Source organism: Pygocentrus nattereri, chromosome 17 (assembly GCF_015220715.1).
Source record: "Pygocentrus nattereri isolate fPygNat1 chromosome 17, fPygNat1.pri, whole genome shotgun sequence".
NCBI classification, from domain to species: domain Eukaryota; kingdom Metazoa; phylum Chordata; class Actinopteri; order Characiformes; family Serrasalmidae; genus Pygocentrus; species Pygocentrus nattereri.
Window position 1 is genome coordinate 1,995,506 of NC_051227.1, and position 288,358 is coordinate 2,283,863.

The 288,358-nt window shown below is 39.6% G+C and overlaps 1 protein-coding gene across 1 annotated transcript; it reads left to right on the plus strand.

Moving 5' to 3' along the window:
• Positions 1-44,125: 44,125 nt before the first annotated feature.
• Positions 44,126-202,398, plus strand: zgc:172282 (leucine-rich repeat and fibronectin type III domain-containing protein 1-like protein). The gene is made up of 6 exons (XM_017708869.2): positions 44,126-45,075; positions 114,528-114,730; positions 145,552-146,949; positions 195,455-196,086; positions 200,574-200,687; positions 202,325-202,398. The coding sequence occupies exons 3-5, from the start codon at positions 145,571-145,573 to the stop codon at positions 200,639-200,641; spliced, it is 2,079 nt and encodes a 692-aa protein (XP_017564358.1). The 5' UTR covers positions 44,126-45,075; positions 114,528-114,730; positions 145,552-145,570; the 3' UTR covers positions 200,642-200,687; positions 202,325-202,398.
• The last annotated feature ends 85,960 nt before the right edge of the window (positions 202,399-288,358 follow it).

Consider the following 288,358-nt stretch of genomic DNA (forward strand, 5'->3'; position numbering starts at 1 on the left):
GTTCCATAAAATAAAGTGTTACATCATGCACTGGGCTAGTATGGGCATTAGTCTCTGATGAATAGGTCAAATTTACCTGAGAGTTGTCTGAACATGTGGAAGATATAAAACTAAAAAAAAAGACCTTAAAAAGGCCTTAACATAATTAATTTCACAAATTTGCTTCAATTTGAACAGTGACCTAGAAACAGGGCGGAATTGTAAATATCTCGTCTTCATTTTACTTGTCCAACTTTTCTTTGTTTTTACATGAGGTTTCAGACTTTTGGACTCTAGTTGCATTTACTATAATTCCATGCGCAACCATCCTTGGCATTGAGCTGCAGCCCCTAAAGCCCATTGGGTTAATACAGCCCTGCCTGGGCTGTCTTCAGGTCAGTCTGCCATGGCAGAGGGCACTATTACACAACAGAAGCTTTTAGTGCACTAGAATGAGGCAGAGTGACTTTCATATGATTCACAGTAATGACCAGAATTTAAACAGAGTTATGAGACAATTTGTGCCTTTATTAAACACATCTATCCAGGTAAATGCTGAGGAAGGCTGCGTTAGGTGCCTCCAGTTTGTAATTATATGTGACTTGTGAGCTTTTCATTACTTTGATGTGCTCTTTTGACATAAATTTATCTCACTTTCCTTAAACAGGTGGGCATAAAGGAGTGACATGTTTGTCCCGGGATTAGTGTTTATCGCATTTAGTATTACAGGATGTCATACCTTTGTTCCTAGCAAAAGAAACCACCATCTATGGGGGCGAATGCATGCACTGGATTAATTTAGCAATAATTAATCCTTGACAAGCTCTACCACAATGCAGAGCATGTCTTATTCTAAGCTGGTTCAGAGACGCTAGTACAAAAGCAATCACATCACTTCCAGTTTGAACCAGCAAGCATGACTGCTTTGTGTTCCAGAACTGCCAGAGTAGGACAAGGAGTTAGATGTTCAGAATGCTGGTCTTTTTGTCTTATGATAGACAGTTCAGGACATCTAATGTACCAGTTTTTATATCCAGTTTTTTTTTATATTTACATGCACATGATATTGTGAATCCAACCAACAAGAGTCATATAAAAAATATTAGCCTATTTATACTCCTGCCTCAGGCGTGTCAATTTGCGTAAATTGAGCACTGCTTAATAAAAATGAAATCAATTGAAATTAAAAAGAGAATTTCAGAATTGTAACTCATTCATACTACATTCTACATTCATTCTACATTTGACAGACCTAAATAATACGTGTTTTTAAAACAGCCTGTGTATTATTACAAAAAATAGCTGTATTTTTTAAGCACATCATGCTTAAATAGAGAAGATGGGTAAATGTATATATGTTCAGGCTGAGGTAGGAAAAAATTTGCCAGGCTAAAGCTGCGTTCATGATAAAGTGGGAACTGAGAAGTGCTTCATTTCCAAGTTTAATCCCTATTTAAATAGTCACCCAACTCCTAGCTTGATGTTTAGGTCTCAAGTGTGACAGCAACGTTTCGATAACTCACTTACATCCTCAGAAGATGCGTCCTTCGGCGAGGTTTGACTGTTTTCTCTTTGAATACTCTTTCAACACTTTCACAATCATCAGTTGCATCTGCTTGTGAAACGGTTCGAAGCACAACCAGCATTACAAGATATTGCTCCACTTGTTGTGTGCAATTAAAGTGCTTGTAAGGAAATCCTGTCAGTTGGCAGCCATCTGGGTTAGGCTGCCAGGCCGTTATTTCCCGTCATGAAAGACCAAACTCCTATCTCTTTGGGTGAGGAGTGACCACGATGCTTGACCCTGAAGGCCTAATTACCATTTCAAAAACATATTTGAAATCACTGGTAAAATGTGAAATATTTTGTAGCTTTGGGGCTCAAATAATGCACATAAAAGTTTTTTCAGGTTGTTCTGGCTACTGCACTATTTCAACAACTAGGGGGGCTTTACCCACATGCATCTTAACCAGTATGCTGAATGGCAATGTTTGTTGAAGTGCATGACTATTTTCATAAACTGACACCATGTTGAACATTACAAGCATTACAAGCTGTCCCACTCATATTTCAACCAATGACCTGTTTCCTCTTTCATAACATCTCAGGTGCACATTGAATTCCCAAAACCTACATAGTGCAGTTTTAAGCTTTTAGACAGACGGTTTATGTTGGTCTGTTGGTCTATGATATCGCTAAATACCTCGCTAACTGTAAGCTTAGGTTGATCTGTCCAAATGATTTAATCAAACTATGTACTTTCATGTCATTATCAATGCTATATTAATGGTGAATTGACCTCGCCTACATTCACTTTTAAAATAAGAGAAGCGCCAGGCAAATAACTATTTAACTCCGCTGTGAAAGCCTTTAACAGCTTTTTATATGCCCGTAGCAGCAGGGCTATAACTAGGTGGTCTCACTGTTTCTACATTAAATCCGATAAAAAGATTTCTGAAACTATTGAGGTCCAAACCTACGTCCAGATGCTAGTCACGGCCATGAGCAGCCAAATTTGAATGACTGCTGGATTGCTGGATAAGGGTCTATCTTTCCTATTTTTTTTTCTATATTTCCTATTTTTCCTGACATCAGTTGACAGTTCTTATGAATGCGACAAAATCTAAGTCGGATCGTAAAGTTGGTCTAATATAAGACCATTAATAATAACAGGAGCGGTCGTGGGCTGGAGGTTAGGGAACCAGCCTTGCGAGCGGATAGCCGCCGGTTCGATCCCCTGAGCCGACAGTACGTGACTGAGGTGACCTTGAGCAAGGCACCTAACCCCCAACTGCTCCCCCCGTGCTGCGGATCGGGCTCAATGTGTGCTCAATGGCCCCTAGTATATATCTTCACTAGTGTGTTTGTGGAGTTTCACTGCACTGTTGGGTTAGGTGAAATTCCCCCATTGTGGGACTAATAAGGGTCTCTCAATGTAAACATAGATTTTGGCCTTGTTTTTAGAGGAAAATAAGACCATATTGTATACAGTAGAAGTTATTCTTTGTGGTCATATTTGTGTTCTGAATTTGACACGGCTCAGTGGTGTGTCGTTCACTCCCTACAAAAATAAAAATAAATATTTATCTGAGAAGCACTGGGAGATTTAGACATAGTAAACTTCTTGCTTCCTGCATGGAGATATCCGCCCATTGATCAAAGATTACAGATAATCCTGTTGGCAGCTCAGAGCAAAGTAAGGAGTTCTGACAGGAAGCATTTTTATCTAGGTTCTAAACCATAGTCTCTCTCTCTCTCTCTCTCTCTCTCTCTCTCTCTCTCTCTCTCTCTCTCTCTCTCACAAACACAAATATCCCCCCCCACATGCACACATCCAAATACACACAGAGGCACAGATACAGAGCAAACTAAACACTCCACTAATCTCCCAGACCCTCTGTAATCATACTTTGACAGATGGAGAAGAAAGCATGTCCTTTTTAATAGAGAAGCTGCTATTTTTACTCCCTTCACTGCATCCTCTTTTAACCCTTAATGGTGCTATGCTTGAGGGGACTCTGCAGAACTAGATGTAAGCAAGTGACAAGCAATGACTGCATGTATGCACAAGTAAACAACTTCAGTGAAAATCTCATTCATTTCAAACATACTGAAGTTTGTTCTCTTCAGAAGCTGCAGTATGTTGACAACAAATGACAATGTACTGCAATTTCACATATAAAAAAAAAGACCACAAGATGACTCTGGGAAAGTGCTTACAGATATTCCTCTTCTTATAAAAGTTCATTCTGGATAACTCTGCAGAAGAACAATTAAGCACTACTATGAAACAGTATTATCAGCATTTTCTCCATTTCCCTGAATAGAGATGCAGGAATGTGCACAGCGATTTTGGAGGGTAGTGGCTTGAGGGGAAAAAGGCCAGTATGAAAGTGAATTACATTAATCCACAGCATACTGCAGATACCCTTATCAAGAGGGACTATGTAATCAAGTTGTATAGGGAACCAAATCATCAATGTTAGAATAAAACTTTTTATCTTCAAACAAGTAAGTTTCAGCATAAATTACCGTGACAAGATTTTGTCATTCTGTTTCTATTGTCGCCAATCGTCATGAAGGGGAGAGAACTTTATGTTGGCTTGGCAAAGCTTTTATTATGGTATTCCAGACGATTGCTTATTTGTTTCTAGGTAATTGTATCCCAGATGGTTTCTAAGGTGCTGCAAGGCTGTTGCTATGTTATCCTAAGTGGTTGCTAAGGTGTTGCTTGGCCGTGACTATTATATTTTTGGTGGTTGCTAAGGGTTTACTAGAACATTGCCATTTGATCTAAGGTTGTTGCCAAGATGCTGCTAAATCATCCAAGTAGTTCCTAAGGTGCAGGTAGGCTGTTGCTATGTTTTCCAAAGTGATTGCTAAGGTATTGCTAGGTCATTGCTATTGCATTTCAGGTGGATGCTAAGGTGTTGCTAGACTGTTGCTGTGGTGTCCTAGGTGGTTGCCAAGGTATTACTAGGGCATTGCAGTGTCTTTCCAGGTGGTTGCTAAGGTGTTGCTAGGTCATTGCTATGGTTTCTCAGGTGGTTACTAAGATGTTATGAGGGGGCAGTGTGACAGATGTCCTTTGTGACATCATTAATGGCAGTTCTGTCATTCATTTCCTGTGGGTAAAAAAAGTCCATTTTGAAGGAACAATCGATGTGCAATTGGAGCGAAAGCACAACTGCACTACGCCCATGTATACTCTACAATTGTGGATAGTTTCATAGCTCTAGATCAAAACTATGACCCATAAAATGTTTAGAAATAAGCAAAGAATAATAAGGAGAGGAGGATAATGAAGACGTTGGTTTTGGCAAGCTAATAAATAATGGAAATAAAGAAAGAAATGAAATGAAATGAAAAGTTGAGAGTTTTTTTTATTTACAAAATAGTCAGGAATACTAACATTGCTGCTTCACCCGGGACCTAAACCCCAGGCTTTCATGTATAACCCGACAATGTTCCCCACTGTGCTATTTAATTAGTGTAATTCCATGAGTAATAACTCAGTTTGAGAACCTGGCAGGAATCTATGTTTTTCACTGTAGACAAACATAGATTAGCAAGTCATCAGTGCCTCTTACTGCCAGCCCTTTGTTTTGATGTTGATAAAATAGCCACATTACGCACTGTGACTGAGTCTGAGGGCAAAAGGGCAGTGGCTCAAGTTCCCTCCATGGTCTATCTGTGGTTATGATGCCTACATGGATGTCTGTGGATGCTATGGTTGTGTGACAAAATAATAAATTACATTTTTTTGTAACTGTGCAATACAGTACTATTCATTTTACTAGTCTGCAAATAGCACTAGTAGTGTTAGGCTCTGTAAACAGAACTCATTTGGCAACACAATTACCGTTTATGATAAAATAATGATGAAATGATCAGTTTTATCGTTCATCATGAAACTGCTTTTAAAAAGCTAAATTACTAGTGCTCACTAATGATAATACAGGTGTCCATTTGCATGCCACCAGAAAGTATGACCATATTATATCATATCCATTTAAGACACACAAACTTCCCAGCAGTATTGTGAAACAGTAATGCATGTTATGATTCATTAGTTTTGTGATGAATGAAAAATATACTGATTTCTCAGCATCTAACCAACTTTCATTGAACAGGTATTAACGATAAGATGAACTGTCTCAACAAGCATCATTCAGAGGCCACAAGATAATTCCCCATAATGAAATGACTTCTGCCTATGATTGTTTAGGATGAATGTGAGTGTAAGGGTCAAACTGTCTTTGTAATTGTCAGCTTGCAAAAGTGCAATGCTGCTTTTCATGGCTTTATTAGCATAACGTTAGTCCAGGTGTTTCCAATCCTTGTCCTGGAGCTCTACCATCCTACAGAGTTTAGCTCCAAATCCAGACAACCGAGGCCTCCAGGGACGCCTAAATATGACAGCCAAGTGTGTTGGATCTCCAAGACCATGATTGACCACCCCTGCTTTATCTCTTCCTTATGATTACTAAGTTATAACTATTTATAACTGAGGTTTATTAATGTTTAGTAAGTGTTTTAACTATATCAAGGTACCTTCTATTTAAACTGCAGAATATGCAGATTTGTATTGTGATAGCAGCCTGAAATAGGAAGTTATCCACTATCTTATGTGCCTCCCATGTTGACAAAGGAACCGTGTCAATTTGTAAAGTCAAATTTTACATATATCACTTTATAAGCATAAAAATATGAGCAAAAACCTCTAGTTGCCATCCCCTGTGCTAATAATGCATAATTATAGCTTCTAACCTAACAAACGTTACATTGGTGAGTGCTATACAAATCAGAACACTACTCCAGCTTACATACGGATGCGGTACACTGTAATAACCTGAAAAAGAGAAAAACAGGTCAGTGTTACTGAATCTGTTATTACCTGTATATTTTTCCCAGCTTTAATAATTTATATTTATTTTATAAGGTGTGCATTGACCTACTGTTTGTCCTGTGCTCTTCTGATGCTGTTTCAGCATCAACATGACATTTTTAACCCACCATGCTTATTCAAGGTCAGACAGGGTGTGCTTCAGATCTAAGAGTTAAATGACAGCTGTAATTATTTTCAAAGAGGAGCAGCTCTATAATTACCCCATTTAAAAATAAATAATAAATAAATCAGCCAACAGAACTGTCCCTTGTATTGTTTTGTTTTGCAGTTTAACTGCTTTACTGTATTAGTGTGCTGGAAATGCAGGTGGCCTAGTCGATCAGCCGTGTGCTGCAGGCACCAAAGTAATGTTTATATAAAATGCAAATTCTTTGAAAATATTGGTTCATTTCAGGCATAGCTCAAGTTACCTAAGCAATTACAGGTACTATAGCATTCCACTTAGCACATCATGTCCGCTCAGTGCTCACTTTTTTTAAGGTGCATTTACTTCGTAGCTCTACCTAATAGGCTTGGACAGAATCACAGCCAATTAGACAACTGGCTTCTCATTTGTTTCTTGGCCAGTGGTGGTTCATCTCAGATAATGCAATGCACTAAGGAGCCCTTATAACCATTTATGCTCTGTGAGGATCAAAGAATCAGACTCCTATGACATCCGCTTCTCTGTGGCAGGTTCTTGAACTATAGCTGTTACAGCTATCCCCCTAGCTCCAAAGTCCTATGAAGGACATGCTATCATAAAATAAAAAAGGTTCACAGCAGTGCATTCTTGTTTCTTTAAGTTGGATATAGACACCAGCTTTTGTTACTAGAAATATTAGATAGATAGATAGATAGATAGATAGATAGATAGATAGATAGATAGATAGATAGATAGATAGATAGATAGATAGATAGATAGATAGATAGATAGATTAGAAAGATCAACAAAATCATCATTACTGATGTTCTTCTCCATTGCTTTGATCATGATCAAAGGATCAATAAAAAAAAAAAATCTGGGCTGGCCTCCAAAGTGACCACACCTGTAAAAGTGGTAATAACACACAAACAAACAAACAACAACAACAACAACAACAATAATAATAATACACTTTACCTAATATTAATCCATTTAATAATTAATTCATATTTACAAATAAAACTGCTTGGGTCATTGTAGCAGTAGGGAAAGCTGAGACGACCCGGGCCCTTGCAACTTCCTCCATCTCATTGGAGGACCCCATGGGGGACCTCAAGCCATTCCCAGGCCAACTCTGAGATATAATACCTCCAGCGGCTCCTAGGACAGCCTTGGGGTCTCATCCCAGTCGGCCATGCCTGGTTAATCTCCAAAAAGAGACAACCAGGGGACATCCTACTCAGATCACCAAACCAGCTCAACTGATTCCTCTCAACCTGTAGGAGTAACAGCTCTACTTTGGATTAACAAGCTATTCACCCTATCAAGTAGAGTGTAGCTCCCCACTCTGTGAAGAAAGCTCATTTCCGCCGCTTGTATCTGCAATCTCATTCTTTCAGTCATTTCCCAAAGCTCATGATCATAGGTGAGGCTTGGGATATAAACAGAGAGCTTTTGTCCAGTACAGCGACTGCATGACTGCCACTGCCTGACCCAGCTTGCAGGCAATTCCACGATCCCTTTATTTGACATCTACTTCCAGGACTGGTTTACAAGTTTTAATGTATTCATTATAATCAGGTCACCGATGCTTGGCCAAAAATATGTCTTGCAATCCATGTGATCCAAAATCAAACACTTATCTTCACTGTTATTTTACTGTTTATTTTGCCAATATAAACAGCAGCTCATGCTGCAAGAACAGTATGCGTAAACATATTGTAATGAGTAAAATGTTAATACAGGTCGATTATGCAGACAGGACGGTACTGAAGCTCTGTTAGAAGAACAAATCATGTTGAGTTCACTCCTCTGATTTTTATCATCATAAAAATGCATTCCAATCAGAGGCAAACAGAAGCAGGGTCACTTAGAAGCAGACTGAGACCCACGATAGACCTGGATATGTGGTTCCCACATCAAAACAGACCAAACTAACAAGAAGGTCCACTCTAATCAAGATAAGTGTGAACAAGGCTTCAGTGTTGAAACATAAAGTGACATTAGTCAGTATATATATATGTATATATATATATATATATATATATATATATATATATAGAGAGAGAGAGAGAGAGATAACCTAAACCTATATTATTGATAACCTAAATCAGAAAAGTATTGAAAAAAGAATCTATATATTGCAATAGCATAACTATCAGCGATAGTCATTATATTAAGCCGAATCTGTACATTAAGTTATTAGGTTTAGTAAGTCGGACAGTGGCGGCCCAGCCCTGTGTAACGGACGCCCACCTGACTACACATATCAACTTAAGTCATTATTAATGCGTCAATGTGCCAAGGTATGGTTATGTTGCCTGCATAGACCACAGTATCAATGCTTATCTATACTACACTGTATTCAAATGTCCCAAAACTGTACTAAACATAGTCAACCCCACACAGAAATAGCTTTGTTTAAACTGAGGTCAGAACATTTTCAATGAGTCCTTGAACTGCCTCTGCCAATGGGCTGTCAACAAGTGTCTGGGCTGGGCATGGCAGATAGCTGACAGATGTTATGAGCATATGAATGAATATTCTTCATTAATATTTACAATTATCCTTTAAATTTAATTATCATTATAATTATTATTTTTAGAATTATTATAATAATAATAATAATAAAAGAAAAAGAAGAAGAGGAAGAATCTGAGTTTCATAGTATGCCAAAGGGAATCAGCATGTCTTCCTACGTATTGACTTCATTGCTCTGTGCTTTGGAGCACTATTACCAAGAAATATTACCAAAAAAACCCCCCAAAAAACAAAAAAAACAAAACAAAGGATATACACTCACAAATTTGAAGCAAATTTAGGTAATGTTGCAGAAATACAACGGAGGTCCAATTTTTCACCGCTGTTGTTATTCACCCACTGGATCCATTTGCTCCATTATAGACAGCAATGCACACAATAGTCAAGCGGACCCCCTGCCTGGACATTTACGCCACAACACACCTCATTCAACTCACTGAGATGTTATAATGCTATAAAGCCATTGATGAGCTGGATCAGATGTTCTGAAGCAGGGAATGCTGAGTCTCTCAGAGGTAAAGTTTGGGAGGGGTTCCCCACTCTGTGAAAGACTGCATGGACTAATAGAGCAAGAACTTAATAATAACATTTCTCAGTGCCAACAAGCAAAGAACTTTATCATCTATGGTACAATTTATCATTCAAAGATTCAGAGAATCCAGAGAAATGTCTGTATGCAAGGGACAAGGCCATAAACCATTTTTGGGTGTCCATGATATTCAGACTCTCAGGCAGCACTGCACTAAAAACAGATACAACTCTGCAGTGAAAATCACAGCATGGGCTCAAAACACTTCCAATCCACTGCATGTGGTGGGCAAATCCATTTTTTTTTCAGGGAAGGCCTTGCTTAATTTAGCAAGACAATGCCAAACCAAGACAATTGCACATATTACACCAGCATGTCTCTGTAGTAAAAGAGTCGGGGTGCTAAAATTTTCCCACCTGCAATCCAGACCTGTTGAAAACATCAAAATACGAAAAATATGACAAAGGAGACCATGAAGTCTTGAGCAGCTGAAATCTTGTATCAAACAAGAACAGGAAAACATTTCACTTTCAAAACTGCAGCAATTCATCTACTCAGATCCATGAGTGTAGTTAAAAGAAGACGTGATGCGAGAAGAGATGATAAACATGGCCCATCCCATGTCCCAACTTTTTTGGAACATGTGGCTGGCATCAAATTCAAAATAGCGTAGATTTACATATTACATATTAGATTTGCATATCATTGCGTTCTGTTGTTGTTTACATATTGCAGAGCATCCGGACTTTTTTTTTTTTTTTTGGAAATAGGGGTTTGTGTCAGCAAAAAGACACAAATGTCTCCAACATAGTATGATGCCAAATCGATTTTGATTTTGATTCGATTTGTCCATTAATTTTGTACATGATACGGCCACTTTAACTCCTCCAAAGGAGATCTTTCTTATGATATTATATACAAGATAATCAACTTATTCAAGAAAGGGGAAAGTAAAATGAAAACAAGTGGTTAAAATGGACACTAAAATGAAAATAATAATAATTCATTATTATAAATTGATAATTGATTGATTATATTATAATCTCCATCCATCCATCCATCCATCCATCCATCAATTTTCTAAGCCTAATCTTAATAATTAATAATAATTAAATTATATTATAGAAAGGGGGAAGTAAAATTAAAATAATTGGTTAAAATTGACACTAAAATGAAAAAAAAAAAAAAAATATATATATATATATATATATATATACAATGTTATGGGACCAAAAGATAACTTCCTAGACATGGAACTATTAAGTTGCACGTGAGGCCGAAAGACTTGAGAAAGTACAATGAATACCAGGGAATCTCAGTTAGACCTTTCAAAAGACAATAATGATCACAAACACAGCTCACAGTTGACACAGAAAGTGTAAACAAAGAAAATGATCATTTCATCTTTATAATCTCAGCTGTCCCTCTTAAACTCTCTTGTCTAACACTTCGGCTGGCTGTAGGGAAGAACGCTTGATTTCCATTACATACAATCTAAATCTCTATTTGTCTGTGTCATTCCCGAGCCTGATGTAACGCACATACTCAGCACACAGCTAACATTTTTGTTTGTATTTTATTTAAACACAGGTGCTTCTGGTTATGTACATCTGAGGTGCCCATCAATTTCCAGCCTCAAGCTAGTTAGCTGACTGTCATGTTTTTAAGAATAAACGCAGGCAGTGCAGCAATGAAAAGAGTCAATATACAGCTCCCAAATATTTTAGAACATCAAACAATATCAGATTGACTTTTATAAATTGAAATAGATACAGCCAACCTGCCATGACAGCTTAGATTAGATGGGAGTGCCTGTAGGGTTTCATCATTTTCATGTTAAAGCAGAAATTGCCTGACTCAATGGAACAAGATAGATGCGCTATGGATGTTCATGCTCTTATCCTTGATTGTTTTGATCACATTTATGAAGGAAATATACGGTGTATCAAGTCTGATAGCATGTGGGATCATCTGTCCATGACATAAAGCACATGGAGATATTCTGCTTCATGGTGAGAACATTTAGGATTCTTTACATTGAATTCTTTGCATTGAATTTACTTGATTCAGGTTTGCACATTGTTTCCACATGACAGACTGTGACAACAGCACAAATTTGTCTTTCAATTTATTTATGATCGGCAAAAAAAATATGCCGATATCATGGATTTTATTCATGTGGATGAGATACAAACACTTAAACCAAATTATGCATTATGCAAATTATGCAAATTATGCAATTATGCATTGCTTTTATCAGCGTAGTCTTTTTACTTAAGCTACCATTTATATCGAAGCTTTCCACCACAGTCAACCACCACAGTTGTTTCCTTAGTGGTTCTAACCTCACTCGTGCATTTTTTTAAGAACGTATCTAAGACTTGATTTTGCTGGCTGTCTGATGGGGTGCTTTGTTTTTTTTCAGCGTGTTTTTTTTCATGGTGGCTTACCTCAGAGTCAGTGACCGCTCTTTGGATTTCATATTGAGAGTTTTCCAAATGCGACTGTCACGCTTAAAATCACCCGTAGACATTTTGTCTGTTAACTCAAAATGAAAATAATAAAAGAATAACACACCTGGCCAGAGAGCAGCTGAGCAGCCAATTGTCCAATTACTTTTGAGCCAGTCAAAATGGAGAGCTGTGTATGGAAATGTTAGTTCCATCTACACCATTCACTCAATTTGGATTTAAAGACCCGTTTGATTTACTATCAACTCCAATGTGCTGTGGTTGACCACTAACAGACCTGTACTTGTTTATATCCACACATTTACTGATCTGACTGATTGATGTTAATCTATACTGGTCTGACTGATTTATTGTTCTTGGGTTAGTATATATTTGATATTTTAACCTGTGCATGTTTTACCTTTGAAAATCAATTGTACTCAATGCCTCACTCGTTCCTGTCCTTGAGGAGCACGTTTTGTCCTCCGTTTCTGCAATTATTTTGATTCTTTTGTTCTCAAAAGAAATGTTCACTCTGGGTAAAATTAGGTGGAAAATGAATAACTAAGTTATGTAGATCACAATAACAGCTGGCTGACAAAGAAAAGTAAACCTTGGCAAATGCAGCCATTTAAACAGGTATTCACAAAAAAGCAGTGGTGGACAGCAACTAAGTTAATGTAATTCGATACTGTACTTAAGTAGTTTTTTAGTGTATCTGTACTTTACTGAAGTTTTTCCATTTCGTTTTTTTTTTTTTTGGTTTTACTTTCACTCCACTACATTTCAAAATCAGATATCTTACTTTTACACAAAAATCTGTCTGTCCTTATGGTTTCTGTGTGTATAAAAGCATAACATGTCAAAATGAAAGAAGCACAAACCAAGAACACCAATCAGGGCCCAGCGGTCACTTTGTTTAGAGCTGGTTTTGACCTGTTGGTCATACCGACCCAGTGCAGCACGCGGTTCAACGTCAGCGCAGCAGCGTAAAACTTTGGGAGATTCTATTCAACATAAATGATGAACTAACCTAACTTTGTGTAAATAGAGCTCAATATAGAAATATGTCCACATTCAGTCGTGTGGTCATCAATGAGGAAAACTCATTTGTGATCCTGAGTTTAAAGCAAGTTTTCATTAAACTTAAACTTGTAACTAAGTTGCAAATAAACCTTAAACCAAAACTTTGCTTGTTTGCTAAAAAGTTATTTCACTTGGTTCTCCCTGATGGAAACTGTTTACCTTCAGTGTTTTGTGCTTCTGATCATTTTAATAGACGTCAGCGTCACTAATTAATGACGTTCTATTAAAAGACTGGTTTACCAAGAGAGACGCTGGAGGACTTTCACCTGAAATGAGTTCATGAAGCCAGTCTGGTTATAAAAATGATAACAGGACATCAGAGCCAGAATTACTCTTTTAGTACTTTTACTTTATACTTAAGTACATTTGAAGGGAAATACTTTAGTACTTTTACTCAAGTGGAGGTCTAAAGGGAGGAACTTCTACTTTTACTGGAGGAATATTTTACCTTGGGGGTCTCGACTTTAACTCAAGTTCATGATTTGTATACTTTGTCCACAACTGCAGAAAAGTTAGCTTTGAGAAACACACATTTGTTGTCACGACTCAGGAAACTGACAAAATAATGCACTACCTGCGTAGCATGAAGTCAATCTGGAGGATCTTCTTTTCAGTAGTATAACCAACATAAGCCATCTTCTGTTTTATTTTTCTTTCAATAACTTGGCCAATCAGTCATTTGTTGCAGGTGAGTTTCAAGTGTGTTGCAGGGCTCTGTTACACAGTTTAAGTGAAATTTAGTTTCATCGTATGAAAGTTTCATAGTATAAGACCTTAGAGTTAATTTGATGGAAGATCATTTTCTAAGAAAGGTGCTAACCTCTAAACAAAATCTGCCTCACAATAAAGAAATGTGAGGAATTATTGCTCAGAGCATATGTTTCCATGTTGGGCAAACCAGTAGAGAACTTGCTGTTCTCTTTCAGATATATCAGTGCTCCCTCTCACTCTCACACTCTCTCCATCTTCCCTTGCTTGTTACCGCACAGTTTAAAGTGCACTGACCTTTTAAGTTCCAGAAATCCTTTATAAAATCTGAAAACTCTGTCAATCAGAAAAAGAAAAGAAAAAAAAAACTGGTTCCAGTTGTGAAATCCTAATCAGAATATGAAACACATCCCTTCTTCGGAAAGTTCTGCCCCTTTAATGTGTTTTCATTTGATTAAGAAGCACATCCTGCACACCCTATTCAGTAGTTTTATGACCTTTCATTCTTTTCACCTGACATCACAGCATGGTATTATCCTCAAGGGGACTAATGCAGTTCTTAACAAGAAGCACACTTATTACTGGCTCTCATTTATGCCTAACTCGTCTGATGGTGCGGGAATAACAATGTGGAAGCTCTTAGGTGAAAAGCTTTTTTTTTTTTTTTTTTGACTGCAAAGTCTTTTTTTTTTTTTTTTCTCAGAGTACGGCAAGACAGACTCTTACCTCAAAGTGATCAAAATATTCACACACCACTTAACATTTTGAAGAAAGTCTCTTAGTTTTAAGGCATGTCTCTGTTTAAAGGAAGGCTGGAAAACCAGAGGCCTCAATGCACATGGAGAGTTTTGGGTACTCTGAGGCCTTAGCATGAATTTTAATGACAATAAACTAGCCATCTTTCTTTGGAAGTTATACACCATAAGTCCAAAAGTTTGTAGACAGCTGCTCACTCAAAGTTTTTTTTTTCTGAAATCAAGGGGTGACAGCCTCTACTCTTCTGGGCTTTATACTACAAGTGGGAACATTGCTGTAAGGATATGAATTCATTCTTCATCGCACTGATGTTTGATAAATAGTTCTAGACCACAAATGCTGCTCCATTTCTTCCCAAAGATATACGATGGAGCTTCATCTCTCCAGAGAATGCAATTCCAGAGCTTTTTGTAGCAGACACTGGCACTGGGTGTGACACTCATGTTCCAGAGCATCCCAATCTATTGTGCACACTTGAACACCTGTCTCGGCTGTAGGTGTACCTTAAAGTAGCTGAATTGACTAATTCGAAGCTGTGTCTGGATACTTTTGGACATATAATTTATGCCCAGAGAAGCAGAAGACACGAGAGTATAGGGCAAATCAGCACAATGTCACAACAGCAGAGAACAGGAGTTCATACTAATCCTTAGAGTTTTTAACCACAACACTGGAAAACCAAAAGAGACAAAACTCATCTTACTAGGTCACGAACTTCAACAGGTTGTGTGTTTAATGTCATAAAATCATTTACATGAACCAGCTGCATGTTTTGTTGCAGGATGTATAAAGAAGCCTTCATAAGGTTTTGTCCACTGTATATTCAAAAACAAGAACTGACCCAAAAATGAACTAAACTTACACTTCTGGTTCTCATTCTAGTCCACAGCTGGATCCATTATAGCTGGATCCATTATAATAATCATGATTACCTATTTAATGATCTTTATGGTCATTTTATGTCCCTCTAAAGCATCTAATTTGGCTAATTAGCTACCTTGCTTGCTACCTTACCCTATTAGATGATATAAAATGATGCACTACACTGTTCTGTGCCCACACACTCAGAATGTGTCTAAATGCTAATAGCGTTGGCCCTTAAAATCCCAGGCTTATTACATACTAAAGCTTGTGATTCAGTAACTACAGATACTTCAATGCAAAGTGATTGAGCTATTCTTAGGTTATAGAAGTGTGTAATGAAACTTTGTAGGGGTTAACTAGCTTGTGTCTCCTTAGGTTGAACTCTCCTAGTTATAATTCTAAAAAAATGTATAAAATAAAAGTAAAAAAAAAATAAAAAAAATTAAAAATCTAAATCTGGTATGATGAATAAAAGTCAGGTTTGGTTTCAGATTGACTTCAACTGCTGACTGAGTGCCCTCTAAAATAGAGTCAAAAGCTAGGAAGATGCTATACGCTTTATCGCATCTTTCAGATGTGATTTCATAATCGTACCGGTATCCACAGTGCTGACTTTGTCAGATCTGTAGCCCTTTATTGTGAGGGCGTGAATGAAGCTTTGAGGTTCTTCTGAGATTGTGCCTTGCCTGAGGAATGATGATTATTTTCTCATGTCAGAAATGTGTGCTGGAGGTCTTCAAGGGTAAGGTCTGACCACAGGAGAGACTGACTATGATGCAGGGGAAGGAACCTTGAAGTAGACTGTCAACCTCCTACGCCAATTTCAATAGGATGACTTTACAATACGTAACTCCTTATGTGATGGCTATATGGCCTTCCAATAAGGCCATATAGACAGCATAGACTTCCTTATACATGCATAAGCATTGAATAACATTTACAAGCAATACTCAAGTGCATGTGAACAGCTTATCTAACTAAACAGATTTTTTATGGAGTAAATGGCATTGACATGGAGTAAATGACAAATAAACATTGCTCCATTTCTGACAGTCATGGAACAGATACAGCAGAGGCCTGCTTGAGAATGCCCTCAACCTAAAGTGATCATTTTTATATTGTTTTTCACATATCACTGCTTTAGTCTGAGGCCATCTTGCACAGCACTGTTCTTAACTCATATGCACTACCATTTAAATGCATTGAAATGCATTATTCAATACTTATATGTGTGCTATGGGGTCACTATGTAGTTATACATAGGATAATATCAAATATTCTGTAGTTCATAAAAACCCTTTTTTTTACTCTTGAAATTTATGCAGTGAGACAACAGGGTCAACAGGGAAAACATCTCATAGATCTCATAATGTTATAGCTTTTTGCAAAACAAGCTATAGCTGGTTGGTGCTAGTCAGTTTCATTGAAATTGTAGATAATTCAAATTCTTTGAACAAGGTGGCTGTCCCTACTGAACGCTACAGATATAAAAACGTTGTCTTTGCTTCTCTTGTTGTCATATCTATGCATTCGTTTAGAAGCAGCCTACCTGATTTGAGACTAAAAGTCAAAGCAGGTAGCCTAAACTCTTTAAAGCACTCGGAATAATTCCCCTCCTGGTTCTCTCCTCATGCCTAATAGAAGAGACAGTGGACCTTGGGATGCATAATTACGTGTTCTGATAAACACACCTGTTTATTAGGGTTTTCTAAGGATTTTTGGTCAGGCTTATACATCAAACATAACTAGTTGTTAAAATATGATTTGTAATGCCAGTGATGGCACACTTGGTAATGTATTACATGCCGCAAGTTTATGGTTCCTTCTCTAGTTGACCATCGTATCAGATACACTTACTACATAGAGGCACTTTGTAGGTAAACAATTACTGACTGTAGTTCATGAGGGGACTGTCAAACCCCCCTCTATCCATCCATCAGTCGAAAGCTACCGTAGGACCACCACTGACCAAATATTATTTTGGCAGAAGACTGATGTCGGCTCAGAAGTGATACTAACAATGTAGTGGCAGTGCTGATATGAGTAGGCCAGGTGCAGCATCTGCTCCAAAAATAGATGGCACCTTCAAATGTAGTTAGTGAGGGAACATAATTGTACCACATAAAATTCGACTTATGTCTTATAAGTTATACTCACTCCAGACACCCTGTGCTGACACTAGGCCTTTGATTTTAATGTTCTGTTTTAAGACATTAGGTGTTGCAAAGGTACAAATATGTAAGTTTTCAGTAAGAAACATTATTTAAGGTACACAGTTGTACTCTGGTGGGTATATTTACAGTATTTGTAATGCTGTAATGTAATGTAATGTGCCTTTTTTTGGGTTTTGCGGGGGTTTTTAAGCACTGTGTACCCGTATAAAGGTGGTATTGTGCAAAATTCAAAGCTTCACTTAATTTCCAATCAAAACAGCCCTTAATTACAAGTTATCACTTTTTCAGCAGATATTTAATTGGAGATTAGATACAGTATAAAACAATCCTCTTTTATAATGATGGGGAAAGTTAACGGAAAAGCAGGATTTCAGAACATTCTTAAAAGATACTGATGAAACGGGAGTCATAACAACTGCATAATACCGGGTGGAGCTTCGAAACGGTCACCATCAGATGAACAGTATTAAAAGCTTTCATCTCTGAGAGAGAGGAGAAAATCAAGCTCCTCTCTTGCGTTCGATCTCAAAAATCCACAGGCATTTCTGTCCATCTTTCTACTGTGAGAAGACAATTTTGAGGATTGTGTCACTGCCAAGAAGCTGTTACTGAGACAGTAGAATAATAAAATAAATAAATGGTAGAAAATCAAACAAAGAACAATGGCTTGGTCACCAGTCCAGACCTTAACAACATTTAATATATTTCAGTTTACCTGACGTAGGAGGCATCACAACCAACTTCTAAGACTGAGCTTTGGGGGTGTGGGGGAAAAAAAGATTACATTTGAAAATGAAAGTTTTTCATAGCTCTTGCATACAAGATGGCAGGATTTGAGGATTTAACACATCTGAGGAAAGATTTGGGATAAACAAGCCAGGGTTCCCACTCTTTGGAAAAGATTTTTTTCCCTCCACGATTAATTTGCAGTGTTACTTAGCATATTCTGTTTCACGTGTGTTAAAGGCAATATTTTGTCAAATATTTATTCAAAAACATATTTAATATTTTAGCAAATACTTAAAGATAAAGTTATTTTGACCCTTAGATTTATGCATCACATGTAGTCATCAAAAAGAATACATTTAGCAGTTAACATGTCTTAATCAGAACTGAGTCCACTTTTAAAAGCTGCACCTCATTATAAAAAATTCATCATTGATAAAAATTGCAGCATAATGTGTCTGTTCTAACCCCTCCCCCCGTCCTCCCCCACACTAGTTACACCACAGTATAAAGTGCACAAAAAGGTTCTTTGGAGCAGTGCCAAGAAAGAACCACTTTGATTCCCTTACCTATCACTGGATGAGTTTGAAAGTTCCATATTTATTAAGGCTTTTTCTTAGGATTACACAGCCAAGCCAAGAATCATATAGGAACCTTTTTTTTTAAAGGGGAATATCATTCATATCTTTTTAAATCATCATTTAGATGTAAATAATATCAGTAAAAGCTGTCTGATATGAAATGTGCCATTGTAGAGAAACTTAATGTGCCAGAACTGTTCACAGTAGTGGTGACAGGAGCCACACATCTGATGTGTCATGCCTCTGCAAGTCAACTTAAAGAAGGTCATTCCATATTACTGCTGTCCAAAAAACCAATGAACCAATGAAAATCATCCAAAATTGCCTGGAACTAAATCTCTTTATATTAACTAACTTTAAAAGTTAAGAAGGTTATTTTGGAGGTACTTATTTTTCCGATATATAATGATTATATATACCTCACCTAATACTAAAACATTCTTTCCCGATTGTTCTAAAATAAGTTTTTGGTCTTTAAAGTATTTTTTTTATGTATTCACTTATGCAGGAACATATAGAGTGTTATAAAGCAAAACAGTCTCCAAAGAATATCTATTTTTTTCAGATTTACCACTGTTGTCCCTTTAACATCATTCCATATAAAAACTCAGACCAGTGAACAGTCAGTTAAATGCCTGTATTCTTGCTTTAGATGTTCCTAGCAGCACCACTGTAAAGACGCCTGACTCAATGAATTTCTCCACAATGAACCTTTTCACATTAAACCACTCTGTATGACTTTTTAATCTCAACAATTCAGTCATGTGGAAAAAAATCAGATCAGTGGAATTCCCCTGTAAGAGTGCAGAGGCCCTTCAGATAAGGCTTCATAAGGTGGATGTAGGGTGCTATCTCTCTATTTCTGAACGAGTGCCTAAGATTTGACTCCAAGGTGCTTTAAGTCACCTCAAGCCAGAGTGGATATGTGCTCCTAAGCATCTCTTTGTTTTTATTTCTCTCCAGCCAGTGCCTCTCTCGTATCATGGGTCTGCGGCCTGTTCGGAGATCAGGTGTTAGCTTCGCGAGCGATGGGCCGTGAAATTAAGGGTTACAGTAAAGTTGCTGAAAGGTGAGTGCTCGTGACACATCTCCACAGATGTGCTCTGGATAATTCGAGTCTTTGGCAGCATGCCTCTCTGGTCCTAATGGGCATTTGAATTATGTTTACTCTCTTGCGCTCTATGAAGGGACTTTGGTGTGCATATTCAAAGTGGTTTGGACACAGCGCTAGAGTACATGGGAGCATTGTGAACAAAAAAAATAAGAAATCATCAGTAGCAAAATTAACACCATATACACAACATACAGATGGAAAATGTGCCCTTTTTAGTATTCAACTAATACAGCAAAGATGTAAAGATGTACTATAGGGTGAATCATACTGTATGCACTATACCATTGCATTATTTAAAAGACTCAATGGACATCCCAGACAAAACTTACTCAGACGTGTCAAATAGAAATCAGATCTTATTCAAGCTTCAGATATCTGCTCTGGGTTGCCTAGAATTAAAGAGTTCTCTGACATCTTCAGAAGAAAGTTGAAGATGCTTAGGAGTCTGGGAGGGGGTTTAAGAAGTTTCCAAAATATTGAAATTCAATCATTCCACTGTCAACAAGTGGGGGACATTTAAAACCACTGCCAACTTGTCCAGGCCAGGCTGCGCCAGCACATTTATCCCAAGAGCAGATTGTAAGATGATAAAAAATGTCTCTAAGAACTCCGAAATTTCATCACAGTGTCTGCAGGGAGCTCTGTCGATGCCAATGTCAAAGTGCGTGCCATACCATTAAAACGAGAAGGACAAATTTGACCTACATAGGAAGTGCACCAGGGGAAGTCTTTGGTGTCTAAAAAGAGCATCAGAGCTAAAAGCAGACTAAAGTTTGCTAATGGATATCTAGATAAGGACAATGTGAAAAGGACAGTCAAGTCCAAGACGTAGTGGTTTGGCCACATTACCAGAAGCCATGTTTTGTGAAAACCAAAGACACCATTTGATCAGATGGTCTTAGATTCTTCTCAAGTTCTCTCTGGTGATTGCAAGTTGGCCAGGCCTTGAGGCAGAAAAGCAGCCCCAAACCACACCAACTGTAAAGCATAGTAGTAGAAATGGTTTGGTTGCTTTGCTGCCTCAGGGCCTGGCCAACTTGCAATCATAGAATCGACTATGAATTCTCTTTCATACCAAAGAGTGCTTGAGCAGAACTGTAAAAAAGATCTGTAAAAAAGTTAAAGCTGAAGAAGTGGACATTCCAACAGGATAATGATCCCAAAGACACAAGTAAATCCCCTAAGGAGTGGCTCAAAAGGAAGAATTGGAGGATGTAGAACGGCCTAGCCAAAGCCCAGATCTGAATCCCATTGAAACAATAGGGGTTGAAAATAGTCTGTACTTGCAAGAAACCCCTCAAACATTGCATAGCATGACAGAATGGGCAACAATTTCTCCCAGTAGGTGTTAGAAACTGATAGGTGAAAGAAACACTTACATAAAAGTTATTTGTGCCAAAGGAAGTCATACCAGTTACTAAAATGGGGTGTGTACTTACTTATTCAGCAGACAAAAATGAGATCTCAGTTCATTTTTTAATCTATAATTGCAAAGTCAATTTTCTATTCTTTTTTTGGTTGATTACATAACAATCGCGATGAAGAGATATGACACTGATATAGAGGTTAATAAATACAGATGAGATATTCTGCTTTTCAGCATTTAGTCAGCTAATGGAAAAACACAGACCTTCAAACAGTCTGTCCCTACGGCACTTGTACTTTTTCCCACCCTCGAGAGACATCAGAAGGGTGTTTTCCAAGGCTTCAAACCAAAAAAATGTCACTCTTGAGACCCACTATAAAAGATGAATAGTATTTGTTTATAGCAAATGACAGCATGGGTGCATTTTTCATTTCATTTAAAAATAAAGTTGACACATTCAAATGTTTTTTTGATGCAGTTTCATAGACCAGCCACATCGCCATAGAAAAATGTAATGGAAGGATTATTTTTGCTAAAGACATGTATGAGTGTGAAGAACTTATATATATATATTTTTTTTTTTTTCATATATTTTAGTCAACTTCCAAAAATGTTTTAGAGGAAACTAAACAATGTTCATTTGCAATTAATAATAATTAGCGGTTTCCCATTGCTGACAACAAGTGCATAAAATCAAACATTCAGCTGTGCAAATCAAACGTACAGCCACCTCAATAGACAAACACTGGCAGCAGGATGAGTCATACTGAAGAGCTCAGTCACTTTTAACATGGCACTCTCATAGGAAGTCAATTAATCCAATTTCTGCCCTGAAAGAGCTGCCCTGGTCAACTGTAATTACAGTGCTGTAACTGTTCCAGAAGGTAGCTTTTTTCATGTGTCTCCTCTCCATTCATGAGATTTAATTTGGTAACAGCAGCGTTATGTTATGTGACAGCCTACTCAGGGGTCCAGCCACGCATATCATCTACCTGATATGATGAGTATTTATTAAGCTGAATTTTTTAAGATAATGAAATTTGACTTTTTGTCTCAGAGTGCTGCCAGTCTATTATGGTCAGTCATAATCTGCCTGCTTTCTTCCAAGCTGCCTAGCAACGTTTGCCATCCGCCATTGCCTCAGGCCTTCAGTTCGATACCAGTACCTGCCATGTTCATCACTAGCATAAAGACACAGAGGTCCTCAGTAGTGCTCAAGGGTTTTATGAGTTTCAATGGGGAAACTGCAATGAGACACAATCAGCAATAAATAGTTCTTAAGTGACAGATTTAAATGACTGCTATGTTTATCTGCTACAATAGAGACTTCTTGACGTGTTTAGATATACAATATGCATACAATGTGCTAACATACAACACAGCTATGATACAGATGTGAGAGTTTATGGGTGTTATTAACATATTGTGACAAATCTTTGCATGGATCACTCATAACATTCCTGGTGATTGATATATTAGTCATTAGACATTGTTTATGTCACTTGAACACAGCAGTTTACATTAGCAAGAAAAACGTCCAGATCACCTGGCTTTTTATATATAAGTGTCAACACATATTTTCAGCTGAAAATAAACAGGTAAACAGCATAACTGGGTTCAAATCAGTTTATGGAAGAGTAGCAGCAGTTTATGGAAGAATGGATAGACGGCAAAGGAAGCAAATGAAAGGAAAAAGTACAGAGGTACAGAGTTAAAATGATTTACAGTTGCTGTAAAACTTATATTCGTCAGTTAGTTTATTCACCATGTGATGTGGGTCACTTTATGCAGAACTGACCTCTCTAAAATTCTAATCCTAGTTACAGCCCTGGGAAGCATCCACAAGCAACAACAGCTCAGCTTTGAAGTGATAAGCCATGCAAGTTCACAGAACAGGACTGTAGAGTGCTGAAGCATGTAGACACTGCAAGTGAAGTCATCTGTCCTTGGCTGCAATGCTCACAAGTGAGCTGCCTCTGGAAGCAACGTATGCACAAGAACAGGAGCTTCCTCAGGTGCTTCATGGATTGAATTACCACAGTGGAGCAACAACATAACATTTTCATTCTATATTAAAACCCATAGCTTTGGAAATGAGACAAGTATGTATGGATGCAATGCCCAGGTGTCTACAGACGTTTGACTGTTTGGTGTATTTTCTAAACCATAGTTGAAACAAATGTACCCTATCAACTGTTTTCCCTCCACCATTAGAGTCATAACTCTAACCCAACTTCTTGATTTTATCTTTTTATATTTAGCAAAAGAGCACTTGGATGAAATTTAAGCCCTTATAATTTGACTTCATTCATTCAAATGTCACTGATTGAAGCAGAGCGTTGTGAGAGGACCAGTGGATTTCACAGTTCATGAAGATGCAATATGAGGTACACTGTCATTAGCCTATTCATGTTGCATATGACATCATAGATAATGCCAAATAAGAGTCTTCAGAGAATATTTTGTGCACCTCTACGTGGAAACCGAAGTATGCTGTAACAGAAGTATGCGAAAAAGTACATGCAATGACTTTTGAAATGCATAAATGGTTTTGGATTCTTTTAGCTGTATATAGTTCTTCAAACAAGCTTTTAGAAAGATTCCTTATAGCACTAAAAAGAGTCCCATTGTGGAGTCAAAGAGCTCTTTTTAGTACTATATAGAACACTTTTTGCTAAGAATGGAGGTTAAGCTTTTGCTTAAGTTGAAAAAATAGTGTGATGGAAGTTTCAAGAACCTTTCCCTACTATAAAGGTTCTATACCAAATTACAGGGTTTTCCAAGAATCATATATTGAGACTGAATATACTTCAAATATATTGCAGATTGATTTTTAGCCCTATGTTGTAAAACATTATAAGCAATGTTTTTTAAAAAAGTTCCACTTCATAAGATTCATTTTTATTTTTTAAATAGTATAGATTATTGAAATCAAAAACACAATAAAAATAGTGCATGCAGTCCTTTGGGGGTATGATTATCTTTCATGTTCTAAACAAAACAGATAAAAATAATGCCTGGCTGCCTGATGACATAACTGACTGGAATGGGCTTTTAGTGACTAATGTCATGTACACATTAATACTAAGTAAGTTAGATTATGTAAATAAGCAAAAACACAAAAGTAGTTCTAGACTGTAAAACATGAGCGATCAGTTTAACTTAAAATGATTTAGTAAATGATTACATGGCTTTTCTTGAGTTGAGCCAACTTGAGGACACCAGAGCTCACACAACTCAAAGGTCATAGTTAGGTCAAAAATTCTCCAAGCTACTGTTTCCAGATCTGCATCTCGGTTAGATCAACTAAAAAGACTGTGTTTTTTTACTCAGTTTCCCCACTAGATGGCGCTCCTTCTATCACACAGTCCCACCTGGCATATTCTCCTCTTGGGTTTCCGTATAATGGACCGCTGTGGCATTGCTGGGATTCGAACTCACAACCTCCTGATGTTGGGATGAATTATTACACAGCCGCACCACATGAGATGATGCCACACTTCAAAGTCAAAACAACAATTTTCTCCAGTGTATTAAACATTGGTAGATACAAAATCCGAGTTGCTTCATGTGTTCCTGAGTGGTGCAGTGGACTGAGCCATCAACCCAACAGGAGGTTGTGAGTTTGATCCCCAGCGATGCCATAGCCATCCATAAGTGTGTACTCAATGTCTTGCAGGATGGTGCGATGGAGAGAGTCTTGGCTGGTGAGGAAGTTGAGTATAAAAAAACAAGTTCATTTTATTTATATAACTGATCTGCAGTACTAAAAGCATTAAGAGAACTTTTGACTCAACTAAGAAATTTGAGCTTTGTGTCCTCAAGTTGAGTCATTTCAAGCAAAGCTATGTAATCGGTTACTATGTCATTTTGAGTTGAGCTGACCTCAAATTTTTTACAGTGTATTTTAATCATTCTAAATTCTAAACTCCAGTGCTACATCGCTATGTCATCTGTCTTTAAAACGACTTGACTTACACACCTGCTTTGCTGCTTTGCTTTGCTGTTTCAACATCCTCGTCCTTTTTCCCCACGCTACCAGTTTGGTCCATGCCCAGTTGTCCAGGGTTGCTGTCCCAGTACAGAAGGATCAAGCAAGGGTGCAGATGCTCCAAGACCCAGGCCAACGATGGGGTCCACGCCAAATCATTTTAATTCCTAATAATTATCCTACCGCGACCCTGATGGAGAAGCGGCTTAGAAAATGGATGGATGGATGGATAATTATCCTAATAATCATTCAAATTGTAAAAATATTAGTTTTGTCTTACTTCATGCTGACCTCTGAAGTCTTTATGGTATAACTAAAGTTTTCTCCCAAGAGGCTGTTTAAGTGACATTTCATTTGCTACTGGCTAAACCAATTCCACAACGTTGCTTCTAAGCAACAAATATATTTCAGTAATATCTCCTAACTTAAAAATTCTTTAAATAATACACAAATGATACTAAATGTTAAAACATTAATCTCACACCTTCACATATGGATAAAATCTTCCATTTCTGAGAGAAATTCTCCTGTGCAGAATGTACAGATGATGTATATCATCCATAAATTGAACCGTACCAAAAAGAGGTTTAAAAAGCCTAAAAAGAGGTCAAGTACAAACTTTTCATTGAGTTGTTCTAATTCCTCTAATTCCTTCCTATAATTATTAACTCTTTATTTAACTATGCAGTTATCATTAAATGTGTATCATGTCATTGCAAAGTGTAAAAAAATTGTTAACCTGAGGCAACATTGATCATGATCACCCTTGTTCACACGTTTTTAGTGCTGGTTTTTACACCATCATTTCTCCTTAAATGCTCACAATATCACAATATCGAAAACTACAAATTTGATCAAATTGAAAAGCCAATCAAATTCTGATTTGAGCATTTCACCCTTGTTGTTTAATGCAGTGTATAAAATTACTTTTATTCTCAAGATACTGTAACATCGTGTTATCTTTGATTGAGACAATTGGCTGTTAGGTCATGAAGTCTTTAATGGCCAATCAACTTGATGATGACTTATAAAGCAACATTTACGAGGGTGAACTGAGCTGCGGAAGTCATTTCATTCCTACGGTGTTCTGCTGCTCTGCTGGATCTCAGCCAAGGCGTGCAGCTTTTCACATGCAGAATGAAGCCAACATCTGCAGACTTACTCAGACAGCTTAAGCCTTTGTGTTCCTCTCAAGTCACGGAGTGCATTAGCCCAGTGGCCAAGAGGTCAGCGCTTAAGGGACAGACGTTGGCTTGTCAAATAAAAACATTTCTGTCATTTTTCAATTAACCCCGCTGACAAATACAATCACATTCAATTTCTCTGTCATTAATGTCAAGGAACTAAAGAGACAAATGGGCTACTGCTGCAGCCTGGACTTGCTTCAAGGCCTATTTTCTTCAGTTTTGAGCATGGACAGGGATTCAGTACAGCCTTGTGTTAATCTTGTTTTTAGCTTCCGAGAGGGATGTAATTACACTCAAGTCCTGCCATCTCAATTAGAGTGAAGAGAAAAACAGGTTTCAGTACCTCGGACAGTGGTGTGTATTCATTAATTAATCCACAGGGCTACAGGTCTCTGAATGCACATTTGTAATGATAAATCTGGTTTCCCTCATGGATTAGAGCAAATCTTTATTTAGAGAGGTTATCCAAATCTCTGTAAATGATTTGCCCTGTGTGTGTGTGTGTGTGTGTGTGTGTGTGTGTGTGTGAGAACCTCTACTTCAATAGAAACACCTATATGCCTGCTCATGCAATTGCCCAATCACGTGGCAGCAGCGTGTTGCATACAATCATGCAGACAGAGGTCAAAAGCTTCAGTTAAAATTCACATTAGAAATCAGAAGGGGGAAAATATGTCATTTTTAATGACATTTGACCATGGTATGAGTTCTGGTGCCAGTCTATCTAGAGTTTACACAGAATGGCACGACAAACAAAACATCCAGTGAGCACCAGTTCTGTGGGTAAATAGGAGATGTCAGAGGAGAATGGCCAGACTTGTTCAAGACAGGAAAGATACAGTAACACCACTCAAATAACTGGTCATTTGTAAAGTATGTCTTAATGCAAAACCTGAGAAACCTTTAGGTGGTTGGGATACAACAGCAAAAGATTCATGTTCCACTCCTGTCAATGAAAAATTGCTCTGGTCTGATAAATCTTAAGAAAAAAAAATGAATTCAAGGACTCAACTTTGTTTGTGTCAGCCGTTCTTGTAATGGCGTGGAGAAAGTTTTCTTGGTGTACTTTGGGCCCTTCAAGCATCATTTGAATTATAGCCTTTCTAAATATTATTGCTAACCATATGCATCCCTTGTGGTCATTTACTCAAATGCTGGCTACTTCCAGCATCATAAAGGTTGTCTTAAAGCACCAGTAGTCTAGACTGGCCAGCACGACAATGAGCTCTACTGCATTTAGATCCAAACCTATTAGAGCACCTTTGATATGTTGTGTAAGTCCACATGGGCCAGAATCGCAAAGGAACACTATGAAGAACACACAAGCTATGGCCTCCTTTTGTTATGTTATGCAATGGAAAACATGCAGGTACACACTTAAAAATGTTCTTAAAGGAGAAAAGCAATGGTTCTCTTTAGAACCATGAGTTCTATATAGAACCACTTCATGCTTGAATGGCTCTTTTTTCATACTGAGATGGTTCGTCAGATTGATGGACAATGTGTTTAGCACAAAAAAAGATTCTTCTATTCTCACCAGCTTGACATCTTTTTGTGCTCTATGGAACTATTTTCAAAAAGGTTCTAAATAGAACCATATACAACATACTCCACATCAACCTGGAGAGCATTTTCACCATTCATTAAACTAACTAACCATGAAATGGAACTCATGGTTCCACTGCCAAAGAACCCTTGAAGAACCACCTTTTTTAAGTGTGAACAAGATCAATTCAGATTTGTTGCCGCTGTCATCAAAGCTTCTTGCTTTTTTTTTTTTTTTATTATTATTTATTGTATTTTTTAACATCATTTGAAAATTTCATGATGAATGAACCAACGTCTTGGAGTTGGAAAGTCATTAAATTACCTTACAGGAAAACTTCAGAGGAAGGTTCTCCTAAAATGTTCCGTTATGAAAGCAAAACATCCTAAAGACAATTACCTTAAGCAGCTTAAATCATGAGTAAACAACGCACTTTCTCAGATATGTTGTTTCCTACATCATTACTATACTGGTAGGATACATCAAAGTATCATTTCTTCTGAAAGGATTTGACAAAAGAGCAAAAAACAAACTCCTACAGTGAATTTGAACTGCACCCTTAATGTGTCTGTATGGAACATGTGCTTGAAGTTGATAATTAAAGCTACGATTATTATGCATAACTATTTGTAGATTTATACTGTGACCCATTTGTGTTCATTGAAATGCCGTTGCGGAGGGAGAGACGTTCGTGCTACTACATAAACATGAAACCTTACAGCGTACCTTGAGTCCACCCAGAAAAAGCTCATGTTACTTAACATTTTGTGCTGCATGATTACAAACATCAGCCCTTGCAGTTAGCCTGTGGTGGCTGCTTAGCTTGGGCCATGAAAGATCTGAGGCTTATTCATGGAATGCTTTAGCATCTAGACTATGCAGAGAACTTTAAAAGAGCAGGAAATAATCACATCCCTGACCTTGTTTACCTTATTTTGTTGTTTTGTTTATTAGTTTACATTTAAAAACATTTAACTATTTAATTTATTTCACTAAAGTCCCTTTCAGTGGATGGTCCTTTTAAATAAAGCAATAAACTACTAAAGGCTGTGCATTATTGTGATTTTATAGGTGAAGGGTGTTTTTGAGAATGACGTATGGCTTACTGCTTATATCAAATAGTACCAACATAACATATGATGAAACACTTTTTTCAATTAATAATTTAAGATAATAGTTTAAATAATCAATTCTTCCACCAGGAACTGTGGTTTTTAGCTATGAAGTGCTGAAGGCCCTGTTAAAAACACAAACATTCCTTGCTGGTCTAAGCTGGTTTGTGCTGGTCTGGCGCTGATTTAGCTGGTGAGCCGCCTGTTAACATTCATTGCTTCTGACCAGCACACCAGCATCCAAAATACAATATAAGCTGGTTTTGCTGGTGACCATCTATGCTGGTTTTTCTAGCAGGGGGAGGAGCTTCAGTTCCCGTATGCTGCATTCATTTCAACATTTTTGTCATATAATAATGACAATATCAAAATTCCTCTGTTTAGATAGCATCAAGGTAACGGTGCCACAAAACTTCAAGCAGATCTACTAAAACACTTGGATATCATGTTATAACATGTGAAACATTCAAGTGACATAATCTTTACTTGTAGTTTTCAGCGAATGATTCAGTAAATTCTTCAAATTCAAAGCCTGACTGAACGTTATCAGAGCCTATTTACTACCTTGTTGTTTAGCCTGTTTGTCTTTTAGCATATTAAATATTTCTTAAGAAAATAAGTTGTCTGTCCATCAATTTAAACAAAACAAGGTCCTCCTGTTCATCTATGAGTACACTTGGTGAGTAGCATAACAATCGATTCACAGCACAATGGTTCAGTGCCTTTGTACATCAAAACAGAATTCAACTGGTGGGAAATGGTCATAGACTTTGAAGGCCGCTCAGCCAATCAGAATTTAGAAGAAGAAATACTGGAAGCCACTAAACTGAAAGACCTCGTTTTACGCAGCGTCTCAGGCATCCTCTACATCGTCCATCAATGAAAGAGGAAAAGAGCACAACTGACAAGCTATTATTTGGGTGGTGAACCATTCACATTCTCATCATTAGACACTACCATGTTGTTCATACACTTCATACAGGTGTAAATGTCCTTTGGGATCAATAAAGAAAGTATCTATCTAGCTATCTATCTAGGTGTACAGTTAGAGACTATACTTCAGTTCTCTTTCCACACAGTTTGTTTTCATCCTTCATCAGTGGACTGTTTGTGAGCACTGTATATTTTTTGGTGCGTACATTAATCTCCACCCAGTAGCAACACTGAGGAGTTTAAAATGCCAGCAATGCTGCTGTGCCTGATACTCTCAAAGCAGTGCAACCCATACTACCATGCTGGTGTCACTGCTGTGCTGAAATTGGTCCACCACCCAAATACTATCTGGCCAGCAGGAGTCTTATAATGATATATCTATTGGTGGGGGAGGGGGGGGGGGGTAATTTAAGCAGCAAAAATGGATACACTCAGTAACTGTAAAGCTGCAAGGTGCACCTACATGGTAAGTGTTCCTGAGAAAGATGATCACTGAAGGTCACTGTACTGTAAATGAATGTTTGCTTTGTTATGCTTTCTTTCATGTAGTTGACTGTTGATATGCTTCACCATATCAAGCATGAAAGACTTGACTTGGATGTTCTATCAGAGTCAGAATCTCCAATTTGCTACTTTCAATGTCTGGTGTTACTTTGCTTCTAGATACTAGCAGTACAGCATTAGCATGATGCACGAGTGCACCTCTTTTAAATGCTCTCCACTGCTGTGGCAAGGATGGAGAGATAACTGTTCACTCTAAACCACAAAATTCAAGCATGCTGATAGATGTTTTAATTTGTGAACTACTTGACTGTGTGAAAATGTGGGTGATAATTACTTTGGCTTTCTACACCGCATTCAAATCTAGGCCAGGGGCTTTTCAGCTAAGGCAGCTGAAAAGGGGGGGAAAAACAGGAAACAGGAACAAGCACTGTTTCTTTATTTCAGACTAAGCATGGCCAAAAAACTAAACTCCCTGGTTGCTGGAATGATTTTTTCACACAGAAAGCCCAGTCAAAAGTGATTGCTTGATGATGGGGCGGTTTGCTCTTCCTCTCCTCTCAAAATAATGATCATTGTTTACTGCCTTTCTCTCCTCAGAAAGTCGTTTCTCTTTCTTGGCTTCACTAAAGGATTACGTTTTGAGGCTGAGCCCTTCATTTGATGAAATGGCAGGGTAGCTTCACTGGCATCCGGTTATGCTGCTGGATGGAGAGTTGTAATGCTAGATTAAGCTGCAGACTTTGACTCCCAAAGTCTTTCTTAAAATACGGATTGAGCTTATTATAGATAAGTCCACTTGTAGAGCAAATTATGCTAATACTAAGCCAAGAATTCAATAAAATAATAGAACCTACCAGAAATGTTTATACATGTTGAATTCTCAGCATAAATGGAAAAGTGGAATTTGTGGATGTGAGTTGATGGATTTTATGGATAGGTGCCTTCCTTTTGGGAAAGCAGTGTCTGGGAATGCAGTGTAGGTCATGTAAGGTACACACTTGCACTTTGTTGAACCATTAAAGTTTATAATATAAATAATAAACATTTATATTGTTTGCACTTGTATGTAGTCGTAAAACTGTCCCATTCAATTCCCTTTGTTTCCTTCAGTGTATATAAAAATAGCCCTCTGAGTAATGTCATCATTCTGTGGTAGGCCAATATTAGGAACTGTGGGTCTAAGCTGTTTCTCTGTAAGAAAAATAAATGTCAATTTTATAAAAACGTATCTTTTAATAGGACAAGTATATATTTGTAGCTTTTCATAACCTAATATTTTAAAACAGAACATTAAAATAAAAAGCCTGGAGAAAAGACGCCAATGTACCATAGATACATTGTGTGACTATTTCATGACACATGGGCTAATAAAGATGGTCCTAAATGATTTATGAATAACATCTTGTTGCATTAATGTAAGATTTGGTGAATTATTTATATGATTAGCACTCTTGCCCCACATCAAGAAGAGACTGGGTGACCAAGGTCCTTTCTATGGGGATTGTTCTCATTGTGTCTGTGTCGTTTTCCTAACACAGTCTAAAGATATAGATAGATAATGTCGGCATTAAAAACCGACATCATTCTGTAACGGATATTCCCACATGGGCTCAGGAACACTTCAGAAAACCACTGTCAGTGAACTCAGTTCGTCGCTCCGTCTACAAGTGCAAGTTAAAACTCTGCCATGCAAAGCGAAGCCACATATCTACACCACCCAGAAACGCCGCCGGCTTCTCTGGGCCGAGCTCATCTGAGATGGACTGACGCAGAGTGGAAAAGTGTCCTGTGGTCTGACGAGTCCACAATTGCTTTTGGAAATCATGGATGTCATGTCTTCCGGGCCAAAGAAGTTGTACATCAAGCAAGAACGGGAAAGAATTCCACCTACAAAGCTTCAACAATCAGTGTCCTCAGTTCCCAAACGCTTATTGAGTGTTAAAAGGAAAGGTGATGTAACACAGTGGTGAACACGCCCCTTTCCCAACTTCTTTGGCATCAAATTCAAAATGAGTGACCATCTGCAAAAAACAATAAAGTTTATCTGTTTGAACATTAAATATCTTGTCTTTGTAGTGTATTCAACTGAATACAAGTTGAAAAGGATTTGCAAATCATCATATTCTGTTTTTATTTATGTTTTACACAACATCCCAAACTTCATTGGAATTGGAATCTATATATAGATATAGATATATGTGTGTGTGTTCATGATATTCAATGCATGTGCGTGTGTGTGTGCGTGTGTGTGTGCGTGCGTGTGTGTGTGTGTGTGTGTGTGTGTGTGTGTGTGTGTGTGTGTGTGTGTGTTCATGATATTCATGAACACAATCCTGAGCAAGCCGTGCTCTGCTCAAGTAGTCTATCCACTACAAAAATGTCCACAACACATTCATTTAAAGCATGTCGTTATGCTTTAGTGCTTTAAATAGATATCTCTTCCTTCATATCACAGAACAGAGTCCATTGAAGCTCTGGCCTTAGGGTCTTATAACTAACTATAACTGCCTTAATAGCTAAGAAGTGCCACTTGAAAAACAGAGCAAATTGGCAAAGCTTGTAGATAAGATCAACAATGCAACATGCTCCATATCTTTCTTTAAAAAAATACTGCTGGAGGAAAAACAGTTTGATAGTAAAGTACTGTGTCACAGAAGTTTCTGACTGCTGAGGCATGGCTGGAAGTTCCAATTAAAATGTCCAAAAAGAGCTAAAGCGGATGCCGAAAAGTTCTGACTGGCGATTTTGCCATTACTTTTGCATGAAAGCAATTCGCATAACAAAAGTGTTTTCAATGCTTTTGTAAACAAGGACGAGGAAATACTTTTTACTCACATAGCTCAGTCTAGGAATGTTTCTCTTTGTTCCAACACTTAGTCAGTTACCTGCCATGCATGCTTGCACGGCAGGAGTGGGCTCTCACAGAATGTTCAAGGTCAAGCAAAATTTGCAATCTTCTTTTCTCACATTTTCAACAAAACCAGCTTCAATGCATGCATTTCTTCTGAGGCAAGGGCATGCCACTGAGACCAGGAAGCCATGCAGGAAGACATGCAGAGATGGTGGACATTTAACTTAAACACAAGGTACAAACTGGAAGTAAATGCCTCACTGTGACTCAGTGAAACGGAAAACGTTTAGAGGCCCAATAGCCTGTTTTTAAAGGTCTCTGGTGTGGTAATGGAGGAATATGCATTCCTTGAAAACAGGGGGTGGTAGTAGTTCTGCCCTCAGGCGGTCATTAAATGATTCTACTAACAAGAGTTTGAGTGAGTACAGTATGTGAACTCTCATAAAAGTTGCGAAAGGGTTCTTTGAGCAATGCTATAGACAAAACAGTTTGCTTCCCTATAAAACCATGTTTGATAAAGAGATTTGAGCAAGTGAGGAACCTGTTTAAGGTCCAAAGAATCTTCGGTAACACTTTATTTGAAGGCTACCTACATAAGGACTTCATGACGCATTCATAAGTGCTGAATAATGTGTTTATGAAGCACTGCTTGAACATTTATTAAGTGCTTTTGTCGGTTCTCGCAACCTGACATAAGATGTTTTATGAAATAAATGACATTGTACTGACATAATAAGAATAAACGTTGAACATATTAACTATTTCATAGTTATATATCATATATCATAACTATTTATGTCAGCATTCTTAAGACGACATTGTACAGATATCAGGTTAAATATGCCTGGAAACCACCCCCTCTTCCCTCCATGGCATGGATAAGGTGATTGATGCAATTATGTATAGGGTTTAAATATGTTTAGTGCTGTAAATATGTTCAACGTTTATTCATATTATGTCAGTACAATGTCATTTATTTCATAAAACATCTTATGTCAGGTTGCGAGAACCGACATAAGCACTTAATAAATGTTCAAGTAGTGCTTCATAAACACATTATTCAGCGCTTATGAATGCGTCATAAAGCCCTTATGTAGGTAGCCTTCAAATAAAGTGTTACCGAAGCTTCGCATAATGTAAAGGATCTTTACCAATTTTTTAGTTCGTTACCTTTAAAATAGTGCATCATGTAAAGATCTGGTCCCTGATCTGAAAGATCGTTTAAGGTTCTCTAGTGAAATGGAAGAAAATTTTGCCATAGCCACAAAAATACATGGATGAATGAGGAAATGTGCCAACTTGGAGCACTTATGGGGGAAAATTAAGCAGCAGGTATATTATGATATTCTCACATTCAGCTCTCCACCTACAACAGTGCTATGGGAATATTTAGGCAGTGTTACCAATCTTGAGTAATTAATAAACACAAAGATACCAGACTCCAATTTTTCTGCTGGTGTGAATGAATCTCAGTGATTCATCTTCTAAAATTTGTAAAGAGTGTGCAAATCATTAAATTAAAATAGCATTGATGAGACAGAGTAGCTCAGCTGACTGAAAAATGCTCATATGACCTTCCTGATAAGCCGCCTACATCAATATCAGGAGTTTACTACTGTTCTACACAAATTAGGTTCACCCACATGATCTTGAGCCTGTTCCTACTTCTCTTCTTAAGATGGTTTTAGATTGAAAAACGTCTAAACTACTGTTAACTGTTCTCATCAGCCTTTCCAGATGCTTCCAGATGCCCAGATAGCCTGGTGAGACCTCTACTAAAAGAAAGCAGCATGGATGTTTCTGTACTAAAAAATTAGACCAATTTTTTTTTGTATTGGTTCTTATTATGGATGACCTCAGGCTTCACAATGATGCACAATAAAATCCTTTTATTTTGGTCTTATTGGATCCCTGTGCAGATTTTGATATCATTGATTTAAATCCACCAGCTTGAATACGGGGTAAGCCTCTCAGACACAGTATTAAAATGGTTTAAATCATATTTAATGAATAGTCCGTTCTTGGTTTCTTTGGGAATCCATTCATTAAATGAATAAAAAAGTCCCTTCTGTATTGTAATCCAGACTGGCAGGCTTACTAGGTGTGCGTCAGTTGATGTCACAACATTTTCTACAACTAAATCATGAAGAAGAAAAAATAAAACTTAAATACTGATCCTTGGTACTAAAAAATGCTTTATCACAAACTTGGTTCTTTAGTTTCATATACTAAACCTGAAGTAGGGAACCTGGGTGTCATCTTACAACCTTGTTTTGAAAAAATTCAAGATGTTGTGGAAATGGTACATAAAAGAGAATCCATCCATCCATCCATCCATCCATCCATCCATCCATCCATCCATCCATCCATCCATCCATCCAATCATCCATTTTCTAAGCCACTTCTCCGTCAGGGTCGCAGGGTAAAAGAGAATACAATGATGTGCAAATTAAACCCTATATTTAATTGAAAATAGTGTAAAGACAACATATCAAAAATATTTGAAAAATATATGCCCAATTTGAAATAGAAATTTGAATAGAATTAAATATAGATTTTACATTTACACATCACTGCATCCAGTCTTTATTTCCATTTTGCTCAGCATCTCAACTAGTTTGGAAATGTGGTTGTAGACACTGAATTCTGTTTTAACCTGCAAAGTAGCTTTTTATCATTTGAGAAATATTACCCTAGTTCTTTTCTATGTTTCTATATTCTATGTTAGAGCGACGCAAAGAAACTTGTTCATGCATTTGTTACAAGCAGAGTTGATTACTGTAATAAAACAATACAAGTTGTATAATATCTCAAATCAAATCAAATCAAATGTATTTGTATAGCACCTTTTACAACTGAGGTTGTCACAAAGCAGCTTCACCGAATTCTAATAAAGACAAAAGTTTTGACAAGAATGTAAAAACCCCCAGGTGAGCAAACCAGGGGCGACAGTGGCAAGGAAAAACTCCTCAGAGCTGAGGAAGAAACCTTGGGAGGAACCAAGGCTCACCAGGAGGGACCCGTCCTCCTCTGGTCTATAAAACTCCTTATTATACTGCTAATATTAATAATAGTAGTATTAGTAGTAGTAATAGCCAGGAGTCCATGAAAACGTCGATGTAGGGTGGGCAGCATGGATCTTAACTAAAACAAAAACGAGTGCTAATATCACTCCTGTCTTCTAGGAACTGCACTGGCTACCTGTGTCTTTTAGGATAGAGTTTAAAGACTCTAAATGACCTTAATGCACCTACTTACCTCACAGAATGTCTGTCTATGTTACTACATGTGATCTCAGATACTGACCTTCTGCAAACACCTTATCAAGTGACATTTCACCAACTTCACAGGTGGACCAAAGAAAATGAGCATAGTTTGGCTTTGTGTACCGATTTCAATCTTTTATTATACGATTTTATACCCACATGGATGACAGTATCCCTAGTTTTAAATGAATAAAATGTGCCTTTTTTGGCAGCATTTCTTCATTCCATTTCGAATCTACAACATGGGTGTTTATAGCATTACATTAATAAGTTTAAAAGAAAAAAACAATTCAATATGATAAAATATCACATAAAAATCCGCATGTCAAAGTAGTTCACTGAATGTTATTCATTTGGCTAAAATAGTAATAACAGCTACTTAACCATTTGGCCAGATGAGCAATTGTAAAGGTGTTACAGATGTCTTTATAAAATAAAAAAATATATATGATAGCAAGTATCATTAATTGAATGATTAGTGGCATTTAATAACTAATAATATAAGATCAATACCTGATTAATAACATCTAGCCATTATTACCAACTGAAAGTAGCTGAAGGTCGCCGGTTCGATCCCCAGTGCCGACAGTCCGTGACTGAGGTGTCCTTGAGCAAGACACCTAACTCCCAATTGCTCCCTGGGCGCCTTGGATAGGGCTGCCCACCGCTCCGGGCAAGTGTGCTCACTGCCTCCTTGTGTGTGTGTGTGTATTCACTAGTGTGTATGTGGTGTTTCACTTCACGGATGGGTTAAATTAATTAATTTAAGTATGCTACAGAATATAGGGAACATGCAATATTGAGAATACAATGACACAGCCAAAACAGGATGGATTTGGAAAAGAGGGAGCAGCCTCTCTTACTAGCTGGTAGAAGTCCTGGTAGAAGTCCTGGTAGAAGTCTACACAAGAGTGAAAGATACTGTAAGACTTTCTTTTTCACAGCTGTGATCCCAGGTGGACATCTGTTTTTTTGCTGTGCAACTTCAAGTATTCTAAACGCTTGGTCAGTGAGTTCATATCTCAGCTGAATACCTTTTGTTTCTTCTTTCTATAGCCATCTGTAGCCATTTGATTTTCTGCCATCAAACTGTTTCTCCCTCTGTGTCTTCGGTTTTGTTTCGGATTGTGTGCTGTGAAAAGGATTTGAACTCCAGAAAGTCACTGTGACTAAGCTCAATCCCTTTGTATGGCAAGCTGCACTTACACTATTTTGGCCCCAGCTGGTACAGTGCGTTCATCATTAAGTCCTGTTTTTATTTATTTATTTATTTTTTTTTTACTCTAAATTGTCATTTTTTTGCAATAGAACTCAGCAAAAGCTTTTATTTGATGTATATCTCCATTTCTAAATGTCACCTATGCCCCTTTGGAAACGTGGAGAGGCCTCTTTTGCTTATTATGATGTGGAACTCAAAGGATCTTTTTACTGTGATTTATGGACAGTGAGTTTTATAAGCCACACATACCTTGTTGCTACATCTAGGTGTACAGGAAGAACATGAGTGTAGTGGTGTGTATCCACTGGTAAATTGCATATTCCCACTTCTGAAGAGATTGATTTATCACATGTGCACATGAACATGGCCAGAGATGTTTGTGTCTATGAATTTATCATTTGTGCCTGCCTTTGATTTGTCTTTAACCATGAAGAGCAAAGGCTTCACGTCATATTAACAGAATATGCCTTCGTTGTTAAAATGTTTTCTCTTGTCTTTCTGCTGTCACATGATGCTAGCTTGCTCCTAGGTAACTAATATTTGACCAGGGGGGACTGAAATATTTGCGCACAACTGAATGCACTTATTTAAAATAACTAAATGTTACTTTTGAAGCATCATATGGCTGTTAGCATGCCATATTATGTTTGTATTCATATCTATTCACTGCTTTAAACCCATATTTAGGTCCTACAGTTATTGAGTACATGGGGAAATAATATGTGTTCAGAGTTTTGGGACGGATGCACACATATTGGTGTGGGGGTCCCTAAGAAGGTACAGAATACCCACCTATCCAGACACCACTACTCCACTGAGTTAGGGACCGTAGCTATCCATACACAATTTGTGTTAGTTATCCTCTAGCCATTCATCAGTGATTGATTTTCTTACTGCAGGATCACAGCTGGCTGGATATTTTTGGTCGGCAGACTGTTCTGAACCCAGCAGTGATATTGAGGCGTTTGAAAGCCCCAGCAACACCACTGAGCCTGATACCTTTGTACAAACACAATGCACATTATTAAGCCAGTACCCTACCATGTTGGTTTTACCACTGTGCCGGAAAAAGTCCAACCAAATAATATCTGGTTATTGTTGATCCTGTGGTGGTCCCTTTTTGATGATGTACAGTGTGTAGAGTGTGGCTGGTAAATTGTGCAGCATCAGATGAGCTACAGTCAGTAACTATACCACCCTTCATGTATTTAAAAAGCACTCAGAACTGTCATTAGGTGCACGTTGTTCATTTTTCAACATCATTAAAAAGGCTGAAAATGTATTTAACAGTAAATCATCAACAAATAGATATAATACATGGGAGGCAGTCCATTGTTCTGAGAACACCAGCAGCTTCATTGTTTGATGTTCTTCATTTTTGTGCATTTCCTTATCTCTGTAAGAGCTTCTTAACAGCGACGCATCTTTTCAGATCCGTAACGTTGACTTGTCTTCTCACAGTGGAAAGATGGACAGAAACTCCTGTCGATTTTTTCCAGATCTGAAGTAATATTGGAGGTCTATTTCCTCCTCTGTCAAAGATGGAAGTTTTAATTACTGTTTATCTGATGGTGAGGGTACTGGTGGTCTAGTGGGTCTTGCACAGTTGATTGCAGTCCCATTCTGTCTTGATCTTTTAATAATTTTTTGAACTTGAGTTTCGGATCTTTCATTTACTTCCCTTTCTCATACAGACTGAGTATCTTATGTCTACTCTCCTCAGGAAAACCTACTGAAAAAGGATTAACTTTGACTGGTCAGTCAGTGTATGTACAAGCTGGGTGAACTAAATAATGACAAAAGGACCTTGTAATGTCACAATGACAAATACACTGCCCACAGAGATGTTACAGTGCAGCCATATCGCCCTGTGCGCTGGAGAGATAACTCCTTTTACACATCTGTCAGTGACCCCAGTTCGAAAGGTGAGTTTGTAAATGTCTGACTGTCTGATCCTTCAAGGGCTTCAATGAGGCTGGAGGAAAATCTGAAGAGCTGTGCGGATCATGTGTCTAGATCAAAAGAGACACTGACAAGGCTTGGGCCCTAAGGGACGAGTGCTAAGATATATTAATAACAAATCAACAGGCGTCTCCAACACACCTGCCTTTCTTCTGTGATTCAGGGAATATGATTTGGCTCTTCAGGGCCCTAGGCACTGTTTTGTTTGGACGCTTGAACTCTGAGCAATTCTCTCTCACTGTTCAAGACTGGACTGCGTGAGCTCGTAGACACACGTTGACACGTGAGAAGCTCTGTACCTGCCAGAGCACAATCAAAGGCATGTCCAGTCCTGTGGGTTCAAATGTGAAGAACAGGGGTAGTGTGTGTTGATCTGAATTTAACAGTAGATTGTTGGCAAATCATTTCTGGTCAGTGGTTGTCCTATGATGGTCCCTTTCCATCGATCGATGGGGTGGAGAGTGGCTGACACATTGTTCATCAACTTCTGAAATACAGGCTATAATTATATGTCTACAAATTGCACCAATCTGGTAGGTGTACCAGATAAAGTGGCCAATGAAAGTAGATTCAAGGCAAACCGATATGCATTATCTGACACAGTCTATTCCCAAACACATTATTCTCTGCTGGAATAAAACAGCACTCATGGTCGTCCAGCTCACTGTATGTAGCTTCACCATATGGCATTTATTACCAGTTAGCACAAACCAGGAATTAAACCACAGAATGGTTATTTTTGGGATTTTGCTGGGCTTTGGCAGCTGTGGACTGAAGGCTCCCATGCCTCTGTAAGCTATAAGAATTTGTGTGTTGTTCATGTCATCGGTTGCTTTGCAGCTCTACTTTTATTAATATACATTCATTTGCATAAATTAGTCCTGTGCCACAAGATATAATCCACGGGAGTGCAGACCAAAAAGTTTCCAAAACTAGTGTTTTAAAGAATAATAAAACATAGAAAAAATGAGATGCCTAATAACCACGCAAGGCCTGCTAGTCCACCAAAACTGCTGTCATCAGATAAACAGCACTTATCCTTGACAAAGAAGAGAAGATCAAGCCCCACTCTTGCCTCAGATCTCAAATAATCCACAGGCATTTCTATCCGCTGTGCCCACCGAAGACAACTCAATGCTTTGGGTCCGAAAGGATGTGTAGCTGTCAAGAAGCTGTCACCGATAAGAGGAACTCAAACAAAGAAACTGCTTGCATTCTCAGAACAATGGACTGACCACCCTTGAGACCAGACATCAACGTCACTGAGTGTTTTAGGGATTCTCTGCATCCTGTGAAGTAGCTTTGGAAGCTTTGGAAAATATTCCTGTTGATTTCTGTGAAAGAATGGAAGCTGTAATAAAGGCAAAGAGCGGACACACCAAATACTTGATATTAAATTTAGTTGATGAGCCTTCTGTGCAATTTTCTGCTGAGCATGTTTTCTTCTTGTTTTTTCTCCTGTTGCTGAAAAATGAATAACTTGCAATTAATGGCTGTTTTAACTGAAAATTAAATACATGACATGAAGGTCACCATGTTTACAAAGACAGATTCTGCAATTAACACTTTGAAACCACAATCAATTTGATCCTCTGCCCCTAGGATGGCATGCAACACACATCCACATGACCTGATCATCGGTTTAAGGGTTTTAGTGGCCATGACCTTGAGGACACAAAATGCAAATTGGAATCAATGCACTCATGTTTCTTTTTTTAATACTAAGACAGTTCATCTATAGGAAATATGTTTATTCGGCCATGCGTGTGTTTGTATGGCTTCCCATTGCAACATGAAGAGGGCATACATTTAGAAGAGCCCTGTTGCTGTGGCTACATGTTGTATTGCATCTTAGCGTGTGCAAGCGACCCAATTATAGCATGACATCGTTGAAGCATGGCTACTGGCTTGACTTGACTAGTGGCTCATAGTGGCTCATATTTTGCTTGGCTGGGCTAATTTACAGACTGAGCTCGCTTCCGTGAGAGAAGAACGAAAAAGCTAATAGGTTCTTTATTGGCGGCTCTCTCAATAAAGTGTTTACCTCCAATTAATTAAGATGAAGCTATGAAAAATGACCTGCTCTGCAAATCGTGTATCGTTGCAGGCTTTATGAGATGAAAACACTCCTCCCACTGGCTCCTTGAGCCCAAAGACAAAGTCAATCTGCAACCAATGGCTACTTATCCATGCATAATTTGGATGCAATTTTCTGCTTTGAATATTACAACAGTAAACTCCCCGTCGATGCAGAATTGCAGTGGAGCATGTAGGTGTAATGAATTAGCTGAACTAATTGAAGGTAAATGATTTGATACAAAGCACAGAACATTTCTCGAAGAAACTGCACAGAATCCAATAACGGGTATCTTTTCTGAACGTGTTGTGAATTTCTTCAGATCTGTCAGAGGAGCGCACCCCTTAATGCCTGAAGCTGGGTATTTCCTGGCTTTATCTTACAAATCTTTTCGTTTCAGTCTACGTTATTATCGGTCTCTCTTCCCTGTAAGGCACAGCATGGTGTTTGTATCTGTTTCTCTTCTCTATCCTTTCAGATAGCCTTGCAATCCAGTGGTCAGTCCCACTCGCTCCCTGTTACGTTTCCGGGGTGTCTGTGTTTGCTCACAAAACCCTCCGGCTCCTGTTCTCACTCTCTCTCCTATCGACTTTCCTGCTTCTCTTTATTGTCAGTCAATCACTTGTAATGCCCCAGAGAAAGACTTCAGCAGGTGTGTTGTGGCTCTCGTTGTTCCATGCCTCGATTTTGTTAGTCTTGATCTCATTCATCTCTTCCTTTCCCTCAGTTCTCATGAGGTCGAGAGCCCCTTTTTCAAAGGTGGTACAAGGTCACTGAAGAAAAAAAAACGACAAGGGTCGAGAAGAACATTAACTTTCTCGTTTCATATGAGGTTGAATTTCATACTTAGCCTACAATTAAGCTGAATTTAGGCAGTTATCTACATAAAGTCGGTACCACTTTTTTGAGGTAGATCATTACAAATGGGCTGTAGATGTTCAGAGTTCTATCATATTATCCATAAGAACGTATTAGACCGACTGACAATATGCCCATAACAATAAATAGCCCTATATGGTTGTTAGACTGGACGTGCAGTTCTGGGAAAAAAAAAGTTTAATTGTTACAGAACTTTTACGTTCCATGAAAGCTCTTTAAATATTTTCTTCACACTCAAACTGTTAATCCACTGAACAGTTCTTTATGGAATTATTACGGGTTCTTCTGTGACATTACTCCACATCTGGAACAAATCTGATTGGCTGAGCCATGTTCAAAGCTGTTGTAAAATACAGCCAATTGCGTTCTGGGTTACTGTGCCAATTCACTAAACCTGCTGTTCTGGGAATGAGCTGCGATGCTGTTCTCCTCAGTGGAACCGAGTTTTGTTTAAACTGAGGCGCAGACAACTTATGTTCTTATCATAATTCACTGTAAAACTGCAAAATAAAAAAGTGTCTCTCATTTATCAGTATGTCCTTGTTTTTTTAGATCTGCCATAAGCAGCATTAAACCCAGCATGGTGGGACCATTAGCTTGATGCTGGCCTGAGAAGCTGTACTGAGATGCTAGTGGAAAATACAGGTATTAAAGACCTTGAGGGGGACCACCCAATTGACAGTTTAGTATCTTTCTCCTAAGAGAGTGCTACAGTCTAAAGGAGCATTTCTTGGTGGACGAATGGTTTAGTGTCCTGCTTAGATTAGGATTAGGTTTTAGATCTGAACTACGTTGGTGGAATGCCAAGCGAACATTAAAGTCTGTGAGAGTCGCAGGGCTGTGGGCAAAACCTACACAGTGAAAGTACATGGAGCTCGCATGTTATTATGCTTAACAGATCCACTCTCCGGATCTAATGGATTTACATGGTCCAGAATGGGGTGATCTCCAAGTTTAGCCCAGCCTTCAATTACGCTACGGCAATATCTCGCTATGGTAAGACGCTGAGCAGCCAAGAGCAGTCATCCTGAAAATGAGATCAAGATGGAGACGAGCAAACTGCTTAGAGCGGTGAAAAGGGATAGTGGGAGACATGCCTTTGGCTGCTTGAGCCGCTGTGTTAGAGGCTTAGAGGTTTTTTTTTTTTTTACCAATAGAAACCGCCGTGAGCTGCTGAGAGTGGGGCTCAGTCGCTGTCCGTGGTGCTGAAATTCAGTCTGCCTGTTCACCACTTTGTTTGTCAGATTACAGAGTACTTTTCTCGCACCGTCCCTGTCGGAAAGGGACACACGTGACTTTGGCTGTGCAATGAATGAAGCAGAAGCAGCAGCGGCTTATTTATAGCCACGCGTCCCTAAAGGCTTTAAAGGAGTTTTAACGTTTTCTTTTTTTTCTGGATCTAAGAATCAGTTTTCCAGCAGTTTCACTTTAATTGTCTGCGTGCTGACATTGGTCCTGCCTACGTATCCTGCCTGTAGACGACACAGTGGTGCTGAAGGAGGCATCGTTGTTGGCAGTGAGCGGAGAAATGCAAGCCAGCGCAAGCCTATCCCTATAAAACGCCCACTGCTCGGCGTTGCTCTACAGCGGCCAGACATGCCGTGCCTACTTTCGCTGCGACGCGCCGTGCCGCGGGGATCGTTTTCACGCACGCTCCTGTTCGAGGATGTACAGCTCGGAGGGATTTGATTTCTCCGCGAAAGATGGATGTGCGCTGCTCTCCAGTACTTGCTGAAAGTGAGAAGCGTTCGGCTCGCCGCCGCACCTGGGAAGGGCAGGGCACCGGGATGGATGGGAAGTAAGGTTTGAAAGCAGATTAGGAGTGCCACTGAATATCTGTTGATTTGTTTATTTAAATATTCATAAATAACACCTTTAAGAAAAGGAGACGAGACTACAGCTCGTTGGAAGTACCGCGCTGAGGCTAAGGGACTAAGGGAGGCACTGATTTACGCACTAAGACGCCAAGTCCGAGCCGGCTGATGAGACAGAGAGCCGTCGCTGCACTCCAGCCGGTGGAGTTTGGACCGATGGCACTTTGGAGGCGCTCTCTCCTTCTGGCTTTAATATCGATTTAAACGGGTCCTCGTGTCCTCCGAGATCAGGATCACAGCACCGCCGCAACTTCTTGGACAAAGCAGGTAAATCTGTCCGCTTGTCTGCTTCACAGCGAGCTTCGCGCAGCTCTTTAGTTTGGAGGGAAAGAACTCCACGCTTTGCGTTTCGCCTCGCTGACTTTGACTTAAAATGGCACAACACGTGGATCCCTTGACTTTCAAGGAGGGATGGTGTCGCTAGCTGGTTAATAGCGCTGGAAGAGCGAAGTTTCTCGGGCTTGCGTGGAAACAGCTGCGCCCTGGGGTGTGTTAAAACGCCCCGGAATGCTGAGTAACGGTCAGCGATGCTGCAGCGAGAGCGAACAACCCCCCCCCCCCCCCCCCCCCCCCCCAAAAAAAAGCCGGCATGAACCTGATAGCTGATAGCTAAGTTCTGCTCGGCGCTCCGGGGTCTGCTCCTACAGCGGCACGGAACGAGGGGTCCACCAGAAAGGTTACGAGGTGTTCGTCCCTTTTGTCGATGGGAGCTTCCTCTGGGAAATGTGTTGGTCAGTGCTCGGGTGGATCTGCGGCTGTAGTGTGGAGCAGGTGAAGAGGAGAAGGATGGGGCAGGTTTAGGTTAGAGAATGGAGAGCATTCTCGCTGCTCATTAGTTCCACGGGTGTCAAACTCAGCCTCGCCCTCAGACGTGTAGACTCGTGCAGAAGGTCAAGGAGCAGTCAGTTAGCGTACGTGACCAAGGCAGGACACCGCGGCCAGGCGCTGAACTGTCTCTGCAGGTCGCGAGCTCTCAGCATAGAAACTCACTGCTGCTGTTTTGCCTTTAATTAGCCCGTGTTAGGCGTTGTGACGTCACAAGGCAACCGAATTCGGTTTAGTGTAATTCCCGGTATTCTTGTGTAAACACTGGGACGCTCCCACTGGGGCATTTTCCCTTTCCAGATACTCACCTGCCTGTCTCCTCTTTGTTTCCAAGAGGAGGGGGGGGGGGGGTTGAATGTCAGGCTGCAGTGCTAAAAATGTCTTATTTTTCACCACAGGTAGGGGGCCTTGGTGCGCCTGCAGTCGCCGTGTCTGCTCTTACTCGTTCCAGGAGCCTCGAAACGAAAAGCTTCTGAAGGGTGCAGGTGGTTATTTGATAGCTGATCATTCCCCCCTTGTTACTGCTAGCAAAGCAGATGTTTCTCCTCTTTAGTCCCTCGTCGAGGCTGACGTGGTTTGTGCTGAGATTAACAACAGGTCGTGTTAGATCAGACAGACTAGGCTGTGCTAAATGATCCATGTATTTTATTCCCCCCCCCCCAGATGATAAACATCAGCTCAGCATGATTGGAGTAGTAAGCCCATGAATTTACTCTTAGCAAAAAGGATTCTGTATAGTATCCAAAAACGGTCAAATGCCTTTTTGGTGCTGTATAGAACAGGTTTTCCATCATAAAGAAGAAACAGCCATCTATCACTGGTATGGTTCTTTGAGTCATCAGGTTCTATATATAACCATTGTCTTAACGATGGACCGCTTATTGAGCGTACACTCTTAATAATAAATCTGCCATAGATTCCAAAAAAGAACCACTTTTGGTAGATTGTTCCAAAGATCATTGTTGTGAATGGCATGAGCTACTGTGACGTATTGTTTTAAAGGTTTTCTGTAGATGTCCAAGCTAGGAACTGTGTAGGAACCTTTGCATTTAAGAGCCTATAACATAAAACAGGTGAAGTTCCTGATTTTTGCGATGGCACAAAAAAACACATTTACAAATATCCAGCTATTCAGCCTACAGTAGTTTAGCTCTGCACAGTCACACTGAAGTTATACGCAGTGTTTCAGCCTGGACTGCCTTTCAGTGAATACAGGGCAGCCAATCAGCCCAGAGATTAGTTACATATACCAGCCTTAAAGGCACAGTAACAAAAAACAGCCTGCTTATTTCTGAGGGACAAACAGAGCTTGGAGAGTGGTCGTGCAAAATGTATTACGACTGCTTGTGATGCATACAACCTCATGAATACTATCAAAGGATCTCACTGGGAGGAAATAAAATGCAAGAAAAATGTAGAATATGAGCCCTTAAAGATGAGAGATCTACATAACCTGACATAAGAATCTAACAGCATTGAGCATCAGACATTAAAATTACAGTCCCATTTATTTCATTCATATTGTGGTGCATTTGCTTGGCATCCTATAAAAACCCACTGAAGAATCTTCTGGAACAATCCACCATAAAGCAGTAATGGAGGCATGTACAGACCATCTGCTCAAAGATGGTGTCATTTAACCATGACTACTGGTTTGGGTGGGCTGTCTGGTCTTTTAGCAGCAGAGAAAGGAACATTTTCTCCATCTTATCATGCTGCACCCGAGCGCTGTCTGGAGTGGAAAGTGATTTTGGATTAGATTGACTTGAAAGACTACACACTGTTTTTAGTCAGTGTTTCTAGAGCTTTTGGGGTGTCAAATGAACAGCAGAAACACTCACAGGGCTGCAAATGGCACACTCAAGAAGTTATTAAGTAAATATTGAACTCAATGAAAGAGTTTACTAGAATTCAGAGTTGTGGATTGCGCCCGTCCGGCATGACTCACAGTTTAAGAGGTTTGTCGACTTTCTCAGACGTATTTTATGCCAACTTATGCCATTATCAGTCAGCCATCTGGCAGCAAAATGTGTGAAATGATAGTTGCAGTGCAGTTTATTAGTTGGTGCACGGATCAGATTTCTAAAGGCCTCCTGTGTCTGACAAACGCTCTTAAAAATAAAGATCCCATGAAGGATCCCATCTTTGGAGTGGTGCTGTGGAATGGTGGCTACTTTTGCTTCCCTAAAGATCCTTACAATGGAGTTTGTTAAAGGAGAATTCCATCAGAATAACCCAAAGTATTCATTACAAGTTCAGATCATGGCTTTGATATTATAAGGACAGGCTCTGTGACTGTATGAGGGGGAACTTGGGGGCTGGAGTTCTGGGCGGTGTCTGCATGAGCTAGAAGGCTGAACCAATCCCTTCCACCACCCACTCTCTTGATCAACAGAGATGGGACTAAGGCCCAATTCCCAAATCCATTTCTTATTTTTACCCCTACTCCTTGTGTAACCCTCCCCCTTGAAACTTGAAAATCTTCCCCCTATGAAATGGGACGACCCTTCAAGAACTGGAAACGTCATCAGTTGTCGTCAGCGACTTTTACGTAAACAGACGAGACAAGGTTTTCCTGCTTTGTCTCCAAACTATAGGAATAACGGTATATCACACTGACATTTGCCGTTTATCGGAAGGAGATTGAAAAGCATGGGTGCTCGCGATTCGTTCACAACTTTAGTTTTACACATCAATCAATCAAACGAGTCACTGAATAAAAAAAAGCACAAACAAAAAACCACATCACTTCATTAACAGCTACTAGCGCTGCTGTGCAGGCGACCCTGCCAGCTTGCAGTGACAGCAGAGGAGGGTAAAGTTCAGCTCCTCACTGTTTAAATACATTTAGGGCATCATACGTCTTCAAAGAGGGAGATTACAATGATTCATTATTGCCACCAAGAATTCTTCTGTGATATGAAGCTGAACTTAGTAGTGCACCTCTGAAAAATGTCCGTTTGAAGGGCCATGTAGCCCTAACACTTCACCCTACCCCTCCATCTCAACAACAATCAGGACAACCTTACCCCTAGATGTGCCAAACAGAGGGGTAAGGCTAAGTGATGGAAATGGAACCGTGGAGGGTTGAAAAACGTCAATGTAGACAAATTTTAGACTAGAGGGGGGATGAACTTCAGATATGGTCCTCCTCACAAACCTCAGTCATTTCCTCAGTTAGTAACTCCATTTTCTGTGACATTATACGTAGATAAGTTTCTGATCACAACTAACTAGTGAATTCAGCTACTGCACCCATTGCTGACAAAGGTTTTCAGTTTTCTGCAATTTCTTTAGAAAAGCACTGCCAAACGGATAGAACACTCAGGAGAAGTGGTGGACAAAGGATACAAATCATGTACTTGAGTTAAATTAGAAATACCCAAGGTAAAAAAAAATGCTCCCTTAAAAGTAGACGTTCCTCCCTTTAGACCTCCACTTGAATAAAAGTACAAAAGTATTTGCCTTCAAATGTATCAAAAGTGAAAGTACTCCAACGTTAATTATGGCTCTAATGTCTTATTATCATTTTGTAACAAGTTTACATTTAAAAAACAAAACTTGTTTTGAACACAGGCTCACAAATGTGTTTTCCTTTATTATATTGCAAATGTAGGCCTCTGTTCATAAATATATACTCGACAAATTGAATTTACTATAAAATGAAATAGTGTTTGTATCAGTTCAGAAAAAGGAAACATGCCAGCCACAACTGCATATGTGTACGTATGTTTATACTGTGGTCTATTTACACAAAGTTTGGTTAGAGTCTGGAGTTTCTTACATCATTTACGTAGGAAACTTTTACACTGTTGCACTGTCATTGGTCGGTATGTACAACAGGTCAAAACAAGCTCAAAACGAAGTGCTCTCTGTGCTCTGATCGGTGTTCTTTCATCATGCTTCTTTCCTTTTGACATGCTATGTTTTTATACATCCATAAACCAAAAGGAACAACAGATTTTGCAGAATGTAGTGGAGTAAAAAGTAAGATATTTTACTTTGAAATGGCGCGAAAGTGAAAAGTCACTGAAAATGGAAATACTTCAATAAAGTACGAATACACTAAAAAAGTACTTAAGTACAATAACGAATTACATTTACTTAGTAACTGTCCACCACTGCTCAGGTGCTCAGGAGCAGCCACACATGAAACTAACCTTTTAAACTCTATGCTATGTAGGTCCACGTCAATTCTATACTCGTATAACTACATAACTTACATATTAGTTTCATAGCAGGTACTGAATAATTCATAGTGGCGAGTCTTGAGATTAAAAACTGAATGATACACCTGCAGTTTAAGGGGATAAAAAGTCAAACAGGGAATAAAAGCATATCAGTGCATGAAAATCACAGACTCGGTGGAGGATGTCATGGGTTAACGAGCGTTCATGCATGAGTGACAGAGCAAAGCTCCTATAAATGCAGAGGCATTTATAGAAGCTTTGCTCTTCCACTTGCACATGAACTTGAGTTCATAATGCGTAAATTATATTGTAACATAACAGCTTTGGCTTTCAAATAATTCAGAGCCAAGAAAAAGCATCTTTGATACAGTTTAGGTTATTTTTAAGTTTGGTTGTGAATGTGGCAGGTTGCAAGTCCCTCAACATATTCAGTCGTATAGAATAGTTTGGTTGTCCCAGGTCAAATAACGTTTTTTTAAATATATATATATATATATAAGTGAAAATAAGTCAACAAATCCTCTAAAAAGAACACATTAAATAGATTAAATACAAATTAAATTACTGTTTACTTGCTGAATTTAGCATACATTTTATATTTGTCCAATATGTTAAACCCAGCCAAATTAAAAGTGCATAAAATGCCTTATTTAAGATTGTTCCACATGGACGATGTATTCACTTATTTTCACTTAGAAAATCAACAGAATATATGATTTGACCAGGGATGTTCAAACGTTTTGCATGAGAGTGTACCAAATTATCATAGACGTCTCTGACTACACAGTGGTTCCATTTGATTTCGATTTTTCGGGAAATGATTCAGTGCGCCCCTGCTGGTGTAATGTGCTGGTATAATGCGTCTACTGAATACACGATACTAACTGAATTTAGAAATTTTATGTTCAAGGAATTTTCATTTGGAAAAGTGCATATTGTATATCATCAGAATCAGAATCAGAGTACTTTATTGATCCCAGAGGGAAATTGCAGAATCAAGCAATTAAAGATTATAAAATCCCATTCACCTCTGAAGTCATACCTCACAATACGTCAGTCCATTACTGACAGACAGAAGTCCCAAAAGCAGGTTAGTCCAGCAGTGCTTGTTGGAAGATTACAGGATTTCAGGTTTGCTTTTTTCCTGTTCCCTTACTCTGCCATCCATCATGAGCAGCTCAACCCGCCAGTACATCCACGCGAGGAATCTGACAGCGTGCACCTTTCTCAGGATGTAACAGTTCCGCTGACCTTTTCAAACAGGCTGTCATATTTTGTGGCATGTGGTACGATCACACACTCCAGTCTGAGTCGAGGGCGAATCGGTAAGACTGCAATGGTGCAAAGTGGTACTTAGAGATGATTGGGGCGGGAGGGGAGATTGTGTGTGTGTGTGTGTGTGTGTGTGTGTGAGAGAGAGAGAGAGAGAGAGAGAGAGAGAGAGAGAGAGGATGTCCCTCCTCTTGGGGTCCACAGTAGTATATTAATGAGAAGCAGTGATGAGTGGGGGCTGTAATTACTCTTAGACCTCCGTTCCGGCTGAAGCTTGTGGCTAATTGGACCACTGTATTAGCCTCTGTGTATTATGTGCAGTTAGGGGTGGGGAGTATCCCGCTATAAAAGCGAATGAAATTGTCCCAATAAACTCACTTTGTCATTATTATTACTTTCACATTTTAATAGGCCTCATTTTATTTCTAAGTCTAACTAGTTTTATCATTATTGCTATTATGTATTTGTTTTATCATGTATGTTTTTTTTGTACCACTTTTAGATGTTGCAGGTTTTGAGTGAGAAGCATGATACTTTGCAGGATTATAGATCCTATATGGGAATAATTTGCGTTTGGGACAGTTTTAGTATAGCATTTGTTCAAACGTTTTTTTTCTATAGGAAAATGGTTGAGAAAGTTCAAATCTAAGTGCCACAAATGACATTTTAGCAACCACCTGGGAGTTCATAGCAATGGCTTTGTCATTCTAGTTATTATTATTATTATTATAGGACAGCCATATATATATATATATATATATATATATATATATATATATATATATTCATTTCATCATTTGGTGATAAGCACAGGCTCAGTAACTGCATTAATGCTATTTTAAATATTGCTGCGTACTTTGATTCAAGAACATATTAGTATATTATCATGTAGAAATTTCACCCAGCATTACCCTGTGCACAGCTAGTCCTATCACTCTCCCTTCTCTCCCCCCTCCCCCAAGGGCTCCACTCCACCAGCCACCCCTTCACAAGCACACTTGGCACTTTTCATCGTGACACTCCGCTGTTGACTTTCAGCAATGGAGCTCCCAATCAGCAGGCATGTAATTTACCAATTGATCCCTAACTATTAGAAAGTGGGAGTGCACTCTGAAGTGTGATGTGAGCCAACACCCCCTTCCCCCACCTGCACGCACACACACACACACACACACACACAGTATGATGAATAAGCCCAGTGAATAGGAGGTAGAAGAGGGTAGAAATGCATGTCGATAGGCTGTTTAAGGATTTCACACCTTAGCAAAATCAATGGCACTTGTATAGGTGTGTGGACATCACTTAAGCCCGCTGGCCTTTCAGGCTAATGTGTTTAGCCCAGGGTTTTGTCACAGCAGTTGCTACGCCTTCATCTATTTCACATTTGGAGCATCCTGGGATTTATTGAGTCGCCCCCACCCCTCCTTGCCCCTCCCAACAAGGTATTAGTATAAATAAAAAGGACTGCAGCACACCACCTCTCATTAAAATGACAAGAGTCTCTTTAAAATGGCAGTTTCACAGCCATCATCTCGACACCTCTTCTTTCTATAGACTTTATATAGGCTGTGTACTGTGGAGTAAGAGATGCACATGCAAAGCTACTGTGTTTGACAAACAGTCATTGATCACTACTATCATTAGGGAAAAACAATGGATCCGCATGAGTATTGAACTATTCAAACACAGCATCCAAGAATCTTGCGAGTGGTGCAACTAAGCATTGGCCTTTTTATCAGCAGATTAAAAATAGCCAAGGCCATCTGTGGCTAGGAGTTCAACACTGCATAACTGGCCTTGTTCTTGCTAGGTGAGTGGAATAGCCCTTCCTCTCTGCCATCACTTAGCATGATGCGAGCCAATTAGCGTTAGTGTTGAGCTATTCAATGAAGTTTGATTAGTTGTTTGAAAAGCTGCATAGATAGCTTCATATTTTGGTGGAAGCTCATGCTGGACCCTCCCAACTTGGTCGCATTGCGAGATAGGAGGTGGCCTACCTAGTGGGTGGAACGGATACTGACTAAAGTGGGGGAAAACATCCAAAATTGTATTCCAGTTCTACGTACAGTACTGTGCAAAAGCTTTAGGCAATTAGACACACTATTTAAAACCATGTATCTTAAATACCAGTATCACTGAATTGATCAACATCATCATGGAAAAAATCATGAAATTTGAGATCTCTCAGAGAAACGTATTTTACAGTAATCTGAGCACTCCCTAAGGTTTTAACGCTGCAATCAGCAGAATCAAAGGAGTTTTTGTTGTACTTTGTGCCCTAAAAAGTGCATAAGAGGGCTTTCTCAGCTCAGATATGACCACTTCACTTTAATATGTTTCTATAAAAAAATAAAAAACACTTTTTTTTCCTTCTTTCCTTTTTTTTTACATTTTGCATATTCCTTCTCTGCTTAGAGACTCTCTATTGATCTGGGGCTTCAGGCTGTCAAATTGCAGGCGAAGCCTTTTCTAATCCATTCTGGAGTTTCCTGCTGGGGAACAGATCCAGCTCTGTGGGACACCATCACTGCCTATCTGCCCTTTGAAGGATGACTGAACCCCACTGTCTCTCTGTGTCTGTACCTGGATGGGTGAATGTCACTGGAACTGAGACCTTTCAGAGTCTGCCACGTTACAGTCCCAACTACTGCTGCCTGAGTGATGCTGGGGCTGCCTTTAAACTGTTGCACTGCTTAATTAATCTGTGATACAGCATTATCTGTAGAAGAGTTAAACAATCTCTAATGTACAACAAGCAAAACTTCATTGCATTTCAATAATTTGTATTTATTTTGCGTTAGAGAATGCGGGGCAGATGTCTGAAAGGTTCACAAGACACTACTAGGGCTTGAGGCCGATTTGAGTCCTGAGTCACTGGGCTTTGAGTCAGATTCGAGTCCAAAGTCACTGCGGTTCAAGTTAAAACTGACTCTCAAGTCACTGGGGTTTGAGTCAGAGCTCAGTCTCGAGTCACTGGGGTTCGAGTCCAAGTCGTGTCTTGAGTCACTGAGGTTTGAGTCCAAGTCAAACCTTGAATCACTGCGATTCCGAGGGTTTGAGTCGGAATTGTGTCTTGAGCCTTTGGAGTTTATAGTAGAGTCATGTCTTAAGTCCCACTAGCATGTTTGCTGTACAAGCTACGTGCTAATCATCCTTTTAAAATGATCTCTGTACTTTATACACTGCATTTACTGCGCAAGTCAGTTAAGGAGGGGTCTGAGTCAGGTTGCCTCTCAGTCATGCAACCTAAGTGAACCAGCAAACAAAGAGTGAAATGCAAACTGAAGTCTGAGTCGCTGACTTGAGTTCCCATCGTTGGCAGACGTTTTTGAGTATTTTTAAGGTTTGAATTGAATATTTTTTGTTCATTTAAACCAAAAATCAGGTTTTACTTTTATGCCTAAGTACCTCGAACACAATCGATTCAAAATTACCGAATTAGGTGTACCCCCCCCCACTTCATAAGACAATAGCTGCCATTAGATGAAGAGATGGAGGTAATGATTGCAGTTTATAGTCAGTAGCGTAAAATAAAAGATGCTTATATACAGTGTGCATTTACTTCAGTTGTATCCCCCATGCATTTAGGTAAAAGAAGGCAAAAGCCACATCAAATCACTGGTAGTATAGAAAGAGTCTCTTTCTTTTAGCCTACTAAAAATCTTACTGAAGGAATTGAAGGAAGCCACTCTCAGACTACAGTCGATTTGATTGATTTTGGGTTAAGCCATAACACCGTCACAATATTAGATTCAGCCCAGCATTTTCAATACTTCAGTGCAAGCCAGATTAACCTGAATGTCATCATATGTAAACAATTTCACAGCCCTTATTTGCTGAATTGTTTATTTCAAGCTTATACCTGTTTGTTTAGCTCTGTCATCACAGCTGCCAACTGAAAAGCTTGCTTATAGGGCAACGACATGTTTGGAATTTGATGCAGTTCTGCTGTCACACTCTTCAGAATCCGACCAAACGATTCTGCGGGTCAAATATCGTCATAGAAAAATGATCTAATACATTTATTTTCTGCTTTTGTATGTGGTAAAGTAGAAATGTACTAATAGTTAGCTGCAAACCAGGTAGTAAACAGTGCTTAGAGTAAAAAGAAATGCTGTTATCTGAAATGACAATGTTGCTGGAATGCTTCTCAGCCAGTCAGAACTAACTGTTGTGGAATATGTGTGAAGCATACTTAATATGACCAGCAATATGAACTAACAAAGTTAAAAAACAGGTCAATTTTGACCTTGGGTTGGCTTTAATGGACCAAGAATAACTGGACAGGTAGCTGTTTTCAGTTTTTGCTGTGTCCTTACATCATTAGTTCATGTAAAAGAACAGCAATGAAAGGCCTAGAATTAATATTAACGGTGGCATTTGCATCTTTTGCTGTTGTCAAGAATGGTCAGTGCCAGTAAAGCTGGCCATCATAACAAATCAAATAGAGACAGATAAAACAAAAAGTAAGCTAAACCTCAAGAACAGAAAGGCAAGGTTACAGTTTGGAAAAAGTACATGAAATGTCAAACAGCTGTTTACAGCAAGACTCAATATAAACCAACTATGAAGTTTTCCAGGGTAAAAAACTGGAATGTCCTTGCCTGGCCAACTCTTAGGTCACCCCACCTAAATCCATTCACAGAGCATGAATTTAACTTACTGCAGAGAAGGCTTAAGGCAAAGGAAAAAACAGCTGTGTGACAGGCCTGGCAGAACATGAGCAAGGAAGACATCCAGCATCTGGTGGTGTCTGTGGTTCGCAGGCCTAAGGCAATCATCCATTCCAGAGGATTTGCAACCATGTACTAAATGTGATTATTTTATTTAAGATTATGCTAATCTGGCAAATTACTCATGGTCTTCTGAAATGGTAGGACTATGCATTAAAAGGGTTATGATTTCTTTATAGTTCACTCAATATAGGTATAAATAACCTCAAATTGCAGAGGATTAAAGCTGATATTTTGCACTGTAATCCCACAATTATTGTTTTGTTTCAAATCATATGTGCTGGAGGTCATGTGTCCAATTACATATGGACTGAACTGTAAAATGTCAGTGGGACTCAAGATTTGTGTTGCACTATAAAGGGCCTCAGTGTTGTTTTTGGACACTTGTGTTTTAAAAGAACTAACTGTATTAATGTATGAATTGCATTATTTTAATGCAAAGCACACAAAGTCGTATGTTTCAGTAACAGTGGAATACATAGGTGATATAATGTTAGACTCATGCATTCGGTTGTCTGCCTAGACAAATAATCTTATCATGAATAAGGAGCTTAGGCATGTGAAGCGGAGTGCCTAAAATCCCCTTTCCCATAGTAAAATCACTATAATGCAAGGTTTAGGTGGCTTTTTGCTTTCCTGAAATGGTGACAATACAAACTATGCTAACACATGCGTTTTCAATGAATATTTAATTGATAATAATTGCAACAAAGAATTCTTCCACCAATAAATGTGGTACAACTGGAGTATACTATTGTTGCCAATATGGTTGTTCTACAAACATAGCAGACTTGCATTCTTGATGGAACTGTTTATACTATTTAGGCCTTTTTACTGAAACCGAAGACATTTGCAGCATGGAAGTGAGTGTAAAGTAAATTTTACATCGCAGTTGTCAGTTGTGTTATAGTAAATCTATTAAATGCTTCAATTTAAAGCCTAATATTGAAAATGAAAGGAGGTTTTAATGGAGCAGTTTAGCATTTTCTTTGAGCCGGTTTGGCCTGCTGCACTTTAGCCCAAATGTTTCGACAAAGCTAGATTTTCACTTCATCTATCAATATACTAAGTGCTCCATGAGATTAGCGTAACATAGTCCATTCATAGCACAATGGTTTTAAGTGACTTGGCGCATTGATATGAATTAGATCATTTCACAATCCGATTTTAGGACTGGAACGACGCATTTTGTAAATATTGATTATCATAGAATGTATTGCAGTTTTTGTCCAGATCAGAATGAATGAAACCTCAATTCTTTGTCATTCTTGCATTCAAAATGATACGACTGGTGGAGCAAACATGGTGTCACTTTTGTTCAGCGGGGCTGTTCGATTCCCAGAATGAAAAATTCCAAGAGTTTTAGTCACACAATAATTGGAATCTACTGCTGTGTGTGTTAGAAGGCACATTTTTCTGATGAGCTGTCTAGTCTAGAATTCTTGGACCTGGAAAATGTACTCTTTTTGGGGTCACCTCCAAGCCCCAATGTTCAGAAACATCCATGGTATAAGTGGAGCTAGCCTTAGTGACATTTAGAAATGTACACATATTATACCTGCACTGTATATACTGTTCAATCTGGCATGATGGCAGACAATATCACTAGTGTAGCTAAAGAAGCACTCGTAGTTGCCGACTGGTAGTGCTCAAAATCTGCAGCATTTTCGTTGTACAGTGTGTGCGCGCGTGTGTGTGTGTGTGTGTGTGTGTGTGCGTGCGTGTGTGTGTGTGCGTGTGTGTGTGTGCTGCTACGTAGCTGCTGTGCCAAGAGAAGTGTGTTTATCAAGCTTCCTCTCCTGACACTGGAGGATCAGGCTGCACTCTCAGTGGTGATGGACTCAATCAACCATGACCCTCCACTACACAGGACAGCCTCACACACGCTAGCCTTCCAACCCCCCCAACCTCTCACTCCCCCACCCCTTTCTCTTTCTGTCTTTCTCTCTCTCTCTCACTGTGCTTGTATATCTCTCTGGCTGAGCTTTGCTCCATTCTGCTCCAAACTGTATAAATAGAAATCTTCTCGGTGGCCATCTGCTTGCTGCAGAAGCGCGAGATTATGGAATCTATACACACATCCAGCAGCACCGCTTCACAACTGGGTCAGATCTACTTGTGCACATATATGAATGTCCAGATGTTTGTTTTAGGGGTGAAGAAGAGGGTGCAATCCCAAGCTCTGGCTTTATGGACAGGTCAGAGACTGATGATGGAGTGTGTATGTGCGTGTGTGTTGCTACCTTTGTGTGGACCGAAAGACCTCACAATCATGGGACACACTGGGAGCCATTCAGGAAATAGTTCTTCTATACTTCTGGAGAAACTACATGGATTAATGGTAAATACTTTGGTTTATAGCTATGTTGTTTTGGTAGAACATGTAATGACTTACTTCCACAAAAGACCCAGTGCATGGCTGATTTACTGAAGCAGAAACAAAACAAAACAACAAGTTCAAAGAGCAATTTAATATCAATGTACAGATGAAAGGAGCACTGCAGCGAAGGAAATCTGGATAAAGAAGGAGAAGGCTCTTAAATCATATCCTGTCGGGCCTGATGACTTAATACTGATCACACAATTTAATGCAAGATTAAGCACATGCACAACTGCTGAAATATCTCTTTTTAAAGTTTCCTATAACACTTTAAAATGTCTCTCTGCTTTTGGTGCCCCTAAAACCCTGCTCTTTCTGGCCTGACCAGGATTACCAGCAAACAGCTCTGGCCAAAACTCAAGCACTCCAGAGGTGCTTAAACCCTGAAACGATTCGGCTGTGATACTGTGACAGTACATCTTTAGTGGATCCCAAGGGTGGAGCTTTCCTTTTCAGTATAAGTGAAGCTCTAAATGTAAACAATGTGATATTGCCGTGCAAATTCAAACTATTATACAAGAAACTTATTTTTAGTTTTCGACTAAAAATGTAACCAATTTAACCAAATTTGACATTTGATGCTTGTAGAACACATCCATTGTTTTATTTGTAGCTTGTAACATATTAAAATGTATTTTATCTTGTATACAGCAGTTTTAAAGTGACCCATTTAGTCAACAGTTCTGGCACAGAGCTGCTACTGTTTTCCATTTCTAAAATCTGACTAAAACTCACTGGTTATACTTGCAGTCAATGATGTCTATAGATCTTCCAGGTGGCAAAGAGTAATTTTTTTGGGGTGAAATTGGTCCCATCCATTGGAAACGCTGTGATTGGTTAATTCCACTGTTCCTAATTATTGGTTAATCTCACATTTTACATTTCTAGTTATGCTTCTGAAGTCTGTAGGTCAGCTAGCTCTTCTGTGACCACATATCATAGAAAAAATGAGACTAGACAATTTACCGTGAACCTATTTGAGAACAAATATTCAACATTAGTCATTTGTAGTAATAAGTTGTGGGCTGAAGGTCAGGGATCCAGCCTCATGACCGGAAGGTCGCCGGTTCGATCCCCAGAGCCGACAGCACATGACTGAGGTGTCCTTGAGCAAGACACCTAACCCCCAACTGCTCCCCGGGCGCTGCGGATTGGGCTGCCCACCGCTCCGGGCAAGTGTGCTCACTGCCCCCTAGTGTGTGTGTGCTCACTAGTGTGTATGTGGTGTTTCACTTCATGGATGAGTTAAATGCGGAGGTGAAATGTCCCCGTTGTGGGACTAATAAGGGTCACTTAGTCTTAGTCTTAGTCTTAGTCTTACAGATAATATTTCTAGATTCTAGACATGGGTGCGTAGGTGGTCATTGGTGTGCAGCAAATAACCACCGCTATAGAATGAAAGCCATGTCTGCATGCATGCATTGGCTGAGAGTAAAATATCCATGTTGCACTCCCAGGCATGCGTGCTTCTCTCAGCACTGCAACACACTGCCTGATGCACCTGGTCAGGCTCAGAGTCTCTGGAGAACTTTCTAGGTCATGGCTCAGAGATCAGGGAGTAGCATTTGCGCACCTGGAATTACTCTGTGCAGAAAATTCCTAATGAAATGTCAACTAATGATTTTAATTCTGACCTAGAATTTGTGCAGAAAGGAAAATACATATGATAATCATCAAAGTCAGAGTCATTATTTGAGTCCTACCTTTTCTTTTCTAATGTTTGTTGTATATCTTTGACCCCAGCCAGTTCTGTTGTATGCGATCGTAATGTACATAGATCAGCTTCACTGCGTTAGTTTCATAGCCACATCATTCAGTGTTATAGTGCATCTTGAGGTTGCTAGTCAGCCATGGCATTTACATTACAGGCAGAGTTACAGCAGTATCAGTCTGATGGAGACGAGCACAGGGATTCTGCATCGCTAGCCGAGGTAATTCAGCCCGAGCTGAAGCTTTTACAGGATGAAATAGGCTGATTCGCAAGTGCCTCTCCCTGCTACTTTGAAAAGCCAATCCATAAATATTAATTTCACAATTTGGGAAAGTGCGTACTGCTCCATGTGTTTACCAGTGTGAATATGGGGTTTCATTCGGGAGTTAATGAACAACTAAGATACGTTGTAATTTCATTCATTTTGAAGTGGCTGTTAAGGAAGAAACCTCTGTGCGCAGAAATTATTCCATTTTTTTTTTTAGCTCAAATTAGCTGGAATAAAGACGATGATGCATTTAAAAGAATACACTCATTCAGAATGACCTTTTAATTCAAAGCCAATAAGCACTACACTATGAACTGCTTGTAGCCAGTTTGCACACTCACAGAGATCAAAGGGACATGCAAAAAATGTGTTAATGGACACAGAACACATCAAGACATAATGAAGGCTTGCATATGAAATGGTGCTTTTTCAGTTATGTAGAAAATGTAGTGATTGAATTTATAGTGATCACAGCAATGGGAATGTAGCGATTTCCCAGCACATGTATATTCTTTATTGCCGTATCTAAAGGTTAAAAGATAAGGAGATCTTACGCTTACAATTATGCTAAATAATAGGTCATCTGCATAATATAGTACTTTGCAAAAGCACTTTATTTATTGAATTTCCAGTCAGAACTGCTGTTGAGTTACTCATCAGTCGAAAAGCAGAAACATGTATTTAACAGAACATTACATAGATGCCTTTACATCGACTACCTCTGGGGAAATATTAGTGTGGTAGTATGAAGAGGGTGGCCCACACTTTTGTACAGAATATTGCACAGTGACTATATTTTTGACAAAGCCTTGTAGGAAATGTTTCACGCAAATTAGTCTGACTAATCTTCTTTTTCACCTTCTAAGAGAACACATCTAGCTAACCCTCTGAACACCAATTTCAATATTAATTTTACTACAACAATGAGGGGAAATTCAACAGATTACAGCACTGAACACAGAACACCTTCTGTATAGGGTTAGAACTACATCAGTGCACAACCAGCTGACTATCTACCAAATACACTGGTGCCTCTTGCTAGTAAAGCATATTGTTGGACTTCCATAAGTTCTTCCATACTGTACAATTCTAATGGAAATAATATGACCATTTTATTTACTATTGAGAACCACCAGTAAACCTACACATTCTGAGTGTTAATGTGTAATAATAATAATAACGGTAAAATACTGTAAACATGAAAAAAAGACTATTTAGCCTCACAATTCCCTGCTTATCCCTCTGTACTATGAATGGATGGATGTTTAAAAGTGTTGTTTTTTTTTCTCCAGTCCAATTTTTTTTCTCAAAACTATTATGAAACAACGTCTCAGGCCTCAGGCAGTGGATTTTTTGAGGCTATTAGAGGCGTCAAATGTTTCTTCCAATGAACAATTGTGACTCGGTCCATTTCTCTAGGATCTCTTCACACCAATTGCCTCTTAATGACTTTGTTTACATCTTAGTCATTCAACTTTTAAAAATTAAAAAAATGGTGGAATTGCCCTTTAATCTAAAAACCAGTTGGCCATTCAGTCTTTAAAGCCAGTGACTCCACTGGCTCTGTTAGAAACAGGGAACAGCTTGTTTTTGTTAACTTCTAGCTTTTTTTCAGTTAATGGTTCGCCATCATAATGCAATTTAGTCGGAGAACAAACAGTTTGGATTGTCTGTCCTCGTCTGCTCTCAAATGGACGTACCTGGCAACATTTCAGATGTGCTGCAGAGCGCAGTAGCCACGTCACATAATTGTTCTGGGCAGTTTCTGGCTGAATGGAGCCACATTTCACAAAGTGTCACATCTGTGTGGCCTACCCCTGAGTGTGAAGGATGGCTAGGATACTGAGAAATCTGGATCTACAATCTGTCATCACACTGTGTCCCATCAGTGCATTGATATCGAACACATTCATGTTGAAAAGATAAAGAGAAATATGATTATGAAGGGAATTCTGATGTTGGTTTTGGAATTGTGTCAGCAAATAAAGAGGAGAAGGCACTCTGCAGTTTTTCCATGATTGGGGAGATACTGTTTGATCTCAGTCTCTGGTGAAGCGACCTAGAAATGCATTATTCTCATTAAATATATTATTCAGCAAGGCAATCTCCAAGGTTTTAAGCAAAATAAAGGTTCTTCTTTGGTGTTTATTTGTATGTATTATTTATAAATTATTGTTTTACTGTTTTGTGAACTGTATTTTTTTTTTTATCCATACCAAGAGGTTTTTTTTTGGGGGGGGGGGGGGGCATTTGGGACAAGAGACTTGTTATACAATTGTGAACATTAATATAACTTCTTATGTTAAATTCGGAATATATTTCCTTATGTCAGCCTCTCCAGGAATTAGTGACAACATATTAGAATTATTATGAATTCAACCAACCCTCAAAACCCACCTGAGTTAACCAGCTACGAAATCAATCATGACATCATCAAAATTAGTTCAGAGCAAAAAAAAGGCATTAAAAAGGTATTTTTAATTTTGTAACAAAGGATGGCAGGAGACTGTAAAAGGAAAAAGAGCCATTTCGTGTCCACCATGCCAGCTGAAGCAATTTCCTGGTCATTGATGCGTTGCCTGCACGTGAGCTGTGCCTCCTAATAAGATTTAGTGGAAATATCTAACCGGTCTTATACAATTCAATTAAATCAGTTTTGGGTTTAACCAAATTAGCTTGCTTCTAATGAATATAAATAAGTGTATTTTTATGTTTGTAAATCACTTCTATGTAAAATATCTGCTTAATCTGCTTAATGTACATGAAGAAAATTTGAGTGATTCACTTTACCATGAAGAAAATGGTTTGGTTTTCCATAATAGAGTGCAGAGGGGTGCAGTGTAGAGACAGACATGTCGAAAACATTTTGCGTCTTACAGTGTCTGGTGAACAGTGTTGGCATATTAGGGTTTGGCATATAAAGACTGGAAATGAAACTCCCATTACTCAAGCTCAGGCTCTTTCCTGCATTACACGCTCCCTAAAACGTCCCTTGAGCCAATCATGATGAAAAACACGTAGTCTTCAGAGTCAAAGCGTCAACTCCAAGCATTTTGACTCATGTTGGAGTTGAAGAATCGTCACTTTTGGAATTGACCCCCTGCCTCACTACCCCTTGGGGGAATCCCTGAGGCCACCTTAAGGCTGTTCCATTACCTTATTAGCTGAAGTGAAGGGGGTTAGAAGAGCCTGTGGAGGGGGATCAAATGAAAACAAGTTTTGACTTCGGCAGCAGAAAAGTGCTTTGAAGTTGTTAAAATTTCAAAACCATAGCATTGGATTTGCTGGGCTTTAGGTTATACACTAACGCATCTCTTAGACATAATTGTTAATGCAACTATACCACTTTCCCCTGCTAGCTGGCTAGTTTGCATACTAAAGATGCACGGCAACAACAGCAACAAAAAAGGCGGTACACCACACGCACCCATCTACACCAAGTTTACAGCCAGACAAAGCGAATACTCACAAATGTTTGTATGTTATGCTCAAATAAATAAATAAATAAATAAATAAAAACAGAAGTACACTGACTAGCAGATTAGCTCACCGAGGCATCATATGATCAGGACATGCTTTATTCATGCAAGTAGTGAAGAGTGAGTGTGGATTTAATGATTTCTTTTTTTATATATTTAGTGGCAAATTCAAAGTGGATGGAGTTGCAAGTTCACTGGTTAATTTACAAGTGAACGAAAACGAGACTGTGGTTCGGCACACGTGGTTATAATGTTAGCATTAGCTTTCTAGTGCCTCTGTAACCACATCTGTACAAACCGATGAAACTAAAACTGCTGTTCTAGCTTACATGCTGGCGTACAGAGACAGAGGACAGGTTGGCTGAACTGGAATTGGAACAGTCTCCCTCTAAAGGTGCCACACAGGTATTATCACAAGCGTTATAAGCTACAAGTTTTATTGTTATCGTAAGATGTATCACACGTCTTAACGATCCTACGTTTTTTACTCATTTATTTGATTTTTAGTTATGTTTTAGCCACATATTTCACATCCTGTGAATCTTGCAGAAATTCTGACCAGCAAAGCCAGCAAAAACTACCACTCGGCCATCAGTTTAATTACCTTTGCTGTTTAAAAGGGACTGAAAAGCTATTTAAAGGGACTGTTTCAGTCACAAATTGTTAAAACACAGTTTTATATGTCGTACGCTCGTTTGTATGGTTACAAAAACATTATTACATTCGATTCCTTTAAATAATATACAAAGATATGATTAAAATGATTGGCCAGACCACTTAATATTTATATGAAAATGACTGCTACTCTACATGACTATACATGGTCACAAAAGACTGTCCCTGGTCAAAAGGCTATGCTATTGCTTTCATTGTTCTGGATGTATTTTGTGCACCATTTTCTTCACTGCTGTAAGTTTGGCAGTAAATCATGGAGCAGGTGGTGATATTGCCCATCATCACGCCGTCGGTGTGCTGCACCCTACTGTCGCCAGTGGAATAGTGAATTATAAGATGAACACCATCTCTAATGCCCGCTTTGAAGCATCCAGCTCCAGCCTACTGCTCTCAAAGAATGGCATCTAACTCTCAACACCTCACTCAATGCCAAAAGTGTATATCTTTTCTTTCCTCCTTCTTTAGGCCTTATCCACTGAGATTCGTGCGAGGGTGAGAAGAGCTTTAAAGTAGACTTCTCTTTTTGTTCCCCATGTCTCATTCCCTTCATGTAGCAAAGTGTCATGAGTGCTTTTCTTCCTCCACTCAAACTTTACGGTGGAGCTACGTGTCGCCCTGTCACGTCGCTCGCTTGCCATTGTTGTCGCTGTTGGATTTCAAAGGCTCTCTCGTGCAGCCGAGCTTTTGGGGAGGAGGGTGGGCTGCTTCCATTGGCTGATCAAAGGGGAAGCGATGCGGTGGCGATGGTGTTTGAGCAGAGATGAGCCGCGCTCGGATCTGACTCGTATCGTCATCCCTCGACACCCATCTAGTCCGGAGCGCCATCGAGGGCCGTCATGGCGCCTAGGTGTTGTGTGACTTTCTGTGAAAAGCCACAGATAGACAGAGGCTGTCTGGAGTAATCTCCTTCTTCCTGCCCTCTGTTTCTGCTTCCAGCATCACCATTGCTCTGCAGATCTGTGCAAAATGCAGATATGCCCCAAAACACCTTGAGATGCTTTCTGTAGTTTCCACAACTCTGATTTACATAACTATTTTGTGGCCTTTTACAGAAGTTTTAAGACGGCCTTATTCTTTTGTGTAGTTTGTGTGAGTGAAAGTGAAAAAATGTCAAGTACATTTGTCCAGTTTGAAAAGAAGAGACACCATTTCATGTATCTACATTTATCGCAAAAATACATATTAATATACACCAATCAGGCATAACATTATGACTCCTCGTTTCTACGCTCATTGTCCACTTTATCAGCTCCACTGACCGTATAGCTGCACTCTGTAGTTCTACAGTTACAGACTGTAGTCCATCTGTTTCTCTGATACTCTGTTACCCTGTTCTTCAGTGGTCAGGACCCCCATGGACCCTCACAGACCAGGTACTATTTGGGTGGTGGATCATTCTCAGCACTGCAGTAACACTGAAGTGGTGGTGGTGTGTTAGTTTGTGTTGCCCCTGTCTGAGTGGATCAGACACAGCAGTGCTGCTGGACTTTTTAAACACCTCAGCATCACTGCTGGACTGAGAATAGTCCACCAACCAAAAATACCCAGCCAACAGCGTCCTGTGACCACTGATGAAGGACTAGAGGATGACCAACACAAACTGTGCAGCAGCAGATGAGCGGTCATCTCTGGCTTTACATCTACAAGGAGGACTGACAGGGTATGAGTGTCTAATAGAGTGGACAGTAAGTGGACACAGTGACACCAAGGGTCTTGACCACTGAAGAACAGGGTAAAAGGGGGCTAACAAAGTATCAGAGAAACAGACGGACCACAGTCTGTAACTGTAGAACTACAATGTGTGGCTATACAGTAAGTGAAGCTGATAAAATGGACAATGAGCGTAGAAACAAGGAGGTGGTCAGAATGTTATGCCTGATTGGTGTATAATAGTCAACAATTACCATTACATGGTAACACCATTGCATATTGTGCCATCGGCACAAAAGAAGACGTGGAAAACATAGAGCTTTGAATGAGTGCTCTTTCATTACCAAAGCAGCAGGACAGGCTGTGGCTATGTTAATAAAACTGCATAGTAGTTGATTGGATGTCAGGCCATTTTTAATTAGACCAACCATCTTATTTTATTAGTTTATTTTTTTTTCCAATTGTTAGATTTGTTTTCTTGTTCTCGAATAGGTCATTTTTGCAATTATATGTTGATGTTCAGTAGATATATTTGGAAGTTCAGTGCTAAGCCATCCCATATAATAACATATATTGTACATATATTTTGGATTTAAGGAGATACACATACATTTTCCTTTCATATGGGTTTAAAAATACACAAGAACTGTTTTATTGTTTTATATAAAAACCTCTTTTTTTAATATGAAGAAGAATTAATCAGGACTATATTGAAGAGTTCAATAAACGGCAAGAGCTGCAGTTTAAATGATTTCCCACACTGAATGCTGAAAGTGGGGACATTTGGCATAACAATGCATATCTTGTGAACTTGCAGTCTGGCATACTACATTCAGCACTGTGTTGCTAAATTACACATTTCTGAATATATCATGGGTATCACCAGTACTTTTAGAACACTTACCAACTGCATGTATCATAAGATTTACTCCAATCATAGAGAGCCCATAAACTGCAACAAGTGCATGGTAACAGCAAAACCCACATAGTTGTTGATTGGATGTCAGATCAGCCACCTTATTTTATTATTTCATTTTTTATATTCTTTTTGCAAACTTTTAATAAAAAAAATGGTTCATATCATGGAAAACCACAATTCTCATTTGTATGCAAAAAAGAGTTTGGCAAAGTATGAAAACATTGTTAAAAAGTTCCATTGACGTAACCACCCATACAGACCACATAAGAAAACTAAGCTGCAAATATACCATTTTTTGAATGTGTTTGCGTTTACATATATCCACCAACGCAGCCTAAAGCAGGCTGTAAAGAAGCCTATATGCCACCTGTTCATGTTGAAATTATAATAAGCATTTCAGCTTTTTGAATTTAGATTCATATCATAGTGTATATATAGAGATAGAGATTTATATCAGTCTTAAAGGCATAATAACAACAACAGCCAGGTTAATTCTGAGGGATAAAGGGAGGTTGGAAAATAGTCATGTGCAAATGAATTATGACTGTTTTTGGGACATGAAACAACATGTTTCACAACATAAGAGTTATGGAAAAGTATAATGCACAAGAGAAATGTAGGACATCCAATCCTGTATCACTGCCCGACCATCTTATCCATTTTCTAAGCCGCTTCTCCGTCAGGGTCGTGGGGGGATGCTGGAGCCTATCCCAGCGGTCTTTGGGTGGAAGGCAGGATACACCCTGGACAGGTCGCCAGTCCATCGCAGGGCAAACAGACAGACACACACACACACACATTCACACCCAGGGGTAATGTAGCATGCCCAATCGGCCTGACTGCATGTCTTTGGACTGTGGGAGGAAACCGGAGAACCCGGAGGAAACCCACGCAGACACGAGGAGAACATGCAAACTCCACACAGAGAGGACCCCGGTCACCCGGTCGGGGAATCGAACCCAGGCCCTGCTCGCTTCAACCAAATGGTTCCTGTTGGTAACTGTTGATCAGTCCTGCAGCTTGACTTGGAGGAATCTATTTCTCCTCACAGAACTGCTTTAACTGTGTTTTGTTGGTGGGCTTTCTTGCATGAATGCCACACCTTAGGTTCTGCCTCAACATTCCTATTGGATTAAGGTCTCAGCTTTGAGTAAGACATTCTGAAATGCAACATTTCATCTGCTTCTGCCGTTCTTTGTATGTTCTTTGTTGTTGGCCTTCTACAGGACTCACTTTCTGTTGGTTCAGTTGGCTCAGTTCAGGGATGGATGCCCTGATATACTCCTGTGGGATTTCTTGATCCAATACAGAATTCAGAGCTCATCAAATGATAGCAAGCTGTCCAGGTCCTACAGCAAAAAAAAGAATGCCCAAACCGTGAAACTGCCACCACAGCATTTGAAAATTGAGGATGAGGTTCTTATACTGGAATGCAGTGTTCAGTTTTGCTGAATATAACATCTCTCATTTAAGTCATAGAGATCAAATTTTGCTGTATTTGTTCACATGACATTATTTCAGGAGTCTTCTGGCTCATCCAGATGGTCCTTAGGAAACTTGAAACTGTCAGAAATGTTCCAGAGAGTAGTTTCTTCATGCTATCATTTCACGCAAACTCTTATTGTTCACTAAAGGTTCACATACTTTTTGCCAACAAAGATATTTAATGTTGGATCACGTTTTTCAATAAGTGGATGGAAAACTATTGTTATGACCTAATTAAAAATCTGAGCGTATATTAGGTCATGTTTATGTAGAAATTCACATAATGATATAGGGTTCACAAACTTTCCACAAAAAAAAAAGATTGAATCCAATTTAGTCTTACAGCAAATTTATCCTGAGAATATTGCGTGGTGTGATTGTTAGCTACAATATGTATTTCTTCAAAACATTAGGCAAACCTCAGAAAAACAGAAATATTGTACTTAGATGTAAAAAAAAACAGAGCCAGAATTTTCAGAGCAGCTGAAGCATTAACGTTATACACCATGCACTCACTCAGTGGAACAGAACCTTACATGGGGACTTTGAAATGATAGAAATTATAGCTGAAGAGAAAATACAGTTGCCTCCTGAGAATAATGACAAATCATGGTGGTCTCCCTGTGATATTCATGTGACGTGTGTCCCAATAATGGCCCATTCTTTCCAGTGGCCCACCCTGATTACAGACTATAACACACTCCCTGTAGTGGAAGTCTGCCAGTGGAGAGTGATGATAAAAGAAATTTCCCAGACAGATGTTGGTTTGCTCTGTTTAGTTTAGCTGGAAGACTCTCCAGAGATGTGAAATGATGAATGATGGACTCTGTGGATCGGAAGATGGAGCCGTGCTCACTGCACTGCATGGACCTAATTTTGGACATTACACCACTCGCCCACAGGAGAATGAGACAGAGAGGAAGAGAGTGAGAGAGTGTGAGAGCAAGCGAGTGAGCACATGCATGTATGCATGATTCAGACATGAGCACACTGATATCCCAATGATGAGAGCCTTCTCACCAGAGGGATTGCTAAGACTATGATGCATGGTTGCTCCTTTTCTTCACTAAGTCTGCAAAGCTGATGCTGCCAGGCTGAGTGTTTGCATGACTCACGTGCAGCAGCTACATGATTCTTTGAAGGCATTGGGTTGGACATTAAATATGGCTGCACAGTATATGGTTTACTGATTATTGCCTCTATATTGACCTATTATTGCAGTACTCATGATACAAAAGGCTTCAATATGCAGTTGAGCTCACTAACTGATCGCAGTGTTTGCTTCAATGCTTGGTGTGAATATTTTGACCAATTATACTTCCAGATAACTGTTTCTGTGAATGTTTTGATTTACCAACATATTATTTGCAATGCACATCACAATCACAATATATACTATATGGGCAAAAGTATGTGAACATTTGACCATCGTACCTACATGAGCATGTCAGGCATCCCATTCCAAAACCATGGACATTAATATGGAGTTGCCAAACCCTTTTGGTCCTATAACAGCCTCCACTTTTCTGGGAAGGCTTTCCATAAGATGGAATGTGCCTGGGAATTTGTGCTCAGTCAAAAGAGCATTTGTGAGGTCAGATGCTGATGTCGGGTGAGAAGACTAGGCTCACAATCTTCATTCAGTTTCATTCCAAAGATTCTCATTGGGGTTGAGGTTAGGGTTCTGTGGAGGCCACTGGAGTTCCTTCACACCAATCTCACCAAACCATGTCTTTATGGAAATCACTTTATGCATAAGGGCACAGAAAAAGTTATTCCCCAATCTGTTGCCACAATGTTGAAAGCATACCATTGTCTAATATGTCTTTGTATGCTAGAATGCTAGAATGCTTTGTATGCTAGCCTGTAGAATTAACATTACCCTTATATGGAATTAAGGGGCCTAGCCCAAATGCTGAAAAGGCCCCTTACCATTATCCCTCCTCTGTCAAACTTTACTGTTGGAGCTATGCTGTCCAGTAGGTATTTCAGGAGACTGCCAGACAGTAAAGCATGACTCATCAGTTCAGAGAGCGCGTTTCTAATGCTCCAGAGTCCAGTGGCAACCTGCTCTACATATCTTCAGCTAATGCTTGGCATTGTATATAGTGATCTTAGGGTGTGGCTGAAAAGCCTGAACTCAGTAACAAGGAGGGGTTGATTGCATGCCAGACCTTCTCATCCAACATCAGTACCTGACCTCACATAGGCTCTGTTTTCTGAATCGGCACCAGTTCACACAGATGCACTCCACAATCTTTTGGAAAGCCTTCCCAAAAGAGTGAAGGCTAATATAGTGGCATTGGAGGGCCAACTCCAAATGAATGCCCATGATTCTGGAAAGGGATATCAAACAAGCTCAAATGGGAGAGATTATCTGGTGTCCATACACTTTTGGCCACAATGTAGTGTGTTGGCCAATGTGTGCTGGACTATGTCTGAAAGAAAGGCAATAAAGGAAAACAGATGTTGTCCTACCTAGCTCCGAAGTGAAAGAATAAATACAGTAATTTGTGATTCCACCTGTTTCCTGTTTGTTTATAAACAGTTCTTGAGGGGTTGTGAAGTAGTAATTAGAGAGCTTTGTCGAAAAGCATCACGTGTCCATTCTCAGCTCAATCAGTTTGCTTTGTTTTGTGTTTCCATGCTGAAAATGGGAACCTTGTGACTCTTTCAAGGACAGAGCAATGCCAAAATCCCCACTTAGAATGTTGCCTGGGGAACTGGCTTACAAATGGTTGAGCTCAATGCAGTTTCCATGGTTTCTCTCTTTAAAATTTCAAATCTTTAGAGGCGCATCTTCCACCACCCAACAGTAATATGATCACGACTGGGAGCGGTTCTGTCTTCTGCTCTCGGTTGAGTTTTACGTTGAATTTCCTCTATGAATGTCTCTTGACTGTAATACCAATCATAACCACCTACTGCACTAGTACAATAGTACTTGAAATTTTCAAATTGATTTTGTGTTGCCTGAGGCCATATAGAAAAAAAATCTGAATACATGGCAGTGTTGCTTGGATACCTTTACTACAGTATCGCATACCAGAGACCAAAGCCTCTCGTAGGTGTGGTAGCTCAAAAACATTTGACTGACATTTAAACTGATTATCCACAATGCTTTTTTGCATGACAGACGATTGCCAGAAAAATGCCTCTGCAAAAATAAAATAAAATAAAAAAAGTCAATTTGACCACTCAATGTGATGTTTTGTAAAGAGGGCATGATACCACTTTTATACCATTTTTGATAGCTTTGGAATGAGCTGTGCTTAAGTGAAGCACTTCACTTCAAATGAACATCAAATGTACTCAAACAATCTACTGCCCTGCAGGAAGATATGCACAGCTAATAACTTGACTTCACATAATGTGAGTGCGTGTTGTTTCAGCCTAGAATTCAGGTTTGGATCATTCTGGATTGGTAACTGATACCAATACTCAATACTGACACGCCACCCCTAATTTCAACACAGTACTAGTACAAGTTTTGAAACTAATCCTGGAGAGTTTGAAGATTTCTTTGCTCAGCTACACCAAATTCAACTCATTGCTAATTTCCTGATATAGAAAGTGTGTTTGAGCATGAAAATCATTAAACTGTGATGGACATCAGCCATTCAGGGCTGGAGTTAAACACTTCAGTCCTAAACAATTGCTGTACTTAAAAAAAACTACTTTAAGAAAAAATGTCCTTCGTTTAGAGACAAACATTCATTTATTCATTTCCAGATAAAACAGCCATTAAGTACAAGTTATTTGTTTTTTAGAGGTGTTTCTGGGGAAATTAAATATAAGACCAAAACGGTCACCAAATAAACAGTACAGTATAATTTCAACATTTAAAGCATTCAAAGAAAGGAGAAACTAAAAAGCTCAACTCTTGGTCACAGGTGTTTCTGTCCATCCTTCTACTATAAGAAGGTAGTTCAGCATTGTGCATCTGAAAGGATGTGAGGAAACGGTTATTTAGAGAAAGAAATAGACAACAAACAAGCATATTCTGCCTAAAATACCAAAATATTGTACAGCAAGACATGGTTTCCATGGGCTCTGCTCATTCTGCCATGGAACGTGTTTTTGTCCAACACGAACCCTCAGCTTGTGTCCTCTTACATGAGGTAACCATAAATAATGTGAATGAATAAACTGCAAGCTAGTCGGAAAAAGTGGAAGCGGCGATAAAAGCGAAGGGTGGACACACTGGCGATATAAACATAATTTAATAACAAACATAATACGGGCTATAAAACATAATTTAACACCACATTTAGCTGTTGAAGCTTCTATTTTATCCTGATTATGTGTTTCCTGCTTTTTTCCTGACGCTGAAGAATAAATGACTTAATGGCACTTTTGACTGGAACATAAAGAAATGAAGCATCATCATCTCAGCTTAAGAACCACAAGATTCGAGCCTCTTTTAGCTCTACATGCTGTGTTGGATGAGTGGAAATGCATTGCGATTGCAAATATGGTAGCATGTTAGCCTTAAAGTAACACACTAGCAAACATGCTAGGCACATTCAATGGGATTGAACTGAATTCTGAACCATCTGCCAACTGTGTTTGCACACTGGAGAATTAGGCATCCGCATTTAACCCATTTCATGCAGTGAAACACCCACATACATGCACACTAGTGAACACACACTCTAGGGGACAGTGGGCAGCCCTATCCATGCCACCTAGGGAGCAATTGGGGGTTAGGTGCCTTGCTCAAGGGCTGGACTATCAGTCGAGGGGATCGAACCAGCGACCTTCCGGTAACAGGGCTGGTTCCCTAACCTCCAGCCTGCGACTGCCCCAGGTATGTTATGATACATTATACAACAGTTTCGGCCATGCAAGCTGATTGGTTGACAAGCATCATCATGCTGCTGAGACGCCATTGCTAAGCAGCGACTTTGATAGGAGACGCTCAAGATATTTAAACTTTTTTACTTCTTACTTTGCGCGCAAAACAGAAAATGGATATTTTTAAGCTGACATTTGACCTACAGTCGATTTGGTCAGACTCTGAAAATGAGACTACACTAAATTCAGTTTACTGTCTAAGGAGCTGGAGAACTTACTCTGATGTAGCAACAAGCTGTTTTTTAAGCAAATGCATTTTGTTGGGCGATTTCTTACTTTATTTATTTAACTGTTGTATAAAAGCAGTAGAACACATCATAACACACTCTCTCTCATGTTCTATTGTTTAAACACGATATGTTGTACTGCTTCACTCATGCTAATTTGCCATATAACCAAGATAAAGAAGCCCAGGAGTGCTTTTGTTATTAAACTGGTGCTGTGAATAAACGCTGTTTATCTTTTGAGAATTTAAGTAATCTATGAGACTTTTCATTAGAGTTTTCAACCACAGCATTACTCAAAGTAACTAGTTTTCACAGACAGTAGCACTTTTATTGATTTTACATTGTATATATTCCTAATAGTCGAAACGTCATGTCTAACATATGTTGGCGGCAGCACGATAATCTCAGACTCATTCCTTTGTCGTTATGGGTAAACAAACTGTATAAAATATATCATAGCATTGAAATGCAGGCCCACTGCTTGTTCTTTGTTGTCTTACAAGGCCATAAAGGGTCAGGTGATGCTAACCCCTGGAGCGCCTCAGATCGTACCGTGATTTAAAACATAGAACGCTCCACACACTCAAGGGTGAGGAAGTGTCCTCCACTTTTTGACCTCTGAATATCGATTTATAGACTAACACGGCTGACACCGTTTTCTCTGTGGCGCCTCTTGGCTCATCTGAGCATTATCACAGAGGTTCTATTGCTTTGGATAAATCATTTACAGTCTATATGGCTTCCATAAAGTATTTATAACAGTGATATCATCTCCTGGGTGCACTGCTGTGGCTCATAACATAAGACACCATTGCATTATGATGCTTTTTTGCGTGCTGCACGTGACTTATAGAGGATACTTTGAGGCAGTTAGGCAAGGCAGGTGTGGCAACATCCTCTGAGGGTCTCAAAATGGATGGATATTCGGTCTGAAGGTGAAGTCACAAGCAGGAACAGAAAAGAAAGCCGAAGTACTTGTGCGTTGTGACACGTGAAAGGGGTTTGTCGCCTACTGGCGTTCGTTGGACCCATCTGTCAGTGTGGGTTTTGACTAAGCCTCCCCAACTCCCCCTTATTCAATACCACTGTCAGATCCACGAGCCAGTTAACCTTTTCACAACACAGTGAGAATCAGCAGGCTGCCTTGTTCGCTCTCGTGTCTGCTGTACGGCGTGGACACTGGCAGCTTATTTTAATTTGAAAACACGAAAACAACTTATTCAGGCCTTGAAGGGAGCATGCGAGTTGTGTTTTTTTAAGAAAGCGTGAATCCAAGGTCCTTCAGAAAAGCATGACTAAATAATCCAGTAAAAAGTTTCCCTAAAGTGCATCAACAGCTCACTTGTGAATATTTGTTGAATGTAAAATATTTAATCATGTATTTGTTAATATTTAATCAGAACACTGAGGGCCAGATGTGTTTGTGCCAGTTTCAGCCACAAATAGAATGCATTCTGTTTGCAAGTTATGTCTGAAAATGAGTCTAAACATGCAGTTTACGGGCTGTGTGCATCTTAAAACGCAAAACATGCTTATCTGTCATGGAGAATGTTTGAGGATCGTGCAAAACGTGGGTTGAGATAATACGTGTGCAGCTTATTACATGTTCCACTCAATTTACTCAAATTTGCATCACTTTTTTGCGTTTTAAAACTAGGAGTACGTTTTCATTAAGGTCTCAAAAGAGTTGTTTCTTAAAAGGGCAGTTCCACTGATGTTTGCAATGGTCTACATAATTAAGTGGTTAAGATGTAAACAAAGTCATTCAGGCTGGTCTGGTATGAAGAGTTGCATTCTAAAGAACTTTAGCAGAGTCTGAGTCATTCACAATGGTGGTCTGAAGCATTTACTGTCTGTAAAAGCCCCCTCACAGAAAGTTATTACATGAAACATTTATGCTGTCTGGCTTGTTTTATGACTGTTTTGAAAGTTTTTGGCCTAAAATGCTTTTTAAGTCTGTTTAGAAAACTTATTTCAGCATCACATGTAAAAAAGAAAATTCGGTAACACTTTATTTGAAGGCTACCTACATAAGGGCTCCATGACGCATTCATAAGCACTAAATAATGCGTTTATGAAGCACTACTTGAACATTTATTAAGTGCTTATGTCGGTTCTCGCAACCTGACATAAGATGTTTTATGAAATAAATGACATTGTACTGACATAATATGAATAAACATTGAACATATTTACATCTTTATACATATTTAAAACACTATACATAACTGTCAGCATTCTTAAAACGACATTGTATTGTATTGATATCATATGTGGTTTAAGAGAGGAGAATGACATGAAGCAAAAACAATACTTAACACATAAACTGTAAAAACAACCTTTATGTTTTTATCCCTTTTGGTTCTCTGTCATAATCTGCCTTCTGATGTGATATAAAATTGCATCCATCATCTTATCCATGCCATGGAGGGAAGAGGGGGTGGTTTCCAGGCATATTTCACCTGATATCAATACAATGTCATCTTAAGAATGCTGACATAATTATGCATAGTGTTTTAAATATGTTTAGTGATGTAAATAAGTTCAATGTTTATTCTTATTATGTCAGTACAATGTCATTTATTTTATAAATCAGGTTGCGAGAACTGACATAAGTGCTTATAAATGTTCAAGTAGTGCTTCATAAACACATTATTCTGTGCTTATGAATGTGGTATGAAGCCCGTATGTAGGTAGGCTTTAAATAAAGTGTTACCAAAAATGACTATATATTTGTGTTGCAATTTTGGCCCATTCATCACCACTGTAAAGTACCACAATTTAGCTTTTCACACCCAACCATTCTGAATGATTTTGTTTACCTCTCAATGATTAGAATGATGCAGGAATTTTGAAACGTTAGGCTGGAATTTCCCTCAATGGCAGCAGACACAATAGTTCGGTGGAGGCACGAGCCTCAAACACAACTGTCAGGACGAGATGAGTGCATGCAAAAATCTCAGCATGCTATACTGTTAATCCTTTTCATTTGGAAAGAAAATAGAGAAAGTCAAAAAACACACATAGCAGCACTGGAAGGTATGACTTGAGGGGCAAATTGGGGTTGATCTTATATTAATAGTGATTTGCATGATGATTTCTTCTTTATTGCTGTATTTAATGCAGATGAAATCTCAAAGTAAAGGTCATGATGAGGAATAAAAAGTCGAAGGTGATATGATACAATAGGCCTTAATGTTAGGATGGGCAGTATGACAAAAAATGGAATATTACAGTACATAGAGTTCCACATCGCAAAGGAGTGCAAATCACACGTGGGTGTTCATTGATTGGTTTGCCTCTATTAGTGCCTGAAATGACCTAAAATTTTATTTTACCTTTCACTTAAGATGCAGATCTATTCCTCAAACATGGCCGTAAAAAGCTACGAGGACACCAACGTCTGGACCTCGCTTGTTTCAGAAGGGGTTTTCACTTTTCTCCATTCATGAGATTAAATGTAGAATCAGCGCCTTATGATAACACAGTCTACACAGGGGCACAGTCACAGTATCACAGGCTCACCCAATCAAACGGGAACACAATATTTATTATGCCGCATTTGGGGTGATGACATTTGATTTGTTTTCTGTGGTTTGTTTTACTGTATTATGGCCAATCAAAATCTGACAAGCTCCGCCTTATTTTCTAAACACTCAAGTCAAGTCAAGTCAGCTTTATTGTCAATACTACAATATGTACAGGACATCCAATGTACTGAAATGTTACTCTCAGACCCCATTGTGTAACACTAACATTAAATAGACAGTGTGAATTTACACTAAATAAACACTAAAAACACTAACTGCTAATTGTAAAAATAAACATTAATTGTAGAAAAAAAAAAAGTAGGGAGAGAGTTGAGCATCCTGATAGCCTGGTGGATGAAGCTGTCCCCCAGTCTGCTGGTCCTGGCCTGGATAATCTGCAGTCTTCTCCCTGATGGCAGCAGGCTGAAGAAGCTGTGTAGTGGGTGAGTGTGATCACCTGCCATGCAGAGGGCTTTCCCAATCACTGCCTAGCAATTATGAAGGGTTTTATTAGATACAGTGTGGGAAAAGCAGTAAAACTACACAGTGAGCGGTGAACCTTGGAACAGCTGCGGTTCGTCCCTAGACTTAAGTGCCCACTCTGTTCATCTATGTGCGAGACGCTGCACAGCCCAGAGTCTCAGAATAACCTTCTTGAGATGTTCAGGTATGCAGCACACATGCTATAGGCTAATATATCGGCTATGATATCACTATGGTAAAAATTTATGAGCACGATTTACATATTATGGTTGTAAAATACGAGCTCCGTTACTGTTTTTTATTTGGAGCACTCACAACTCTGCTAGCTAAATCAGCATGCTTTAGTCAAGTTCCAGTGGCTGCTCCGTTTAGGCTACAGGCCCCATAGTAGGTTATATAAGTGATGAGATGAGAAATTAAAGCTGTATTTTGCTATATACACATAACATACTACAGCCAACATTAACATTGCCAATAACATTGACTACATTTTGTCTCATTAACTGTATGAGTAGCTGAAAATAAACATAAATAAAGGGATAAATTAATTCATTATATTAAATGAACTTAAACAGGGTTGAATTCAAATCCGATTATGAAACCATAATAGCAGTTCATGGAAGAATGGACGAATGGGGAAGAAACAAATGAAAGGAAAAGGTGCATTGCAATTATACATGGGTAAAAAGGAGCAATGATTTTGATGGGAAACAAAGTTGGTGCTACGCTCATATTTAGCAGTTGCCTTCTTCACTATGAGATGTAGGGACTCATTATAATTCTGATCCTATGGACTACGGCTATGGCCCTGCCCTCAAATATATTAATGTATAAGCCTACATGTTATCTTACATGAAAACAGAGACACTTGAACGCAAGTTCACTTGAACGCAAACCGAGACCTGTTATATTTGGCAGACCTTGGTCAATTCGTTTAGTGCTCTCCTGAGCATGGGTGGAGTGACCACGACTGCCAGACAGGTCTGTTTAAATTAGACTGGAATGCACTAAATGTGGTAGGTGTGAAAACGCCCTATTTTGAGTTTTAGAAGGTTCGCATCACCACCACTGTGAACAATTTTGATTCAGCAAATTTCCCTAGAGCATTTCACACCAAACCACTCTGAATGACTTTGTTTACATCTCAACCATTTAATTATGTGGAATTTTGGAAAATGGTGAAGTTCCCATTTAAGAACATATGTCGTTTTTTATGTGCATATACTTGGCAACTTGGCAAATGCACACTGGAGATACTTTTTGTCTATGCAAAATTTTGGATATAACGATCCAAAGATTTAACTGACTAAATGAAAAAAAATTACCCAGAAAAAAAACATTTGGCTGATTTGTTTGGCCTGTTGCACCCATATAGAAACTAGTTTCACAGCTACAACTTTGTGCAATAGAAATGTCGCATTGGCCTTGCAGCTCCGGCTGTGTATCAGTGTCGTGTGAGTTCCATCTTTTTCCACTGAGTTGCATGTGCCTTGTGGTGGGATAGAGGTGTTTGGTGAACTCACAGAAATCGCATTAAGTTGCGTTAAGTGTGAACAAAACAATGTAGTTGTTCTTTAATAGCAAAAAATAAAACTATGATACATTCACTTAAGCACATTTAAAACTACCTTTTGTACTTTGGTATAAATATAAATGGAGATCTACAGTCACAGCTTAGTGACATAATCATTATTGTGAAGACTGAAGAGAAGGCGTGAGAGTGGTCCTACAGAAAACAAAGGATAAACTAAAATCAAGTATTCACACACATTTTCTAAGCCACTTCTTCCTCAGGGTCACGGGAGCCTATTCCAGCTGCCATCAGGCGGAAGGCACCAGATCACCAGTCCATTGCAGAGCAGACAGACATACACAATCACTCCTAGGGGCAATGTAGCATGTCCAACTGGTCTACCTGCATGTCTTTGGGCTGTGGGAAGAAACTGGAGAACCCAGAGACCCACGCAGACACGGGGAGAACATGCAAACTCAACACAGAGAGGACCCTGGTTCCTCGGCTGGGGAATCGAACCCAGACCCTCTTTGCTGTTAGGCAATAACGCTACCCACTGCGCCACCGTATCAAATGAGCATGATCTATTTAAATTCAAGGCATCAACTGAGGTAATAATAAACTAAATATATATAGAATCGTTATTTATAGGGTACTTTCTGTTGCAAGGTGTCAGTCTTAAAACTAATCCCTACATTTCAATTTGTAAAAAGAATACTTTTTTGTGTTGTTTTTTTTTTTAATTATTTTATAAAAATAGATTTATCATGAGATAAATCAACTGAAACACACAGCAAACATAAAATGCTGTTCAGGGAAGCCTAGACATCTTTAGACTGAAGCACCTTATGGAACTTACCTGTCTGCCAAAATAGTGTATATATTACATATATACATATATACACATATACACTGATCAGGCATCACATTATGACCACCTCCTTGTTTCTACACTCATTGTCCCTTTTATCAGCTCCACTTACTCTATAGGTGCACTTTGTAGTTCTACAATTAGAGACTGTAGTCCATCTGTTTCTCTGCATACTTTGTGAGCACCCTTTTACCCTGGTCTTCAGAGGTCAGGACCCTCATGGACCCTCAAAGAGCAGGTACTATTTGGGTACAGTGCAGTGCTGCAGTGCTGAGAATGATCCACCACCCAAATGGGACCTGCTCTGTGAGGGTAATATGATACGTTACCCAGATCAGCCACACCTACAGTAGGACCAAATTGAAATGAATAAATAAATAATAAGTCTGTTACTGTTTTCTTTAAGTCTGCGTTTGGCAATTGTTCTAGGAATATAAATATGTGTTGTTCTGAGGAGAACTCCTACTGTGGAATGAAATTGGCTGATTTACACCACACATGTAGTCTAGATGTGCTGTGCAGCTTGCATGTGTGAAGTTACATTAGTCGTCATCGCTCTTTGAAGTGTGTGTGAAGATCAGAAAGTCATGATTGACTGCATGGAAGCGCTTCTACTAAAGAAATCCAAGATCCAGAAAGATTCCATTTGTAGTGCACATTATCAAAGGCTGTATTTATAAGGAAAGTCTGTGCTTCTAATTGGATAAACAAATTGACAAATACAGTAATTGCAGTGCATTAGTCAGAAATGAGTGATTTGTGGAATGTTGACAGCAGAGAGGTATGAGGCAGTGATGATTGTAGCACCTAATCATCCCTGCCCTCATCTTCCCCCGTAGTCTGAGACACAATATTCTCTCAATCCATGTCAACAGCGTTGATTCACCTCACCTCTAAAGCGACAAATGTCAAACCAACCATGTAATGTGATCAAGGAGAAAATGATTGTGTGTGCCAGTTGGCTAAAAATATTCTATTTAGTTTTGTTCTTGTCCAGCAGAACTGCATCAAGTTAACAAAAAAGTACTTTATCCTTTTATTACATTGTCAATCTAGTGCCTGACTAATGTGATTTTGCAGATGGTAGAAGCAAAACATTTTGATCACATAATGTAGGCTGATTTAGCTTTATACAGTCAAAAATGAAACGCGTTTCAATGGTTTGAGTTAAACATTGAATTACTGACTGATGTGATTGTCAGTTTTCTTAAATATTCATTTAAATATTGGCTTTTATTGTATAAAAATAGTTCATGTAATTTTGTCACGTCAAGGAATCAGTTTTCTTCCTCTGTTGTTCATTACATACATTTTTTTTGCCTACTAATAATATTAATACTAGTTAGTACATAATTAGTACAACCCCATTAAACTGAATGTGTGATGGGTGACTGTGTGACAGAAAAAGATTCATGCAAAATAGGCCGCCATGCTCCGTGTTATCAAGGTTAAAACTTTAAATGTGAGCTTTCCAACAGTGAATTAGTTGACATTTCAGTGACTATTGTAAAAAAAAAAAAATCATAAAAATATTTTATTTTGTCCAATTTGTGTGATGGTGTGGACATATTCTGTGTGACAATCCTTGTCAAGCATGAGGAAAAAAAAACTTATATGATTAGGCCACAAACCTGCACTGTATCCACACCTGTGGCTTTGGTGCAAGCAGAGCACAAATTGTGCGCAGTGTGGAAAAACTATCAGCAGAAACCCCCGTATATGGCAGGGCATGCAGCCTGGAGTACATACAAAGGAAGTAAAGCAGGACTAGTGCAATAGGATATAACCATATTCATCATCCAGGCATGAAAAGAGCATGTGCACACAGGCACACATGAATAAATGCTTAAAGCTGTGGTTTTGAACCTGTGGGCCACAGCCCCCCCGGTGGTCTGCAATGGTACCAGTGGCATTTATTTATTTATTTGCACAAATAGAATATTTCAGTAGAAATAATAGAATATGTCATATTTAGATTGAACACATTTATTAGTCTGGCAAAATGTTACCAATGTTTACACTGTCAGTGCAGTTTCTTCCACCATATCTCAGACTGAGAAAACCAAGAAAACCACGTACAAACTGAAACAATGACATTATGGGAGTGGGTACTAAGCCGTAATGTGCCACAGCAAAAACAAACCAATGGGCAGAATGTCCTCAGGTGACAAACATCTTCTTTGCTCCTCGCAAAACAGGCACATTTCCATTCAGTTTGTAACTCAATTCAAGCTCCATTTGAGCTGCTTCTGGAGACGGTCGCATCATCTATAATAAAGCAGCGTGAATAAAATAGTGCCGCATTTGTACATTTAGAAAAATCATGTTTTGTAACATCTGCGCAATATTATCAGTTATGCAGGCGATCAAATTCATTTACTGTCGTCCAAAAGTACTGCATGATTAAATGTGTAGAGGCCTTTAGGCTTTACATGTCCAAGAAGAAGCGTCAGAGGTCTTTTTAAAAAATAAAGCTTTGAAGCCAAACAAATTACGCCATCAGTTGGAGGCTAAACAAATATGTCTCTAAAACTGTTGAACTCAGCTGGGCCTATTTTGCACCTTTTAAGCATTCAGCCAGTCTTACAGTTAAATCATCAGGTGAATTAGAAAATGTTTGGTTAGTGTTTATTGTGTTGCATTATATTATAAAATCAAATGAACCTGACAGGCTATATTGAATTTTGTATTATATTTGGTTGCATGTTAAATAAACGGTTGTCTTGTGTGTTGTGGAAGCTTATGTAGTTGTACATGTGATCCATGAGTTCATGAGTCCAAGGCAGGTGGCGGTAGCTGGGGCGTAGGCAGCTGGTCTGAAGTGGGTAGCAGGAGAGCTCGACACTCAGTCGTCCTTCAGTGTCCGGCTGGACATGTGGGCAGTCATTTACTCAGAAAAAGGCAGAGAGATGAAATTAGTTTTGTTCAGATTGTTTGTACGTTAAACAGAGAATGTAAACATTTCCAGAGTGTGGCTAACGACTCCAGCAGATCTGACTATAACAGCTTATCTAAAAGGAGAGAACCAGAAGGACACACAGACACGAGAGCACTCTGAAATAGTTCGACATCCCTCCGCTCAGCCGTCCACAAACCTGAGTGACCGGGTTCGAGCAGCGGGACGACAGCACCAGCGCCTCAGTTTACTATAATTCCCTGTGTCCATGGACCCCTGGATCTGCTGCCTTTATCTAAGGGGGAACATTAGCTACCAAAAGCTAAACTGAACAGGAGAGTTTTCAGCCTAGATTTGAAGATTGCGACTGATTCTGAGTCCTGGACATTTTCTGGAAGATCGTTCCAGAGTTTGGGGACTTTATAAGAAAAGGCTCTTCCCCAGCTGAAGCCTTCCAAATTCTGGGAACTATTAAAAAGCCAGCACTCACTGTGATCTGAGTAGTCGTGGTGGCTCATAGTAGGAAATAAGGTCTTGCAGGTACTCAGGGGCAAGACCATGTAGGGCTTTATATGTCAATATGGAATTTAACAGGCAGCCAATGAAGTGATGATAGAACGGAAACCAAAACCTCAGGTCGCCACAGTCCAATGACTGCTGCATGATATTTTCTGTCCAGTTGATTATTATACATCATTTCAATTGGCTTGAAGTCCCGCTAAAGCAGTAAAACGATTATAAAGCTCAGAATTATGAAGTGGAAAGCCTTCAGAGCACATTTCTGGCTACACCACTGGTTGACAACTATTTAGCTTGAAAGAAAAATGGGGTTGCCAGGATAACATAATTGCCCTTCAATTTTCCGTCTTTGTCTCAGAGCAGAAACAGAACAGGACCGTGTGCCCATTAACGAGCCATTCAAAGATCAGGGCAAACTGCTTTGTTCATTTATTTTTTTTTATCTATGGCTGGTGCCTATATAGCACTTTTCATGGCTGTCAGGCATTTCAAGAGGCCCTGGAAATGGTGCGTTTTATGTTATAGTTTAGCTAGTGCTTTAAAAGATAACTGGAAGGAAATTTGGCCCTGAAATGTTCTTCTTTTTCTCACCTTAATTGTGCTGCTGTATAGCCAGGCATTTCTGCATGAGCATCCTTTGCAAAGATTCTGATATATAAAAGAATCTAAGCCCATTACCATGCAGTGCAATTTGTTTCTTGTCTTGACAGAGGCCTTGGGCTGAGATGTTGACTTCATATTAAATCATCCTGCACAGAGTGATGCATTCAGATGCATTCCTGTTTATTTCCACCGACGACCCTGGACTGACACCTCTTAATGCGATTGCATTCTTAAGCTTCATTGCTTTTCAGGACTGCCGAATGAATTTGGTCTCAAGCTGCAGTTCAGTATATCTTGCTAAGGCTAGTTGATTTCGACAAATGGAGCCTTGGATTAACTTGCCAGCAGCGAAGTCCAGTGAGTTACTCTACTTCATTTCGCTCCTCCTTGAGATGAAACCCGCATTTCTTCTCGCTTTCTACGGGGATATTGATATATTTTCCATTTTTTCTCCTTTGTTTCTCTCAGAAACATATTTTCTAGCCCCCAAAAGCAGAGAACAACATAGTACATGAAGCGCAGTTGCAAACTCAGTCTTCAGAAAAGCTTTGTTAACAAGGTAGTGAGTCCATATTGCGGTCGCTGCTGGAAGCGAGGCACCTTTTGCTGGTTTCAGAGGCTCACAGTGAATTTGAAATGATAGGCAGCTGTCGAAGTTGCAGAGGTTGGAGGCAGAACACTGCATGCCCAGCAACTTTAAAAAAAAGAAAAAAAAAGCCCAGCATAATCATTTATATTCATCAAAGCATATCTCAGTAATTAGGTGATTAGAGCAACTCCATAAACATATTGGTGATGACAGTGAGATCTTTTTATTGGGACAAAGAGGAGTGCGCCAAAGCCGGCAGCATACTTCAAATGGAAAAGATGTTTCAAAGCAAAGCAAAGTCTCTTTGTCCAAAACGACACACTGACAAACAGAACTCCTAATCATTGTGTTGTTATTGGTCCACATTTCACATGGTTGCGTTTGCACAGTCCTAGGAAGACATACAAAGAGATCTATTTCAAGTATAATTACAATATCATGTTTGGTGGCAGTTGAATTTTTTTGAAATGATGTGTTCAGGGCTGGGAATTTGATAAACATTTCTATGACGTGTTTCAGGATGTTTGGTTTTCAGGAGCTTTGTGAACAGCTTGGAATGGAGAAAATGCACTAAAAGAGTTTTGCTACATGTTTATATGCAATGAGCTTGTTTACTAGGTCTTATCTGAATGATTTGAATACTCAACTGTTATGTTTGTATTTGCTTCAGTAAGGCGTGGGACTTACATGGCTTTACTAAGTCGTGGCCACAACTTGGTCATCTCATTCCCACGCCTTACTAAGTCGTGGCCACACATTATTTTTATTTTTATTTATACAGGGTGTCACCAGCGGTTTTCTTTATGAAGATATGAGTTGACAAGCTTGGCTTGGGCACTTTCATCAGCGCTTGCCTTGCATATCCTTCATCTTTTGTTCCCTTGCTTTCGTCTTACCTGCTGGTCAGCTTTCACTACATGCACTACGTCCACTAATATAATTGTACATGCATTCCATTTATGCTTATATGTGGCCAAGATCTCTCTTTATTTATTTATCTCAGTGACATTTCTGCGTTTCATGAGCAACTGTATTAAAAGAGCTATGGTTTACATTAAGCAGTGACTGGCTAACGTTTTGAAATTCCTTACAACTTCTAGTAACTTCAAAGAAAATTCCTTAGAATGTGTTGTGAAGTAAACTTCAAGAAGTGAGAGCAGGCTGAGTGCAACCCGTCTGATTGTTTGTTCGTGCTTCTTGTAGTGCCTTTTCATTTCGCTGCCACTTCAAACTCAGGTAAGGCAGTTAGCCTCTAAGGTTGTTTGGAGGTAGGCGGCTTAGGCCAGCTAGTGCACGCTCACTTACACTTCTGAGTCACGCACCGAGTCACTGCAGGGGGTGATTGTCAGCCCACTGTGTGGGAATGATTCTGAAGTCACAGGTGCATTCATCACTGTGAGAGCAACTCAGGTGATTTCAGCCCACAGCTTTCACAGAGGACAAGCACAGAGACGTGTGGCTGAGTGTGCAGGCAAGGGCAGCATTTCTGATATGTGTATATGTGTGTGTAAACACTCACTGGACACTTTATTAGGTACTGTTCAATTGCTTGTTAACACAAATAGCTAATCAGCCAATCACACGGCCACAACTCAATGCATTTAGGCGTGTAGAGGTGGTCAAGACAACTTGCTGAAGTGCAGACCGAGCATCAGAACGGGGAAGAAAGGGGATTTAAGGGACTTTGAACGTGGCGTGGCTGGTTGTTGGTGCCAGACGGGCTGGTCTGAGTATTTCAGAAACTGCTGATCTGCTGGGATTTTCACACACAACCATCTCTAGGGTTTACAGAGAACGGTCCGAAAAAGAGGAAACATCCAGTGAGCGGTCAGTTGTGTGGACGAAAATGCCTTGTTGATGTGAGAGGTCAGAGGAGAATAGGCAGACTGGTTCCAGATGATAGAAAAGCAACAGGAACTCAAATAACCACTTGCCACAGAATTCCATCTCTGAACACACAACACATCGAATCTTGAAGAAGATGGTCTACAGCAGCAGAAGACAACCCCGGGTGTGAACTCCTGTCAGCTAAGAACAGGAAACTGAGACTGCAATTCGCACTGGCTCACAATTGGACAATAGAAGATTGGAAAAATATTGCCTGGTCTGACAAGTCTCGATTACAGCGGCAACATTCAGAGGGTCGGGTCAGAATTTGGTACAAACAACATGAAAGCATAGATCCATCCTGCGCTGTATCAGCGGTTCAGGCCGGTGGTGGTGGTGTAATGGTGTGAGGGATATTTTCTTGGCACACTTTGGGACCCTTAGCACCAATTAAGCATCGTTTAAATGCCGCAGCCTACCTGAGTATTGTTGCTGACCATATCCTTCCCTTTATGACCACAGTGTACCCATCTTCTGATGGCTATTTCCAGCAGGATAATGCACCATGTCACAAAGCTCATATAATCTCAAACTGGTTTCTTGAACATGACAAAGACAACTGAACTCCAATGGCCTCCACAATCACCAGATCTCAGTCCAATAGAACACCTTTGGGATGTGGTAGAAGAGGAGATTCACATCGTAGATGTGCCGACAAATCTGCAGAAACCATCATGCTATCATGTCAATATGGACCAAAATCTCTGAGGAATGTTTCCAACACCTTGTTGAAAGTGTGCCATGAAGAATTAAGGCAGTTCTGAAGGCAAAAGGGGGTCCAACCTTTTACTAGCAAGGTGTACCTAATAAAGTGGCCAGTGAGTGTATAGGTGTGTGTGTGTGTGTGTGTGTGTGTGTGTGTGTGTGTGTGTGTGTGTGTGTGTGTGAGCGCATAAAGTCTTTTAGATGCTTAAGTTAACCTACCTATATTTTTAGATTGACAGTGGCTTATTTTCTTTACTTTTTTAATAAGAACTATTTTAAACACCCAAACCTGAATGTCTTTAAATGTTATCTTCAAGAATCCATGTATACAGATGTGTCAAATTAAAGGAAAAATCCTTTATATATATATAAATAAATGTCAAATTAAAGGAAAAACCTGAATAAATGACTGGAGACCCATAATGTGTGCAGATGCCTCCAGAGAGGTCCACTGCGTGAAATTAGTGATGCACAAATACCATTTTTTAGGCAGATTATGAGTATATATATTTTAGCACCTCTGCCGATATAAGGTCTGATCTTAAAGATGGTCATTCTAGTGATTTTGGGGCTGATATCAATGGCAGATTGCCTTTCAGGATAATTGGCTTATATCTGACACCAATTGAGGGCAGTGCTGGACAGTTAAGGCCTATTCACACCAGTCGGATTTTTTCAGATGGGAAAAACATGATATTTTAACATAGTGGGACCTCCTCTCTTATCACTCTTATCAGCCATGTTGTCTTTAACCTCTCCATTCTTTTTTTTTTTGTCAGCATTTGCTTGTTGTATAAGCTTTTGTGCTCTGCTAAAAGAGTTCTGCTGGCATCCTGAAGCACATTTGTTTGGGTTACAACCAAGACAATGGCGCCTGATTTTAACAAATCTGTACAGGGCAGAAAATAGAGCAGGCTCTGATCTCTTGGTATGAGTGGATATCTGAATGTTGCTATTACGAGTGCAAGTAAATGAGTACAGTATTGGCCCAGTTTTGGTATCGATATACATCCCTACCTGGTATAATCAAACAATACAATTAACATCTTAACAACCTCTGTGGCATGCCTATAAAAGCTTAGCAGGTCCAGGTGACTTCGAATTTTCCAATAAGGATGGCAAGAGAAAAACACCTAAGTGACTTCAAAAGAGGGTTCATTATTGAGACACAGCTACAAAGACTGCTCAACTGGCGAGTATTTAAATAGAGCCAAATACTGAAGTGACATTTACAGTTAGATCTATAGGAAGGCATCAGTAAATAGGGTTGGGAATTATGATTAAAAGCACACATTCAATGACCTTGTGATGCTTGTGTGTTTGAGAAAAAAAGGGCAACTGCTCAGGTAAATGAGAATGTCCAGTGACAACTACATAAGAAAGTGATATTGTAGTTTCAAACCCTTTATTACAAAAACAAAGGCATATCTGAGAGTTTGGTGTTGCAAAAATAGGCATTATTTGGACAGATGTGGGGAAAAGTGATATGGTAAGATGTGTTAGTTCTTCACTACACTATCCAAAAGTGGGTTAGAGCATGTGTGGCCATTTGAACAGTACAGGCCTGAATGCTTTTGATCCTTACAACATTGAGAGGGTTGAGTGGCATTGTTAGGCTTGATCTCTCAGAGGGAAAGGTCATTGCAAATGAATACAAAGTCATGCAATCCAAAAATACACACTTTTATTTTATGAGCAGTAGTGGGCAGTATACAGGGTCACACTTGAAACTCTCCCTCAAGTATGAATCCTCTTGTAACTGTTATATGCCACAAATAAGTGCAGATAATGCTTGTTTTGCTCAGTGGCTGAGTCATGGATGTTTCAGTGACATTTCAAATGAAAATGCAGCAGACCCCAATCACCTCCGGCTGTGTAGACTGTTCCAACTTAAGCAGTCCACTTTGAGTTTTGAGGAAGTGGTCATGAAGCAATGACCCATCTTTTGGGCTCAGCTGTAACCTAACACGAACACCGGACCAACTGCTCCACTGCTGATTCCTCTCATCCGGCCTGAGAAGCTGCCTAACTTGGTTAGCTGTATCAGATGATCAGTGATCTACTTGGTACTGAGGCAGGAATGACTGTAATATTCTCAAAATTCTAGCAGTGACTGACAGTTATGAGCATATGGGACATGTGCCATGTATGAGACAAATGACTTGAGAAATTTAATGAAGCAGAAGTTGGCTTCTTATTAGAATTAGCTTTTCCATCTGTACAGGTGCCAGAATGTAACTGCTGCTCTGTGTAAAGTGGAACTGAAAATTCAAAACTGGCAAACATTAAGCGAAATTCAGCCTTGTAGAAATGCAGTAATGAAACATTAACCTCTGTTTTTGCCATATCTACAGGCTAATGTTAGAAAGGTTTATGTAGAAACTGTTCAGTATTGCTCTTACTATTTTGCCCAATCAAAATATTTCATATTTTCTTTGGTTTAAACGTAAAAGGACATCCCAGAATAATACCCCACTAACTAGGATCACAAACATCTAAATTTGCCAAAAAATTGCTAAAAAGCAGATCAGTGGTATTTCATTGAAATTCAATAAGGTCCAGTTAGAGAAGATTTCCTCAAGCAAAGGTCCAGAACATCATAACACCTAACTTGCATCATGACTCAGTGCCATATATTGTATACTGAAATAGCCTAGTAGGTATATCAACAACTTATGCAATCAACAACTGAATAACAAATCAAATAAAATACAGTTCAATGATATTTCAATAGCATGTATTGTCAGTTTTCTCTTTTTGGAGCACGGCATGTGAAATAATCTGGCTTACTTTCTTATCCGACTGCTTGTTTCTTGCCTCCTCCCTCCCCTGCATGTGCAGCACTCATTTGAGTCTCAGTGCTCATCGTAATGCACAGATCTGATTGGCTGAGTTGCCACGTGTGATATTTACAACACATATGATTGGTCTGTGAGTTTCCTGAGCCGCTAAAGTTTTACCATAATGACTAGAAAATCAGGACCACTCCATCGAAATGATATAATTATCCATAGTTTATCGGTTATACATCCAGGTCCGCATAGGATAGCGTTTCGGTCTGGACTTTTTAGTGACCTCTGATCTGGATGATCCCCAAGACTTTTGGGATAATATTCTATGGACTGATGAGTCAAAGATGGAACTCTTTGGAACACTCGGTTCCTGTTACGCATGGCATAAAGCTAACAGCGCAATCCACCATAAGAACATCATACTAGCTGTCAAACATGGTGGTGGTAGTGTGGTGGTCTGGGGCTGCTTTGCTTCTTCAGGACCTGGATGACCTTGACAGAACCATGAATTGTGCTCAAGCGCAGTCGGGTTATGCAGAAGGGAAATGATCTGAAGCAAACTAGTAAATCTGCCTGTGAATGGTTCGAAAGCAACAACAGGCTTTTAGCGGCCGAGTCAAAGTCCTGAATCGAACTCCTTTGAGATGCTGTGGTAAAATGAGCAGGTTCTCCTCAAAAAACCCAAGTTGTGGGTTCACTCCAAGTTGTGTCATACTAGTGTGTGCAAACTAGTGTGTAGTTGTGGCGCAACTACTTCACATTAATTATATATGTTTTGAATAAATATCTTCAGTAAATGGAACAATCATTCAAAAGTTGCGTTTTGTGTTTTCTGTAAATAATGAATTACAGCATATATATATTTTGGCGATACCTCTCACTAATGTAATTTACAACCATTTGTCACTGTGTTTGCACACTGTGGAATTAGACTTCTGCATTTAACCCATCTGAGCAGTGAACCCCACATACAGGCACACTAGTGAACACACAGACACTAGGGGGCAGTGAGCACACTTGCCCAGAGCAGTGGGCAGCCCTATCTACGGCGCTTAGGAAGCAATTGGGGGTTAGGTGCCCTGCTCAATTGCACTTCAGTCATGGACTGTCAGGGGATCACAGGGCTGGTTCTCTAACCTCCAGCCCACGATGGCAATGCCTAATTCACAGGAGAACAAAAAGAGTATTAAAAGATGAGTATTAACTCATGATGATGAATTATATGTTAGGGCCTTCACAGTAACAAGATCTCAACCCAGTTAGACAGACCTATCCACTACCATCCTTCTAATACAGTTCCAGAATTCATGCCAGAGGGCAATGAAGCTGTTCTGGTTGCTTGTGGTGGCCCACCACATTACTAAGACACTTTATGTTGGATTTGTGTGTGTGTGTGTGTGTGTGTGTGTGTGTGTGTGTGTGTGTGTGTGTGTCCTTTTCAGTCAAAAAACGTTTTTTTTTAGTTTTGTACAAACAAATTGTCTGATGGCATGCACTGGTATGCAACTACTCGTCTTTCATGAATGACCTCTTCTGACAACAGGGCAGGTGCTGTCTGAATTTGCATGCATGTGTATATGCAAATATTTACAAATGTACGTATAAAGCTAAAGCATGTGATTCAGTGCATCTGAATTCGCTGTGTGTCATGCATAATGAGGAATGTTGCCTACAGGAGCATGAAAATAAAAGTCCCTATTAAATAAATAAACCTGTTTTCTTCCACTGAATTGCTCATGTACTCAACCCCTAGGCACAAGCCTACCCGCTTGGAAAACATTGTCTTTTTGGTGTCACTCAGCAGCCTTTTCAATGGAGAGGGAAGGTTTTCATGTTTAGCTGTATTGCAAATGTTAGTATTATTAGTATTTACAGATACATGGATGAATACATTTATCAACCAGGGAATGTATAAAAACAATAAAAGCTGAATATGCAAATTTCTGATTGTGTGTAAATACTGTATGTGTATGTGTGTGTATGTTAAACACAGTATATTGGATCAGTGCTTGATATATTAAGGCAAGCTAAACAGGAAATATGCAATATATATTGTTCATTATATATATATATATATATATATATATATACACACAGATATTGTTTCCAATAATAGGGCGGCATGGTGGCGCAGTGGGTGGCGATATCGCCTCACAACAAGATCCTTTCTGTGTGGAGTTTGCATGTTCTCCCCATGTCTGCGTGGGTTTCCTCCGGTTCCCCCCACAGTCCAAAAACATGCAGTCAGGCCGATTGGACATGCTAAATTGCCCCTAGGTGTGAGTGTGTGTGTGAATGTGTATGTCTGTCTGTCTGCCCTGCGTTGTACTGGCAACCGGTCCAGAGTGTATCCTGCCTTCCGCCCAATGACAGCTCCCCTGCAGGAGAAGCAGCTTAGAAAATGTGTGTGTTTCCAATAATATTGTTCTCATATATATATATATATATACACAACATATCCAGGCGAAAGCAGCTCTGTGCTCCAACACTGATGCCAAAAATAGTCATTAACTAACTCCTTAAAGGAGGAGTTTGTGAGAAAGTGACCAGCGTGTAAACACAGTGATGGATAGGGAGTGAGAGTAGCTGATAAATTATTTAAAGCTACAGGTGGGTGGGTCTTCAATACATACATCCACTGACATTGTGCAGAAGAAGAGACAGATGAGGCTATTATTTCTGCAGTTGATCAGCGTTCTGTGAGTGTATTGTATTGTGATACAGTTTAACACAATAACATCCATCCATCCATCCATCCATCCATCCATCCATCCATTTTCTAAGCCGCTTCTCCGTCAGGGTCGCAGGGGGATGCTGGAGCCTATCCCAGCAGTCTTCGGGCGGAAGGCAGGATACACCCTGGACAGGTCGCCAGTCCATCGCAGGGCCGACAGACAGACACAGACAGTCACTCACACGCTCACACCTAGGGGCAATTTAGCATGTCCAATTGGCCTGACTGCATGTCTTTGGACTGTGGGAGGAAACCGGAGAACCCGGAGGAAACCCACGCAGACACGGGGAGAACATGCAAACTCCACACAGAGAGGACCCTGGCCGCCCGGCCGGGGAATCGAACCCAGGCCCTCCTCGCTGTGAGGTGACAGCGCTACCCACCACGCCACCGTGCTGCCCCACAATAACATATAACGTGTTGCATATTGGCCAGCCCTGCTTATGTGTTTGTATGTGTATGCCTACAGGTGATCGGGTGTGCATACATAGCTTGTGTGATGTCTAGCACTGCCAATAGAATAGTATGCCCTGGAACAGTTGTACATGAGCCTAAGGTCAGTGTTGTGCTGTGGGGCAATGAGACTGTGTTCTCTGGAGTGATGAACCTTTGGAATGAGTTGGCGTTTGTGATCCAGAATTAATTACTCAAAATCAATACCTGACCTTGCTAAAGCTCTTTTGACTAAATGCTACATGCTCAGAAGCCCACAATCAGCATCTAGTGCTAAGCATTCCCATAACAGTAGATGCTGTAATTGCAGTGATGGAAGGGGGGAGGTGTCCCTATTAATGAAGAAATATTGGACAAGCATTTGTTTTTTGGACATTTACTGTGCATATATACACTATAAGGCCAAAAGTATGTAGACGCCAACATGACATCACACTTATCACTCATCACACACACACACACACACACACACACACACAGCTTCCGACTGAGCTCTCAACCTGTAAAAAAAGGGGCAAATCGGGGTGAAAATCAGAACAGAAATTTCGCAAACAGACTTGTCTGTATAGAATGTGTGTGTGTGTGTGTGTGTGTGTGTGTGTGTGTGTGTGTGTGTGTGTGTGTGTGTGTGTGCGCAATTATGTAGATCATTAAGGAAGATGTTATTAAATGGAGTTTTAATTGACATAATATATAGTAGAGGCTTGTTATTTAAGGTGTTTAAATGCCATTGACATTGTTCAGACTGAGCTCATCATCTTTTGGTATGACCTACTTACGTTCACTCAGCGGCCCAGTCATCCTAACCTTCCTTTACTGCCCATGGGATAAATAGCACATTGTAATGACAAGGCGCTTTCCCGGAAAAGGCAAGTAGGAGGGACTGAATTTACAGCGAGAAAGAGAAAATGCAAGGCTCTATAGGCTCTAAATGGCTCATGAAAGCACATGCAACGGTTATACCAAGGGAGGAAAGTTGAAAGGCAATGAGGAATATGGCGTCCCATGTGAAGTTTTTTTCTTATTTCTGCCCTACCCTGTCATAGGGTTTGTTATTGATTTCTCTTACAGCAGTGACTGACTGGCCCCAGCTGGATTTGTATCGGAGGCGATAAAGCCTGTGCCATGGAAAGCAGTGTGAAATGGTCCAGTACAGAAAAGATGTCGCTTGTTGTAAAGAATGGTAGTTGTTAGAATTCTGGTTACGATTGCTGAGGTGGTTTATGGTGTTTGTTCTACCGCTGTTTGGTGATGCACTTTCCCAGTAATAACAAGGTTTCATTCCCCCTGATTATGCCTCTCTAGTCTCTAATGCTATGTTTTGCACATGGAGGTTTCCACTTCTTGCTTTCCCCCAGAATGACTCTTTATTAAGAAAGAGACATGGGGGTTCTTCAGCACTGCTGTGGCTGAATGGCAGTTTGGGTATATTGGCACAGAGGGGGGGAAGACTTAGGCGAAAGTAAAAGGCCTTTAACACTGAAGTCCAAATTAGTCTTTTAGCAAGCACGAAGCATGCACAGAAGAAGGAAGCTTTAGCCAGAGAACATGTTTTGGGCTTTTAGGAGGACAGTGCTCACTCTGACAGCCAGGCTTATCTAACAAATCTAACTTTTACAATTATGTCAAGTGCTCACAAGTGCGTTGAATGTGCAGTGGGGTCCATATTCATCAGAGTTGTGTAGAAGCACGTGCAGGTTGGTGTGCCCAGAGTGATGTATGAAACACTCTACATTGGAAAGATCTGCTCTGCTTCTTCTCTGCTTAACAAAAAGTTGTCACAGTTTGATTCCTCGCGGTTCAAACAGGGTTTTACGGAATACACTCGACATGAATGCATCCATAGACTGTAAACCACATGCGTTTGGTGGCCCAACTTGCATGTTATCACTTTGTTTTCTCTTCTCCCCTGTCCGCTGCAGTGTAAGGGACAATTGGAAAAAAGTAGGACAAAATTGTGAAGCAAAGGGAACAAAATAACACCAACCCGCTGCAAACTCATCACGCTTACCGTGGTTATTTTCCACAGTTACCTGAATAAGAGGACTCTGCCTGAGTCGTACACGCATACATAAGCAGTTTTTATACAGGCATCTGCCTGCCACAACAGCACACAACACCCCCCAGAGTCTTGTCCCAAGCATGTTCAACCAGCACACCTCAGCAGCTGAGTTTTCATAGCAGTTGCAGGTTTGCCATGTGGTATTAATATATGATATTACAAAATATGTGGAACACTAGTATTCCTACATATACCCATATGTTGGAGTGCGAGTGTCTTTGCATAAAATAAATAAATAAATGCATAACATATTTTAACCAGTGGTAAATAAGTTTTTACTTTCACCAGGGCCTGTTACCACGGTAACTCCGTTAACCTGATACAAGCCTAGAGCCGCTGAATGTAAAGTGAGCCATTGGTTATCCTCCAGGAAATAATCTGCTTGGTGACAGAATGTACATTTTTTTTGGACTCCTAAATGTGTCATGATTCACGATGACTGATCCTCAAGAATTTGTCTATTTATATACAGTTGAGACGTTGAACAGCTAATAAAGATCCAAGCCTGCTTTTTCCTGTCACTATGATCATGTTTGTAATGGTTTTGATGATTTAATCTAAAAACAAGCATTTTCAGCAGATTGTTTAAGTATTAGGATCACAGTTATAAGCTCACCAGCCATACGTGAGCTTTATCATGCAGATATGCCAGAGACGTTGATGTGTTCATTAACTTCTCTGGCATATCTGTGTGATGAAACTGTTGGTGAAATTTGTGTGGCCTCATTTTACGATCACATTTGACTGAATAAGGCCCATCAAACTAGTCGAGTCTAAATGGACCTTCGCCTTTACTTAACGCTCTCAGACAGACATGGAAAAATCTAGGTCTTACCTCACTGAATCATTACTGTGATAATAATGAAATATCCCCCCCCCCCACCCCACCTCACCCACAACACAGGCATTTATTGAGCTGACACATACATAATGAATTTTGTGTTATCTAAATTCAAAATCACACAGTGCACTGTTCAAATAACGAAAACTCCTATGCCTTTTCTGTCCAAAGCTGAGACCCGTCCTTGGATGTGCTCGAGGCCACTGTCTGGCTCCTTCTCTCGGTCCCAGTGAAAGTAAAATAATAAATCCTTAATAATGTCCCATCAGGCAGAACCTCAGGGGTGTGCGCCTGGATAATATATTTCACACTCTGTTGTCTTTCTCTTTTTTTAGGTTCCCTGTTCCTCTGGCTGCTTTGCTGTAAGTAGCAGAGTGACTGAATTAAGAGCGATGGGGTATAGGGTTAGGCGGTACTATGATATATGGGCTGAGACCCACACAATGTCTGCAAACACCACAGAACATGTTTGATTTCAGCTTTCTTTCCAACATCACTCCCTTCACTTTCTTCTATCCTCCAAACAGGAGAGATTTTAGCATCATTTAGCTACAACTGAGCTTGTGCTCTGTGGTGTGGTGTTTGGCCTCCTAACTAAGGTGTCTCCCAAACACTACAGAACAAGTTTGATTTTCACTTTCTGTCACTCTGTCTAGCTCTCTCAAACATTTTTATCATCTAATTTGTGTCAACAGAGCACCAGTTTTTCAGAAACAAACATGTTTACATTTACATTTATGGCATTTGGCTGACACTCTTATCCAGAGCGACTTACACTTTGGTCATTTTTTCACAAGTAGGCGAAGGTGGTGTTAGGAGTCTTGCCCAAGGACTCTTATTGGTATAGTGTAGGGTGCTTACCCAGGCGGGGAATTGAACCCAGCATAGAAGGCAGAGGTGTTAACCACTACACTATACCAATCAAACATGTTGGAACCACACTTTGCGCCATTTTCATTTTCCTTCTTTCAGAAGAAAGTGTATTCTTAGTTTTGCTGAAAGCCGCTGAGAGGCAGAATTTGGGTGCACCGAGCTTTGCCAGCTAACATGACAAGCAGAGACTGCTTCTGTGCTTTGCTTAGCCAACTTAGTGCTTGCACACTGCAATACATCATGCAGTGACTGTGACATGAGTGCCAAAGGCTGCAATGATAGAACCATTGCTTCACCTCCCACAGCCTTTTGTGCTCTGGTAGGCATCACTGATGCTTGTAAACAGGTGTGCATGAAAAGACACTGCACGAAAAGAAAGGTAAAAAAAAACAACACAGCTGGGCGTGAAGCTGGATGTCAGAGTGACAGATGTGGAACATGACTCTCATGGCATGTAACAGCTTTTAAAAGCCTTTGAATCAGTGTGGGTTTAATTTTTAAATGCACTCTAACGGTACTCTTCCCACATGTCACGCTGGGGAAGTCTATCCTGTGAGAACAAGGTGAGAGGTGGAAGGAGATGTGTGCCTTTTTTTTCCTCATTTCCTGAGCCTTCACATCTCTGTTGCTATCAGGGTAGTTTTGCCTCCAGAATGTCGTGAAAGTGAGTTACAGTTGTAGTTGTGCGATGGGGTTGATATCTACGTCCCAACATCCTCATTCAAGTGCGGTAGTGAGATTAGATCTCAGAGGTCGGTTGCCCTTGATATTGCCTTTTTTTTGAAGGCATTATAAAGTTAGGATAGATACTCTATAGATCATGATACATAAAATAACTAGTGGTCACCAGCCTTGGTCTGGAACTACCTTCCTGAGAATCCCAGTCTGCCACACCTGCTGCAGCTAATTAACTTCTACAGAAGTGAGTGACTGGCTGAAACAGGTGCATCTGTGTTGGACGTGTGGGGAGAGCAGCATTCATATGTGGTCCTATACCAAATACATATCCAAGCCGCATCCAGAAAACATGAAAATGACTTGTACACATTTTAAAGTGACATCACAGACGTTCAGAAAGGACATATACTTCAAATACTGTGTTATGTATTTTGTACAAAACCACTTGGATTAAAAAATCATGCAAATGTGAATCAGCTGTGATTGGATGTGATTTAAGTGAGTGTTGTGATTGGATCAGTTTGCATAGTGGATCATTAGAAGGAAAGGAATCAGCTCTCATTTCTTTCTTTCTGCTCTGGTGGATCTCATATCTCTAATTGCTCCCTCCTTGACTCCTCTGACCGACCTCCTCCAGCTCATCACCCAGAAATTGATCATGCTTTGTCACCTTTAAGAATGTTCAAGAATGAATCAATTCTTTAAAAACACTTGGAGGAATCGAGGACAGAGAATATGTAAAGCCTGATCTTACATCCTCACCTTGATTTCACTTCCACTTGGCAAGCTTGTACCTTTTCAGTATTGTTTAAGCTATAACTTCTAACAGTCAAACTTCTTACGGATTGAGTTTGACAGGAAACCAAGGGAAGTAGACCAGGGTGAGGATGTATAGGAAATGCACATGCATCCTACCTGCAATGTGTGGCATGGGCTCACACGTTAATGATGGTGTTGATAAAGGAATGTGTTTCTGCTGAAGTGCGAAGGCCATTTAATTTGGTAAACATGCTTGGTGTGAATTTCTCGGTCCTCGCATCTCATTCTCGCATCTTTTCCACGTTTCCGCAGAGGAAGGAGATGCGAAGAAAAGGAGTAAAGGAAATGAGGCTGATTGACTAAAGATATGAGATCGACACATTCTGTTGCTTTCCTCTCCTCAATTTCTCTGCATTCTTCTAGGGTAGAGGAGAATGGGAGCAGTAGCATGTTTCTAGATGGAGCCCTGATTTGTGGCCATTTTTTAGCTGTGCACACACCATCATTCAGTGTTAACATGGAAGCAGAGTCTATCGTGAAGTTAGTGCTAGTAAACAGCTCAAAAGCAAAGCCTGTGCCCCTTTTTCACGTGCATCTTGCCCTAATAACAAACAGCTAAAAACTGTTCAAACAAATGATGTTTGTGATGAAGACTTGTTCTGCTGGTAATGGCTACATGATTTTACTTTTTGGAGATCACAGAGAAAAGCTCCAGATATGAATTGTTTAAAGATGTCATCTGAGCATCTCTAAATATCTGGAAGTCCAACATTTTGGGGTGTGAAATGTGTTGGAACCCAGGTCTGAATGGACGTGAGTATGACGATGAGCTACAGCCAATGACAGCTATGACGAGATATCCTAGTCCATTCTCTCACCCATATTCTTTTCTTTTATTCTCTCTTCTTTTTAGTGTTAACTACACATGTATGAACCATGAAGTCATAAAAATCTGAGCTAACAATCAGAATTGAGCAATTAGACTCGTAATGTGAATGTAGATTAGATTTAAGGTGGAGCTGTACTGGAAAGAAGATCTCTATGAGGAGTTTAGTGACCGTTCCTGTCACTCTTCATGTTCCTAAAGTAGACATTTGAAATGTGCAACTAGAGCTTGAGCAATACAACGGCCTATATTATATTAAAGGGAAAAAACAACCATTGCTTCATCTGTCATGAACAAGCTCACTTACATCCTGCAGCAATGCTGCAATAGTCTCTAGAGGGAGTTTCTAGTTTAAAGACTAGAAAACACCCCTTCTAATAATATGCCTTGAAAGTGCAAGGAACTTTTAAAAAGTGCTTTGGGATTTTTTTTATTTTGCATTTGATTGCTGTTGAATGCATATAGAAGGCAAATACACTATACTGCCAGAAGTATTCACTCACCCATCCAAATCATTGAATTCAGATGTTCCAATCACTTCCATGGCCACAGGTGTATAAAACCAAGCACCTAGGCATGCAGACTGCTAGGTGTTCTACAAACATTTGTGAAAGAATGGGTCGCACTCAGGAGCGCAGTGAATTCCAATGTAGTACCATGATAGGATGCAGTCCAGTCTAGGCGTAAAATTTCCCCACTGCTAAATATTCCACAGTCAACTGTCAGTGTATTATAATAGTATAATAAAGTATTATAATAAAGTGGAAGTGACTGGGAATGACAGCATCTTAGCCATGAAGTTGTAGGCCATGTAAAAAGAGTGGGGTCAGCGGATGCTGAGGCGCATAATATGCAGAGATCACCAACTTTCTGCAGAGTCAATCACTACAGACCTTCAAACATCATGTGGCCTTCAGATTAGCTCAAGAACAGTGTGTAGAGAGCATCATGCATTGGTTTTCCATGGGTGAGCAGCTGCATCCAAGCCTTACATCACCAAGCGGAATGCATAGTGTTGAATGCAATGGTGTAAAGCGTCACCACTGGAATTATAGTGAAGACGTGTTCTCTGGAGTGGTGAATCACACTTCTCTGTCTGGCAATCTAATGGACTAGTCTGGGTTTGGCAGTTGCCAGGAGAACGGTACTTGTCTGACTGCACTGTGCCAAGTGTAAAGTTTGGTGGAGGGGGTTTATGGTGTGGCTGTTTTCAGGACTTGGGCTCAGCCCCTTAATTCCAGTGAAAGGAACTCTTAATGCTTCAGCACCAAGAGATTTTGGACAATTTCATGCTCCCAACTTTCTGGGAACAATTTGGGGACGGCCCCTTCCTGTTCCAACATGACTGCGCACCAGTGTACAAAGCAAGGTGCACAAAGACACGAATGAGCGAGTTTAATGTGGAAGAACTTGACTGGGCTGAGTCCTGACCTCAACCCGATATAACACCTTTGGAAAGATTTAGAGCGGAGACTGCGAGCCAGGCCTTCTCGTCCAACATGAGTGTCTGACCTCACAAATGCGCTTCTGGAAGAATGATCAAAATTCCCATAAACACACTCCTAAACACACTTGGACCCACTCCAGTTTGCCTATCAACCTGGCATTGGAGTAGATGACACGGTCATCTACTTCCGACACAGAGCTCTTTCTCACCTGGAGAAGCATGGGAGCGTTACAAGAATCATGTTCTTTTATTTCTCCAGTGCTTTTAACACCATGCAGCCTGGGTGCAGGGAAAACCAAAGAGATGGTGGTGGACTTCCGCAGTCACTTCCCTCTACTAGTGAACATCCAGGTAAGGGACATTGAGAGGGTGGACTCTTATATGTACCTGGGTTTTTATCTTAACAACAGACTGGAGTGGTCAGAAAACACAAGTGTGCTTTATAGGAAAGGCCAGAGCAGACTCTACTTGATCAGAAGTCTGAGGTCGTTTGGAGCACAGGGGGCATTGCTGAGGACCTTGTTTGACACCGTTGTGGCATCAGCCATCTTCTTTGGAGTGATTTGCTAGAGCAGCAGCATCTCAACTGCGGACAGGAGAAGACTTGACAGACTCAAGTCTCTTATTAAGATTAAGAGGGCCAGCTCTGTCCTGGGTAGCCCCATAGACCCAGTGCAGACGGTGGGAGACAGGAGGATGTTAGCCAGACTAGCATCCATCCTGGTGAACAGCCCCCACCCCATGTGTGAGACTCTGGTAGCACTGGCCAGGTCCCTCAGGGACTGGCAGCTTCACCTCAAGTGTGTTAAAGAGTGCTGTCGCAGGTCCTTCCTTCCTGCTGCTGTTAAACTGCACAACCAGCGCTGCTCTCCACCCCCCATCAGACCTCACAAACCTACAGAACATACTGTGATTTTATCACCTTTCATCCTGTGTGCAATATAGTCAACACTCCATGTGAAATATATTGTTGAATATCTCTATAGTGTAAATACTCTTGAGCTTTCTATCTAGAATTGTTTATATAACTCCTCACCATCCCATTTGTAATATAAAACAGTACCTCATGTGCAAAACTCCATGTAAATTTCATTCAAAATATCCTTACAATGTAAATATCTTAGCTTTTTTATTTATTTATAATTGTTTATGTTGTTAGTTTTTTTGTGAAGGATAGAGTTGATATTTTTTATGTTTAGTTTTAATATATATTGTCTATATAGTAGCATCCATCCATCCATTTTCTAAGCTGCTTCTCCCTCAAGGTTGTGGGGGGTGGGGGGTGCTGGAGCCTATCCCAGCGGTCATCGGGCGGAAGGCAGGATACACCCTGGACAGGTCGCCAGTCCTTTGCAGGGCAGACAGACAGACACAGACAGTCACTCACACACTCACACCCAGTGACACACTCTCAAGTCGAGATCACGAAACCAAGTCGTTCTTTGTATTACGGGCTTTAATCACACAAAGCATGATAGTGTGCCGTGAGAACTGTTAAGACATACAGAAAGAAAAAACAAAAAAAACAACTTATTTCCACACAAAGACTTCAAAGGAACAATGCGACCGTACTGTTACATGAAATTCGTCACATTACATCTTTACACTCTTACAAAATTACAGTAACAGAAAACATTAAATGTACCTCATTGGCCGCTTTCCCTTGAGAGAAAATTAGAAATCTTCAGTCCTTAAACGCACTATGCACTTTATCCAATCTTCCTTAATCATTGCTGCGTTAGGCAGAGGAATCAGCGATGTGTCTCAAAGTATAACCCTCAAAAGTAACACCCTATCAACCCGCGGCAGCAAACTTTGGTTCCCCCCTATCAAAACAAACAATATACATGAAATATATGAAGTTATGCTTTTAATATTTAACTATTTTACTAGAAATGTATGTATTTATGAACTCTATTTTTTTTTTTAACCTAATATTTATTAATCTATTATTTATTTATTTATTCTGACCTCGATGGCAGCTACACCCAGGGGCAATTTAGCACGTCCAATTGGCCTGACTGCATGTCTTTGGACTGTGGGAGGAAACCGGAGAACCCGGAGGAAACCCACGCAGACACGGGGAGAACATGCAAACTCCACACAGAGAGGACCACTGTCGCAAGTAACAAACTGTTTAGGGGAAAAAAAAAAAAAACCTTGTTAAATACTTAACAAAGTTAATTACTTGCTTGTTAACTCTTAACTCTTCTTGATACTCTTCTTTTTTTGTTGCTGTCCCTTTGCTGCTGTAACACTGAGAATTTCCCCATTGTGGAACTAATAAAGGACTATCTTATCTTATCTTATCTTATCTTATCTTATCTTATCTTATCTTATCTTATCTTATCTTATCTTATCTTATCTTATCCTTGTGGAAAGCCTTCCCAGAAGAGTTAAAGCTGTTATATCTGCAAAGGGTGGGCATGACACCATATAAAACCCTATGTATTAAGAATAGGATGTCACTCAAGTTCATATGCATGTGAAGGCAGACGAGTGAATACATTTGGAAATATAGTGTAGCTAATGTCACTGCTAGGTAGCTGAATATCTTATTAAGCCATATAACTGAAGTAACTGTCCTGAAATCATCATTATGGTGAGCAGAATGATTTGCTGATATGATGTTCCCTACTCCCATATCAGGTGAGGAAGACAACAAGCTAAAGGCCTGCAAGGTAGCAAAGCTATACCTGATTTGTTCCTGAAATTAGACCTTTTGAGATCACTGCACTGTTATTTGCAAGTGATTAGAATAGATTTGTGTGTCCAGACGTCACCAGCCTATCTGCATGGGTTGCTGTGGTAACACCAGAGGCATCACGACCTCTGGAACCCCCTTTCTTTCACAGCACAACATATTTCTTGCTAAATTGACTTGTTCTGATAGGTTTGCTTATATAGAAAGCCTCAACCAAATTGCAAGCAGACAATTTATTTCTGCATCAGTCCACAGTTTTTCTCTTCCAAAGTGCTGAGTGTGGGTACAAAGTTCCTGGAATAAGCATGAATCTTTGATGTTCTTCTTGAATTCCAGTACTACAGTGACTGAAATTGTTTGGCACATTGCAATTGATGCAGAAGACTCTTTAAAGTCTGGTTTGAGCGTCTAGAGTGTCCAGACTGAGACACATCGGTACAGATCCATTTAGAATCCCATTGTAAAGCACCCCAAACGTGGTTTTGATTTAATGAGCAAAAACTAGATTCCATGTGTTTTTTGCTGTCCAGACTATCAAAATGAATTAAGTGACAAGGTGTAATTGGGGTCTTAAATATTTACATTAGGTCGGTTTTCTCTGCCTGGTAAGGTAAAAACACTGTCTCCAGCACCATTTTGTGTTGAATAAAGATGGAATCACTGTTTTCTTTACAATTTTGTTTGACAACTGAGGTAAGAGTTACACTAATGCTGGTTTGAATGCATTTTACTGGCCTACAGATTTGTATCTAGGGTAGCAGTCAGAATTGGTTGTTACCACAGGAAGCATAAAACAACAAATAAACTCTAGTTGTAGGAGCTTTTTCTTCAGCACACTATTACAAAATTCTGTAGAAGCTCTGCTGGTAAGTTTAAAGTAAAACATCCTCAGGTGGACCATGGCACATAACACCCCTTACCACATGCAAATTACAAGTGGTAACACAAACACAAGATTCTGCATGTTGGTAGCATCAGTATGCTAACGTAAGGCCCTTTAACCAGTTGTGTTGGTTGCATGTGCTCCCATGCAGTGTTGCCATGGTGTAATAATGGGATTTGTGAATGATGAGGTCTAATAGAAGAGCCCATTAGGCAAGCACTATAGTTTTCTGTACAGCAGCGATGAGGAGACTCACCGGGGGGTATTCGTCTCTTGGTCTCTCTTAGCTTCCATTAGCATGATGGCTCACAGCTTCGCTCCACACACTGTCTACAGAGATAGAAACACTGCTGTTCCCTGTCTGCCACTTTCTCTCTCTTTTTTTTACTTCAGCCTTAGATAGCACCATGGGTGTCAAAGTAAAGTTACATCTTTTTGACCTTTTTGTGAGTGGGATCTGTTTTTGTGAACAGCAGACAAATGGAGGCAAATGGATGAATGGAGTGAAATCGCTGGAATCAAAACGTCTGACTGCCTTCCAAGCCGTTTGCCAATTGGAAGGTTTTGTCGTTTCTGCAGATACGCGGCGAGGACGAGATTGGTGTGTACAAAATGCAGCACCAAAGAAAGACTTCAGTGTAAATCCTCAATCAATGCAGGGATGGATCGGCTTAAGTTTCCGCTCTGATGCTTTGCGCCCTCCCCGCTGTCTCCTTGTTTCTGTGCTCGAGCTCTGTGCCACAGAGTTCCCCAAAGGTCAGGAAGGTTTGCTCTTTGGAGTAACCTTGGCTAAGTGGAGTGAAGACACAGTCTGGCAATGTTGAGCCAATCTGGTGGAACAAAATGGCAGTAAAACCAGGATTGTGCCTCAGAACCTGGTATCAGTCCAGCAAGTAAATGAAGACAATGTAATGTTCGAGTTTCAATAGCAGAAAAAAAAAGAAGAAAAATTGGATTTCTGGAGTGGAGCCATGTACCCTAGAGTCAGGTTTGAATTTTCTTTGAATGAACGGTGTGTGAGATATTGGTATGGTGGATTAGACCACTTCCGCCTGTACGTTTCAGACTCCAGCGTAGTCGGCCAGAGCCCTCAGCAGTATCTGTTTTTTGGATGGAGACATGCTGTTAGTTTTTTTTCTCTCTTTTTTTTTTTAAACTCAAACAAAACATGTGAATCACTGAGTAAAACCCTTCTGGTTAGCCCTAAGGTGGTCTTGCTGTGTTCTCCACCTCCTGGCCTTTTTGCCCCTCAGCCAAAATCTCGTCACTACAAAAGGAACTTGTTTATTTTTTCCTCTGGCGCTGACAATTTTTTTTTTATGAAGCGCACTTCACAATTACCATGTGCCAAGGGATAGGGCTCTAACAGGCAAAGACATGGGCAGGCAGGCAAGCAGAGCGCTAGCTAAATATAGAGCACATAATTAGCTATGGGGAGAGGGAGTTCAGTTAGGCTTGGTTGCAGATAGACTAGGAGGGCGCTAGTTGGCCAATTACAGAGTCATGGACCTTGGTGGATCTGAAGACACATTTTGTACAGCTAAATAAATAAATAAGTAAATAAACGAATAAGTGTTTACCCAGTATCGCAAGAGTAGCATGCCTTTGTGCCGATAAATAGGTTGGTGGCTAGCTTTCCTTTTCCATTGCATTCCATTGTTTAAGTTGCTTAACTGGTAGAATTCTTTCAGCCGGGAAGACTTAAAGCTGGAGCTGCTCCATTTAAAATTTCAGCAGCACTTTAACGGCTGGGCAATATTTAAAGACCATTTGACACCTACATAAGCTGGATGGATGGATGGATGGATGGATATTCCAATAGACATTGTTTGTCATAAAGGTTGTTTTTAGCCAATTTCTGTCAAGTATCATCAATGTTTTCTGACTTTGTGTTGTGTGTGGCCCTTTTTTGTGTGAAATGACATTGCATTGTATAACAACTGGTTGTAGCTCAGCTCCTGAACCTGAACCTGTTACCCCAAAACTGGAGGCATTTGCTTGTCTGAAATGTCTTTGTATGTTGTCCCAATAACATTCCCCTCACTGAAACTATAAGAAGTCTAGCCCAAACTCCGGAAAACAGCACCAGACCAGCATCTGTCCTCCACCAAACTTTACTGTTGGCACTATGCATTCTCAAAGGTGGTATTTCCTGGCATTTGCCACACCCAGAATTTTCCATTAGACTGCCACATATTGAAGTATGATTGATCACTGCAGAGACTAATGCTCTAGAGTCCAGTGACAGTATGCTTTACACCACTCCAGCCATCGCTTAGCATTATGCATAGTGGTCTTAGGCTTGTATGCAGGTGCTCAGCGATGGAAACCCATCTCATAAAACTCTCTGGAACTGATGTTGCTTACAGAGGCAGTTTGGAACCATGTAGTTAGTGATGCATTACAAAATAGGCATTTTCATGAAGGGCTTATGTAGGTGTCATAGCCATATTAACACTGTCTGTCAGTAAAGTGTTTCTTATAGAAACAAATCTTTGGCGTGCCAAGTTACAGATAATTTAAATTAGTTATCATTCGCCATCTGTTGCCTTTGGCTGAGAAATGAAGAAATTAAGAAATGCCGTGTGAATTGTAATAGACCGTGCACACTGTGGTTTTTGCTATAACTTGAAGAAAGCATGAATCCTATTGGTAGACTGCAGTACTGGCTTTTGTAGACATCAGATTTACAATGGAGACTTTTGGATGTTTGTAATTGTGAACTCCTTCCAGACTGATGAGGAAAAGTTGCTCTTCATTCCAGTACAAATCAGACCCACGTCGTCTGTTATTCAGTTTTACTTTTAGTGGCTAGCACTCTGCATTCTCCTCACTTCACTGGCTTGAATTGTCGTGGTAAGAGAAGTCTTCTCAAATTATGCACCACAGTGCAAGGGAGGTCAACCCAGCTAGCTAAGTGTTTTCTGGGCCACATGAGTTTTCAGATGCATTCTTGTCTACCAAGAGGCTTTTTACACCATTCTTTGAATTTCTCTTGCCATCCAGTGCATTTAAGCGGCAGTCTTTCCAATAATGATGTCAATGCACTATTGGCCTTACTTATGGATAATGGATAATACAGCACTCTCCGATCAGAACCCATGCACACATGCACGCTCGATAACAGCAGACGACACATGTAAATGCATGTGCGCAGGCAAGCACTGTCTCCTAGCTGCACTGTGGCACTGACCTGAGTCTCTAATGGAGTAGTTTGAAGGGAAAGCTGAGTCCCCTTAGACCACTTAGTGGAGACTAAACTCCAGAAACCTAGTACAGTGCAACACCACAGCCAGGCCTGCTGCGTGGGTGGGCAAGAGTTGGATCTGAATATCAAAGTCAAGCTAGGATCATTATCGGCGCTAAATGCACTCTCTGTTAGGCTTGCTCGGCCCCTCACTTAGATTTCCTCAGAGAGACTAGAGGGCCGTGTTTACTCGCCAATTACGACTTCTTCCCATCTCCACATAACGCGTGTTTTCATTTGTCCATTGTCTATCAGTTTATAAGGGTACTCTTGGATATCAGCGACTGCTGGTAGAAATCACAGGCATTATAGACGAAATAAAAACACGTTTACCAATGGAAAGCAATAGCGTGATGACAAATCAAGCATAATTTAGAACATTGGAACAAGCAGGGTCATTGGTTTGTTTTAGTTGGTTTGTGCGAAAGTTTTAGGCATCGGAGCAAATTTTTAAGCAATTGAGTTTATGACAATATACATCAGAATGAAGTCATACTTATAATTCAGATAAACATAAAAACAATAAAAAGTAATAAGAATTATTATTTTATCTGGACACCTTCACAGCCACCACAGAGACTCGTTAATATCATCAATTACATCATGAGCACAGTTTAATGAAGCACTGATTGGTTAATCCAGGAGTTGCTTTTTCATTACATATAAAACTGGGCTTCCTCGAGGAGAGGCTTGAAAATGGTTAAACGAACACACTAACATCCAGAAAATGACTATATATATATATATATATATATATATATATATATATCATTATTAATGAACATTATATTATAGATATATAATATCCATACCTTGTCATCATTGACAACTCTGCTACAGACCTTAAAGAAAGTGGCTCAGTGAAAAATCCCGTTTGTGCAGTTGTTCCCCTTATTTCAAATGGAGTTCATCAACTGAGACATGTTTTCATCCAAATTTGAAGCTGAAATGCTGACAAACACTAGAAGGCAATATGTCCCCAAAACCTTCTTCCAACTGGCTGCTGCATTTGGTTAAACTGTGTTTTTGTACAGTTATACTGTAGTCATACTGTATACTAAAATACAAGTTTACACAACCTTAATGAAGCCTGCTGTCTGCATTGTGCAAAGTTTTAAGGATGTATTTCTGGAAACAATTTGAGTACATTACATGTTGACTTCTAGTGTTTGTTTGCTATGGTGGTAGTGTAGCTTCATCACTAAACTAAAGAAGCACAATTTGGACGCCAGATATGTCTTGGCTGATTGACTATATTTGGGATAAATAAATGCTTAAAGTTGATTTTTTACTGAAGCATCTTTTTAAATGATGCAAATGGAAAGCCGAAACATCTCTATGGCTGCAGCTCTTTGCCTCTTTGTCTTTTTAACCTCATGCCAGGACTCATCAGAACAAGGCAGATAACACAGAGCTACTGATGCTGGGGCCACAGTGTTGACAAAGAAAGGTCTGTTCTGCTCCGGGCAGCTGGGTTCAATGTGACGTGGCCTGGTAAGGGAGACCAAAATGTACATCAAAAGAAATACTGTCTAAAGTTCAAATCACCTTAAGGCAGACTGAAGCAGCAGCTTTCTTATACACACACACATATATATATATATATATATATATATATATATATATATATACACACACACACACACAGGTACTACTGATTCCTCTATGTACCGATCATATATACAGAGTTACCAGCTTATTAGACACATCTGCCCTGTACCCACACTCACTGGCCATTTTATCAAGTGTACCTACACACTTAAAAATGATGGTTCTTCGAGGGTTCTTTAGTAAAGAAAATAGTTTATATAGAACTATGAACATCGTTCGTATAGTTCATTCCTTTGCATGATTCTTTGTATCATTAAAGCATTCTTCAGATTAATGCCCAATGTGCTGTTGATGGTTCTATTTAGAACATTTTAAAAAGGGTTCTAAACAGCACACAAAAGGTTCTTCTGTTATTATGATGTTACGCTTGTTATGATAGAATAGCTCTTTTTAATCCTCACTAAGATAACAGGACATATTGCAGTTTAAAAATGAACTTGTTTTATTAAAAATAATACTTTGAACAACTATACTGGAACTCTTTTTGGAGTGACATCTCACAGTGTATTATTGCGCTCTGCCTTTTTAACAAAATAGTCCCAGTACAACATGCACACTGTAGGTTTGAAAGAGAAGCTAGATAACTATCTTTGGCTACCAAGTCATCTGAGACACTTGTGGGTAGCAGATATATCTATGATTGCTTTTACTTAAATATCAGCCACTGACATTGACCAATATATATATAGCCATTTCATGTGACTGAGCTATACGCTAGCACAGTGACCACAAAACACACAGAAAGTGAGGAATGTCTTCAAAGAGAGAGCTAATTCTAGTTCATGGTTATTTCTGTGAACAACGTCAGAAATACATCCATCCATTATTAATTAACAATAGTTATGGCTAATGTCAAAGTCAATGAGATGCAGGTCATGTATTTGTTATGGCTGTGTGTCTAGATATCATTGGTTTGGTGGGGATTAAGTGGGAGGGGTTAACAGGGTACAGTATTTTTGCCACTTAACTTGATAAGAAAGACATTCTTTAACATTTTTTTTCTTGCTCAGCCTCTGTCCCAGAAAAGGGTGTTAACGTCTAATTAAACAGTTCTCACGAAACGGATGGAGTGGAAATGAAACACACTAAGTACGAGGAAGAGGTGAGAGAAATGCTGAAAGAGAGAAAGATACCAAGCAGTGTTTCCCCTCAAGTTTTAGGGTAGATCCTGCAAAGCTACCAGTGTTGTAAACGTTTAAAAATGCAGTAAAAACACTACACTTATACTAATTGTACTAATATATTAAATATTATTTTCTGGTCATATTTAATGTCAAGATGTGCAATTGTGAGAGACAAAGACTAACAGAGCTAGAACAACACCTTATGTACCTCAGCAATGCAATGCATTTAGAGTAAGACCCAAATCAACCATTTAAATGCCCAGTCAAAGTTACTAACCACAGAAAGGACAATGGAGCTCTGAACTGGACAGTTCAGTCCAAAATCAAACACAAGTGTCCACCTAGAAATGGAATGCTAGTTAATTTATTAGTTACATTATATCCAAAGAACTCATGTGCAACTCAAGGCTATATAGTTAATACTGGACAAAAAAAACTTGCATATTTTTCTATGAACATGGTTAAGAATAGTGAGAATAGCTAAAGTGTTTAGGAGCCTATGTACTGTTTGAGTTTTCAAGTCTATAAAAAGCCCCAATAGAGTTGACTGATTATCATGGTTTGAAGAATGCTTTAGAAAGTCAATGACTTGTCTCTGCAATAGTGAGGCACCACAAAAAGAAAATTCTGGACTGAAACAGAAGCTGAAAATCATGTTTGAGTAAAACCACCCCAAACTAATATTTTAGTTTGCCAAAAACTGCATTTCTTTAAGTATCACATCTGTGATTGAAGCCTTGTGACTAGAAGCAAGAAAGCTGGAGTTACTTTTGATGCTGCTCTTCCAGCACAAACCAGCTCACCTCTGCCATACCCTACTATTTTAGTGATCTGTGCAGGATTTGGTTGTCTGAATTTAGAGCATCTTTAGGTATGAAAATAGAATTTTCTATGTAAATACCTGTATATCATCCAAGCTGGCTGGCTTCAGCTAATTGATTAAATCGGGAAAAGAAAAAAAAAAAAAAAAAAAAAAAAAAAAAAAAAAACACATGGCCAGTAGTCTATCAATAACCAAATATTTCACATAATACACAATTTCAACAAATTAATCAAACACCTTGTAATAAGGAGCGAGGAGGCGGACGCATATGCGGAGATTTCCAAAATCAGGGTCAAGGCAGTCCAGGGCCATAGAGCCAATACAGATAGATCGGGGAGCAGACATGACAAATCAGAATCAAACAAAAAGAACAAACAGAACATCTAACATGGCATAAAACACCAACAAAGATTCAAACAAAGCAACCATCAACACAACAACCAGCAACCACAAGGGCTTAAATACAAATGGAAAACGAGGGACAGGTGGAAAACAGGTGGAGACAATCAGGGGCGGAGTCACAAAACGAGGGGGCTAAACCAAAACATGAATGCATGGACAGCACTGGGAGGGGCCAAGCGTGACACACCTACCCTGCTTTGTACTTCTAGATCAATAAGTCACAGGATGTCTACTTTCATGGTCTTATGAAGAAATGTTATATGGCCTTCATGTGCCATATTCATATGGATGTTGTTTGATTCTACAAGAACTTTGTGATGCTGTCCAGCCTGGAGAGCATTTTCATGGACCTAAAACCCCAGAATGCGGAGAAAGAAAGTATAGAGGTTTGTGTACCTTAGCACAGTACCCGCTATACCCAAGCGTGGTTTAGCCATGCAATTTAGACGAAGGTGCAGCTCATTGCTTCAGTCAACAGTGTTTATTTTGCATCACCAATACACAGCATGCTGCAGCTTTTGACTTCAGGTTTACTCAGTATGTGGAGCTTTTGCCATTTCTTTGCTTTCAAACATGAACTTAATTCTATACATTTTACAGGAAAGCTTCTTTTCGGATGATGTTAAAGTAAAGCTTTCCCATATTTTTCACTTTTTTAGTTGTGCGTACTGTACTGTACCGTGTATGTACAGTACTGAATAGGTAGTTGTGCGTATTGTACTGTAGTCTCTCCTTTTGTGTCATCCGTCTTTCATTCACGTGCTGTGAATGGGAAGTGCAAATGTCATCATGACAGCCAATCGATAAGATTTTTTGATTGTTGACCTTATCAGTAATGTCGGTTAGCAGCCCTACTTTAAATACCAGTTAACAATGCATCGCAGTCCAAAGCTTACATAAAATTACACAGCATTTCTTTGTTTGCTTTTACTTTCCTCCCATCGCCAAGGGGCCTGAGAGTATTTTCATATGACTCCACACTGTTTTCCATCTGGATCTGGGTTTCTACAGGTAAAAATGCAAATGAGCCCAGGTCCTGTGAGGATATGCTTGCAAAACACACACATCCAAAAAAATAAAAATAAATAAAGAGTTCAAAGCCTGAGTGAGCAGGCAGAAAGTCGGACTGCTTTAGGAGTCACTGTGGAGTTTAACTTTGCACAAAGCTCCTAGGGAGAGGTCACTCATGAATGAGTAATTAAAATGTTGAAAATAGAAGCTACTCTGCCAGTTCACGTGACTCAGGAATCGCTTGCGCTGACATTGTTTTAGTATAGAATGTAATAAAATTGAATAGTAACTGTGTTGCAATCCAGTGTGAGAATACACTAACCACTAGCAAAGCAAGACGCAGGTGAAGAAAACCACTGAGCAAGGAACATTTGAAACAATTACATGGATTTTCCAAAACAAAGGAGCTAAATATATACGCTAGCTGCTGCATTATCAAGAAGTGTTGGTTGGAACATTCGAAAGCCTGTCACACATGTGACACTTCTAGGACAGTTTGAAGGTCCCCGTTTCTCATGTTCCAAATGTTTCCTCAGCTCTCAGTACCCACACAGATCTTTTTCTTTTTGGAACATCGGTCAGCAGTCAGCCTGTACAGGATGACGTCAATTCCTTTATATTGTGGATATATAGCACCGAGCTTGCAGTAGGGTATATTCACATATCATGGCAGCCTAAATGCCTGAACTTAAAACCTGTCTCTGATTATTGGTGAAGCCTGTTAGCTCTCTGCTGAGCTATCAGCCTATTCTAGTGAGGACAGACACCAGTTGCATAAACCTTTTATGCACAACTACATTCAATTTACAGCATAAACCATTTTGCTATATGTAATTATGCTCACCGTTCTGGGTTTACATGAGGATATTTCAATATGAAAGGGGTAGCTTGAAACATTTCAGCATGAATAGACCCGTCATTGTGCACATGCTAACTCTAGAAACACGTTTTGTGTTATGTCAAAGTTATTTAAGTGATCATTTTTGAATCCCACAAATGTGAAAAGTGAAAGACCACATACACACACTAGGGGGCAGTGAGCACACTAGCCCAGAGCGATGGGCAGCCCTATGCATGGCACCCAGGGAGCAATTGGGGGTTAGGTGTCTTGCTCAAGGACACCTCAGTCATGGATGTCGGCACCGGGAATCGAACCCACTACCTTCCGGTCACCGGGCCAGTTCCCTAACCTCCAGCCCGTTTTGTCAGTACTGATTTGCAAATACATATTTGAATGTCTCTCCTTATTCAAGCAGATAAACCTGGTCTTCTATGACTGGATATCAGTGGCAATCTGCAGCTATTAGAGTTAGGCCTTCTATGTCAAAACCTGGTTAAAACCTGTAGGAAAAAACCCACCACTACAATGATGCTAACTTTTGCCTTCCTTATGGGATTCATCCTTATGGGATTCTGTTAGTTTGTTAGTGCTAAGCTATTGGTGATTCCCAATTTCTGGCAGTTCTAGATTAAATAGAGACATTTAAAGCTTCTAAAAGACATCCTATATTTAATTAAAGCTTATGGCAGACATACTGTCTAATGTTTTACCTTATAGCAGTTTCACAGTGACTTTCAGTAGAACCCTCTGACAAGTCACAGTCACATTTTTTCTCCCAAAACTGGTTCTACCTATTGAAAATCAAAACATAATTGGTTGATTTCTCTTTGTAAATTATGATAGATGATTCAACATATTCTGACTTGTCTTCAGCTCTTGACGTCCTAACCAATATCACTCATCACTAATAAATATCGCTTAGCTATATTTACATCCGTATCACAGAGGACAAAACAATTGATTAGCCAGGCCACGAATTTACCCCTTTTGTTTCCATCCAAAACAGTGAAGCAAGTAGAATTGTTATACTACTAGAGTAGGAATACAAGCATTAATCTATTGAATAAATATGCACTAAAAATTATAGACTCATTAGACCTTTGCTTTCATAGGAAGTTGGCCCTGTCTACATTTGCCATAAGCTAAACTAGGAAGTTGGCATTCAATATTATCTATACTGCCTAGCCCTAGTCCTCTGGACTACTACTTGGCTGGTCTACCACTACTGTAGGCATACTTGCTGTTTCATGCTGATGTCCATCCCTCTTTCTTTTTCCACAGGTGGATGGAGCTCCAGATCCATCAGGGCAGTGCCTCCTGGCTCTGAGAACCATCAACTTCTGCTGCTCCTGTGCTTCTCCACACACTTCCATCTGCCAGCAAGTCCACATGTAGCAGTCTGATTCCACACCACTCCCCCACTCTCTCACCACCAGTGGAGCCTTCATGAGCTTCTCCAGCCAGTCCACACTTTCCACACTGAGGTAGGAGTGACTTCATTGTAGTTTTGATGTAGTCAGCTGTAATGAGTTCTGCAAGGGAAGTGTTTTTAGTTCATTAATTCTTTTTAGCAATCAGGAGAACATGGTTTGATTCTACTAAACCATTCCTATTCTTTATTTTGAGAGTGTGCAATGGTTTAGTATAAACTATGTTTTGTTTGTTTATTATAAAGAAAACCTTGATCCTAAGCTCCCGTGCAACTTTTGGGTTTTTACAACCAGCTGTGAGTTAAAAATTCTCATTTTGAACATGCATCTAGCTAGGAATAAGCTATGAATGTTTGAATAACTATGAATGTTTAAAACATTTAATAGTATGTTAGATTTCTGATATGCAAATTGGCTTCTCTTTATTGCTATATGCTCTTATATTGAAGTATTATGAGGTTCCATCAGAGTTTTCCACTCGAGGTCATTGTAAAACCTGCATGTGATGTTTTGGTCGGAGTTTAGTTTTTGAGCTGTTTAGTTAAAAGACAGAAAGACTTCTAAAAAGCTAAAAGACTACTGCACAATAGAAGAGAAGCAGCACATCTCAATGCAGTGTCTCTAGTGTTTAATGCAAAGCACAGCTGTAGCACATAGGATGCACCACAGAAAAACGCTGATAAACAAGAAGCTCGTTTAAGTTCATTTAATGTTCCCCTCATATAGATTTAATGGAATAACATTTTTACCATCAGTTTGTCACATTTGGTATTAGCTAAACACAGTGTAACATCAGCTGAGGTGAAAACAAATGATTAGCATTTTTCTATTTATCTTAAATAAAGATTTAGATTAACACACTTGTGAAATCATCTATTATAGATTTGTGCTCTGGGGCTGGGTTTAATATAGTACAGTAATAGTAAGACGCCAAAACTGTCTGCATGATGCATCTGGCGTGCAGTAGTATTTGAATATTTTTTGAATAATGCACACCCCGACTTCTAGCAAGCAGTAAAAATAGAATCAAAGCTTAAAGACGCCCTTTGTGAATGTGACTATTGCTTCTCAGCATTGAAAAAGATGAGACTTGGAATCTCTGAATTTCAAACGATTCCTAACCCTAATCCTCAGGAATGTCTGAATTTGACACTATTCTGCCTCCACCTGTCGTCCTCATTCTGAGCAAATACAGTCACCTAGAAATTAAGCCAGATTATGCTGTAATACAGATGGAAAAAGTGGAAGTTCTTATGTGTGGGAAGACAGAAGTGTTAACTTGGAATCTGTATGGAATTTATTTTGTGAGAAACAAGAACAAAAGGTTGTTGTGAAGGATATTGCATATCTATCTGTTGTCCATCTACCCTTATACACAGGCAAAGCCACGCCAATTTCAATATTAAATGACTATCAGGGGAAAGCCTACATCACTTGTGTTGTTTATTTATTTATTTATTTTTAATAAAGCTCATTTCAGAGACAGACATGTTTAGCTAAGACCTAATTTCCTGGATTATGTCCACATTCAGATTGTGATTGCCAGCCTATTTAAATTGTGATTGTAAATAAGTCTTATGAACATGGTTTACATTCACAAATGAGTCACATTTGATTTGAGTGTGATATTGTTTTTCAGTGCCTAAGATGGTGTTATTATTCAGGCTTCTCTATGAGTAGCATGCTTTATGCAAATATTGACTTGGACTTATATTCTGTCCTGACTTATATTCTGACTCTGAGTGGTTTTCATCTAAAAATTTACATATTTCAAATTAGTTTTTATGAGGAAAGTGTGAAATAATGACTATTATTTCTTGTTTTGTCATTACTCTTCATCATAGAAGTACCACTGGCACAGTCATTAGTCATAGTTATGATGATAGACATTGTAGCTTTGCTTTTAGATCTTAAGGCATCTATTTCACAGAATGTGCTCTGGGCCGTAACACAAGTCATTGGGTTTGTTTCAATCATTTGACTGAAACTCATACATTATGCCTGCATGTGACTAGAAAGTGTGCTAGCCATAGTCTCATTCAATTCTCTATTAGACTCAATACAATCAGCAAGCTGTTAGGGTTACTTACAGATTTCATGGACACACTCCACACCACATAGTCCATTTCTGGTTTTACTGTATAATCCCATATTCACTTTAGCTTCAGCCCTGGATGGCTCCCTACTGCTAGTGTGATGGATAATATGTGACTGCTAATGGGAAGGGAGCTTCTCTTGATCATTTGTAAGTAGTTCTGTTGTGAAAATACAGTGAAAGCCGATGTTTTCAGTCTCAGAGAGGCTAGGCTACTTTGGGAAACTGGTCCAGACAAGGCAAAGTAAGAACGATGGTTAAATCCTGGCATCAAAATAATTGCCAGAGCCAAAAACTATATGGTATTGTTTAATGTGAGGTGAAGGGTCCTTTAAAATATTGAAGAACCATATGTTATTTTTTCAAAAAACCTCAGTGTCACTGTTGGACTGACAAAAGTGTGGCTAACACAAACTGTGCAGCAACAAGATGTTTGAGTCTAATGGCACTGTGTTTCTTTTGGTACAGATCCTGTGTTATTTTAGCATCCTCTTAGGAAAGAGGGCATAACTGTGATATTCAAGCCTAGATGTATGTGTGTGTGTATATATATATATATATATATATATATATATATATATATATATATATAGCAAAGCACTCTTAACTAATAAAAACCCCTCCACAGTCAAGAGGAAAAGAACCGATTCCAGCCTAGCTCCCCATATCTTCAGTGTAGGGGGAAGTTGAGGCTGGATGAGTTCTCTTGCCTCTCTCACTTTTCTGTCAGATAAAAGCTGGCCAGCACTCAAGGGTCTTATCAGGACATGGGCAGCTGAGACAAATAACAGTGGGGTCGGTGAGGTCGCCCATGCTAACCAGCCGAATTGTGTCAGGCTGCTGTTGGCCTAACTGGTCCACCTGAGCAGCTGAGAGCTTCACACACATGACTGAGTTGGAGCTGAGAGGGTTGTATGGCAGCATTGGGGGTGGCAGCTGGTGAAGCAGGGTGGCCCACCATTTAAGTGGCATTTTGACCATACTGCTGGGAAATCAGGCTAACGTTACACATACACCAGTGGGACAAGTTGTGTCAGACTCAAGTAGCTTGGACACCGCCACTCAGTCATTCTGTAGCCAAGTTTATTTTCTTATGGGCACCCATGTGGCATTGCTCTAATTAGGGCGAGCATCAGTGAAACACCAAGATGTTGTTTTCTCAAGGATCTGGAAACTTCATTAACTTTTTATGTATTCCTTATGCCTAAGCTCACTATGTCACACAGCAGGCATGGTTGGTTACACCCTGGAGAAAATTTATGGTGAGTACAGCAGAGTTTACTGACAAGGCTTCAGATGCATTTTCAGCTGGAAGCTCACAGACACATCAGAAAATGGGTTAGACACAATTGTTGCATTGAAATAAACTGACCAGAACTAGTGCATTATTACAGAGCTCACTCTAATTACATCTGTGAATATGCGTTAGGTCAGTGGCAATAAAGCAGATGTCACAGTCTGACACTAATGACAGCAGCCTATTGTGAAAGCCACTCTGAATTATAGTGATCAAGTCATTAAGAGATAATTGATGAAAGACACATCATAATTTTCTTTGCATGATTGTGCTGCTGAGATAACCGTTTGCATGCTGGTTGTTGCATCAACAGAAGTTCATAGGTTAGTGGAAGAGTATAATAGTATGGTTTAATTTTGCTCAATATGTACTGCAAGAATGTTGTACACGTTGGTCATAGTTTCTGTATGTAAGGCATGCAAAAGAGAATTGTTGTAAAGCACCAAGGAGAAATATATGAACATGTAGGACATATTGAAGTAGATGTGTCTAAACCTTTGACTGGTAGTGTACATCTACTACCTGACACTCCTGAAAAACTCGCAGTTGGAAAAAAACAAAAGTCAATATCCCCGGGCAAGTTTTGGCTTTTGTTTTGCCCATCTAAACCGAGAAAGAAGAATCTCTCCTGAGCAGCTCCAAGTTCCTCACAAAACAACAGCTGTTGAAGAAAAGCCGTTTTAGTTAGACACGCACAAAAAAGAGATGCCACTCGCTAATTGTTGGCATTCCATGGACCAACAATGTGAAGCAACTCATCTGTTCAAGATGATCTCACCAAATGTCAAGGAGAACTTCAAAGACCAAGTCGACATCACACAACATGCTCTGACCAAAATGAAGGGTGCACTCAGCACATTGCTCTGACGTTTCTCTCTTGGAGCAATAAACACAGAGAAGAAAGGCATCAAGTCGTTTGTGATTCTGACACAAAAAAAGTTAAAAATTCTCCAGCAGGCTATTGTTCGGAGTTCTGTTGTGAAGACCTTAATATGAAATAAGCATAAATGAAGATATGACTGTTCACCTGCCTCACAGAAATATCAATTACAGGTGCATTTAGTGACAGTATCTTCTAAAATAGCAAAGCATGGAAATAGAGGAACAAATTCATCTGTTGGATACCCCAGTGAAGTTTTTGCACCCAATTCTCAAGTTAAAATACCTTTAATGGTTCAATGCTCCTCTAGAGAAACAGCACTAAAATACAAACCCTAAAATACAAATACTATATCTATCTATATATATATAGTATTTGTATTTTATCAGGGTTTGTATTTTAGTATATATATATCAGTATAGGCTCTAGTTCCCCCCACGACCCAAAAGGAGAAGTGGCTTAAAAGATGTGTGAGTGTGTGTGTGTGTGTGTGTGTGTGTGTGTGTGTGTGTGTGTGTGTGTGTGTGTGTGTGTGTGTGTGTGTGTGTGTGTGTGCGTGTGCATGTGTGTGTGTGTGTGTGTGAGAGAGAGAGAGAGAGAGAAATGTTAGGCTGCCAAAGTCAAAAAGAACATCTCTTTAAAATGACTTTTATAAAGTGTACTATTAACTCATCATATTTGACTAATCTGACAATTTTGTCTACTAGTTACTTTAAAATACAGGACAGATCACTTTAGATGTGATATGTGTATAGCAGGGGCGTACCTCAAATTCCAGACCACTTAGAAACAAGGCCCCACCCCCCGATTTATGGCTTCAATACTGATAAAAATGTTAAAATAAATGGTCTTATAACACAGCATTCATCCCACAGCAAAGGGATCTTAGATATTTATGCCTTTTTTCCACCTCAAATAAATGAAAGTGTTTATCAAAACTCGAATCATGGCCAGTTTTTCATTCTGTCGCTGTGGTAATGTTTGCTCTCTGAATGCCATCACTGGTTGTGAGATGTCCTGGTTAAGCACCAAATATTCACTGAATCATGGATTGACACTCATTTATCATTTTCTAAATCTCAGCATGAAAACACAGCATCAACCTGCTCCGTTCTTTCTACAGACTGTGGGACCTTAGCTGAGCTCTGCTCCTTCCTAGCAAGGTCTATTTACTCTCCACAGTCAAACCTCATGGTTTTTTTCTTGGGGTAAAGGACACATCTACTTTAGCTTATGATCAGTTACCAAAGACCATAATTTTAAAGATTTTACCTGAACAGAAAATGAAATGTGTTGAATTTAAAATACAATTATAATAGAAGCCAACATAGTTTTCTGTTCTTTTACTGAGTCTGAAGTTATTGTCTGTGGTAAACAATTACTAGCACACTGCAAACTGTTAAAAACACCAGAGTATTCTTTTAAAGCACTGCAAAGTCACTGGAGAATTCTTTTAAAGAACCTTGAAGCATCTTTAGGGAATGTTTAAAGATGTCAAGGCTCTTTAAAGATGTCAAGGCTCTATAAATACTCCAGTGTTTTTCATAATCCATTTTGGTACCTTTATTTTGAAGAAAGTACGCTATCAAACCACCAGCAGCTTACAATGTTGATGCTCCATGTGATGGACATATGGACTCGTGCGATTTTCCTTGTCCTTCCATCAGTATGGAACAGATGGTAATTGGGATTCATCAGACCAGCCAGTGTTTTTTCTAGGCCTCCAGTGTCCAATGTTTTCATCCCTTAGCTTACTGCAACTAAGAGCAAATGTAGCTCTTTCTTTATTTCTTTTTTCCCTCTTTTTCTGGACGTGTTTTGGATGGAGGACCAGTCTGTATACACATGAGATTGTCATGGGTTTGAAAATCCCAGCAGCACCGCAGTTCACTACAAACTCTAACCTGTATCACTGGCAAAGAGACAAACAAGCGATGTGTCAATTTTCTCAGGCCTTTAGTCTGAATTTTGAAGGTGATTTTGTTGGACAGGACTGGCGACCTGTCCAGGGTGTATCCTGCCTTCCGCCCGATGACCACTGGGATAGGCTCCGGCACCCCCCTGGACGTCTCCGACGGAGAAAACGGATGTATGGATGGATTTTGTTGGACGAAAGCAGTTAACCATTTTTCTGCCCGTGGTAAAAATAAAATATTGCAAAGATGCTGGAGTTCTGCATTCAGAATATGCAGTCAAAGAATAAAGTGCATTTAGAAAAGTGGTGAAAAATGGTATTCACTACCTTTTATCACAACAGAAATTAGCATTAGGTGTCGAAGGTAATTATAATTATAACACTATTTGTAGCTTTTTTTCAGCTATTAGAATCGTTTCTTTGGAGTGTGAAACTGCTTAAAACAGTTCTTACCAGTATTCCTGGCTGTGCAGATGCTGTTGCAGCAAAAAAGATCCTAATCTTTGTAACAAGATTTTTTTCCCCAGCAATTTTGGAATTTTTCTATTAAACCGTTTGTCAAAAAAAAAAGAAAAAATGGAAAAAAATGAAGGCACAAGGTTGTGTTCTGACAGCGATGACATGCATATGCAGAGCCAAGATCATTAAGAATAACAAAATAGCAGAAGTCAGTGACAGTTGATAATGTGCACAGGCAGATTGCATTTCTTACATCACATCTGGGAGCACTTCTTCCTTCTTCCTTCTTCAGTTTCCAATTTTGGACCAACATCTGGACAGTATTCTAGATCCGATTAAAAAATATGAAATGTTAAGAACTATGTTGAGGATGATGGTTTATATTCTATGTTTAATTTCTTCTACTCCCTCTGTCAGCCTCTGTATAAGCATCTGATGGGTGTAAGATACATGAATGACGTTTTAACCCACACATCATCTTTTGAAAGTAAAGAAAGATGCCATGCAGACGTACTGTACACACGTCAAATGATTTCTGTTGTAATGTGTTTTATTTTAACCATTTAAGACCTACATTGAGACATTTCCACCTTTGCATACTTTTTATGTTATATGTCCCAAGAATCAGCACAAAGTCGGCTAATTTAACTATTATTAGTTATTTATATATATCCCCAGCCCAAAGTCAGCTCATTTAATAAATATATCTACAAACTATATTAGTAAATTAACCCATAAAAGCACAGCAGCACACAAATTTGTTTATTTATTTATTTTTGCAGTTTTTGCTAAAAAAAAAAAAAGTATGCCGTGGTATTAAAAGACAATTATACCACTAAAAATTATAACAAAAAAAGTCTAAAAATATAAGTAAGTAGTTTTTTCATTCTCTGCATCATGATGCCACAATCACTCTGCTGAATATTTTAGAACTTCATCTGTGTTTTTGTTTTTCTGTGTTTGTTGTCAGGTTGCATTTCTTTTATTTTTCCTGTCTCTCAAAGTTGCCAAAAGACACTCCCACTGTGAACGTCTCTGAATCAGAAACTCCGACTGGCTCTGGCAACCTCCCTAAAGCCAATTTGTGCCCATTTTGGCGGCGCTGCACTTCCACTTTGAAATCTCCATATGATGCACTCCACTTGGCTGTGGCTCACTGACCAAAGCCAGTCAAATGCAAAATGTGGACTATACATTACATGAAGTCAAGAATAAATACAGTAGATCAAAACTGATCTGTATGCAAAACGATTGAACAAGCATTGTGCCGAGTGCATGGAAAGGGCATGTTTTCTGTAATGTTTATATTTGAAGAAAATGACCCACAATGACAAATTGTGGCTTGTATCTTAGCACTTTCTCTAGTTAAATCTAGACAATGTGTCTAAAATAAAAACAAAAGTAAAAATATTTTAAGATTACACATATTTCTGTACATTCAACACAAGCGAAATGATCTGCCAGTAGAACAAAACACTTTCACTAGACAAAATTACTTTAAAAATGTAAATATGTATAGAAATAGGTTAAAAAAATGTTTAAATAAATAATCCTATAATGTTCTTTCCGAACAGTCTCACAATGTGAGCTATTCGAGTTATTGACTAGATTTCTAGATTTAAGATATTAGATCTTAGATAGTCATTTTTGCAGTGTGTAGTTAACAACCTGAAACTGTATTAAACACTGAGGGACCGCCAATGATAATGAGTTTGAAATTATACGACTAAATATTAATAAGCCAAAGAAATGACTGGAATGTACAAATGATGGGCTACTAAAATGATATTTATCATTCATTACTAGCTCAATTTAAAAGGAACATAAATGAACATTTCAATAAACATTCCTCAACTTTTTTTTCTTTTTTTTTTTTAAGATTGGCTGAACTATTGTCAGTTACTGGTTAATCATTTACATCCCTAGTCACTTCCAACAACTAATGCTTAAACCTCTCCATTTCGATTTTGCACTAGTCCTGTTTCAGGTCCACTCTCAGTGCGAGCGGACAGCCAATCAGCATTCTCTTGACTCACAGCTCTGCAGATTGTCATGATGCTATGCAAGCTATGCTCCACATGTATTCACTTACAACTAAGTATAAATCAGCAGTAACGCCTTATAGATATATGGATGCACAGTAATAAATCCTAGGAAAAGTGTTCAGAAGAGCATGCTAAGGATTTCTGACCTACTACCTTGAGACTCATTAATGGGCAGTATCTGCTGAGTAAGCTGGTCCACTCTTGCACAATGCAGGTTTGGCCAGTACATCCAGCTTTACTGTTTCCTCAAGCTGATAAATATGTGACCACCACGAAGTGATTTATTGTCTATTATCTAAGCCTATGTGTCTTTACATTCAGATAATGTAGTATTAATTCTGTGATGTAGATGCAAGAACAGTTGCAAGATGCATCTTTTGAGGCTTTAAATGCTTTATAAACCACAAGAACCAAAGTTTTCATACTGACTCATATGGTACAGTAAAGGTTTCGGGGATCTTGAGAAATCTAAAGATAACTGTCTTGAAGAACAAATGATGTGCAATAATGCCAATGCAAACACAGTCCCCTAAAAAAATCACATAATGTGGCTTTAAATCAGTGGCTTAGCAAGCGCACCTTAGGGAGATAAATAAATAAGTGACCTGTAGAGAGAGAGGATTGGTGGCCTAGAGACAAGCTATTTATGTGTGCTGTGGAGTGCTGAATTAATGTCTTTAAGCCTGACTAGGTAGACCTTACTTTCAGAGGCTGAGTGATGGTGGGCTCTGTGTTTCTAATGGTAGAACACCCTGTAAGAACACCTACAGTTTAATTTCCTTGTCATGCTGTGCTGCTGGTTTCACTGTATTTCATGGTTAATTTGTCTGTATCAGTATATCAGCTATGTACTGTGCACAGAGTCAATCAATATTATTCTTTGTTTTTATTATTATTACTTTTTACGGCCACTCTCAAAAAATACTATTTTGTTTTACTGAGTAATTTATAGAAATAATGAACATAATGTTTAGGATGTACTGACTTAATTCATTTATGACTTGCGCTTACTCGTGCAGAGTGAGTGGATGCTAAACATACACAAGGGGGTGACATTAGTACTGGTTTTTATGTGCCGAGTTGGAAGAGAGAAAACCGTGTGCACCCACACTAGCAGGATCTGACAAATGCATGTTTGCAACCAGTGTGCGAAGTAACCTAACGTGGAGTACTGACATGAGACATACTGTCTACTGCTATGAGAAACGTTCACTCAAAAGGCAGATACTTCAACTGGACTGAAGACAGGTAAGAAAAACACCATCAATGTTTAGAGTGTTCTTGTAGTAAAGGCCCATGTGCCTTTAATTGGCTGGAATCGGTGAGGTATGCAGAAGCATGGCAGGGTTGCTTCAGAGAGTAGTGTTTGCTGAAATAACACGTGAACTTATTATTCAGATGGTAGAAGAACAGATTACACAAAATGTTTAGTATGATGCAATACCTTGTAATAATCTCCTACAAGCCTCCAAAGTCTGTGCACGTCCCTCTTTTTTAAATCTGTATGCTATTTTTATGTCTCAATTTAGGACCAGTTGAACAATAATATTTGCTTACATTTGCAACCTGTGGTAATACCACTGATAATCCATCCCTGCTTTTTGTTTGTGGAGATGCTGGTACACCTGTTCAATTGCTTGTTAACACAAATAGCTAATCAGCCAATCACATGGCCACAACTCAGTGCATTTAGGCATGTAGAGGTGGTCAAGACAACTTGCTGAAGTGCAGGCCGAGCATCAGAACGGGGAAGACAGGTAATTTAAGTGACTGTGAGCGTGGCGTGGCTGTTGGTTCCAGATGGGCTGGTCAGAGTATTTCAGAAACTGCTGATCTACTGGGATTTTCACGCTCAACCATCTGTAGGGTTTACAGAGAACGGTCCGAAAAAGAGGAAATATCCAGTGAGCGGGCAGTTGTGTGGACGAAAATGCCTTGTTGATGTGAGAGGTCAGAGGAGAATGGGCAGACTGGTTCGAGAGGGCAAAAGGGGGTCCAACCTTTTACTAGCAAGGTGTACCTAATAAAGTGGCTGGTGAGTGTGTGTGTGTGTGTGTGTGTGTGTGTGTGTGTGTATATATATATATATATATATATATATATATATATATATTAGTTATGGTTGTCAGCAACAAAAGTTTACTATTACGTGGTCTTTAATTGCTATATGGAATGTTAACTACAGACAAAGTTATTTATTATCATTATTCATTATTCAGTTTTCATTACTTTAAGTATTGCCATAGAAATGCATTACTAGTTCATCTCTCTAGATTGATATTTTGAGTGTATTTTGTGCATTTTATTGAGTTTCATTGTTTATCTGTATCTCTTTCTTAAATATACTCAATTATTAAAGTACTCATCCTTACATTTATTTATTTAGCAATTTGTTTGTTTGTTTATTTATTTATTTATTTCAGATAGGTGTTTGTAACAGATCACTCTCCTTGTCTTTTGAAGTGCCTTTAATTACATTTATTTGTTATTTTGGCTGTATCTTTATTTCAGATGTATACTGCTTACAAAATGTAGTGTTCAATTAAAGTTTTTTAAAGCTTGGATAAAAATGTATAATGCATTAATTTAAGTGATACGCCATCTACTGCACAGAACAGTCTTAAATCATGCTATACTGCCTAACTCCTATTCCAACAGGGATGACAGGCAATGCTAATATGACTTTATGGTTGTTACCTTAAAACAAATACTAGCAAATATGCAGTGCGGAAATAAGACAACGTGGCTCCTTCAGTCTTGCTTGGTATCCCTTCATTGCATTTCATTTTCACTTCTTTTCAATTTCAATCTGTCATAAATGTTCAAATCGATTTGCCCATATCCAGACAGTCGTAATTATAGCAACGGAGATATTGAGGTGGGGGGAAAAGCCCTGTATTCAAACGAAGCCGGCAGCATAAAAGCCTGCATTGAAAAGGGCTGCATATATCTTTAAACAGTTTGTCTTATCACTTCAAAGAGAGTAGCCCAGAGGGACAGCTGCATGCACACATCATGAATGGGAGGCTGTCAGTGCTTTTGCCTAGTGAGTAGGCCACAGCTTTGCCTTTGCAAGCCAAAAACGTTTTTCAGAAAATCAGTCTGGCTTGAGCGACCCTTGCAAAGTTCACTGTCGATTAGAGCTGTTTACTGCTTTTTATTTTTCTCTTTGCATTGTAGGCCCATAATTATGCAGGAACACTCAAGAATACACAGCATTATTCATGTTGGAGTACCTAATGTTCTGAAGTTCAGCTCATCAGTAGTGTTAATGAGAGCCAGAGAAACTGAAATGAGAGGGGGGAAAAAAAAACAGTAATGCGGAAATATGCCATTAGCTAGCCACAGTTTTCATTTGTCTCCATCAGTAGATTCCTGCATTTACAACATACATACTTGACGCATTGCTAGAAATACTAATATTTTACCAGAAAGTTTGACTGATTCTTGTGCATTTCTTTGTTCATGATCACCTACTACTACATACTACCACATACACTCCTTCTAGTGTAAAGAACCAAAGAGTGAACTGGATGTGTGAGCTCATATGCAGCCACTGAAGTCACGGTGGTTGTCTAGTGTAGTGGTTAACACCTTTGCCTTCTATGCTGTAGACGGGGTTTCAGTCCCCGACCAGGGCAAGCACCCTACACTATACCGATAAGGGTCCTTGGGCAAGACTCTTAACACCACCTTGGCCTACCTGTGTAAAATGATCAAATTGTAAGTCGCTCTGGATAAGAGCGTCAGCCAAATGCCATAAATGTAAATGAATATTTTGACCAATTACCTTCAATCAATGCCTTCAGCCCTAACCCATATATAACACTTAAAAATGGCCCTTCTGTCTTTTTTCATTGCTAGAGTGAAAATGTACTCTGTTTGGGAATTGTCTATCTGGGAAAGTGTTCTAATTCATTCAAGTATGACAATACCGTAAAACATTGTGAAGTAACTTTTTCACCAGAATATACCAGTATATATATATATATATATATATATATATATATATATATACTAATACTAACTAAAGCTTAGCTTGGGCTTGTTTTAGAGGTGTAGTTTGAGATGATAATGTTGGTCTAAGTGAAAGTCAGTACATTTTGTCGTTTAATACATTAATGTCCATTGAGGCAGCCGTTGCATCTCATCAAGTTGATTGGCATCAGCTTTATTTCATCAAGTGAGCTCAGTTTTTTTCCATGAAAACATTTTTAAAAATCATTCTAAATGAGTGATGCTAAATCTGATGTGTGGTTTCTGAGCTCCCCCAACTGATTTCACACTGAAATTGTAAAACCAGTAGCAGTGAGGACCAGTGAAATCACCAGTGCTACCACTGTATTTTGGCAGTCTGACAGAAAGTTTATTAAGTGTTTATTTCATTAAGTTTATTAAATGCTAGTTAACCACACACAGTAGCAGAGAGTCTCAAGGAAACAAATCTGGCTGAATGCCAGTGTTATTGGTTGGTCATTTCACATGTCTGTGAAACCCATCCAACTCTCTGGCGATGGTCAGAGCTTTCAACACTCCATTTCAAGCTATCTTTCAGAGCTCCAATTTGAGGCAATAACATCTTAAATGTCCATCTTAAAACCAGATACAGTCCATAGGCATTTCCTAGCTAGCTAGCGTCTCTAGTATCATTGCTACTTGAACGCTAATTTGAGTTTATTGGATTTTGATAAGGTTTGTGAATTGTACTTGTGCACCATGCTGTAAAGTGTAGAGCTAGATAGCAGTGTAAGCAGGGCAAAAATGTAAAACAATGTTAAAAATAAGAGGTCAGCTCAACTCAAAATGATTTAGCAACTGATTACATGGCTTTTCTTGACTCAACTTGAGGACACCAGGGTTCACACAACTCAAACTTCTTAGTTGAGTCAAAAGTTCTCTTATTTTTTTAGTTGTGTCTCATTGAGGTAAATAAAATGAACTATTTTTTTCAAGCTCAACTTCCCCACTAGCTAAGACTTTTTCCATCATACAATCCTGCTAGACGGTTTTTCTTCTTGGGTACATAATTATGAATGACTGTGGCATTGCTTGGGTTCAAACTCACAACTTCCCGTTCAGGTGGCAGCTTAGTCCACTGCACTACATGCAACAACTCAGACTTTGTGTCTACAAATGTGACTGGAGAAAATATTTGTTGTTTTAACTTTAAAGCGTGGCATGGTCTCGTGTGGGGGAACTGTCTAATAGTTCATTCCAGCATCAGGAGGTTGTGAGTTTGAACCCCAGCAATACCATAGCTGTCCATATCCAGAAGCCCAAGTGGTGAACATGCCAGATGGAGATGTGTGATAGAAGGCGTGCCAGCTAGTGGGGAAACTGAGCAGAAAAAAAGCTCAGCTTTGTTTACCTAACTGAGATGCAGACATAGAAACAGTAAGTGGGACAATTTTTGACTCAAGTAAGAACTTTGGTGTCCTCAAGTTGAGTCAACTCAAGAAAAGCCATGTAATCAGATACTATATTTTTTTTAAGTTGAGCAGACTTCTCATTTTTTACAGTGTAAAAAGATTACTGATGGTTTGGGTATAAATCATAGTACAGGGTATTTATTTATAGTTTTAAAATGAAACTATTGGATGCTTAAGTAAACTTTTTTTTCTAGATTAACAATGTATAATTCTTGATGTCCCTTCACTTTTAATAAGAAACATGTTTAACTGTAGTTAAGTAAACCTTAAATCATTTATTGGATGAGATAGAAATGAATTATGTTGACATATGTCAATTTTGCTTTCTAACCCTAATGAGATAAAAGTGAGTGTATGTAAAGCCCACAGCGGTTTCTCTGAGTAACAGCAAAACTGTTTCTCACAGCAAAAATGATTCTGAATGTTGCTTTACATCCAAATACCATTCGTCTCATATGAGCATCTCTTACACTCGAGCTTTAACCTCCAAATGTCAGACAACTCTGGAATTAGAGCAAATATTACAAGTTGTTCACATGATCAGGTTTAGCTGTGGAGACTCTGTCCTTGTCGACTGAGACAGCAGCATCGTCTGAAACATCTGAATGAGCAAGGAGTGCTATAGGCAGTGCACACTGAAAGGTCTCATGCTAGGCATGTGGCTAATAGCTTACCCAAAGAGCCTGTCTTTTCCTCCTACTCTATTTTCCCTCTCATTGACTCATTACAATCTGACTGGCAATAAACTGGACCATCCTCAGGCTGCAATGCACAACATGAGAGGTGAGGGCTTTGCACTGTTTGTAAGTTGCATTTCTTGCACTCATTTCCATACCGGTATAGCAGTAATGACAAAACTAAACCTTAAAAAAAATCAATTGGTAAACCCGATGAACCCACTACTAGTGCTAGACATCAGCATGGTTCCAAGAACAAATGATGCCGCTTCAAAGATAAACTGTTCATGTCATTTAATCACAACTGAGTGCAGCACATATTTACTTACAGTAAATGTCTTTCTCTCTCAGCATTCTTGCATTCTAGACTTTATTGTTTGCATAAACTGTGGTAATGTATAATGTGTAAGTTTGTGAACAGTGGAGTAATTCATATGGCACTTAATTAAACTGTACTCGAGTGCTAAGAAGTAATCGATTAATATTTCTTTTGCAATATTGAGCCGTATCGTCACCTGCTGCGTCAGAAGTGCTGCACAAATGCTGAAGTGGAATGCTAGCCTTTACATTTCATCGTGGACAGTTTACATGATGATTGTGACCATTCTGGTTTTGTTGAACACAATAGAGCAACCAGGTTCATGCCAAGGTTTTTCAGGTCAGCAAAGCTTTTTACACAACCCAAGCGTTGATCACCTCAGAAGAACCTTCAGCCTTATGCTTTGGATTGTGAGTACCTCTTGCTTTACACCTGCAGTTGCTATGCAGCGTCCTTCTTTAACACCTTTTGATTGCCAGTTTATCAAAGTAGTAGACACGAAATGCATCTTGATGAATGCTTTCATCTGCCTCTCTATTGTGCCTACCTTCAATAAGTCACATAATGGAATTGGTAGAAAAGTGTTCAAATTGATTCTAAAGTATACGTGTGCCCTTGTGAAAGACAGAGCCTGAACGAGTGGAGGAATTCAGCATTTATAGCTTCAGTTTGCGCTTTGTTTTAAGGTTGTCTTTGTGCCTGTGAAACAACATGAAGTATTGCTTTCTTGTAGAAGCTTCAGTATATGGCTAAAAGTATATGGACACCTGAGCATTACAGCTCAATAGGTTGGGAAGGCGTGACATTCTTAAACCAGGGGCATTATAGACTTTTAGATTATACACATTATGTGTGCTTGAGTTTATACCCCTGGTAGCAATGGGTGTGGCTGAAACCTCTGAACTCAGCAATTAGGAGATTCTGTCCACATAGTTTTTGGCCATATAGTGTATGCCATCTTCAAGTAGGTCATCAAAAAAAAAAAGAAAAGATATTTAGATAAATCTCCTGACTCTTGAGAGGCCTGCACACAGGTCCAGTGTTATGATGAAGCCCCACATAATATGGCATGATGAATCTAGTCCTAATTTTATATTGTCATAGCAACATGAGCTAATAGGAATAATTGTACCCAAGATGGATGACTAGAAGAGACCACAGATATTTGCTCTAATAAGCATGTGTCTCTATATCCGGCAGCTCTTTTCTCTAGTCATTTTGAGTCACACTGATTCAAAGAGCTTGGTAGCTTTAAATAGGTTCCACTGGGCCTCTTGTTTGTCAAATTAGTCCTTATGCAGGATTCCAGTTAAGGGATGATGAAAACGTTGCTTTATTCCCAAATTGTTTAATGATTGACAGGCAGATGACATTAACTCCTCATGTCATGTCAAATGTCTCAGTATGTCATTTTGGTGATTGGCTGGTTAAAAGGCCAGGCACTGTATGACACTGATTGACATACACAAGAGTTAAATGTTTTTTAAAAATCGCTTACAAATTCTATTTACCCCTTAGAAGTTGAGCATTATTTATTTATTTTTTTCCTCTGTTATTCAAATGGAATTACATAAAAACAGATCTAATTTCGTAATGAGTTATGCAGCGGACTACACATTCAATTTACATACATACAGGGCAGTCATGGGCTGGAGGTTAGGGAACCAACCTTGTGACCGGAAGGTCGTCGGTTCGAGCCCCTTGACTGACAATTACCAAGCACCTTATCCCCAACTCCCTGCCCCTTAGTGTGTGTGTGTGTGTTCACTAGTGTGCATGTATGTGGGTGTTTCACTGCACGGATGGGTTAAATGCAGAGGTCTAATACCCTCTGTGTGTAAACATAGTTGGCTAATGGTTCTCAATTAAGTTCCTTCTGCATTGAAAGTCTACATTTCTGACCTCACCTGACATTCAGTTTGTTTTGGTGTCGAAAAACACCAAAACTTACAACACCATTTCCTCACTTTGAATAAAAAAACAAAACAAAACTTTTAGGGCAAAATCTTTTCAAAACTGTCGTAAAACAATACGAGTTACAAACATCAGACAGCACTTTCATAACCATTCGATTCAATAACTCTGTTTTTAGAGTTTTTAGAGGCATTAAACTTTTCAGATGTCTGGTTCCCATCACAACCATTATGGACAGTTCTCTATGTTTGTCTAGAGTGGTGCATTTTACATCAGACCACTGTAAATGACTTTGCTTAACCATTTCATTGTGCAGAAACTGTAAGTGAAAGAAGTCAGAACTGAATAATTGTTCAGGGTAACAGAGTGGGAAAGATACACATGTACTGCTGTGCACTGTGCTATCTTGCTTTATGTAGAAAATAAGTCACCATACCATGTAGTTAAATGGGGTACAAAGGAAAGATGTGAATTCTTGCTTTTTTTTGTTACATTTTTAAATTAGTTGAAACTCTGGGCTCCTGAATGGTGCAAGCATCTGTAATGCATTAAATGATACATTGCCAATATATACAAATGAAGTCATCTTAAATCTAATTGATGTATCTAGATTGTTGGTAGAATATTATAAGATTTTAACTTAACTTTTTTTAACTTATTTAATTGTATTTGGTTTATTACTAGACAATTTATTTGAGTAATGTTATGAAGTAAAATTAGCTCACAGTATTGGTAGATCATTTTGCTTGTTTTAAGAACACACATTACCTGCTTGTATAGTTAGATCATCTGGTACTGAGTAATGTATAAGTAATGAGTAGAGAGAGTACTACTTTTTTCCAAGAAGTAATAGGTAAGGTAATTACAATGCATTTTGAGATTTTTATTAGTAATTACTCCAACACTGGAGCTATCGATACTAACAATAACACTAGCATTACTTGTGGTCTTTAGTTAGCTTTGGCTGTTTATTCTCATGCAGTTGTTATATAGAATAGTCCATTATATCAGTAATTGGAGGGAGAGGCATTGAAATAACTTGTTATTTCAATTGGTAGGGGGCAGTCATGGGCTGAAGGTTAGAGAACCAGCCTCGCCGGTTTGATCCCCAGAGACGACAGCACATGACCTTCCTTGTGCAAGACACCTAACCCCCAACTGCTCCCCGGGCGCTGCGGATTGGGCTGCCCACCACTCCGGGCAAGTGTGCTCACTGCCCCGTAGTGTGTGTGTGCTCACTAGAGTGTATGTGGCGTTTCACTTCATGGAGGGGTTAAATGTGGAGGTGAAATTTCCTCGTTGTGGGACTAATAAGTGTATCTTAATCTTATAGGTTATAGTGATTAGGTTATTCCAATATATAACAGAATAGATTATTTATCATTAACACGTACAGTATGTCTAACTTATATTTTCATGGTGCCACTGGCTCATGAGCACCCTAGTGGCTATCTAGTGCAAAGATCGCCCCGTCCTCTGTTATAATCTCTCTGCTAATGTTCAATTACAGCATGCTTTTGTTATTGCTAGCAAATTCTAGCGGTTTAACAAATCCGCAGCAAATGCAGCTCTTAGGAATAAAGTGGGCATTAATGCAGTACAGTCTGCAAAATAGTCCTGCCAAGGAAAATTTATAATCAGTCTTGACAGGCTTTGATTGTAATAAAGAGAGCAAGGTCACCATTTTATTTTATTACTCCCTTTCCTGGCATGAGAAGGAGTTCAGATGGATTTGGTGTGCTTTCCCCTCCTGGGGCCTAAGCTGCTGTGAAGGAAAGCATATACCCTAATCTGTCTCCATTGTGACTGCCCAGAGCCCCAGGGCCAGGGAATTTTCTTCAAGCATGGGCAGGTCAACAGACTCTTTTTGGTAAATAAGCTCTGGGAATCACCGACTCCCTTTCAGTATTTAGAGTACAAGCAGGAAAAGTGGTGGTCAGTTCAGGCCATTCGCTCTCTCTGGCCCTAGCAATTTGCTCCACCTACTGTTTCTAAAACAAATGCACTCGTTTTTGACATAAGAAAGTGACGTGGCCTCTATTATAGTGTCTGAGTGAAGTCCGAATGACAAGTCTTTGGTGGTCAGTTGAAAGAAAATCATTCCCATTATGTATGATATGTTTGCAGCTCTGACATGCTTGACTAAGGCCCTTAATCCAAGTGGATGTTTGATTTTTTTCAGATCATAGTGAGGCATAATTGCACGAGAATGTGTCAGAGGGCCATCTGCAATACCACACGAAATGGCCAGTGTTCATTTTGCTCTGCTCACGCCACTTAAGATGACCATACGCTGCACTGCACACTTGGGTGTATTTCTATGCTCTGCTGATTGCGTCATGGATTGCATAGTGTATGTTTCTCTTCACATGCTCTTCTATATGCGTGACAACAGAAAAAAGATAGAATGCCCTAGATGTAGCTTGTCAGAGTCTCCAAGGAGCACTTTAAAGCATTTTGATTTTAAGGGCTTAAGTCAGTGATGTATGTGCACATGGAAATTATGGGAAGGGTATTCATTCATTAACTCGACCTCTCAATGTATATATCTTATCAGGGCCACCATAGAGCAGGTATTATTTGGGTGGTGGATCGTTCTTAGCCCTGCAGTGAGCTGATGAAATGTGATGGTGGTGTGTTAGTGTGCGTTGTGCTGGTCTGAGTGGATCAGACACAGCAGTGCTACTGGAGTTTTAAATGACACCTCAGTGTCACTGATGGATTGGGAACTCTCTGAACATGTGCTTCACTGGAAGCAATACAAATCTGACCATTTTGTGCTAAGGCCTTAATGTGGCCAACGTCACAAGTTAGGATACATTTGAGAAGTGACCTACAAATAGAGCAACATTTTTTTTTTCATTTCTATTTTACTCATCTTTCTAGTCATGCATGTATATTGTATGTATATATCTTGTAGCTGTCAAAACCAAACCATACATCTCCAAAATGGTAACGTTCTACGGGAAAGAAAGAAAAAAAATCATGAAAAGTGATTTTATTCCAAGCAATTTTGGAATAAAAGTCTCACTGAAGGCCAGCTGGTGTTTTCAAATGATGCATTTTCAAATTGATCGGCCATTTAACAAATTTGAATCGTGAACTGGATCGATGTTTATATTTTATAATAGTCAAACAGTTAAAGTGGAGCTTTCTTCTGTGCTAGACTATACTTGCATCTAACCTTATTACCTACAAAAACAGTTTTTCCCAGCCTCTGCTTGGCACAGTATTCCTTTAAGCGTTGCTAAATGTACATGGGAACTGTGTTGTATAAGGATATAACACATTTCACGGAATGTTATAAGGAAAGACATCATTATAAATCCTTATTCTCCTCCCTTATTAAATTCACACTGAGCAAACAAAAGATGTATTTAATGGTCTATGACAAATCCCATGTGGAATATCTTGCTTTAAGTTGTAAATCCAATAACTAGAGCCACAGAAAGGGTGTCATAATTTTTATTTTTTGACGAGCAGGAGTGTTTCAGATACAGTGGCATGACCACAGAATTACAGCTTTAAATACATTAAAGTGTGGGGAAGTTTCACCTCACTGAAATTCAGACTGTGCTTGACATCCCTTTTGTGTGGGTAGTAGTTTCTGGGCTGTGGCATGACAGCTTAATGCATGTGAATGTGTTGGTCTTTTAAGTCTAATTCACGGCCTGCTGAGGTATTCTTGCATTCTGTGATTGCCCAGGATGTGTTTGCTTTGCTATTATCTATGACAGGAGAGTGGGTCAGGGTTATGGTGTGTGTGTATGAGAAGACCTGCTAGAACTGCCAAACAACACTTCCTTCAGATCTCATTTTCTCTTTGATAAGCACATGAGTTTTGTGCTTGTTAAAGTTCTGTCACATATTTCTGTTGATGTTAATCTGAAAGGTGTTTTTGGGACGGTGGACACATTTAACTGGTTTTGTAAAACACAACTATTACTTTGACTGAAGTACTGAAGTAAGAAGGAGCTGGGAAGATGGAGGGTGATGCTACGAAGTAACCACTCAACCAAAAGTGTAAACCCCATCAAAAGCAGTTAATTAAAAAAAAAAAAAAAAGAAAGCAGCATAGATGCAAAACAAAATTAGATCATAGACTAACCTGTGCTTTACATGTTATATGGAACATTAATATATGTTATTGCTTTTATTCATTTTCAGGTATGATTTTAAAATTATCACTTTTTCCAGTTTAGCTCGTCTTACACACGTTTAAATTTGTGAGTCATCCTGTTCAAAGCTGTTCTGTAAGAAAAACACTGTTTGTAGAACTTATAAACCACCTTTTTGAACCATCTTTACAAATGTAAAGGGATAGTTTTTGGTGATACATTACATTTAGGTTTGCAAATGAATTGATATTTATATGGTCAGTAATTACACATCAAATTATTAATTAACATCAATATATTAATACACTGCTTATTAAACATTAGGTACTGATTAAGTGATTGGCCTTCATACTGATGAAGTAACTGGTATTCATTCAAAGCTGATATGCTCCTTAACTGTGTATTTACCTGCTGCTTCAAACCCTGCTAACGGACTGATAAACATGTTTGCTCAAATAAAAAGGTAAAATGAGAACTAACTAGTACTTATAAGCGCTTATATTGATTTATTGTTATTAATTAATTACTACTTTGTGTTCTTCCCAGTAGAGTCATCGTTTTTGCTATTTATCACACTACAAACTCATGATTAAAACTGGATCAGTAACTGACTTCTCTCTGCTTGGCTTTGTGTCCCTTTGGGTAAAGATATATACATTATCAATTCGCATCTTATAATTATTATATTTATATAATTTATATTATATATTTATATATATAATACATCGTATTATTTATTTATTGTCTTCAATTATTAGTAAAGTGTTTATTTTTACGTAAATGGCTGCAACTGTAACAACTGCAATTTCCCCCTGGGATCAATAAAGGAATCTGAATCTGAATGAATGAGTCTACACAATATACCAAACAATTCAGCTTAAATTAACCTAAAACAAGTTTTCCAAACTTGCACCTCGAAATACAGGGTCTGTAGGGTTCCAAGACTGAGTTTCCATGGTATTGCTCCAAAAAGAACTTGTTGGCACTTTATATATGTGTGTATATTTCCTTCTGATGTTTATAAGGGTAGCTGTTTACATATATCTTTAAATGAGCAGCCTGTGTTTTAGGCCTAACTGGTATGCCCACTCAAGTTTCTACTCTGATTCACAGTGAAGTGCGTGTATAGGCAGCTCTTAATCTGGAATTTGTAGTATAGTTAGAATATCAGTAGTGAACACCATAACTTTACTTGCACATGAAGTAGTAATTAATGGTTAACAATATAAAGTAAGAAGTAACAAATGTTGAAAATGTAAAGACAGCTCTGAGGACGTAGAGGTGAAGGAAAGTGATGAGTAAAGCCCAAGGAGAGCAGAGGAAAAATGTAACAACACACCAGTAGATTGATTAAAAGCTACTTAACATGACTAAGGCATAAGTACTAGTACTAGCTATTTATAGGAGAAAACACATTTATCAGTCCATTAACAATATTATTAGTCGCAGGTAGTACACAATAAATGAGTAACTAAGCTTTGAACTAATGACAAACTAAACTGTAAATAAACAATACAAGCAATTACTAATTAATGAGTACTTAAACAGTAACTAATGCTTAAAGAACAGTTAATACACCAAAAAAATGAATATTTTAAGTAATTGCTTCAATTCATTTCAAGTGTGACCCTTAACGTAAACCATCTTCCAAGCATCTTGCTCTTCAGGACTTCAGATGCACATGACTTACTAGCTGGTTCAAACCTCAGTTTTAACTATAAATCCATTGTAAAAAATAAATAAATAAATAAAAAGTACATGCATAAATAAAATCAATTAGATGACAGAGACAAAATTGGCAAAGAACATTGGAACTAATTTCTCAATCCCTGGCATCTGATCTCAAATAGCAACATTAAACCAAAAGGAAGTGTAGAGAAGCAAAGTGAAAAAAGATCTTTTTCCTTTAGCCACATCTTTCACATGCTATAGTTCAAGCAGCATGGTTAGTCCAGATTTGTTCTTTTTTTAGTGACAGTTATCATTCTTAACATCCTAAGGCCTTGTCACATATCTGAATATGATGCCAAATATACAGGGTGAGTCAAAAGTCACAGGGCACGAAAGGGAAAATGACATATCTGAATACCCCAGCAAGTAATGGGTGAGAGATCTTTTAAGGCAAGTTTTTCCAATGGGAATGTGGTCTTGTAGCATATCAAAGAAGACCAGGATTGTCTCAGAAATTGCAACAACAACTGGGAACATTACCTGTGGTGCACAGCTATTTGACATGTTCAACGTGCTGTCCCTGGTGCTGAACACAGAGCTGAAGACACAGAATCCAACAATTGTTTTCGGTTGTTGTCGCAACTTTCTGTGTTGATAACTTTTGAACCACAATCGATTTCTGAGACAATTCTGGTCTTTGATATGCTACATGGCCACCTTCCCATTGGAAAACCTTACCCTTGATCCAATATGGTGGCCATGTTCCAGATCTAACCTAAAAGATAGACATCCTCACCCATCACTTCCTGGGGTACTCAGATGTCATTTTTCCTTTCGTTTCTGAAATGAAACGGTGTCCTGTGACTTTTGACTCACTCTGTAGAGTAAAAAGGTGTAGAGATGATGTATATATGTATATGCATAGCTCGATGGCTAAAAGCAATGAGTATATAATGATAAAAACAAGGGGGAGTCATATTCATAAGATGGTGTTAACATCAAACCTGATGTTATAGACCCATCTGGATGTTAGTTATGCAACACATGCAAAAAACAGCATAAACTTTGATGTATTTTCAAGCATATCTGTATTTCTAGAGGTGGCCAACATGAAAAATATACTTATGTGACTTATACAATACTTGTGTGATACATGTGTGAGGTTTGATAAGTTGGAACAGCCAAATGCAGCAGTTGTGCCTTATATAAATAATGCTATTAAAAATTGAGTAACAATTTGTTCAACATTGCACATACAAATGAAATGGGACTAATTAGGCTTCCTTGGTAATAGAACAGATGCTCAGTATTCTGTATGATACCCATGATGTCTTTAGAAAAGCATGTTAAGACAGTTTATCACAATAGCGATACAGTATCATAATATTGCTCTCCTCTTTGTTTCATCCTTCCACACAAAAACATGGAAACTGAGTTTTCATACACATGCCTGCCATTAACAATCTGCTGATAACATTCATGTGTCCCTAAACCCGTCCGAATGGGGTCTGAACCGTTCTTGCACTTGCAGACATCAATGCTGTGTTAAGCAGATGCTGCTTTCCTTGTTGTTTGGCAGGTAGCTGCTGAGTCTTGCCAAAGCCTTATACCTGCATGAGCCTGTGCCATGTACAGGCTTATGCTGAGTTGATTAAGCTCTTTGTCACATTTTTCTGTGAAGATCTGTAATTCTACAACATAAGGTAGTGGAGGGAGCTGCTAATCTTTAAAAAAGGCTCAAGAGTTTATAATTGTTGTGCTCAATCTGCTGTGCTAAATAATGTATAGGCTTATTTTAGCAGCAGTGAAGCAGTTATATGGGAGAATTCATCATTCCCTTTTAACACAGATGGTCAGTAGGAGAAAAGCTGGAGCAGAGATTTGGAGCATCTCTAGGGCCCAAGATGCACTGCCTGAAGTCTGCTGCTCCACACGCTGAAGTCCTGTTGGGTTTGCAGTTTGCAAAAGATCTGACGTTAGCAGAATGATCGTTCTCTCTGCCAGCTGGGAGAAAGTGCTAACTGCTTTAGGTCTCTATGTGAATTCACAGAGGAGGCCTATTCTGGATTATTAGGAATAGATAGGATGAGAAGTCTTCTTGAATATTTAACAGGCATTCAAGTAACCACCTAAAGAATCAGATTAATTCATGTCTGTAGTTTCGAGCATCGGTGGAGAAGGGGTTCGCCTGTGTGCACTGAAATGTAAAAAAAAAATCCCTTGGGTTTCTGTGTTCGCTACAAAGGATTTGCATGCAGCTTCATTTGAAACTGGTACAGCAAAGTGCTATAGGCACTACATGTTTGAAGTGGATAAGTTGGTGTCTTCTCTGTTTCAAGAAGAACTGCACTGAGAATAGGCAGACATGGACGCGGGAAATGAGGGTGCCGAGGGGTCTGCAGCACTCTTAGATTTTAGGATTATTTAAGTGCAGCTAAAAAAAAATTAATGAAATAAAACAACTGAACTTTAAAATGTTAAAATGCCACTGTTGCAGTGTGATGATGCCATATGGTTATACTAGACTCAGTCCTTTGGGAAAGTACCACGCTCTAGCAAATGTTAGAAAGGCCGAATGGTTTATTTGAGTTCAACTAGACATTTAGCTCCTTGCTCAGACGATGAGAGAGAAAGCAACCATTTGATGCTGCAAGAAAAATGGCAACCTGCTAATTGCCGTGCTAATTTAGTCTATTTTCAAAAAAAAGTCATATTTCTTAGGGCTGGACCTGAATTTTTAACTATTTAGATGTTAGTGTGTTGGGTAGGTATTCAGCTTTTAATTTTGGGATTCAGATATTCAATTGTAACATAAGTTGTAGGCTATCAATAAAGGTGAACTGCAATATACTGTAAAGTTCTGGCTTCTCAGGAGAACCTTGACTTGAGGTTATGTATAACACACCTTTGTTTTAATTGGCTCCCTGTAAAGCCTGAACTAGTCGTTTAAAAGTCAAAGGTGTTGGGCTGTATTTTGCAGGTGTTTTGTAAGACCACATCATATGTTTTTAAGTTATATCATCACATGTACATGAGTGAGAAAGAAGCTCTGGTTTGATGTTTAGATCTCAAATGCAAAATCAATATTATACTGAGGAGCGTATGATGACAATAATACATAATTCACTTTTATACTCGGAAGACATGAGTTCTCTTTGAACACACTCGTACGTGCTATCATCAGATTCATCCACTTGGGGAAGGGGTCTGAAGCACCAGTACAATTATAAAAAGTTCTTCCCCACGTTGCATGTAATTACACCTTCGTCCAAATTCCCAAAACTTTGAATTTGAATACCTTTCGTCCAGAAAGACAGAGAAAAGACTGTGTTGTGTGTTCATCAGTGGTGTCAATTACATGTGTATACCTCATCACATTATAGCACATCATGAGACATTCTCTAAAACAATAATCAAAAAATTCAAAGGTAGAAAAATCTGCAATATAATGGTTTACATGTCACATATATGCTGCTTACTGCTCCACCTAAACCTTCACCTTCCCCAGTGCCTGTGGACAGATGTAAATTCCAAAGAAATGTGGATTACTTGCAAAAATGGAAGAAAAATGTTCTAATTTATGGCACTGCTTATCTGCAAATACATGTATCTTCGGATTTTCGGAATTCAGATTTTGAACATCACAGCCTTTAAGTTGATCTATTTAGTGCAAATGCTTTCCAGTAGACCACACACTAGTTTAATACTTGTTACTATAAAGTAGTTACATTACTTGTGCTTCAAACATTATTACTGGACAAACTGTAATCACTGAGGTTTTTGTGTATAGATTAAAAAATTTGGGGTATTGAACAATTCAACAAGTACCAGGCCACGTTTGACTGAATGGATGTTTTTTATCATCTTAAATATTTTTTGATCGAAAGACTTATAATTACAAAGAAATCTGATATGCTATAAGCTTAGTATATGTGGCAACGTTTTAAAGCCTGTTTGAAAAAACACATCCTCATTAATTGGCATTACGAATGGCAAGAGTGAGTAAACCTGCATCAAAGCAAGGATGGCTGCTTTGAAGAATCTAGCAATACCTGAATATAAGATAAGATATTGATTTTGTTTAACCCTTTGGTTACTGCAGAATTCAGTATGCTATTGTAGAATTTTGGTATATTAATTCGAATTTTTCTGTATGTAGGTATACACTGTACTTCTATGTTGGGGGCAGGGTGGGTAAACCTTCATTTAATACTTTGTGCGGCATGTCTTTGCAAAGATAATAGCTCTGAGTCTTTTCCTATAATGCTTCATGAGACTGGAGATCACATGGTAAAGTATCTGAGAACACTCCTCCATACAGAACCTCTCCAGATCCTTCAGATTCAAAGGTCCACACTGTGGGCTCTCCTCTTCAGCTCATCCAACAGCATTTTCTATGTGGTTTAGGTCAAGGGACTAAGGTGGTGGCCTTAACAAATCTTTGTTCTTTGGTCCTAGAACCATTTTTGTGTTTCGAGGTTTACTTTGGATCATTGTCCTGATGGAAGACTTAAACTATGGCCCAGTCTAAGCTTCCTAGCTGAGGCAGTCAGATTTTTTTTGTTTGTTTTATTTTCCTGCTGGTATCTGAAGGAGTCTGTTAAAGCAGGTAAACTGTCCAGGGCTTTTAGAAGATAAATTGCCCCACAATGGGGCTCAAGTGGGGTTGGAGTACTTTGATGTATGGCTATATTTGTATTCACGTCAAATCCACTTCTGGTGTTTGTTGCCAAAAATCTTTATTTTGGTCCCATCTGACCATAATATGTTCCCACTGAATGTTCCAGTAGCATTTACTGTAGCCGTTTGGTTTTCTTGGTTCTTCCAAACAATTTGTGGTAGGTGTTGTTGTGTTCATTTACATTTATTTATTTATTTTTAACAGTTTTATTTTGGGTCTTGGAATGTCATCTTATAATGTCATTCATTTTTCAATAACATACAGTACATTATATTTCCAAACGTTTTCACTCACCCATCCAAATCATTCAATTCAGGTGTTCCAATCACTTCCATGGCCACAGGTATATAAACCTAAGCACCTCGGCCTGCAGGCTGCTTCTCCAGACATTAGTGAAAGAATGGGTCACTCTCAGGAGTTCAGTGAATTCCAGCGTGGTGCTGTGATAGGGATTTGGTTGTGGGGTTGTTTTTCAGGAGTTGGGTTCAGCTCCTTAATTCCAGTGAAAGGAGCTCTTAAAGCTTCAGCACCAAGAGATTTTGAACAGTTTCATGCTCCTAAATTTGTGGGAACAGTTTGGGGACGGCCCCTTCCTGTTCCAACATGACTGCACATCAGTGCACAAAGCAGGTCCATAAAGACACGGATGAGCCAGTTTGGTATGGAAGAGCTTGACTGGCCTGCACAGAGTCCTGACCTCAACCCCATAGAACACCTTTGGGATGAATTAGAGCGGACACTGCAAGCCAGGCCTTTTCATCCAACATCAGTGTCAAAAATTTCCATAAACAAACTCTTAAACCTTGTGGAAAGCCTTCCCAGAACAGAAGAGTTGAAGCTGTTATAGCTGCAAAGGGTGGGCCAACACCATATTAAGGATTAAGAATGGGATCTCACTCAAGTTCATATGCGTGTGAAGGCAGACGAGCAAATACTTTTGGCAATCATCTATAGACAAGACTTAACATATGTTTTAGGGCTTAACGGTATGAGCAGTGAACTGTTTGAAAATGCATTGAAAGAGCTTTTTTTGTTTAATTGCAGTTTGAAACATACAAAATTCATTACTGTAGTCAATATGAATTGGAAATCCTAACAACTTGTCCTTCTGTATGGTGTGATTTCTCCAAATGAAACAGATTTTTTATTTTATTTTTTTATTTATTTATTTTGCTTTTAATAGATGTGAATGGTGGGAGTATTTTCCAAGCTCTTCCACACTGACGGATGGTAATCAAAAATCAATATTGATGAAAGATTTTGAAAAAAAGTCTTTTAATTAATATGATAAATCATCCTTAATGAGAATTTAGGTTGACTTAACATTACCTTCTTACGTTTTAAGTGGGGAAATTCAGCCCAATAACAACAAGCCTGTGAATCGCCTGTGGATGAGTTCGACTCATAATTACCCAAATGCCCCAACACTTAGCATTCATGATACAAAACTCGCAACAATGGCCCACCAATGCAGGGACTGATATAATTTTGGGTGGTGGAGAGAAATTGCTATTGCACATGCTGACAATAGTAGCGTTACCTACTGCTATGATAATTCTAACCTTCACTTGTGAAGTTTGCAATAGACATTCAAGTAATGTATCTATTGTTTTGTTTACAATGGGTTGCAGTATTACTAATATTATTGAAATAACTGTAACATATCTGCAAGTTAGATAGTCAGGACTTAGATAAATCCTTTGAAGTTTGTTAAACCGGATCCTATCCAAAGAGAGCACAGGACATTAAAGCATGAAATCACTCTGCAGTTTCGTTCACTCATCTGGAAATCGCCCCATTTATTTACTTCTTCATATTATAGAAAAATCTGTAGTTAAATACAATGAACCATCTGTATTCATATAAAGTTTTGAGTAATCCATCATGTGGATTGGTATGGTAGAAAGAAGATTAATTTTGCCTCTGAAGTCACAGATATTCTAAAGTATAAAGATATATAAAGATATTCCTGAATCTCTGTCAAAAGGTATCTCTTTTGCCTGGGAAGGAAAGTGAAGAGCCTATTCCAGAAGGAGGGCACAAGTGGTTATTACAAATGTGACCATTTATAGATACACTATTTAAAATGTAGGTGAAATGAAGAGCAGATTTTTAGAGTAGATATGATGATAGGGTTTGAGGAACATAATGAAGTGTTATGGAGAGGGGTGAGTTAGGGCTGGGTAATAGATATTTTATTCATAACCTACATACATACTGGAACATATATACCAATCAGGCATTATGTTATGACCACCTCTCTGTTTCTGTACTTATTGTCCATTTTATCAGCTCCACTTACTATATATGTGCACTTTGTAGTTCTACAGTTACAGACTGAAGTCCATCTGTTTCTCTGATACTTTGTTAGCCCCCTTTTACCTTGTTCTTTAGTGGTCAGGATCCCCATGGACCCTCACAGAGCATTATTTGGGTGATGGATCGTTCTCAGCACTGCAGTAACACTGCAGTGGTGGTGGTGTGTTAGTGTGTGTTGCGTTGGTCTGAGTGGATCAGACACAGCAGTGCTGCTGGAGTTATTAAACACCTCAGTGTCGCTGCTGGACTGAGAATAATCCACCAACCAAAATCATCCAGCTAACAGTGTCCTGTGGGCAGCGTCCTGTGGGCAGCGTCCTGTGACCACTGATGAAGGACTAGAGGATGACCAGCACAAACTAACGCAATATCAGCATATAAACGCATATCAGTGGTACTGCAGTGCTGAGAATGATCCCCCAGCCAAATAGTACCTGCTCTGTGAAGGTCAATGGGGGTCCTGACCACTGAAGAACAGGGTAACAGAGTATCAGAGAAACAGATGGACTACAGTCTGTAACTGTAGAACTACAGAGTGCAGCTATACAGTAAGTGGAGCTGATAAAATGGACAATGAGCGTAGTAAAAAGCTTATGCCTGATCGGTGTATATCTGCTTGGCATGGATTTCATAAAAGCATTGCAAGTAGTTGTGCAACAGAAAGTGTAAATTACTGTAGTAGTCTAGCTAAATATGCAGAACGCCTCCAAAATGTCAACTGTTTTTGATTTAATAGGTACTAGATATTAGGGATTAATGAATATGTTGTGAATAAGCACATTTATACCAACCTGGCTTTTCCTTTTCCTTCAAAAAAGAGTTGAACAGAGGCTGAAGTCAGTGCAAACTGCTAGTTTCTATGGTATCTTGCTAAGCAACCATTGCTTTGATGAGGGATGTTGAAAGAGGGCACTTAGAAATGAAACAATGAAAAATCTTAAATTAAAATTAAAAATCAATTGTATTCACTTTAAAATGGACCTTTCTTTCATACTTAAACATGACTTAGAATGTGCTTTGTGTATTCTCACAGTAGACTCTTTACTTATGTTGCAGTTTCCCAGAGCACTGAGGGATGGAGCGCTTCATCTTCTCCCTGCTGGTGCTGGCGGTCTCTGCCTCAGGACAGCTCTGCCCGAAGCGCTGCATGTGCCAAAATCTGTCGCCATCACTCGCCATCCTCTGTGCCAAGACAGGTCTGCTCTTTGTGCCCACGGTGATTGACCGGCGGACGGTGGAACTTCGTCTCACTGAGAACTTCATCACAGCAGTAAGGAGGAGGGACTTTGCTAACATGACGAGCCTCCTACACCTGACACTGTCACGCAACACCATCAGCCAGATCATGCCTTACACCTTTGCTGACCTCAAACGGCTGCGGGCGCTGCACTTGGATAGCAACCGTCTCAGTGTGGTCACGGACGATCACTTTCGGGGTCTCACCAACCTAAGGCACCTTATTCTAGCCAACAACCAGCTCCATAACATCTCCCCACATGCTTTTGATGACTTCTTGGGAACACTTGAAGATCTGGATCTATCATACAATAACCTGGTGGACATCCCATGGGAGACCATTGGAAGGCTTACCAATGTGAATACTCTCAACATGGACCACAACCTCATAGAGCACGTTCCCTTAGGAGTCTTTTCCAACCTGCACAAGCTAGCTCGACTGGATATGACCTCCAATAAACTGAAAAAGATTCCTCCTGATCCTTTGTTTCTTAGGATACCAGTCTATGCCAAGTCCAAGGGCTCTCCACTGTCCTCGCTTGTTCTTAGCTTTGGAGGAAACCCACTCCACTGTAACTGTGAGCTTCTCTGGCTGAGGAGGCTTACAAGAGAGGATGATTTGGAGACCTGTGCCTCTCCTCCTGATCTCACTGCTAAATACTTCTGGACAATTCCAGAGGAGGAGTTTATCTGTGATCCACCTGTGATTACAAGGAGGTCTCCAAAGATCTTGGCCATGGAAGGCCAGCCTGCCAGCCTGAAATGCAAAGCTAATGGTGACCCAGACCCAGATGTCCACTGGATCTCTCCCGAGGGTCGTCTGATATCCAACAATTCCCGCACTTTGACCTTCAGCAATGGCAGCCTGGAGATAAACATCACCTCTTTGAAAGATACAGGAGTATTCACCTGTATTGCATCTAATGCTGCTGGGGAGTCTACAGGCACTGTGGAACTGGTGGTGAGTCCACTTCCTCACCTAGCCAACAGCACTAACCGCGTCCGGGAGCCTGATCCAGGGCCATCTGATATCTTGACATCTGCCAAGTCCACCTCATCTTCTAGCAATGACACAAGGACTCAGGAGAAGAAAACGGTCCTGGCGGAGCTTACTGCAAACTCAGCTCTCATCAGGTGGCCTTCACAACAGCATTTTCCTGGGATCAGGATGTATCAGATTCAGTACAACAGTTCATCAGATGACACCTTGGTCTACAGGTAAGTATTTAATCTTATTAGTCATCATGTAAGTGACAGGCATACTGATTTGGTGTCTCTGAACCTTTATATAGTTTTGACCAGGCCTGAATGTTGTCTTAGGTGTTAATTTGATTGTAATTATCACTTCCACCACAGTGCCTTCTTTATGCCTTGGCAGAATACTTCTGTCATGAAGCGAATCATTTTCACTGTGTGATTTTATTCTGTGTGTATTTTGGGGATTTACTTTTGCCTCTGTATATTGTGAAGAAAGGGACAAAAATAGAGAAGATATTTGATTTTTGTTTCAACATGGTTGGACTAAGTACTGCTTTGTTTTATTTCTGGAAAGTACTATACAAGGTAGACTCCGAAGAGGTGGACACAGATATGACAGTTCTTTCTTGGCTTATACTTAGAAACGGCACACTCCTTCACATTTTATAATTTGGCATCGTCCTCTATGCTTAATTGGTCTGGATGGTGCATTTTTACATACACCCATTTTCCTGGTGACATTTTACTGTAGAGCATTTTTGTTGTCATGTCAAGCTGATGTAGGGATCATGTAACATTGGATCAAAGCCTTTATAGGACATCCTGTTCTAAAACCGATGATATTCACTGGTAAAATCTGACCAAACCTCACAAATAGTTTGTAGTGTTTGTCTCAGTAACGCACAAAAAATTATTTTCCGCATTGTTCTGGCTCCTGTGCTAGTGTGAATCTCCCCAGCAAGGTGAAGCTTTCCCCGCTGGTGACACGATATTGTTGGCCCTCATCTGTTCGCGGCGTAACCAGCCAGCTGATTGGCTTTTTTCTTGAAGGGCAGGACTTTTATTGAATGTTATGAACATTCACATTCATATTTCAATCAGTGACCAGTCTCTTCATTTATAACATCGCTGGTTGGATAAGTAACAGAAACTGCCTCTTTAAAGCAGCTAATGCCAACGCTGTGCAATATTGGCTGTCTTCTACATGGGGACTTTTCTCCTCAGTGGACTGTATGCTAATTTTGTCAGACGAAGATATGTTTGCTGTCTCTAGATCTAAATATCCACCTGATGACAGCTGGGATAGGCTCCAGCACCCCCTGTGACCCTGAGGGAGAAGATGTGTGTGTGTGTGGGTGTGTGTGTGTGTGTGTGTGTGTGTAGGTGTGTGTGTGTGTGTGTGTGTGTGTATCTAACTAACATCAATTACAATCGTTTACATAGTTAGCAAAAAAGCTATGTCAGAGTTGGGTATGCTGTCTCTTCTTTCTCAGTCACATCCTTGAGAACGCATCCCTGGCAACACGGTTACATTCAGTTAATTACTGTCATTACTGTACAATGTACTGTACAATTACTGTATATAACATTCAGTGATATATAGAAGCAGAATATAATATACTTATATAATATAATTGCAGTCACATTTTATAGTCAAGTTAAAACAAGTAAGGCATTGCCCTTTGTTAGCCTGCTTATTGTCCTGCTTGTTTTCCCATGATGCAACATAAAAAGCCCCCAGATAGTGATTTCAGTATTGAAATCCTGGTCCCTTGCATTCCTGTTTCTTACAGGATTGGATCGGATACATTCTGTTTTCCCTGCTGATCATGACAGATGATCAGTGACAGCTCATGTCAAGTTTGGTCAAGTTCAGACATCATTTGCCCTGCCTTTTAGTTTTTTCTCATTCCTTTATTCTTTCTCCTTACTTTCATCAAATTAAAACTCTTTGTAATCTATCTTGCCGAAATCACCCACTCGTGTTGATGATGGAATTTAGCACCAAGGTGCGGAGTCCCACGCTTGTGAGAAAATTGATGTGTGGGAAATAAATCAGCGAATTGATTCAGCACAGTGGTTTGCTATATCAGCATGGCACAGTGTGAGACCAGTCTATTGTGGAAAGTGTATCCAGATGAAAGAACTTATACTAATAAGGACTATTATATCTACTCTGCAGTAATTTAGCCGATACTGTTGTAGTACTCAAGTCCAGTCTCAAGACAATGCTTACAATACAATGAAAAGTGGAACTGAGACTACAATATAATAATAATTAATAATATATTTAGCCTATATATTATTTAAAGTTATTTTTCAAATATCTAAAACATAGTTTTATTTGTTAATATATCATGTATAATGAACTGCAAATGGATTTATACTTTGAAGCCGTTTCAGACAGAATTTTGTTAAGCCCGGGTTAGTTATGTACTCAAAACTTACTGGTGTTAATGGTATTGTTGGGCTAACGATATCAGGGTCAGGCTTGAATAGAAATTTCTCAGGCTATATTCAGATATTTCACATGAAAATTGTATTGGACCGTTGCCATCTCTCGCATATATGTTAAAAGCTTTGCTACACCAAATTCCCAAAACAGTGTTTGGTGAAAGTCTTCAGTAATTCACAGATCATTTGGAATCCCTGAGTGTTGGTTGCTTGAAGCTGGGTCACAAACACTACTACGTTCTGCCTCTGCTCGTATTGATTTGGAGGAGGAGACGACTGTGTACAACTTAAGTTGTATGAACACACATATCCAAATACCCTCAAGCTGTAATTTGTGGACAAAATTGGGGGTTGGGGGTGGTAGTGGTGAATTTCGCAATAGAATGGAGAACATTGCCAGGCCCTAGTGCAAAACAAGACAAGGCCCAAATATGATTAAGAGTGAATCAGTGTAATTCGCAGAGGAACTGGGTCGACCAAATGAGAAGTTCAGCTTGCCAAGCTTGTTGCTTACGCATGAGAGCGCAGAGACATCATCCAGAATGTACAGCCAATAGCTGCTGTTTCTCAACGTCCTATCTTTTTCAGGCTATACCAAATCCCTGCAAAATTCCCTTCCTAATTACATTTCAGTAAGCGTTTCCAGAAGGTATTTGAGCGATTTTTATTCTGTTTTCACGGATAAAACCCCAAGTCAGGGGAAAGAACACCTCTCTGATACAGTCCATTGAGGCCACCTCGCATTTGCACAGCCGCTTGGGATCAGTTATTGACTCTGATGCTGGTGACACTTTGATGCAGTTGAATGCTGTGTGAAATCAGTCGGAACCCTGACAGCTCCCCCATGCATTGAGCCAGTCCAATGTCCGGGAGCGTGGAACAGGGCACTGAGTCATCAAAATGAGTATTCACTGATTCACTGTGCAGTGTAGGGGACACACAGTGTGGACAGAACACTCATATTTGACTGAAGACTTCTTTTTCAAATGATTCTTGTTCTCTGACGGTGGTTTTATGACCATGTGTGTCTGACAGCTCTGCTCCTATGACAGGGCCAAGAGTAGATTACAGCTCACACATGGTGTTGTCATCCCCTGCACATCATGTTTTTGGAAATGGCTTCCTGTGATCCAAGATGGATGTAAAAATTTGAGTTGTTATAATGGTGTGTTTGTGCATCTACGTATAATCAAATGTGTTATGTGAGTGCTGATCTGACAATCTCTTAAGCTTCTGTGTCACCCAGCTTAAATCCTACATTTTGGTTTTCTAAGCGAAAATAAGTACGCATCTTCTACAGAGAGCAGATGTCTGCGCAAATGCTGTTTATTTGCTGAATTTAACATTATGGGAAAAAATGGACTGTGCAAAAGGAAATGGGCACTAAAGTTTGCAGACACAAGTTTGCTGTGCAGATATATCTTCACTCGTTGTCCATTTCATGAAGTTCACTATCACACAGGTGCATTTTGTAGTTCTGCAATTACAGATCACAGTCTCCATTTACTGCATTCATCAATGGCCAGGACTGTACAAGACCACCACTGAGCAGGTATTATTTGGGGCAGGGATCATTCTCAGCACTGCAATACACAGTCAGGACTCCAGCAACACTGGGTTTATAAATACACTTTATTGAAAGGGTGTCTGCATAACATTCGTATCATCTTACATAAAAATCTTACTTAAAATCAACATTCATGGACTATACATATTTTATATGATATTAATATGGACTACAATATCATTTTACCGAAAGATGTTTTTCAAAATAAATGTTGTGATTTTTTATTTTGAATAACTTATTATTTTCAGTGAAACTCCTCATTTCTGGACTCTGGATAAAAATGACCTAGCTTTATCCCTGACATTGTAGTCCATATTAATATCATGTAAAACATGTATAGTTTATGAATGTTGATTTAAGCATTCATGAACATGTTATGAAGTGTTTATGTAACATGATATGAATGTGTTATGTAGACGCCCTTCAAATAAAGTGTTACCATGTGATCCACACCTAAAAATGCACATAAGAATCTATTTTTCAGTTTTTGATATAATGTGAAAATACTCTTTTCCCTACCGTAGGGAGGCATGTCTCCTGGATTAAGGAGTTCCTCAAAGTGCTCCTTTCATCGACTGACAATAACCTCATTTGAAGTCAGAGTTTCTCCACCCTTGCCAAATACAGCTTGGGCTCAGCCACCCCGACTGCTCCTGAGTTGCCGGACAGTTGTCCAGAACCTCCTTGAGGCTGACCGAAAGTCTTTTTCCATGGCCTCACCAAACTCCTCTCATGCCCTGGATTTTGCTTCTGCCACAGTTGCGGCTTCCACCATTTTTGCCTGTATCTACCTGCTGAATTGGGAGTCCTTCGGGCCAACCAGTCCCTAAAGGCCTCTTTCTTCAGCTTGACTGCCCCCCTCATCACCGGTGTCCACCAGGAGGTTCTTCGGTTACCACTCCTAGAGGCATCCACAAGCTTTTGGCCACGGCTTTGACTGGCAGCTTCCACAATGAAGGGAGTCAGGGCCAGAGGCTTCTAGTGTGTCAAGTTTCATTTCCTTGGTGGAGATCACTGAGGTAGTTGATAAGCTCCTCAGTGGCAAGGCACTGGGGGTTGGATGAGATTCGTCCAGAGATGCTTAAGGCTCTGGATATTGTGGGGCTGTCGTGGCTAACACACATCTGCAATACTGCAAGGACCTCAGGAACAGTTCCGGTGGACTGGCAGACCGGTGGTCCCTATTTTCAAAAAGGGGGACTGGAAGGTGTGTGCCAACTATTGGGGTATCACACTGCCAGGACTACCATTCAATCTCTGTACTCCTGGAGTGAGAGCTGTGTTCGTATACATGACATTAAGTCAGACTCTTTCAGTCTGACTTGTTAGCGTTGGACTCTGCCAGGGTTGTGCCCTGTCTCCACTCCTGTTCATGATATTCAAGCCGTAGCCGGGTCAGGAGGGCATTATGTGTGGAGGCCAGAGGTGGCGTCTCTGCTATTTGCAGATGATGTTGTTCTTTTGGCTGAATAACATCGATGCCTCCAGCGCTCGCTGGAGTGGTTTGTAGCTGAATGTGAAGCGGTTGGTATGCGCGTCAGCACCTCCAAGTCTGAGTCCATGGTCTTAGCCAGGAAAAGGATGGCATGCCCACTCCATGTAAGGGGAAAGGACTTGCCCCAGGTGGAGGAGTTTAAGTATCTTGGGGTCTTGTTCATGTGATGGGAAGAGGGATCATGAGATTAACCTCAGGCTGGGATAGGCTGCAGCAATAATGCAGTCACTGTACTGGACTGTAGCGGTGAAGAGGGAGCTGAGCCAAAAGGTGAAGCTCTTTGTTTACCGGTCGGTCTACATCCTGACCCTCACCTGTGGTCATGAGCTGTGGGTAATGACCAAAAGAGCGAGATCGTGAATACAAGCGGCGGAAATTAGCTTCCTTTACAGGGTGGCATGCTACACTCTATTTCATAGAGTGAGGAGCTTGGTCATCCGGGAGGAGCTGTACCAGGGGGTGTACCAGGCATGGCCTACCCGGACAAGACCCCAGGGTGGTCCTAGGACCTGCTGGAGGGATTATATCTCCAAGTTGGCCTGGGAGCAGCTTGGGCTCCCTGGGAATGAGCTGGAGGGAGCTGTGGGGGACAGGGTCATCTGGGATTCTCTGCTCTCTCAACTGCTGCCGCAACCCACGTTCAAAGCCACTTAAATCCCCTTTCTTCCCCATTCTGATGCTCGGTTTGCACTTCAGCAAGTTGTCTTGACCACCTCTACTTGCCTAAATGAGTGTGTGTGTGTGTGTGTGTATATAGTGATGTTTCCAGGTGATGTTTGATTAATCAGAAGCACTGCTTAATTTATTTCACCATACTTTCAGAATTTTGCTCAAAATTGGTAAAACATTTGAATGGAAACCAAGCTAGTATCACTGCAATGTTAAGAATGATCCACCACCCAAATATTACCAGCTCAGTAGTAGTCCTTGTTCTATTGTAGGAATGAGTTGATGTTGATAAACAGGATAAGGGGGGCATTGAAATTTTCCAAAATGTTTGGTTAGGCCACTTTTAAATTGTGCTAAAAAGCTGCCACTACAAATTGCCCTGTTTGTGAACTGGTTGTTATACTCATTGTTCAAATAGAGGACAGATGGTTGGTGCAACCTGCTTGTCTTTGCTCCACCCCTCCTTGTGTACTCTTGTTTAGCCCTTGTGCTGGTTACCAGCAAATTCAAGCGAGATTTTTATTCAAGGGGCTGTCATTCAGCACTCAGTTTACAAGCTGCAGAGCTTTCAGTAGTTCTAGGATGAGCAGTCATATCATCACAGAGGCTGGTGGCTGCTGTGATAACTCAACCATTGAACTCTGGTATCTATAATCTCATTGTCCAAAGCTGCAAATCCTCCAAATCCAAATGACTCTGGTGCTAGAAATAAGCTCAGTTATACCCAACACAAAGCAGCATTAAAGGGCAAATGTGACTTCTAAAATTATGCTTTCTAGCACCTGGCTAGACCCAGACATGCCATTTGATGATGAAAAATTAATTGCACACACTTACCTACTTCTTGCTATGCAAAAGAATGGTGATTAAATTTGCATGTAGCACTAGGGTGAACTGTAGCATATGACACTGTATATGCACACAATAAATATTATAGTAAAATAGCAAAACAGTTTAGTCAGGCAAGGGTGAATTATAATTAGTCTTTAAACTGAAAACAGAATATAATGGTATGTGTCTTCTGATGCTTTTTGTCACCATATTTCACAGTGGATCTCTATGCTTGAACAGGAACTTCAACCCTCATTCCAAAAATGTTGGGATGCTGTGTAAAATGTAAATAAATGTAAATAAAAACAGACAAGAATGGGACAGCATTCCTCTCCCGATACTCCAGCAATTGGTCTCCTCACTTGCCAAACATTTACACACTGTTGTTAAAAGAAGAGGGGATGCTACACAGTGGTAGACATGGCCCTGTCCCAACTTCTTTAAGATGTGTTGCTGCCATCAAGTTCTAAATTTTGTATATTTAATATTTCTCATGAAAGGGTAAAATGTCTCACCTTCAACATCTCACGTGTGTTCTATGTTGTACTGTGAATAAAATATGGCTCTATGAAATTTGCAAATCATTGCATTTCTGTTTTTATTTACATTTATTTATATTTTACATCGCTTCCCAACTTTTTTGGAAATGGTGTTGTATGTCGTTTAGGGCACAATCTGACTGGCTGTGTGCTGGTGCTTATTTTTAATGTTACACCAAAGCTTACAATCAGAATAAACTGTCAGCTTATGCTATTTATGTTTTATAATTTTCATAATGTGCATCAGTCATTCACACAAGCTAGCAAGATTGGTTGCTCACATTCAAGTAACCTACACTCTGCATTATTTAAATTTTGCCTTCTTGCTCCAGCCATAAACTTCGTCCAGGAGAATAGGGCTGGGCGAGATGACAAACATATACCATTATTAGGGTTAACAGTTTCATGATACCTGACATCTATATCGAAATTCTTAGTTTTATTGGTTTGATCGGTTGTAACAGACAGTGAGCGTCAGTAGGGCCACATTTAAAGCAGCACTATGTCAGATGGTTGTTAACATTGAAACAAGCAGCATTACTGAGTCAGGAGGAAAAAAAAAAACACGCTATAAGAATAATTTAAAAGTCAGAGGTGTCGAGTCACATTTGCAGGGAGTATTTTCAGACCATGTCATACATCTTTGCATGTTAACGTTGCATGCACAGGTTAAAAAAAAAGTCAGACCCAATGTTTAGGTCACAAAAATATGATGAAAATAGTGAAGGATTCACTTCCATCTCTGTAAGACATGCTGTTCGCCGAGATTTGACTTCGAATACTCTTTCAATGCACTCCCAGTCATCAGATTTCGCTCTGGGTCCAAAGCACAACCAATGTTACAAAATGTTCTTCCACACTTTGCATGCAATTATATGTTTCCACCACAGAGTGTTGCACCAAAACCAATTAAACAGGACTAATTTTGCTTGCTTTATAATGGCTGTTGCAGATTGTCAGTGGTTATGTATCCATGATATGCTCTGAAAAGCACACTGTAATTATGATTGATGTCACAAACTCTGCATCAAATACCTTCCCTCCAACTGTTTGCTGTCGATTGCTGTGTATAAACTCATGGATAAAAAACTGCCATTGTTTCCCCTTTCTACTTTTGAAGAAAGTTTAATATTTGACAGTCATGACAAAGACCAGTCTTGTCTGAGTGGCAAATGACTGTGGTGGCTGGAATAGTTCTGGAGTTCTAGTGGACATAAATTCAGTTTGACTGACTGAATCTGAACCATAAATTGCTGGCAGCAGTTTTAGGAGATCACTGGTGGCCTAGTGGAAGTACATGGATATTGGCACCAGCAGTACTCCAGTAGGAGTTCTAACACACTTGCCATGCTTTGAATTTAAACCCAACAAACATTAATATGGGGCCCTAAACCACCAAGAAGCTTATTTGTATCATTGTTTCTAAAATACACTGATATTCACTACTGTAAAAAAAAAGACATAGACTATTTTTCATTTATTTAATTCCTTGTCAAAACAGCCATTAAGTACAAGTTATTCAGGAGATATTTCTTATGAAATTAGATATAAGATATAAGATCAGATATATAACCCACTTGCATAGAGCATAAGTGAAAAAAAAAAGTTTTCAAAACTGCAGTTCAAACAATTATTGAAAGAGAGGTAGGCCATCAAACGGTCTCATCAGATAAACAGTACTTAAAGCTTTCGTCTTTGATAGAGGTAAAAATCAACTGTGAGAAGACAACTCAACACTATCAGTCTGAAAGATGTGTAGCTATAAAGAAGCTGTTACTGAGAAATGAAGATCTCAACACCACTAAATGTTTGAGTTTGAAGAGCAGAAAATGCTACCAGTGTCTAAGACTAAACTTTGGAAGTTCAAACATCCCTTTCCTCAAGTTTCCTGAAAATAATGTGAGCTGTGTTAAAGGCAAAGAGTGCTCACACTCAATACTGAAACATCTGATAACATATTTATTTGTTGAGGCTTCTGTGTAATTTTTCATATTAGTGCATGTTTTCTTATATTACCCTTATACAGAAAATGATTCCTGGGGTTCCAATCCCTAATTGTTTGCAATTGTTTATAATTGCAATGGTGTTTTTCACTTGCTTATGTCAACATAATATTGACGTGGTACAAGTCCCATTTGTAACATAGCTATCTGTGCTCAGGTGATGTTGCATGATTTCACTGTCAAAATCTATATATGCTGTTGCGCTTATGAAGGTTAAGCGTTTAATTGAAAGGGGACTTGGGGAAACAAACACTTTCTTTGCAGTTAAATGAACAATAAACAAATGTGTACTGTTGAGGGTTTGAAGTCATGCTTGAAATATAAAGAAAAGTAACCAGGCATGCTTGCTTGGATGAACATGGATGAGGCTCAATCAGGCCTGATGTCTAATGTGTGAACTGGGAGGCAGGACTAATGTGTTATCCATCACGAATGACTGATGAGCTGTTTAAGATGACTGTAAGGAAGGTCATGTCTAGACTCCGGCATTAAAGGGTGTGAACTCCACAAACCCTTAATGTGTTATTAGTAAGATCTGGTTTTCTCCTGGGAACAGCGATATATATATATATATATATATATATATACATATAGAGGCAGGCCAGTTTAGCACCCAGACTCTTTTATTATGGAGCAGTGCTGTTGTAATATATGCAGAATGTGGTTTGGCATTGTCTTGCTGAAATAATCAAGGCCTTCCCTGAAAAAGACGTCATCTGGATGGCAGCGTATGTTGCCAAAACATGTATATATTTTTCAGCATTAATGGTGTCTTCACAGATGTGCATGTCACCCATGCCATGTGCACTAATGCACCCCTATACCATCATGAATACTGGCTTTTGAGCTCTGCACTGATTACAAGCCTAGTGGTTTTTGGCCCACTGTCCATGATTTCCAAAAAGAATTTCAAATGTTGATTCGCTGACCACAGGACGTTTCGTTTCCACTTCACCTCAGTCCGTCTTAAACGAGCTTGGGCCCAGAGAAAGTGACATCATTCCTGGATCCTGTTTATATTTGGTTTCTTCTTTGTGTTTTAGTTTGAACTTGCCTTTGTGGATGCAGCAACAAACTGTTTCAACATTCAGTGGTTCTCAGAAGTGTTCCTGAGCCCATGAAGTGATTTCCACTACAGACTCATATCTGTTTTTAATGCAGTGCCACCTGACAGCTCAAAGATCACAGCCAGCAAATACTGGTTTTTGGTCTTGTCCCCTTCATACAGAGACCTCTTAATGTTATTATGTACTGTAGATGATGAAACACACAAGTTATTTGCTATTTTATGTTGACAAACAGATTACAGAGTAGTGAACTCCTCCCCATCCTTACTTCTAAAACACTGTTTTATGTTTTACTTCTAAAACACATGTTTTTATACCCATCACGTCATTGACCTTTTTTAGAACATGTTGTAGCATCACATTTAAAATGGAAATATATATATATATATATATATATATATATATATATATATATATATATATATATATTATGCAGTTTCTCAGTTTTAACATTTGATAGGTTGTCTTTGTACTATTTTAAATAAATGATAACATTTTATTTTAAATGAATTGCACATCATTGCATTTTGTTTTTATTTACATTTTGTGCAGCATGCCAACTTAAAAAAAAAAAAATATATATATATATATATATATTCCAAAAAAGTTGGAGTTGGAGTATTGACTCAGATTATTCATTTGTCACAACAACCATTAAATTACTTGTTCATGATTACAGTCATATTCAATAAATTTGTGTGTCCCTTTTTTTTTAATGGCAAATTTAGTGTTTTTTCTGAGTTAAGCATATTGTGAAACATAAAGCAAAAAAGTGCAATAATACAGCAATAACCTGTGCAAAAGTTATGGCCCTATTAAAATATTATTAAGGTTTGTTCCATGTAGAAGTTGTGTAAACGTATTTTCACTTAAAAAATCAATCAATAATTTGACTGCCGGATGTTTCAACTTGTGCACACGACTGTATAACCTCTAGAGACAGCCTTAGGCTGTTGCCTGAGTGATGTGGTGTTGTTTTGTTTGTGACCAAATTGTCAGCTATCGGCGATTAGACCGCCACAAGCCAGATTATCACTGGACTAACAAATCTCAGTTTCTTAATACAAACAGATCCCGCAGGATTTGTGTACAGCCTTACATGATTAGAGATTTGCTAATCAGCTGGTAGCGTCTGCATATTTATTTGCACTAAGCTGAACTATTAGGTCACCGTCCCCTACCAGAAACCTAATTGGATTGTGCTTCTCAACAAAGGCCTGGCCTGGCTCTAATCAAATATGCACATACAGATGATGAATTTTCTTTGAAAAAGTAATTAGGGAGGAAAATACACCCACAAAACCACACGTAGTTTGACATTACTGTTTTACATTACATTCAGCTCAACATCATGTGTAGTACAGGCTGGCTCAAGTTGTCTCTGTCTTGTTTGCATTTCGATCTTTTGTTCCTTCGTGTTCCTTTTCTTGCCTAGAGTTTTCATCGTCATTCCCATGGAAACCCAGATCAATTTTTAATTACAGCCATCAACATGTCTCCCCAGCCCTCCCTCACCCTGAAACTGCAGAGATTAATTAAAGTGACGTGCCACAGCCCTACAGATAAAACAAGACTTCCTAGGCCAGATAATGATTTTGGCAACAGGTTGCTCAAAAAAGCTAATCCAGCAAATCAAAAGTACTTACAATCAATGTTCTGTGAATGCTAGTATAAAGGCTTTTACTTGCTTGGGAACATTGTGGTTTTTTTAAGGAATCAGTAGCGTAATGATTTAAGATGCTGTGGTCTATAATCCACTTCGCCCTCACACATAATTTCCACTTTCTGTTCTTTAGGTCGTATGCAGTCTTTTGGTTTTAACCTTGGAAATGGGGCTAATTTATTTGGCTGTTTTGCTTTTCTTTCCTGCTTTCACAGTCCAAATGAAGGTTCATGTATTTTAGCTACTGCACCCCTAATTCTTAACTTGATGTATAACTGCAATGCAATATGTCCATATACTGCATATCAGGGACTCTTGTTTGTTTACTCACAAAGACACACATACACACATGTTTATTTATGTGTCATTGTTGCCAATGCTGTTGGAAACACATACAGAGTCCTGAAAAGAAAGAAAAAAACAAGCTGCCTTTCCTAATAACAACACTGGACAGAACACATTTACATAACATGTATTATGTTAACTAAATCTTTACGAAAATGTATTAACATTTACATAATAAACATGGGGGCTGTATGGATTACATCCACAGTCTTGCTAACTATGTCTTAATTTAATCCCATATGCTTTATCATTGCTTTATTGTTTTCACTCTTGTTTTTTCGACTGAAAATGAGTTCATATCTTATCTCTCTTGACAAAACATTTGGTGGGTCATGACACACACACTACTTGCACAGGTGGCATGAAAATGCATGTGACGTATGTGATAATTTAGCACCACAACCACAAAAGAAGAAAGATATATGGACATATTTTTTCAAAGGTACAGTGGAAAAAATGTATTTGTTCCATATTTGAAATATGTTACATTGAATGTGTTAGGAAGCAAAATGTTTTTCTAGAATTTATGTTAAACAGACCATTCCAAGACCTTTCAAAAGAAGACGCATTTCAGATCATGATACTGCTGGTCTGCTTCTGTTAGTTAAGCAGTTTCTTTATGGACCTCTGCAGGTTTGCATCCAGAACTCCTTTGTACACTTTTGAGATCATGATCCCATCAAAGAACAGAAGCTCTTGACCCCAATGTTAGAAAACCCCAGTGTTTCCTCCTCTGTGCTTTACAGTATTACTAGTGCAGCATGGTGGGAATTTCTCTACACAAACATTCTTTCATTAGTTTGTTGGGTTAAATCTTTACTTTTCATTTTCTTGAACATTTCAAGAAGTAATCTAAAGAACTTTAAAAGTTAACCAAAGGCTGAAAGTGTCCGAAGACCATTTAGGGCCACTGTGTTTATTACCCTTGGCGCTGGTAATCTGCTTGCACATAATATATGTGATGTCTTAGCGCCTCCTGGCGTGTCTTCAGGCTGAAAGGCTCGTTTGATGTTTCGTAAGCATGTCAAATAATAAAATCCGCATTTGCGGGAGTTTTTTTGGACTGGGGCAGGGAAGCATTATTTTCGTCGAATTTCTTTAAAGTAAGACTGCTAAAATAAACCTTTTTCAAAATATGTATTTGCATTAAGGGGCTTACCGTTAACTTACAGTTCAGAAGGTTTTGTTTAGTCATTAAGCTTTCTCACACTAGAAGGAGGCAATTATTTTCAGTATGTTTCTAATTCATAATGTCTCTAATAAAAGAACCTTTTAACCTGATCAACAAACACTTCTCAGACTTGTGAACCGACTATGTTAAATGTGCACTTTTGCTGGTTGGAAGCAAATTAGCAATTCCATTCTAATAAACATTGTAGGTAATTATGATTATTTTCCCACTGTGTTTAAAAGGAAAGCAAACCAATTGAGAGTTAAAGAGATGCTTTGCTGCTTTAGCCCCTGTTGAAGTGGCTGGATCTCGTTGAATTCTGACGAATTCAGCAGACATATTTAAGCTTACTGTTTACATATGACATGAGGACGTATAAGTAGCTGAGTCATTAACATTAGCTTAGCATAGTTAAGAGCTAAAATGGCAAAACCTACAGCCCACATGCAGGGATGTGCAAAAGACTGCCTTTCATTTATTTAATTCCCAGACAAACACTGCTATTAAGTTATTCTTTCTTCAGGAGATATTTCTGAGGAGCACTGGATTATATGAGATAATCCATTTAGATAAAGAGGTGGAAAGTCAAAGGAAAATCTCCCAAACTGGACATTATAATCATCGTTTAAAGATTTAGAGTAACTGGGATTCCTAATAGCCATGCAATGCCAATAGACCATCTAAACTGTCATCATCCGATAAACAGTATTTAAGTCCAGGGTCTCTCTCTGAGGGAACTAGAAGCTGAATCACAGCTGAACCACTGTTGCATAGATTTAAATAAAATCTGCTTAACTGAGAGTTATTTGTTTGTTGATGAGACAGAGCTCTACATAAAACTGTAGGTAGGATATTTTGATAGTCTAACTCACACAAAGCTGAAGTCAGCAAATTTCTCGCCAGCTTTTTCTTTAAAGTTTCCCATTCCACCTCGAATGATGCAGCAGCTACTTTCTCAAGCACAATTTAAGGTGGACCTCCTCATCAAATATGATGAGCATTAAAAATATGAACAGCATTAAAAGAATAATAAAAGTTTGGATAAAATCAAGTTTACGGATCACATTACACTGTTTATAAAGCAGCTGATAGAACATCAGTGATTGTACTTCATCTTTTTATTTTCAGCTATTTTCTCCTGAATTGGTAGCTATTTTCTTTATTTTTGTGGCTGTCAACTTTCTTAAGAACATTTTTGTAATGTTATTGCATATTTTATTGCATGTTTTCAATGTAGGCTACTTATTGAAAATGTATGTAACTAGTTTGCTAGTTGTGTTTCATTTATTTCATTACAGATTCCACACAGAAACACATTATATTGTACTACTACAATTACTAGTCTTAAATAAATTATATAAATTTAAATGTAAATGTAAAGGGGTGTAAACAATATTTGTCATATTTAAAATGACATTTGCAATGACCTGCAATACCTCCATGCAGCCCCAGGTTGAAAAGCACCGTCGTATAGGTGGTTTGAATAAAATTCAAAAATGTTATTCTTACTATGTTTTCAGTTAATAATTAACATGGATGTAGTGTTGTGTTATTCCGCGTTTGGCTGGGATTCTGAGTAGGTTTTAAAGAAGAAAGGAACAGAGAATAATCCCGCCACTGCTTCCGGTTATAATATAATATAATATGATATAATTCTATATAATTCTACTTCAGCAACTGCTGCATCTCACTGTGCTGGAGCTGCAGGCATTAGCTTCATGTTTGGAGTTAAAACCAGAGTAATATTTAAAGCTTTAGGCAACTTTGCAGCATAACGTATCATTTAGTGCTTTTGGGTTAGTTAACCAAAAAGGTCATGTATTAGGTCTTATTTTGCACCTTCAGTGTGGTTGTTGCCTCTGATTTTGTTTTAGTAATGCATAACTTTTGTTACAACTAGCCTATATTTGAACATCTGGTACAACCAGCCCGAATAAATGAGCACGTATTTTTGCACAGTGCTGTATAGCACTTCAGTTGGGTTCTTTCTTTGCTCATAAAGTGAGACCTGATATGTTTCGAGTGGCTCTCCGTGACTGCTGGCCATTCGTCTAGGCTCCAGATTTCACAATATTATAAATGACATTATACCACAACAGTGAGACCAAGCTCTCCGTCCAGCACGTCCAAACCCAACCTGATCCATAAAAGTAGGTATTCTCTTTTCCTTTGGCTGTACGTTAAGGTCCTTAGCTATATGTGACTGGGATTTTACTTTAATACAATAAAAGGCGTTTTTGAGCCATGCTTTCTCCTGCTTGAGCTATTTAAACTCACCGTGCTCACAATGCAACCGGGCAGATTTGAAGAAGTGACTCACACTGGCATATTTTTCCCCATTTATCAAATCTATTGATTTGTAGAGAGGGAGTGGGGAAGAGATTTATGTGGCTGCTGTGCTCTATCTCTCCAAGCAGGTTTTTGTTGCCTGTCTGTTCCATTACTTCTTCTTTCTTTTTTTCTCCGTTTTTCAACCAGCAGCTAATTTCCTCAGTGGTTCAGGTGGTTATTTTCCTTTTTTTCTCCTTGTTGTTGGTTTTCCAATGTCTTTCTGTTGGAAAAAAAGGTACATTGCTGTTTACAGTTGTTTATAATTGCTGTAATTTTGCTTTTTCTGCTTGGTCATTCCAAAGCACATTGATTTGGTTTAGGCTGCTATTATCTTCTTTGTCCTCCTCCTCCTTCCTCTTTTGTCTTCTTCTTTTGCATTCTTTCTTTGTTGTTCCTCTTCTTCCTTTTCCTTCCACCTCTTCCTTCTTTTTTCCCCTGCTTTCAATTGTCTGCTTCTTCTTGTTCTTGAGTTTTCTTCTATTTTCTTCTTTTTCCTATTGTATCTTCTGTCTTCTTCTTCCTCTTCTTTCTCATTTTCTTTTGTCTACTTTGTTGTTTGTTCTCATTATTATTTCTTCTTCTTCTTTCTTTTTTCACCTTCATTCGTCCTTTTTTTGCTTCCTCTTCTTTTTCCTCCTTTTTCTGCCTCTTTCTTGTCCTTCTTCTTCATTCTACTTTTTCTTTGGAGCTCATAAGTTGCTCCAAGAGTCTTCGAAGAATGTCAGTCTCCTCTTGACCTGAATCCAATAGACCAGTTACCTTCTCCATACTCTGTAAAATCACTTCTATTGCTGCCACAGTTTTACAATAAAGGCGGTAAAACACTACTAGCATCCACCTGAGCCCCACTCCGGGTCCATCATGTAATGCAGCCTATTGTGAGAGTGAAGGAGTGCACTGTCAGAAAACGCTTTTCTTGGTGGGTGAAAAAAAAAAAACTGATGTGCAGCTGTTTAAGTGGCATTGTGATCTCGCTGCTCCTCTGGGCTGTGAGGCAGTTAAAGCAAACCCTTGTGAAAGCAAATCAACTCAAAGCTCACAGGGAGATGGTTCTAGATGGGCACGACTATGGCTACAACGTGCAACCTTAATTGCAGGGATGCATCTTTTCCCAGCAAGGAGTGCCGCCTGTGGCGTGTGTGCTAGGAGATGAGTCTCATCAGTTTAGCTTCCCCTATTATCATTACTCTGTATTCACCCCCTCTGGTGTCTTTTCCTTATTTGATCTGACTTCCTATTAAGCCCAGCTCGATTGTCCATGTAGAGACGTGGGAAAGGAGGTAATGTTAGTGCTGTGGATGTATGAATACCCGTTTTTTTTCAGACAGAGTACGAGTACATATATTTTTTAGTACTCGCCCATACGGAGTCTGACACCACACTGAGTAACCTACTTAGAATTAAGTAGTTGTTGGTGTAAATGAGTGCAATGTACCTTACCAGTTAAGCCATTCAAATCTAGCTGATTTTAAATGAAGGGCATTAGCTGGCTGCATTAGTGCTACATTAGTTCCCTTTGATTGAGTAGCACTGCAGCAGACAAGAGCAGGCAGAAAAGCACTTCTGCACAGCTCTCAGTAAAGTACAATGTTTAGCTCCTTTCAACAACAGTCTCTGTAGCTTAGTGACAACAGGAATCACACCTGAAGCTGAAGCATCGGAGGAGATCACGTTTTGAGCTTTACGTCCTATTATGAGTGCTTTGCCTGGCTGGTCGTGCTGTAGCTGAATGTTCTCTAAAGTCAGAGATATACTGTGCGATTTTAGAAATATTGAGCCTCATTCACCAATATCTTTCTAAGATTTTATTTTTGAATTTTGAAGTTGTTCTTGAGAAAGGTCCTAAGGAAACATCTATGTCAGTTTCATGATGTGTTCTTAAACGGCAGAATTGTTCAGACAAAGCCTGTGATTCCTATGGGAAATGCAGACAGCTCTGTCTATGGGCACCTTCAAATGAAGCTGTTTTATTCAAAACAACATGCTGTGAACCAAGTACTGAGCAAACTGACTGAGAAACACTAACACTGAAGCTAGATGTAGGCGGTGATGGACCCAGTAGAGAAGTATGGTCTCTGTATTAGTGCGTGTACCTTACTATTGTATTCAGTCAAACAAAGTGAGCATAGACAGACTTTGGTAGACAATGTTGACTTTTTTGTCTCTGTTTCGTTGACCTGCATGTCTCCACCTGTATGTATGTTTAAAACAGACTAAAATCACAGGGTGTTCCTGCTGGGAATCTGCCAAGGCAGAATGTTTAATGCAACCGATGGCTTTGTGTCCGACTGTCATGGGGTCATCTCTATGTGCAGAGGGCCTCCTTCACTGCGTTTGTTTGTTAGCGTGGCAGGGTGCACACAGCTTATGTCACAGCTAGTATCAGAATGTTGGCATTGGTGCGTTTTTATGACCACAGGTAAATGAGTATGGTATCAGCCTGTTAGTGCTTTGGTAATGAAGTGAGACGTTTTGCTGATGATTAGACCAATGCAGGGAAAACACTTTCTCAGTTAAAGCAATTAATTGGCATATGATGCAAGTCTGCTTGTGTTATGCGACAAATAGATGTAATGTCATTCTAGAACCCAGCCTGCTGGAGGAAGACATTACATTAGTATTTAAACAGCTCTCACTTTTTTTAAATAAACATTGAAAGAGGTTTATATAGTGCATAAACCCTGTTAATGCTTCAGTGTACCACTGAGTTGAATGTATTGTATGTAAACTAAGTTACAGTACCCAGGCCCAGTGGCCTAATGGATAAGTCATCAGCCTTCGGAGCCGAGGATTGTGGGTTAAAGTCCCATCTGGGGCTTAGTTTAGGGACACAGTCATGGGCTGGAGGTTGGGGAACCAACTTTGTGCCTGGAAGGTTGCCGGGTCAATCCCCTGAGCTGACCACATGTGACTGACGTGCCCTGGAGCAAGGCACCTAATCCCCAACTGCTCCCTGGGCACTGTTGATAGAGCTGTCCACTAGTCTGGACATGTGTTCTCACTGCCCTCTAATATGTGTGTGTTCACTAGTTTCACTGCACAGATGGGTAAAATGTGCGGGTGAAGTAATAAAGAATAACTTGAACATCCTTTGTTCATTTGATTTCTAGCCTAAAGGACAGTTAGGAACAAGTCATTAATTTTTCAGGAGATATTGCTGAGGAAATTAAATATAAGATGATTCACTTGAAGAAGAAAGTTTAAAAAAAGTGAAAAACAAGAATTTCCAACGCTGGAGTTGTTATACCAAAAAAAAAAGAGACTCCCAACTGTGCAAGACTTAGTAGGCAACCAAAACTGTCACCATAAGATAAACAGTGCTTTCATCTTTGGAAGATTGGAAAGAAACAAACTCTTACTTTAGGTCTGAAAAAAAATCTGAAATGTTTCTCACAATCTTTCCACTGTGAGTAGACAGCTCAACACTATGGGCCTTGAAGGATGTGTAGCACATAAAAACCCTGCAGATTACTAAAAACAGGCAAGTGTAAATGCAAAAAATAGATATTGTATTTAGTTTAGCTTCTGTGTGTGCATGTTTTCTGCTTTTTTCCTGAAGATAAAAAAATGATAACTTGTATTTAATGGCCATTTTCACTGGCAGTTAAATAAAGGGAAGCGAATGTCGAATTTTGCACATGGCCCTGCCCATTCACACTAACCTTATGAGAAGTGTTTCAGTCTATTGTTTAAAAGCACAGGGAATCTATTCAGAATTAAGGTCACATTAGTCATGGTATATTTAGCTTTTTTTCATCTGAATTTACATGACCAAATCATAAGGCAAATGATTCAGTAACTCCAGGAAACAAATGCAATTTTTTATTTTAATTATCATTTTATTTTTTTAAAAGTTCCCCTCAAATTAACATTAATGTGTTTTATGATCATACACATATTACTATATGCTTAAATTTACTGCTGAAAGCCAAAAATCTTATTAGTATTAGTAATACTTAGTATTACTGGGGCAGTCGTGGGCTGGAGGTTAGGGATCTGGCCCTGTGACCGGAAGGTTGCCGGTTTGACCCCCAGGGCCGACAGTCCATGACTGAGGTGTCCTTGAGCAAGACACCTAACCCCCAACTGCTCACCGGGCACCGTGGATAGAGCTGCCCACCGCTCCGGGCAAGTGTGCTTACTGCCCCCTAGTGTGTGTGTTCACTAGTGTGTATGTGGTGTTTCACTTCACGGACGGGTTAAATGCAGAGGTGGAATTTCCCCAGTTGTGGGATCAAAAAAGTATCACTTAACTTACTAAGTATCACTAGTATTATTTTATAAAAATAATTTTCACTGAAAATTAAATATCACTGAAGAGACACCAACTGTTTGTAGTTTATAGCCCAGATTTGTGGAAAAATGGTTTGACTTTCAGTAGAAAAAAATTGTGAGATCAGCTTCTTCTATTATAAGTTTAAAATTACCTATTCGACTGGAAAGAAGACAGTTACAGCTCTCATATGACACCCACCTTTTGAATGTAGCTTATGAAATATGAAAGTTACGAAGAATATGACGAAATGCGCTTTGGAAAGCATAATAACCTTTAATGGGGTATAGAGATGTCAGAAAACGATCATGTAAAAATAAAAGTTGTTGGTAATTAAACCCATACAAATGCCAGATAAAAGAAAGATAGAGTGCAAGAAAATGTAAAGGATAAGAGCTTGTTTGAAAAGTATGAGGATTCTTGTGCAGAGACAACAGAAATGGATACTGCTCAGTGCCCAGTGTGCTGCTGAGAGATCTATATGTGTGGGATTTTGGTGAGTAAGGCAGAAAGGCAGAAAACAGCAGTAAAACATCCTTGTTTCTCCCTTTATGCATGAGTGAAGTTCACACAGCAGGATTTGTGACCTTGACACATAAATGTGGGTGTTGTGTCTCACTGCCTGTTGTCTCAGCAACAGCAGAAGAGCATTGGCTGACCAAGTGCTTTATGTGTATGAGAACTAATGAATACAGGGTGACCAGGTAAATGAAGCTGGTTATGATATCTGGTGCAAGTAGAAATGACAGTCAGTATTGCAAAAAAAATATACCATGATTCTATGATACGTCTTTTTTCTATTGCAGGGGTGTCAAACTCATTTGAGTTAATAGTCCACATCACAAACAGTGCAGTGTTAAGTGGGGCAGACTAGTAAACTAATCAGCTAAGCATCAGCACCTCCTAATAAGTGTGTTTAATTCATTATAATGTAGCACCTGCAAAACAGATAATATGTTGTCTTTTATATGAGGTTCATTAGTGCATTAATATTTGTCTTCAAACATTCAAACATATTTGTCTTCAAGCAGTGCCAGCAGCTAAACTACTAAAAGCTAACTAAGCTACCTAACTCATCTTAACATTATTCAGCAAAATTATATATATATATATATATATATATATAAAAATGAAAACTTTTGGCAAAAACGTATTTACATATATATCTTTAACACAGTACCTGATTTCTCTTGTGGCTGAAAGCAATCAAATCCTCACAGCATTTTTCCAGCATCTAGCATAAAGCTTTCCTATATGTATGGAGAATGTTACTGCAGCAGGTGTCTATAGACATTTAAACACAGTGCACTTGTTACTGTGCAATTTATCCAGTTACATTGCTTATTTTTTTTCAGGCTCTTCATACTTAGTCTAAAATTCATGTCCTTGTTTATCATCATCGTCATCATCATCATCATCGTCATTAACTGCTTAATCCAGATAGGGTCACGGTTAGCAGTTGGGAGAGCAGAGAATCCCAGATGACCCCTGTCCCCACCTCAGCTGGCTCCTCTCAATGCGGGGGAGTAGCAGCTCTACTCTGAGCTCCTCCCAGATGGCTGAGCTCCTCACCCTATCGAATAGAGTGTAGCCTGCCACCCTGTGAAGAAAGCTCATTGCCGCCGCTTGTATTCGCGATCTCATTCTTTCGGTCATTACCCACAGCTCATGACCATAGGTGAGGGTCGGGATGTAGACCGACCAGTAAACAGAAAGCTTTGCCTTATGGCTCAGCTCCTTCTTCACCACTACAGTCTGGTACAGTGACCGCATTACTGCTGCTGCCTGTCCCAGCCTGCGGCTGATCTCACGATCCCTCTTCCCATCACTCGTGGACAAGACCCTGAGATACTTAAACTCCTCCACCTGGGCAAGTCCTTTCCCCTTACATGGAGTGGGCATGGCATCCTTTTCCAGGCCATGGACTGGAAGGATTTGGAGGTGCTGTTTTGCATAACAACCGCTTCACACTCAGCTGCAAACCACTCCAGTGAGCCCTTCCTGGATCAGGACCTTGTTGTGGCGGAAGGGCTTGTGTGGTCTAGGGATCTTCAGAGTTAAGTCATCTGAGCAATATGCTGGTAGGGTCTCCCAGGGCGAACAGGTCTGGAGTGAAGACCCAGGCCAACACGAACCAAAAACCCACCATGAAACACGGGCACAGAATACCGTGTACCCTGCCCGGGATAGGGTTACAGGGGCCTACCCCTGGAGCCAGGCCTGGGGGTAGTGTCCCCCGGCATGCGCCTGGTGGCTGGGCAGCCCACGTAACCCGGCCGGGCTCAGCCCAAAGAGGCGACATGGGGGGACCATGTGGGCCCACCACCTGCAAGGTCCAGCATGGAGCGGTACAGCGCTGCACAGGCAGTGGGAGATGTGCTTGTTTAGTGCTGTAGAAATACAGACATATCTGTAATATAGCGTATTGTGACTTAGTTTATTACAGTTATGATAATGTATGTTCATATTGCTCAACCCTACTTAGAAATGTGTCTTGAAGCCACCGGAAGACGTCAAAGTAAATCAAATGGCCTGTAAGTTGACCTTTGATGTGTGCCAGCTCTTTTGGCACAACTCATGTCCCAGCACAGTGCTAACTCTCATTAGTGGGGGTGGAGCGTAGAGTCTGCACGCTGTCAGTTCTAATAAGCAATGCAATAACTGCCCCCCCAAAGCCCCCCCCCACCCCACCCCCTCACCAGCACACTCTCGTGCCATGAAGAAATGCTCTTTCAGCCTCATGCATACTGATGTGCTTCTCGTCGATAGATGCATGCTCTCTGCCCGGAGATAATTATTCCCCAATCAGACCTCCATGGCTGCAGGACTGCATGTCTACTCTACCATTGGCTAGTAGGATTGTCTAATTTGCAGTGATTACCCTCGCTGAAGGAGAATCCCCCCATCACATCCCCACCTACTTTTGCAGCCATCAGATTGTACCATATGTTTACCTGCAGGAAATGGCTTCTTTGCATTCTCCACAGGGTTCCTTATTATCCTGCCTTACAAGAAAAAGAGAGAAATATTTGAGCGTTTCTCTGAACAAATTCAGCAGTTAGCTAAAAATAGAGCCATGCACCAGACACTTACAACTGGTGCGCACTTTTTTTTTTTCATCTCTGCTTTGATTGAACGCCATCGTCTTTCAAGCCTTACCAAGGAACGCAAGAAAACTGGCATTTAAAATGAAGAGGTTCTGCAAAAGCCTCCATTATTTTATCTTTAAACTGAATGAAAAGAAAGAAATGGGACCTTACTTTGAATATTAGAATGATGCACTATGAATGATGCAGTAGGTGTTTAGCAGGTAGATTCTGGAAATAGGCAGCGATGCAGTGAGCCCAAAACGATGTAATGGTAGGATTTTAGGTGTCCAGGAAAATGGCAGTGTCTTTTATGGCATGCACACTAAAACAGCTTGCACTTATATGATTAAGCCTAATAAGTAGTGTGTGATATTTCATATAATAATTACAGGAGCTATCAGTTATAAAATGTGTGTTGATAATTTATGGCCCTCAAAGCATTTTTTAGGAATCTTCTTTTAAACTGGTCATACATATAAACAGAAGCATAGAGCACTAATGTATGAGAGCTGCCATGTTGAGAGAACATTGTATTTGCATATAACAACATGCACGTTGTTATACTGAAATAGTAACCAAGGGTCTGAAATATAAATAAATAGGGAGGAGTAGAAGAACTAATGTATTAATAAAAAATCACAATAGTGGGTGGTCTACCATTCATCCAGTACATTTGTTCAAATCCTTCCTCAGGTATGAGTTTCATCAGAACTGTTAAACCACAAATAATATGGCACATTTAAGCAGAGGGAATGTAGCATAGAAACTGTGCAAACCACACTAATGTTATTCTCCTTGGCTGGGTGGCTTACCAGGGATGTTTCAATCGCATATCAAATGACAGTGAAATTGCAGTCATTCATCGATCTAATCTCTTGCATCTGAAGGAGTTTGCTTTGTTTTGAGGCAGTGGACATGAAGAATTGCTGGTCTTTAGGGATTATAGTTAGCCTTAGCCTAACATGGCCCCTTAACAGATGAGACCTGGCACCTGACTTGGTCAGCTGCATCAGACTGCGCCACAATCTTTTGGCCTTGTCTGTACAACAATTTCCATACTAATACAGTGTCTGATGATCATGTGTGTATGGAATGTATAAGATATAAGAAAAATAACTTGAGAAATTAGATTTTTTTTCTTTACCACCTTAAATGATGCAGTGCTTACATTCAGGACCTGCAAAGATGCCAGAATGTAATTGCTGCCCTATTTAGCAGCGTTTTTGCCAGATGGCAGCATTGACATTTATCTATAAATTGTTCAAATCAACAAAGTATAAAGGTAAAATAAGATAAATCAAAAAACAAGATAAAAAAAAATCTTTTGGAGGAAGAATTTCAGTCAACAATAATAAATTGTAGTATACTGCAGTATGTCTTAATGCTTAGCTTATCACTATTCTTTAAATATCTCAACAGAGTCATTTTGCAGCTCAAGAGTTTTCATTATACAGGGTAATTCAAAAAGATTGATCCGATTTCATTTTGATTTTTTTATCAGACATTTTTACAACCGTGAGGCCCCAAGGAAACAATCACATACCAGTTGAAAGAGGGGGTCATAGAGTTTCTGACTGGCTCCCTTCAGTCTGCGATTTGTGTCCTCCGCTTCAATAAGAGTGAATGCACCGTAACGGTGCAACGTGATTTTCATCAACAGTGAACCTCCAGCAGCTCAGAGCATTCGTCGTTGGTTCCACAATGCTGGACGGTCTCTGAAATCATGTTGAAAGAGCCGTGAGTGCAGTGACACCTGACGTGCTCAATCGAGTGTGGGATGAACTTGACTATCACGTAGATGCTGTCCGTAAACCTGAACTACACAATTAACTTTATTCTCACTTAAACCATTTACAATGTACTGCGTTTTCCTGTCGTGATTTACAAGTGAAATAAACCATTTTAATCTGATGAATCTTTTTGAATCACTGTGTACTCTGGCATATCATGGATTCACTCCCTAGAGATATCGTTTTACTTTCATTCACCATCTTAAAAATATCAGTGCTTTATTGGAGCGAATTTCAAAAATCCTGATAACTGATATCAGTCAGGCCCTGGTGTGTATGTGAAAAGTCTGTTAGTGGTGAAGTAAAGGTAAGTCAAATAACAGTGCAAGTTCAGACTGCATTCATCTGTTTTCTTCCGTTGGAGGAGTTGAGTGTGCTGATGGCAGGTTGATTTCAGTGCTTACTGAGACTGCTGCTAAGAGGAGCTCTTAGATAGATGACTGCAAATGACTAACCTCCCACTGAGAGACGGAGCAGCTTGACCTCAAAAATCAGAAGCTAGAGACTCAGTCAGAAAGATGTGGTGCTGTTTGTGTGCACACGCCAATGTTTTCCTCGCACGTTTGTCTATGCTTTCATGGCTTGCGATGCCACAGGTCATAGGGAGCCATTCTAATCATCAAGATTCACCAGTTCCTATCACCTATTATGCAAAGTAAAAAGTTATTGCATTAATTATTCATTAAGAGTTTACATTTCAGCTAGAGTGCTTTTTATTTCTCTCTTTTACATTAAGCGTTTACAGCCTTAGGCTTTTTTAACGATCCTGCTGCTCGACCATGATGCCATTAAGGCGGCTCAATTTAGTACTGCAATTATATTGCAGCATGTTTTGATTGTGATATGTCTTACTGTAAACATAGGAGGAAAGAGTCCTGAAAATAAACAGTAACTGAAAAATTATCTGCGTACTTACTTTGAGTTACTTTTTTTGCCAATCCGCAATCACCACGACCAATCTTATGATCTACAGCAACAAGGAACAAGCAGACAGTGGAACAGAGAGCGCAGAGAGAAATCTTCTTTTCACGGTGGTCTGTTTTGTGGTTGCTATCCTATAGGTTAAGATTGTGTTTTGGGTGGAGGCAATAAGGCCGCAGACTGAACATAAAAGCACAACTTCCAGCAGAGCTGGAGCCCCATGATCAGGATCTTGGCTGCCAGGTGAAGGCGACTGGGGTGAGGCCTATGAATAAATGATGGAATAACTCTGGGGCTATTTGAGAGGCCAGTCATGCCCTGCTTTTCCTCTTGCAGTCTTTCTGAGCTGAGCTGGCCAGAGCACAGGGAGCCTTGGGTGTGTTTGCCACACACTGGCTAACCTTCAGAAGGCTTTCTGGAAACTCGCCACACATCAATAATGTAGCAAATCGCAACGCACTCTGAGAGCAAGGGAGTCTGAGCTGGAGCGAGGAACAAAGATGAGCAGCAGTAGACGGAACACTGATTGTGCCTTGTTGCTTGACTAGAGTAAAACATCATTACAACATAAGTTGTACTTAAAATGAAAGCAAAAGAGGAGAGTAGAAGTGATCATGGCACAGCATACTCAAGGTAATGAACACAGCCTGGCTGCATTATTAAAAACACCTTGTTAAGTAAACTTTGTAGGTGTACAGTTAGAGGCTATAGCTAATGCTATTTAAAAGCCAGAGACCACCCTTCGTTTATTACGTTTTTCAGCACCTGGAAAAAAACAGAAAACATGTATTTAATATAAAAATACACAGAAGTCTCAACACAGTGGAGTTTCCTCTCACAGTGGAAAGGTTTTCTCAGATCTGAAGCAAGAGTTAAGCTTGATTTTCTACCATTTGATGGTAGTAGTTTTGGTGGTCTACCAGGTCATGGACGGTTGTCAGGAATCCCATTTTCCCCATATCGTTTAATCTCATTGGAAATGAAAAATGAATGTTATACTTAATGGGTGTTTGACAGGAAATTAAATGAAAGACGGCCTATGACGTTTGCACATTACAATATATGGAAAATATGTTTCAGCTTTTTGGTGCTAAACAATTTCAAAATTCATGCATTCTCTTGCAAGACTAGGGAAAAGTTAACTACTACATCTCCCTTGGCCTTTAGTTGTTTCAAGAAATGCATGAAACAAGCAGATTATCTTCCAAAAGAATAGGCCGTTTCACTAGATGTAAAAATGTGAAAAAACTAAAAAATATCTAGAAATAAGTTAAATAATCATCTCAAAATGATAAATATTAGATATATCAACTACGATAAGATGATGGTAGGTTTCTGATCAAATTTGTGCAGGTGCAAAATACCTAATGAACTGGCACCTCATGCATGTCCCCAGAGTAGATTTATGCAGCACAGGGGGACAGACAGGGAAAGGAGAGTGAGCATCTTGAGTAGCCTGAGGCTGGCTCTCTCCTTGGCACACGTCGGGGACTGAGTAATGAGGGCCGCGATGACATCCTCCTCCTCCTCCTCATTCCATTCCTACCTCCACCCTACGCTGTTGCCAAAACCGACAGACTGTCGTCTCTTCTCTTAGATACGGGATGCATTGGCAAACAGGCTTTTTTTGATAGAGTATGAAACACTATCAGATTGAGTTTCGTCAGACAGCTTTATTTGGGGCTGCGAAACAAATGTCACAGTTGGTTGAATCATTCCAAGCCGATGTTTAAGTTACATAGCCTGTAAATCCTGTGGGACGTAAAACGGAAATTGAGCTCAGATCGTGTAGATTATAGGATGCAGATATGTGTGTGTGTGTGTGTGTGTGTGTGTGTGTGTGTGTGTGTGTGTGTGTGTGTTTGTGTGAGAGTGTGTGTGTGTGTGTGTGTGAGAGAGTGTTTCTTAAGTTTGATATCAGTCGGAAGTCAGATGGAATTCAAAGCTGTCTGTTGTAAACACTGAAGAGAATAAAATGAAACTTTCTGAGGTTCAAAACCAACCAGGCATGATTTGAGTCATCTTGTGTCCTACAAGGACATTTGGAGCCAGTATAATTTCATTGTGGAGCTCAGCGAAGGACAAAAAGACTAACATCACTAAACAGACCATTAGAACAAAAAGGGTTTGTGAGGTGTGATATGAAACATGTTTTTGCAGAAGGAACAACTGGATAGGATTAGTCAATATTGACTACAATGAAGTCTACAAATATTTGGACATCAACAAGGTTATTGTTATTTTAGCCTTAGACTTTAAGCTTTTATTTGAAGGTATTTTCATCCAAATAAGTGAACAGTGTAGGAATTAAAGCCATTCTCTGTGACGTGCGATCAGAAAGCCAATGCTCGCGGTTCAAAAACAAAGGTGAAGTTTCACTTGGGGACAGGCAGAGAGGAGTCAAAAAACAGGCATTGGTCAGGTCCAGGATAATCCGTACAATAACCAAGGCAAACATAACAAGAAAGGGCAAGGCAAGGCAAAATCCACAAAACAGGCAGAGAGTCAAAAAACCAAAGTAGCAAACAAACCAGACGTAGGTACCAAAAGGGAAAGTCCAAAATCAGGGTCGAGGAAATCACAGGCAGGAAGTCATACACAAAGATAACACACACAGGAAAGAAGGCTCAGTAAGTCTCCAACGAAAACAATACATCGCAAAGATCTGAACTAAAGCCCGGGCTTACACTCACTGGCCACTTTATTAGGTACATTATTAGGTACCTGTTCAGTTGCTTGCTAATCAGCCAATCACACGGTCACAACTCACTGTATTCAGGCATGTAGAGGTGGTCAAGACAACGAGGTGTGGTTGTTGGTGCCAGACGGGCTGGTCTGAGTATTTCAGAAACCGCTGATCTACTGGGATTTTCACGCACAACCATCTCTAGGGTTGTTGATGTGAGAGGTCAGAGGAGAACGGGCAGACTGGTTCCAGATGATAGAAAGGCAACAGTAACTCAAATAACCAACCAAAGTCTCTGAGGAACGTTTCCAACACCTTGTTGAAAGTCTGCCACAAAGAATGAAGGCAGTTCTTTTACTAGCAAGGTGTACCTAATAAAGTGGCCGGTGTATATCTATCCTAAACTATGGATTGCTGATAGGTCGACAGTGTTGTGTCCTGGGTCATGTGATCTCGCAAGAGATCTTGGGAGTCGGAGTCAGAAAACAGAGAAGGATACAGCTCCTCCTCACGAGTCTGCAATGGATTCTGGGAATTGTAACCCTGAAGCGTGTGCAGATTGTTGGCAGGCGTGACATTTTCATACATTTCCAACCCCACCAATTTTTAGGGGCTCAAAAGTAATTGAACAATCGGTTGCTCAGTTGTTCTATGGGCAGATGTGTGCAGATAATAGGTCTTGAGTTGGAATATGTTGCTGTTACCTCTCAATATGGAGTCTAAAAAGCAGTCACTACAAGTGAAGAAAGCCATCATTTGGCTGAAAAATCAAAACAAACCCATCAGATAGATGGGAGAAACATTAGGTGTGGCCAAATAAACTATTTGGTAACACTCTTAAATAGAAAGTGCTGTGCTGAAAATGATCCACCACCTAAATAGTACCTGCTCTGTAATGGTCCATGGGGGTCCTGACCACTGAAGAACAGGGTAAAAGGGGGGTAACAAAGTATCAGAGAAACAGATGGACTACAGTCTGTAATTGTAGAAGTACAAAGTGTACCTGTACAGTAAGTGGAGCTGATAAAGTGGACAGTGAGTCCAGAAACAAGGAGGTGGTCATGATGTTATGCCTGATTGGTGTGTTTCTGCATTATATCAGACTGATATCCACGTAGCCATTGTTGGGTATAATCACTTCTTCCCCCAAAATTAATAGGACATATGGAACCTGACCTTATGATGTCATATATACTTGCACTACAATATCTTATGCCTGTAATTATAGCAACTTAAGGGTTATTATAAATGTTGATGTGCAGTATTAAAAGGTGTTAAGTATGTCATATATATGCATGTATAGTGCATATATATGAATGCAGGAATAGTAGGAAGTGTTACTACTGCTATTAGAAATTCTTTGCCGAGAAAAAAACCCCTTCACAGCAGTTCAGTCAAGAAACCAGGATGTAGTTGTATCTGTGTGAAACCAATAATCAAGAGAAGACCAGATCAAATATATGTAGTTTACCATAAGATGCAAGCCGCAAAACAGAAAGAGACTGGTGATAAAAATCTTTGTGGAATAATAACTTATGAACAGATGAGACAAAGATCAACTTGTACCAGAATGACGGGAAGAGGAAAGTATGAAGAAATCGCATCCAAAGCGCATGAGCTCAGCTACCTGCTTCCTTTGACTTTATTGTTGACTATTAACAAAAGCACTAGAGTGAATTATTACGTGTACAGAGGAAAATTATCCACTCGGATTCAACCAAATGATTCAGAACTCATTTGATGGTGCCTCTCTGTGCAGTTGGACAGTGATCTGAAACACACTGCAAAAGCGACCCAAGACTTTTTTTTAGACAATTCGGTTAAATTTTCTGCAAAGTCCACGTCAACCATATGACTTCAGTCCAGTTTCACTAAAATGCCCAGTGAATAGGCAGGAACTGGAGACAGCTGCAGTAGACCTGGTATATCATAAGGGAAGAAGCACCTGCTACAGGTTCTAAACTTTAGGCAATCATTGATTGCAAAGGCTTTGCAACCAGCTGTTAAAAATGACAGTTGAATTTGTGATTTTGAGTTGGTCCAGTTTCTTTTTAGCCCCAGTGTATGAAAAGGGTTCTCATACCTGCTCATTGAATTTGAATGTGATTTGAATTTGTCTTCACTTTGAGCTCATATTCTTTATTTCACTTCAGCTCCAATATGCTGTGGTAGAAAGCTAAAATAAGCATCACTTTCACCGTCAATGTCCAAATATTTATGGACCTGACATTATGTTTAGGATATAAATTGGTTGCGCTGCAAAATATAGTCCAGCCTAAATATATGAGAGAATTCAGCATTTTTGTAGATCAACTTAAGCAGTTTTACCACTGCTGGTTAAATGGTGTGCTAAAGGATAATTGTGGCATGGCGATGACTTAATTAAACTTCCTTTGCCTGCTGAGTGAAAAACAATATATGCAAAAAAACCAAGTAGAATGAAATGACCTGAGCATTTGTATGTTAATGTTGTTATTCGTTTCTCTGCTTAGTCAATTTAATCAGAAAAGGGCTTTAGATAGAACAGTTATTGTTGATAAAAGGGAAATAGTCAAAGCAAATAAATTAGAGCTGGTTTAGTTTAAACTACACTAGACATTTAAACTAGCGATCCACGTCACCTGGTCTCAAAGCACAGCAAACTGCACCCTTTTCCACGTGACCAGAGGAGCAGAGATGCCTCAGAAAGAAGTATGAGAAGATTAAAAATGATTCAATGATAAGAAAATGTTCAGTGCAAAATTTACTGTAAGTGGTTGATTTACATGAGGGCACAGCATGTTGATGAATTTTCTCAAATATGCGAGTGAAGTGATCCTTATCTGAGGAGCACGTGTCCAGTCCACATGTCCTCCGACTCAGCTCTGTCACATAACTGCTTGGGGTGGGCATCTCTTTTTTGAATGATACAATATAGCAGATTTAAAACTTGACAGCACAGAGAGCATATATGTTTATATAAACCAAATCACAAAGTTTTTATTGCTGTGTCAGAGTAGAGTTTCCTCCACACAGCATTAGCTGCTCTGCTTCTACCACACCAACAAGATCACCATATTTTAATAACGTGTGATTTGACCAGATCCCTATGGACTACTCTCATGCAAGGAAATGAAAAATAATTGAAAAAAGGCTCCGTGGACGTGATAGACTTGATGGATGCGTGTGGCGCAGTCAGTGTGCGCTGAGGCTGATTAAACCGCTTTGAATGGACGTGTAGTCTTTTCCATCACATAGAGAAATAAACCATCAATTTTTTTTTTGCTTTTTATGGTCATTTTGAGAAAGGGTGCTCAAATAATCTTTTAGAAGTATCAACTAATATTTAAAACATGACCTTCTTAATGAATCAGATGCAAGTTGTCCTACTGGTCTGTGTAGAAAAAAGACACTTATTCATGTACATCAGTATTTTGGAAAGTTCAGATTTTTTTATTATTAATACGTTTTTTTTTATGCAAGTAATAAATAGCAATTGTGCACAAAATGTACAGAGAAAATGCTTAACTTATTTTCACCTAGAAACTCAATAAATCACATCATTTATTTACATTACATTACATTACATTACATTTAGCAGACGCTTTTATCCAAAATGTGTGTGTATGACTGGTAAGTTCATTATATTGTTTACCTGAATAAAACAATTGATTATCATATTAACCAGATTACCTGACTGCTAATGTAACCTCCAGTGACGGGACTCATTCTGTTAAAAGACACATGTGGTGCTAATTATGTGTTATTCTTTCTTTCATGCAAATACCTCTTAAAAATCTAATCCGTGAAAGACCAGTGCTTTGGTAGAGCTTTAATGCCTGTGCATTACGGATATAAATGCTTAATTGTTTTTTATACAGAAAAAGCACTTATTTTCTCAATGGAAAACAGCATGAAGTATTTCCACACCGCTGTTATAGTTCTGAGCCCTTTTAACCCCAGTTATAGGACTTTCTGACACTGTGTTACGTATGAACCATTTGATTCAGCCAATGGGCGGATCAGCCCATTAACTGATCAAGACTCAGTAGCAGTAATGTTAATAGCTGGAACATTCTGGTGTGTTTTCTTCATTTTATTTGAATCATTTTATTATTTTTTTTTCTAATTGAATATACCCTTGCTAATGGGCCCCTAACTTTTTATAGTGATTTTTTTAAGGTATATTGCGAGAAATAAATGTATACTCTACTTCTACTTTCATAAAAGGTGGTTGGTCAGTGTAGTGGGTAACACCTCTGCCTTCTACACTGTAGACTGGGGTTCAATACCCCACCTGGGTAAGCCCCCTACACTACACCAATAAGAGTCCTTGGGCAAGACTCCTAACACCACCTTCGCCTACTTGTGTAAAAAATGATCAAATTGTAAGTCGCTCTGGATAAGAGCGTCAGCCAAATGCCATAAATGAAAAGCTGAAACCACACCAGCAATTATAATTCGACGCTGCTGGCTTTGAACAGATCCCATGTTCCAATCTGATGAATATATCATAAGCATGCTGTTAAAAAGCATAACATGCGCTGACCAGCCTACCATCTTCCTGATTTACTAGCAGAGCCTGACTATGTTCCAGTTACACTGTCTATAGAAAGATTATTCATTATTATTGATTCTGCACATCTCCCGTGCTACATTTACCACCTACAGTGTGCCTCAGAGACGAGTCTAACATGCCTACACAGTGCCCACTTAAGACACACTGCCCTTCTGTCTTATTTTAACACTGGAGGTATTGCGGTGTGATTGCATAGTAAAGATGACGCATACGCAATGAACTTCCTCTTCTACAGAAAGCGAAGGAGTGTTTGTTTTCCCTGGTCTCGATATGCGATTCATGGAATGGGTCTCCAATTCTGCCAAGCAGCGCTGAACGGCATGAACCCTGAGCCTACGCTTACCTAAGCCTCTTAAGCAGAGGCAATCATGCTACAGCGCCTGATCTCGTCACTCTACTTTGCCCCCCTGAAGGAACTATGCCCCCTTTAGTGGTGCGCCGCAGCGCTCGTCATTAGTAGGCTATTCATGTAGTAATGAGGCTCTAGTTCTGAAAATTGAATGAATGAGGCTTGGTGCATGCTAAAGAACAGCAAGACACCAACGTTTCTATCTACAGGTGACATTTTCTGACTTCAGATATGATTTAATAATGATTCTTTGGACAATAATTCAATGTCATTTTGAGATCTTAAATGTCACCTCTTTTCAATTAGATGACGATGTTCAGCGTTTTTCATTCATATATCTGCTGATGCGCATACACTGGCATGTATTAAATGCAGAAACTGGGACTCGTGTGCAGAACTGCCAAATGTGTATTAACAGAACTATTTTTTTTATATCACATATAGTACGTTTTTATCAAATAAAACCATTTTAGGCACTCAACTAAATTTAGTTTTGGTAGGTCAACATTGGCTTATTATCTGGGGTTTGTTCCTTCACTTTTAGTAAAATTCATTTAAAAGTTAAAGCAACCACATTTCCCAAAAAAGCTGGGATGCTGGGCAGAATGCAAATCAAGTAAATCATATTTTTAAAGGTAAATACTACAAAGACGACACATCAAATGTTGAAACTGAAACTTTCAGAAAACATATGCCCATTTTGAATTTGATGCCAACAATATGTTCCAAAAAAGTTGGGATGGTTACGACTGTGTTTCATTACCCCTTCTTTTACCAACTCTGTGAGCATTTGGGAACTGAGGAGACAGACCGCTGTAGTTCTGAAAGTGAAATGTTTTCCCATTCTTGTTTGATGTAGGATTTCAGCTGCTCAACAGTTCAGGGGCTCCTTTTTTGTTGTTTTCTTTTCACTTCATAATGCACCAAATGTTTTCAGTGGTGACAGCTCTGGAATGCAGGTGGGCCGATTTAGCACCTGGACTCTTAATACAGAGCAACACTGCTGTAATAAGTGCCGAATGTAGATTAGCATTGTCTTGCTGAAATAATCAAGGCTTTCCCTAAGAAGACATTATCTGGAAGGCAGCATATGTTGCCAAAACCTGTATATACTGTTCAGCATTAATGGTGCCTTCACAGATGTGCACATCTCCCATGCCATGTGCAATAATGAGCCCCTATACCATCATAAATACATGCTTTTAAACTGTACACTGATAACAAGCTGAGCGGTCTTTAGCCCGAAGGACCTGCTTTCCAGAAAACTTTCAAATGTTGATTTGTCGGACCACAGGTCACTTTTCCACTTCCACTTTGTGTTTTCACAGACAGAAGTGATTTAAACTGCAGAATCCCGTCTGTTCTTAATGCAGTGCTGCCAGAGGGCCCAAAGATCATGGCCAGCAAACAGAGGTTTTTGGCCTTGTTCCTTACATACAGAGATTTTTCAAGATTCTCTGAATCATTTAATGTTGTTATGCACAGTAAATGATGAAATGTGCAGTCTTTCGCAGAGTGGTGAACCCTTCTTCATCTTTACTTCTAAATGAGTCAGCCTCTCTGGGATGCTTTTGTTTTAATACCCAATCATGTTACTGACCGGTTGTCAATCAACCACCAGGTGTTTTATTTAAGCATTACACAATTTTACCAGCATTTTGTTGCCCCCAACTTTTTTGGAACATATTGTTGGCATCAAATTCAAAATGGGCAAATATATTTTTCAAAAAACAATACAAATTTCTCAGTTTCAACATTTCATATTGTTGTGTTTACATGTTCTCCCTGTGTCTCTGTGAGTTTTCTCCCCTAGTCCAAAGACCCTTTAAGTCAGGACAATTGGATACAACAATGGCATAAACAGTACTAAATATATTTCATGTCTAGAGTCATTTTTTTCATAAGTACATTCCATACACTGGTGCTAACATCTATGACCATCAGACACTGCTGAAATTTGACAAATATTAGGTCATTCATGTCTCAGCATTAGCTACTTATAACCAATGACCAGGCCCTCGAGAATGCAACACTGTCTGATGCAGATGACTGAGAGAGGAAGCGCTGCAAATGGTGTGAGAGGAGACACAAGCACAACCAGCAGGCTGATCTTCATGCTAGGTCAAATAGACAGAGGTTACGTCCAGAAACCCTAAAAGTTGCTACTTTTTCCCATCGATCCTCCTCCTCTCCTCTGTGACCCGTAACCATTTTCATGGTGCCATCGTACCAGCTGATGGAATACTGTAGACGTGAAAAGCCACTTAAAATACCCGCTGAAGGGGCTTTAAAGTGGAGTGCAGATGAAAGACTTTCACAGATTTTAGAGTGAAATCACTGCATACACACCCAGAGAGGATGAACAAACACAGAGCAATTCAACTACAGTGTGTGCAGAAGTATTAGGCAAGTTGTATTTGAGAGGATTCTGTTTATAATTGAACAACTATGTTCTCAATCAACCCAAAAGACTCATAAATATCAAAGCTTAATATTACTGGAAGTTGGAGTGGGTTTTTTTTTAATTTGGCTATCTTAGGAGGATATCTGTTTGCGCAGGTAACTTACTGTGCAGAATTATTAGGCAACGTAATAAAAACCAAATATATACCCATCTCACTTGTTTATTTTCACCAGGTAAACCAATAGAACACATAATTTAGAAATAAACATTTCTGACATTCAAAAACAAAACCAAAAACAAATCAGTGACCAATATAGCCACCTTTCTTTACGATGACACTCAAACGCCTTCCATCCATAGATTCTGTTAGGTGCTTGATCTGTTTACGATCAACATTGCGCGCAGAAGCCACCACAGCCTCCCAGACACTGTTCAGAGAGGTGTACTGTTTTCCCTCCCTGTAAATCTCACATTTTATGAGGGACCACAGGTTCAGATCAGGTGAACAAGGGGGCCATGTCATTATTTTTTCTTCTTTTAGACCTTTACTAGCCAGCCATGCTGTGGAGTATTTGGATGCATGTGATGGAGCGTTGTCCTGCACGAAAATCATGTTTTTCTTGAACGATACCGACTTCTTCCTGTACCACTGCTTGAAGAAGGTGTCTTCCAGAAACTGGCAGTAGGTCTGGGAGTTGAGCTTCACTCCATCCTCAACCCAAAAAGGTCCCACAAGTTCATCTTTGATGATACCAGCCCATACCAGTACCCCACCTCCACCTTGCTGGCGTCTGAGTCGGAGTGGAGCTCTCTGCCCTTTACTGATCCAGCCTCGGGCCCATCCGTCTGGCCCATCAAGAGTCACTCTCACTTCATCAGTCCATAAAACCTGAGAAAAATCAGTCTTAAGATATTTCTTGGCCCAGTCTTGACGTTTTATCTTATGTTTCTTGTTCAAAGGTGGTCGTTTTTCAGCCTTCCTTACCTTGGCCATGTCGCTGAGTATCACGCACCTTGTGCTTTTTGATACTCCAGTAACGTTGCAGCTCTGAAATATGGCAAAACTGGTGGCAAATGGTATCTTGGCAGCTTCACACTTGATTTTCCTCAATTCATGGGCAGTTATTTTGCGCCTTTTTTTTCAACACGCTTCTTGCGACCCTGTTGGCTATTTGCCATGAAACGCTTGATTGTTCGGTGATCACGCTTCAAAACTTTGGCAATTTCAAGACTGCTGCATCCCTCCGCAAGACATCTCACAATTTTTGACTTTAAGGAGTCCGTCAAATCTCTCTTCTGACCCACTTTGCCAAAGGAAAGGAAGTTGCCTAATAATTAAGCAAACCTTATATAGGGTGTTGATGTCATTAGACCACACCCCTTCTCATTACAGAGATGCACATCGCCTGATTTACTTAATTGGTAGTTGGCTTTCAAGCCTATACAGCTTGGAGTAGGACAACATGTATAAAAAGGATGATGTGATCAAAATTACTCATTTCTGCACACAGTGTATACTTTACATTCATATATATATATATATATATATATATATATATATATATATATATATATAATTTGTGTGGTGCACTTTGTACTTGGTGTAAAATGAAATAAGGATTCATAGTATAAAATTGACTGGCTCTTTCTATCTGTATTAGGGATGTTGTGATTGGTTCATTTTATCAGCAGTGGACATCAACTTTAGTGACACTGAAAGGAATCAGCTGTCCCATTCGTCCAGTTCTTCCTCGATCTCCTTGATTTCTCTGAGTTCTTTCAGGGTGGCAAAAGTCTCTGGATGCAGCCTGGATTTCATCTTTCATTACTCTCTTACATACTTGAAAAACAAATTCACTTGGAACCTGACGTATCCCTGAGTCATCCACTCAGTAGGGATGGAAAGATCAATCAGCTACAGATTGGAATCGGATGACTAAACATGGGATCAGCAATCAGCTATAATTTGATAGAGTGATGTAAAATCTGAGCAGAGTTTCGCTACATGTGCTACATGAAAGGAAGCATTTTATCAGTCTGGGGTTTTTTTTTACATCTAACTTAAGCCCATATTATTTTCAACGTCTGAAAACACCTGTGATTTCCGAGGGAGGCAAAGTAAACACCATTTTAACGGCATTAACGAGATGTGACACTTTAGAGTACATCTTCCAGCTGAGCACAGTGAGCATCAAAAGCTAGCAGAACATGATACCAATAATAGCCTACCAAACTGTGCAGACGATGAGTGGATTCCTCGTCTACACTGAAGCACTTGAGGGAAATGCAGGCAACTGAGAAAGCGACAATCCGATCACATTTAAACTGGGTAACTAGCAGAGGCAGCCATTCCACAGATTGCATAGGCACTGAATTACTGGCAGACCAATATGTGCTTTCTTACTCTTGCTGAATTCACCTGATCCTATCTCTCTGTGCTTTGCGCCAGAATGGACGGCAAAAGATTGTTTAGCACTGCTTCAAATGTCCTGAACAGGAAGAGGAATAACTGAAATGTTACTGTTCATGGAAAAGAAATCTGCCATCGATGCTCAATGGTAATCCCTGAGTCAGCTGCACAGCCATGTGCCAATGGCACTTGGTTCTGTGTTAAAATATTATTTATTTTGTTTTAATATTTTTTGTTGGAATAGAATTTAAGCTTATGAGATTGCAGTTTGCCTGTTGCCTGTTTATAATTTCTCATAACAGTCATTTAATTTGTTCCTATTTGTGTTTGAAAATACAAACTTATTTTAAGGCATATAGCGTTTGGACATGAAGCTGTAACACTATGCTTATTTCTTAGGAGTGCGTTGCAATATCAAGGTTGTTAAACCAAATTAAAGCATGATGTTGATGTTTTCGGCCTTGTTAGTTATCAGTTAGATCACACCGGTTAGGTCTGTACCAGCTACAGCTTGGCTTTCAGACATAGCAACTATTCAAAGCTTTATATAACAGATGTATGTATAAGTAATGTCTGTTGCACACAAATGGGTTCTGATCAGGTTCAGGTGTCAAATTTAGTAGTGCTGGTTGGGCCTGGTTGGGCTGGTTGTGGTAGATCTTAAAATGGGTTTGGGTTCCATTTTCATGCTTGGGTAGAAATATACCACCATTATAATAAATATACCACCAAACATCAGTTTGAAATATTGGCCAAATTTACATCTGATGCCATTTTCTTTTCCTGTTATTGTGCTTCACTATTACACAATAATGTTGAAAATGATTATGAAAATTTATGGTGGAAAACAGCCTGAGAATTTTATTTTGATAACTTCTTTCATTAGATATTAACTTGTGTAGTGCAGGTGGATATGGAGATGGTTGGTGTTGCGAGGAGGCAATGGATAGGGCAAGATGGAGGCAGATGATCCGCTGTGGCGACCCCTAAAGGGAGCAGCTGAAAGAAGAAGAAGAAGAAGAAGAAGAAGGAGATGATTAGATATTAACTTAGTATAATTGATCATACTTTATTGTAACTTTCCAAAACTGGTGCAGTTGAGTCACTGTCTGCAATATAGTGCATTGATTTATTCATTTTTACTTGCGTACTACATACATTTCTTTTTTCTTTCTTCTTTCTTTATTTGAGGTCGTGGCTGAATGGCCATGTGGTGAATCTAAACCTTGCAGTTGACTTGCACAGATGGGATTATATGTGTAGAGATCAGGAGGAGACTTGGGATTTATATATATATATATATATATATATATGTGTGTGTGTGTGTGTGTGTGTGTGTGTGTATGTGTGTGTGTGTTTGCTTTAGTTCTGATGAAAAGATGAAAGGGAGTCTTTCTGAGCAGCCACTGATTTCAGAAAGGGTAAATGGCTTAGCTTATCTTGGCTTTAAGACTCAACGCCCGCTCTACCTTCCAACTAGTAGTTATGGTGCAGAACCTTATAGAGTGCAAGCTCAGGCTTCCCCACTTCAGTGGGTGCTATGCGTTGTTACTGCAATGTTAATGCGGCATGTAATGTCTAAGTTCCATTAAAAACTCATATCTTACAAATCAATGTGCTGCATTTCAGTTACTTTGCTGTTATGTTTTTCTGGACAGGTAGCTTTCAGTACCAATGTATTACTGCACCACTGTCCTGCACAGTAACCACGCAGAGAGCTATACAGTACAAATCTATAATGCAATTGTGGAATGCCATTAAATTAACCTTACATTAATGTCCATGCCATGTGTTTGATCTAGTCTTTCATTCAGATGTAGAATACAGGATCTTATCAACTTATTATTGATCCTGTATAAAGTAAACTTTGGTAACCCTATTTTAAGGAACACACGTTGGCAGTTTATCGAGGTCTTATTTGTTTTGTAAAGCCTCTAAAGTGCTTCTAAATTGTCTATTTACTGTAAAGTAAGCTTGATTAATTATGACCTGGATTATTAAGTAATTGGAGAAAATGAATAGCAGTAATGAGTCATAGAAACTTTATTAAGATATTATTATGCAATTGATGTATTAATTGCTCACCTAAACTTACATTATTAGTGTACTATTGGAAACATTTGATTCATGTAGCTTGTAGGTCATCAAGTTATTTCAGGAGTTTATTACTTTAGAGCTCAGAAGAGTTTAAAAAGACACTAAACATGCTTTCATTAAGTCAGTTTGTCTTATAAATGTAATAAGTATATTGTTTAGTTTATTAATTTAAATTATTACATGCTGAGTAATTTGCATAACAAGTGATAAATGTAAGGTAAATGTGAACTAATAATGCACTTATGTGTTATTTTCACATACCACTTATGCACTTATATGTCATGCATGAATAAATAAATAAAGCTTAATGCATAGTGAATAAATTATTTACAAGTGTTTCCTTGAACATAGAAAAAGACCCTAATAAACCCCCAATATGTGTTCCTTAAAGTATTCTGCCGAGAACAATGTAAAGTGTGTTTTTACATCTTCTGACAAGCTCACGGTTGTCAGTGGTGCTTTCTTTGTGTTTACGACTGAAGCTCAGCACTTCATCATGCATATATTAAGATATTATTCGATAGTCTTCTGTAGAAAATGAATGTAGGATTGATTTTATTCTACTTGCAATGTTTTGGTTTTTGAACTGCACCTTTTGCCCAATATTAGGGCAAAAATTGCAAATCAAAGCCTTCAGTTTTGACCTTCGCGAGAAGAGACAGGACTTTCTGACTTCATGTTGTTGTTTTTTTTCTTTCCATTCATCAAACACAGCTCTTTTTCCAAGGTTTGAGTACATCTGGGGTTCAGCCTAACCTTTGTACGGGTCTATGCATGCACGTTAGTTTTCTTACCATATTAACTCACCTTTGGAGCTTAGCAGACTGAGTTTGATTTCATCATGCATGGACAGACAACAGTCACTAATGGAAAGCAGTGCATGAAAAGTACAGTCCATTGTCTGTTTTCAAGTCAGAATTGATATTTTGATGGACTGTACCATGCGCCAGCCAATGGGAGACGAATTGGGCAGGGCATAAGTCAGCCATGTCTTTTTTTTTTTTCTTCAGTAAAGTAGAGGAGGAACTAATCATTGCTGTCAATGCACTTTTAAGGCTATACAATCCAGCTCTAAAGATCTAGCAGGTTGAGACTTTCTCTGATTAGGCCTGGAATTTTGGTCAGCACTTGAATACAGCCTACAAATGTTCTGTGGTTCTGCTCAAACCACATCATCAAGTTTTGAGTCTGAAACTGACCTGAGCTCAACACAATCCTATTCAAAAGAGACCTAAACTGGCTCAGCATAACCCATATTGCCCAATTAAACATTACATTTTTATGATAGAGCTGATTAAATGATTGCATAGCAATGGATTGAATGCAATGTTGAATGGATTTCTGAAAGGTTAGAAAAAGAAAATGCTAATTAATCACTTTCCACCAACTTTGGTCCTAGAACTTTTGATCTGCCACCCTGCAGAGTTTAGTTCGAGTCTTAATCTATCATGCCTGCCCCAAGTGATGAAGGCCTTGACTGACACATGTCCAGTGGATTCCAGTGCACCATAGTCTTAGTCACCATGCGTGACATATACAGTAGAAAGATTTGAACCTTCATTAGTTTTCACTGAGCCGGTCTTGATGGCCCTCTGTCACCTATAATGACTCTAGTCCTACCGGTTCAGAGACACCAGGTGGAGCCTGGTTTTGAAAAATAAAGTATTGAATAAAATATTGATATAATAAAACATCTGTCCAACATGTTTAAATTACGCTTTTAGTGCATCACAGGCAGGATATCAGAAAGACTAGTTTGCAGCAAGGAGTTTTGTTCAGTTCGATAGAGCCTTTATTTGTATTATCTTACTAATGAACATACACAGTTATAGAATTTAAGTGGAATCCCCCTTTAAACCTGCTGCACATTTGCTTAGGCAATGTATTTTCATTCCTAGTAAATATTATGTACATTATTATAGTGTTTTGTTTTTACATTAGCATACTGAAATTGGCTCAATAAGTCGCTAAATACATTCTTCCCTCAATCATATATCTCCCGCCAGATATTAGAAACATTCAGGCTGAGTGTGGTGTGAAATGGATAAAAGAGAGACCAAACAAGAAAGTGGCCTCCCTTTGGGTTCCACCATCAGGGCCAGAGAGAAACTAATTTGCTGTTTTGTGAAAAATTACTCACATGTTCAATTAATCCTGCAATGCAAAGTCCTCTAGTCCACATTTCTTATGGTTCCGTCTTACAGTTTTCCGGTCTATGCCCCTTTGGAGTTTCTAAAGGCTTCAAAAGTCTCCCTGGTTGACACGGTGGCAGCATGTGGGCACTCTAATATTCTAGAGGAAGGAAACGGCGAGAAAGACCCTTGGCTACGTGCAGATGAATGGTCTTTTTGTTGGCTGGGTATCAGTGGTGAATTGAAATAGGGGAGTGTGGGGCACAACCTAACACAGGGTAAAATGCGGCATGGAATTTTTAGGTAGTTAAACAGCTTGAAGTAAAATGTGCATTCGGTTATCTACTTATATTCCGACATCTTTTAACCTTGACATTTCTCAAGGTTTTGTACCACTTTTTGATCATTAGTTTGGAGCATATATTTTTGATTATAAGTCATCCTCAATTACTGAATTGATTGTTTGTAACAGAATTCATGCCTATTTTAATCACCTTAGTTGGCAGCTGGGGCAGCACGGCGGCTCAGCGTTTAGTGCTGTCGTCTCCCAGCAAGAAGAGCCTGATTTCAGTTCCTGGCCAAGCAACCAGGTGTGTGGAGTTTGCATGTTCTCCCCATGTCTGTGTGGGTTTCCTCCCACAATCCAAAGACATACAGTCAGGCCAATTGGACATGCTAACTTGTGTGAATGTATATGTCTGTCTGCCCTGTGATGGACTGATGATCTGTCCAGGGTATATCCTACCTTCTGCTGAGTAAGGCTCCCGTGACCCCGACAGATAAGCAGTTTAGAAAATGTGTGTGTATTGGTGGTTGTAGCATTACAGCATTTTACAGCATATAATCAATTCAGTGAAAATTAGCTTGCCACAGTAAACAATAAGAGGAGCCCATATAACCCTCATATAAATTTAAAATAAATGTATTTTTTTGGAGTCCAACAGGACTCCCCCAATTGCATGAAGGGCGAAAGCCAACACAAGCTTCCTCTGAGCCATGTGAAGCGAGCCCCTGCATCTTTTTGAACTGCAGCTGACGCAACATCATTAGACAGCTGAACGTGTGTGAAGGACAATTCTAACTGCCGGTTCTGTCCTGTCAGCCAAGAGACGCCTGCACTGGCGAGCGTTGCGCTGAGTGATGGGGAAAGAGAGGGCCAGTCTACCCACCCAGAGAGAACAGGCCAATTGTGCTCTCTTGGAGTCCTGACCACCGACGGCTCACCAGGAACCGAACTTATGATGCCCTGATGATAGGGCCATTGCTTCACACACCACCACTCCGGCACTCAGGAGCCCCAGAAAATGTATTTTAACAGAAATGTACACAGAAACCACAATACTCACTGTGTTTACAACTTCCAGTTTTTCCACTGAAATCCGAAGGCATATTTTTCTGTTTTCCACAATTCACATAATCCCAAACACATTCAGTGATGCTACATTCTGGACTCTAGGTGGACAGTCCATTGATCTGAGAACACCAGCATCATATGTGTTTCATTTGCTATTTTTTTTCTGTTTTGTTTGTGTATTTCCCTTTTCAATAACAGCTTCCTGACTGCTACACGTCCTTTCAGACCCATAATTTGAGTTGTCTTCTCACAATAGGAGGATGGACAGAAACATCCGTGATTTCTCTCGCCTTCCATGTAATGCTGGATTATCATATTATGTAATTGAGGCAATACAGATGACAGGGTAATACATATTTCAGTTATTATGCTTCTTTGCAGGTCTACATAGTGGTGAAAAATTACACAGTTTCTTCTTTATATATTCATTTAAAATGCTTTATTTTGAAAACTCTTCTTTTTATTTTTAGTACAGTTAGTGAACACATTTCACTGCAAGGTTTTGTTTTAATAATAGTTTGAGTAAAGGTTGATTTACATCCAATTATGTACAGTAACTCAACTTGAAATTTGTTACAGCAACATAACTACTATGTGTAAGTAATGAGTTAACTTTATTAATACATATACACATTTGATATCCATATTTGAATCAAATTTAACAGCTTTTTTATTTTATATTAACCCCGCTGTGGCCATTGTGTGCTGTTTCCTGTGAGGCAAATAACAAAATAACCAAATAAAGAACAAAATGCACATACAGAAAAATACCACTCAGACATACTTTATAGTTTGAAGTCTGACAGACAGGTTTCAGGAGAGGAAGAAGAGAACACTTCAAAGAAGGCTTTAAAGTCAGTAGACGAAGGGGTTCAGGCCTCTCCCTTGCCACTCTGTAACCGGATCAGCACATAAGATGCACAGATTTCTCATCGACTTTGACCATGCCAGATCTTTAATAATGGAAAAGGGAAACGTGTCTTCCGTAGTGACACTTCAGTGACCTCCGTGGAATCAAGGAAGGGTTTTTTTTTTTTCCTGTGTAGTTCAATAGTTTGCTGTCTTGTGATCTTGCAGGCTTATTGAATTGAATGCTCAGCATTGAAGATACACTTCGAAAGAAAGCCTGTGAGTGTCATTCCATTTCCATTAAGACAGAACTAAATCTTTTATTATCCTTATCACTACTGACATTATACAATTAGTGCTTCTCACATCTCATTTAATAAGGTATGTATTTTCAGATTTTTTCCTGACTGATTTCATTATTGATGATTAGCAAATGTAGCAGTTATTTCTCATTATTTAATAATACAGACATGCATCCTATATAATAAAGATATGTGATGTAATACATCAGCAATCCTCTCCAAGATTGTGGATGTGAAATGTCTCTTTTTAACATGCCCCCTTTTAGGCTACAGAAATCCTACGTAAACAGATATGTGATAGATGCAATAAAGGGGGTCTCAGGAGGGATCTGCCTTTGCTTTGAGCCTAAGATACAATTAAACACTGAATTCAGGGCACTGGATTTTAAATCTGTCAGTTCATTATGCTTTTTAGATTAAAGATGAATATTTTCAGTTCCGTGATATCATGAAAGCAGGACATGTTGTCAGCATTGAGGTTTGCACAATGGCTGTTCCCAGTCAGCTTGTGTTTGCTTTGGGCAGATATGCTGAAAAAATGGTTTGCAAAATTTTATGCATCCACAGGGTTTAATATGAACAATGCGTGGCCATTGCTTGGAAATGAGATACTAATGCGTGGCAATGACTTAGTAAGGCATGGGAATGAGATAATGAAGTTGTGGGCTGGAGGTTAGGGAACTGGCCCTCTGACTGGAAGGTTGCTGGTTCGATCCCCAGAGCTGGCATTACATGACTGAGGTGTCCTTGAGCAAGGCACATAGCCCCCCACTGCTCCCTAGGTGCTGTGGATAGGGCTGCCCACCACTCTGGACAAGTGTGCTCACTGCCCCCTAGTGTGTGTGGTGTTTCACTTCATGGATGGGCCAAATATGGAGGTGAAATTTCCCTGTTGTGGGAATAATAAGAGTCACTAATGAATAAGAAAAAACATGAGTGAAAGTTCAGACACTCATTTTACAATGAGATTTGACCGCATGCAGCTTTGTTGACTAAGGGTCAGTCTTCTGCCTTTTTGGTTAACAATCAAGGGTGGTTTCTGTTTTAAAGAGAATAAGAAGAGAATTGTTTTACCTTCAGTAAAATAATTTATTTATATTTACTGCAGTCACTGAAACAGCAGCCTGGCTCCATCTCACTTCTGGCCTCCAGCAAGGTGCATGGCAAAAAAATGATTTGAATTAGAAATGTTATAAATGTGTCGGGTATAATGTGTTTGTCTCCAAAAATCATTACCTTTGAAAGAAAAGAAAATGTTAACAAGTGTGCTGAAATTAATGAGATGCTCACACTCCCGTCTCCAACAAAACACACACAGGTACCCAGCACTCGCACATAGGGTCGCCTCGCATTCAGGCTGCCTTGCAGACAGGATATAAAAGTGTTGCCTCTGGGTTTTGCTTCAAGTGATGGAGTCAGTCTCAGTTTCTGTACTCTTTTGTGCATTGAGTACTTTTTTATTTCATTCAAATGAATGAATGGCCTTCTTGCAAGTTATGTAAGATACACTTGAAGAAATGTGTATCTTTCATTGTCTTAGGGACCTGAGAGAATGCCAAGAGTACATACAGTTGACAGCGAGGCAAAAACCAAAAGCTGCTTTCACACATCTAAAATATACAATAGCAATAATAAGAAAGACAAACCAACATCACTACCTACTAAATTAATTTTATTATATTTGTCTTAGTTATTTTCTGGGCAAATGAACGCCTACTGCTCAAATAAAGTAACGTTTTACATCAAAATTTCTCAAACGCCATGTCTGACCACTGTGATTGTGAGAGGCAGAAAGTGCAGCCAAGTTCCAAGACTGAATTTTAGAGGTGTAGAAAAACATCCCTGCAGATTTCTTTGATAAACTAAAAGCCCAAAGTCCCCCAAAAACAATTAAAACTGTAATAAATCAAAGGATGGACACGCAAAATATTAAATAACATTATTTTATATTTGTTATATTTATAGCTGTTTAGTAGTAACATTACAAAGCATTGAATAGCCAAACTGTTGGCTGATAACTACAGATACCTCAATGAGAAGTTTGGAAAGAGATCACTCCTTATTTTAGTAATGTTAAGTCTATTTATACTAATATATATATATATATATATATATATATATATATATATATATATATATATACACATACACACACACACACACACACACACACACACACACACACACACACACACACTACATACTCACATTACTATACGCAAGCACTCCACATGTGCACTTTAATTCCCTATTTATTGCTTTTACTGTATGTTGCATATTTAATTAAAAATCCATTTAAGGCTCAAAGGTATCGATTTCCACATTGCTTGTGTTAATGAATCTGGCTTTGCCTGGACAGAAATGATCATGCATGATACCTTAACACTACACAATATGCAGTAACTCTCCAATAAGCGCAAACAAGGTTCCGAATATTGCCAGAGGCTGTTCTACGTAGGCATTCTGTCCTGCTGCGAAGATTTCAAACTGTCTCCAATCTTCCCACAATTATAAATGAGAAAATAAAGGAGTGATGACATGATACTGAGACGGAAAGCAATAGGGCAATGAAAGTAACCAGCAGGCTCACAACAAAGAGATATGGACAATGTTCTGTTCATTGCATCAAGTTATGTTCATCTTTTATTCAGTCTTTATGAGCTGTCTTGCTGTAGACTTTACACAGCTGTCTTCTAAAGTGCACTACAGAACTGATTGAACATATGCTTATAAAGTATAATACAGTTGCAAAAATGATTATTGTCTGTGTGTCATATGAAAATGTATTTAGGGGCCCATATCCTGGAAAATCTTTTTTTTTTCTTTCCTTTTTTGGGATATTAGAGTTTGTCGTAGTGTGAAAACATTGTTAGAGCTCCGAAATGAACTGTTCACTGGACAGCCTGTACAGTTCATATGCTGAATCTGAACTGCAAACTGCGACTGTTTTGAAATGATTGTTTTTGTGATGTCATGAATTACAAAAGGCTCAAACTCTAACTCAGCCCGAAAATGCAAAGTTAGCCTCTAGTTGTAGTTGCCTTCATGAATAGTTTATAGAGCTGCATAAAAGCAACATGGCATTAGCCCAGGCCCAGTGAAGCTTTATTTTACACTGTAACTTTTTACATTGTGTCTGATAAACATTAACTATGCAGGCTTATAAACATTAGCGGTGTAGGCTCATAAAAATGCTATGTTCAGCAATTATGTCTAAAAAGGCCTGCCGAGGGCTAAAAATACAGCTGATTTTAGATTAAGATAATAGATTATAGGCTTTTAAAAACTATCAATATGACAAGGTTGTGCATCACATGGACCACTGCTTTGTGCAGATGAATTGAATTGCATATTTAGGAAACAATGTAATTTTTTTTTTCTCTACTTCTATTATAGGATGATACCGTCCACAAGTCAGGACTTCCTGGTGAGGGACCTGGTGTCAGGGCGAGAGTACGACCTGTGCGTGCTGGCCGTCTACGACGACGGCATGACCTCGCTGACCGCCACGCGGCAAGTGGGCTGCGTCACATTCGTCACGGACACGGAGTACAGCCAGTGCCAGTCTCTCCGCAGCCACTTTCTGGGTGGAACCATGATCATAATCATCGGCGGCATTATCGTTGCTGCTGTTCTGGTCTTCATCATCATCCTCATGATACGCTATAAAGTCTACAGCCAGCAAGGAGCCGAGGCTGGCAAAGGAATGGCCATGACTAATGTCCGCTCGCAGACCAACGGAGGGCAGGCGACTGGGCAAGTTCCACGTTCAGCCTCCAAAGTCACAGAGGGCCAAGAGCAGGGCACAGGGTTAGCAGGGAGTGCAGGGGCACAGCCCCCTTCCCTCAAAGACTCCGCTGCTATGGCTCTAGTGGTGGACTGTGAGAAAGGCGTGGTCAGCTTAGAGACAGGTGGAGAGGGCATCATGTCGCCCACACAGAAGCGCCTCTCCAGAACTTGCGTAGAGGTCAAAAGGGGACCTTTGCTATCCACCAATGAAGGAACAACGACTGTGGACATGTCAGGAAGTAAGTGAACGGTAATCCGATTGCAAGATAGATTGCACTGGTTTAGTAGCATTCAAGAAAAGCCAACGGCCTTTAGAAGACTTTAATGCTTTTAAAAGCTTCTGTTGAATGCTTGTGGAAAAGGAGGTTGGTTATTTGGTGCACCTGATTTTATTCTTTCAGTGTGAAATATTGCTGTTAAGCGAATATCCATATGGCCTTCACACATACTAGGTACAGGACTATTCACCTGTCCCAATGGTTCACATTCACGAATATCTTAAAGAGCTTTGCTGGTGAATCAGTGATTCTGAATCAGTAGTTCCACCCAGGTAATTGCAGTTGCTGGATAAATTGCCCTGGAATAAGAGAGTGCACCTACTTGAAATCATTAAATCAATGAAGTCCATTTAATCAGGATCTGCTGGTGCAGAAGGAAGGACTTCTATCCTCTTCTTCTTCCATGCTGATGACCTAGCAACACTCGTAAAGAGTTTGGGTGAAGTAAAGTGATGATGAACTGAGCAACATTGAACAGTGTTCACTGGACCGCCTCTTTGTGGCTCTAGGTATGCCTGGCTGGTACATAACTTTTAAAATGTGTGCTATGTTACATGGTCATGATGTGAAATTAAGTCTTTATATAGAATATTTGACCACTATAATGACATTCAATTAGATTTCAATCAGAATGGCCAGTAGCAGTTTTGCAAGTGAGTTTACTTGTATAGTATATAAATGAGAAAGTCAGTCATTCAGTAGTAATAACTTGTGTGTACCTATGTCATCTTCTATACAATATGGAAGACCATTAGAAGATGAGAGAAATCATCTGCAATGTTTTTCTCCTTCTCGGTTTCTGGCAGCAGGATAATCACATTTTTCATTACTGTCTCCAAATAATAGTATATTTTGTCAAAATAGCAATTAAGTATAACCAGTATTTTATATATGTCAAAATAATGACTGATTCTATCAAAATATTAGTCTTAGTATCTTGAAATAATGACTTTTTTACATGAATACAACTTTAAGCCATTGTTTTGAGATACTAAGTCATTATCTTGAGATATTAAGTCAATATTTTGACATATGGTGGAAATGAGCTTCTATATTACAGTGAAGTGGTACACTATAATTATGCTAAACTCTAGTGAAGTTTGTGTTCTTTGACAAGAACAGATGCACACCAGTTCTATCTTGTACGTGCATTGTGCCACGTACGTTTGAATAGTCCATTTGAGCCCACATCTGTCTGGGTCATTCAGGACAACAGGCTATATGTAAACAATACATATTTTGTTGCTATTTTTCTACATTAATATTTGTTGATGCCTCTGAAAAACAGTAACAGTACATGTGTACATACAGTGTACACTGACTGGCCACTAAATAAAGCACACCTCCTTGCACACCAGGTCTACTTACCATATCCATTATAAAGTATATAATTCTATAGGTTGGAGAGTGTAGACCATCTGTTTCTATGGATAATTTGTTAGCCCCTTTTTACGCTGTTCTCCAATGGTTAGGACCACCACATAGAAGATGTGATTTAGGTGGTGGATCGTTCTCAGCACTGCAGTGATACTAATGTGGTGGTCACATGTTTGTGTGTGTTACACTGGTGGATCAGGCACAGGAGTGGTGCTGGATGTTAATACACTTTGTCCACTCTATTAGACACAAGTACCTTGTTAGTCAACCTTGTAGATGAAAAGTCAGGGACAGCAGCTCAGCTTGTGTTAGTCATCGTCTAGTCAATCAGTGGTCACAATACGCTGCCCAGGGGAGCTGTTGGCTGCATATTTGTTTGGTGGCCTGTTCTCCACCGGTTAACATCGGTGCTACTGCAATGCTGAGAATGATCCATCACTCAAATAATTCGAGCTCTGTAGTGACCATGTAAGAACGTTTTTGCAGAGCTGTGTGGAGATCATCTGCGCTTCAGATTTTTTTTGTGGTCCTAGGTTGGACACGATACATTGCCATGCCACCTTAATGAAAACAGTCCATCCTTCAGCAGGTCAGAGCCTGAAGTTAATGCCAGGATATGCTGCTAAGCAAAAATTTGCCCCTTTTCACCTTCGTCTTGCTCTAAAAATGAAAGGCTAAAAGCCATTCAGAGCAAATTATCTTTGTGACAACAAAGGCTTGTTCTATTGGTTTGTTTGTTCGTGACACAAATGGTTCATTCACATGAAGCTGTTGATTAGTAATGTGCCCATGTCTTTTCAGGATGCAGCTTTGTTCACATTAATGAAACATTTGAGTCACCTACAAATGTGAACCATCAAATTAGAAAGATCTGAGTAAAATATTGTAATTGAGGAATCAGGCTTCTAATTTGCACATAGCTTTGGATGTTCTTAGTCCAGTTGGAGCCTCATTTAAGAGATTCAAATCCCATTGGCATTTGGGAAGAAGTTTCGGGGGGTTGAAAATAAGCAAAATGATCTACCAATATAGTGAGATAATTTCACTTGATAAAAATCAGTTAAAATAAGTAAAAAAAATGGAATGAATCTCATAATAATTGTACAATTGTACATCACTGTCACGATTGGCCCCTCCCAGTCCAGTCCATGTGTTTGTGTTGTTTTGGTTTACCCATGTGTTTGCTTTGTGCCAGCCCCCTCGTTTCATGACTCCACCCCTGATTGTCTCCACCTGTTTTCCACCTGTCCCTCCTTAACCCTGTTGTACTTAAGCCCTGTGTTTGCACTTTGTCTTTGCTGGTCCTTGTAGTTGTATGTATTGTTGTTTGAATCCCTGTCTGTGTTTAGTTGGATTCTGGTTTATGTCATGTCTGCCCCACAATCTCTCCGTATTGGCTCATTGACCCTGGACTGTTATGACCCTGATTTTGGATTTGCCCTCAATAAATGTCGCTTACCTCCGCACATGCGTCCGCTACCTCGCTCCACGTTACGATCACTATCTCTTCATCATTGAACTTTCTTTGTCTTTTGTACAGTTTTCGTGATGAGTTGCAGTGTTATTGAATCAAACATTACTTTTTAATTACTAATTATTAGTTAATTATTCATTTCAGACACATAATGAGCGCATATTGCGGTTGGCGTCAAGTACATTTTGTATTGTGCCTGTGCTCAAACGTATCTTGCTCACCTGCATGGGCACAAATACATTGTTACCGTTCAAGAAAGCAGCTCATATTTTTCTGTGCATAATTTGTGTCTTTACTTTTGAGTGGTCCTTCGTCAGAAGCTGTTTCTGGATGTTTTTGGTTGGTAGACAGTTCTCAACCCAGCAGTGACATCGAGTTGTGCAAAAACCTCACTGCTGTGCTTGATACACTGCACAACTATGCCAGCACAATACACTACATGGTACCACGCCAGCTGTGCTGCTGTGCTGCAAATGGTCCACCACCCACATAATATCTGGTAGTCTTAGGGTGGTACCTTTCCACTGATGGACAAGGTAGAGGGTGGCTCACAGATTGTGCAGCAACAAACAGGCTAGAGTCACACCTACAAAGTGTGTCTGTATTGTAAGTGTACCTGATAAAATGGCCAATGAGTTTGAGAATTTCATATGGCATTTCCATTACTTTGGACACCACTTGGATATGTTTATATGGTCTTTTTTTGTTGTTTTTTTTTTTTTTATATGGCATTTGGCTGACGCTCTTATCCAGAGCGACTTACAGTTTGATTGCTTTACACAGGTAGGCGAAGGTGGTATTAGGAGTCTTGCCCAAGGACTCTTATTGGTATGGTGTAGGGTGCTTACCCAGGTGGGGGATTGAACCCCAGTGTACAGTGTAGAAGGCAGAGGTGTTACCCACTACACTAACCAACCACTGCACAAAAATATGTATATGCATACATTTGCGAGAAATAAATCAACAGCATCAAATGTTCTAAGACTGCACAAAAATACCAGCTTGTATTTATGTTGGTTCACGTTGCAATCGTAACATATTAAAAACGCAAGAAATAATGTGATATGATTACAAATTGCATTATTTCGACAAATAATTGCTATCAGTAACTGGAGCAACTGCAATATTATTGCATGTTTGCACTGGATTTCAATGAACATCACTTATTAACACTATGGTTATTTTATAGTTGTATTGCTATTTGTAGTATAGTTGATTTGGGGAGTTATTTTGGCTAGTTAACCAAAATCATGCATTGTTTTTGGTTGTTTACACTATTATGCTCAAATTTACACTCAGTCCTACCAGGCTTTAGTTTTATGGTATAGATACACCAAAGATGAAATTGGTGAATAACAAAGTGTATTGTTTGCTTTCTGTTGTTTTCCTGCATGACACATTGGATGCATTTTCTCCGTCACTGACTCACAGTTCCAAGTCCAGGTCCCAATGGTTATGTGCTCTGCCACTGGCCGCACAATATCCCTAACCACACTGAGCAGCATGTGTGTGGCAGTGAGAGATGGGCTGGCAGCTTGTGTCCTGTCACTTCCCTAGCCCTGCTCATCCCTCATGCCTCTTTGTCTCTCCCTTCCAGACACGACAGGCCCGCAGGTCAGCGATGAGAAAAAGGTTCAGCGAGACTGGAGCGACTTTAAAATTTGATGACTCCTTCTGCTGTCCCACAAGAGGCAGCCATCAACCCTGAAAAGTAATGGCATGTTTCTGTCTCTCTTCTTCATCAGTCAGTCTGCACTGTGGAATGTTTAAAAAAGAGAAAGAGAGAAGAAGTAGAAGAAAGGAAGGCAGCTTTGAGAGTAATTGATGAGAGCGATATGCAACTGTCTGCCACTTATTTCCAGTTAACACATTTCTTCCTCGCCGTTTGCCAAAGGCTCTGTGGGCCTGCCTGCGCATATGCCACTTCTATCCAAATGGTGTGATGGACGCAGTCACTCTCTGCCCACTTGGTGACTTTTATAGCTTGGTGAAAGCTAAAAAGAGAAACTACTGCTGTTACACACACAAACATTCTTTTTTTGTGACGTACAAGGAAAATGTTATTTATTTGTTATTTATTTGTATGCATAGTTCAGTCTTTAGGATCTAAACAAAGTCATTAGGAGTGGTTTAATGTGAAATTATTTATTGTGAAGAAATATAACAACTCTGATTTCCTCACTGGTGGTGATAGGAACCAGGATATGTACAATGCAAATATATAGCAGTTTATTTACTATTTACTGAAATCACCAGTCAACCTACACGTCTTCTGAGTCTTTATTTAGGGACATGTCTGAGTTCTCTTTAGAAACTAGTTTGCCTTAATATGCACTGAATCTACTGACCTGTATTTAATGATGAATTACTAATGAAGTAAAAACAACTTTTCAAACCTATTGTTAAACACTGGCTCAGGCATTGGACAGTGTAACCATTCAATTGAATAGCTAATTAAATTGAATACATTTTTGTATGCTTTAGATGTTTGGTTCCTATTGCTGCTATCATTCATGAAAACTTGTTGCCTTTTGGAAAAATTAGCCATTTATGCCATGAATATGCTAGAATTGCATATATTGTTCAGCCAACTACAGAGTATTTCAGTTTGGCCAATCAGAACTAAGCTTCATTTTTTTCAAATGTTCATATTTCTTTCTTAAGTAGTTTTGAATGGTGGGCAAAAGCTCACTGTGTCAATGATCATTGCTGAAAATCAAGACAGCTTTCATTTAGCTTGCGTAGGAAATTGATGTAGGGCTTGCTCATTTCTGTAAACTGAAACTGCTATGAGAGTTAAAAGACCACCTACAAATAACGGTGAAAGTGGCAAGTATCAGTGTCCAAGCATTATTGCACCATTATGGAGCTAGTACAACAGAAATGATGGGCACACATTTTAGAATAGTCTGTATTTATAAGGGAAGCAGGGTCACAAATGGAGATGTCTTCCAAATTTTGTTCAATTTTGTTTGCACTGATCTTTTGGCCTTAAACATTTCAGGCTTTGAACAATTTTGACTCTGTTAAATTCTTTAGAATTTAGTATTTTACATCAAACCACATCTAAGCAATTTAATTATATATACATTTTCAAAAATTCTGTGGAATTCTTCTTTAAAATAAAGGAAAACTTGGGTAGTGTTGACCGCAAGAGACTGAATTATTTTCTAATACCTTTTAAATGGGTTCCAAACTAACCAGATCAAACTAGACTGGATGTTCCACTCTTCGGTGATGTAGGGTGGTCTTCAAGATGTTGCTGAGTATTTATATATTCATTTATTTATTTATTAATACTTAACTAGCCTTTTTTTTTCTCCTCCCTTTCTTCTACCCCCTCCTCAGAGCTCTATAGGTCACCAGAAATCAGGGAGAACTAAATGATGGAATCATTTGTCAAAAACAGTAAAAAATAAAAAAATAAAACAAAAATCCTGTGGAACATTCTCCCTCCAGCTCACTCTTCACAATGTATCTCCAGGACTATCCAACCTTTTCCACTCGGACGTGTTTGAGGACTTGATTCACTGTTGCAACGAAAAGGAAACAGCACATGGTTGTTTTCCATTGCTAGCTTTTGGGAACATATTGCCTTTTAACCCCTGCTGTGGTCAGGACTGTCATCTGTTGCTGCCAACTACAGTATGCACCATTACCTGGATGATCTGTGACCAAGGATGGCTATCCAGCAGAGGGTGAGTACAGATTTGCTCTTTAGGGTAATGCAGTTTCCAATATTTCATTTAAAACACAGACATGAGTGGAGATGCCACTGTAAATTCGGAGCCACATTCGTAGCTCAATGAATTCACTGACAGAGGGTAAAACTTATATAAATTGGTTATACAAAAAATAGGAATGTGCAGATTGCACTTTTTCTCTCCTATTACCAGTTTTGATACCAGAATATGGAGTATCAGCCCTTGATCAGTGTAACGTTGGGGAGCAATGAGGTGGATACACGTGCTGAGATAAGCGACTTTTATAATGGGCAAATCCAGGGTCATGGTCAAAACGGTCCAGCTTCATATAGCCAACACGGATCGAATGGGGGACAGACATGATGAAATACAACCACGAAACCAAACACTTCCAACAGAACAATCAAACAACAATTCAAACATCAAACAAACAAAGACCAGCACTAGACTAAGGAAAACACAGGGCTTAAATACAAGAGGGCTAACGAGGGTTCACAAGACACAGGTGGGAAACAGGTGGAAACAATCAAGGGTGGAGTCAGACAACAAGGGGGCTGGACTGAACCAAAACAAATGCACATGGATGAAAAAGTAAACAAAAAGCACATGGACAGGACTGGGAGGGGCCGATTATGACAATCAGACTGACCAGTGCTATTTTCTACTCTTAGTGTGCACCTCACTTGCTTGGGATCATTCTTGCAAGTAACACAAGGCTGTCATTACACATTACTAGCAACATATTAAAAATTGAGTTTGAGAAAATGAGATAATTGAATACATAAGATAAGAAAGTAAAGATATGCCAAAGTAGGGTAGTACTGGACAATGAAGTGTTCTAATTTTACAACAACGGTGACTAAGACAAGGTAATAAAAGTCGATCAGTTCCATCTGGCCAATACACAGTCCATTTAGTAAGGTCAGTGTTAGAGCCTGTATTGATACAGTATGTTGTATTTGTGCATCACTAATGATAATACTTTGGAAATTGTGTTTAATTACTCAAAAATAGACAAGGAAAATCTGTTGGTTTAAGCTGGTTAATCTGGGGGGTTTTTGTGTCAGATAAAGCTCAAGTAACAGGTTGAGTAAAAGCTTAAGTAGCCTCTTCAGATGAGGTAGCAAACAAGCGCGAAGAGCAGGAATGTCAAACTGTGTTCCTCCCAGGCCACAGCTCTGCAGAGACTAGTGGTTTCCATCTGAATGTAGCTAACAAAGGCTTTGGCAATTAGCTGATGAGTTTAATCAGGAGTGTTAAATGAGGAGGAACACAAAACCTCCTCAGTGGTTGATGTGCCAGCATGTTAGTTTGTCAAGGTAATGTTAAGGACAGAGAAATATCGTTTAATGACAGCTAGAGCCACAATACTTGCCAGGACCCGCCAGCAAGCCCAAAGTTTTATTACACACTCTATAACCTAAGAATAGCTGAACTAAGTGTTGAAGTACCTGTAGTTACTGAATAACAAGCCTTAGTATGTAATAAGCCTAGATTTTAAGGGGTTAAGACACTCCTGTGGTAGAAACTTAACTGCAAATATAAGCCTAACTGTTGCAGGTTACATCCCTGTTAAAACTTAATGGTGTCTCAGTGAGTTGTTAGTCTTTTCCCCTGACTTGCAGTGCCAAAAGAAGAGTTTAGTCTCAAAATACATGAAACATAGTAAAATAAATTACATTAAGTCTTCAAAGCCAAAACTTCAGCTATCATTTTTTGCTGTTAAAGAAAAGTGATGTGTTTGTTTGGCTTTAAAACTGATTAATTAAATATGATGGTAAGACCAGATGTTTCTCCAATTCCAAAATATATTACATGATGTCACTAGTTGACAACAGTGAAGATTGCAGACTACTATGAATCACTTGGGCATTGCGATATCCAGTGGCCATGCATTAGTTTCCCTAGTTGGTTTTGCTGATGACAGCAGACTCTAATAATACAAAATAGCCCTTTAGGTTTGAGGCTGAGAAAGAAACAGAACAACCTGACCAAGTAATAATTACTGGCAGTAGATTCTCTGACTTAAACCATTATATCTCAGCTGACAAATTACAAATCTAAAAGCTGACAGCCTAAGCTACATTTTGATATGAATGATTAAGGAGGTTGCAGAGGGAATTTATTTACATTTTAAGAAAATTTCAGAGGAAAAATATCTTGTTCGCCTCACTGCCTTCTAAGAAAAGGAGTGTGAAGGTATCATTGGATGTTCATTTGAACCTCAGCAGACCTAACTCTTGTCAATGGGCTGAGACTAAACCTTCAAATTACCATGACTAATTCTCATTTAAACCTGGATCAACTGTTCTAAATTAAATATTTGCAGCACTAGCTTTCATCTCAGTGCAATAGACAGATAAGTTCTCATTTTAGGTAAAATGAGGTATAATCATTCATTTTACTGCAATAAATGATTGACTATTTCATTTTGTTAGTAACACAACAGCCATAACATTACTAAAACATATTGGAAACTAATTTAGAGCATGATTCAAAAATATTAGTCGGCACATGGCTAGCAAACACAACCTTGAACAGTTGTACGCACATAAAATCATAATAGTTTTTCATTAAAATGCAAAAAGAGTAAATTGCAGAAAATGTGATTTAATAGCGATGTATCCTAATATTCCACACTGATTTTCAGACTCATTTGGGACACATTTGCTTCAAAACAAGGGCATGTAAGTCCTTATCACTGAGGGACAGGTATGCCTGCAGTTTCAACTTATTTGGTAGAATGGTCCACTTGACAAATTCTGTTTGCATGTGATGTTGGACAGGGCGAAACAGCCATCTTTTAAGCCTTATTTCTTGAGCTTATTTTTGTAAACTGATTTTTCTTACTCTTAATAACATCCTTGGCTATGTTGATGTTTGACAGTTTCATATTAGTGGTTGCTTAGCCTTTGAAAGTATTAAATGTAGCTTGAGGATGCCTGCAAACACCCTATATAAGTCTCCCTCAGTTATAATCGCAGAGATAAAGAATGCAGTGTTTCATTAGTTTCTGCTGTCTCATCTTTGCAGTTTTGCATAAACATGTCTTACCTAATTTCATCAACTGCTGTCTCCTTTAAATCTAGACAAGTCTGATTGAGTGTGAAATACATGAATGCCCCAAAAATGCAAATGAATTCAGAGCATCACAGTCCTCACAGAACAATCACAATCAGTCAGTTAGGTAGATAACTAATACATTTGGTACAGTTCCCATGTTCATTTCTCGACATCAAGGCACATTTTGTGAGCGCAAATCTCAAGTGACAAGATACAGCCGTGACGACAGACTCCACAATCTGCAGCACTATATGACAACAGCGGGATCTTATCTTGCAGCTGACACGCGAATGAGCGATGTTACAGTAGATGCGCTGTCGTTGTGTATCTCAAGGCACGGAAACAATATAACACCAGCATTAATAATTTATCTCCGCTGCTATTTCTTGCTTCAGTCATAAATGTTTCCATAAAATCCCTTCCCAAGCCTTGTGATGTCCAGGATGGAGGTTGTCAGTAGAGATCAGACAGGACGAAGAGCAAAGCAGTAGGGAAAAAACACAATTACAACCAGCACAATAGAAAATAAAAGAGAACACAATAAACATCCCCGTTAAGGCATTGATAGATGTAATTCTTTATTTGATGATGAAGGAAAGAAAGCAGTGTAGAACAGACTGCACTAGATAACTATCACCATGAGCTGATTAAGTTGCTATTCACTTGATGAAATATCGATCCATTTTAAGGCTGTGTGTTTACTGTGAGTGTGCTGCCTCACCCTGAAAGGCCTTCGATGCCAATGACATAGGCAATCAGTGAACCTTAGTCCAACTGCCTGCCTGTTAAAGGCGCAGACAAGGAAAAATTGAGAAGTAAACAGTCGGTGCTTTGTCCAGCTATTGATCACCGATACGTTGTGCTTGTCCATGACTTTAAAGAACGAGGGTGGTTAAAGGTTCAGCAGACTTCAATGAAGATGGATTTGACATTTTGACTTTCTGTTTCATTACTTAAAACTAGGGATAAAAAGTTTGCGAATAAAGAAAAGTGAGTAATGTTATTCTTTCATAAAATCTTGGTTTTTAAACTGGTCACACACTGACCAGATCAAACTAGACCTAGTGCAACCTGTTCATCACTCATGAGTGTAGGCTGGGCAACAGTAAATTTAGGCTTTTCTCAACGAGCAAAAAGAGAGGGGAAAAAAGATTGTGTCATCAAACCATACCTTCTGTCAGTGACAGGATGCGTAGTTCTATGTTAATATAAAAAAATAATAAGTGTAGTGTCTCTCCATGGATCACCACCTTATCATGGTGGAGGGGTTTGCATGCTTGAATGATCCTAGGAGCTATGTTGTCTGGAGCAAAAGCTCCTGGTAGGGTCTCCCAGGGCAAACTGGTTCTAGGTGACAGGCCAGACAAAGTGTGATCCATAACCACCCCTATGAGGACAAAAAGAAATCAGGACTTGTGTACCCTGCCCAGATCAGGGTTACCAGGGCCCCACCCTGGAGCCAAGCCTGGGGGAGGGGCTCGCCAGCGAGCATCTGGTGGCCAGGTATTTACTCATGGTGCCCAGCCAGGCCCAGCCCGAAGGAACTACATGAGTCCCCCCTTCCATTGACCCACCACCGATGGGAGGGGCAGTGGTAGGGGTTCGGTGCTTTGTTGGATCGGGCAGTGTCTGAAGGCGTGGGCCTTGGTGTTCTGATCCTCGGTTGCTGAAACTGGCTTTTGGAGCTTGGAATGTTACCTCACTGGCGGGGAAGGAGCCTGTGTTGGTGCGCAAGGTTGAGAGATACCGGCTAGATATAGTCGGGCTCACCTCAACACACAGCTTGGGCTCTGGGTCCAATCTCCTTGAGAGGGGCTGGACTTTCTCATAGCCCCTCGACTCAGCGCCTGTATGATGGGGTTTTCTCCAGTGGACGAGAGGGTAGCTTCCCTACGCCTTCAGGTTGGGGAACGGGTCCTGACTGTCGTCTGTGCTTATGCACCGAACAGCAGTTCAGAGTACCCAGCCTTCCTAGAGTCCTTGGGAAGGGTGCTTGAAAGTCCTCCTCCTGGAGACTCTATTGTCCTACTGGGGGACTTTAACACTCACGTGGGCATCAACAGTGAGACCTGGAGGGGTGTGATTGGGAGGAATGGACTCTCTGATCTGAACCCGAGTGGTGTTCAGTTTTTGGACTTCTGTGCAAACCACAATTTGTCCATCACGAACACCATGTTTGAACACTTCAGTATCAGTACTTATACCCTTTTTTTTCTTTACAAATTACTAAGCTTTAAAATTAGCTGATGTTAACTAAAGCACTTTTTCACTGAAGATGTGCATCTAAAAATAACCCCTCTTTCACACAGGAAGAAATATACAGCTACCAACAAGACATGCCTATGTGAGTGCGCTGTTTCATGCTAGCTTTGCTACAGAACTGGATCAGATTTTTTTCTTTTTTTCATTCCCTTTTTTCCCTTTAATATGCAGTCTAGCATTTTCTTCTGATTTCAGCTTGAAACCTGGAATCAGAGCATTGCAATCTCTAAAAATATGTCGTGCAGAATTCAAAATAAGCATAGAACAGCTCACAGTTCAGCCTTTTTTGTTATTGTTTTCCCTCTGCAGTCATTTAGGTAGCTACACATGCACTAGCTTTGCAGCATTTGGTGGAGACCAAACCTTTACTGGGTTTCACTCATGGGCCATCTGTTGAGTAAAGTTTATTGTGAGTTTTATCTCTGATTTTGCTTCTACTCTCAGCGGGGACTCTCCAAAGTATTTACATTTGTTGTAATAGTCCAATATAATAATAGTTACAGAGGATTTTAGCCATTGGCACCCCTCTTACTTCACCCAGCAAGTTGTTTTGATGCGTCAAGCTTCATTTCTTGGCCAATTAAAAGACAATTACGTAGCTAATTGCCACTTCATGCTGATGACATAGTGATAAGCCTGCTAAACATTTTTTTCCCTGCTGCAATACTGTAGGTTTCAGATATTTAATAGCTTGTTTGCTATGTAATCGTATTAGTAAGATAGGAACAACCATCTTTCAAATAAGGCAGGCATGTAATATACAGAGTGCACCATGCCATTAATCATCATCTTAGAAACATCATCTCTTAATAAACTTATTTTCTTTAGACCCAGTTATGCAAGGGAGGAGAGAACTGTGTTTTATTCATTGAATAACAGATGGTTTGTGCATGTTTGTGATTCCTACACTTAGGTGTAAGCAGAGCACAAGGTTATGCTATGTAGAGCTATAGAAGCAGCATATTTCTTGAAGCCTTATGTTTTTTTAGATATAGGGCTGGTGCAGAAGTCGCTTATTACCCCGCTCTAGCTCCAAGCTGGCAGATCATTCCGATTTGTTATCGTACTGATTCCTTATCATTTCATAACTTTATAAGCGGCAGAAATGTCACCAAAAATGTGTTTGCGCACAGAGTGGAAGCTCACCCCTTAGTGCACTTCCCTAATATTAATCAACCCATTTTAGCCATCTTGATTCATCAGGGAGTCAAAGCAGCATGACAAAAGAGCACAGCCAAGCCATTAGCAAGTTGCTGAAAGACACCAAACACAGGAAATCTCAGGAGTGGATCTACTGGTGTTGCTCCTACTTTGCTAGCAATGCTAATGAATGCCCTCTGCAGATCCACGACCAGGTCTAGTGATCACTGGATCTTAGTTCTCAGCAAGCAACTCAGCTAGGCGGCTTCAAGCAGATCAAACACTGGAGTGAGTGAATGAATGTGTGCATTGCAATGTAATACATTTCCTATAGCCATAAAATGTTCTTTGAGATCAGTCGTGGGCTGGAGGTTAGGGATCTGGCCCTGTGACCGGAAGGTTGCCGGTTTGATCCCCAGGGCCGACAGTCCATGACTGAGGTGTCCTTGAGCAAGACACCTAACCCCCAACTGCTCCCCGGGTGCCGTGGATAGGGCTGCTCACTGCTCTGGGCAAGTGTGCTCACTGCCCCCTAGTGTGTGTGTTCACTAGTGTGTATGTGGTGCTTCACTTCACAGATGGGTTAAATGCGGAGGTGGGATCCAAAAAGTATCACTTAACTTAACTTAAAAGAGTTGAATCACATGCTGAAACAGGACAAAATTAAATTACTGAAAATCTAATTACTGAAATAGAGCCTTTCAAAAAACTGCTTTTTAATGGGAGCATGTCCTAACATTGAAGTTACTTGTCTTAACACCAGGTGTAGTCTGAATGCTTCCTACTGCTTCAGTGTTAGCTCAGAAATCCTCGAAACACAAGACACCTATATGAATTATACTTGCATTAAGACTGGCCTCGTCTCAAATCAACAACAACAACAACAACAACAACAACAACAAAAAAACAACCAAAAATCTAGGGTTCTCAGCCCTAATACTAACTATCACCAGGGAGTCTGGTGGGTTTCATTGCTCAGCATGGCCATGCAGAAGGAAGTGATTGTCAAAATTGTACCACAACAAAAACAAACCCACACATGCAACACAAACTTGATTGGTTTCATAAGTAACTAGTTAACTTGGTAAGCTAAAGGTTCTTTCCCCTTAGACGCAAACCGTTTTACAGAAATGTGTAGCTACATTAAAGTATCAGTTATTCAAACTGGTTTAATTATCAGTTTAATCAAATTTGATTAAATTCCAATCACAGCCCTATTTAAAATAGGTGTTAGGCATGTGTTTCATCAGGACATGGAACTGACCTACACATTTACTGTAGAAAGCTAATGTAACCACAGCCTTAAGTTTTATTTGGACAGGATTCCACGGCAAGGTGGGATTACGCCAATTTGCCATGGTCTTTAATGTTTATGATGCTTGAGATCCGAAATTGCCACATAATTGACAGTGATAACAGTGGCTAATTGATTTACACACTGCCTTCACTCCACAAAAAAGCAGAAAACATATAAAAACATTGAATATAATAGGATTTTTATGGCATGTCGATTCACATTCGATTAATGTCTTTGTAATGTAATTTCTATGCTTTGTAATCCTAGGTTTTTTCTATAAAACGAACCAGAGAAATAACTCCAGAGTCTCTTCTCTACTTAGTAATAATCAAAGGGTCCGCATTGCAATATGTGAATCATAGTGTTTAGATTATTCTAAGTAACCACAGCCTTAAGTTTTATTGAGACTTAAACAGCTAACCTGTTATTCTTTTCATGCAGAGTTGATTACTTTTTCTTTAATGTCAATTAAATATGTTTACAGCTAAAGCTAAACTTTAATCCTAATATTCTGTTAAGAGTACTTTATGTCCTTTTTTGTTTCCTTTTAGAAGAAAGATGGGTTCAGTAGTACCTTGAGGCAGTGTAGGCATCGGAGGGTATGAAACAGTAGGATGCCTGCTGTTTGTTTGCAGATATAGACTTTCCAGGTGAAAGCTATGATCCCGAATTGATTTATGGATAAAGTCCACTTCTGTCAGTGTAGATGCTGAGGAGGAGGAGGCTTTTAAGACCTGAGGCAATTCAAACATGGATGTATGTGTGATAAAATCACTTTAAACGGTATAATATTTGCCACATCCACTTACAAAGTGTTCATAGAAATTATACAACGGCAACAGCAAGACAGTAGAATATCACATGAATGAGGCTGTGAGAAGAGCTACAACCACTAAACCCACTTTGCCCTGTAATTTTATTTGGTTGTATCTTTTTTATATGAGCTATGTAGGCCTTTCAAAATTAGCCGGTTAAACTTTTACATGACTTGCAAAAAAACATTGTTTTAAAACTGACCTTGATTAATCGACAGAGTTTATTTGGCAATTTGCATGATTCGTCTCTCTTACAGTAAGAAAAAGAGCATAACCAACACACCCAGACACAGGAAAGGGTCATTTTACTGCCCGTGTCTGTCTATGGAGATTGCATGGCTATGCACTGTGTTTTATACAACTGTTAGCAATAGGTGTGAGTGAAACACCTGAGCTTAGTGACTCGGAGGGGTGTCCAATATTTTTTTTTCCCAAAATAATATATAATTATTCTGCCCAATCATGGGCTCCAGCACTCCCTGTGAGCTAGAAGGATAAGCGGCTCCAGCACTCCCTGTGAGCTAGAAGGATAAGCGGCTTAGAATTATTATATTTTACTGCATGTATGTTTACTTGCAGCTAATCTAATAATATGCTTGATTTTACAAGCAAAAACTTGATTTGTTTAAGCACATTCTGCAAAGTGTATATTGTGCTTATTTACATTTATGGCATTTGGCAGACGCTCTTATCCAGAGTGACTTCCAATTTGATCATTTTACACAGGTAGGCGAAGGTGGTGTTAGGAATCTTGCCCAAGGACTCTTATTGGTACAGTGTAGGGCAGGGGTGTCATACTGGATCCAGAAAGGGCCAGTGTGGGTGCAGGTTTTCATTCCAACCAAGCAGAAGCCACACCTGATACCACCTGGTTAATTAGTTGATCCTGGCTTTAAAAAGACTATCAGGTACAGCTTCTGCTTGGTTGGAATGAAAACCTGCACCCACACCGGCCCTTTCTGGATCCAGTTTGACACCCCTGGTGTAGGGTGTTTACCCAGGTGGGGGATTGAACCCCAGTCTACAGTGTAGAAGGCAGAGGTGTTACCCACTACACTATCCCAACTTATGTGCCTAAGACTTTTACACAGTATGTCAAAGGTCTGGTTTGTTTATTTGTTTTATTTCTCTGATTACTCAATTAATCATCACATTCAGTAGAGTACTAGATTATCCATCCATCCATCCATCCATCCATCCATTTTCTAAGCCGCTTCTCCGTCAGGGTCGCGGGGGGGTGCTGGAGCCTATCCCAGCAGTCTTCGGGCGGAAGGCAGGATACACCCTGGACAGGTCGCCAGTCCATCGCAGGGCAGACAGACAGACACAGACAGTCACTCACACATTCACACCCAGGGGTAATTTAGCATGTCCAATTGGCCTGACTGCATGTCTTTGGACTGTGGGAGGAAACCGGAGAACCCGGAGATAACCCACGCAGACACGGGGAGAACATGCAGACTCCACACAGAGAGGACCCCGGTCACCCGGCCAGGGAATCGAACCCAGGCCCTCCTTGCTGTGAGGCGACAGCGCTACCCACCACGCCACCGTGCCGCCCAGTACTAGATTATTATTATTATTATTATTATTATTATTAGTATTATTATTATTATTAGTATTATTATTATTATTAGTATTATTATTAGTATTATTATTATTATTATTATTGTTATTATTATTATTATTATTATTATTATTAATAATAATAATAATAATAATATAATCCAATAGTTGCATTCCTAAACTTCCTTTTATTGCACTGTGCTGGCCAGGCACACTTCCTTGAGTGCATCAAGAAAACTAGGTTTTTCAAGCTCAACAGTGGCCTGTGCATTTTTGGAATGGTTCACAATCCAAATATATCCACCTAATGGCAGGCCAGAGGTTGAAAATGTCTCACTGATGGAAAAATGTGAAAGGAGGCTGACATGAATTGTGCAGATCAGTCTACATTTAGGCAACAGACAGTCCGGTTCAAACAAAGGTGTCAGAAGGCTCAGAGTGGAATGCACAATCATCGCACTTTGGCAGGAAGAGAGTACTGAAGCAGACGACCTTTCAGAATTTCACTTATTTTAGGCAAAAAGTCAAATAAATAAGAAAGGGCCTGTAGCGGGCCAAGGAATGAAAATGCTTCAGGCTGGAAGATTGGGGAAACGTTGGCTTTGCTGATGAATTCTGGATCCTGCTGTTCATGCTGATAGGACCAGGATGTAGAGAAAACTAAACAAATACATGCATCAGTCATGCAGAGTGCCAGCATTGTAGGCAGTGGTGTAATGGTGCAAGTGAGCTTTAGAAAACATGAAAAAGTGCTTGCCCCTTTCTGATTTTCTCGTTTACTGTAGATTTGCCACAGCGAATGCTTTTAGAGCTTTAAGCAAAATGTAATACGCTGTCAAACACAAAAGCATTTTTATTTCATCTATTTTAACGAACGGACATATCCAATGTGCATCACCCATGTGAAAGACTATCCTTCCCACTACCACCACCATGTTCAAAGGGGCAAATACCTTTTCACAGCACTGTATCGTCATAACCTTGAAACAATTTTTGCACGCCACAGAATGTCTGAACATTATCGCCAAAATAAGTAAAACATCTTTATGACACCAGCATATTTCTGTGCATTATATTATTATAATAATAATAATAATTATTATTATTATTATGCTCATGAAATGTAGTAGGTCTCTTGGGAAAGACATGGGAAAAAGGTCTCTTGGGAAAAGCTATGAAAAAAGTGTCTTTGTTGTTAATGGGTTTGATCTCACAACGAAAATATCAGAAACATTTACTGTATTTCTTTAAAGCATACATGACAACGACTAGCACCTCTACATTTATCTCTTTGCCAAGATAGCACTGAATCTTTTCTTATAATGCCAGCTGGGGTAGAAAAAACAGAAAAGGATAAGAAACCATTCCTCCATACAAAATCTCTCCAGATCCTTCAGAATCCCTGGTCCTCCCCAGGTTTCTATTGAGGTTTAGGTCAGGGGACTAGGGTGACAACTGCAAAAGCCTGTTTCTGTGGTCAGTGACCCATTTTGTGTGGATTTGCAGATATGCTTTGGATTTTTTTTTTTCTTTTCATGTTGGAAGACCCATTGATCCCATCACCCAGTTCAAGCATCCTGGTAGAGGTAGACAGATCTTATCTAGATTTTATCTAAACATTTGTCACATTTGTTATAATTTCATGCCATGTAACCTAACATGATTACCGGATTCAAAACAATAACACATCTACTGCCATACTTCACAGTCGAGATTAGGGTCTTGGAATCTCTTTTCACACCAAACAGACCTCTGGTATTTGCTGTCTCATCTGACCACAAAATTTGGTCAAATGTCTTGTGATCTAAACTATTTACATTTACATTTACATTTATGGCATTTAGCAGACGCTCTTATCCAGAGCGACTTACAAAAGTGCTTGTCATTACTTCAGAATATCTCATGTTAATAAAGGTCGACATAATTTTAAAGAGCTTTGCTCTAAATTGCTACCTGAAGTTATTTATGCATTGAGACCTAAAACAAATACAACAAGTAGAAAAATACCTACAACTCAACACAGAGTCTACACAACACTAAACCTGCTGAAAAAAAGTTTGTAATAAAATACAGTGAACAATAAAAGAGGTGAAGGTCTTTGATAGACAGTGTTAGTGATTAGATAAGTGTAGTGTAAAGAGACGGGTCTTCAGACGTCGTTTAAAGACAGCAAGTGATTCTGCTGTTCATTCCACCACCTTGGTGCCAGGACAGAGAACAGTCTGGAGGCATGTTCAAAATAGTTTATTGGCATGGAGCTGGAATTGAATTTAGCTTTGTAGCCTTCTTAACTCCAAGATGCAACCAGTCCCTGCAGCTGTACAGCTGTGATCCTTGGAAAAAGTCTTGCTCCTCCTATCTTATACTTCTTGTTGTGGGTGAGGGAAGGTTTGTCTCAGCTCTCATTTTGTAGGTTTGATAGTTTCACAGTTTTAATACTCCTCTTGTATTGAGCTATTTCTAGTCATTGCCATATACATGAAGTTCAGCAACTCTTTTGTTTCTTGACAGTAAAGATGACCAAAGAAGATCCTTACACTGTTGGTAGTTACTGAAGCTTAATCTCACCACTTGGGGTGACATTTGTGCTCAGCTGCAGTCAGCAACAGCCTGCGGATTTCGTCCTGTTATTATATCTGTATCTGTTCCTTCCCATTTTGAGTGATGACTAACAGCACTAGGCCAGCATGTCTAGATGATTAATTCAGAGCTGAAAAAGATTTAAGCATGCTTAAAAAAGTAAAATATGAAGGTGTATACATTAATATGGGGTCTCCCATTTGCTGCTGTAACAGCATCTATGCTTCTGACAAAGTATTCTACTAGGCTTTGGAGCATGACTGCAGGGATACACTTCCATTCAGCCATGAGGGCATTAGTGAGGTCAGACGCTGTTTTTGTGCAGTAAATCCTGGATCACAGTTGAGATCAAAGCTCTGTGAAGGCCACTCAATTTCTTCCACACTACGCTAGGCGTCGCTTTGCTGAAATGGGAAAGCTCTTCCATAAACTGTTGCCACAAAGTTGGAATCATATAGTTCTCAGGAGTCATCATGTGCTGCGTAACATTACAATAGAAAAGGAGCTGTGCCCAGACCATGAAACAAACCCTTAGACCAAGTAGCGTTCGCCTGGCATCGCATCTGTCAGACTGTCAGGTGATAATTCACTCCAGAGAATGCATTTTGTCAACACCAGCTAACACTCTGCATTGCGTGTGGCAATCTTAGACTTATGTGAGGCTTTCAGAAACAGTTTGTAACTCTAAGGACAGATGCTTTTTTGTGATACTCAGCACTCAGCTTGTGTGGCCTTCCTCTTTACAGCTGAGCTGCTGTTGGTCCTTGATGCTTCCATTTCGGTATAACAGCACTCACAGTTGAGCAGTGCAGCTCTAGCAGGGCCAGAATTCGCTGACCTGGCTTGTTTGAAAAGTAGCATTCATATGCTATGAAGGTCACTGCGCTCTTCCATATGACCCATTTCACAGCCTGTATCTGTGTATGGAGACTGTTTGACTGTATGCATCAGCAGTTTGTTTAATTGTGATTTTGACATGTTTTAGGAAAAAAAAGCAGAATTTGACTTCTTTCCTTATTGATTACCTAACTCAATGTTTGGATTTCATTAATATTTCCAGTGCACAGTAAACCCCTGAGACATTTTTAATAAGATTTTTGCTCTTCTTTACCAAGGATGCTCATAATTCTGTACAGCACTGTACTGTGGGTTTGCATCCAAAAAAAGAAACTCTATTTAAAAAGCTGGAGATGTTTGTTTGTTCCAGATGCATTTATTTTAATCAACAGCACTTCTCTACTGAGAATCCTTGACATCCGGATTTAGCCCATCATCAACACTAATCACATATAATAAATGATAAGAGCTGGTAAAGCTGATTTTCTCATCCCGTTCTTTGGAAAAGTGGTGGGGCGGACAACCATCTGAAATCCATTTGCATGAGATACTGCTGTTTTATTAAAGAGGTTAGGAGATTCACGCCAGATCATCTCTCACCAATTGCCCCAAGGCTTCCACCAAATTCTGCAGTAGTTGCTCCTGCTTGATATCTAATGGTCAGACAGAAAGTAATTGGATAATCAATAGTTGCTGATGAGAAACAAGGTGCGGTGATATGAATCATAATGAAACCCGAAAAAGCAGCCAGGCTCTGTAATGGGATTCTTAAAGACTCCTCGCGGTTTCTCTCTCTGAAATCTCAACTCAGAGAGTGGCCCTCAGTGTCACAAGTTAAATTAACTTTAAAGTGGCTTTTCAGTTATTTATGTAATTTGTGTTTATATGATGTCTTCAGATGACCATTTAATAATGTTGCCACTAAGATCTGCTTTCATAGAAGCAGATATTTTATAATTTTGTATAATTTGCTGTAATGCACAGTGCTACAATGTGCTGTTTCTCATTGTTTTACATATATTTTGATAACATGGAATCTAATTACATTGTTTCTGTAGGCTTGAAACGGCCTGGAAATCTCCCGCAGATATTCTCAGGATATAAGTGTCCTTCCTGAGAGTATCAATAGTATTGTTACTGCCATACTGCACTGTAATCAGTGCACTCAAGTACCGAACTCACAGGTTATGTGAAACACGCAAGTGCCGTAATGTTTTAAATACTAACCGCTCTTTCAGTAAAACGATAATAAATAAGACTTGTCATAGACCAGCACCCAAGATAAAAGAAAGTAAATGTTACGAGGGGCGGGCAGTATGACAATATATTATAGTTATCATGTTAAATGACATTGCATTGTCACAACATGCTTTCCTGAGCATATAATAGATTCCATCAATGCATGGAGAACTTTGACCAACTGTGTGCTTCATTACAAATTAAGCAGAACTAGGCATGATAAAAATCTTTGTATTTATAGTAGCGATGCAACAGAATAAAAGGTCTTGTGCAAAACCAAAATGACACAAAACTATAGAATTTCTATATGTAAATCTCAAATGTATTTATGCTTTTGAAGTAAAAAAGGTGATGAAGGCAATAATCGGCATGTTGAGAAAAAGAACTGAAAGGACTAGAGGAGTAATTTAGTTTAGACCTGTTTGCTAAATGATAATAAATATTTTAAAAAATTTCACAGTCACCTAAACTGTATTCCAGACTGCCTCTGCTATATTGAGAGAAACATCTAATATGTGAATTTTCTCCAGCAGAGTTCGTCACTTTCAAAATGAGATATTTAATGGTTTATTCCCAAAAGATATTGTGTTATTCAATATTATTTATGTGGTTTTCATTAAAGAGTTGAATCGTATCAGCTAATGCTGAAAAGCATCTGAACTGAAGTTTAGCTGCAGTGGCCCATCAACGTTGATCTGCTGCTGCTGCTTTTGTAATGGATTCAATCTGCCTGTGCTGTCCAGCACAGAACAGTGACAGCAACAAATGGAATTTTTTTATCTTTTCTAATTTTCATTATCATTCAAACTATTTGTTGAGTATTCGATTTTAACACTTCATTTGTAGACCTATTAATTTATTTATTCATTTATTTATTTACTTAGATATGTTTCGACTAAAACTCCTTTAACCTTCTTTCTCTTTTGGCAGAAAACCAAAAGTGCTACTTTCAACCATTTTCAGCCAATTGAAATTATTACATGTATATTTATATATATTTGTATTTTTGACAGTCATTTTCCACTATGCCAGCTTTTCACACCTCCGAAAAATGTATTATTGTGATGCTTATTACATATCTTGAAAACGTTGTATCTATTTTGTTATTTTTGCCAAGTTGCCTACTGAAGTGTCACTATCTTACCAAAAGAGAAAAAACGAAAATGATGAAGTGATGAATACCTCCACTAGCAGGATTGTGTGGAATGTTGTTCTGGTCAGGGTGGTGATGCTGCAGTATCTCTTTGCCAAACTAAAAGCACAGTTTGTCCTCTTAATGCACGATGCATTATTGTCAATTGTCATTAGTGAAATACGTGGTAGCTGAATGCACTCTTAATTCTTCTGTTATTCTACTGTAGCTGTACCCATGGTGCTTGGGTAAAAATTCAAAAGGCTTTGATTATTCATGCACCACTTCATGAAATGAAAGCTCTCAAAGAATTAATATAATATAATATAATATAATATAATATAATATAATAAAAAGATTTCAAGATAGCACTGGCAGTAAAGCTTTCTATCAGACAATGCAATCAAACTCCAGTTTGTATCTGACTAATTTGTCTCCTCTGTTTTGCTGGCATTTAGAGCCAGACTGATATTAGGGCACTTAACTACTTAGTTCCTTTTTTCTGTATGCCCTTTTAACATTGTCCTGATCAGCCGAATATCTGGTTTCATCTGCAGATACCCCTGTGCAGTTACACGGTAACAGAAGTCCAAGGCTCATATATACCAAGCTTTTCAAAGTAAGAGTATTGATTCAGGGTGACATGCATGTCTTATTTGCAATGATCCTACTATATGATCCTATACTTTGTAAATGCTTACTTTGTCTTCATTTATAAATATGGGCCCAAGCATGCTAAGCCAAGTTTGCTAGGGCCAGTTTCAGGCATGAATCTGACACATATAGCTCATATTTGGGATCACAAAAACGTGCATTTTGTCTTCTGGCCCAAGCTCATTGATGACTGCGCTATTTCACTGCACATATTAATCCCTAAAGCCACAGCTTTAGATAACTGAATGTTCATTTCAGAAGCATTGCAGTTGCTTATTTTACCACAGTAAGTTCCAACTTTGACATGTAATTGGTTGAGAAGCGCTCTATCAGTGCCAGTATGAGAAAGATTATTGTCTTGCTCTGCCTTATTCGCATGTAACGTAGCAACAGTACACAGATAAAAGTAACAAGCTTTGTAATTATAACCAACAAAGCTTTGTCATCTTTTTGATGGTCAACTCATTTTTGTTTCTAATAATAATATTAAGGTTTCACCTTAAATTCTGCGGTTAAGGGAGCCGCCTTTTGTCAAAACAAGGTTAAACTAGCCAGAAATGAATGAGGATAAACTAATCCTAAAATAGACAAACGTTGAAATGACATACATGAAAATAAATGTATGTCACTTCTTCTGATTATTAGAAGGACATTCCTAGCTTGCTAGAAGTTTCAGTTGGTAGTATCATGTGTTTTCAATGAGAGCTACTGATATTGCTTTAGAGTGTGTAGCCAGTTCATTCAAGCTATTAGGAGATTAGTTTGCAGTTTATTTGTTTTGTACTAATGAGGTTTGACATTACCAGCGTAGACACCCTGAAGGCTTAGGCTTAAGTTACTTCATTTAGGTGCATTTTTATGCATCTTTGGAGAGTGTAAATAAACCTTTCCTGCTGTGCTTTGTAGGAGTGTGCTTTCTGATTAAGTTTGATATTTGAGTATCCATAAGAGTTCATGAATGGATATCCGATTAACCGCTGGGAAGCAAAACACAATGCCAAGAAAGAATACTTATATTTATATTTTCATTGTTTCTGGACCTAGCTGTCATCAGCTAGAGTAGTTGGCCTAGTTAGCAAAACAGTTGCACACTTGTTGCCTTCTTAACCAGAATATTTGACCAGAATGTTTTCTGGACTTCCCATGATGAAACCCAAGCAATGCCTGTATATTGATTTTAGTTGTTGAGTCCCAATGTTTATCACTAGTACTTTGTCATGTATTTACATTTGACCCAGAGATGGTAGCGTCTGACAGAGGCATCAACCTTGGAATTTAAAAGAAATAAGGGTTCACTTTGATGTCATAATGATTGCCGTAGTTATTGCAGCCTACTGGGAAAGCACACTGGATTGAGAGTATGTGTCATTATGTATGAGTGGAGAGATCCTGTCTTAACATGTCTGGCAGTGAGATGATGCCTGGGCATTCAGCTAAGTGTCATTTTCTACAATGAAATGAAAGCAATCTTGTGAATACCGTTCACATTATAGGTGACGGGTTTTTGAAGGGTGATCAAGATGCATCAGTTTCAAAATTTCATGGAAGCCCCCTCCACCCACCTTTGCCAAATTGCAGCTGCCATGTTGTCTGGAATGTGTGCTTTTACACGCCAAATGCCTTCACATACGTAGTCATTAGTGATGGAGCTGTTGAGAATACTCCTAACATAAGACTGCAACTGCCTTGCACCAGAATAAGCATTTCATGTCTTGGTTGCTTTACCAGACATACCTGCCATAGAATTAACATTTATATTAATGGCTGTTGTAGCGAAACAGTGGTTTGCTTTTATAGATATTAGTACAACAATGAAGTAGCTGGTAATTCACTGTCTTTTTCATGTTAGATCAAAACATTGGAACTTTTCCCTTGATGGTTCATATTTTCTGCTTATTGGAAATTGTAATGACAGTGTGATCTTGACGGACTTTGTTGTTTAGGTATGTGCTGGATCATGAACCTCTTGAGGACAACCAAGTTATGTTTTACATGATTTTAGATTAGATTAGAATTTCTGATTCAATACTTTTACTGCTTTTATTAGTGTATGTATTTGGCTGAATGTTCTTAGTAATTGCTGGGTCCTGTATTTATTTATCCTGTCCTGCTCTCAAAGCTTGCAATGGGAGTTACAGTTCTGAACTCTTTACCATGATAATGTGAGTTAATTTTTTTAAGTAAAGTAAAAATAAAAGTTAGTCTTACTTACTATGACCTTTTGAGAGCTAATTTACATGTCCATGGCTTTTTTGTGTGTATAAGCACAATAGTATATAAGCATAAAAAGCACACACACACACATTATCTATCTATCTATCTATCTATCTATCTATCTATATATATATATATATATATATATATATATATATATATATATATATGCACATACACAATACTTTCCACCTTTCTACAAAGCTCTTAGAACCAAACATTTTGCAGAAAGTGTACAAAAGTCCAGTATAAGAAGTCCAAAGTATAAGAGTAAGAAGAAGCAAATCAATTAGATGAACCTTATTAGTCCCACAGCAAGAAATTTCACCTCTGCATTTAACCTATCCATGCAGTGAAACACCATGTACACACCAGTGAAAACACAAGGGGGTGGTGAGCACGCTTGCCCAGAGAGGTGTGCAGCCCTACCTGCAGCACCTGGGGAGCAGTTGGGGTTTAGGTGCCTTGCTTAAGGGCACTTCAGTCCGTCGGCTCAGGGGATCGAACCGCCGACCTTCCAGGCACAGGTTCTCTAATGAGTGCCCCATGAGCCTAAATTGGATATTTCAATGTTTCTCTGTGAATTTTTGTTTGCTTATATAAAGTGTTTCTGATACAATTGAATACAGCTAATTCTGTGTCCGGAGAGTAAAGATTATCTTTTTTCTAGGTGTGCATGTGTGTGTGTGTGTGTGTGTGCGCGCGTGTGTGTGTGTGTGTTTTCCATGCTCATCCTATTTAAATAAGAGCTACTAATGCATTTTGCACCTACAGTACTGTGAAAAAGTCAGAAACCTCCCTTTGTTTAATTTCCCATCAAAATGGCCATTAAGTACAAGTTATTCATTTCTCAGGAGATTACATACAAAAGAATGAACTTTCAGAAGAAATTTTTTTTTTCTCAATTGACATCAAATTTATGAAGTTAGTGTCTCTGCCTTTTCCTGTATACCGTACATGTAGAGGGTTTGGTGTAGATATAGTCCGTAATATCCTTACACTCCATGTAAAGCCTAGTAAAAACTCAAAGTCTGACTTTGTGTCTGTTTTTTCTGTAGGTTTTCTCCTTCTGCCATCCTTACAGACATCCAGACTTCACCCATATGAAGGATTTTAGAAGGAGGTAAAGAAAGCCTCACGTCTGCCACTCTCATCAACCTGACCTCTTCCTCTTCCTCCTTATCTATGTCAGTCATTCTCCATCTGCCCAGTGAGAACTGAAACAGGACTCAAACAGATGAATAAGTGGTGAAAAACAAGTCCACTTAGGAGCACAAAAATATTATGATGTTTTTTTTGTTTTTTTTGATTGTTCTGTCACTTTTATTTGGCATTTTCTTTTGTAACTGTACATAATCAATTTCAAATCTTATAGTTTTGTACATGTAATTTTTATGGTGTGTAATTTTTTTATAAAATAAAAGAGTGGATTAATTCTAAACTCTTTGGCTCATAATTAGTCTCAAGGGGTTGCTGCTAATGCTTGAGCCTAATGACTTTTCCTTTAGGCGTTATCTCTCCGACTGCACTATCAAAAGCTCCACTACAAGAGCAGCTCTCACGGTGCTTTGGATATTACATTTAATCAGCTCTTTCATATTTGCTTCTGAATCTGTTCCTCACAAAGTCTAATAGCAGAGGGTACGATATTAGTAAAGATGATTTTCTCAAAGATTCTCTGATATTCAGATTTGTAAATATTATAAAAGTCTTGTATGCCCTTAAAAGCCAGAGCTGTTGAAGTATGAAGCTCCAATATAGCAACACCAAATAAACAGCAAATGCACACTGAGACAGCTAAAAGAAACGAGGCGTTACTCATTTCTTTTACCAAAGACAGAGATTTAGCTGCAAATTATCAGGCAGTGGGATGTTTATGTGGCCTATAGAGTTTCAGTAGAGGAGAGAACAAAGAAGGTAAAAGCGAAAAACCCCAAAGTGTAAGGGAAAATCTGGAAAATAGAAGCCTGGAGCAGAATATAGCACAAAAATTGTCCTCATAAGCACAGAAAACTATTACTACCCTATCCTTTTATCAGACCCCAACCCCAGTTATTTTAGAACAGTCCCTTTTGGCTATCAATTTATTTGAGAGGTTGGAGGACTCTATTAATGGGCTTTGGGCAAAGGCTATGGCCAGCAATACCCATGCACTCCTAAATGACCATCTAGAGAGTAATGACCTTAACGCTGCTCTAAATCATCATGGAGTGGTTATTACATAGACCATAAAACTGAGAAATCATCAGTACTTTCTGCATCAGGTGATCAATGAACTGTGACCTAATCAAAAAAGGGAAAATATTGGTGTAGAGTGGTGAGATTGAGTGTGATAAAATAGCGTTCAACATAGAGCATATTTTCCAATAAAAACACAGCTCAATTTCATTCAACTAAAGTTTGTCATTATACGTATGCACAAGTGTGCAGTATAACAAAATGAGTTTGGCCGTTTTCAAGTATACGCCAGAACCAGATCCATACCCAAGTAAAAGCAGAATAAGCCAAGTAGAAGAACAGACAAGAAAAGAAGAAGAAAAGACAAATTGAGTTAAAGTACAAAAGTATTAGGCGAAAACTTTTAAAGTAAGTTCTACAAAATTCTGTGGAACTTTGCAGTACATTCAGTTTTAATCAGAACAGAGTTTTTTTTGGTCTTAAATAAAACGGTAAAGCTTTAAAATCAGAGGTGTGATCCATCACAAATCAGTACAGATGTTGTCATCAACATGACATGATTAAACACTCGAAGAGAACTTAGTAGCTAAATGTCTCAAACTTAGGACTAGGCACCTCAAAATAATTACTTATTGTCTTGAAATTAGGCCTCAGTATCTTAAAGTAGTAACTTTTGTTTTCAAAATGATGACATACTATCTTAAAATAATTATTTACTATGTCAAACCAATGATTTCATCTCTCATGTTTGTGACTTGTATTAAAATAATGTCTAATTGTCCTGACATTACTTACTATAGTGTTTAAACTGTAGACGTTTATCCTCACACAGAGCAGTACTTCTCAACCCTGGTCCTGGAGGTCCACTGTCCTGCACATTTTAGTGTTTCCCTTGCTTCAGTATGCCCACTTCAACTCAATGAGGGCTTGTAAATGGGCTGATTATTTGGATTAGGTGTGTAACTTGCATACCTGTGGGCCTCCAGGACCAGGGTTGAGAAACAGTGCCTTGCTCTGCAGTAGTGATGCAGATTGTACATAAATAAATAAAACACACTCATCCACTCCCTGCTATTCCTTTACATAGCCATTAAAATAGCAGAGAATATTATCTATATATTATGGCAAATGAAACAATTTAATTAAGTTGTATTGCTCGGGCAATGACGAAACAAACTCTTCCACTTTCCTTTTGAAGTGAGTCACACAAGGTGTCCATTAGTGACGGAGGGGAATATAGCAGGCCTTGAATACACATGAGGTCTGTCTACCCTGTATTTATTGATGTACTTATTCATTTATTTATGGACTAGACAGATGCAAATATATGAAGACTCATCCTCTTGCAGCCCACTCACTTAGCACTAAGGTTTTTGAGAATAGCCTTGAAACAACATCTGTTCACCATACCTGTACATACTGTGAGACGAGCTCAAGAAGTAACTTCACTTTATTTCAGCTAAATTTTTCAGAATAACATTATGTTTGCAACATCTGTCAAAGATATTTATCTGTACATCTCACTTATAGCTCTCCATCCTTGAAATGTCTTTTTTTTTTACATTTGCAGTCTGTTCTTTATAAATTGCCGTGAATATTATGGCACTTTGAAAAGCTGGTACGCAGAGTTTCGAATACGAATGATACAGGTAAAGATTCAGTTTGACAAAAGAGTCAATTCTGATCACACATTGCTGTTAACATTGAACGAAATCTACATTATCACATGAAACGTCTGGTTCTCCTCCAGCACTCTTGAAGGTTTTAAACCTGAACATTGCAGCATAAACTGCCTTGAAGTCCTTCTTTCTGTTTAGTCACAATGGCTGATGTCTTTATTGATGTCAGACCAGTTTGAACATGCTTTACTACTTGTAGTTGATCAGATGGAGTTTATGTCGACGCCTGACCATGACTTTTTTGTAACTAGGCTACGCTGGCTACATTTAAACACTATATTTTTTCCTTCACCATATATTCCTACACTGCTAATGACCAGGAATGGCAACTAAACCAAACAGGAGCTTTATGTGGCTTAAATGTCTGAGCACACAGGGCAGCAGATTGACCCTTCCAATGCCCAGAAGTCTGGCCTGCCTTTCTTCACACTTGTAACTTATTTTAGAGAAAGTTTTCATTCACTTAGTTACAAGTTACATTTTTTTTTATTTACTGCAGAGTTAGTCAATGTTTGATTTCCATTGTTTCTGTTTGTAAACATTATATATTTACTTAAAATTCAAGATTAACAGTAATTTATATAACTAAGCAGAAATCTGGGACGTCCACATTTTTAGCAGTTTGCATTGTTTTCCATATAGTTACTTAATAACCCATAGGATGTAAGGCATCTCAGAATTTAAGGGCTTAAGCTCATTGAACTGCAGTCTTATAGGTAAAGAGGTTTAAAGATACTATTGGATTAATTTTTTTACCAATGTGTCTAGTGATTTTGAATGTTTTTACTGGTTATACCAGTATTTACCAGCTATTGGAAACTCTGCTTTCTTCTTGTGACTCAAAGAAAGCAGGTCCAAGCCCTCATCCTCAGTTTGGTATTGTGTGAGAGGGGGAGACCTAACCAGTGGGTAAAACTGGCCATGACTAAACTGAGGAGAAAGTTAGATAAAAAACAAAACTTCTCTGTGATGAAGTTTAGTTTCCTATTTTTTATAATATATGCTGGGTTTGTTTGGTTGCTTGTTTATTTATGAAGTCTATGGCAGTGTTTGCTTTTTTAGACACTGAATTTAGGCTCTGTGATTAACACATCATAATGTTTCATACAATTAGCCTTATTCCAGTCAGTATAAAGGTAATTATCATAACCACTGAAACCACAGGGGTTACTGAGGCTAAACTCATTCCTCTGAGTAAAACTGTTTTGCTGTATTATTCAGCTCCCTCAGTCAATGGTGGCACAACATGCCACTCACTGTTGCATAGCTGATTCCTGGGCAGTGGAGTATGACTAATATGGTGTTTTACAGGGGATACATGCTTTTAGAGAGCACTATATGAAGCATGAAACTGCACGCTCAACCAAACGACAGGAGTAGTGGTTGAGGGAGATGTAAGGAGAGGATTTATGATTAGGCCTGGGAAGCAGCCATAATCAACCCTATTTGTGCCAGTTGGAGTGCAGAACAAATGGCTGAATAATCATTTGCACGCCATTAAACAAGATCAGAGAGAAAGCAGACACTTTTAACAGCATAAACCGCTGCAAGAGATGAATGCTTATTAGTAATTAATGGAGGCCCGAGACTCCAGCCAAGGTCTATTAGGGTCTCCTTCTCACTGCAGAATGGAAGGAGGAGGAAAACAGAAGTTTGTTAAGTAGTCTGCATCTTGATTAGTCTGAAATGGTGGAAGAAACAGAAGGAGAAACAAAGTTCTGCTTGAAAGACAGCTGTAGACTCGTTGATGTCAATCATGTTACTCCAATGGCTTAACGCCACACACGCAGCTTCCCCTTACCAACAACTTAAAGACCACCGACGCACTCGAACAAGAGACTGTGTCCTCCTTTTCCCTCTCTTTCATCCTCTAGCCTCACGTTCTCATCCCTAGTGCAGGTAGGTACTCAGTCACAGCAAAATGGGCATCAAAGCTTGTATGGTCTTATTGTGGGAATGGCGCGTGCCCAGGCTTGTGAAGACAGAAGCCTCTGGATTGGAAGCAGCAGCTTGGCGGCAACACTGCAGCTGGAACCCGGCACACAAGGAGAGAGGCTTTGATCTGTCTGCGTCTGGCTGAATCTATTCTGGGAAATGCTGCAAAGAGGAACACGGGTAGTGCAGCTACCACAACAACACCTAGCTTCTTCTTCCTCCAGAGCAGTGGGATGGATCAGAGATGATGCATACCATCAAGCAGATATGCTGATGAACCCTGAAATGAACAGAAGATGAATGACTTTACAGCATAAGAAAACAGGCACACTTCCTAATTTAACTCACAAGACAGATTCTGGATTGTTTCGTCACTTCGGCCCAGAACTGCCTATTAATTTGACTGACATGCTAAAGGACCAACCACGAATGTTGTTTTTTTTGTGACGTACAGGTGCCAAAGGATGCAGCTGAGGGAGACTGCATGAAGCGAACATGAAACGACATTTATCAGAGATTTTAAAAATAAAAAGATTTAAAAATGGAAGCTGGAGCTCACCGCCTCCAAGAAGAAATGAAGCATTGTTTCTAGATGATCCTGTATTTACTTCATAAAGGTTTTTTGTATATATGTTTTTTTTTCTAGAGTGTCCATCTTGTGAAATGTAAATAAATAAATAAATAAATAAACATAAAAGGAATGGCAAATTTCTAATTTTGAGATGAATAATAGTAATCTGGACATTTGGGGTGTAGCATATTATGCTTTGATTAGTATCACTGAGTCACGCATTACAACACAGTTTATTCAAGATGTGTCAATTTTGTTAAAATTAGAATCTTATGTTTATTAATGAGATGTAAATCTGGGGATTTATTTATTTATTTTTATGTCATTTTAATGGGTTTCACGATCCCATACACTGGACATTTGGAATAAATCTACAAAATTTTATGAAATTAATACTTTTATTATCATCAGAGTAACAGCCCCAAACACACAAAAATATTTTTTTGAGTGTTTCAGAAATGTTATTTCTTCTGAGAAACATCCATTTTAAACTGTAAACAAGGAAAATAATCCATAGCCCTCTGTTCTTTCTTTTTAAACACTATTTTTTTACAAATCCTGTTGTCACTACTGAAGTATGTAAAATTATTGTCTCTGTTTCAATGAGTTCTGTTTCAAAGTAGCATATGCACAAAGTACCATAAGTGTTCCAAGTTCCCACTGTGTTTTTTTTTTTTTGTTTTGTTTTGTTTTGGATATTTTGCTTGTTTGTTTGATTTTTTGTTGTTGTTGATTTTTTTTAATGATCTGTTCTTGCTGGTCAATATCAGGAACTAGATGTCCAGAAGGCTTTATTTACTTCTTATGTACAAGCTGTACTCAGAGGAATCTTAGTCATTTGATGAGCACCTTCCAGCCTGAGGGTCCCATCATATGGTGCTTAATGACTGGTCAATCATTCTGTTGTGCCTATCAATGTGATTAAGTCCAGAAATGACTCCCAACGAAAATCTCAGCATCTTCATCTCCGCCACCTCCAGCTCAGCCTCCTGTCTTTTAGACAGAGCCACCGTCTCCAAACCAAACATCATAGCAGGACACACTACTGTCTTGTAAACCTTCCCTTTCACTCTTGCTGCTATCCTTCTGTCACACATCAGTCTCCACCCACTCCATCCTGCCTGCACCCTCTTCTTCACCTTTTTTCTACACTGTCCATTGCTCTGGATGGTTGACTCAAGATATTTGAAGTCATCCACCTTTACGACCTCTACTCCTTGCATCTTCACCTTTCCACCTGCCTCCGTCTCATTCACACACATGTATTCGATCTTGTCTCTACTGACCTTCATTCCTCTCCTCTCCAGTGCAAACCTCCACCTCACCAGATTCTCTTCCACCTGCTCTCTACTCTCACCACAGATTACAATGTCATCTGCAAACATCATGGTCCATGGAGCCTCCTGCCTGACCTCATCTGTCAACCTGTCCATCACCATTGCAAACAAGAAGGGGCTCAAAGCTGATCCCTGATGTAACCCTACCTTCAGCTTGAAACCATTTGTCACTCCAACTGCAGACCTCACCACTGTCTCACTATCCTCATACATGTCCTGCACCACCCTAACATACTTTTCAGCTACACCTGACTTCCTCATACAGTACCACAGTTCCTCTCTTGGCACCCTATCATATGCCTTCTCTAGATCCACAAAGACACAATGTAGCTCCTTCTGACCTTCTCTGTACTTCTCTACCAACACTCTCAATGCAAAAATTGCATCTGTGGTTCTCTTTCTGGGCATGAAACCAAACTGCTGCTCACTGATCTGAACCTCTCGCCTTAGCCTTGCTTCAACAACTCTCCCATACCTTCATGGTGCGGCTCATCAACTTTATACCTCTGTAGTTACTGCAGCTCTGCACATCACCCTTGTTCTTAAAAATGGGGACCAGTACGCTGCTTCTCCACTCATCAGGCATCCTCTCACTCTCCAAGATTTTGTTAAACAACCTGGTTAAAAAGTCCACTGCCTTCTCTCCTAAACATCTCCATACCTCCACAGGTATGTCATCTGGACCAACTGCATTTCCATTCTTCATCCTTTTTAAAGCTGCCCTCACTTCCACCTTACTAATTCTCTGCACTTCCTGACCTCTGCACTTTACAATCTCCAATCTCCTTTAGGTGGCATCTCCTGCTAAGGATATATGGGCCCTGCCTTTATTCAATGGGCATTATTCTTGGGGCAGTCGTGGGCTGGAGGTTAGGGAACCATCTCTGTGACTGGAAGGTCGCTGGTTCAATCCCCTGAGGTGACAGGACATGACTGGAGTGCCCTTGACTTGCTTTGTGTTCACTAGTGTGTCTGTATGTGGGTATTTCACTGCACAGATGGGTTAATTGCAGAGGTCAAATTCTTCTGTGTGCAGGCACATATGGTCAATGGTTTAAGAATATTCTTATAACTTCCATGATAAGTTTTGCTTATCTGCGTGTTGATTCCTTTATTTGCTTATCTGTCTGCTTCTACCCCACCCAGCCACCCGCCTTAAAAGCAAAAGTGGTTTAATCCTCTTCTGCATAAATGTATCACATAAATAACCAAGCTAAAGAGAGCAGACAGTGCAGCAGCTAATCCTCATAACAACATCAGGATATCAAAAGCCCAAGCATTACAGAGAGCCAGAGAGAAAGCTGGCTGTATAGGCAAACAACTGCTGACGAGTGTCTTTCAACAAGTGAGCCAAAAGTGTAAACTGTAAATATGTTGCAGTAAAGTAAGCTAGCTTGCTAAGTAGCAGTAGGCTAGTAAGCAGATATTCATAGCAAGCACAAGCTGGTAAAAAAGCAGGACTACATTCAATGCAGCTAGAAAGCAAAAATGCCAGTAAATATGTGTACGTTTTTGTTGGGTTGTTTACTCTTTTTCATTGATTGTCTTGAACAGAGACTAATTTAAGGTCTAGTAGGGGCAGTCATGGGCTGGAGGTTAGGGAACTGGCCCTGTGACCGGAAGGTTGCCGGTTTGATCCCCAGTTCCAATAGTCCATGACTGAGGTGTCCTCGAGCAAGACACCCAACCCCCCAATTGCTCCCCGGGCGCCATGGATAGGGCTGCCCACCGCTCTGGGCAAGTGTGCTCATTGCCCCCTTGTGTGTGTGTATTCACTAGTGTGTATGTAGTGCTTCCCTTCACGGATGGGTTAAATGCAGAGGTGGAATTTCCCCATTTGTGGGATTAAAAAAGTATCACTTAACACTTTTTGAATTACAGTACTAAAAAAATAGTAACTTAATAAGTGAAATGATTTCAAATGTAGTTGCTATATTTAATATTCCTATTTTGGGGGTTGTAACCTTATTTTAGGACTATTTAACTCATTTTAAGCCATTTTAGTCATTCGAATAATGTCACTATATTGACAGATATTTTTTTTTTGTTTTAGGACACATGTTTGAGAATTTTAACTGAGAAAATGACTTAAAGCAAGTAAAAACGCCTACAAATCAAAACTTGAAATTAGGTTACACCATTCTTAAAATTAGAAATATTATACATATTAACAAAATTTAAGATAGTTTCACTGGCCAAGTTACCATTTAATGCAGTAAAAGCACAATTTACCTTAGTGGTTGTCAGCTGTTTTACCCTTAAATGCAAACCAACTGACACCATAGAAATACAACATAATAAACACATTTTTTTCTTTTCTTGATTTTTTTTTTGGCCAGGGCCCCAAAATTTGGTGCTCTATTTAGAAATAAATAATGTTTACCCCTAATCTGTACATTATAACTGGAAGCAGTATGTGGTCAATCATTCTCAGCACTGCAGTGACGTTGACGTGATGGTGAAGTGTTTGTGTGTGTTGGGCTAGTACAGGTGGACAGTTGGGCTAGTACAGTTTTTAAACATTGTGTCCACTCACTGTCCACTCTATGCCATCACCCCCTCAGTGTTACTACAGCACTGAAAATAATCCACCCCCCCCCAAATAATACCTGCTCTAGGGTGGTCTTGTGGGGGTCCTGACAATTGAAGAACAGGGTGAAAGAAGGCTAACAGGGTATACAGAGAAACAGACTGCATTCTGTAATTGTAGAAGTACAAGATGCACCTATACGGTAAATGGAGCTAATTAAACGGGCAGATTGTAGATACAAGGGAGCATATTTACTGAAGTGGCTGGCTGGTGTAGTTTCTCTTCTTCCTTGCTTCTAAACTTTGGAACTAAGGGTAAAAAGTAGCTTTAAAACTAAGGTTTTCTGAATGAGAGTCCAAGAGACTGAAATTAGAAACAACACATACCAAAAGGCTGTCAAAATAAGAAATCAATACAATTATTATTAACAAAAGTGATTCAATGAATGACCAGGCCCGTAATCTTTTTTTTCCACATATAAATAGGATGAAATTCTTCTGTAGCGATACGCCAAAGTCAATCTCCAAGTGCTGATCCACAATATTGTTTTTTCAGGTGCCAACTTGACACCTTCATTCAGGCTCACCAGGAACATCACCACCATCAGCTTGTTGGTCCAAATTTTACCTCAAACAAAAAGGTGGGGTCGTGAGATGACCATTTTTGTGTACTGATTGGCATGTGGTGCATTGTATCATTTGGCAGTCGACACATTTGCAATGCTAGTGGCCACAGTTTGCAGAGCAGTTCACAACATTGCAAATAAGATGATCTCCATACTGCACAGGATTATCCATTTCCCAGGAGGTGGGAGCAGGCTTTGGTCATCTTGCTAGGCACGAGGCCTTTTGCTTTGCTGCAGGTGCCATAGATAGGTGTCACGTCCACCTGCTCAACCTCAGAAGAAATGCTGCATCAGTCTGACGTTATTTACATGCATGATACTGCAGGGCATCTGTGACTGCACTGGGACATTTTTAAATATCTATGTTGGTGACTCAGGGTTTGTGCATGGTGATTTTGTTCTCTTTAGGTCCCCACTGCTCAAGGAGTTCCTTTATCCCCCACTTGGCTATTATCTGCTAGGAGATGATGGCTACCTAAGCCTGTGACAGTCATCACACCATATCAGTGTGATCTGCAGATACTAGCGTTCTGAAAATGCCTTATGTAAAATACAGTAAATGAGGAGAGGCATCTTTCAGTTGTTATGCCTCTGACCTGTGGAACCTTTTATCAGACAAGCTCAGAGCACACTTTTAAGAAACATTCAGATATATATTCTTTTTTTTTGTGATCACAATGTACATATAATACATTGTCACACCAGATAAGAGAGGAGGTACAGGGTAAGCCTTGCAGGGGTTGCAAGGGGGCTAGGAATCAATCTTTAATTGAGCTAATTTAATTGCATCCCACACCAATATTGTGGCTGGTTTAGCTGGTTTATTAATCTCTTATCTTCTTTTGATCTTAATCTCTTATCAATTAATTTTTTTTCACTGTTATTTTTAAATTTCAATTTAATATGATTAAATGTAGTTATTATTTTCTTTGTCATGTCAATCCCTGTTTTTGTAAATGCTCGGCTACATTGAAAATGAGGGTTGCCCTCAATGTGCTTCCGAGTCAAAATGAAGGTGGATTGATTGATTGGTTGTTTGCTCCCAAGTTGCCACTTGCTGCCTCCACAACATCTGCCTATCCACAAATGTCATCTTAGAGGAGGAAGATCCTGCGCAGCATGAGCAAGAGGAAGATGACCCAGCAAGCTGCAAAGACCAATGGGAAATGTCAGGCAACAACATCTGGGCCAGACAGGGATGAGGGAGCAGCTAAGTAGTGTGCTTCTTTTTGTAGCTAACTACAATTTTTTAGTAGCTAAAAGCTGTAGCTGCTACCGTTTTATGAAATGTAGAGAGTAGCTGTAGTGCCTACAATTTTTTCTGTAGCTATAGCGATAATTTTCACTACAATTTTACTGTAGGCTTCAGGCAATCCGTGCAAAATCTGAAACATAGAACATGGTCGTTAACTGGGCTGGTGGCGACTGTGCAATTCTGAATGAGCCACAGACAGTTCGAGCAAACGGTCACATGCTGATCACCCCTTACTAGCAGGCTTAGCTCAGGGGCGACAATCGAAATGTTAAGAAGAGTCATTTTGTCCTTTCAACGAAAATCAAACCAACATTGGAGCCACAGCATTTAATGTCACCGTCTTGGTTGTACATGTGTCTCAGTATGTGACGATGTACTAATATATGCTAAAAGTATAAATGCAAGCCCAGACTTACTTTGCTCTGCTTTAAACTTTAGCTCAGCTGTAGCCACTTTTCTTGCACCACAATCAGGAAACTTTTCTGCAAGTTTTTTGTAAAATGTCACTCAATGTTTGACTTTTTACAAGCCTGAAGTCGCTTCTCATTCTCCAGCTTCTTGTTTGAGTTGTCCCATCCAACCTTAAATGGTGCCTGAGATGCCAGATTGTACTGCTGCCCCATTCATCTCCAAACGATCAATGTTCGTCTTAAATGTTTCTCTTTGCCATTCCGTTATCTTCATTGCTGTGACCAGGAGTCTTTTGTGTGTCAGTCTTTTAAAGGTTAAACGTTGGTGAATGAGCAGTTATTCATTAACTCCAGCATTTATTGTGAAAACTGTGTTAGAACTGTGTGTTATAACGACAGCAAAGGAGGATTATTATGTCATTTTACCTAAAAATCTAGTTCTGCTGTGGAGCTGCAGCAGCAGTGGAGAGATTATTCAGGTCTGATTCTCACCCCAAACAGTGCCAGAGTCACTGATGAGGATTTTGAGGTTAAAACGTTGCTAAAGTTTAACAGATGACTCTGACTGTCTGCTGAAATGGTTAAATTGGAGCAGTTCTATTTCAACAGTTGACAATGCTTTCCACACAATTTTCTGGTTTGATATTCTTTTTTTTTGTTAGGAAAAACCTGGAATGATTGACTTTGCCTTATGTCTCAATGTTTGTTGGGTATCACACCTTTGGGTGTGTAAGTTTGATTGTTGGTTACACTTTTTGGTGATCTTTTTGTATATCTACAGCTTTTTATTTGCTTCTTTCTGGCACAGGATTAAATGCAGTGTCTTGTTCACACTATCAGTTGGGCCTGTTTGGTGTGTCAGGTGGAGATTCACAAACATTCTGACAGTTGTGATTTGAAAGCAGCTAAAAAGTAGCCACTACCTTTTTATGGAAAAGTAGCTAAATTGTAGCTAGCCAAAAATTTTGGGAAAGTAGCTACCTACACATTTTTCAGTAGCTATTCCAAAGCTGGGGCCAGATTGGCAGCACAACGTCTGCTGCTGTAGAGCTATGTGCATGTCTGCAGGACCCTTTAAATAGTCCTGTAATTACAGCTGTGTAACTTTTTCTAATTGAATTCAGTTTTAATTAACTTCTAATTCAACACACACCAATGTATTTCAATAATAAATTATTTCTTTATATCAAAGCTTGTTAACAAACTTCCAAAAAAGGAAATCTGCCCTCGCTGCCGCTGCTCTCTCTCCCTCCTGACTTCACTGCCACATGTTGCTCCCTCTCCTATTCCCTTTCTGCCTACTCCCTTAGAGAGTCGATTACAGCCTCGCTACTCAACCTCTTCCTAGAGGGTGTCACCCAAACTATTTCCTGGGCTGTGGTTGAGGAAGAAGTGGGCACTACACCACATGTAGTGGCTGACAAATTAGATGCAGCTACCAGGGGCGGACTTGTAGAGTGCTGCCCCTGGTAGCTGCATCCATAAATGCAGTAGCCAGGTAGCAGCAATAACCCTCCTTCCGCAACACCTCGGTCCCTCGGCTCCTGAAGATAAAATAAAAGTCTTATGACACCAGTCTCAAAGTGTGTACTGTAGGCAGTTGCTCTAGAATTGCCCTATGAAGATCGAATAAGAAAAAAAGTCCACAGTACTGTATGCCTACAGCATACTTCACAATTTAAATATTAAAACGTACAGAAACTTCAAATGAACTGCATTAGACCCAATAAAGGAGAGTTTGTTAATTACCTCACAAAGACACCGGGAAAAACACAGAATTCAATACATTTCATTACAATGCAAATGTTTAGTGGGTTTTAAATGATACATTTTTTAGCACTGAGTAAACTAACTTGTTTGAATATAATTTTGTTTATCTGAAACATTAAAAAACATTATACGAATGAGTAGTAAGGACAGATATCCACAATTGTATACTCACTGGCCAATTTATTTATATACAGTGAGGAAAAATAAGTATTTGAACACCCTACGACTTTTGCAAGTTCTCCCACTTAGAAATCGTGGAGGGGTCTGAAATTTTCATCTTAGGTGCAAGTCCACTGTGAGAGACATAATCTAAAAAAAAATCCGGAAATCACAATGTATGATTTTTTAATAATTTATTTGTGTGTTAATGCTGCAAATAAGTATTTGAACACCTGTCAATCAGCAAAAATTCTGGCCCTCAAAGACCTGTTAGTCCGCCTCTAAGAAGTCCACCTCCACTCCACTTATCATTCTAAATTAGAAGCACCTGTTTGTTGCAGTCGTTAGTTGCATAAAGACACCTGTCCACCCCACACAATCAGTCAGACTCCAACTGCTAACATGGCTAAGACCAAAGAGCTGTCCAAAGACACCAGAGACAAAATTGTAGACCTCCACAAGGCTGGAAAGGGCTACGGGGCAATTGCCAAGCAGCTTGGTGAAAAAAGATCAACTGTTGGAGCAATTATTAGAAAATGGAAGAAGCTAAACATGACTGTCAATCTCCCTCGGACTGGGGCTCCATGCAAGATCTCTCCTCTGACCTCTCACATCAACAAGGCATTTTCATCCACACAACTGACCGCTCACTGGATATTTCCTCTTTTTCGGACCGTTCTCTGTGAACCCTAGAGATGGTTGTGTGTGAAAATCCCAGCAGATCAGCAGTTTCTGAAATACTCAGACCAGCCCGTCTGGCACCAACAACCACGCCACGTTCAAAGCCCCTTAAATCCCCTTTCTTCCCCGTTCTGATGCTCGGCCTGCACTTCAGCAAGTTGTCTTGACCACCTCTACATGCCTAAATGCATTGAGTAGCTATTTGTGTTAACAAGCAATTGAACAAGTGTTGCCAGTGAGTGTATATCATAATTGTAAATTGAATTGTATATATAAACTAATAATTGGATCAAACAAAATAACTGACTCCCATTCAGATTTGGAGGAATTCTCTTAACTGTGAAGAAGCCTCATCTCTATTCAATGAGGACTCTGGTCTCTTCAGCAGACCCTGTGCAGGTTAATAGTTGCACTATGATGGTGAATACGACATTTAAATAACAGTACTCTAGACTCTAACTGTAAAAAGCTGCATTTCAAGTTAGTCGCTATCACCTAGAGCAGATGTCAAATGTCCGGCCCCAGGGCCAAATGCAGCCCACGGACAGATTTTAATTGGCCCCCAGCTTCTGTTTTACATTGTATTTTAAGTGGCCCGTCAGCCAGTATGTTGCAGTTCTCCCTTTCACCTGATGGCGGCATCTGATCAGACCTGCAGCTTCACTTAGTGAATGACATTCAGTCAAGCCTACAGACATAAAGCTCAAACTAAACACTGAGAACTGGTGATTTTGGTGAGATGGATACCTCTTATCAAAGCAAATTCAATAATTCAGTAAATATTAACCCTATAAGGTTGAACTGCGTTTACTTGATATGTAAAGAGCATTACCTTACAAAAATGTATAGATTTTCATTTAGTTTGTCGCACATATTGTATGTTTTAACAAATAGAAATCATTTGAATAGTATATAGGATATAATAGGACATGATTTATTGTTACCCTTAAACAATTTAATTATTCATTATAAGTGCTTTTTGATCCAAAATTTTCTGAACAAACAATCCAACAACAAAAGAAGCCTCATGCATCTTTTATACAGTGACAGGAGACATGGTAACTCTCAGAAAGCTCAGATTCTATGTGCTGTGTCTATGTGAGTTCCGCAAGGCTCTATTTTAGGACCATTATTATTTACACTATACATGTTAAAAATAAAAATGGCATTAACTTTCATTGGTTATGCAGACGATACGCAACTGTACATATCAGCCAAGTCTGATGACAAATACAGATTAAAGAAAATAGAGGACTGTATAAATGATGTGAAATGCTGGATGTCACGGAACTTCCTCCTACTAAACAGTAACAAAACAGAGGTTCTCCTTCTGGGTCCTAAATTGGCAAGAAATAAATGATCAGATTTAATTTTAAATCTCGCTGACTTTTCAGTTACACCTGGCTCAGCAGGAAAAAATCTTGCTGTCATAATTGATTCAGATTTATCATTCGATCAACACACAGGCAGCATCACTAGAAGATATGATAAGAAATGCCCTGTCCCTGCGTGATGCAGAAACACTAGTACATGCCTTTATTACTTCTAGGCTAGACTACTGTAACACACAACTGTCAGGATGTACGAGCAGGAATCTAAGCAAATTAATCAACTAGTCCAAAATGCTGCAGCCAGGGTCCTCACTAAAACTAGAACATCTGATCATATCAGTCCAGTGCTATCATCACTTCATTGGCTGCCTGTTAAATTCCGTATTGATTATAAAATTCTTTTATTGACGTACAAAGCCCTACATAGGCTCGCTCCTGAGTACCTGCAAGACCTTATTTCCCATTACGAGCCATCACGACTACTCAGATCCCAGAGCGCTGGCTTATTAATAGTTCCTAGAATTCAGAAGGTTTCATCTGGGGGAAGAGCCTTTTCTTATAAAGCCCCCAAACTCTGGAACGATCTTCCAGAAAATGTTCAGGACTCAGACACAGTCTCAATCTTTAAAACTAGGCTGAAAACTCACTTTTTCAGTTTAGCTTTTGGTAGTTAATTGTTCCCATTTAGATAAAGCCAGCAGATCCATGGGTCCATGGACACAGGGAATTATTGTAAACTGAGATGCTGTCGTGAAATGTAGAGTGCTGAGTGCTGTCGTCCCGCTGCTCGCACGCGGTCACTCAGGTTTGTGGATGGTGGAGCAGAGGGATGCCAAACTGTTTCAGAGTGCTGCCGTGTCTGTGTGTCCTTCTGGTTCTCTCCTTTTAGTTAAGCTGTCATAGTCAGATCTGCCGGAGTCGTTAGCCACACTCTGGAAATGTTCACATTCCCTGTTTTACGTACAAACAAACAGAATAAAACTAATTCCCTCTCCCTGTCTTTTTTCCTAGTATACAACCTCCCACATGTCCGGCCGGGCACTAAAGGACGACTGACTGTCGAGCCCTCCTGCTACCCACTTCAGAACAGCTGCCCACGCCCCAGCTACCGCCACCTACCTTGGAGTAGCTGCCCACTGTACACTGATGTTCTCATAGACTCCTAGCTATTACTACTACTAATACTACTGCTATTAATATTAGTAGTGTAATAACTCTGTAGGTAGTTTGACCAGAGGAGGACGGGTCCCCCCTGGTGAGCCTGGTTCCTCCCAAGGTTTCTTCCTCAGTTTCCTTGCCACTGTTGCCCCTGGCTTGCCCACTGGGGGGTTTTTACATCCTTGTTAAAACTTTGTATTTTCTGGAATTCTGTGAAGCTGCTTTGTGACAACATCCATTGTAAAAAGCTATACAAATAAATTTGATTTGATTTGATGATGATTTGATATGTCGTCTCTCAGGTATTTTAACATACTACAATCTGGGTCCTTTAACTGTTCTTGGTACACGCATTCTTGATTACTGAAGTCCAAATGAGGTTGAAACCGAAATCTTCGGCTTGAACTTTTAGACATGACTAATGATAATGTAACTGGCAAAGTTGCACTATCGTAAGTAGAATGGTAGTAGAATACACACTGATGTGCCATGTGTCATGTGACAGGAACTAGTATCATGTAGGGCCCTCTCTAGCCCAACAAAGTGCAGCTACTCAACACAACATTGATTACGCAGGTGGATGAAGGATTTGGAGGGATGATGAACCATGTTGTCTCAATAACCACCCATAGTTCCATGGTATTTGTAGGTGCAGGATCTCAAGTGTGAACGGACCTCTCCATCAGATCCCATGAACGCTTGATTGGGCTCATGTCAGGTGAACATTCAGGCCACACCATTTGTTGGAACTCTCCACAATGCTCCTTGAACCAACAGCTTGGGCCTGATGGGACAGTGCATTATCCCGCTGGAATATCCATTATTGTGGGGATACATTAAGTTCGTGAAGGGCTGCAAATGGTCACCAAACAGTGAAATGTAGCACTGAATTGACCTGCAGGATATGCATGTGGAGCCTTCAGCATTGTGGTTGTGATTTCTGCCAGTGAGTTGCATTTTCATTTTCATGGTTGTCTCAACCTGTCAATCGTCCCTTCTGGGCGGAGCCAATGTGGTGGCTGATCTTTCTTTATAACATGTATCAAAACAGAGCCACTGGGACTATTTAATCAAACATTGCAGATTTTTCTGTTTTAATCAGTAGGTCGAAATTACTGTCTGTGTTAGTTGACCAAAGACTACAGATGTAGATTAATCCAGCATTAAAGGCTATTTTCTAGCTTACATAGTGAACATCGGTTGTGGATATATTGCTGTGTTCCACTTTATCTGTGACCAAAACTGTACTAATCTAGGTGTGATTGTACTGGTACACAGAGACATGTGTAAATCACATAACTACCTAGTCATAGTGGCTGAGTTAGCAACAGTCACTGTACTGTGTGCTATTTTGCCATATTTCAACTGAATTTGGCTAGGGCATCTGTATAATATTAGTATAATATTAGTATAATCTGTGTAATATTATTAAAAATAATCCATTATATTTTGCTTTCTTTCTAAAAAAATGAATATTACAAAAACCACTGGTATATGCGCATGACGTATTAAAATGTACTTTGTGTTCCTGGAACAAAAATCAAAAGAAATGGTGAGGCTGCAGCCCCTAAACTGTGGAAGCCCCTCCCACAAGACTTGCAATAAGCATCCTTTCAGCTATTTTAAAAAGCATTACATTTACATTTCCTACTGTTTTATACTCACTGTGTCATTTGACATTTTGTGAGCGATTGTGTACTCCAGTGTTATTTCATTTGTTGTTATTCTGTTCTGTTCTGTTCTTATTCTGTGGTTGTTTTAGTCATTTCTTATTGTTATTTCACCTTTAACATTTAGTTCTACTGTTACTTTTAATATTTTTAGAATTGCTTATTTAGAATTGCCAATTATTTTTGCCCTTCCTTTTATTTAGTACCTTTATTTTCTCAAATTTCATTTTTTCTTGTATCCACCTTGCCATCTTGCTCCTTGTAAAGCACTTAAACTGCATTGAAGTATTTTATTATTATCATCATATCACCAGTGTCAGTACAAAACAACCTCTAGATTGTCTTAAACAAATATTTTTAACACTTTCTATTGGTCCATTCATCATAAAAAGGGCAGCTGACACTTTCAGATTAAAATAGCAAAAAAAAAAAAAAGAGAAAAATGGAGATGACTTAGCTCCAACAGCGATGACACAGCCAGATATAGACATAGATATACTGTGAATCTTCAGCTGGGCCAAAAATGGAAGGTTTGCAGCACAGATAAAGTACATTGCAGTTCTCATTAACCCACAAGGATCAAGGTTTGTGGCTTGCTTGCTACTCTGCACCAAGCACATTATCAGTGAAATCCTGGACTGCCCAGACGTCAGTGGACAGATTATGAATCACTCGAGCACTTGAAATGGGTCATAATGCAAAGAGCATTTCCTTGATTATGTGGTCATCAGGGAATGTAGCTCAGTGAAGACCAGCGGCTAATGCAGCGTGGCCTTGGGTGCTGCATTACGAAATCAATAGCACATGCTGGCTTGAGAGAAGTTAATGGTGTCCTTTTCTGAGGCTGGGGTTGGATTCTGTCTCTCACTTGAAGAGTTTACCCATCAGAAATGGATAGCTTGTGTGTGGGTGTGTGTGCAAGCAAGGAGACCTCAAAAAAGCAAGCATATGTTTGTGTGGCTGATGCAGTACATGAGAAACAAAACCTCAGCATTTCTAGCATGCATACGAATTGATTTACGATGCCTGCTGCAGAGCTGTTTTAAATAGATTTATCACCTACTGCTATTAATTGCAGTGTTCTTCAACCACCGTTATTTTATCCTTATCATTTTAGAATACGTCTCCTGCAGCGCCTGTTTGCTTTCTCATCTCAGTTTATCAAATGCAAGTGTGAGGTAAACTATTTTGCAAGGTTTCACACGGTATTTTTAGTAATTCATGGGAGACGACAAGTGTGGAGGACATCCTGCCAGTAAATTTGAGCTGAGTAAAAAAAATATATATAATAATAATTTGAACCTATATGAATCTACTTGTATGAAAACTGCAACGGAATGTGCAGTCTTTCGACTGAAAGACTTGGATTTGGTATCTTCTTACTTTTCTTATAGATCAATATATATGTTAATTAAACAAAATTAGATCATTACACTGTTTGGTTATATAATAATTCACTCAGATTCTTGAATCAATAAGGTTGTACAGTTTTATATAAGAACTGTATTTCCATCCATTCATCCATGTTCTAAGCTGCTTCTCCCTCAGGGTCGCGGGCGGGGGGTCCTGGAGCCTATCCCAGTGGTCATTGGGCGGAAGGCAGGATACACCCCAGACAGGTCGCCAGTCCATCACAGGGCAGAACAATCACTCACACACTCACACCTAGGGACATGTAGCATGTCCAATTCTACTGATACATTACAAACAAAAACATACGTATTGCTATCTTGCCCACAAAATATAAAATACTGCATTTTTATTCAGAATCTGTTTAATTTTTGCTAATTTTTGCCAGTGACATGGACTCACTAGACCAGTCACTACTGCCTGTGGGGTTGGCATAGCAACAAGCTGATCGGTTATGTCCCAGCAATTAGAATTTTTTTCATTTTCTGAGGGCACAAACCACAACAAAAAAATCATGTTGCTGTCTTAAAAGGCAAAGTGTCTCCTTGTTTGTGTTTCGTTTCGTTATGTTCTTGAAAGCATATGTACTGCTTTGCGAATGGTCATTCTTTTGACTTCACCTTTTTATGAAATGCCTGCTAAATGTGCCCTGGTCAACTGCAAGTGCTATTATTGTGAAATTAAAGTGTCTATGTAACTGCTCAGCCATGAGGCAGTAGATCACTCAAACTCACAAAAAAGGGTCACAAATTGCTGAAGCCCATATTGCATGAACATCACCCACCTTCTGTTGCATCAGTCACTACAAAGTTCCAAAACTGCCTACATCAACATAAGAACTGTGCATTGGGAACTTTATGAGATGGGTTTGCATGGCTGAGCAGCTGCATACAAGCCTAAGATCACCATGCATAATGCTGGAGTTGTGTAAAGCACTCTGCCACTGGACACTGGATGATGGTTTGGGGCTGTTGTCCAAGGTTTGGACTAGGCCCCTAGATTTGAGTGAAGGATACTAACAGTGTCAAAACATACATAAAGATTTAAGACAATTATCTGTGTCTAATTTCGTAACAAAAGAAAGGGCCATTCCTGTTCCAGATGGACTGTACCACTGTGCACAATGCGTGGTCCAAAAAGACATGGTTTGATGAGTTTGTTGTGGAGAAACTCCACTGGCCTAGACAACGCCCTGACCTCAACCTCACTGAATCATGTATTGTGAGTCAGGCCTTCTTGTGTTACATCAGTGCTTTTTTTGACTGAATGGGCACAGATTCCCCAGACACTCCAGAATCTTGAGGAAAGCCTTCCTAGAAGAGTGAAGAGCTGCAAAGAGGGGGCCAACATCATATTAATGCCCCCTTTAGCAATTTGCAGTGGGATGTTCAGCAAGCTCATATGTGATGGTGTAAAGCCCCCTTATAACTGTCATAGCAATGCCCCTGTGTCATTACTTTTAAGGAACTCTTTACCTTCAGTATTTTTTTTCTTCTAGTTGTTTTTTGGAGAGATGCCTTTATTTGAGTCACTTTTTCATTTAAGTAAAATACTTATGTTTAGGTTACTCTGTCTGCTTCTGTTTGACACAGTGGCAGGTCCTGTGACTGCACATGGGAGCAGAGAGTTGGAACAGTGATGTATTGGTAAGCAAAGTTAATTCAATGAAACACACCCTCACACATCATCCTCCCTTTTTCTCTTGTCACTGTCATCTTCAAACCGGAGTGTGAAAGGTAAGATTTATACCTCTGGGCTTAAGAGTCGGGTTCAGTGCCAAGAAAACATACAGCTACAGCTCAATTCATGGTGATTCATCCAACTTCATTCCCTGTGTACTGTAAAGGCTGTCTGTTGTTATGTACAGTCATGTCATTGTCTCTTAAAATAAGATAAATCTTTTGTAGACACCTGGTTATCTTCATCATCACTGCCTGCCAAATTTACACAAGCACCTTCAAATCGAGTTATTCTTATCTGAGTAGCTACCTTCTCACCATAAACACACCATGACCTTCAATACTTCATATTTGGCTGACCTGTGATGATGAAAACATGCACACAGCCCCTTCATACGCCCACCCACACACACATGCACACACAGACTGCACCTTTCCCTATGGTGCTGCTCTTGCTCACGGTCAGGAGAAGGAGAGGTCATCTCTGTGCAACAATGAGACATTCTACCCTTCACAGTTGGATAGGCAGCAAGGCAAAACCACCAGAGAGACCGTTTATTTCTGAGCATGTGTTTCTTGTTCTGTCCCAGAGCCTTGCATGCATATGCCCTAGATAAGCCAGCAGGAGAGTGGCAGCCATAGCAAAAACGAGAGGGCTAATCCTGGTCCACTGATGGCAGGGGGCAAATTGCTGTGGGAGTTAATTGTGGTGCTGGCAAGTTATGTAAACATCCTCAGCTGGGTAGTGTGGTGGAGCCGGCAAACGAGGAGTGCTGACATATCAAGGGCAAAACACCAGCGACCCTAAGCATGAAAGATTGGGCTGCAGAAGAGGGGGGTGTGGGGGTTGTAGGCAGCTCCACTATATTGAAGAGCTGAGCACTGAGGTCTGCTGAAAATCAATTCTGTCAGCCCGTGGATTAATTGAGATTCGATTCACCTATTCATTTCAACGGTTTTATTTTTTTTTTCTCACTTTTCCCCCAATGTTGGAATAAACAGAATCCACTGAATCTGCAAAAATTCAAATGTCTCCAGCCCTGCTAGAAGAAAAACTGTAGCTCATACAAAATTCGGACTCGTCTATCAGCTCATATCCTCATTCGCCAGATTTTTGTAAGCTCTGGGTGAATTCATCTTAATTCTCCCTACCTTCCACATAATCTGCTTAATGCGAAGCATGCACTTCATACTGCACTTTGATTTACAGTATCATAAAGCTATTATAATCCATACATAATAAGGTGTTTTTCCACAGCACACCAGTCATTATTCAGAATGTCATGTTTCGAACCAGGATTTTTTTGGAGGTGCTTTGCTGAGCAAAGAAAGCAAAGTTAAATGAACAGGCAGCGTTTGGTCACAGTCCAATGGCAGCATGAACAAGACAATATTCAGTGAGATGCGGTGTTTAGGTCAAAATAAAGATAAGGCATAGGCTTAGTCCATCATGCTTCATAGATATCGACATAGACATAGAGTTTGTTATCTTTCAGGATTTGCAGTATTGGGAGCTTCAGCGTTATATCCTTTCTTCACGAGTTTGACAAAATTCACAAATCTATAGCACTTTCTTGTTTCCATATATCAGTGTTCACTATACATCACACAACCATTGGGAATCCCTGTGATGTTGACCAATCTTGACTGCTAGCCTAACTGCTGATCTATGATCTAATAAATACAAAACTAGTGGGAGTGTAACCTTAGTTGTCAATTACAATTTGAACAAAATAGCAATTCTATCTGTCTTTTGCCAGAGACACATTTGTTCCTCTTTTAGCCAAAGAAAAGAAGCTATACTGAGGTAAGATGCCTAGATAGCAGGGAGCTTCCTTGCTAATTTTATCTGTTAGCTTCTTAGTCTAACAAGTCATTTCTGTTGTGGGTGTACCCCAGCCACCAAACTGTAATGAAGTAGCTACAGTTACTTCTACAGAGGTTACTGCACTTATATAGCTGAAATAAGATGTATGGCATCCTGTTCACCAGCTGGCAATAAAAAAGGTCAAAGCAGTCCAGCACCAAAAGTAAACCGTGAAGCTGTTGTAGTGTTTTCAAAAGTTTTCCCCACCTTCAAGACGCACCATCAGAGGGGTGATTTTCTAGTCTTTAAACTGGAAAATCTCTTTCTAGGTACGACTGGGGCAGCACCTCAGGATGCGCATACTGACTACAGATACAGTGATTGCTACATTTTTCATTTTGGCTGGAGTGCCCCTTTAACCTCGACCTGTGTGAGAAAAAGCATTGCATGATGTATGGCAAGTGCATGCTTTATAACATAGCGCTATCAAAAAACTAAGGCCTTTATACATGTTTTATAGGTTTTAAATTCCAAATGACTAGAAATGCACTGATATAGGAATTATGATATAACAATGTGGATATAGAAATAAAAGATGACATTTTTTCACAGTAGATCAGCACTGAGAAAACGTTCTGCTCATCCACAGTACAACAAACACATTAAATATCAGTTAAAAATATCTGACATATCTCTATCTATAGAAATATCACTACATATCTGCCTGAGGCTGATCATTCTTGTAAGCTACTTTTTGCCAACATTGATGTAATGTCACTGTGTATCTGTCATAATTCCATGTAAAATCATTTTTAATCATTTGCTCTGGAAAGAGTGGCCTGCGTCAGACCAGTATCTGTCAAAACACTTTAATCTGTATCTGCGACATCTAAAACCAGCTGAAACTCAAAAAAGGTAGCATATTTGTTTATGAGGGGTTGGCATGACTGATGCTGATTCACATGCAGGTCTGTGTAAAGCTATTATGCTTCTGTTGAGAGTGAATGGTTATTGCACTTGGGAAATGATGTGATGCTGATTACAAATAACTTGGTAAATACACATCCTGGAGCAGCTTCACAGACAGCATTGACAGTTGTGTGGTGAGCAGCAAAACATGGTAGTAAACAAGCATGAGACAAACATATTTTCTCTGAAGAGGGACCATTTTGGGATGTCTACGAAAGCACCATGTAGGAACAGAGGATGTAATGGATGTATGCAGGGGGAGTTGGGACTCACAAGGGGAGAGGGGGAGAGAGGGAGAGAGAGAGAGAGAGAGAGAGAGAGAGAGGAAATGCAGGGAACAGGGTGAGGATTTAGGAAAGGATGTGATAAAGTCTACTCTGAGCTAACAGCGCCTCACCACCGTTGCCATGCCAACGGGGTTCAGAGGAGCACTTGATACCTGCAGATGCAGCCAAAAAATATCCCAATGGGCCCAGGCTATCATTTTCAGCCAGTCCCAGACATTTGATTAGAGGTGTAGCAAAACTAACACCACCTGTGTTGCATCTCTAGCATTATTGTGGTAGAAAAAATTCCCCTGGACTTCATTAAGTGCCTCATTACCTACTGTCAAACCCATCCTAGCAGAGGACTCCATTTCAGCCACTCTCTCACTGTCTCCTTCGGGACAACCTAATCAACTGCATTACATGGCAGGTACATGAGTTCACAGTCCTACCTCCGCTTTGCCAAACTCATCCAGGATGGCTGTGCTGCAAAGTTAGTGAACATGCAAAACAAAAAAGGCAGAAAATGATCCCAAAAAGAGGTTCTGGACACCTGATACTACAGTAACTGATTTCCCAAGTATTCATCCCTCATCCTGTTCCAGAAAGTGGACTCAATGAGGCTTTTCACTAACCTCCTAATGTCTTACCGAAAAATATTTTCTCCCAGGTCTCATTCATAAATATGACCAGGATGCCCAATAAGTCTCCTACTAAAAGGCATCTCTCAAAGCACTATCTACATATTGTCGCTGTCCAAAGAAAAACATATATCTCCAAAAAATAACTTTAGAAGAAAACCCACAATTTTTATGCAAGTTGATGAAGGCTTTATTCTAAATAACTTTGGAGTAACTTTTACATCGGTCCATTCAGAGCAGACTTTTCACAGTCACAATGCTCATATAATGTAGAAAAACATAAGTCACAATAGTGGAAATACTAAAGCAATAAGCCACGAGAGGCCATTCATTACTGCAATTTTATCAGAGGGTTCTTAGGCAAAGCAGAAAAGTGGAGTGCCTAAAACTCCCTTCTCTATAATCAAATTGCAGTAATGCACAGCCTCAAGTGGCTTATTGCTTTTGTAAAACAGTGGCCAACAATAAATGTTACAATACACATTTTTTCAACACTTATTAATAATAATCAACATCTGCCATGAAATGTAGTTTCTTTAGAGATTGGTATTACTGCTAAGCAACCATAGAGCGCTCAATGAGAAAAATGTTCAGTCGTCCATCGCTCTATACTGTGGTCATTTAATGGATTTTTGACTTCTTGACGTATAATAATGAACATATGATAAGACAGCATTGTTTAATGCAAAATCTATCTTTCACTTTATAAGTACTTTTTGGTCACCAAATTTTAGAGTCATATTTAGCACCAATCCAGCGCCCCCCTCTTCTCGTGCTGGGCTGAACGTCAAATGGCTCCCTGCTCTCTACATACTGCCCTATGCAGGATTTCAAATACTTGATCCTGCATCCCAATGGTGCAAAATACAACAAAGAAATGGTCATTTGGGACATCAATACTTAATCAATAATGCACTATTTGGCTGTAGAGGCTAGAATATTTGATCTTTCAAAGCTAGCACGCTACTTATGGAATGTGGAGCCGTTTGGGATTCAGCCTGAGTTTGATGCTAATCCTGAGTGAAACACAAACATGAAGCATGTAAGTCAGTTCTTACTTCATCAGTATACTGGACGGTCCAAGAAGCAGCCTAAGAGTCATTATTAGCATAATTAACTATTTGTGTGTGTGTGTGTGTGTGTGTGTGTGTGTGTGTGTGTGTGTGTGTGTGTGTGTGTGTGTGTCATGGCATAGTAACACACAATTCAGTTGTTGTGAAGCAGTCATAGGTGAGGGCATATTGTGGATTTTCAATGGCTTTGAAGGCGGCTCAGCCAATCAGTTTTTAAGACTGGAGCTATCCATTTTATAAAGTGACAATATATTATTTTGAACTTCTTTACTTTTGGTCTTTTGTGATGTGATCCCTAATATCTGCCCTGAACAATCAGATGAAGGGTTTTGTTGCAAAACACATTTTAGAAAAATGGATAGTTCCAAAGCCATTGTAAAATCCACGATACACCATGGCTATAACCGCCTCCCAACAACTGAGCTATGTATTACTGCACCAAGCTATTTTAGCTGTTTAGCTATCTAACAGACTAAAAGACGGCAAAGATACAAAATAACTCCAACACTGATATCACAGCCTTGAATTAAAGTACTCCAATATGATTCCCTGAAAAATGGCAATATAAAAGTCTAAAGAATGTCACCTGAATTGCATACATGCTTCAAATGTCTGTGTTTCAATCAAAAGTAGAATCAAACTCAGGCTGAATCCTAAAAGGCTCCATAGAACCTAACTAGCTAAATAGCCAAATGTGCTGTGGAACATCAAGTTTAGAAGTTCTAGCTTCTGCTGTCAAATAGTGCACTGCTTGTCACGTATGACGTGGATGAATCCCAAATGACCATTTTTAGCAATATATCCATCCATCCATCCATCCATCCATCCATCATCTTCCGCTTCTCTGGGGTTCGGGTCGCGGGGGCAGCATCCTGAGCAATGAAGCCCAGACCTCCCTTTCCCCAGCCACTTCCACTAGCTCCCTGGGAGGGATTCCGAGGCGCTCCCAGGCCAGCTGGGCGATATAGTCACGCCAACGTGTCCTGGGTCTTCCCCGGGGTCTCCTCCCCGGTGGACTTGCCTGTGACACCTCCCAAGGGAGGCGTCCAGGAGGCATCCTAACAAGATGCCCGAACCACCTCAACTGGCTCCTCTCGACGTGAAGAAGCAGCGGCTCTACTCCGAGTCCCTCCCGGATGACCGAACTTCTCACCCTATCTCTAAGGGAGAGTCCAGCCACCCTGCGGAGGAAACTCATTTCGGCCGCTTGTATTCGCGATCTCGTTCTTTCGGTCATTACCCAAAGCTCATGGCCATAGGTGAGGGTGGGAACGTAGATCGACCAGTAAATCGAGAGCCTTGCCTTATGGCTCAGCTCTTTCTTTACCACAACAGACTGGTAAAGAGCCCGCATCACTGCTGACCCAGCACCAATCTGCCTGTCAATCTCCTGCTCCCTTGTACCATCACTCGTGAACAAGACCCGAGATATTTAAACTCCTCCGCTTGAGGCAAGAGCTCATCCCCGACCCAGAGAGGGCTCTCCACCCTTTCCCGCGTGAGAACCATGGCCTCGGATTTGGAGGTACTGATCCTCATCCCGGCCGCTTCACACTCGGCTGCAAACCGATCCAGTGAAAGCTGAAGTTCACGGCCTGATGTACCCAATAGGACCACATCATCTGCAAACAGCAGCGATGTGACCCTGAGGTCACCAAACCGGACACCCTCCATCCCCTGACTGCGCCTAGAAATTCTATCCATAAAAATTATGAATAGAATCGGTGACAAAGGGCAGCCCTGACGGAGTCCAACTCTCACTGGGAAAAAGTCTGACTTACTGCCAGCTATGCGAACCAAACTCCTGCTTTGTTTGTACAGGGCCTGAATGGCTCGTAGCAAAGAGCCATGTACCCCGTACTCCCGAAGCACCTCCCACAGAATACCCCGGGGTACACAGTCAAATGCCTTCTCCAAATCCACAAAACACATGTGGACTGGTTGGGCAAACTCCCATGAACCCTCCAGAATCCTGGAGAGGGTAAAGAGTTGGTCCAGTGTTCCACGACCAGGACGGAACCCGCACTGCTCCTCCTGAATCCGAGGTTCGACTATAAGCCGGACTCTCTTCTCCATCACCCCTGCATAGACCTTACCAGGGAGGCTGAGGAGTGTGATTCCCCTGTAGTTGGAACACACCCTCCGGTCCCCTTTTTTAAAAAGAGGCACCACCACCCCAGTCTGCCAATCCAGTGGCACCACCCCCGATGTCCACGCAATGTTGAAAAGGCGTGTCAGCCAAGACAGCCCCACAACATCCAGAGCCTTGAGGAACTCGGGACGGATCTCATCCACCCCTGCAGCCGTGCCGCCAAGGAGCTTTTTAACTACCTTAGCGACTTCGGCCTCAGTAATGGACAAGCCTATTCCCGTGTCCCCAGACTCTGCCTCCTCACTGGAGAACGTGTTGGTGGGATTGAGAAGGTCCTCAAAGTATTCCTTCCACCGCCCAATGACGTCTTCAGTCGAAGTCAGCAGCACACCATCTCCACTATATACAGTGCTAGTGGCACACTGCTTTCCCCTTCTGAGTCGCCTGATGGTTTGCCAGAATCTTTTCGGAGCCGACTTAAAGTCACTTTCCAAGGCCTCACCGAACTCTTCCCACACCCGGGTTTTTGCCTTGGCAACGACTGAAGCCGCAGATCGCTTGGCCTGTCGATACCTGACAGCTGCCTCTGGTGTCCTACAGGCCAACCATGTCTGGTAGGACTCCTTCTTCAGCTTGACGGCATCTCTCACCTGGGGTGTCCACCACCGGGTTCGAGGATTACCGCCCCGGCAGGCACCAACTACCTTGCGACCACAGCTACAGTCAGCCGCTTCAACAATGGAGGAGCGGAACATGGCCCATTCTGAGTCAATGTCCCCCACCTCCCCCGATATCTGGTCAAAGTTCTGACGGAGGTGTGAGTTGAAGATCAATCTGACAGGTTCTTCTGCCAGACGTTCCCAGCAAACCCTCACTATACGTTTGGGTTTGCCTGGTCTGACTGGCATCTTCCCCCACCACCTGATCCAACTCACCACCAGGTGGTGATCAGTTGACAGCTCAGCTCCTCTCTTTACCCGAGTGTCAAATACACATGGCCGCAGGTCCGCTGACACGACTACAAAGTCAATCATTGAACTGCGGCCTAGGGTGTCCTGGTGCCATGTGCACTTATGGACATCCTTGTGTTCAAACATGGTGTTCGTTATGGACAAGCACAGTGTTTCAGTTTTTGCACAGAAGTCCAAAAACTGAACACCACTCGGGTTCAGATCAGAGAGGCCATTCCTCCCAATCACACCCCTCCAGGTCTTACTGTCGTTGCCCACGTGAGCGTTGAAGTCCCCCAGTAGGACAATCGAGTCTCCAGGAGGAGCACTTTCAAGCACCCCTCAAACACTGCTCAAAAAAATAAAGGGAACACTTAAACAACACAATATAACTCCAAGTAAATCAAACTTCTGTGAAATCAAACTGTCCACTTAGGAAGCAACACTGACAATCAATTTCACAGCTGTTGTGCAAATGGAATAGACAACAGGTGGAAATTACTGGCAATTAGCAAGACACACTCAATAAAGGAGTGGTTCTGCAGGTGGGGACCACAGACCACTTCTCAGTACTTTTCTGCTTTCTGGCTGATGTTTTGGTCATTTTTGAATGTTGGTGGTGCTTTCACACTTCTGGTAGCAGGAGACGGACTCTACAACCCACACAAGTGGCTCAGGTAGTGCAGCTCATCCAGGATGGCACATCAATGCGAGCTGTGGCAAGAAGGTTTGCTGTGTCTGTCAGCGTAGTGTCCAGAGCCTGGAGGTGCTACCAGGAGACAGGCCAGTACACCAGGAGATGTGGAGGAGGCCGTAGAAGGGCAACAACCCACCAGCAGGAACGCTACCTCTGCCTTTGTGCAAGGAGGAACAGGAGGAGCACTGCACATCCTTCAGCATAACCGGTTTGGCAGTGGGTCAGTAATGGTGTGGGGTGGCATTTCTTTGGAGGGCCGCACAGCCCTCCATGTGCTCGCCAGAGGTAGCCTGACTGCCATTAGGTACCGAGATGAGATCCTCAGACCCCTTGTGAGACCATATGCTGGTGCGGTTGGCCCTGGGTTCCTCCTAATGCAGGACAATGCTAGACCTCATGTGGCTGGAGTGTGTCAGCAGTTCCTGCAAGATGAAGGCATTGAAGCTATGGACTGGCCCGCCCGTTCCCCAGACCTGAATCCGATTGAGTACATCTGGGATATCTTGTCTCGCTCCATCCACCAACGCCACGTTGCACCACAGACTGTCCAGGAGTTGGCGGATGCTTTAGTCCAGGTCTGGGAGGAGATCCCTCAGGAGACCATCCGCCACCTCATGAGGAGCTGCCCAGGCGTTGTAGGGAGGTCATACAGGCACGTGGAGGCCACACACAATACTGAGCCTCATTTTGACTTGTTTTAAGGACATTACATCAAAGTTGGATCAGCCTGTCATGTGTTTTTCCACTTTAATTTTGTGTGTGACTCCAAATCCTGGCCTCCACTGGTTAATAAATTTGATTTCCATTGATGATGTTTGTGTGATTTTGTTGTCAGCACATTCAACTTTGTACAGAACAAAGTATTCAATGAGAATATTTCATTCATTCAGATCTAGGATGTGTTATTTGAGTGTTCCCTTTATTTTTTTGAGCAGTGTATATTGTTGGGATGCAGGAGTCAGCATTTAAATTCCTACGTAGTGCAATAGGGAGTGGAAGCACTATGTTCACTGTCATATAAAAAAATCATGACATGTCTGCAGTATGCAGTAATTCGTGACCGAATGTTATTTTCCTCATTCAGCTGTCACTTGTTGCTTAGCGATGATACCATACTCTGAAGGAACTACATTTTTTGGTGGAATACTTCTTTTTTTCCGTTTTCATTTTTCTACATCATTTGGCCAATAGAAATGCTCCAAAACTTCTCTGAATCTCTTTACATTAACTTACATTAAAAGTAAAAAAAAGTTATGGTTTTGAAGATACAGTGACAGTATATCAGTCTGAAATGCACAGTCTAAAACAAACAAACAGGCTGTTTATTTCTGCAGAAGTTCAGAAAAAGTCCAGAAAAAGCCATATAAACAGTGGACCTCAGGAAAAGAAAATCCAAATATAACATATCAAGCCTCTAATTTGATTCATTTTACTAATTACATGTTTTATTATAAAACTATCATCATTCTAAAGGTTTAAAATGTCTTCATAGCTTCATTGCTTTAAGATCCCAAATTTTTGAACAGTAGAACGTGACTTTTTATTGTTTAGAGGGTGAGTTAATCACTGCATTAAAGCCTCCAGAAAATTCAAATAAATACAAGATAAGCAATGATTTGAAGATGTTTCTAAGACAAAAAACATTATAATTGCTTCATTTTCCCCATTTGCCTTCACTGCCACATGGACAGTGTAATGCTGTCTAGCTATCTTCGCATTGCGTCTGGAGTATAACTTGTGTGGCTCAGTCTAGAATAAGGTATGGACTAGAATTATTCATTGGTTAATGTTTATAGCTACGATTACCCAGCCACACATAGTTTGAAACATTGCAAAAAATAGTCTCTTCAGTGAATAAACTCATAGCATTAAAGTAAGAATTCCTACAGATACTACTAAAATAATCTTTTTGTGTATACTAGATAAGTTCACCTAAATCTTTAAGAACTCTTAATTGGTGATTTCCTATTTTACCAAAAATGAGATGACACACATACACTATCTGGATAAAATTGTGAACACCTGATCACACCTATATGAGCTTGCTGGACATTCCATTCCAAAACCATGGGAATGAATAAGGAGCTGCCACCGTCCTTGCAGCTATAACAGTCTCCAGTCTTCTGGGAAGGTTTTCCACAAGATTCTGGAGTGTGTCCGTGGGAATTTGTGCACATTCAATCAAAACAGCATTTGCGAGGTCAGGCACTGATGATGGACGAGAAGGCCTGGCTTGCAATCAATGTTCCAATTCATCTCAAAAGTGTTCAGTGGGCTTGAGGTCAGGGCTCTGTGCAGGCCACTGGAGATCTTCCACACCAGACTCATCAAACCATGTCTTTATGGACCTCGCTTTGTGCCCAGGGACACAGTCATGCTCAGGGGCATGGGCTGGGCACATAAAGATCTGGGACTCAGCCCCGTTCATTGTTTAGTTTTTCAGGCTTGTCATCCCCCATATATTTAATTACCCTGAATCTGCAGTTGTTTTTTTTATTTAGTATAAGGATTTACACATCACCACAATGAACAGCCATTCAGCAATGTTTATTGCGTCTTATGAACCAAATCATAAGAAGCCACTATAACAGGAAAAGAATAAATCCGAGATGTTTTTTACTCAGTAGTACCACAATCAAAGCTCTACACATTTCCTCTCTCTTTTTCCATCAAGCTCCTTTGCATGTCCTTTTGTTAATGTCCTCCTAACAGAGGAACATTTTATCTACAGTTTGTACATTTGTGACGCGGAGTGAGGTAGCGGACGATTGTGCAGAGGTAAGCGACTTTTATTGAGGGCAAATCCAAAATCAGGGTCGTAACGGTCCAGGGTCAAAGAGCCAATATGTACAGAATGGGGTGCAAACATGACGAGCAACATAAACAACCAAACAGTTCCAGCAAAGACCAACACATCAAACAACGACCGATACAAAGACCAGCAAAGACAAAGTGCAAACACAGGGCTTAAGTAACAAAGGGACAACGAGGGACAGGTGAAAACAATCAGGGGCGGAGTCACGAAACAAGGGGCAGGACTACAGATACCAAAACAAACACACATGGACAGGACTGGGAGGGGCCAATTGTGACAACGTTATAAGGTTAGATTTTCGAAGGTGAGTGGTCATTCACTAAAATGCTTTTTGCAAAACAATATAAACAATATTTTAAAAATAAAGATCATACTAAAGCAGCTCCAGACTACAACAGCATTCCATCAGCGTCATTTTTGATGATCTCTGTCAGAGATCTGCTGCCTTATGACCCTGACAAAATATTGGGTTATATCGAGCTGATTTTCAGTAGTTTTAGGTTCAAGAGTTTTAAGTTAAAAAGGTAAACAATCTGGTTGCCTTAAAAAAATTTTTCTAAAATAAAAAAAAAACTTCAAACAATGAGTTAATCAAGTGTTAACACATATAATAAATGTCCTGTTAACTTACTATTACATGACCAATTACATATTACAAATGGTAAAACAGTCATTTTTGTTGCATCTATAAGTGAAATGGTTATTGCTTTACAGTCGTGTAGATTTCAAACCCTCAGGCTTTTTCTTCCATGCGCTCTCTATTTTTTCCACATTTAAGACTCTCTCACTCCCTGTCACTTGCTCGCTCTCTATCTCCAGCTTGCAGTCTCTCTCTCTCTCTCTCTCTCTCTCTCTCTCTCTCTTGCTGGATATTGAGAATGATGTGCTAGCATGAAATATGTACATGTTAATGTTATTTATAAGGTTCAGGGCTTGAAAATGCCTCTGGTCATGCTGGAACAGGAAAAGGTCTTCCTCCAAACTGTTACCAACAAGGTTGAAAGCATATAATTGTTTAAATTGTCTTTGTATGATGCATATAGTCCAGAGTCCACTGGTGGCAAGCTTTACACCACTCCAGCCATTGCCTGGCATTGTGCAGAGTGATCTTGGGCTTGCGTGCAGCGGCTCAGCCATTAAAACCCATAAAACCCATAAAATGCTCCTGACGCAGTTCTGGTGCTGATGTTAGTTACACAGGCAGTTTGGAATGCTGTAGTGAATGATGCAAGAAAGGGTAGGTCATTTACACACTTCAGCATTCTGCACCCCTGCTCTGTGAGTTTGCATGGTCTACTGCTTCATGGCTGAGCCTTGCTGCTCCTAGACACTTCCATTTCACAATGATAGCACTTGCAGTTGACCAGAGCAGATCCAGCAGGGCAGAAATGTCAGAAACTGACTTGTAGCAAAGATAACATGTTACGGTGTCACATTTAAAGTCACTGAGCTCTTCAATAAGATCCATTCTACTGCCAAAACGTGTCTATGTCGATTGCATGTCTATGCACTTAATGTTGTACACCTGCTAACACTAGGTGTGGCTGAAACACGTGAATACAATAATTAGAAGGAATGATACAACCTTGCTAGTAAAAGGTTGAACTGCCTTAATTCTTCATGGGATACTTTCAACAAGGTGTTGGAATCATTCCTCTGACATTTTGGTTGTTATTTCATTCATCTCAAACCAGTCTGACCATTCTCCTCTGACCGCTCACATCAACAACGCATTTTCGTTCACACAACTGCCTCTCACTTGATATTTTCTCTTTTTCGGACCATTCTCTGTAAACCCTAGTGATGGTTGTACCTAATAAAGTGGCTGGTGAGTGTATAAACTGTCAACTTATTAAGTTTCAACATATATTTTCAAGTGTATTTCCAGATAGCATTATTCATGTCTGCCTTTGCAATATGTTTTAAGATAAGATAAGATAAGATAAGATAAGATAAGATAAGATAATCCTTTATTAGTCCCACAGCGGGGAAATTCACAGTATTACAGCAGCAGCAGAGTAACAGGAGTAAGGCACTCAGTAGTAGAAACAGGAAACAGTGTAAACATTATCAACATTATAAATAATAATTTAAGCTAAATCTCTAGACTATTTACAACAAAATAAGGATAATAATAAAATAAAATAAAATAAGAGTTGCATATAAATCTGTATTGCACTTAGCCTATTGCACAATGAAAAATGTTCGCATTCTGAATGTAAGTGTATATTGTATTGTATGTGGTCTACTGGGAGCAGTGCTGGTTGTACAGTCTCACAGCAGCAGGAAGGAAGGAAGGACCTGCGATAGCGTTACAATACAATGCGACGATAGCATACAATGGCTATATTTAAGATTTTAAGTTTGCTGTTTTTTTTTTTTTGGGGGGGGGTGTTTTTTTTGTACATCTTATGCCTGATTTTAACATAACCATTATGTTGTTGGGCAGAGGTTTTGCCTGTGGTGGTTGGACATATGCTTTATAGCAGGAGTGTCCAGTCTTAACCACAAAAGGCCTGTGTGATTAATAGAGTTTCGTTCCAGGAAAGCTGGAGCACACATGATTGGATGTTTCAAGAATGACCAGTTGATTAAGCCAGTGGAATCAGGTGTGCTTTGGCTTGTTTGGAATGAAAACCTGCCACCACACTGGCCCTCTGCAGATAAGACTGGACACCACTGCATTATAGGGATGTGTGCTGTTGGTTAGTGAAGGGAAGTGTTGGTTGTGTTTATGTGAATCTTGCATTCTGGCCAATGTCAAGTTTTGGAAAAGATACAATGACTGCACTGCTGCCAGCAATTGGCTACAGCCTGATACTTCTACACTATATAACTTGCTTGGAAATTGTATCTAATAAGTTGTGCATATTCACTTTTTCAGAGGCCAGAAATAGAGAAAGAAATGGAACAAACTATGCAGCTGTTTAAAAGAGAGAAATTCAATTGAAAATTAATCATTTGAGCACATCTGTTCATATAATAATGAAATTACAATTTGAGTGTACAGTAATTATGAAAGCAGAATTCAGGTACAGTTTCAAAGTGGCAGCTTTACTTAACTTAAAATAAGTTAAAAAAAAGTTTAAGTGAGCCTTTATTAAAGAGTAACCACACCCCATTCATTTCAGCTCCGTCCGTAAATCAACCTACAACACAAACAAAGTAGCTTGTCTGTCAGGTTAAAGGGACTCTTCTGACCAATAGAGTCCAATAATTTAGGGCTCTATGACAATGTATAGTGCAAAAATGATTCAGATTGCCCCGCCACAGTCTAAGAAGTGTACATACTTATTCTCACTGAGGGCTCTATTAGCTATCTAAATAAAAAAAAAAAAAAGACTACAACAATACAATGCACCTGTAAGCATTAAGATAGTGCCAATGGAGAAGTCTGAATTTGTCCAGTGACAATTATGCTCTTTTCAGGAAAACAAAGCCAAGTGCAAAATGTACAGCATTTCAGTCCGGAGGGTTATGCACATAACCTGCAGTCAGATTGAGGGTCATCCACAAAGATGTAAGCAGAAAGAAACTGTCAAACTGTCAAAAGCTCTCCATCAACAGCTCAAAAGGCTCAAATTCATCTTGAAGGAATAACATGTCCAAGGCTGAGATTCTCAGATGTTCTGCTAACTGGTTCAGCTGGAGAGTTAAGTTTATCAGCAGCAAGCTTGAGTTTCCTTCCTCCTGATGTAGGTTCATGATTATCATCTATGTTAGTGCATTAAAGACTAGAAAGAGACCCTAAATGTAATAGATGAACAAGGCTTTTTTTCTGTGAGCTGTAAATACTTGTTTAATCATGATGTCTAGAGCTGCTAAAAGAGGAGTGAAGCTAGAATAGGATTTGCCTGGTTAAACGTGAGTTGCTACCCTGTCCGTCATGAAGTTTCGTTGCTGTTTTCTCACTCCAACTTGCTTAGTCCGACTTATTTAAACATGTAGAAAGCTGTTATTGTTATTGTTATGTTATTGCTCTTCAGCTTCTTGAGTTTGCCAATAATCTTAAGGGATTGGTTTTTCTACCTTAAATTATCATGAAGGAAATGAAAGTTAAAGTACTTGATACTACTGAACAGGTAACAAAGTACTTCAAGGTCATTTTAAGGGAAAACTTGACTTAAGGTGTTTTATGCAGCCGGGCACAGACATTTTGCATCTATTGCATCTATCTAGTTTGTTTGCAGTCTTTGAGAGTGTGTGTATGTTTATCTGTCTGTGAGCTTTTCTGAAAGATCATTTGGCATTTGGGAAGCAAGTTACCCTTTTTGAAAATCCCACTCCACCCTACAGTTATGCTTAAGTGGGGCACATCTACCGCCAACTACTGGTATAAGGGGTGATGTAATGTTCAGGCTTTCCTGGGCTGAAGCTAAGGGGCCCCAGATAATTCAGGGTATCTGATTGACTTCCTTTTTTGTTTCATTTATTTAGGCTTATTTATTTATTTATTTATTTTGAAATTAGGTTGGTTTATTTCCCCTACAGCCATCTACACACATACACCAATGATTATCTTTGTACTCATATCATTCATATCCGTGCCTGTTGATTGGCCAGATTTAGTCAAAACAAGCCGTTTGGTGGCTGCATAGGATGCATTTGAATTGAAAGTCACTTGAATTGAAAGTACTTACAAGAGCAGTCTTGTAAATCTCCAAATAATACAGTTTTTTTTTCAACATTAGGTAGCTCATTGGTTATCTCCCATAGCTAGGATGCCATATTAACTTTAGACTGACTGCTGGCTTCTTTGGCAAATGGACTGAAAGTGACATTTTAAAAGATGGGTCATTATTAGAGAGGTTTCTGTCAAAAAAGAAGCAAGAGAGTGTGCAGTGTTTTAAAGGGATTATCTACAGCATCATATGATATGAGTTGAAATGTACATTGGGGCAGTCGTGGGCTGGAGGTTAGGGATCTGGCCCTGTGACCAGAAGGTTGCCGGTTCGATCCCCAGGGCCGACAGTCCATGACTGAGGTGTCCTTGAGCAAGACACCTAACCCCCAACTGCTCCCCGGGCGCCGTGGATAGGGCTGCCCACCACTCCGGGCAAGTCTGTGCTCACTGCCCCCTAGTGTGTGTGTTCACTAGTGTGTATGTGGTGTTTCACTTCATGGATGGGTTAAATGCAGAGGTGGAATTTCCCCATTTGTGGGATCAAAAAAGTATCACTATTTCACTACTATTTCACTATACTAATGTCGGCTGAGCTGAAAAAGACTATGATCAATCGAATACTGTCTGAGGACTTTGATTGTCCTCTCTCAGACTCTGTCATGGGTGGCTGAGACATCATCTGTGATCAAACTGAATCTCAGAACATCATCAGCATTTTTTTTTTTGCATAGTGTTTTTTAATGAAACACATCAGGTTTAAGGTATCTGGCACATTCCTAATATAATATTACATTTAATTATATTAAACATGTCTAAAAATGCATTGCATTCATGAAATGGATTCTGTAATAACGTGAATGCCTTTTCTCTATGAACACCTTGCATTTTGTTAAATGTCTATTCAACCTTGACAAAGGACAGGATCCGAAAAGACTGACCTTTTCAAATCAGAATACTTTATGACATTTGAAGTTGAGTGGCAATGAACTGTAAGTCTTTGTTTTCCAAGTTGAGTCACTCAGTGTTTGTATCCTACCCAGTTGTGTCATTTATGACCAAGCCACTCAGATAAATGCACTGCATGTCATTTAAAGTCATACTCAGAATAGTCATGGGCATTTCAGCTGACGTGCTGATCTTATGATGTGTACACATGAAGTCTTTCTGTGAAGTCTTGTTCTCAGAATAAATCAATGCAGTGCCTTTCTTGTGCAGGAAACAGAGCAATTTAAATGTCAAATCGTAAAGATTAGAGTATCTGCGACCATAAATGCCTCTGACCTTCTAATTAATTTGTCACGTTCCATCACATTTATACTGTCACCAACGCTATCTCTCATTAAAAGCGCAAGTTAACATTTTTTTAATTTAAATTATCATAAGAAATGTAGTCATTTAGGGAAAAAAAAGTATTACTTTATATGAAATGTACCTTAAGATGAAATAGAATGCATTTGTGCATACAGAGGCCGTCTTACGTTTCAGCTGTGAAGCTCTTCAGCTATAGTTTTGTTTGATCACTGATTAGATCTCTGTGGGAGAGTGTCTGTAAGACTGAAGACACATCTCTTTACACAGCACTTAAATGAGCATTGAATTAAGTATTGCTTGCAATATATTGTGCTCCACTTGAATATCATATTTTATTGTATTGCACTGTGTATTGTAGTTTACTGTATTGTATTGTATTGTATTGCATTGCATGGCAGAGTTCTGTGTTCATCTCTGTATCTACACTGACTTTTGTGTATATAAGTTCAGGACTGTATTAGTAATTGGCAAAGATACTTTCTCTAGTAGACAAAGCACTTCTTGTAAGTCACTCTGGATAAGAGCGTCTGCTAAATGCTGTAAATGTAAATGTAAATTTCCAGTTAAAGTGGCCATTAAGTACAAATCACTCATTTTTCAGCATCACACATATTTAACAGAAAATTACCTAGAAGCCCCCAATACTAATTATACAGTAAGATCAAATATTTTGCCATTTTTACTGCTCTACCTTTGCCTTTATTAGAGTGTTCATTCTTTTCAGGAAACATGCTTTCAGCTTTTCAAAGAAACCTGCAGGGCTTTTACCTCCAAATTTCAGACTTTGAAGCCGGTCATACTTACTTTTGAAAATTCCTGTTTTTTTTCACATACTTTCCTTTGACCTGGATTATCTTATACATGATAAGTTACACCTTAGATATTTATGAGGATAAATATCTCCCTGGAACATTAATAATGCGTAATAAATGTGCATTTTTACTGGAATTTAAATAAATGGAGGACTTTAGCACAGTACTGTATATGTGTACCCTTTAGGAAGTGTGTATGTGTAAATTGTTTCAATATTGTAGGCCACTAATGCAACAGAGCAATTTATATGTACTCCAACAAGTTAGTGTTTAGTCATCTATGTCTTGCATGAAGTAATTACACAAAGCCTGTGATCTAGTGGCATTATGATTTTGCTGTAATCTTCTCTTGAGACACTTTGCCAAGCCTTCTGTACCACTAATTTTCAGTTCTTTTTTGTGTTGATGAGTTTCTGAGACATTACAATAACTTGCTGGCAGCACACCCAGTTTATCACAAAGGAGCTGGAAGTAAAAAGATGCAAGTGCCAGTCAAGTTTATTTAGTCAAATCCAACACTCATAGCCACAGACCACAGCAAGGGTCAGATGCACAGGCAGTCAGGTCAGCGTATTCATTCAATGTTTAGTGTTTTCTGAAAACATGCACTGTTGATGCCACAGTACACCACTTTTTCTTCATTAACTTTTGAATGGATGGTTCCTTCAAAACTCAATGGGGGTTTGTAAATTGAGAGGTTCTTTAGAACTAAATAAACCATATTTAAGTATTAAACTGTATTACGTATTACAATACTTCTCTCTCATTTTGGATGTTTAGGATGGAAACAAGAGTTAAACTTTTGTTTAAAAACTGGCCAATCAGGAATTGTTTTTCCTGTGGTATCTAGGTAGACAAAGACAAGAAAGCTGTCCTATTGGTTAGGAGCTGAAGAGAAATCCTAAAGCATTTAATTAACCATAAGCATAATTATAAAGTGAGAGAGTAATCAATCAATTATGTTTTGCTTTCCACTACACTGTTAAAAATGAGAGGTCAACTCAACTCTTGCATCTTTGTTGTTTTAACTTTAAAAGGCTGGCAAAGTCTCATGTGGTGCAACTGTTCAATAATTCATCACAACATCAGGAGGTTGTGAGATTGAATGCCACCCATACCATAGCTGTCCATATCTGGAAGCCCAACAGGAAAGCATGCCAGATAGGACTGTGTGATGGAAGGAGTGCCAGCTAGTGGGGAAGTTGAGTAAAAAGGCAATTAATTAGTCACAACCTAACTGAGATGCACACCTAGAAACAGAAGCTTGGAGAATTTTTGACTCAATTAAGAAGTTTGAGTTGGGTGAACTCTGGTTTCCTCAAGTTGAGTCAATTCAAGAAAAGCCATGTAATCAGTTACTATATCATTTTAAGTTGAGCAGACTTCTCATTTTTTTAATATATTATATATTTTTCATTAGATAAATGTCACTGTAGACCATCTGTAAGTCCTAAATACATCACTTACTAAATTTGAGAGAAAGCTTAATCAATGGGTTTTTAGAAATAAAAAATTATTTAATTAGAGAATCAGTGTAAACTGATACAAAGTAAACTATATGCTAATATGTCTGTCACAAGCTACAAGCAAAACATGTAACCTTTTTTTTTCAAAGCTTTAAATGTGTATGTTTACTTTAGAACTGTCTTTATCTAATTTTGTGTTCCACCTTAAATGGATCAGCAGTTACATTCAAAATTCAAAATTTAATAAGAATCTAACTAGAACCTTGTCAGAAAATGTTAACACGAATCTCGGTTAGCTTAGCATTAACAAACTACCAGAATCTTACAGGGATGCTAGCAGAAGTTAGCAATTATGTAATCATTTTGAAACATTCACTAAATACATCCATTAAGGAGTAATGAGTACACAATATAATAAATTAAAAACATGATCTGTGATGTTTAGTGTATACAAATTCTTTATTATTTATCAGTGCTTTTCTTTATAATAGTGTTCTATAGGCTAACCCTAACCCTGATTTTCTAGTGAATGGACTTGAAGAGACAGAGGTTTGGTGAACGTATCATGAATAGTCAAATTAGGTGACAATTTATCTGTAAACCTTTTCTTTTAGCATGTTTTCTTTAGTGTATTTTCGTTGATATTGTAATCCAAGTCCTGTTAATATGTTGTCTGGTTTCTGGTTTTTAATATCCTGACAATAACAATAATAGGTTACTATGACAGTTAAGGAAAGCTAGAATTACAGAAGGCGTATGTGGTATGCTTTAACTGTTACTATTATTTTAGTAATTAAAATCTATTATTTTAACAACAGATGATATGTAGACAGTAACATGCAATTTTGCAAGCAACTAGCAAAAGCAAAACCTATCAAACTATACCAAGAACTTATAAAGTTACTGAGCAAAACTCAAGAGTGTTAATTTTCCACATTTCAGCCAGCTTCTAAGTGGTGCTACTGGACAAAAACAACCTGTATATTGATTAAGAGGCTTTGCATTCTGTAAGTTATAGCTAGTTCTTTATTTTCCATATGCTTATTAGTGATGACTATAGGGCATGATCAGACAATAGTACATTAATACATGCAGTCTCACAAACCTATTAGACATTACATATCAGAATCTGCTGAAAAGGGTTGTGTGACACTCTACAGCCAGCTACAGTATATTTAGAGTAGTTTAAGTATAATTTAAAATGAAGTATTGCAAAAGTAAATAGTACAAAAAGTGTAATTTATGACGTGTTAATGTGTCCTACTACAAGATCACCTATAATGTATAACATTCAGCAGCTAAAATTTATGACAATAGTTTAAAATAATGACAAAGCAGTATTTAGTACTATATAGTAGTAATAAGTAGATGAGCTAGTTTCAGAAATTCTTGGTCATGACATCATTTTGATGTGTCACAGAGACCCAAAATATGTCCACAGACAACCATTCTAATTAAGTAATTTAGCTACTTTAAAGTACTATAGGCGCCTTTACTAATACAATTACACACATACATCTTGTATAATTTGTCCTGCCAATAGAATTTGGCTGCACATGAGACTAAGATCACCATGCCCAATGCCAAGCATTTACTACAGGGGTATAAAGCACCTGAGTGTTGAGCTGTGGAACTGTGCTCTTTGGAGTGATGGAGCATCACCAAAAGCTTTTGGGATGAGCTCGCAAGCCATTTGTGATCCAGAAGTAATAATCCAATGTCGGTACCTGACCTCACTAATGCTAATTAAATCCTTGCAGCAGTGTTCCAATATCTAATGTAAAGCCTTCCCTCCTAACTCCCTATTAGTACCCTTGATTTGTCTTCAAACTTTGGGATGTATGTTGGTTTGGATTGTCTAAATTTGTCCTGTAGTTCATCTTTCTTTTTCACAGTCCCAATATTCATCTCTTAACTTTGCCTATTGCAATTTGGCCTCTAAAAGATTAGCTTTTTAAATGTAGTCTTTTTAAAGTTCAGCTGTTGATGTCCTCTCTGAACAGTTGGATGTTGCCAAAGATTTTAGTGAGATTTTTTTCCTTCACAGCTCTAGTCATTTTCTTCAGTTGTTTCACTCAGCCAACAGAGTACTAATTGTTAATTATGCCACTGTTGCCTATCACTGCTCATGACATTCCAAAATGTCGATTATATCCTTTTCAGCTAGGGGGTTGTTTTTTTTTCAGCATCCATGCTTTTCACCCTCAGACAACTCTCAAATTTACATATTCACCACCAAAAAACATATTTTCATCCCTGATCATTTCAAATCCAAATAGTTAGAGATTACAGAAAAGTTATTTTTGTCTGTCCCAGTACTTTAATATTTTTTTTTCAGCTAACTCAGCTTGCAGGCTGTTCCTCCAACTCCCTGTTTCAGGTAAAGTAGATTTTTTTCAGTACTGCGGTACAGTAAGGTAAACATTATAGAACTCTGATATGTGTTTCTGCCTATGCAAAGTTGTGGTCTCAGCTGGTGTTTGAATTGATGATCTTCTAAAGACGGAGTGAGGGCCTACACAGTTGCGCCCAGAGTTGCTTACATTTCCAAGAATGCTTAATATGCTGTGAAGAAAGGGGCATGATTTAACCACTGCTACATCTGTTGCAAACATGCCTGCTCTTCAACTACACTGACGCCACAATATAGAAGTCTTCGTGGGATCCATTTTCAGTCACTCTCCTGCCAGCTCCGGTAGGAGACACCTTTTTCTCTGCTCCCGCCCGCAGTCCTGTATGGCTGGTTTCCATCTGCATCAGTCCTGAGACTTGCCTCAGGTCGGCTTTGTTGTCACCTTTCTTAAGAGACTTTCCACAGCTGTGGCTGCCTGACTGTCTATAGGCTCTGACTTTCCAAGATAGCAATACGCATCTTGTTAATTATTAAGTGATTGCTTTCATGTTATTTATATTGCTATCATGTTATTTAGATTGTTATCATGTTATTTATCATGCTGTTCATTCATTTGTGAGATTTCTCTACATGTCTGCATTGTTCTGCCCCTGCCCATACAGTGCTGGATAACTGGTTAACCACACACTCTGCAAAACGTGAGATGGGCTGTTTGGGTCCTCTACCATCATTGTCTTAAGTGAAATTGTTCAGTTTTAAGGCTAGAAAAACTTACTTCAGATCTTGAGGGTGAGAGGGGATTTTGAAAAGCTATGAGCACTTTGACACAGACCCATGTGGGATGGGATGTTTTTTGTTTTTGTTTTTCTTCTCCCCTGCAAGCTGGCTAACTCAGAAATCAGATAGCTAACAGTAGTAACAGGAAGCAGAATTCAGCATCAGATTATAAATATACATAACAGAATGTTAAACACACGTTGTTCTGTTAGATTTCAAGTAACTGTTCAATTATTTCAAAATTTTAGGGTAGACATAATTCACTTTACACTGAATTTAAATTGAATTGTAAATCTTGTAGATTTTGTAAATCTTGTAGATTTAATTCTATTTATTAAATGCTTTTGTATTTTTCTGTTATTTATGTGTTCGTAGTCCTGTGGCAGATTGTGTTGGACTGTCTAAAATTAACATTTTAACCCAACATTTTCTTTGTTCAGTTATCACAAAATGTTACATAGATTAGTGTATATTTAAGTTCACAATAATTTATTAGTGTACATATACCAGATGGTTCATGCTAAACATGACATACTTAGTTTGTTAGCCAGTCCTAGGCCATAAGTTCTTAAATCTAGACCTTGATTCCAGTTTCAGGTCCTTGATTTTGCAACTGTGAGAAAGTATTGCACTAAGTGGCCAATCAGTTACATTAGCACTTCACTTAACTAGCAGTACTTATGGAGTCCAGGACCAGAAAGTAGATTCATCTGTCTGGGCTGTAGCTAATAGTGTGAAGTGTAATTAGTGTTTAAATAATATCATGAGTAAAAGGACACAATTATACTTTCATGTAGCCTATTAAAAGTATCTGACAAGCCTCCAAATACACCTCAAATTCTTAGGGTTATTGCATGTTTATGAGCCACAAATCTTGGCAGGTGATAAATAACTTGTATAGTAGTCTTTTAATTTGGAAGTTACTTGTAGCTATTAATAAACAAAGATGCTAAATGAGTTGTTTGTGTCACAGCATTATATTCAGCATTCTGCCTTATGATGCAATAATTATGTAACAAAAAATCACGGCAAAGCTGTTAGTGACATTGTCAGGGCAAACAATGAACAAATGGAACACTGGGGCCCTCAATGGAGCTGATTTGAACAATGGGATTTTATAAATGGACTGTCTTAAAGAACAAACCCTGAACTTTTGAATGCCAGCATTAGAACTTTGGACCTCCCTTCTAAGAGATGCCGCATTATTTTGCCTCACAACCACTGGCATTGTGCCACAAATCTAGTCTGCCACAATCAAACTATTGAGAAGAGTGTCCTTGAAAATGTGCCAGTTTTTTTTCCCAAACAAAGTCAAAGAGAAATCAATAATATTTATATCTTTTGATTTCTTTGTGTACTTTCACAGTCAAAAAAATGAAGAACGGCCATGGAGAAACTAATTCTAGACGTCTCATGAAAAATAAACATTTCACCCAACTGTGACACAAGACAGAGGATAAAGAGCAGTTCAGAAGTATCAAGGCCACTGCTGGGTAAGTGATAAAACGTGGATATGCAGCCCTCTGGCAACAGAGCGTACATCTCAATCAGAGGGGACTTCTTGCTCATGAATGCCTTGAAGGAAGCTTTCGTTAGAGATAACCATCACAGGATCTGATAGTCTGATACATTCCCCTGGGCTCAGTACCTTCAAATGAAGTTTAATTTCTTCAAGTTTTCTTATCTCTATAGCTTTACACTTCACTTGACATCAATTCTCTCATATATCAAGAAGTCTTTAAAGTTCCTGTAATATAAGACTGAGCTAATGCCAATGCCAAGCATTAAATAAAAGATAAGAATGCCTTTAATAAATAAAAATGGGTGTAATAAATTGATTGTAAATTGCAGCTGGTAACTTGCATGTTGCTTATCATATGAACTAAACAGAACATGCTCTGAAGATTAATTTTATTTCCATCTGAGCAGTGAAGAGTAAAGTACAATTAATAGCATCCTAATAATCTATTATGAACCAAATTGGTGTATAATCCTCTTCATTTTTTTTTCTTTTATCTGAGCACATCTGAGTCTTTAGGAACTCTGGAATGGACAAGCAACGATAAAAACATGACACACAGGCCAAACACCATTGGTTTTGACAAAGATCACAAAAGAATGCATATTAAATAAACCGAAGCAGTACTTTTAAGTGTGCGTGAAATCGCAGCAATCTCTTAGCTCCCTCTATGTGCAGTCTAAGCTAGTCCAACTTGTTTTCAAAGCAGTTGACATAAGAGATTAATATGGAAGATTCCAATAGTATCTCCCATTAACACATATAAGCAACAGTGATGCATCCAGGCTGGGAAGAGCGCACTAACAGGTGGCACCACCTAATCATGTATAAGAGAAAGGGGCATTTGCAGGAAATCTGATTTGTGCTTTGGGGCAAATTGAATGGCTTGATAATGATATTCTGTTTTTAGTCTTAAAATAAATAGTCATAAAATAAATTCAGGCTCATGATGGTGTGATTTAATAACAAGAGATAGAATGTACTGGATAATGAACAGCATTATCACCCAAAGAGCTGTAACAGCTATGATTACTAATGCTAATATTACGTATGTAAACAGTAGTTAGCATTCATGCAGATCAAGGGTGTTTCTCCAGTGTGCCTTTAAATAAATATGAAAATTTAAAGTAAATATAACTCCTGATTTACACCACTCAGACTGACTGCACATCCATGAGCCAATCAGAGGAACAGACAGTAATCTAATCTGAAGGCACACTTGCTGCGCATTAAATATTAGTAAGCTCTGCTTTGAGAAGAGCCTAAACCAAAATAGACGTAATTAGTCCACATCAATGTACCTTATTCTCATTCTCATCTCACCACAACTAGACAGTTGAACACTGGAAAATCTAGTCTGGCCTAATGAATCTCGATTTCTACAGAATTCAGAAGTAAGGAGTCAGAATTTGACTTTCAAGATAAGAACACTTCAGGTCTTTTTAAGCATATAGCAGAGGAGATTATTAAACACATAACAAATAGGAGCTAAGGATCAATTATATTATGTGCAGATTGAACTAAATTGATTAGCTGAAACAGAAACAACTGTAGAGGGAATAAAACAAGATGAGGGACGACCATACAAAGAAGGTAATGTTGTGGTAGATGAAGCAGTTTAACCTTCAGACCTTACACTAAGACAAGACCAAGCACAGCAACAAAAGTCAAGGTGGTCATCCTGCATCAGCAAGGATCCCATCCCAAGCAGAAACTTTGTGGCAGACAAGATATGCTGTCCATTCTCTTCCACAGAAGCGCACAACAAACACAAAGTTGAGGTCCAGAAACACAGTGGTTGGCCACAAAAACCACATGCATTTAAAAGCAGATTATTTCCAGCAGCTCTGCTCAGAACTGGCACAAAACACTGGTACAATGGTGTACTCATTTACCGTCCAAAGAGGTCTTGTTAGAAGTGATCTTCATAGAAGAGTTGTGGCCTAAAAGCCATGTTTCTGAGAGAGAAACAAAGCCATGTGACTGACCTACACACAAGAAAGAAACACTCTAGAATGGCACAGCACACCGAACTACTCTGAATGATTTTGTTTACATCTAAATCTTTGACTGATTAAGTAATTTTGTTCCCCTTCAAGTAAAGTTCCCCTTTAAATGGGAAGTTCCATTTCAAAACTTTTCCAGACCGCTCAACAAAACCCAGGCTGTGTGCAATTGGTTTAGTTATCACTGGTGTCCTGCTTATGATATCATATGCAAACCAAGCACACATCTAAAACCAACAGCATTAGCCATGGTAATATGCAACAGACTGCACTCAACAGAGTTTGGAGAATGGACAGCTGATTTATCTAGTGGAGGACATAGGCCTGTGCAATGTAATTCAGATTGTGTCCAATGACAAAAATTAGGAATTGCCCTCGAGAGCCTCAGTCATCACTGGGTAACAGAGAGGGCAAAACTAGCTCAGGAGTTGGACCTAACAGTGACAGTCATGCTTAACAGTGATTAAATAAAACATCCTCTCAATTGAAGTTTTTTATTTTATTTTCTTGTTTTCCAAATCTTCATCAATGGCAGTTACATTTTTAAATTACTTGACCTGTCTCAAAGTGGCGTGTTCATGAATCCACTATCAGGAGAACACTGAACAACAATGGTGTGCATGGCAGGGTTGCAAAGAGAAAGCCGCTGCCAAAAAGAACAATGCTGCCCGTCTGCTGTTTGCCAATCGCATGGACAAGCCAGAAGGTTATCAAAAAATGTTTTTTGGATGGACGAGACCAAAGTAGATCTTTTTGTTTTAAATTATAACCGTTATGTTTGGTAAAAAGAAAACACTGCATTCAAACATAAAATCCTCGTCCTGTGAAACACGGTGGTGGTAGTATCATGGTATGGGTCTGTTTGGCTGCACCTGGGCCAGGACAGCTTGCCATCATTGATGGAACAATGAACTTTGAATTATACCAGCAAATACTAAAAGGAAAATGTCAGGGCATCTGCCAAAAGAATGGTTAAAAAAGGATAACTTCAATTTTTTTAATGGCCCAGTCAAAGTCCTGAACTATATCCTACAGAAACATTGTGGAAGGACCTGATGCAAGTTCATCCATCCATCCATCCATCCATCCATCCATCCATCCATCCATCCATCCATCCATCCATCCTCAACGACTAATCTGGGTCTGGGTCATGGGGGCAGCAGCCTAAGCAAAGAGGCCAGGCCTCCCTCTCCCCCGTCACCTCTTCCAGCTCTTCCGGAGGGATACCGAGGTGTTCTCAAGACAGTCGAGAGATATAATCCCTCCAACGTGTCCTGGGTCTTCCCCGGGGTCTCCTCCCCATCTGACATGTCTGGAACACCTCCCTAGGGAGGCGTACAGAGGCCATCCTTGCCAGATGCCCGAACCACCTCAACTGGCTTCTCTCAACATGAAGGAGCAGCGGCTCTACTCTGAGCCTCTCCCGAATCGTTGATCTTCTCATCCTTTCTCTAAGAGAGAGCCCGGCAACCCTGCAGAGAAAGCTCTTTTTGGCCGCTTGTATCTGCGATCTTGTTCTTTTGGTCACTACCCAAAGCTTGTGACCATAGGTGAGAGTCGGAACGTAGATTGACCAGTAAATTGACAGTTTCGTCTTCAGGCTCAGCTCAGCACCATGATGGACCAGTATAGGGTCTGTATTACTGCAGACGCCGCACCAATCTGCCTGTCAACCTCTTGCTCCATCCTTCCTTCACTCGTGAACAAAATCCCAAGATATTTAAACTCCTCTACTTGGGGCAAGAATTCACTCCCAACCTGGACAGAGCATTCCACCCTTTTCCAGCTGAGGACCATGGGGGACCTCAGATTTAGAGGTGTTGATTTTCATCCCAGCCACTTTACACTCAGGTGCAAACTGGTCCAGAGAGAACTGGAGGTCCCAGCCGGATGACGCCAACAGGACCACATCATCCGCAAAAAGCACACGTGAAATCCTGAGGCCACCATACTGGACACCCTCTGCCGCTTGGCTGTTCCGAGAAATTCTGTCCATAAAAGTTATGAACAGAATCGGTGACAATGGACAGCCCTGGCGGGATCCAACCCTGACTGGAAACCAATCCAACTTACTGCCGGCTATACGAACCAAGTTCTTGCTTCATTTGTACAGAGACTGAATGGCCCGTAACAACAAGCCTCTCACCCTGTACTCCTGAAGCACTCCCCACAGGATCCCCCGAGGGACGCGGTCAAATGCCTTCTCCAAATCCACAAAACACATGTGGACCGGTTGGGCGAACTCCCACACACCCTCCAGGACCCTGGTGAGGATAAAAAGCTGGTCCAGTGTTCCACGACCTGGGCAAAACCCGCATTGTTCCTCTTGTAGCTGAGATTCAACTATCGGTCAGACTTTCTTCTCCAGTACCCCTGCACAGACCTTACCGGGTAGGCTGAGAAGTGTGATCCCCTGGTAGTTGGAACACACCCTCCGGTCCTCTCTCTTAAAAAGTGGGACCACCACCCCGGTCTGCCATTCTAGAGGGACCGCCTCAGATGTCCACATGTTGCAGAGGCGTGTCAGCCAAGACAGCCCTACAACATCCAGAGCCCTCAGGAATTCCGGGCAGATCTCATCCACCCTTGGTGCTCTGCCACCAGGGAGTTTTCTAACCACCTTCTAACCACTACCTCAGCCTGACTGATGGACAGACCCTTGCTCGGATCTCCAAGCTCTGCCTCCTCTGGGGAAGGATCACTGGTGGGATTGAGAAGATCCTTGAAGTATTCCCTTCACCATCCAATGATGTCCCCAGTCGAAGTAAGCAGCCCCCCAGCCCCACTGTATACAGTGTTGCTCGGGAACTGCTTTCCTCTCCTGAGGTGCCTGACGGTTTGCCAGAACCTTCTTGGTGCCTGTCGATAGTCTTTCTCCATGGCCTCACCAAACTCCTTCCACGCCCAAGTTTTTGCCTCAGCAACCACCGAAGCCACGACCCGCTTGGGCCTTCGGTATCCATCTTTTGCCTCCAGAGTCCCACATGCCAACCAGGCCCAATAGAACTCTTTCTTCAGCTTGACAACTTCCTTTACCCGAGGTGTCCACCAGCAGGTTCGGGGATTGGCGCCATGACAGGCACCTACGATCTTACGGCCACAGCTCTGATCCTCTGCATCGACAATGGAGGCATGGAACAGGGCCCACTCGGACTCAATATCACCGGCTTCTCTCGGTATGCAGTCGAAGCTCTGTCGGATGTGGGAGCTGAAGATCTTTCTGGTAGGTTCCTCTGCCAGACATTCCCAACAAACCCTCACAACTCGTTTGGGTCTGCCAGGTCTGTCCGGTATTTTCACCCGCCATCTGATCCAACTCACCACTAGGTGCTGATCGGTTGACAGCTCCGCTCCTCTCTTCACTCAGGTGTCCCAAACACATGGTCGCAAATCTGATGACACTATGAAGTCGACCAACAAACTGCGGCCTAACGTGCCCTGATGCCATGTGCACTTATGCACACCTTTATGTTCGAACTTGGTGTTTGTTATGGACAGACTGTGGCGAGCACAGAACTCCAATAACAAAACACCACTCGGGTTCAGATCGGAGAGGCCATTCCTCCCAATCACACCCTTCCAGGTATCACTGTCATTGCCCACATGAGCGATGAAGTCACCCAGCAAGACAATGGAATCCCCACAGGGGGCACTTTCTAGTACCTCCAAGAAGGCCGGGTACTCCGAACTGCTGTTCGGTGCATAAGCACAGACAACAGTCAGAGCCCGTTCCCCGACCTGAAGGCACAGGGAAATAACCCTCACGTCCACCGGAGAAAACCCCAACATACAGTCACTGAGCCGGGGAGCTATGATTAAGCCCACTCCTGCCCGACACCTCTCACCCTGGACAACTCAAGAGTGGAGTGAAGTCCAACTCCTCTCAAGAGAGTCTGTTCCAGAGCCCCTGCCATGTGTTGAGGTGAGCCCAACTATATCTAGTTGGTATCTCTCAGCCTCATACACTAGCTCGGGTTCTTTCCCTGCCAGAGAGGTCACGTTCCATGTTCTGAGAGCCAGTTTCAGTAGCTGAGGATCGGAACGCCAAGGCCCCCGCCTTCGGCTGCCACCCAATCCACATTGCACCAGACCCCCATAAGCACCACTCTCCCATGGATCCACCACCCGTGTAATTCTTTCGGGCTGAGCCCGGGTAGGACCCATGGGTAAAGGCCCGGCCACCAGGTGCTCGCTGAGGAGCCCCTCCCCCAGGCCTGGCTCCAGGGTGAGGCCCCGGTAACCCTGATCCGGGCGAGGGAAACTGGTTCCTGTTCTTTTTCATCATGTGGTGTATTTGGATGCACGTTAATAAGAGGAAACCCACCAACATAACAGAGTTAAAGTCGTTTTGTACAGAGAAATAGGTTAAAGTTCTAGCAAGCTAATGTGCAGGACTAATCAGCAGTTACTGGAAATCTTTAGTTGCAGTTATTGCTGCACAGGGGTATACCAGATACTGAATGTAAAGGTTCACACACTTTTGCCACTCACATACACACATATGAACGTGAATGTGTGTGATTTTGTGTGTGTGTCTGTCTGTCTGCCCTGTGATGGACTGGCCACCTGTCCAGGATGTATCCTGCCTTCTGCCCAATGACAGTTGGGATAGGTGTTTGGGATAGGCACTCCCGCGGCTCACAAGGATACGCAGTTTAGAAAATGTGTGTGTGTGTGCCCGTGTGTGTATAATATTCATTGAGGAAAATGATCTAGTATCACATATGTTACTTTGATAGAGTTTTACTGCTATAAAGATAAAACTCTGCACATGTCCATCATTATGGTAATAATTAGAGAATCAGTTCCAACTGTTGAAACTCCTTAATTATTACCCTCAAGTGTAAGTGTTTATTGCCTCCATGCACAGTGATTGATATGAAAAGAAAAACCTCCCAGAATCACATTTGGAATTGTGCAGGGGCTGGCTGTATCCTATGGTCATTAACTCTCCAAAACTGCAACCAGTGCCACTTCCATGCCAAACAATTTGGAAAACATGACATTAGAAAACATCATGCAAGTGGTAATTTGAGTGCCTAGCATATAAAAAACACCACTGGACCATTGATTGGAACTAAGCTCTGAGGCAAAAAATAGAGCTTCTTGGCAACAACATTAGAGGTGGATTTGGTGGGAAAAGTCAAGGTCAGTGCAGATAAGAATCTAATCCTCACTGTGGAGTAATGGGATGGATCTGTGATGTTACAGGGCTGTTTTTCTTTTTCAAATCATGTATTTATAAGCATAATTGATAGAGATGCCTTGATGCCATTTTTTCAGACTATGTAACAGCACAAATACATATTTTTAGCACTCGCTGATACCGATATCAATAATGCATTACTGGCTTAGAATTAAGCAGTAGTTATTGTAAAAGACTGAAATGGATCTTAACAGTTAAATCATTAAAATCTAGCTGATTTTAAATGAAATTCATTACCTAGCTATGTATTATTAGTTGCTTTGGATCAAGTAACATTGCAGTGGAGAAGATAAGGAGGTTTTGGTCAACATTAGAAAAGTGCTTCTGTACAGTTGTGGGTAAAGTATGATTCATAGTTTTGATGCTCCTTATCTTTCTCTTTCAACCTCCGTCTCAGCTAAGTGAAGACAGAAATCACATCTGAGGCTGATACGCCCAAAGATTTCAGTTTTACATCTGAGGTATTTTATTTGGCTGTTTGAGCTGTAGTTTAGTTTAATGTCCTCATTAACCAGACATACAGTATATTATTTTTGTAATCTTGTTTGAACAATCTGTCATGCATGGACAAGCCTACAGTTTATATACTCGCACTAAATGAAAACTTGGTCCATGCTGTGTGAAATGCAGCCCTTACAGGCAGAAATTTCAAATATAACAAACAGTTTCAAATATAGCTGTTTCATTCAAAATAACATGATTCACGCCCAAGTACTGAGCAACGCAGAAATCAGATTACTGCCTGACTCATGTAGACTCTGAGTTTGCATTATCTAATTATTCAAGCGCATGTAAACGCATTGGACAGACTACTCAGAAAATCAGATGTCTGCAGTTATTGGTTTATTAAATGCATGTAAACAGACTGAGTTCCAGCTTTAGTTTAGTATGCACAATTTAAAATACACACAACAAACTCAGACAACATCATAAACAGTAGGGGTAAAAGCAAAAAAAAAAACGTATAGGCTTAAATTAAGCATCCACCTAAAAAAATGTATTCATTTTAAAAAAAATCACAACATTTTGGAAAACACAAAATAACATACTAAACAAAGTGACATTGAATAGACATCTAAAATCCTTTTATGTGTTCTCCAGACCCATTTAGCAATATAGGCAAAGGCTATGTGCTGTTATCTTGACAAAATGGCTAGGAAAAGTGCTAATTGCTGGGGTGCCAATAATTCAGAATATCTTTGCATCTGTGAAAGGGCAGGTTTCCCTCACATTAACTGTACTGGATCAAGCTAAACAGCAACAATAGCATTTTATAGCCTTTTCCCTTCATCACCAAGGATACCAACAAGACATAGTGTAGTAGAAATCTTTAGAATTAATCATTTCAGTCCAGTTAAATTTTCCTGATGCATATTTCATAAACATTATGCATTTATATTGCATGTACACCATCTTTAGTCACTGCTAGGCATGTGATAATGAGACTGTAGGCCTTCTTGTTAGGTGCAATCAATTATGACTTGACCCATAGTGCAAGACCATTCCCAGGGGGTGAACAGTTTTTGAGGGTGAACTCACACTGCATGCCGAAAATATGGCACTTTTAATCAAGTTAATCCATGCATGCATTGCCTCAAAGTGTATTTAAAGCTGTAAAATGAAAGCTGAGTATATCTATTGGCAGTATTCACCATGTTTTGCTCCCTTTTGCTGTGTGATAACCTACTTTGAGCAGATTCTTTTATTCAAGCTTTTGCATTCCTTCAAACTACATGAAATCAATGGTGTATATAATAGCAGTATGTACTTCCAATATTTCAGATTTAAATTGGCAACAATTACATTGCAGGGGCCAATTCTGGTGGTGTCCCATCGCTGTAGGCTACGACTAATAATGCCACTATCGCAGCAGCACCGTGATGCAGTCTAATCATATCTTACATAAACATGGCTTTGCTCCCTAAAAGCTCAGATTTATGAATTTACCTCAACTTCTCAAGCTGTTTTATTTCTTTGGAGGATATGGAATTCAGCTGGAGGCTCTCAGTCTGCAGAGGTTCGCTGTTCTAGCTGGTGATCAGCCTAATAGTATTTACTCTGATAGTGCTGCAAGTGTATGGCCATTTTTTCATTTGCTCTCTCAGTCGCTGGTGGGTAGTGTTTTTTGAAACGACTGAATATTTCTATTTTTAGTCAGAGTGCTGTGTTTAAGGTTTTAAAGTAATGGGAAATAAATGTTTCTGACTATGTGCCAAGTTAAATGGATGCAGTGAAAATGTTAGCGAAATAAAGGACCACTTCCTGCCAAAAAGCCAGAATAAGTCAGGAAGTTAGTACTTCATGCTCCACATTATTCCATATCCCATTCCTACATATCCCATTATTCCCATATCCAATTTACAGGGACAGTCTAAATCTACTATTTAAAGTTATTTGTCTTATTGTGTTTTATTTTGTAGCACAGAATCCGCATCCCTGAGCCTCATTGGGTATTATTTGTCCATCAGTGCTCCCTCACTACAATAACCAGCATGCATTATGCAAATACATAGTCATACAATCATTTGGAATCCCCCTTACAGGGATAAAGAAATCTACTTATGTACCATTGATGTAGAAGCTAATAAATAGCAGCAACCTTAGATAAGTGGCTTGCTTCTCAATTCGCAAGAAAAAAAAAAAAAACTCAAATAGATTTCCTTCACATATCCACCCCAAGGCACTTGTCGTATTTCAACGAGTTCAATTCGAGTCAATTAATGATTTTTTTAAAATAGTGCTTTTACAAGCCATTGTCAAAAAGCAGCTTCACAGAAAAGTCCTAAATGTGTAGAGTCAAAAGCTCCTTGATGTGCGCATCACCAACAATCTCACCTGGACCCTCAACACCACATGCCTAGCCAAGAAAGCCCAGCACAGATTTCACTGCCTGAGAAGGATGAAGAGGGCAAAGCTCCTCCATTTTACAGGGGAACAGTAGAGAGCGTCCTGACCAGCTGTCTCATGGTCTGGTATGGGAACTGCACTGTCTCGGACCACAGAACCCTACATCGGATTATGAGGACAGCTGTGAAGATCATTGAGGTGTCTTAACCCACCTCCTACCGTAAACACTGCATCTGCAAGGCCGCCAGCATTGTGAACAACCCCTCCCACCTTCTAATGGACTCTTCACCCTCCTGCCATCTGGCAGAAGGTAACGGAGCATCAGTTCCAGCACCTCTAGACTCTGCACAGCTTCTTCCATGAGGTGGTCAGATTATTAAATGCACTGATGCCCCCCCAACAACCACCTGGACTACTCTAGATCCTTTCTAACATCCACCATAGATTAATCACACACTGCAAACCTGCACTTTAAATTCTTTTTGCTTGAAAGCTGCGATAAAACCTTCTGGACACTTTACAGTTGAAAATGTTTGCGCTAGCTACTTCATCAATCAGATATTTATTGTCCGGTGTATTTATTGTATATTCTGCACTCATTTCACTACCATGCTGTTATTGTGTGTTGCACCATGAGGTCTGAATATGACATTTCATACCAGTGTACACAAGAAGACAATAAAGACTACTTGATCATGCATGCAATCCAAGGATGACAATAGCAAGGAAAAACTCCAAGAGTAAGAAGAAGAAGAAACCTTGAAGAGAACCAAGACTCAAAAGGGTAATCCATGGTCCTCGGGTCCACACTAGATAGTAAAGCAATAATAAAAGAGCAGTACGAATAACAAGTAGATACTCCTGCAACAATAAAGTGTGTAAAGTGAGTGCCGTGAGTAAATTTTTTTACAGCAGATTTTTGATCAGGGTGCCCCTTTACTATGCCATATTGAGCTATACAGAATGTTGAATTCTCTGGGAAGACTAATCCTACTCTTGGTCTAAATCACACTGAAGTCTTAATCTGTTTCCTGAAAAGCAGCATGCTGGGTTCTGAATGGCACAGACAATATCAGCAAGAAATGTCAACATCTGTCTCATTATCCCTTAAGATGAAGAAGGAATACAGGGCGGCCCGTATTCGATTCCTATGCAGAGCTTGTCTAAAATACAAACTGCTTTAGCTGAGGTTATTAGCATTTCAAAATGACTCACTGGGACTGGCACCTTTTCTTGATGTGCAGTGTACTCACGTTTGTATCTGACAAACTTGTAGTAAATGCATACAAGCTTAAATGTAGTCAAGCAGGCTTCACTGATTGATATGTCAGTGCATCCAGGGCTAATTTGATGTCAGTGTGCTTCAGGCTGAGTCACAGAGGTCCATTGTTTGGAGTGCTATTGATCTGCATGGAGTGAATTACTTCCTCTCTCCAAAAGTCCTGTGAGCAATAATAATTAATTATTATGCACTGTCATAGGTTCTTGAAGCACATCTACATGACTGACTATCTACAAGACTGGGTCAGATGCAACTCATAAATCACTCTGCGTGTGTGTGTGTGTGTGTGTGTGTGTGTGTGTGTGTGTGTGTGTGCAGCTCTGCACCATTTTGCAGCAGCAATAAAGACCATACATTGGCTTTTAGTCGTGTCACATAGATGTTTTGTCAGATGAACACCACAGACGTTTGGATAAGTGCACACATAAGTAATAAAGGTCCATTGACCTTTATTTATTTTATTTTTTTTTTTAGTACAATTACCATATACTTTCAGAAAAAAAGACCTTTCAGGGTTCAGTTGTCGAATTTGTGTCAGTAGAGCACCAGTTTATCAGAATTAAATCTGGTCTGTGGTGTTTGGACCTGTTCAGGACAATAGCCTGCTCGCTAAGCTAATGCTAAGTAGCCATTCATGACACATGTCCAAACACTACAGAACAGGTTTAATCTTTCAGTCCCTTCAACGCAAATTGCTCAACTTCACTTCCTTAGATGTAAATCATCATCTATGCTTTTGTTGGTGCTTTGGTTATCCATAATCAAACATGTTCTATGGTGAACAGAGCTGTTATTATGCTAGCTAAGCTAACCAGCTTCTCTTTACTAGTTAGCCACACTATTTATGTAGCAATTGTTAGAATCCGACTCTTATTTATCTCCGACTTTTTTATTTTTCTATTTAAAAAAAAAAACAAACAATGAAAAGGTACAGATTTGCATATGTTGTGAAAGTTTGTGTAGTGTATCATTTAAAAATCATTCAAGATATGCAGTTTGACCTTAAGGATCATGTTGTACCTATGAAGGTACATTTACATTGTTTGTTCCTGTGAGGACTAGATTACACCTGGAGAGTACCTTTTTCATGAGAGTGAATTGGTGCACTTTATTTCTGATTCCAGACTCTGATGCTGCTCAGTATATCAGTGATCCTCTGCCCCATCCATCAGTGGAAAGTTACCATAGGACCAGGCCTGTGCACAGACATTTTGGGAGCAGGGGCTCAAAGGGGGGAAAAGCCCTGTGACTGGAAGGTCGCCGGTAGGATCCCCTGAGCTGATTGAAGTGCCCTAGAGCAAGGCACCTAACCCACAACTGTTCCCCAGACGCTGCAGATAGGATTGCCCACTGTTCTGGTTAGTGTGTGCCTGCGTGCGGGGTGCGTGTGTGTGGTGTTTTACTGCGTGTATGGGTTCAATTCGGAGGTGAAATTTGCCCATTGTGGGACTAATATGGGTGTCTTAATCTTAATAAACTATGTTGAGAATTTTTCCAAATACAGCCAAAAGCACTTAGTACTGATTTGTGAATTTAAACCAAGTTCTCCAGTGTGTCACTAGTGCCATGGTGTTACTCACTACATAATTTAATCACTATAATAATATTGAGTTATAAGAGCTCCACAGACTCTCAAAAAAAAATGTAACAGTAATGAAAAAATCCCTTGGCAACATGTATGGGGAATAACCACATTAACCACATTGTTGAATGTAAAGCGTTCTTAAAGATATCGGTTTTTATCAGTAGGATTTCCACTGATAGTAAGGAGAACTAAACCCGGTGTCAGTTAATGTCATTCCTGTGTCAGTAATGACATTAACACATAGTGGCATGTGTAGGTGTTGGTACAGGTAGATTGGGCACCAACCAAAAAATAACCAGACATATATTTATCAGAACAAAGCCCTTATATGGCCATTTTGGCAACACTGAACGGCAGTTATTTTCAATCATATGAGCAAAGACTCATATCTCTTTGAATAGTCTTGTTTATTTCAGTAGCAATGATGTGAAGGTAATGAAGGAATCTTTGTTGACACCGTCTTTCTTGTATATAAAGATTTATTACAAAAAAGACCAGTATCAAACCAAACCATCCTGGCCTGCTTGGGAGAGGGTTCTGGCCAATATGAAAACACCTCTGACAAAAAAGCTCTGAGTGTCCCTTTTATAGAGTACTTGGTAACATATATCTAAGATATATGGAACTGTTTTAAATGACCTCATCTGTCTAAACACTAAAAAAGAGAAAGGGAGAGAGGGGGAGAAAAGGGGAGAAAAAGGCTCATCTCTCATGGGACCTTGGACTTTAGACTTGGGCCCCAAACTCATAACATTTCATATGAAATTTCAGACTCACACAGCTGGATACATATGAGACCCCCTTTACTCAAGCATTCATACGAGGGCTCAGACACTTGTAGAGACGTAAAAACCTCTAAACTGACGGCCAAATTACCGTTTTTAAAAATATGTTTGAAATCACAGGAAATATCTCACTAAGTTTCCCACTAGCAGCTTTACCAGCAAGCTGCCTGGCTGTTTTTAATTAAAGGGCAGGAATTTCCCCACAAACAGAGGCCATATTGAGCATTAGGACATTTCCCATTTTTTTTCAACCAGTGACCTTCCTCTTCCTTTATAACATGCCTGATAAGAATAACACCCAATAACATGCCACTATCATGTTGTTGCCCCTGCTGTGCTGAGAAAGTTCCACCGCCCAAATAATACCTGGTTAGAGGGATTGATGGACTGAGAAGAGAGTGGCTGACAAACTGAGCAGAGTGATACAAAGTGCATCTAAATGTACACTATGCACCATACACAGGTATGCACTGTAGGTAAAAAGTAGGTGTGATAATACACTGAGAACCTGTATAGCTGTCATATTCATGGTTTTGATTAATCTAGCTGTTATGAGCTTTGCAGTTATGTCTGGATTCAGCTGGGGAGGTGAATAGGTGCGGTGCACATTGCCGGACACAAGCACCCTGCATTATCTCCTTCACTGAATCCCAACTTAGGGCAGAGCTGGTATCCGTGGCACAGAGGTGTAAAGGGTGCTTTCCATGTTATACTGGTCATGCCATTGTTTGCATGTGAAGAGAGCGGTGTCACTTCACCACGACGCTGTGCTATCTTGGGTGTCATGTTCCATTCACATTTCCTGCTTTGCCACTCTGTTTGGCCTCCTTGTCGGTGCGGGCAAAGTTCAATCAAACTAACACAGTTTGCTGTTGACCTTTCCAAAGCACAGCCAATACCACAAACTGTTGCACATGACGTGACATATAACCCCTCTTGCCTTTTTTTTACTCGCTCTTTGACTTGTCATGCTTTCTTCACATAAAAATACAGCCAGAACACTTTTTATTGTTATTTTAAATGAAGATGCACATTTTATAAAGTATCATGAATCTGGTATGTTATTTGCTCAGGTGTCTATAACTCAAGAACAGTATGCTCACAATCCTTCATATTTCAGCCATTATATTATATAGCCATTGTATCCAAACTCCTATGATATTCAATTAGTAAAACTGTAATGTAGCAAAAGGGTTACAGGAAGAGTTTTTTTTTTTAAGAAAAAAACTAATTTACCACCACAACTCCTAACTTTTCTTGTGTCCCTGATGTCTGAAGTGATGGTGTTCTTGCCCTGAAGCGGGAGTACAGTGGGTTTGCTATAAGGCCATTCAATCTTCCTTGCCCTCAGTCTCCTTTGATTTGGTAACACTGTGCGGCTGCTTTTCAAACGTAAGGGCAGGGGTGAAAGTAATGTTCTGTAGCTCTGACCAGATTCCCCAAAAGTGCCATTTCCACAAGCTGTCAATGAAAGCAATACATCATGGTAATTGGTGGATATTAAGGTTAGTTCTAAGGTAACAGGAAGGTTGCAGGCTGCCTGAGACAGACAGAAAAATACTTGGTGCTTTCTAGCTTCAGGTAAAAGTTTTTTTTGTTTGTTTTTTTTTTTGCAGAGTGACTCCTGGACTTTTCCTGGTTTTCAGTTTTTCACTTGAGATTTTGGGCCTATACAGTGCTTTCAATCAAAAGGCACAAATAATTTTCCATTTAAGAACTTTTTCAGAAAAAAATTCAGAAAATGGTCAAATAACCAAATAAATATATGTAAAAAATACACAAAAACAATAAGATTATTCCTGTCAAATTTATCACAGCGTTCTTCAAGAGTTCTTACGTAAAGATAATGGTTCTATATAGGTTCTATTTCCAAAAGGCTTCAATATAGCAACAAAAGGGTTCTTCTGTTGTTATGATGTTTATCGCTTGTTATAACATAAGCTTTCTGGTGGTATATAAAACACATTCTCCATCAAGCTGAAGAACCATTTGATCTAGCAAAGAATACATGCAAATTGATGCTGTCCTTTGTTCATTTCCCAGATTAGCTGGTTCATTTTAGATTAGCTGAAAATGCATGACGAAGCCTGTATACTAAAAAAATTAATAGTTCAACTCTCTCTCTCTCTCTCTCTCTCTCTCTCTCTCTCTTTCTTCTTGATCCTTAAAATAGCATACAAATATGACATGCAAATACATTATGTCAGAGTAAACTATGGAGCTTATAGCCTAAACTATAGATCGTATGTCTTCTTTGCCTAAACTGAGCAGCAACTGCAACTAGGCTAAAGCATCCTGACATAGCTGGCAGAGTTATAAGTAGTCTGAATAAAAAAACAAATGATGATTTTTAACGTGAGTAATCTGTTAACTGCTCTCATTAACCTTCACATTTATATCATATGTTCTTGTCCAAGCAATCACATTTATATTGTAGCTGTGTTAGCATTTGTCTTCCATATGTGTACATCTCAAGAAGACACCACAGCTTCTCCTGCAGGGGTAAACATAGTTAAGTCTGGACAAACCACAGCTTTTTTGAGGACAGCTGTGAATAAGTTGTGTCATTGCTGATTTGGTTGTCTTGAGATGCAAGATATAGTAGGCTAGCACCCCCCCCCCCCCCACTCCTCAAAAAAAGAAAAAAAAAAAAGTCCTGACCTCATACGCCTGTAGCTAATTATGGCATATAGGCTTAGGGTGAATAAATACCGCAGTCCATAATTGAACAGTTACATGTTTGTTGTATACTTCAGCACAGACATACAGTATAGCAATGAGATTAAATGCCAGCTTTAAATCAATTCCTACTATTGTGTCAAATAGCCATTTATTTGAACCCTCTCATACAACATGTCATTTTTTCCTCCATTTAATTCATGATCACAAACTAAACTTTTCTTTTTCATACTTCATGTGATGTTCGATCTTACTTTTGGAGTTCTTCAGCTGCAACTGTTTCCATTTGTCAGCATTCCCAGATTTCAGCTTTTCAGGTGGATGTACAACGTGCCCTGATCCTAGTCTGTGTAGTTTCAAGTGAGTTATTTGAAAGATGGCCTTCCTGTGGATTTGTGCCAGGAGGCTGAATCAGTGGCCATAGAGGGATTCTGCCTTCTTGTCTTCTTCTTGTCACATGTCTGCTTCAGCTCTTACTCCACTAACTACTCTATCAATTGTCTGCTCCATGGTAAGGCAAACTTTCTGGCCTGGCAGTGTATCGGTGCAGCTTTGGCAGTACATAGTGCATAATGACACTTTGCCTGACACAAGCTTTCTGCCATGTCTCCTTTATTGAATTTCAAAGTGGGCAGAGTGTGGCTAGTAGCTATGGTACAGTACTACAGTGGCTATTGCCCATAACTCAATACACTCTTAAAAGGCCAAAATGGGTTCTTTGGAAGAACAGTGAATTATTGTTCAAAGAACATTTTTTTTTTCTGTCATGACACTTAACAGTAATGGTAACATGACACTGTTACACCACTGGTCATAATCTGTCATGACAGATATAAACATAAACTTATGACACCTGACATGGCATGTTTAACTCAATGCTATGTACCAAGGTTCTCATAAAATTATACATCGAAGCAAAGAACCATTTAGAAACATTTAATGACTATATTATAAAATGCTCTGTACAAAACATTGCTTTATAATGGCTTACACAAACATTATATTCAGACTAAAATCACGTGTCCATTCATTTGTTTTAAATCAAATTCACTCTGTTGTAGTTTTGGAAAGAAGAGTTTCACAGTAAGAAAGTCCAAACCATCACACTACTTGCTTGGGTGCATGCTCTAGATTATGTGATAACCTGGTACCCCTGATGCATCTGCTGTAAGACAGTCTTAAAACAAGCCTAAGGTATTGTAAGACTTTTAAGTTTTAACAACAGATGTTCCACGAGGTGAAGACTTTCTTATCTTCCTTATCTTATCACCAGGGCTTCACCTCAAGTGGCTCAACTAGACATTTGTTAAGCTGTCACCATCTGCCAAGTGTTGTGCATGTTGCTGTGCATGAATGATCTGTTGCACTAAAGTTTCAAAAGCCTGAACAGCAGGATACACTGCTTAATGCTGATCTGTTGAACACATCCACATCTCTTTTAATGCAATTTCTTTCAGTGTAAGAATTCATACTGAAACCTGTGTCAGTGTTGGTTGTGATGAGGAACATGCTCACTGGAGCAAATGCACATGGAACCTCCATTCACGGTGTTCAGCACTGACATCCATTGCTGGCCTTTAGAGGGCTTGACCAATTTTTACCATGAATGGAAGTTCCATTTGCAATTGCTCTGTTGAGCATATTCCCCATCACAGCCAACACTCTGTCACAGGTTTCAGTGTAGGTTCTTGCAAATGGGGAATGAACTTTGACAGAGAAAGGTCACATCATGTGCAGCATTTAGTTTAAACTGTAACATTGACTTTAACCTTGTCAGAGTCTGGCTTAGTTACTTGTGCTGTTGCCTTGTGATCTACAAACATGATGCTGTCTGACAAATTCCCTCTTCTTATTCTACTATTCTGTTGGGCCTTTTGTAGTAGCTTGTTGCAGCTTCTGTAAGGCCTGTGAGCAGGCATTGTGTTGTTCTTTATGTTATCCAAAAACCAAGATTCCATCGGCATTATCTGTTTACGGACTAAGTGAAACTTTTTAGTTGAAGTTTCAGGTAACCAATTCTGTACATCTAATCTAGGTAAACAGCACAGTGTCACACACCCACAATTTTTAGGACCATTAGTAATTGGACAACTGGCTGTTCAGTTATTTCTTGGCTACAGTTACATCATTAATGCAGGCATAAGGGAGCTACTAAAATGCTTGGAGTTGATTCAGTGTGTGGCATTTGCATCTGAGTGTATTGCTGTTGTCTCAGGAAATGGAAAGAAGTGGCTCAGTGAAAAATCTGATTGACTCCAAATGTTGTCAATCAGCCATGTTTGGTGTCCACGTTTTGCTTCTTTAGTTCGGAATTGTGCTCAAGTCTCATAGGGGGGTGGTTGATGGATTTCACAGGCTTTACAGGTATTCAGTATTCTCTGAATTAGATTTCTCTGAATTAGATAGAGTTTCCAGGCCATCACACCATTTGCTTGGGTGCATGAACTGGATTATGTGATAGCCTAGTGACCTGAAGTCATATTTCATATTGCACAGACTTGTCAATGTGTTTTATGATTATTATTATTTATTTATTTTTATTTACCACTATTTTACCATCATCATTATTATACAGTATATAAATACTCAGAAATGAGATATAGGCTCACTGGTTGTGTTGGATGGTAATTAACAACTTCCGGTTCATATCATCAGCGCTATAGAGAAATCTAAGTAATTACATTTCTCAAATTTGAACTTTGATTTCACATCAAACCACTCTGATTGACTTTGGGTTTTTTTTATGCAGAACATTTGAACTGACGACGGAATTACCTTTTAGCTGGAGCACAGTTCACGTTGTCAATCTACTGCCAATAACGTAGTTGATATTTAAATGTTTCCCCCGGGTTCTCCGGTTTCCTCCCACAGTCCAAAGACATGCAGTCAGGCTAATTGGACATGCTAAATTGCCCCTAGGTGTGAGTGACTGTCTGTGTCTGTCTGTCTGCCCTGCGATGGACTGGCGACCTGTCCAGGGTGTATCCTGCCTTCCACCCATAGACAGCTGGGATAGGCTCCAGCATCCCCCCGCGACCCTGACAGAGAAGCGGCTTAGAAAATGGATGGATGGATGGATGTGGTCCGTTGCCCCAGTTGTGAGACTGAGAAAAGTTACATTACCAAATTGAAATAATATTCTAATCTTCATGTAGTCACAAACATATGCTCCAGCTATCATGCACTAGTCTGGATACAACAGTCTGAGTACTGTATTGTTTTTGTTGTTAGACTGTTTAACACAGACTTCAAGGCTGCAGTGACAGGTTACTTACAAACTTGAGCATGAAGATCCGAATCCTCATAACAAAACTATGTAATTTTTCTACCATGTAGTTGATTGGTTACTGTTTTGTATTACATCAGACAGCCTACAGAGAGATGCAGAGTAAAACTGCATCAAAGGGAACAGATATTATTGCCCAACCCTGGAAACATTATTCGCACTCATATGTTTGAGACAAATTCCTATCTTTCTTATCCCATCCGCAGACAGGGATTTCTGGAGTAATTGGATTCTCTTTCGCCATGTACACCAGTCTTGAGAGGTGTGGAGAGTGCTGAAAGCCATTCGTCAGCTGCCAATTCTAATCAAAGTGCCTCCTAATCACATTATTTGCTTGCATCTCTGTTTTGTGCTGAGATTAACGTTGAAATGGGATCATCTAGGCTTTGATTTCCTTTTTAGGCCTGTACTTTTTCTTCCCTTTCTGCGAACTGTCAACACATTCTAATGTCATAAAACTGCACGGCATGTAAATGACGATAGACATATAAATTGATGTGAAGATGTTGCAGGCATTGATGTGAACCAAACAACCTGCATTTCTGGTAATCATTACGAAGACTTGTAGGGGCAGTCTAGTGGCATCTGTGTGACTAATATTAGACTGCTGAGGTGCTAGGTATTCAAAGGCATAAGACAGTAAGAAAGCTCAA

Coding starts and splice junctions, on each gene's coding strand:
- zgc:172282 (XM_017708869.2), top strand. CDS start 145,571: ATGGAGCGCTTCATCTTCTCCCTGCTGGTGCTGGCGGTCTCTGCCTCA. Junction 146,950..195,454: donor GATGACACCTTGGTCTACAG/GTAAGTATTTAA, acceptor CTTCTATTATAG/GATGATACCGTCCACAAGTC. Junction 196,087..200,573: donor GACTGTGGACATGTCAGGAA/GTAAGTGAACGG, acceptor TCTCCCTTCCAG/ACACGACAGGCCCGCAGGTC.